Source organism: Lacerta agilis, chromosome 1 (assembly GCF_009819535.1).
Source record: "Lacerta agilis isolate rLacAgi1 chromosome 1, rLacAgi1.pri, whole genome shotgun sequence".
Taxonomy (NCBI): Eukaryota; Metazoa; Chordata; class Lepidosauria; order Squamata; family Lacertidae; genus Lacerta; species Lacerta agilis.
The window spans coordinates 48880057-49129598 of NC_046312.1; the positions used below are offsets into that span (position 1 = coordinate 48880057).

A 249542-nucleotide genomic window follows, 5' to 3' on the forward strand; every position below is an offset into this window, starting at 1 on the left:
TGGCCACTTGTATGTAGCACTTCAGAGGCCATCTCTAATCCCAGTAACCTTTGCACCTGAGAAGGTCTGCATTATCTCCATATTGTAGGCTGCATAAAGGCCTGAGGCTAATACACAGCAGTATCCCTCACTCACCATGTGCATTATGACAGAGGTGGCATTTGAACCAGGGACTCCCAGTCTCTGGGCTGCTACCCTATGAAGGCCTCTTGCTAAGTGTGAGTCATTTGGGTGATATTAGACGGCTGCCTAGTAGTATTAGACGCCAGGCTAATGGAACCCTTTGTTTTGTAGATGGCAGCGTGTATTACCTCACTTCCTTAAAAATGAAATAAACGAAGCTTGCTGCGTCTGGGGCCTTTTTCTGCAGAGTGGGACCTTGAACTTCTGCCCCCAAGTCCTACATTGAGGGCACTCTTGACGCCAACAGCCTCAAAACTCAGCCAAGGAGAGATGAGGAAAGGCGTAATAAGCCTTGAGAGCGACGTTAGCAAACCTCTCTTCGGTGCTGTCGTTGGGCTCATTTGCGCGCCCCGCTCCGCGAGGAGCTGTCCAAGTGCTGAATCGCCTGTCGGGCGCTTTAGCCTTTCTGGTCCAGAAAGCACCCAGACGTGGAACTGGCAGGGCGCTTTTCTCCAAAATAACAACGAGCCTCCCTAAGGCTTCCAGAACAGACACGCTTCGCTCCACCGGAGTTGGCAAATTGCTCTGTGCTCAGGGGAGCCGACGGAGCCACCCCGGCCCTCTGTTTAATCAGGGCTTAACCGGCTTTCTCAATTTCCTCTCCAGCTCACGGAAGGGAAAGCTCTTCTCCCAGCAGCCTTAGAGCACGCCTTTGTCCCCAAGCAGAGCCACCCATCTCCGTTAAAACATACGCGAACCGGCGTCCTTTCCAGGTCGCGCTCATTCAAGCTTTCCACACTGCCAGGGCGGAGCACGGGGAGGCTTCTCCAGGTCGCCTCGCTCCAGTGGCTGGCTGGGGAGACCCCCTCTGACCCGAGAAGATAGTGGAGATAGTGTGCAGAGTGAGTGGTGAGACGGATGACCTCGTGGGTGTCTCCCCTGGTCTCTCCACTCCCCGCCCCGGTTTTCCAGCGGCAGCCCCAGTCCCCAGGCTGAAGGGGAACAATAAAGAGGAGGAAAAGTAGCCCTCGCAGCGCCCTAATGATTGGATGAGGCGCCATTACATCATTTCCCCCCCTTTCCTGGGCTGCCTCGCTGATTTTCTTGCATTGGGGAGAAAAGTGCGCGCGCGCTAGTTAGTAGGAGCGGGAAGCACATCTGGGGAAGAGGGAGGACTGGGTGCCCGCACGACACACACACACACACACACACACACACGCCCTCCCCTAGAGCTGTGGCCAGCGGCTTGCCCGAACTCCTTCCCAGCCCCAGGTGGTCAGAGAGGAGTTTGGAGAGCGGGAAGATGCTCCGGAGAACGTCCCATGAAGCGGAACCTGGAGGGCGAGGGCTCCTCCGTCTCCTCTGATCCGCGCCTGCCGCTCAAGTGCGGGGAAATGGGCTTTGAGAACGCCACGGACAAGCGGTGGGGCATGGCTGGTAAGTTTCACTCGCGGAGAGCGGGCTCTTGCCTTGGGATCGGGGCAGCTGGGAATGCCTTTACCCCTTTAGCGTGCGAAGGGGCTGCAGTAGGTCACCCTCCGAGCTGGCTTTTGTGTGATCTCGACCCCCGCACCCAAACCCCGGGGAGCAAACGAGTTAACCGGATTGAGAGCCGGGCATCCGTTTGGGTCAAGCATCCGTTTCCCTGCTGCCTTGTCAGTCCGGTAGGAACCACTGAGGCGCCAGAGGGGTCCTCCAGCGACCTCTGCTCCGGAGCAAGGACACTCCGGGTACTACTTAAGGCACACTGAGAAGGGGCAAGGTTGGCACGTGGGATCTAAGGAGAAGCAAAAACCAAAAAAAAACACAACACCTCCCCACAACCTCTGGGAAGAGGGGGATGACATCCAGGAGGCGAACATCTGTGGGGAGTGGGAGCACGCGGTTGTGTTCCCTCAAACTTTGCGTTGAGGGACAAACTGGAGGAAAGCAGTTTGCTTTGCTTTTCTTTCTTTTTTTGCATCAAATGGAATCACCTTTCTTCATTGCTCCCCCACAAACTTTCCCGAGGTCCATTTGTCTGCAACGTCCATTGCACGGCTTCTTCTGCTCCATTATTTCTCTCGCTAGTATTCTAAGCGTGGTGATTGTAATAACACCCACGAGAAAACCTGGTGCCGGTTGGATGGATTTACCCCTCTCAAACTGGGTGAATGAGAAAGAGTAGCTGGGATTCCTGCTAGCTGCCCCCAACTCTTGCCTTTGCTCCGGACCAATGTCCCGCAGCACCGTGGTACGACTGAAAAGGGGGTTCACTCACAGCAGTGGGTATAAGGCAGTAGGATGGAGGGATGGACACCGAGTGCTGAGTTCGAACCAGGACCTACCACATGTTTTCACTGTCCAAGCAATGAGAGAGCGGGCGAGAGTTTCTGTGCGAGTGCAGAGTTCATTTAGTTCACTGCTAAAAAGCCCCCTCCTTCCCCACCCCACCCCCAAATATCTGGAGCGATGGGGTGCAGGTTCAAGGTGAGAGGTCTGAGCCGCTCCGCTGGCTTGAACCAGTTGATAAATATGAATGATAAAGAACAATCCTTTCCCCAACGCGGACGAGGGGCAGTTATACTGCCCTTGTTCCACCCACTGCCCTCCTGCCTTCACAGCCCTGCATTCTCCCAAGCTGAACCGAGAGAGAGAAAGCTCTGAGGCAGAGCCCCACGTTCGGGGAGTTGTGGCATCGAGCTGCCCTTGTGGCAAAGCCACCTGGCTATGGAAGTTGCGGAAGGATTAACCTGACTTCAGATCCAGCTTCTTTGATTCTGCTGGCTGCAGCGTTCCAGGAGCAGGATTCGGGATTATGTAAATGTGGATCGTCCCTCTTGGCTAAACTCGTGCTAATTAGGGGATGAAGAGTTGCAGTGCTTTGTCCCTTTCTCCTTGGTCCTTCCTTCAGTGTGCTAGAACTGTGGGGATGTTGGGGTGCGGGGGTAGGGGGCCTTAGTTCCCTGTCCCACGCACCAATAAAAATGGAACTGATAAGAGGGACAGCTGTGGGTGAGATATGACCGTGATGGAGTTTGTTGTAGCTCACTTAATGCAGGCGCTCCAGTTGCTCTGTAACCAAGGTTAGATGGTGGCAAAGTGTGGGTTCTGTCCCATGTTACCAACGGTGACTGTGAAAGCAGGTAGACTTGATTATTGCTTGCACATTTGCCATCCGTTTACTTGGCACTTTATCCATGAGCAAAAGCAAACTAGGACCCTGCCACATGGTAGAGCATGAGCCTCTTAATCTCAGGGTCGTGGGTTTGAGCCCCACATAATTGGGCAAAAGATTCCTGCATTGCAGGGGGTTGGAATAGATGACCCTCGTGGTCCCTTCCAACTCTGTGATTCTATGTAATCGAACTTTCAACAGTACAGGAGCAATATAAGGGAGAGAGGGAGAAATAAGGTTCATGGTGAGAGGTGAGGCATGGTAGGGGAAGGGTTGGAAAAGGGGTGAATGTTAGCAAAGTTGTTTTAGACGACGGACACATACAAGGATGTGATGTGGCATACTCTGTCCTGTGGGGAGTGACCACTGTTCTGGTGACAAGTGTGCAAGAACATCAATATATGTGCCTGTGAATGATACATTTTGATAGGACAGTAACTGCGGGGTGGAATCAGGATAAACTCTGAGTCCAGTTTAGGCAGAGTGATTGCTAAATTCTCTGGATGAATTTGCAAGAATGGGGGAGGGGGTGGCAGGTTAGTGGTGGAAATGAATCCCCACTAATAGGATACCAACGGGACAGCTTTGCTAGCACCCGGCATTTCAAAAACAAAATCAAACAAAAGTTGACCTCTGGAACTCAACAGATTGACTCATAAATTGTGAAATTTACAGCACAATTCTATGCATCTATTCTTTGCTTAGTAAAGTTCAATGCAAGTTGCTGTAGCCCGAAAGACATGCAATATGGGCTACTTCCCCTTGTCTTTGCTCCCAAATGACTTAGAGGCATGCTTCTTTTCAAGAATTTCATCAATCCCAGCAGTAATTCCCCTTCTTTGAACTGCATCCATTTATTTTATTTTTTTTTTTTTTATAAGAATTTATTGGCATTTTTCTATAACAAACATATACCCACACCCACACCTACAATAAACAAATGCAGAACAAATAAAACAAATACAAACAATGTCAAGCTTTCTTATTGCATCTTTCTAGAAAAAAAAAAATTTCTAGTTCCATATCTTGACTTTTGACTTCCCCTGCCTTTTCACCTTCGAGTTTGTATCCTTAGTCTATTTTATAACCATTTCTCCTACAAAAAAAAGCATTAACTACAATTGTATAATTACATTCAATTATATCTTCAACAGTTGCTAAAAATGCATCATCATAATAATACCTCACCATTTAATCTTCTAAATCCATAAACTTAATCCACTTAAATTCACTTTGCTTATACTCCACCTCATAAATCTTCTCAAATCATTCACATCTAATCTATCTCTTCTATCCTTAAGGTTGCCGCTAGTAACATAAAAACTTGAAATATCTCCTTTCATGTTCAAATAAGAAATATAACAAAAAGTTGTTGACAGTATTCACCCTCCAATTTCAATTTACCATATCAGGCTGCATAAAATTTTACTTAATGCTTCACCCCACACCCCCTCTGTCCATTATTCTTCTCCTAATGGCATCAGCACTGAGCTTCCATATCTCTTCCCTCTCCAAGCGTCCACAGATCCAGGCACAGTCCAAACCTCTCCTTGCCGCGAGTTCAGAGGTGTCCATCTCATCATCTCTCAGCTTCTTCGGTTCTTTGTAACATTCCTTTTCTTCTTGTAAATACCTTAATTCTCTGTCCCTGGCCCCCGAGCTCACACCTCGGGGACAGGATATACGAAATCTTAACGTCGCCTTGGGGCTGCCACCCCCAAAAAGCGAATTTCTTCTCCGAAGTAGCTCATTCATTTCACTCCATCTTTGCATCCATCCTCTCAACTCTTTGGCAAGGCTTTCTTCCAAAGTATCAAAAGTTTTGTAAGCCTCCTCTGTGGGCAATTGGTTCCATTTCAGACCCCCACACAAGACTTTGACTTTTCTATAAAGCAGTTCCACCTTCAAGGCAGTGAGTCTCTGTTCGTCCGTTAGTCCAGAGTTCAGTGCCAGTTCAAGGACGAAACCCAGCATACTGGCAGAGGAGGAGGAAGTGGGTATCATATTTCTACTCCCCTCTTTGTTCGTCGCCATTTTCCTGAACTGGAGCGCAAATACCGCAACTTTAAAAGGAGATATTTTCCTCTAGTTAACTTCCCAAAAGAAACGTTTGCCAGTCTCCTGTGTCAATTTTAAATACATTGTAACCAGTTCTGTAGCAGCAATCGGTCAAACTGGTTAGATTCTTGAGCTCGAAGGGAGGGAGGGCAGGCTGCCATTCTCCTTCCCCCCGGATCGTTCCAAAAGCACAATTTCTAATCAAATTCTTTACTCACGACCACCGGGTTCTTTTAGCTCCATTCTTCACAGGTAGAACTTGGACGCTCACCGCGGGCTCTGTCGCCGCATTTGCATCCCGGTTGGGGCATGTCCCCGAAGCCCGGCTCCGTTTGCCCTTCACCCCCACTCCCCCTTTACAGGGGGGGCAAGGGAAGGGTTCAGAGCCTTCGCGGGCGCAGCCGGGGAGCCCAGGGTGCGGGACGCTCTTCCCGCACCCCAACCGGAGCCGCGCGCTGCGGTAGCGCGGCTCCTAACCCCCGGGATGGACAAGGCGCTTCGGACCCGAAGCAGCCTTCGACCACCCGGCGATGGCGTCGCCGCCGGAAGTGCATCCATTTATTTTAATGTAGCTTTTGATCCCACCCATCCATGTGGCATTGCCCAGAAGCCCTTTCTTTTCGTTTTGCTCTATACATTGCAGGGTATAAAATGACTCAGAGCAGTGCTGGATAAACAAACAAGACAGAAGTATAACATGATGTTCTAGCTATCACTGTGCTCTCATTGCTGCGCTCCTGTTTAAACAATGGCTTAATTTGGTGTAATGCTTACATTGTTCATTTGAGGGCAGACCCATTATGCAAAGGTTCAATTTAGTGACATGAGAGCAGTCGCCTCTTGGTATCAAAGCAGGCACCTGCCTTTTCGTCTTCTTTGCCAAAGAGATGTCTTTTTCCAGCAGCAAACTGCCGGCATCTCAGTGGTTAATTTCCAAATAAATACCTGCCTCCGAAAGTCTGTAAGTAAATGATGTGGGTCATGATGTACAAAGTGAACGGGTTGGTGACAGTGAATCAGGTCCCATGTTGCAATCTGATTGAGTTAGATAAGTCACAACTATTCACATAAAATAATATAAAAACACCTGGCGTCTCCCTCTCCTATTTGCACTGGGAAAAATTGAAAACACATTTTTCTTATTAACAAAATGCCATATGCATGCAAAAATAAGTGTCCGTGTGATGCTCATCTAGAAGATATTTATGTACAGTTGGGCTAATTAAAGATAAATGGAACCTTGACTTACCAGAAATAACCCAGATTCGATGATGTTTCAAATAGCATGGGGTTGTTGTTTTTAATAGGGAAAAAAACCAACGGTTGTTGCATGTTGAAGTCAAGATGGATCAACTTTTTCAGTGCATGTGCTGAACTGGTATTTTCTGAACTCTGGATTTGCTCATGGTACAAGGCATCCAAAAATATACATTGAACCAGAATGTGGGGTTTGTTTGTTTTTTCTTTGGAGAGACAACTTTAATGTACTGGACCATTCTGAAGCTTGGTTTAACCACTGCAAATCTGATGGAAAAAGTCAACTTCAGCATGTTACAAGTGCTACAGCCAAATGACGGCCTGCCCTTCAAATGCTGCCCTAGGCACTCACCAGTCCTGCTGGAAAGGCAGCAGGGATGAGGAACCTATTGCTTTCCAGATGTTGTTGGACTGCAACTCATATCATCCCATGCTGGCCGGGGCCAATGGGAGTTGGAGTCCAACAACACCTGGAAAGCAATAGGTTCCCTGCCCCTGATTTGCAGCCTCCTGACCAGTCACAGTTCATACAGAGCATATTGCTGTCATACATGCATATACTGCTTGATTGCAAGAAAAATACTCAAAGCCGTTTATCTGCACCGCATACTTATTTTGGTTTTATACTGTTGTGGCTTATCATAAACAATGCTGGGAAGTGTGATAAGGAGAAGTTGTGGAGAAGTTTCCATTACCTATTTCTAGCCCCCTGCACAGAAATGCGGATCCCAAAGTTCTTTGGGCAAAACACTGCTAAGCCAATAAAAACCTGGCATGTGTGCCTGTGACTTACAACGTTTACACAGCTCGTGCTGATTGCGAGAACCAAGAGGAGGCTCCTATGTCAGGGAAAACGGTGAGTAGGAGTTCTAGCTTTGCAGGAGTAGGGATGGTCCCTCTCGGGGCAGGTGGGGAATTCATCCTCTAGCTTATTGAAGCACACCCATTGTCAAAGGAAGGCCTATTGACAAAGAAAGGGATGGCAGTCCCATTCTGGGAATATCATGTCTATTTTCGCAAGAGGCTCCAAATATGCTGTCTAATTGGTAGCTTCTTATAAGGTAGTTAGTTAGGTAACTAGTGTGGAAGTCAGTAGGGCATGAAACTCGTGCCAGCAGTGGAAAGGGGTGGCTAAGTGCAGGTTAGGGATGGGAGGACGGACACGCTTGAAGTTAAGCATGTGCCTTCTGGTACATGGATCAAGCCTGAAATTCACAGCCTCGGAATGCCCTGCTGTAAGATTTTGGTGGCATTTAGACGCATGGCTCTTGAGCAGAAACATATGTCACATGGAGGAGTTAATATTGCCATGAAAAGTGCTCCTGGCATTGGCTTTCTTTGTCTGACTTACAGTTCACAAAGTCTATACAAACTGACAGAAGATCCAGACAGTCACAGCATGATCTTGAGAGAAAATAACATTTAAGGGGTTTGATGCATGGGTGCCGTGCAGGCTGGCTCTGTGAAAATGAGGGCTGATGCAATACACATAATAGGTTTCCTTGGTTTAGATGTATACTGACCTCAATGGGTGACCGTGGTTTCCTTTAACTACAATTCCTTTTTAATCTAAATTTAGAAATGACGTATCGTTGGCATGGTTCAGTAGAAAAGGGCAGTGTTTTCATGCTAAAACATGCCACATGCTGCAGTCTATTAATCTGTTCAATTAAGTTATCTGAGGGTCTTGAGACTTCCAGTTTAATTGACAGGAACGGGATGGGCTAGTTCTTGCTTGCAGTTTGTTCCCTTGCAATGCAGGGTCAAAAGCAAACACATCATTAATATAAGGCATTTGAATTATCTGCAGAGTGTGAGTGTGGAGGGGAGGAATAAGGCATAAGTCAAACTTTGCATGGAAGCTGTTCACACAAATGACAGTTTACAGATCAAGCCACTTCTGCATGTAAGAACAGAGGAAGGTTTTCATGTATTACTGAAAAAAAGTGAAAAAAATTTCAGCCTAAAGAAAGCAGTTTGGTGGTGAAAACTTCTGCACCCTCTTTCATGAAGTTTATTTTTTTTACAAAAGCAGTGCTGTTGTGGACAACTAACTGGGGTCTTGTTGGTGAGCTTTTGGTTGCCTAGGATTGCTGTGTGTTTCAGCTGCAGATTGAGCTTTCCTAGCTTGTTGTCCATAAGCAACTTTGGAACTTTCAATACAAACTAGAAAGTGCATTGTTCCCAGGCTCCGTTCAGCCACAAACGCACTTTGGCAAGGCCATTTCCTTTGCCTTGGTACTGTCCCTTCTCCATGGCTTCCCACTGCCCACTTGTCCTGCTACTGGTAGCTAGGGATGATGGGATTTGTAGTCCCAAAACGGCTGGAGACCCATGTTTGGAAAACCCTGGCGTAGCTAATAAAGCTTACTGGACATGGGAAGCACTTAGAGGGGGATTACACGTAGCACAATGGCAATACAGTGGTACCTTGGGTTAAGAACTTAATTTGTTCTGGAGGTCCGTTCTTAACCTGAAACTGTTCTCAACCTGAGGTACCACTTTAGCTAATGGGGCCTCCCACAGCCGCCGCGCAGCCGCCACACAATTTCTGTTCTCATCCTGAAGCAAAGTTCTTAACTCAAGGTACTATTTCTGGGTTAGCAGAGTCTGTAACCTGAAATGTCTGTAACCTGAAGAGTCTGTAACCCAAGGTACTGCTGTAATTCTGCCAGATGAAACAATTCCCTCCACTTCTCGCCTTTGTGCTGTTCTGGGGGCAGCCAATGGCAGGGGCACAAAGAGGGAAGAGGTTGGCGAAGGTCCCCTTGTGTGGTGAAGGTTTTTGTGTGGGCTTCCATCATTGGGACTTGTTAGTTGATTCAGACCCTTAGTATTTAAGAGAAATGTCTTACTTGCCTAATATTACTGTCTAAGGCAGTTGTTGTTAATATATTGTCCACACTTCACCCTAATGTCCCAGGGTGGCTTACAGCCTTAAAGCACAATATCAATAGAAACTCAAAGCAACAGACAATCCTAAAAGCAAAGATGTGTCCTTAAAACAAGCACCCGAGTGTCAAAAGTCAGGGTATAATGACCATGGCAGACATGCCTCTGTGGGGAGGGAGTCATCTAGGGGCCAAGGCATACATATGGGAGTCTGTATGTAATTGCCCTAAATTGATCAAGACAATATTGGCTGAGACACAACCAGGGAACCAAAATTGGTGGCAGGGATTAGATCTGGTATTAGCATACCGTATTTTTCGCTCCATAAGACACACTTTTTTCCTCCTAAAAAGTAAGGGGAAATATCTGTGCGTCTTATGGAGTGAATTGTGGTCCCTGGAGCTGAATTGCCCGGGGGCCAAAAGAGGATCATGCTTTTTATTTAACAAAGAGAAAAGGGAGTGTTGAAAGGACCCCGCTCAGCAGCTGATCAGCAAGAGATCGGGAGAGAGATAAGAGTCTCGGCTCCCTTTCAGCCCTGCCCTCCATTGTTGAATGTGCTGCAGAGGGAGGTTGTTTGTTTCCCCAGCGACATGTGACTGGCTGATTAGATTATCTGTCTGGAAACTGTAGAAAAGGCTCCCTTTCCTTTGTAAGCTGCGGAAATGTGAGTTGAACCCCATAAAAATGGGGCTTTTCCTCTTTGCTTTCCCCCCTTTGCAAAAGCTTTGCTTTTCCCTTTGCAAAAAAGCTGCAAAACTTTTAGCTGATCCTCCCAAAAAACAGGGTTTTTCCCTTTGCAAAAAAGCTGCAAAACTTTTAGCTAATCCTCAAAAAACAGGGCTTTTAGAAGAGGAAAACCAGAAAAATACTTTTTTTCTTGTTTCCTCCTCTAAAAACGAGGTGCGCCCTATGGTCCGGTGTGCCCTATGGAGCGAAAAATATGGTACCTGTTTAATGACTTTGAAGACTTCCAAAATCTGGCAAATAGCAACCTAACAATGTGTCCCATTAAGCAGTATCCGAAAGGAATGTTTATGTGCAAAACTCATGCTGCAGTCATTTAGAAGTAAGAAAATGCCCTGAACAGGTTCATACTTTTTTCTCTAGCTGTTCTCTATATCAGATAAAGTGATTTGTCATTTTGAGATAAAATCACAAGTATGTGAATAAAATACCATATGTTGTGTGTTGGCAAATAGGTGTTTAGGGCTGAAGATCAATGTTGGTTGTTTGGCAACCGTGTTGCAACCCAGTAGGATGATGGTGCACCCCCTTTCCCAAGCCTCCCGAGGATGCTGCTTGGCTGCAGGTGGATGAATCAGAGCTACAGCAGGAAGAGCAGCTGGAAGTTGCCTGTCCCTCCAGATGTTTGTGGAGAAGGGGCACCGCTGGAGATCGTCATTCTTTTACATCTCACCCCAAAGGGATTTTTGTTACCATGCAGCCAACTGCTTCTGTACCCCCAATACATTAATACTTCACATTAATCTGTGTCAATTTGATTGCAACAGACAGACATGGTAGAGGAAGTTGTTTCTTGAAAAGTGAGACTGTAGTTACATTAGCAGCGCAAAGCATTCTGTATCGTCACACCATGATGTAGCCAGGATTTTTGTTGGGGGGGCAGAACCACAGCTATGTATTTTCATTGATTTTTATTGATTTAGGGGGGGGCAGCTGCCCCTCCCTGCCCCCCCTGGCTACGCCTTTGAGTCACACATCTATCTTTTTCTTTAGGATTGTTCCCTGGGCTGTCCAGGAGACTTTGTCAATTCATTTTCACCTTATGGAAAGCGGGTTAGTAGTGAAAATGTCTATGCCACGACTGTTCCCACTTTGGGTGGGGGTTGTTTTTTGTTGTTGTTTTTATTACAAAAACAGCATCAGTGGGGATTTTTGTGGCTTTAAGATTCTCAAGGTCCAATTGCTACCCTACATTTGTTATCAGGCCTGTTCATTTGTGACCCAGCAAGCCAAATGCTGCCTGACAGTCCGCTAGGGATTTGATAAATCTCCTGCTTTTGTTGCCAATCTGGGACTTCTAAAACTGGATGGTGGGTATGTGTTGAGCACTGGGCGGGAAGGCTGTAATCGATGGCTGAAGTAGCCTACTTATTCAGCTTGGTGGATCATGTCTGCGTGTAAATTTATTTACACCAAGGATTTGAAATAATCAGTCCTCACAGCCTCTCTTGCAGGAGTTATGGATAATTGAAAATCATCTGCTTTCTTAAGGGTTTCTTCCAATATACTTTTAAAAAAACACAAAAAAAAACACCATTGTCTCAAGAAAGGCTCTGTTCTGCACAGGTCACATCCTGGTACTGTTGGGGATAATGCCACAGTGCTATATATCTAATTAGTCGATGCATTAATTCATTGCAAGCCTGGCCATAGCAATTTATCATCCCAGTCCTGTACTGAATGCTCCTGAATGGTAACAATACATTCAGTTAGATAACTCCCTGAACTCTTAATTGACTGGATTTGTTCCTGTCCACTCTGCTTCTCTTGCCATGTCTTTCTTTGTGTTTGCTCCTCTGACTGATCCTGTGAGCAGACTCTTGGTTTTTGCTTTTCAAATTACTGTTTGGCTTTCCCCCCCCCCCCCCCGTGACTTCAAGCCAGGAAATGTATGGCAAAGCTCCATCCATCTTTTCCCATGATGGGATTAGATACCAAACAGGGGGAACGAAGCTGATACCAATGACAGTCTACAGAGAATGATTAGCAGAGCCATATCTTAGTTAACCTAGTCAGTTTCCTCCTATAGAAGATTTGCTTTTCCTGCTGAGATGTGTGAGAGGAACCATTTTAGCAACCAGCAAATGGTTCCGTCTTCAGGCAGATATGTTCACAGGAACCATCTGTACACAGCTATCATGCATATTCTTTACACTTTCCTTGACTGCTGGTCAATGTGTGATTTTTTTTAAAAAAAAGCTATGGTTTTTACTGACCCCACTAGTTTAACATGACAACTCTCTAGGAGGGCATATGAATGAGAAGCTTTCCATGGGTGCTGGAGTGCTTTGAGTGTTATGCAAGAAGAAAATCTGAGGGCAATTGTATACATTACCGGAACATTACAAGAACATTCCTGGATCCCAGTTCTGTACCCATGCCAATAATAATTAGAAGTTCACACATGATCTTATGTGATTTCGCTATTAAAATGTTGCCTGGATGGCATGGGATCTAGCCATGGGGGAAAGGTGGGCATACATTTAAATAATAAACAAATAAACCCCTGTCGTTCCAGTGTGGTGGACTCGTAATCTGGTGAAGCGGGTTCGCATCTCTGCTCCTCCACATGCAGCTGCTGGGTGACCTTGGGCTAGTCACACTTCTCTGAAGTCTCTCAGCCCCACTCACCTCACAGAGTGTTTGTTGTGGGGGAGGGAGGGAACGGAGAATGTTAGCCGCTTTGAGACTCCTTCAGGTAGTGAAAAGTGGAATATCAAATCCAAACTCTTCTTCTTCTTCTTCTTCTTCTTCTTCTTCTTCTTCTTCTTCTTCTTCTTCTTCTTCTGAACCAGTCCTTGCCACAGGTATCTGTAAGAACAGAATGCTTGACTAGATAGGCCACTGGCCTGATCCAGCAGGCTCTTATGTTCTTATTAAGCTAGGCAGTTCAACTTTTCATACTAAGTGGGCTGCAAGAGGACATGGAATCTGTGGGTCATAAACTGCCTTGTCGTGAGAGGTGGGTGGTGAGGGAGTAAGGCCAAAAGCAAAGGAGGCATGAAGCTCTGGCAAGGTCCTAGAGCCCTTGCACATCCTCTCCCAAGCTGGGAAAGCACTAAATAGGCTTTGGGAAGGAGCTGGGAGGACTCGAGGACCCTGTCAGGGTCATCTAGTCCAACCCCCTGCAATATTTTGCCCAATATGGGGCTTGAACCCACAACCCTAAGATTAAGACTCTCATGCTCTACCAGTTCAGCTATCCCAGGGATCTTCCAGTGTTAAATGGTAACTCTGGGGGCTAAAACATTTTGAGAGGGCAAATTATTTTGGCTTTCTGACCCTGGATGAATACAGCTACTTGCCTGAATTATATGGTGGAAGACCACTGGGAACTTGATTACAATCCTGTAAAAATGAGCTCTTTTCATTCTGCAGCAACACGTCCTCTGTGCTGCAAGCTGATTGTGAAAATATTGCTATTCAGGGTAATCTTCCCCAACTAGGGCTCTCCAGATATTTTGGACTACAACTCTCATCAGACACCAGGTTGAGGAAAGCTCACTTTAACACCCTTGCCGAACAACACTTGAAACAGAGAAAAAGATAGGGTGCCATTCTTGGAAAGCTGGCTGGCTGGCTGGGTGTGCTTCTTTGTTTTCTTCACCCCTCAGCCAGTTGTCCTCTTGAGTAGGCCTTCTCTGTTGGGGTTCAAGGTTCATGAGCTCTGCCCTGGATACCTTTCTTTCCTTTGATGCACAGCCCTTAGACATAATTCCAGAAATATTGAAAACCACTCTCTTCTCCTTTAATTCCTGTGCAGAACAGTGATGTCAGAAACAGAGCCCTGAGCCCTGAGCCCTGAGCCCTGGCTCCCATTAAGGCTTTTTTGGTATACAAGGATTGCTTCCCCAACTTCCCATCCCCAGTAGAGTATCTGTGAAGAGCACAAGCACCCTGTCACCTGCCCTGTAATTACTCCCTTAGAACCTGGGAGGGAGGAGTCCATCTCTCAGGGCAACTGCATAGTTGTACTAACAGCTCTGGCCTTCCTGCTGGGCACAATGAATAATGAAATTCCGAAAAATTGAAGGAGAATTTTTATGTATGCAATAGCAGCCAAGCTTCTTGTCTCCCAGATAATGCAGATCAGGGCTGCTGGCGGCGGCGGCGGGGGGGGGGGGATCTTGCTACTTACACCTAGCAAAAGGGCACTTCTCCAGTGTTTGGAAACTGATATACACCTTCTCCATCTATCTTATTGCATCATGTGCAGATACTCTGTCCTAGCCCGGGCCTGTCAGCTGCAGTGCTGCAATCAACATAATCAGGAAGCAATTGTAGCTTTAATATTTTGGCTTAAGAATTGACTCCCACCCCTCCAAAGCATCTAATTAAACAGCCTTGCTTGATTTTCCAATTATAACAAAAATGCTGAAAACTTAGAAAAGGGTTCGTGCATAGAAAGGAAAGAAGGAAGCACCATCTCCTCCTGGAATGACACAGGTCTCAGTCCTATGCACATTTGCTCAGCTTTAAGTCCCAGCAGATTCATAGGACCGCCTCCTGTACCGCTGAAGGTTTCAGCTGATGATTAATTAGCTGGAACTAAAATCTGCTTAAAATCTGGGGTGTACTCAAACTCAAACGCAATAGCAAAAACAAACAAACACAAAATTACTGGTAAAAAATATGGGGATCCAGGAAAAAAGTGAACTACAAGAAATTTGTGATTTGGAAATTAGCAAAAAAGTAAAGTATCTGGGTATTTGGCTCACGACAAAGAATATTTATCTATTCCAGGACAATTACGTCAAGACCTCGAAGGAGATAAAAAAAGAATTTGGAGATCTGGAGCAGGCGAAACATCTCCTTTTGGGGAAGAATCTCGACAATAAAAATGAACGTGCTTCCAAATATGATCTTTCTATTCCAATCAATTCCAGTGATCAGGGGAGCAAGCTGTTTCAAAGATTGACAGATGGGCATCTCAAGATTTATCTGGCAGGGTAAAAAAAAAAAAACCCCAGGATTAAGCACAAACTATTAATTGATGTTAAATAGAGTCGTTTTTCACTGCCAGATCTGAAACTATATCATGAGGTGGCTTGTCTCTCCTGGATCTGGGAATGGTTGACACTACAAAATACTGACTTGCTGGATCTAGAAGGATTCTATAATAGATACAGTTGGCATGTCTATTTAAGTATGAGAAGGTCAAAGTCCACCAAGGCTTCTTGAACCATGTGGTTAGGAAATAGTTATATATGATGTGGGCTAAGTATAAGGACTTATTAGAGCCAAAAAACGCCATGGTAGCTATCCCTGACAGAAGCATTCTCAGTTAAAAAAACACACATGAGAAGTAATTGGGCAACTTACAAAGATCTATTGGAAGAAAAAGAAAAAAGGCTAAAAAATTTAAAAAATGAAGAAATTCGGACCCATTTGACTGATTGGTTGCAATATTCAAACATTGGTTGCAAAACGAAACATTTCCAAAGGACAAACAGAAAGGTTTTGCCACAGAACTTTCAAGACCCGAGAAAGACCTAACCCCCCCCCAAAAAAAACACCCCACTCTCTAAAATGTACACACTTCTCCTTGACTGAGACATCAAGGAGGAAGAAGTAAAATCAGTAATGGTACAATGGGCCAGACACTTTGGTTACAATATTCAAATGGAATCATGGGAAAGGTTATGGAGGGGGGGGGACCTGAAATTCCCTGTGTACTATGATTTGAAAGTGAATTTCATGAAAATGCTCTACAGATGGTACTTAACACCTGTAAAATTGGCCAAAATGTATAAATCCAGGTCAAGCGTTTGTTGGAGATGCAGGGAGGCGGAAGGCATGATGATCCACATGTGGTGGAACTGCAAAAATATAAGGGATTTTTGGGAAACAATATATAATGAGCTTTTAAAAAAAAAGTTTAAATGTTTCTTCCCTAAGAAGCCTGAAGCCTTCCTGCTGGGCATAATGGATAATGAAATTCCAAAAAATTTAAGGATAATTTTTATGTATGCAATAGCAGTAGCAATAATTCTAATTGCAAAGGGATGGAAAGGAAATTCTATTATAGTGAATGGTGACCACAGAGCTTCATTTTTATAGAACTGTAGAATTGTAGAGGGATCCCAAGGCTCATCTCATCCAACCCTTTATGCAGGGTGGACCAGAATTCAAATTACAGATAAAAGCAGAAAGAGCATAGGAAAATGTACATATAAAAGATTAATTTTAGGGCCCATGCACCCCCTATTATCTATTAGCTAAAATGGGGCATGCTATGTTGTAACCCACCATTGGCCATAGGAAGCTGCCTTCAACTAGGTCTAACATTTGCCCATCTAACTCAGTATTGTTTACATCTGCAGCAGCCAATGTGGTGTCCTCAATGTGCAGTTGGGCTCAGGACCTATTGGCCCCAGCCAGCGTGGCCAGTGGCGGAAGTGCTGAGAGTTGTTAACAGTGGAGGCTGGTCTATTAGTGCCCCACCAAGCTCAGTCTACCCTCAACCAGCCTGCCTACCCCCTAACTTACAACCAGTCCAGGGGATGCCACTGACTGCCAGCTTCTTCCTTAGTCTCCATGTTGCCTTTGTAGAATTAATCAGGGAGGAGTTTGGGAACAAAGCCGGAACTAGGGTTCGTCCACACTTGTGCTTGTCCTGTACCAAGAAAGCACAGGTCTGAGCAGTTTTCCACTTGTCCCAAACTTTCTAGGCATGGATCCATGGTTTTGCCTTTGCTCCGCCGCTTTCCCCTGGGAAACCCACTATTTATCTATAAATCGGAATGAACAGCAATATGTGGAAAACCTGATTGCTGTTTGCTCCAATTCAGTGCTAAACCATGGGTTTTCCTGAGGGGAAGTAGCAGGGCAAACGGGAGTGTGGATAAACCCTTAGTTGACCTTTCCTATAATTGGCTCTGGCTCCACCCACTTTGGCTCCCCGCCTTCTTCCCCACTCATCCAATGGGCATCAGCCTCCACAGGAGTTGTAGTCCAACTACAGTGGAGGGTACCTGTTGGTTGTGACTGGCAGCAGTTCTCCAGGAGTTTTTCCCAGCTCTCCCTGTAGATTCCAGTGTTTGAACCACTGAGCTGTGGCCTTCCCCAAGGGAATATTTAGATTACTTTGGACTGGAGTGACAAAGTGATATCTGCTTACCAATCTGGTTTAAAGACCTTACAGAATTCACTTTAAAGCTATTCTTAAAGTTAATTAACTAGAAGAGCCTGGTTTCACAAAGGTTAACTAGATCTTGTCTTATTGAATGCCTTATCTGTCTGCATAAAGCTGAAGGGAGCACACAGATAAACTGCTGGCCTGTTCCACAGGAAAGATACACAAAGCATTTGCTCATCATGCCCTGACATTAGTCCATTGACTAAGCAGTCTGGCTACCCTTCAGCATCTCTTGGAGAAGGCATAGCTTTGCGCAGAGGGAGGAGGCGATACATCTTTGCTAATACAATAGCATTGGCTTCTGGGTGGCATGCAATGCGTGATGCAGATCTTGAAAAAAAACCTGGTACTTTGACACCTGCACATCATTAAAGGCTGCAGTCGGCGGTTCGAATTCCCACAATGGGGTGAGCTCCCATTGCTCGGTCCCAGCTCCTGCCCACCTAGCAGTTTGATAGCATGTCAAAGTGCAAGTAGATAAATAGGTACCGCTCCAGCGGGAAGGTAAACGGCATTTCCGTTCGCTGCTCTGGTTCGCCAGAAGTGGCTTAGTCATGCTGGCCACATGACCCGGAAGCTGTACGCCGGCTCCCTCGGCCAGTAACGTGAGATGAGCGCCGCAACCCCAGAGTCGGACATGACTGGACCTAATGGTCAGGGGTCCCTTTACCTTTACCTTTACGCTGCAAAGGGACTTACTTCTGAGTAAATGTGCATGGGATCAGAAATTACCTAAGTCTTTCTATACTGTACACAGTGCTACAACTGGGAAATGAATAGGTAATCGGGCTATGAAGTTTATATTTTTTAATGTAGATGTACGTGATTGTAAGCCACCCTTGGTGTACAATTCATTTAATAAACAGCTTTTCAACTCTATGTAGATATTGTTTAGGGAAAACAGATAGGTCATTTATACCACAAGATATTTCTTACTCTGATACCTGAGCACTGTATCAATTGCGAAGGATGGCCATGTTTCCAGGACACCTTTTCCATTTATAATACACAGCATTCGGGTCCAGTCCTTCCCTTCTCAAATCTTCCATGTATTTTAATGGGAATGCTGCATATGAAACATACAGATGTGCCCTTCCGAGCTGACCTAGCTATGCAAGTATTTTGTTCATGGATGTCCACTTGCCGGGGTGGCTCACATACTGCTTGCTGTTGCAAACCTGATTCTTTTTCACTGTGACCCCATCTCCTGCCTTGTTGTACTACTCGCTTGTGACATGGTTAGGGAACCTCTGGCCTGGGCAAATTGGGCCAGTCAGGGTTCTTAATTTGACTTTTGAGGACACTTCTCCTCATCCACACATGTCCCTCTTTTGAGGTCATATGGTGCCCAGTGTATGGGCATGTAAAGCTGTCACTGCAAAGAAACAATCTGGAGCCTAAATGTGTGCTCCTGTTTGCACTTTTGCAAGCGTGGCTTGTGTGTGTTTGGTTAAATTTGGTGATGAATGCCAGCCACGCTGCTGAGATCAGAGCAGTTCGGGAAGTCTTGATCAGAGCTCTTGAGTGGATCTGGTGTCTGCTGAGAGCACCACAGCATCCAACCCTGATTATTCCTGTGAAGTGTGACCAGGGCCATCTTAACCATTGAGCCTACTGGCGCAAGGCGCCAGGGCGCAATGGCCTGGAGGGCACCTCCGCCCTCCAACCCCACCGGCAGCGCCCGCTGGCAGCACCCTCCGGCTGCCCGGCGGAGCGCGGGAGCACGAGTTGGCTGGCTGCGCCACGCTCTCCGGCTGCCCGGTGGAGCATGGGAGCGCAAGTTCGCCGGCCGCACCAGGGCGCCTCATATACCAGTACTTAAGACGGCTCTGAGTGTGATTTGTCTTCTTTGTTGATTAAACCTGGCACCCAATAAAAGCAGTGCCACTTTCAACTCAGGAGTTCCCAAGTGCCGCTGAGATCCACTCAGGAGTTCCCAAGTGCCGCTGACTTGCATTCCACTAATCACTGTACTGGCTTTGCTGATAAAGGATATATAAAGTAGGGTTGGGGGATAATATCAATATATTGCCCAAAACCAGACTGAAGTCCATATCGTGTTATCAGTTTCATAATTTTTGACCCGGCAAAATATCGTGAGTCTTGATGTGTGTGTGCTATGTAAAAAGAATGAAGCTGGAAAAACCATGAAGCCAGCCAATGCCTCTACATAGCTCCACCCTTATTTCAGACATCGTGATATATTGGTATATTGCGACGTTTAGCTGGTGATATAGCGCAATGTTGAAAACGAGCGATCACCCAGTCCTAATATAAAGTGGGTGGGGTGGGGACATATGCACCAGGCACATGCCCTTCTTCTGAGCTGATAAATATGAATATGGTGTGGAGGGGTTATTGCCTCCTACCTACTTATCAAATATCTGGTGATATTGCATCCCCATCAGGTTGTTCGGCTGGGCAAAGAGGTTTAAATCTCTTTGCCCAAGCCCTTTTGCCTCTGCACCCAAAGCTGGAGAACTAGCAACGTTTGCTTGTGTGTTTGCGCTGCGGTAAGCTACCTCTGCTTACAGACACTCAAATCCAAAATGCTTATATGGTTTTCAAAACTACTACACTTAACCCACTACAAACAGACACGAATACTGAGCTGTAGCCAGTGTTAGTCGTACTCAAGGCAGACCTATTGAAATTACCGGTAATGTAAGTGATTAACTTAGAAAGGTAAAGGATCCCTGACAGTTAAGTTAAGTCTAGTCGCGGACGACTCTGGGGTTGTGGCGCTCATCTCACTTTACTGGCCGAGGGAGCCGATGTTTGTCCCCAGGGAGTTTTTCCGTGTCATGTGGCCAGCATGACTAAGCCGCTTCAGGCAAAACTAGAGCAGTGCACGGAAACACCGTTTACCGTCCCGCCGGAACGATACCTATTTATCTACTTGTACTTTGACATGCTTTCAAACTGCTAGGTTGGCAGGAGCTGGGACCGAGCAACAGGAGCTCACCCTGTCGCGGGGATTTGAACCGCTGACCTTCCGATCGGCAAGCCCTAGGCTCAGTGGTTTAGACCACAGCACCACCCGCGTCCCAAGTGATTAACTTAGGCCCATTTATTTCAGTGAGTTTACTTTGAGCCAAATTCGGTTGGATACAACCCAGTCTCTGTATGGCAGATGGCCCATGTGTGCCCTCCAGATGTTATATGGATTATGACTCCCAGCATCTCTGACCATTGACCATGCTGACTGAAGTGGGTGGGAGAGGTAATCCAAAACATCTGGAGGGCACCACATTCACGACTTCTGCAAATATCCCCAGAGTAGATTCTAAAACTCAGGGCCATGGGTTCCAGCCCCACGCTGGGCAAAAAAGATCCCTGCATTGCAGGGCTTGCCCCACATGCCCTTCAAGGCCCCTTCCAACTCTACGAGAGTATTATTTTGTGATACTTTTCCCCCCTGTGAGAACCTCAATGCCTATTTCATTTCTGCAGCACCTCCATCCACAATTCTCCCGAGCGTCAGCAGCTCTCCATTTTCTCATTGTTTGCTCCTAATGACTATGGTGCTGAGCGTGGGAGGGGATCCTACACGATAGATTGATGGATACAAATGTGCAGGGCAGAGCCTTTGAAAAGGACACTGTGGATAATTGCTTGTGTGCATGAAGACAGAAGTTGCTGCTCTGAATCCCAGAATCACACAACACCTTCGATGCCTCCGGGGTTGTAGGAACTACCACTGAAAGGCTCCGCCACTGATAATTAAAATCTGATTTCATTCATGCCAAACCCACACTGGGCAGGAGAGGAGGTGTGTGTGTGCTGGGGGGGGGGCGCTCCTGCAGAAGCAGCGCCGGTAGCAAAGCTTTTGGGTGGACACAGAAATCTGTTTTCACAGATTTAAATGCATTGTTGTTCATATAGCAAGACAGGTAAGAACATAAGAAGAGCCTGCTGGATCAGGCCAATGGGTCATCTGGTCCAGCATCCTGTTCTCACAGTGGCCAACCAGATGTCTATGGGAAGCCGACAACAAGACCTGAATGCCACACCACTCTTTCCTCTTGAGGTTTCCAGCAACTGGCAAGCATTCAACAGTGGATGTGTAATATAGCCATCATAGCTAGTAGCCATTGATGTCCTTCTCCTCCATGAACATGTATAATCTGTGCTTGTTTGTTTGTCTTTTTTTTTTGTCTAATCTGCTTTTGAAGCCATTCAAGTTGGTGGCCATCACTGTCCCTTGTGGGAGTGGATTCCATAGTTTAACTATACTTAAAGTTCCTTAGTGGGCAGTAGCACAGAGGGTGCCAGGAACAGTTTTTCTTTGGGAAATTATGGGTAAACGGCCCAGAATGACTGGCAGCTGGGTTTTTCTAGTGTTCTTCATGAGGTAAGAAGACAGATTAGGCCTAGGAAGTAGGTAACAGGGGCGCCATTAATTTTATTTAATTTGTTTCACTTGTCTCTGACCTTTCTTCCAGTGAGCTCAGGGCAATGAGCAAGGGCCTTCTCCACCCACTGTGGTCTTCCAGATGTTGATGGGCTACAGATGGCCATACTGGAGCCCAATAACATCTGGAGAGTTACAGGGTGTCAAGCAAGCCACTTCCTCAGAGCAACGGTCCCCAGAGTTCCCTGGGAAGAAGAAAAACCTCTCTGAGAACAGTAGGCCCGTGAAGGGAATAGGGGGTCTCCCATACCCTCCAACATTTCTCCGATGAAAATAGGGGCGTCCCACTCTATAATGATAATTTTTACTATTTATACCCCACACATCTTACTGGGTTGCGCCAGCCACTCTGAGCAGCTTCCAACATATATATATAAAACATAATAAAGCATTGTAAACATTTAAAAAAACACTTCTCTGTACATGATTGCCTTCAGACAGATCTGGGGTTGGATAACTCCATACCCTCCAACATTTCTCCGATGAAAATAGGGACATCTAAAGGAAAGCGGGACATTCTGGGATCAAATCAGAAACCGGGGCGGTTTCTCTAAACCAAGGATGGGAAATAGGGACACTTGGAGCGTCTGGTGTCCTAACAACTCTCAGCACCTTTAACAAACCTCAGGTCCCACAATTCTTTAGGGGAAGTCATGTCCTGTCTGCTACTGCTTTAAATGTATAATGCAGATGGAGGAGAGGTTCCTCTATGGCTATTCACCTTGATGGCTATACAGAACCTCTGAGTACCATGTTTCTGTGCCACTGAATATTGGAAGGCCACTGCCTTCATGCTTTGCTTGTGCGCTTCCCAGAGACATTTAGGCACTGACAACTGTGGGAAGGAGAATGCTGGACTACATGGAGCACTGATCTGATCCAAAAGCGCTATTCTTTCAGCACAATGTTCTCTCAGCTACAGCAATGTGGGCATAGCAACACTCACTGCTCAAAAGGACTGAATCCATGCATAAGGAGCACTTGGAGTGCTCAAAGGGTGCGGCAGACATGCCGAGTATTATTATTATTAGATTTATAAACCAATCAAATCCTGAGGGCTTGAGAAAGATAAAGATCAAGAGCTGAATCTCTAGCAAAGCAGTGCTGGGGCTCCCGCCTGGCTGGAATCAAAAACCTTCTTTTCCCTAATCAAACATGACATTGTGCTGACTATGGGCAGGAGAGAGCCCTCTGCATATGCCCAGAGGCACTTTGGACTTTGCTCCACAGATTTGCAGGGGGAAACCTTTTGTTCAAAACTGGTTTCGGCACTGAGCTGAAGTCAGCCCTGCCACCAGCAGAAACCCTGGCAACGACCCCAAGGTAACAGCCAAATAAAATCAACGCGTTACGTAAAGTGTCGATTAAAATAAAAAATATTCCACCCCGTGATACACGAGGTTGTCATTACTGCAGAAGAAGCATTGTCTTTAAAAATGGGAAGCTACTGTCATGCTAATGCCCCTGCTTCTTCTGCTGATAATAATGATAATAATTGCTAATGCAAATCTAACCTAACACAATCAAAGGATTAATTGAATAAGTTTCATAAAGAGTCATAATGTCGAGGAAATAATGTACTGTGGTAATGTGCTGTGGTTCTCATCCCACCCTATTCTAAATGGAGCAAGCTGTTCTGTGTTGTTGTTGTTGTGTTGTGTTGTGTTGTGTTGTGTTGTGTTGTGTTGTGTTCCTCCCGGGAAATTGCTGTTAAGTATGAAGCCAAGGGGCCAAAGCGCACTTAAAATTAGACATGTGATCATGTGTGACGTGTGTCACTAGGTCAGTCACTCAGCTGGCCTGCTGAGTCAGGGCATTCCTTAATCCTCCCTCAAATAAGCGCTTGCCACCACCTACTGATTTGCGGAGGGAAGCAGGACTATTTATTTTCTTCGCTGTGTAGTTCAGAGTCAGCGTGTGGGAGGAGATCTCCTAACCTACAATCCCCCAGAGCACAACACATGCGTGCCTTTGAAAATCGGTACAGTGGTACCTCGGGTTAAGAACTTAATTCATTCTGGAGGTCCGTTCTTAACCTGAAACTATTCTTAACCTGAAGCACCACTTTAGCTAATGGGACCTGTCACTGTCGCCGCGCCGCCAGAGCACGATTTCTGTTCTTATCCTGAAGCAAAGTTCTTAACCTGAGGTACTATTTCTGGGTTAGCAGAGTCTGTAGCCTGAAGCGTCTGTAACCTGAGGTACCACTGTACATGCATTTATCTTATGGGAAACAACCATCAGTGCAAGTTATCATTTAATACAGAATAGCAAAATACTTCTACTATCCTGATGTAGCATACCTGGTGCTCCTCTTTAACCCTCACTTTCCCTTTTCCTCCTCCTCCTCCTCCTTCCTCTCTGCCTCCCTCCCTCCTTCCTTCTCTCTCCTGCCTCTGTCTCAATTCCCACTCTTCCCCTGACTTTCTCAAGCGACTTTCTCCACCTGTCGCCAAGCATTTTGCCACCTGCGGCAAAGGACAAGATGGTTGCCACCCCCTCCCTCCAATGCCATGCTGGACTGGCAGCTGAATCTTAACTTTAACACTGGTGGTGGAATAGCATCCTCCACTGCACCTGTGAAGATAGCCAGCTAGTATACTGGTGCTAAGACAGGCCACATGGCAGATACAGCTCTGTATCCCAAAAAGAGGAGAACAGGCAGGGGACTCTGGAGAAATGACTGAGGGTGGAGGCTGCCACTGCCTCTCCACAACATCTGCCACCTGAGGCAACTGCTCACTCTGCTTAATGGTAGGGCCAGTCCTCCTTGGAGAAGGAAAGATTAAGGCTGTGGGGAGGAGAGACATTATAGTGTTCTTAAAATATATGAAGAGCTGTCACACGGAGGATAGAGCAGACTTGTTCTCTGTTGCTAGTGACAGGCCACTCATTCTGACTCCACCCACCATTCCATCATGCTCTGCTGTCACCCATTCTTCTGTTTCAATATGTCTGGCTGTGTTTTTCATTACATACAGAGCCAGTGTGGTGTAGTGGTTAAGAGCGGTATACTCGTAATCTGGGGAACCGGGTTTGCATCTCCGCTCCTCCTCATACAGCTGCTGGGTGACCTTGGGCTAGTCACACTTCTTTGAAGTCTCTCAGCCCCACTCACCTCACAGAGGGTTTGTTGTGGGGGAGGGAGGGAACAGAGAATGTTAGCCGCTTTGAGTTCCTTTGGGTAGTGATAAAGCGGGATATCAAATCCAAACTCCTCCTCCTCTTCCTCCTCCTCCTCCTCTTCTTCTTCATAGCAGCTACAATGAGTGTGATTAGGACTGAGGCTACAGCAGGGAGCAAGGAAGGAAGGTTTACCCTTTCCCCCATACTGAGCTTCTGCAGTTGAGAATTTTACATAAGGTGGTGGTTCATAAACACTAAGTAAATAAATAAATACTGATTAAGTCGCTATTTGGCATTGGAGTGAAGCCACTATTGAAGGAGCAGAGGAGGGAGGGTGATTTTCATTGGGATCTTGGCAAGGGGTAAAGAAAAAAAAAACCATTCTGCACACCAAAGTTCCCTGATCCTGATCTCCCCTGGCTTAAATTTAACCAACAACATCCAGGCATGCTGGGTGCAATTGTGCATTTAACATAATGTGTAGTTTGGCCTTGAGAGCAAATGCTGTTGGAACCCGCGAGACTTGCATCTGAGTAAATATGATTACAAGCGAGCTGTACTAGTGGCAATGTCACACTCGTGCTGTACGTCCTCCAAACATCTTTCCTGCTCAAGTTCTTTGGGAGCTCCCTGTGCAGACTGATATGAAGGCTTGTGTCAATCAACTTGGCATCATTTAAACAAATTGTCTCTTTCCAACAGGAGTCCTTAAACATAAGTCTTGATTCCATCGAATTGCAATATTACTTCAAGAGAACTATATTAAATTACAGCTTTACTGTCAGCTATGGAATTGGAATGAGATTCCTGCAAAACAGGCTCATAAGTCATTCCGCACAGTCTACCCTGCCACGGAGTTATTACTAAGTCTATGAAAAGATGTGTCCCCTGGTATTCACATGTCTGTTCTCCAGAAGGAAGTTGCAACATATACAATATACAACTATACTACCATTGGTAGTATTCTGGACAGGAAAGAACTAAATGTTTATCATATTTGTAGCCTGCCTCAGGTCAGCGAGTATGGGGTTATCCAACTTTATGCCCACATGAAACCTATAAGGTAGGATACTGTGAGTTATAGTGAACCAGTCAACAAAAACATCACTTTTATAAAGCTTTGACCTTATTGGCTCCTCCCTGTTCCCAAGGAATTCTGGGAACTGTATTTTGTTGACTGTGTGTTGGCAATCCTTTGTTAGAGATTGTTGTTGCGGATTTGGTTCAGCATAAGGAATGGGTAAGAGGGCAAATCCTTATCCTACCTCTTCAATTACATATGAGAGCCAGTGTGGTGTAATGGTTAGAGTGTTGGACTATGACCTTGGAGACCAGGGTTCAAATCCCAATCAGCCATGAGGTTCATTGAATGACCTTGGGCCAGTCACCATCTCTTAACCTAACCTACCTCACAGGAAGAAATGGGGAGGAGGAGAACCATGTGCCCCACTTTGAGCTCCTTGGAAGATAAATGTGATATATAAATGTAATAAATAAATACATTAAATATATATAAATATATCTCCCATGCAGTTCTTGTGCAGCTATTCCTGACAAATATATTTCTGAAGCCACCCTGAAGTTGATCCACCTTTCCAAAATGTATTTGGGAAATGTCTACCTATGAGCCAGGGGGTGATGAAAGGGCTTATAGTATGCAGTGGAGGGCACAGAAGATATGTAATGTCTGAATTAAATCTCAGTTTGTCTGCCCACATCAGTCCATTGCCAAATACAAACACTGGTTGAGGATCTCAGCCTCTCCGAGATATGTTGGAAATAGAGACGTAGTTGGTCTTATCAATGCACTGATGGACAATGTGCCCCAAATGGTAGCAGAGGAAGAATGTGGCTGTGGAGAATCCTGATGCTCTACAGCCAGCCTGAATAGGTGGTGTGCTAGTCTAAGCTATATAAATAAGTGTGTTGTCTCATTTGGATTGAAGCATTAAGGATACTGACCATTCCTGTTGCAAGCAGTAACCTGACATCTCCAGCCAAGCCACTCTCTAGCCTGGCGGATGATCGAAGCCAAGAAGTTGACAGGGAAGCTGGTTCTGCTAGATGCCTTGGGTGTCATAATCAGGGGCATCCTGCTGGACTGCTGGGCCAGGATGGAACCTGGGTTCACTGTATTCTTCTGGTTGTGGTCCTTTAAAGAGGGCAGGTTTCAGAAAGGAGCACCAGGGGACTGCTGACTGGCACCCTGTAAATTTCCACTTTGTCCCCATGCTGTTTAATATCTACATGAAACAACTGGGAGATTTGGGGTGTACATGGTTGACACCAATCTATTTTCCACATATCGCAGGGAGGCTGTTGAGTTCCTGAACCGGTACTTGGATTTGGTAACAGACCAGACATGGGCTAACTAACTGAGATTTAATCCAGACATGACAGCAGAGCTGTCAGTCCCAGTAATGTGAGCTGCTGAAGAGCAACAGCAGAAGAGGGTGATTGTCTCCATTCCCTGTTTATAAGCTTCTTTGGGGTCTTTTTGGTTGGAAAATAGGATGCTGAACTCGATGGGAATTTGGTATGATCCAGGGCTTTTTAAATGTCCTTCTAGAGAGACACAGAGTTGAATTCATAGGCAGTCAATTAAAAATATGCTCAACATCAGGAATTGCTTAGGCAAATGCCATTCTTCACTTTTGGGCTGGGGTGTTAATCCCAAGTCAATTCAAGACTTGTGTTATGTTGTCTGAACTTCAAAACCCAGCATGGCTACCTTTGTTTTATGCACTGTCCGAGAGTGCTTCATTTCAATCCCACTATTTAGATCCTTTACACCAGCATAGGCTCTGGAGCAGCCCCAGCCAGTCTTTGTCTCTCTCAAACATAGATGCTGAGACAGAGTTCATCTTTTTAAGATTGCCAGCTCCTCCCTGGATAATGATCATATTTCCACACCTATAGACCCCTGGGTCAATTAAACATGAATGACAACTTGCTCCTGGAGCTGAGTAAACAAATTCCTGCTTGCTAACTAACTTATTAGCATTTAAATCAGGAATTCCAGAAAGAATACAATTTCTGACAACTCTCTAGGGAAGGTTGACCAGTGCCTTCTTTTTGTTGCCTAGGTGACAGACACAGCAACACACATACCAAGTAAGAGAAAGTAGCAGTGCCAACTCCCCAAATGGAGTTGGGTGCTTTTTAGCTGGAAGCCTAGAGGGCCAAGCAAGTGCAGGATCCTCGTGTTAAACTCCAGATAATCACAGTCCCAGTTTGTTGTACAAAGGGAAAGCTGAGGTGCAATAAGGCCTGGATAAAGACCTGACCATAATTCAGCAGCTCCCCAGCCATCTGCTTACAACGCTAATCAAGTAGAATTCAAGCCTACTGCTCAGGAAATAAAATAGAAAATTCTTTCCAGTAGCACCTTAGAGACCAACTGAGTTTGTTCCTGGTATGAGCTTTCGTGTGCATGCACACTTCTTCAGATACACTGAAACAGAAGTCACCAGATCCTTAAATATAGTGAGGGAGTGGGGAGGAGTATTACTCAGAAGGGTGGTGGGAATGGGTGATCAGCTGATAGGTGTGGAAAACCTGTTGACTACTCTTAACGGCTGCTCAGGAAATGTTCACTCACACACACCATAACTGTTCCTTGGGTTGTGATAATTTTTTATTTGGGGGCATCTTTGATGATAATATATATATATATATATATATATATATATATATATATATATATATATATATATATATATATATATATATGGTATGTGTTTGTATAATTTGTAGCCATTTACAAATCTGCCATTTTATAAGTCCAGTTTAATGTTGTGATTTTCAGACCTCAGCCTTGGCCATTGTTTCTCCCTGATCATCACTTGCATGTGATTGGGGGGGGGGGGGAGGAAGTGGCTGACGCAGGGGATGTTACAGGAGGGCAATGAGTTAAGCCCCCCCCCCCATCCTCACCGGTTCTCTGCTTCACGTTGGCCTCTCCCAAAGCTGCTTTTCCTTAGATTAAGTGTCTGCGTTGGTTCTGTTACACTAAGGCTACCAGATTTTTTTCAATGTATCCAGGGACACTTTTCAACTTCAATTGATTTTGTGTAGGGACTGATTTGTAAATCCGGTGACCGTCCCTGGGAAATGGGGACGTCTGGTAACCTTATGTTACACGTTTTTGAAAGATCAGTGCTCATATGCACACTTTTGCCTCTGATAAATGGGGCTGGCATATTTTTGTTTGTTTGCTTTCTTGTTTATTTTGCTAGATTTTGTATTGTTTCGAAGATAAAAGAAATATGCATATAACCCAGGGCCAGCCAATATGGTGCCCTCCAGAAGTTGTTGGACTCCAACTCCCATCAGCCTCAGTTCACATGGCCAGTGGTCAGGGGTGATGGGAGTTGGAGTCACATTATCTGGAGAGCATCATGTGATCTACCCCTGGCAGGAGCGGCCAGCAGCATGGAATGCTGCCATGAAGCTACTGTATCTTCAATTTTGATTAAAATTGCTGTATTGGATTATCTCACATGTCAAAGTGTGAATAGAAAAAAATCCTATGCCTTATAGTTTTTGAGTGACAGGTCAGTCGGTAGACCATGAGACTCTTGGATCTGTTAGGGTCATGAGTTCAAGCCCCACATGGGGTGAAATATTCCTGCATTGCAGAAGGTTGGACTAGATGACCCTTGTAGTCCCTTCCAACTATTCCCCGATGTGGGGATGAAAATTAGGGGAAATTAGGGAAATATTATATACATGCATAGTGCACTTTTTAAAGCATACTTTTTAAGCAACGTAGACTAATGTCACTTCTGGGGCCCTTCCAGGATTTGGGGCCCTTGAAGCTTAAGCTTCATTACATATGCTCCAACATTTCTCTGATGCAAAGAGGGATGTCCTATTCAATAATGATGATGATGATGATGATGATAATAATAATAATAATAATAATAATAATAGTGTTTGTTTGTTTGTTTGTTTGTTTGTTTGTTTGTTTGTCTATACATAACACATCCCTCTGACTGGGTTGCCCCAGCCACTCTGGGTGGCTTCCAACGTATATAATAACATAATAAAACATTAAATATTATTTTTAAAAACTTCCCTATACAGGGCTGCCTTCAGGTGTTTCCTAGAGGTTGCATAGTTACTTACCTTCTTGGCTCATGGGGCTGCATAACTCCATAACCCTCCAGCATTTCTCCAATGGAAATAGGGACGTCCTAAGGAAAAGTAGGACATTCCGGGATCAAATCAGAAACCAGGATGGCTTCTGTAAATCCGGGACTGTTCCTGGAAAATAGGGACACTTGGAACGTCTGTCATTAGCTTCATAGTAGATCCATCCCTGTCTCTGAGCAGCACTGAGCTGCTTCTCTATCCCAACACATTTCTAAGGTGCCTAGGAGGTACTTACTGGCATGCACAAGAGCGCTCTGTTCACACGCTTGAAGGGGTGTACATCTGTCAGCTAGAACAATCGCTTGCTAAATGTAAACCGGGTGTCGTGACTCAGTAACTAATTAACGACTATTAGATAAAGCTATTATCACCGAAAACCATCCCTGACTGCATAGCCTCTCTCTCTCTGCAAGGCACATGCTTCATAAGCATAAATATCTGTTTATCATTCCGGCCTCCTCCCCCTCACTCTTCATCCTGCCATCGCTCCATCCTCCTGCTTCCTCTCTCTCTCTCTCTCCCACCTTCCCTCCCTTCCATTTCTGGCTCCGTCCTCAGGGGTTTAGTTCTAGATGCTGAAACCTGCATTACAGCCAGCAGTTTAACATGACAGATCTAATCCCTTTAGATCTTTACCCTTTTAGTGCTTTTTGGCAAGCAGAGATAAGCAGTGTGGGTCTGGCAACTGGGTTGGAATGATTCTCACTCAGACCATCTCTGGGTTTTGGGCAAATTTTCTCACTGGCTCCAGGAACCTGACTTCTCATGGCCTCTTGGCATCCCTTGACCTTGTCCTTTAGTGACAATTCAAAGCAGTGATCTTTGCTCCGGGTTCAGCTTGGTCAAGGCTCACTAGAGCTTAGCTCCAGATCTGACTTCCCATAACCTGCCTCAGCACTCAGTTATGGACTAAGTGAAACATTGGCTTTAAAAGAGTGCCTCTGATCATGTACAGAGTGTATCCCCCTCACCAATGAATAATGTCACTCCTCCTACACACGTGGGATTTGGGTTGGGGTCCTCCCCCCCAGTATTAGGTGATCCATTGCCCTGATCCAGTGGAGCTCTTATGTTCTTGATGATGGGAACATTGCCCTTCAGGTGTTGCATAAAGAAAGAGCCAGGGCATATCCACACTTACCTTAAAAATATTTTCCCTTTTCTTACAAATCAAAAACTTTTTTTTTTCCAAATTAATGTTACACAGATTAGTACACTCTCTGCATTGATACATGTAGAGACTAAAGTGTTGATATTTTCTTTTTATATACGGTTGCTCTTTCCACGCACAGGTACAGCTTAAAAGTTCCATGTCCAAGCGTGGGTCTCTCCACCCCTGAATTTTCCCTATGAAAACCTACTCTTTAAAGCTCAATCGGAACAAATGACAATTTGGGTTTTCTGTGGATTTCCGTTTGCTCCGATGGAGCTTTAAAGAGTGGGTTTTCATGGGGAAAGCGCCAAGGGGTCGGGGAGGATGCTCGGACACAGAGCCTTAATGTGCAGACCATGCCTGGAAAGAGTGGAGGAAAAGTAAGTGTGGATAAGCCCCCTTAGGCACTATGGAGGAGGGCTATGCTGATTGTGGGAAGCGGAAACATGTGCTGGAGAGCAAGTCTCCTGCTAAACTGCCTTCAGCGCTCTCGCTTTCTCTCCCTCCATGTCCCAGGGGCAAACAAGAGACATTGCACAGTTGAATAGGTTAATTCATTTAAATGTATGCAAATTTCAAATTGCTCATTGCTTAGCATCGAGGCAGAGCTAAAGAGGAATGGCTGAGTGCCAAAAAAGCACCCAGTCAAGCTGCATTAAAACTAAGTGGCAACTCGGCGCCCCATCTCGAGTCTCCAGGTGATGCTCCTAGCTCTCCATGATTGCCGCCTCTGCCCAATCACGACGAGGCGGAGCTCACAATCATGGTAATTGCATGGTGGAGCAACATGCTTTGTGTGAGCAGATCTGCAGCATCTCAGGTGCCAAGCGAGGGCTCATCTGCATGATGGGATAAATTGATACAGGGCAATGTAGGGTAATGTAGGGTAATCTATGTCACTCTTACCTAGGCATTACAAAAATTAAAGTAGACAGCTCTTGCTGGGGGAAGAATGGTGTGGTGGCACCTGAAAGGCTCACCAATGTGTTGTGGTATATGCTTTTGCAGGTGGAGTCGACATTCCCAGCATGTTCAGTGACGTCTGCGCTGGCTTTGTCATGTCCACAGAATGGAAGATAGGAGGATCCCCAGGGATGTACCCTATGAGGAGCTGACTTCAGGCACCAGGCCTGTTGGCAGACCAAGGGTGGATATTACTGCAAAGTGAGGCCAGACACTGGGGGTTGTGGAACCTACCAGTATAAATGAGTCATAAATTAAATTGTTATAACAAAAGGGGGGGAATGCTATGTAAAATCACATAGAAATGTTTTGTGCTCTACATACAGCACATCTGGTGTTGCATGTTTATAACGCATTCAAAATGCTGTTTTTTTTTTTTGTCTAATATAGCTGAGTCCCAACTCTGCACTACAAAGATGCTTGCAAACGTGGCATGAGGGCTGGCAACTTCAACTCCGCCATGTGCGAAACTAGGCTTTATCTCACTTGGGTCAAAGACTCAGTTTGGCAAAAAAAAAACCAACAACAACAACCATGTGCATTTGTGCACATACAGGCTGGGAGCCTCAATGGTGCCCCTCTGGAGGCTTCAACTGGGCCCAAAAACCTGCCCCACCCCTGTAGCTACAGCTCTGCATGTAGGAATCCCTTGAAAACATCGCAGCTCAGCTCCTGGTGATAGACAGGTCTTGCATCCACAGCACTGACCAGAGAGAAGAAATGCCATGTTGTACTTGGAGCAGCAAAACCAGATGCCTTCATCAGCCATAGCTGCAGCAAAACATGTCTCTCCTGTATCGGTCTCTACAGTCACAGCAGGTGCTGCAACCTTTCGGGAGTTTGACTTCACCCCTAAGGGTGCATTCCTTCATTATCTCCCAAGACAGACAAATGCCAACAATTTCAGGAGTGGGGAGCTGGTGGTGTTCCAAATTTTGCTGGATTGCAATCTTGACCAGTGGAATGCTGGCTGGGACTGATAGGAGATGGGGTCCGATAACATCTGAAGGACCACAGGGTTTCTCCCACTTCCATCTATCTCACTCGTTCGTGAAGAGCATCTTTAATGGGCACATACATAAGGCACAGAAAAGGAGAGGAGGGTTTTACTACAAAGTGAGGCCAGAAGACCCAGGAATGGTAAAGGGAGGTGCGCTCCACTATTATGCAGAGTCAAATCCTATCAAGGTCCAGTGAAAAAGGGGAGGGGAGGGTGACTCACTACCAGCTGCTAGTGAACAGGCAGAGAATAGTGTACAGATCTGGCAAAAAATAGACTGGAACGCTCTTCAGTCCCAGCCAGCATAGGATCACTTCTTGTAGTAAGCTAGCCACTCCCAAGTCCTACTATGGACACTTTACCTGGAGGTAACCCCAGGGAACACTGTCTTTCTTCTAAGTAAAACATGCATAACTTTATACTATAAGGGCTTATCCACTTTCCTGCTTGTCGCACTGTTTTCCCTCGGAGAAGATCACTCTTTGCCGTTTGTTCTGATTTAGAGCTAAAGAGCAGGTTTTCCTTGGGAAAGGTGTGTGGCAAAGGGGAAATGGGTTCAGCCTCTGCTTTCTAGGCACAGGACAAGCAGAAGTGTGGACAAGCTCTTAGCCTCTATTCAGCCCTTGTCTGATCATGTCAAATCTGCCTTTGAATTTCTCTTCTGTGGCTTTGCACCAGAGTCTCTTTGTTTGATACAGTATTTGTTTTTAATGCATCTATGTATTTATTTTGTATGGCTACTTTCAAGTTTTGTCCGGAATGCTCTCCCTATGGTTGTCTGAGTTGTTACCATTTGTCATGCCTGATTTGTGCTCATTTATTCTCATGCCGACAACACATTTGGCCAATGTAAATGGCAGAAGGCCATGGCTGGCACATGATGGCATATATATCATGTTAGCTGCGTTTTCCCAGAGAATGAAGAGACACAATAAAGTTGAGTTTATTATCTCATAATGAACACTGTATTGGTTCATATGTAGAAGCGTCTCCTCTGAGCTATTAATGATGTTTGCATCGATTAATAATGTTCTCTCTCCAGGCTGTGCATTACGGCTGGTACAAAACATCGCTTTCCTACAGAGCAATTTGAAGGTCTTAGTGCTATTCAGCTCAGATCTTGCAACACTTGTAGTTATAGAAGAAGAAGAGTTACCCACCCAGAGCTGCCAGCGCTATTGCTGAACTATTTGTATTCAGGCACATCCTTGTGTGTGTTTGTGCCAACCTTGGCCACCTGACAGCTAAGATTGCTGAGAAGTCAGGTCACTTATGTGGACAGGTGTTATCCCCCCCCAATGCAGATGTGCATGGTAATTTTTTTAATGAGCTAAACCATTCTGTATATTTAAAACCAGTTTCATAACTGTGCACCTCAGTTGAGGTTTGGGGGAGGAACAATTTTTTATCTCATTATCGGTGATGTCACAGGCACTGACAAGTAGGTGCTTATTGTACTTCCAAAATAAATCATTGTATTTGGGGTTTTTTATTTATTTTAGCAGATAGCCTTCACTTACTACAAACCCCTAAATACATTTTGCCAACGACTGACATTCAGTAGCAATAATTGAATTGTGAATCATACACAGTACTAGGAGTACAAGTCGCCTTCTACATCTTTGAAACACACAACATTTGCCCTTCTTCTGACAAAGAGTTCTTTGCAGCTCAAAAGTTGGATGCTCCTGACTCAACAAAAGTCAGTAAATATATTATTTTGCATCAGGTGTTTTAAATGGCAATGTGGTCCATCTTTCTCTTGTGTTTTATGGTGGAAGCTACTTTGAGGTTGGAGATCAGCTGCAGGCAGAAACATAAAAAGAGCATGGTTAAAAACCCAGCATTTCACCCAGGCCTAGTGTTCTATATTGGAAGATCCTCATCTACAAGGTTGAAAGGGCTAGAATTAAGTCTGTATTGACAAAAAGCTCATAATCCAATATCTGCTTTAGTTTACTGGCCACAATATTTGGCAAGGGGACATGATGGAATACTGACATAGGATACTCCTAGTGATCAGACCCTGCTGAGGAAAAGCAGCCGCTCACATTGCTTCAGCCAAATGAGACTACCAGCAGGGCTTCTCCATCATGACAGCAACACAGATCCTGGGTTGCAGCCCCTCTGAGTCAGGCCCTGCTTTTCTGTAGGTTAATTTGCCCTGCGAATGAAGATGCCACCAAACCCAAACTGGATGCATCCTTTCATTAGCTGTGCATGAATTTTGTGTTGGAGTGATTGAATGTGACTGCAAAGCACATCAGCACTGTTAGAAAGCAGCCAGGCCCTCAAGCTAAACTATAATGAGAGCCTTAGGAAGGTTGGGGGGGGGGGAATACATAGAGTACTCTGTCTATCCACCACAGCAGTCTCAACCTTCCCATAGTATGCACTCCACAGACAAGCATATTTATCTATATCTCCTCTCTTTCTGGAGGGGAAATTGTCACTGTGCTTTCAGCCATTCAGTTATAATTTTGCTGTTGTTTTGCCTATTCCCACAGTCACTTGCTATTGGTGTTGTTTGGTTAGCCTTCTTGCCTGCTGATTTTTAGATTTACTTTCAGGTCCAAATTGTTTTCATTTGTGAATTATTTCGGTTTGCTTTGGTTGCAATGGGAGAGGGAAAGCATTGGACAAAGTACCGTATTTTTCGCTCCATAAGACACACTTTTTTCCTCCTAAAAAGTAAGGGGAAATATCTGTGCGTCTTATGGAGCGAATGGTGGTCCCTGGAGCTGAATTGCCCAGGGGCCAAAAGAGGATCATGCTTTTTATTTTACAAAGAGAAAAGGGGGTGTTGAAAGGACCCCGCTCAGCAAAAGATCGGGAGAGAGATGAGAGTCCCGGCTCCCTTTCAGCCCCGCCCTCCATTGTTGAATGTGCTGCAGGGGGAGGTTGTTTGTTTCCCCAGCAACATGTGACTGGCTGATTAGATTATCTGTCTGGAAACTGTAGAAAAGGCTCCCTTTCCTTTAGAAGCTGCAGAAATGTGAGTTGAACCCCATAAAAACGGGGCTTTTCCTCTTTGCTTTTCCCCCTTTGCAAAAGGAGCTTTGCTTTTCCCCCTTTGCCAAAAAAGCTGCAAAACTTTTAGCTGATCCTCAAAAAACAGGGTTTTTCCCTTTGCAAAAAAGCTGCAAAACTTTTAGCTGATCCTTTAAAAAAACGGCTTTTAGAGGAGGAATACCAGAATTTTTTTTTTCTTGTTTCCTCCTCTAAAAACGAGGTGCGCCCTATGGTCCGGTGCACCCTATGGAGCGAAAAATACGGTAACTAGATGGATAGACAGATAGATAGACAATATGTGAAGCAAGCAGTGGATGTTGCAGCAATTGCTGTGACAACGGGAGCTGGGGAGAAAGTGCTACTGAGTACTTGGGCATTATTGTGGTCCATAGTTCTGACGACTCATTTCATACATTTATGTTTTCTCGCATAAGCACATGCCTGGCAAGGTTAAGAGGAATCTGTAGAGCATCTGTTTTGCATGCAAAAGGTCTCAGGTTCAATCCCTGGCATCTCCAGGTAAGAATGGGAATATCTCCAACCTGAAACTCTGCTGATCGGTATAGTTGATGCTGAACTGGATGGACCAGGATTCCAACTCAGCATTGCATCAGTTTGCTGTGTTCCTCTATGTCAGGAGTTTCTCCGCAGGCGAAAAGTGTATTGTCCAAATCAACCTTTGCAAACAACTGTCTGGGGATCAGCTGGAGAAGAACCCTGCCTGTTAACAGGATCAAAGCTGTTATCAGTAGGATGCCATAGTCTTGGCAGTGCCACACTGATCAATCAGATGTAATAGTATTGACCTATCAACACCACTTACTGTTAGCACAGCAAGAGGAGTCTCGCGCTTTTTAAAGCGTATTTCCCAGAATCAAGCGCGCCACCTAGTGGCTGTTGGCCACATGTGCCGGTGAATCTCTTCACCAAAACCAGGTTCCTATAGAAACAGGATTCCTTAGACTCCTGGCACATTCCATGTGTAGGGCACAGGAGCTATGGACTTCACAGGGGCAACTTCATTTGCCAAAACAGAGGCTTCTAACCAGGGATAGACTTGCATTGGAAGGAGGGCAGGCTTCTTGCACCCCCTTCCCCTGACCCTACCTATCCTTTAGAAGCTGCTCAGGATCTTTTCTCAAACTCATGTTCCAGCGAAAAGGGCATGGGCATAGCCAGGATTTTTGTTAGGGGGAGGCAGGCCTTTTGTTGGGGGGCAGAACCTCAGTTAGCTATGTATTTTTATTGATTTTTATTGATGGGGGGGCGCTGCCCCTCCCTGCCCCCCCCCCGGCTATGCCCATGGAAATGGCCCTTAGTGTGAATCCTTCTCATACTGCACATTTGCAAAGGCTTCGTTAGACATCTACATGCAGGATCTTTTTATATGCAGATTGCTGGTGCAAGAAGTTTCCATACACTAAGAAAGAGGCTTAGATTTTACAGAGCAAGTCTAAATAAGTCCCATCAAATTTGATTTGACACCTATCCCATTGAATTCAATGGGATTTACTCTCAGGTTACAGCTTTTAGCCCTGCTGGCAGGAGTACCAAGGAGGGGAGAGATGTCCTTCCAGAAGCCCTGCAGGCTGTAACTACAATCTCTGAAGAGGGGAGGTTAATCTACCTCTGCTTCCTCTGGCTGAGGCAATTTCTCTGTGCTTTTGTGGAACAGGTCAGGCGGTGTTTGTGTTGTGTCCCCATAATCAATCTCACACATACCATTTGAACGCCCATCAACTTGGTGGAGGGCTGGCCCCCTCAAATATTTTATTGGGGGATCTGAAGGGACCTTGGCCCCTAGGAGTTGGCTCCTACGCCCCCAAGCAATGAAAATGTATCAAGATACAGTTCTGAAAGTTTAGATCCAGTAAATATGTCATCCCTTAATCCCAAATCCTGATCATCCCAAACCTTTAAGCATATTAAGATAAGACTGCAACCCTATCCATGTCTGCTCACATGTAAGAGCCATTGAATTCAATGGGGCTCACTCCCAGCTAAGTAGGGTTAGGATTCCCACCCCTCTTTGGCTGTGTACACTTGACCCTTTGCTCCAGGCTCCACTATTGGTGTTTGAAGCTGACCACCCACAAGGTTAGCCACAATCCACATTTATCCTGCATTTCCTTGAGAAACGCTGTTGCCCAATGAGTTTTCCCTCAAACCAGCTTCCATTTCATTAGAAATTGGAAGCCATGGTCAAGCTGATCGACTAGTTGATAGCTGCAGGTGAAAGGAAACGAAGGAGGCAATGTGCATCAGGTGGTGGCATCCCTGCCCCCTCTCTGGGGTGTACAGCGATATAAAAAATGTGACTCAAAAGACAGTGAGGAGAGGGACACACATAGCCTTTCTCTACCTGATTCCAACCCTCCCACCCCTTTCGCATGGCACACAGCAGTAAATTTAACACACCAATCATTACACTGATAGCAACAAAAAGCGCGTTAAAAAAAAACACCTTGCAAAGTGCCTTTGTCTACAAACGCTCCTGCTAAGGGAAAAGGCGTAATGAGGAGGCGGGGGAAGGGAAAAGGAACGTGGCATTCATTATATTTTTGCACCATTATCTTATTCATTCCATCAGTGTTCTCCCTTCCACATGAAGGTACAATTTCGTTTATTTTTCAAGCACTTATGCAGTTCTTAGTTCTGTTTCCTTCTGAGTATTCCTTGGTGGCATGTTTTTTCTCCTTAGCGACAGTAGAACCGTAGACCACGATATGTAAAATCCATGAACTAACTGGCTAAGCGAACAACCTCCTAACAGCATTGCTGTGTGAACAAAAGGCTGAACCGCTAAACAGCTGGAGCAAACTTCTGAAGGAATGTCTAGGGGGGGGGGAATCTATTATTTGATTTCTTTACACTTGATTATTGTTTATTTGGTGCCGGGCAGCTGAGCACTACATCTCTGATTCACCCATGCAGGCTATAATTGGCTGTTGCTGTCACCAAGCAAGCAACATGGATCGAAAACCAAGATCCCACTTATTGAAAGTAAACCCGTGTGTGTGTGCGTGTGTGTGTGTGTGTTTGCTTGTGTGAACTCTATGTAGTGTGAACAGCAAGTTGATGACGTACAGGGAATAGTAGCTGATGACTGGCAGAAGGAGACTTCTCAGAGTCACACACTGTTTATATTTTGTATCATTAAAGATCTCCTTAGTTTCTCTGCTAGAGCTAGTTCACACAACCTTCCAACCTGTGTGTGATGAGGTATGCTTCTTGTCCTTCCCACCCCCCGCCCCGGCCACCACGAGGCTTGAACAGGTTGTCTGAATTGCTGATCATGAACTTACACATTTTGCATGTTGCCATAGCTCTTTTCAAATGTGGGTAGAAGGGGTGCGAAAAATTGCAGTTTGCAGTTGTGATGAATTGTTTATTCAAACAACCTGTTTGACATAAGCAGAATGAAATCTGGGTGAGAGATAAAAAGCAATTATTCATATGCAGAGCAGTTGTATGAATTGCAGGCATTGGAGGAGGCAGAATAGGTTTGGTAGGAAATGCGAGAGAATGTCCAGAAAACTGTACTCAGCTGACCATTGTTGCTCATTCTCTCCGAATCCATCATTCATTTCAAGAAGATTGTCCGCCTATTGATCAATTCATCCACAAGCCTTGTATATGAGAACAACAATCATTCTTGGCGGAGTTTTAACCTTTCTGTGTGTGTCAAACCTCCATTTCCATATTTTTAACACTTTTCACCAAACCTTTTCACCAGCAAAATTGTATGCAGTGTGTTCTGTCATAGATTTATTTTAAAAAATGACTACCAACTGAAGATGCATGGACAGGCCCTCCTCCAAAACACCACCTACCCTAGAAATCTCCATAAATTGCCTGCCTCCTCAAGGACTCTGCCTGCTTAGCTCATGCCTTAAACCTTTACCAAAAGAAACACCCTACATCTGAAGCATTCCTCCACCACCACTCCAGCCCTAACAAGAGCATTACAATTCTTCATTGCCTTGTCACAAATTGTTGTTTTAGAAACCTGCCGCAGATCTCTTGTTCGGGTTATGGCTCTCAGTGCGCATTCTTGTCACATTTATTGACAGCAAAATTGAGTTTCCTTAGAATCCAAGTTTGTGATGAGGGCTCTGCCCTGGTTGGTTGGTTTGTTTCCTGGTAGGGAGAGCTATAGAGTTGAAATGGGGAAAGGGGAATATGTAGGTTTAAATGCTGGAGGCAGCCTGCTGATTTGGATGGGTACCAGAAAGCCTGTTTTTTTATAATGCATCTAAAAGGAAATAAATAATCACATCAACCCTTTTTGCTGTCTGGGAAGGAGACAGCCCACCAGCCTACCTCTTCCCAAGCTCTGTTCTTCTCCAAAGGTCCTGATTTAATAACCACAGATCAGAAGCCAATCTCCTCTGGGAGGAGATTACATTCATATGGCTTAGAGAAATTAATTGGTTTATCTAATTCATGTTGTTCCCGTATCTACATGTTCCTCCTACAGACTTATTAGTGTTTGTCCTTTTTCTCCCCCTGGTGATTATTCTTATTGGGCAGATGCTTCCACTTAGCCTGTTTTTAGTTGCTGCACTTTCCCGTTTAGAGAACATGTCTGAGGGTATTCTAGCAAGACGGGAGGAGACTTAGGCTGCAGTCCTATATATGTACTTAGCTGGGAGCAAGCCCCGCTAAACTTAGTGGGCCTTACTTCTGAGTGGACACGCATAGGACGGTGCTGTCATTTGTGTGCATGCACACATGCATGTGTCTGCAGTGTGCAGGCATGCACACACCCATACCCCAGGAAGTTCAGCATGGCTGCTTTTTTAAACAGAAATGGCTGAGGGGCTCTAGAAAGAAAATAAATAAATTGGGGAATCTATAAGAACTGCCTTCTCAACACAGAGCATGAAATCTAGTCACTTGGTGCCAGTTTTGGTAGCATACTGAAAACATGAGATTTTATGGTCTGTAAAATCTTTTTAATTTTCTTTTTCCTATCCTTCTAATCTCTTTTAAAAAATCCCGTCTGGGCAGCCTATCTTCCATGTCTGTGTACTGTAACTCTGATGTTTGGCAATTATGTCTTTGAATATTTTTGCTTTCTTGTGTGCACTTCAATCATTGCCTAAATGAAATGAATTTTTGCCTTACAAGATGGGTTTTTGTGGGGGAGGGGCATTCTGCATGCTTTTTCTTTTTTCTTTTGCTAAAACTTCTCTCCATTCTGGGGACTTGAACTAACATCATGTTAGCAACATGTTGCCTTCTAAAGTGTAACACATGCTAGATGCACAGAGCAAATTCATAGGTGTACACGGATATCTCAGGTTGGTAGTCCTTATGGCATCGAGAAAAATGACAAGTAGAGTCTTCTAAGGACTTGAAAACATATCAGAATGATGCAAAGTTTCTAGTCCTCAGGCAGAGGGGCTTATGTATTCTCAACATAAGCAGGCAAATTATTGAAAAGCATCAAAAGTACTCCAATTAACTTAGGTTCTGTCCTCCTAGCAGACACCTGCCGCCCAACCAAAGTCTGGGGGGTATATTTACCCATGAAAAAAGCTCAACAACTTGGGCTGCCCCCACCCTAACAAAAATCCTGGCTATGCCCATGTATGTCTGTATATATGTCCCATTATGTTCACTGATGCCTACTCTCCTAGTAAGTATGTTTAGGAAAACTATTTTCCCCATTTTCCCACCCAGTAATAGCCTCTCTTGCTTTTTGGGTTTCTTTTCTTGAACCATACTGCTCAATCTTACCTCCCAGGTGTAACAAGGCCACGAAGGTGATGACAATATACAAGGCTGAGAATCCATTACCTGCTTTAAACACAGCCAGGTTGTTCTTCTTTCTCAATTTGGATCAAAGCTGGTTTGAAGGGGAAACACATCAAAACTCAGAATTTTGTAAGAAATGACATAGATATGGTGGAGGCAGAGTAAGGATCAGTGTGAACACAACCATAGAGGAAGCCAAACCATCTGTAAAACACAAAGGCAGGAGGTAGGGGGATGAGGAGGACAGAAATTGAGTTTGTCCCAGATTACTGGTCAAAGTGTGTCTGCGAAGCCATCTGTTGACCTCTCCAGAAGAGTGGCGAGGAGCAAATCCAATTGGCATCTATCTTTATCGCTCCCAATGGTTATCATGCCCAGAGAAACTTTTTCAAAACATCATTGCGTCAGATCTGCAATTTCTCTTGGCCCCGTGCACTCTACAGAGATGCCAGACAGCAGTAAACAGGGGAAAGAGACACAAGAAAGGGGATGAATGACACTGGGGGCAAAGGGAAATGGTCAGGGTTAGGGAAACGTCATGAACAGAAGACGCAAGAGTGAGAGAGAAGAGGGAGAAACTGATTTGTTGATGTTTTATTTCAGCTCACCAGAATGCTCGCTTTGTGCCATGCAAGGCTAAGACTCAGAAGCCAGTCCCACTGACTTGGTTTGCACATAATGCTAAGCAATGGTTTGTTAAACTATAGTCTATTATATAGTGTATTAAGCCCTGGTTTATTTGGGCATCCAAACCACAGCAGTTTAGCTATGGTTTGTTCATTGCCTGTTGTCAGCTTATGAACTTCAGTTCGTTTTAATTATGGTTTGGCATTATGTGCAACCCAGCCCATATAGCATGAAGAAGCCATTACTCGAAAAGTAAAAAAGAAACTGCATCTGAATTCCAGTTGATTCCGATGAAAAGGAGCTTTTCACAAAAGCTGGCTTGCTGACTTACATTTCTCCCAATACTTTCACTGCTTCTGCCTAGCATTCGTTGCCCTTTGGCAGAAGAAGAAAACGATCTACCCTTAGATTCTGCAGCTAGAAATTCGTCAACAAACCAAATTCCCATGTTTCTACTCATTCCTATTTCAAAGTGCTCATTTTATCCTCTTAACAGCCTTGCGAGGTTGTCTAGGCCTAGATATAGTGTCTTAGCTTTTTGGCAGATTCAAACCTAGCTTTCCACTGCCCAAGTATAATAAGATGTCTTGGGTAACTGAAACATTCTTTTCACAAAACAGGACATTTCCACTTGGAGTCTTCTTATATATATTGTTCAGTTCTGTTCTGACTTCACAAGACCTTGTCTTATTAAACCTGGCTAATAATTAGAAAGGATTTGCTAATGTTTTATTATTGCCCACGCAGCCTGGTCTCATCCATGTCTTCTCCATCCTAATCTCACTGCGCGAAAAAACTTAACTGGGGATATGGCGCTGTTTCACCAGCTTTCTCTCAGGCTGCCTCCGAGTCGAGTTCATCCTTCATTTATTCCAGCTATGGGGCCTTGGGTGGCTTGGGAGGTTGAGGAGAGAGAAGGAAACAGCCTCAGGCTGTCAGAACTGTTTCCCATCACATGGGGATTGTGCAAGGATGATACACTGAAGCCATCTCTGGAGGAGCTTGTGGAAATGGGGGAGCTGTCGGTTTACAGAGCAAGGATTTCATTGTCCTATTAAAATCTGCAGAACCTGGCCAGGGCCGGAGGAGATAATTGGTAGCTTCAGGCTGAGAAGCTGACCTAGAAACGGCAGCCACTTCTAGGCAGTGAAGTGACACAGCCTGTCTCAGACTCTCTCTCTCTCTCCCTCCCTTCCTCCCTCTGCCTTCCCCCCATCGAGAGTTAGGAATTATCTTGCAAAGGCTTGTTCATATATGTGATGGAATGGTCAAATTGCTTTTCTGATCGGGCAAGAGTTTTGTCAACTAGGACTGCCGGGTTTAATTGGTTCAATGGGTAGGTTAACAGACTAAAACTTTGGCTGATTACCGTATTTTTCGCTCCATAGGACGCACCGGACCATAGGGCGCACCTCATTTTTAGAGGAGGAAACAAGGAAAAAAAATATTTTTCTGGTTTTCCTGCTCTAAAAGCCCTGGTTTTTTTGTTGTTTTTTTGAGGATCAGCTAAAAGTTTTGCAGCTGTTTTTGCAAAGGCAAAAGGCCTTTTTTAAGGATCAGCTAAAGGTTTTGCAGCTTTTTTGCAAAGAGGGAAAAGCAAAGCTCCTTTTGCAAAGGGGGAAAAGCAAAGAGGAAAAGCCCCATTTTTATGGGGTTTAACTTACATTTCTGAAAAAATCTTAAGGAAAGGGAGCCATTTCTACTGTTTGCAGACAGATAATCTAATCAGCCAGTCACATGTTGCTGGGGAAACAAACAACCTCCCTCTGCAGCACATTCAACAAAGGAGGGCGGGGCTGAAAGGGAGCCGGGACTCTTATCTCTCTCCAGATCTCTTGCTGATCAGCTGCTGAGCGGGTCCTTTCAACACTCCCTTTTCTCTTTGTAAAATAAAAAGCACACTCTGCTTTTGGCCCCTGGGCAATTCAGCTCCAGGGACCACCATTCGCTCCATAAGACGCACAGGTATTTCCCCTTACTTTTCAGGAGGGTGGGTGCCAATTTTAATCAGCAAGGGCAAATGAAAAACCTGTCGCTGCATTGCACCAATTGCTACTGATTTTGGTTGTTTTACTCACTGAACTTTCTATATATAAACATAGTATGAAATTTGGTTTTTCATGTGTTTTGTAAGCTACCAGAGGAGGTTTATTGATAGGCAGCCGTTTAAATTTAATAAAGAATAACAATACAGTAATGCACTCATTCAGTCCCAGCTGAATTTAGAGTAAATAGATGTAACCTTGTCTAGAGGTAGATTTCACCGATCCTTTCAATACAGTATTTGTTTCATCACCATTTTCTCTCCCCCCCCCAGTTGCCCTTTTCACCTCAGTGTTGCCTCCTTCTCTCTGAACAGAATATTAATATTATTCTCACTTGCTTCACTAGCCTGACTTATGAGTCACTTACTTGAGCGATCTGGATTATTTTACTGAACTATTTGTCAAGAGACCTCTGGTGCAACCTGGTACCTGTGATTGCTAGCTCCCTTTTTTTCCTGCCAACATTCCTATGTCTTTAAGAGCTGCATAACATGCAGAAATTCAACAGGTAAAACTTTCCATGCTGCATCGATATGCTCAGAAATCCACCACCCCCCCACCCCCCCACCCCCCGTTGAGCTGTATGTTCTGTTATGCCGCTGCTAAAAGCAATCCTTTCTACCCACTCAGGTCCTGCTTCTCCGAGACAGATCAAGGAGGCTTCCTCTTATTGTTCTCTTGAATCTTAGAAGCACCTGGGGAAGACAAATAACAATGAAAATAGAATCTTAAATTATTAGACTTAGAATTAAGGCTGCAGTCCTAAACATTTGTATGCAAGCCTTGTTTTTCTAATATTTATTTTCATTACAGTTTTGCACATAAACTATGGACGGAAACAATATTGAAACCAGTGTGACTTCCTTCTGAGTAAATACATTAATGATCAGAACATTAATATGAAGCAACTTTTCCCAACCTGGTGGCACCCCGCCCAATGTTTTTGGACTATAACTGCCATCAGACCTGCCCATTGGCCATGCTGGCAGGGACAGTCTACCAACTGGCAATCACAGATTCCCAACCCCTCAGTGAGGAGGAACTTGTGCCTTCCTTTCAAAGATTCCTACATAGCAGGGAGTTCGACTAGGATGACCCTTGGGGTCCCTTCCAACTCTACAACTCTATGATTCTGTTGTTCCTAGGAAGGCCGGAAGAAAATGCAGACACACTGCCTCCTGGGGCAGCTGAACATTTAAAAGGGACCCCCAGAATGATAAATTGTTGAGCTTTGGGGGGGGCAAAATTGCAAACGGCATATTTGGAGCTATTTTTATGGAAAATCAACATGGGCTGCTAAATGTCTGGATTTTCCTGGACTTTTATTTTTGGCTGATTTCCACCCAGCCACTGCTGCTGACTGCAGTATTCCGGATATGTCATGGAAATTCTGGACACAGGGCAGCCCTAATGCAGTCCACAGTGCATTCGATAAGACAGGAAGGACAAAAAGGATTTGCACAAGCGTGCTTCCCTCTTAAGCCAGGAATAGTGTAATGTGGTGCACTGGGCACGACAGTGCAAAGAAACAGCGGTGGACTTTGGGCTCACAAATTTCAGCAGTGCCTTATGTGATGTTGAAATTCAGCTCCCCCCTGCCTCTCACGCTCCACCCTGCAGCGTTGTTTTCGTGCCCCTGCATTGTGGCTCCCACTGTGACTGCACTGGTTGCTCCACCTGAAAACCGCCTCTGTAGGAAATCTAGGCAATTGCTCCCCAAAAGCATTTGCAGCCATGCTGAAAGTACCAGTAAAATCCCACAGGTCCCATGGGGCATTCCACAAGCTCTGACAGATTTGTCTGCACACAATTTAGGGAAACTGTCTCATTTTAAGTGGCTAAGGTGGCCCACACTCTACTGCAAGCTACTCAAACGCTGTATCACAGGCAAACAGCGAACATTTCGCCAGCTTGCACAGAATGTGTCCCCAGGCCTAGGAAAAGTCTTCTATAAGGATACACTCTTCTGGAAAAGAGGCAGCCTTTGCAGAAGTCCTCGGGCTGCAGACTGCAATGGTGCAATACCAAGAATATCCAGGAGAGGGTAGGCTCCCCTCAGCAAAACCCTACAGAATGCAGGATCCACAGGCCTATTAGATGGGCACAACCCCCCTCCCCAATCTCACTTATTTTCTCTGGAGCTCCGTGCATCTACATAAACTCACGAAATAATTTGAAAAAGGTTGTGAGCTCCTTCTGAGGCTGCCCCACTCCACCAGACAAGCTGCTGCCATAAATAGCTCCCTTGGAGAGGGCTGGAGAGATTTGGGGGCAGATGGAAACAGTACAGAAGGATTTTTCAGACATGGGTTAAAGATAACACAGGCCTGGGAAAATGCTGGGCTTTGAAGAGACACAACTGTTCTGGCTGAGCTGACAATCCGACCAGGGGTGGAATAGGACACTGGCCTCTTTCCCAGTTTGCTTAGCGCCCTCCTACTACAACTTCCTGGTAGTAACGTGCAGGTTTGCTTTAGCTATTGCTGGGTAGGCTGGCCAAGTTGAAATGTTTTCTGAGGCTGCATACACACTAGACCTTTAAAGCCCATGGCATCTCCCAAACAATCCCAGGAACTAGCCCCCACAGTGCTACAGTTCTCAGCAGCCTTAACAAACTACAGTTCCCCAGGATTTGGGAAGGGGGAAGCCATGCGCTTCAAACACAGAAAGTGCACAGATACCTTTCGACAAGGTATTGTTCTACATCTTAATGCCTGGACTAGTCAACAGGGTCAAGGTGTGAGCTTCGTCACTGAGTGGGGATCTGAGCCTGGGTCTCCCCAGATCTCATCTGACCCTTTAATGCTTGCGCTACTCTGACCTGCCTGACCGAGTGTTGCAGATGCATAATATTTCTTCAATGGCTTTCTCTTCCCACCTCTCTTTCTGCAGATTCCGCATACAACTTGTCTTCTCAGCTGATAAAGATGCCCAACTTCACCAATGACAACTTCACCAAGGAGGGCACCCCCAAGTATAAGACGGTGGAGATGGTCTTCATAGCCACCGTCACGGGGTCACTTAGCCTCGTCACTGTGGTAGGGAATATCTTGGTCATGCTGTCCATCAAAGTCAACCGCCAGCTTCAGACTGTCAACAACTACTTCCTCTTCAGCTTGGCCTGTGCTGACCTGATAATTGGAGTCTTTTCCATGAACCTCTACACAGTCTACATCATCAAGGGCTATTGGCCACTAGGGGCTGTGGTCTGTGACCTCTGGCTGGCTCTGGACTACGTGGTGAGCAACGCCTCTGTCATGAACTTGCTCATCATCAGTTTTGACCGCTACTTCTGTGTCACCAAGCCACTGACCTACCCAGCTAGGCGGACAACCAAAATGGCAGGGCTGATGATTGCAGTCGCTTGGATATTGTCCTTTATCCTCTGGGCGCCCGCCATCTTGTTTTGGCAGTTCATTGTTGGGGAGAGGACAGTTGAGAAAGAGCAGTGTTACATCCAGTTCCTCTCCAACCCGGCGGTGACCTTTGGCACAGCCATCGCGGCTTTCTACCTCCCTGTGGTCATCATGACTGTGCTCTACATCCACATTTCACTGGCCAGCCGGAGCCGCATCAGAAGACACAAGCCTGAGAGCAAGAAGGAGAAGAGGTCCAAGCCACTGAGCTTCCTGAAGAGCCCTCTGGTCAAGCAGAATAACAACAACTCTCCAAAGAAAGCAGCGGAGGTGAAGGAGGAGGCAAAAAATGGGAAAGTAGAAGAGCAGCCCTTACAGCAGTCAGAGACCACTGGACACCAAGAGGAGAAGGAGACGTCCAATGAATCCAGCACGGTGAGCATCACCCAGACCAACAAAGAGAAGCCAGTGCTGGAAATTGCACCGGCTGATCAAGGGCAGAGCCCAGCCCCGACACGGCTTAACCCTGCCTCCAAGTGGTCCAAAATTAAGATCGTCACAAAGCAAACCGGAACTGAATGTGTCACCGCCATTGAGATTGTCCCAGACAAAGAAGCCAGCTCCACCCCAATCACCTTGGCCAACAGCCGCCCGGCGAACGTTGCCAGGAAATTTGCTAGCATTGCCAGGAGTCAGGTCAGGAAGAAGCGTCAAATGGCAGCCCGGGAGAAGAAAGTCACCAGAACCATCTTTGCCATCTTACTGGCCTTCATCCTGACATGGACACCTTACAATGTGATGGTCCTCATTAATACCTTCTGCGATTATTGTGTCCCTGACACAGTCTGGTACATCGGGTACTGGCTGTGCTATGTCAACAGTACCATCAACCCAGCTTGTTATGCTCTTTGCAACGCCACCTTCAAGAAAACCTTTAAGCACCTTCTCATGTGTCAGTACAGGAACATCGGCACGGCAAGATAATTTGGAAGCGAGGTGTTGTGGAGACTTGTTCTTTTGTTCTCCAACCAGTCAGATGTACTGTTGCAGCTGTGTCACTGGATTCCAGAGGGAGCCCTTCACCAAATGCAGAATTAAAACCGGAGATAAGACACAACCCTTTTAATCATGATCGGCCTTCAAGGCCCAAAGCAGTCCTTGGGCCTGTACGACCCCTGACTGCGCTTCTCCAGAAAACGAAGGAGAAATAAGTCAGGGACTGGATGCTGCAATAAGGCGTCATGGACAGACTTCATGGAACCCACTCCCTGCCTTGTTCCTCCTGAAATGCTGGCTGAACTTCCATTAACCTTTGATATCACTAGATGAAAGCAGTGTACCCTTCTGATGCCTATGCTGATGTGCTAAGTGGGACACACAAACATGTAAATGGAAGTTCTTCCTTTCCATGGATGTCTTGGTGGTTTTGCACTTGTGGTGTGTGTGTGTGTGTGTGTGTGTGTGTGTGTGTGAGAGAGAGAGAGAGAGAGAGAGAGAGAGAGAGAGAGAGAGAGAGAGAGACTATGAATGTGCAGACAGAAGGGGACTGTCTCATCAACAGCCACCAAGCTGGGAGTGGATTCTGCTTGGAGCGAGCCTTAGGCTGGGCATGCTCAGAATAGATGACCAACCAAGGCACACTTAATCCCTTTCATACATCCTAGCCCTTTTCCTGGTTGAGTTTCCAGTGGGATTTGTTCCCCTCAGGGAGAGTGTTCTACAGCTGGAACCAAACCTGCCTGCTTAAGAGGCTTCCTAAGGAACTTTCATCCTGTGCTGACTCCATCTTGTCTCCCCGTGGCAGGCAGCTGTGCCTGCCAGCCAGCCCGCTGAATGGAGAGACTCATTCCTACCTTGAAACAATGACACACCTGAGTTGTTTTGAACAATAAAAAAAATCGCAGATGGCACATGTGCGCACGCACAGAGAGACAGAGTCAGCACTGTGACATTTTTGACCACATGCCAAGGGAAATGCTTCTACAAAGGTATTTGTGTCGATGTGAAGAGCGACTGTCCTTGAGGCGGCAAATGCTTGACAAGGCCCTTGGAGGATAACGTTGCACCAGGCATCTGCGATAGCGGGATATTCCTGTACTGGGGAGTCTTTCAAAGGCCATGTAGCCTCTTTTAATGTAAACAGGGTTCCCCTTCATTTTGGGTTGCTTTTTTTAGATGCCAGCTGCACCACAGTGTCCTCCTGGCTCCAAGCACTTGGTTAAGGGAGACGCCCTTTACCAAAGAGATTTTTGGTTCCTCTATAGAAGCCTTTCTCAACCTTGGGTTCCAAGGTGTTGTTGGACCACAACTCCCATCATTCCTAGCCAGCATGCCCAGTGGTCAGGGATAATGGGAGTTGTAGTCTGACACCATCTGGGAAGCCGTGGTTGGGAAAGGCTGCTCTGTAGGGTAGGAATGGGTGACCCTCATCATGATGTTGGACTCCAGCTCCCATCAGCTGCAGCCAGCATGGACAATGGTCAAGGATGATGGGAGTTGTATTGCAGCAACTGCTGGAGGGCTGCAGTTTCTTCATCCCTGGTTATAGGGGCTGGGGGAAGGAAACTAGAGACCTCCCCGCTTGCTTCTGCTCCAAGTGCCTGTGGGCGTATCAAGAAGATAGCCACCGAGCTTTGTAAATGAACTTAACCTCCCTTCTAGTCAGTGTCGTCATGGAGTCCTCAGCATGTGGGCTCCAGTGTAAAGTGTGCAGCCTAAATCCCAGGATATTCATGATGTCCAGCACAGAAGAACCCATTCCAGCTGTTGCTCAGTTTCTCCAGAGCCCAGGGGGTGTCTGCACCCTCAGCGAGAAATACAGATCAAGGACCTGGCATAGACTGGGCCAGTGTACACAGGCACAGAAGTCTCCGTCTCATGGTAAAGGACTCTCACCTTGGGAGACGCCATTGTAGTTGGCCAAAGGCTGCTGCTTCATTCTGCTGGTGAGGCAGCCATACTGCCACTGCCTTTAGAATAATTTGCATCATGTTGCCCCAAATGCCTTGCAGGTTTTTTTAAAAATTGTTACAACTAACAGCGGGCCTCACTTAAACCAATAAAGTAATTGAAGTAAATATATTAGCTCTTTGGGTCATTTTTTGTGGTCTTCTTTCAATACCCACATGCAAGCAGTTTAGGCATAGGGTGGATTAAATTTGAAATTATGAAACAAGGATGAGGCTCTATAGCCCCCGCCCCCCCCGCCGGTGTCATAAAATTCCATCTTTCATCAGTCCCATCCCAAAAAGGCCAGTGGTTTATGAGAAGTTTCTGGTTGTGTGTCTTTTTTTTTTTTTAAGGAGTGCAAGAATCATTGCCGATTGACAAGGATGCCAGACTTTTCCCCTCCAGGACGGGATGTGCCGAGCAAATTTTGCAAGCTTCTTCTGCTGAGTCAAGGGAGGAAAAACTACCCTCACAGGAGCCTACAAATGATCCTTTCCTATGATTAGAGGGTTCCTTGGGCAAAACAAGGAAATGGATGCCTCACTCAGCCAAAGTAATGGGATGGATCTGGAGAGGGTGACTCTCTCTCTGTCTAGTTTTCATGGCTTTGGGACCGAGCCTGAATGAGCTCCCCTGGGACGCCTGGAGACTCAACCCGCACTTTGACCCAGGTTAGCTGGGCACTGCCCTGTATGCTGTCTGCCCAAGGGAGCTTCCCCTGCCCCAGAGTCTGGTTCCAATCTTCCTGCAGCATTTCCAGCCCTGTGCAGGTCTGGAAGCAATTATACCGCATTAGCTGAGGAATTCTAGGGAGCTCAAGCGCCTGGGGCAGGGATTTTGTTCTGATCAGCGAAGGGGTGCACTGGGGGGAGAGCAAGGAGGAGAGATGGGCAGGCATTCAGGCAGCTGTCCCTGCAGGAACACAAAGACCCTCAGAGGCCCCTTTGTCAATAGGTACTGACTGGGCAGCATGCCTGCACTCCCGACCATGTGGAGGCTATTTTGCTGGCCTCAGCAGAATAGCCACCTAAACCTACAACAGCTGCCTCCACCCAGAGGTTGAGAGGTTAGGGCAGCTTCAGTGCCAAGAGTTTCCCAATCTAGGTCACTTGACCCACGTGGGAGAGGAGTTGCAGGGAGGCAGAAGGGCAAGCTGTCACCTTCAAAGTAAGAGGCCACTGGGATACAATGGTGAGCATAGAGAAAGATAAGGTGAAGTGAGATAGTGTGAATCTGAGCAGATACTAGAAGGGAAGACAAATATATTTTGCACCAACCCAGTTGTAATAAATGGGATTTGGTGTCTGCAGCTTTTCAGTTTAGGGAAAAGGTAAGAGGATATGGTAGAGGTACGTAAAATTATGCAGGCATAGAGAAAGTGGAAAAGGTCTGGAGGGCCTGGATAGCTCAGTTGGTTAGAGCATGGTGCTGATAATGCCAAAGTTGCAGGTTCACTCCCCATATTTCACAACTGCATAGTCCTGCATTGCAGGGGGTTGGACTAGATGATCCTTAGGGTCTCTTTCAACTCTATGATTCCCCCACATCTCATAATATTAAAACTTGGGGCTAACTAATGAAGCTGAACATTGGCACTGGCGTAGAGAGCCGCTTTGCCACCCAGAGTGGCAAACGCGGAAGCACCCCCCCCTCGTGGGTGGGGCACCACTCCCTAGTGCGCGCCCTGATGTCACGATGCATGCATGTGCACTCCACCCAAGATGCCGGGCGCAAGCAGCCAGCAGCCCTTCCGTGCGGGCGTGGCGAAAACTTTTAAGGGTGCCCGCACGGAAGGGGTGCCGGCTGCTCGTGCCTGGCACCCCTTCTGTGCGGTGGCAACTTTTAATGCTGCAGTGCGCAAGCAGCAGCACAGACAGGCACCTGTGCTGCTGCTTGCGCGCTGCAGCCTTAAAAGTTGCCACCGCCGCACGGAAGGGGTGGCAGGCGGTGGCTTGGGAGTGGGGGGGTGGTGCAGAGTGTCACCCTCCCTCCAGGATTGCACCGAGGGCGCTCCGCCCCATCGCTCCCCCCTCGGTATGCCACTGAATGTTGGACAGGCGAAAGATACTAACAGCACAGTTAAACTGTGAAAACCGCTCCCGTAAGAGGCAGCGACAGCAACCAACTCAGATGGTTTTGAAAGAGAATTAGGCAAATTTGTGGACATTAAGTTCAACAGTGCCTGTTAGCCTTAATGGCTAGACTCCCACAGACTCCCATTAAGGCTCTGAATAGGAGTTGCTTGGAGTCACAAGTGGAGAGAGGGCTGTTGTGCTCAGGTCCTGCTTGCAGGCTTCCCATAGGCACTTGGCTAGCTGCTGTGAGAGCCGAATGCTGGATTTGATGGGCCATTGGCCGGACCTGGCAGGCCCTTGTTATTAATTTCAATGGAAAGCGCACAGGGATGCCCAATAGCTCCAAGCTCAGCAATATTTGAAGCTAGATCAGAATGAGCCAGGGCTAGGAGCGTAAGAAATGAATGAATATCAAGTCAAGACTATTGATCCACCTGGCTCAGTATTGTCAATATTGTGGGCAAATAGCAGGCTACATTCCAGATGTTGTTTGTTTAGTCGTGTCTGACTCTTCATGACCCCATGGACCAGAGCACGCAAGGCACTCCTGTCTTCCATTGCCTCCCGCAGTTTGGTCAAACTCATATTGTACTGCAATAGCCATCATCCCTGATCATTGGTCATGCAAGTCCAGGTTGACAGTTCACCAAAGGGAGGGTTACTCCTGGTTTACACTGTTTGGCAGTGACTGTCCTTGATTTCCGACACGTGTTGTTTCAGACCCAACCTGGATATGGAATCTGCAAGGGGCCTTTTGCAGGTGCAACAGGCACTTTACCAGTGGGTAACTGGCCTAAAGCTGTTTCTGCAAAGAGGTAGGAGCATGCCAATTCTGAATGTAGAAAGAAATCGTATATGTAGCACTTCTGTGTTGCAAATTGCAGAGTGCTGATGCATTTCAGATTTCCAGAAGGGTGGCCACATTTGTTCCAGCGAAAAGAAGTGTCCCACAGCACCCGAAGCCTGATACACTTATTTGGCAAAAGGTGCCACCCAAACTCTTCAACAGTGTTTGATACTGAGGTGCATTCATAAAGCCCAGAGAGAAAACCCTATTTAACACAGTACAACTGGTTTCTGATTTCCAGCTATTCCCCTGCACTCACCCTTGCCAATCTGGTACCCTGTAGATCAGTGGTGTCCAAACTTTTTTCAAAGAGGGCCAGATTTGATGAAGTGAAGGGCCGTGAGAGCCAACCAAAGTTGTTGAGCTTTTTTAAAACTGCCACAGGGGCCGGATTAAACTTTGGACATGCCTGCTGCAGATGTTCTCAACTACAATTCCCACCAGCCCCAGCGACCGCTGGGAGTTGTAGTGCAAAACCTCTGTAGGGCAACAGATCGGCAGAGGCTACTGTAAATTTCTAGAGCTCTGAATGCAGCCAAACATGGCCTATGTACCAGCTTCTTCTTTCCGGCACTTGCTAAGAGCAGCAGAAAGCAATGCCAGGAGATACACTTCCCCGAATCCACCCATTCAGTTCATGCAACATAAAATATGGCATTTTATTGAATTGCTTCTAAGGTAATTTTATTTAATTGACTTTATGCAATTATATATTTTACCTTCTGTAGAAAAAGAAATACAACACTATGCATTTTAGAAACTTTTTTTTAAAAAAAAGAAAACCCTGTTGAGAGAGAAAGCAGCAAATGACTTAATAACCTTTTGACAACTCACCCGTCTCTCTCCGACGGCAATATGAAAACAACTCAAGATAGAAATGAGTTGAAGGAATCCAGGGAGCAGCTGGTAAAATATTCATGGCATTTGCACTCCTGCTTTCTTAAATGTTTGTGGGGCGGGGAAAGAGGAATGCCATGCCACCTGCCTGTCTAGTTAATTGGAAGCCCATGACCTTGACCCACTAGTAATCTCTGGTTCCTGCCATAACAAAAGTATGTGGCATGGAGAGCATGAGGAATAGGTGTGACTACTTAAAACAGAGCAAGAAACAAGGGAGTTGTCCTGGAGAGGGGAAGTAAGCAGCCTTCAAATAATTAAACAGGCCCACAAAATGGAGGGCCGCTGCCAGACTAACACGACCACAAGCCAGTGACAGTTCCAATGATTTTCATACAAGAATTATGTATGAAAGAAAGGGAAATCTTGCTGCTGCTTGCTGCTTGTTAAAAATAAAATATATATGTTAAGTGCTTCTGCACACGAATCATTTCATAATGAAGAACCAGCTCTCTGAAATAAAATGTAAACTATATTTCTTAAAATGAACTTTGGGACTAGTGATCATCCGTTAAAAGACACTTAAGACATTTCTCCACACTGGTAAAATATTGGGTTGATTACTTGTTTGGTGCCCATTTACTCAATACCAAATGGAGGTTCTTTGCTTTCCTTGTCCAGGGCAGATGGGATGAGAAATCACCTAGTAACACTTGACTTGGTTTAAGATGCAAGGTTAGTTTCTACTGTGGGATTATGACAGCCATGCAAATATGTGCACAAGTTACTTAAAGGTAAAGGGACCCCTGACTGTTAGGTCCAGTCACAGACGACTCTGGGGTTGCGGCGCTCATCTCGCTTTACTGGCCGAAGGAGCCGGTGTACAGCTTCCGGGTCATGTGGCCAGCATGACTAAGCCGCTTCTGGCACAAGTTACTTACTAGTTGACAAATAAAATAAAATACCATTAGTCTGCCTGCTCACACATTCCCTCTTGGTCATTTGAGGTACAATCAATGCCTGAACGAATCCATTCTCCTCCAGTTTAGGAATGCTTCCTTCCCTTGTTACCTACAAGGTATTCTTAAGCTGGCGCAGGAAAGACTGCATTGTCTTCTGTAAGAAGCCCAGTTAAGAATAAACACTGAGGGTGGAATGGAACGAATGAGTCCAGTCAGTGGAAGCCCTAAGTAAGGGCTATGGTTTGCACGCAGCAAGGCTCCCCCCCCCCCATCTCCTAGCTGCCCCATACCCTGAAATGGGCTTGGGGGAGGATGGGAACAGCATGCAGCAGGAGGAAAGGAGTGACTGTTTCATCTAGCAAGCCAAAATGCTTGCGCTGACAGAACAATCAGACAAGCGCAGTGTGGAATTCCTCCCCTTAATTGCTGGACTGCATAAAAGTCATATGAGAGTTTGGGCAATTAAGGGACCAAGTTCAGCCAGTAGTGGACAGGGTTAAAGCCATTTCCACACCGTATTCACACAAATCTCTCATGGGCAGTTTGACGGCAAGATGCTATGAAGCCCCACCCGAGTGCTCGGACAGTTTCTCACCAGTCAGTCGAATGTGAGGGAGGGTGGGTGGGGAGAAGGTTGCCCTGATTCAAACTTCGCTTTGTGTGAGGTCCCCCATCCTCAGCCCAGTGCTGCTCATCCCATTGGCAAACAAACAAACAAAAAACCAAGCAGTGAAGAAAATGGAGATGCAATTGGGCAGAAGGGCCAAGGAGGGTGTAGGGCCTTGGAGGAAACGACAGCAGGGGAGCCAGTGGACCAGAGGTTCCCCCCTCCTACTGCAGGGGAAATTCACTCTCCAGAACACCTACAAATCCAGCCTAAGAGGAAAGGCCCTGTTGCCTCATCCTGCTTTGTTTAACTGTCCTCGGTCTTAGTCCGAGCCCTTCTTTACCAGCCGAGAGGCAGGAAACTCAACAGAGACTTTTCCTGTGACAGACCATTTGGCTCTGGGAAGCTGACAGGTATCTGGAGCTCAACGCCATATCACTCGAGCTCTCCTTGGCAGAGAAACCCTGTATTTATTCTCACCTTGCCCAAAGCGGTTGTTTTAAATATCCCCAATGTCAAGTTTGTTTCACTCTATCGGCCTAAAAAAAAAAAAAAAACACAGCAGGGAAATCTGAATGGACAGCAAGCTCCTTACCCCAGCCCTGCAGTCAATGTCTGTCAGATTTTTCCTGGCCTACTGAGCGTTGTCAAGTTCGAAGTGGCGGCCTTCCTCCAGTGACAGCTCACAGTGTTGTTGTGCTCCTTCCCACAGTGGCGCTGGGCCCAGCGCGGCCTGGCTAGCTGCGATCCTCCTACACAGCCAGCACTTCTCTTCTAGCACATGGGCTTGCAGCTCTTTGACACAGAAATGCGGTGTCGCACCCCCCCCCCCCCAAAAAAACGAGGACCTCCCTTTTTTTTTTTTGTAAAAAGACTTTTATTGGAAAAGAGGGGGCATTGTAAAAAGCAAAGAGGGCTTACCCAGCACCAGTAAAAGGAGGACAAGGCCACAGTGTCCCAGCAAATATAGAGACAAGAAGGGACAGAAGGAATGAGGACATCGTGACTGAAAAAGATAAGACAATGCTCATAACTCTAGGGAGATTCTTGGGTGGCGAAGGAAAGGCAAAAGGTGGTTTGTTGACAAAAACAGCTCATGGAAAACACACACACACACACACACCTTCCAGATGGTCTGCTTATGAACAAGCCTGTACTGGAGATATATATATATTGGAGGGGGGAGCCAGAAACAGACATTCACACACAGCACCCTGGGCAGCAGACAACAGTCACCTTATGAGGAATGTAAGGCAGGCATGGGGCTCCCCCCCTTCTCATTAACTCCCCCCTTTCCCCTCCCCTCCATTACACTCTCCAAATCAGTTTCCTTGGCTAGCTTAATTTGGAGTTTTGCCTATGGGAAGTTGCATGGGGGACAAGGAAACCACAGGCCTTGCTGCTAAGCTTGCGAGAGGGAGAGGGAGAGAGAGAGAGAGAGAGAGATGTGCCAAAGGGCCATATGGCTTCAGCCAAGGAGCCCAAAGGTGAAGAACTCTATCCACAACTTAGCAGAGCCCAGCCCCATCTCAAAATGCATCATGCAGAATTCCGGGGAAACAAACCAGAGCAAAGAGCACCGAGATGCACAGATTGGGAGGAGGGAATGCATGGTAGAAAGGAGATGTTACAGGGAAGGCAAAGGGCGCTTTCTTCACGATAGGGTGGGCTTGCTCCTTAGGAAACTAGTGATTAGAAACGGTATGTCAGTGAAGGGCAAGGCTGTGGAGGCAGAAGAGGGGTGGGATGTGGCAAAAGGGCTGCCAAGCTGGGAGGGACCACGCTGGAGCTCCAAGTGGTGTGTGTCCAAGAGGGTTCAGGCACCATGCCCTGAAGACGGTGGGGCTGCATCCATCGTTCTAGTCCTTCCCCTTTCCTTTTCTGGCTGCTTGAAACAAATGGAAGATCATTAGTGCAACACACCGCATACAGGGGCCCCACACATTCTCATTTATTTCTGTGCCGGTCTGGCATTTACTAGCACTCTTAACACGCCAGTTGACCACTAGTCTCCTCGACTTGCATTAGCATACAAGCTATGCATCTGGAGCACATCCAGTCTTGTCGCTTTTTGGGTTCCTCCTGTCTGGAAACTTGCACTTGCCTTGCAGGTGGAAAGATTCTACCATTTATTGACCCCTCACTCCAGCCTCCAGCTTCTCCCCATTCACACAAATGCACTCCTGTGGGACAGACACTGTGGGCTTTAGATTCCTCTCATCACCTGAGCCACCATATAATTGCAATCTTGTCATTACCTGGGTGCTTGTGAACTATCACGGGAGTTTTCTTGTAAAAGGTCAGCACGTATAAAGACACCAGTGAGACAAACACTCAGCTCATGAGTCAGCTGTAGTTCTCCAAGCAATACTGTGTCGCCAGTGTGTTTTAGAGTAATATGGCAATTGCATAGAAAACTGCATGTTTCCTAATTTGCCACCCCTAAGACAGGAGTTATATCCTTCTTGGATCATCAAGAGTAATGCGTGGCAAATTATCTAAGGCAGAAAAGGGGAGTCTAAGAGCTGGGACTCACCTTTGGATTTTGACTTGGCCTTAGGAGAGCAGGGCTTGGTCACTTGTATAGTTTCCTGGCACTCGGCATTGTAGAGGGCCTTCTTCAGAGTGCCCGAACGGGACTTCAGACCTGTTGCCGAGTCACAACCGCCCCAGCTCTCAAACTTATACTTGCAATCAGCTAGGAGAGAATTTAAAAGCCATTAGATCTGTTATAGCAAACAAACAATGGTCCTGTGCGTGAGACACCCGAGATTCCCAAAGAGCGTTCACCATGGCTACCTACCAGATTGCTATGAATCATGTCCATGTGGCTCAACAATTGGCAGATCTAAATATTACTGGGACTAAATGTTAGCCGGATCAGGGTAAATGGATTGGCAGTGACTGCTGCACAACATTGTCATGGAACTAGGAACTTTGTGGTTTGTAGGCCTGACTCTTTAAAATACAACACCAAACAAACAGGTAATTTCCATGGTGCATGCATAAACACCAATACAGCACAACCTTGTATATTTTCCTATGTACTGTAAATAGCAAGCAAACAAAGGGGAGGAATCCACAGTGGAGGGAAGCAAAGCTAGCACTGACTGCCAAATCTCTCCTCCAGCCGGCAACAACCTAATTCCTCACTAACCTAAATAGAGAAGAAGCAGACACAGGAGCATGGAAGTAACTAGGAAGTGGGAATAGCAAGACAATGGGAATGTGTGAGGTGTGGCTTAAAAGCGTAGAAAGCTTCGAGTCAGCATTCAAGCCACTCAATTCTCTGCTCAGATCCAAGCTATTTTCTGGAATCTACTGTCCTCTGTACTCCTGGATCCTCCTTGATCCCACTGCCCTGAGAGTTGTTGGAAAATGCTGGTATATCAGGAGCTGCTCAGAGTATTGGACTGAGTATGGAAAGATAATTTGGTATCTTGACAGAAGGCAAGTGACGTGGAAGCTGTATGTTATCTCTTGGTGATGGCAACCTTTCAGTGGGACCCAGATAAAAGGGACTCTGCCCTGTCCCGCCGTCACCATCTTGTTTCCCTTTGGATCCAAGACCCCCCTACCAGAATCTCTCTGGCCTTCAACCACCATAGATATTCTCTCTCAGATAAGGAGTAAGGTAGAAAGGTAGAGTGTGTGCTTTGCACCCAGAAGATTCCAGGTTCAATCCCTGGCACTTGCAGGCTGGATAAGCCATCTAGGCAAAACTGAGCTTGAGGGACTGATAGTCCAACTTGGTATAAGGCCACCTCATCTATGCTCCTAAGCAGAAGGACAGTCTTCCCCAACCGTCTGCCTCCAGATGTTGTGGACTTCAACTCTCATCAGCCCTAGCCAGCACAGTCAATGGTCAGGGATGAAGGGAGTTGCAGTCCAACAACATCTGGAGCGCATCAGGTTGGGGAAGTCTGCTTCAAATGAATGACAGCTGCCAGAAACCACAAGTATCTCTGTGGAAAGCCCAGTTGCCTCCAGAAGCCACAGGATGTGCTGCTAATGTACAAGTGCTGGATGCAGAACGAGCACAATATCAATTGCAAACTCACTGTAAACAGCAAAAACTGACACTGCATCAACGTCGGCAGTTAAGTTAGCATACGGTGTGCACATGACCCCCAAGACTGCATGCACACTCCTTGCTAACTGCCTGCAATCGTTCCAGGCAAAGAACCACAATTTCTCCAGAATTTGTTAAGCCGGGGGGGGGGGGCGGGCGGGCTGGCTGGCTTCCCAAGGTCCCATTTAAGACTGGTGTGTCATTCCCCAAGTCTCACCCTTCTCTCGCACACAGCAAGACACACACTCACCTCCAAATTCTTTCTTCCAGTTGCAGGGGATCTTGCATTTTAGTTTCTTGGTCTCTTCATTGCAAGTTCCCTCACGAAAGCCAACACCACAGTCCTTGCTGTTGGGGACGCAGGGACCCCAGCGCCATTCCTCGCAATCAGAGCCATTTTTCTTCACCTTTTCTGCAGTGATCATAGGGGAGACAGCAATCATTATAACGCTCAACAAACAGCTTCTCCTTTTCCCCCAGGCTGCTGCAAGGCATTAAATGCAGCCCCTGCCCACACCCAGCAAGCAAGCCCTCAGAACATCAGGCTGCAGACAGGGCCTCATCCCACTTGCTAGCCAGAACTCTCCTAGTCAGCTCACCTTTCTTATTCTTGCCAGCCTCAGAAGATGCAGCCAGAAGGATCAGAACCAAAAGCAAATAGAGTCCACGGACCTGCATTCTGTAGAAGGAAAGGATAAGGAGTCAACTTGTGCATCAAAGCCCTGCAGTGATGGCTGGTGCTCAATGGAACTGTTAGGGTGGAAGGCAGGGAGGCCAACAGTAGGTGGCGCCAGAGCCAATGACAGGAAGAGAAACGCAATTCTAGTTTTGTCCCCATCCGCCTTCTCCCTGCTGACTTCTGCAGGGGCAACATTAAGAGTAAGGAAACTGAAACCCAGAAGGTTCGGGAATCAATTATCAGTACTGGCTGTATGATTCTCAACATATTTTGAGCAAACAGCTCTCTTTCTGAGAGCTGTTATCAATGGTACTTTCTTTAGTAACTGGCAACCTCAGTGACTTGGTTGGGAGTAAGGAGATAGAAATAGTGATCTGACAAAGAGCTATTTGCCTGAAACACACCGAGAGTAGACCCATTAAAATTAATAGACCTGGTTAACTAAGAAGTCCATTAATTTCAATGGGCCTACTCTGAGCAGGACTAGCACTGGAGACGACCCACTGGGATTAACACAATGCCTTTGAGAGCATTTTCCCCCTGCCATTGCTGGGATGTCTGTCTTTTCTTGCTCTGTTGTGCTTCCCTTTCTTTGGTGTGTTGTGCCACTTGGCAAACCCGCACAAGGCCTGCAGTTACTGAGACACAAACACGCCATTCCCACAGCGGTGCGAGTCAACGGGCACTTCCCCTCACAATGAGCCTTTGGCCCACAAGGTAAAACAAAATGACGTTATTCTCCTGCACCTATTGAATCCTGTAGGCCTATGGCAGAAACTGAACAAGACTCAGGGCCCCCCCTTTTAATAAGCAAATAAATAATCCAAGGAGCATTACAAACTTTCTACCCCACCCTGGTCTCTGACACCCCCCTTTTCCTAGAATGCAAATCTAGAGCAACGAAGTGGAAACTGGGAAAAAGCAAACCTGCCAAAGGGATTTATGCCGCTGCTGCCTTTCGGAAGCCAGAAGGCTTCTGCGGGCTGGCAATAGTGAGGCCCTGCTCCCCACTCCCCTCAAATGCTCCCACATTTTCCCTCATTTCCCACTGCCTCTTTTATCTGGTGCTCAGCAGGCTACCTTGCCGATGCCAAAGCTTCCCGAGGTTGCAGGGGGGGGGGGGAATCTCAGCTGCCATGGAATCTTTATCCAGCTCAAAAAGAATCCAGGGTGGGAAAAGAAGCCCCCAACAGGCAGAGTTTTTGAGAACTAAAACAGAAGATTAAAAATAAAAGCCCAACACAATTAGATCTCATGTGGAGCTTTAGAAGGCAGGCTGCTCCCCCTGCTGGCTCTCTTAATGTCAGCCTATTACCATATCCCCACAAAAGGTCTATCTATGGAAACAAGGCTCAGCGAGAGAGCGCAAGCAAGAGTGTGCCCATGTGTGTGTGTATGTGTGCACCATACAGAAGGGAAACTGCAGGTGTGGAGAGGAAGCAGGGAAATGTGTGCACTGTAGCATTGCAGCATGGAAGCTGGGATGTGTTTCTGCCCACAGACGTCAGTGCAGTACACCAAGAGATCTGAACGGCCTGCAGGGCAGATGTCGAGAGTGGCGGAATATTCAACAAGCAGTTTGGTGAAGCACTATGGCCTAGCTAGAGTGAACTAGTGGCCAGCCTTGCGATTCTCTTCTTAAAACAACAGCAGCACCATTTTGTTTCAACAAAGAGTCTAACGAGAACATTGGAGGAAAGACATGTAACTCAAGATTATTTTATTTTTTCCAATACCTGGGAACAGATAACAGGGCACGAATGCAAATCTTACTCACCTGGACAAGTCCAGCAGTAAGGCTGACCAATGAAATAATAAATAGAGGTAGATCCAGCAAACTCATTCACTTGGTGCTCCCACACAAAAAGTGCTGATGGAGGAAAGTGGGGATGCACCAGAAAGCAAAGGGACTGCTTAGTTCTACAGAATTTGCTAGAGCAACGCTTTTCAGTGGCACCAGGATGACAAACTGTGAGTATGACTATACCACGGAGGGGGGGGGGCTCTTTCATTTGACATTGGATTTGGGTAATTTTGGCCTTTATTTGATCAAGTACTGGAATGCTGAGGTACTGCACTGCCAACAACCACTGCTGATTTCAGCTGCAGTTCTGCAAGTCCTGAAATGGTTGCAGGGGACCCCAAAGAATAAGCAGATGGCAAAAGTTCCATCTGGGTTTAAAATATAGATCCTCCCACTCTCCCCCACAGTATTTTAATCACAAAACTCATAAATTAACTTGGAACAGAGAAGATTGAGCCACACGCAAAACACCAAAATTATCCACCCTTAAAGGTAAAGGGACCCCTGACCATTAGGTCCAGTCGTAGACGTCTCTAGGGTTGCGGCGCTCATCTCGCTTTACTGACCAAGGGAGCCGGCGTACAGCTTCCGGGTCATGTGGCCAGCATGACTAAGCCGCTTCTGACGAACCAGAGCAGCGCACGGAAACGCCGTTTACCTTCCTGCTGGAGTGGTACCTATTTATCTACTTGCACTTGGTCGTGCTTTCGAACACCTTTACACCTCTGAATTCTGCAATTTGCATACATGATGCACATGTTTATGCTTGCTTTGCATATTTTATTCTAATTCCCATAGGCACAAAGCAGGCTACGCACGGTACCAAAGCTCTATACTTGAACCAATGAAAATCCTGATCAGCCATTTCCTGGCTTCCGAGTTGTCAACACTGTCTACAGAGCTTAAAGCATATAATCTTTAAAAGATACATAAAAAATAAAATGTGATTCTCAATACCATGACTGATACATGATTTCAAAGTTGCATGGTGCTGCAGCGGAATTTACATAGTTCTGTATACTAAAGCCGTGTTGGTCTGCCATAGTCAAAACAAAATCTATCTGAAGAAGTGTGCATGCACACGAAAGCTCATACCAGGAACAAACTCAGTTGGTCTCTAAGGTGCTACTAGAAAGAATTTTCGATTTTGTTCTGTATACTAAAGGTGAGTGGTAGCACTCTAGGCTGAAGCTAAGGCCCCATGGGCCTGGGCATGAGGACTGGAAGCTTAGCTTAGCCGTTTAGTTAAGACTTCTGGCAGATGATGGATCTGGGGCTTTTGCAATGTGGTGGTTTTGCATTGACTTTGCAGACACGCAACAACTTCACGGTATCTTTGTTGTGCTGGGGGATCTATCTAGCACATGTCTTCCATTATATGCACTTGTGGGATATTTAATCCTCTTTCCAATATGCCCGTGAAGAGGGGGAAGGTGGGGGAAGGTGAAAAACAGGTTATAAATGGTGCTTTGGACGAGGCAACTTGGAAGTGTATCAGGCACAGTCCTTTGCCTCTGCCCCCACTGCCAGAGCAGTTCACAGAGAGGAACTGACTGCATTACAGACTGGGATGAAACATGCCGTGCTCAGTGTAGGGGAAAGAAATAGCCCGGAGGACTGAGGGAAAAGAAACACTAGGTCAGCATTTTTGCCCCTTCCCCCACAGTGTCCCCCAGGCAGCCCACTGCAGAGAGCAGCTCCCTTCATTATTCAGGCTCCACTGGGCTCACCTTTTGTATGTCTGTTGCTGTGAAGCGGCCGGATTCATTCTGAATTGAACTGTCACAGAGAATTACACAGGCTGGGGAGCTGAAGGCAACGCCTAAGGGACGAAGGCCACGTCCCCTGCCCCCTTCAGCAGGGGAACTCCCCTGAGGGGAGACAAGGGCCTGTCAAGGCAGAGCCCAAGAGGGCAGGAGCTCAGCACCAAGAGTGGTCCAGATCAAAGCTCTTCCATGACTGGAATATCTGACAGATTTGCCAGATGTGGGTTGTGGCAGTCTTGAGCCATTTGTCCCCCTTCCAGTGGGAGTTAAGGAGGCAAAGAATGGATTCTGCTAGGCTCAAGAACAGATACCTAGCACGTTGAAACCTAAACGATCTCTTCTGTGACCATCTACTGTAAAGTGTAAGTCATTTAGGAAAGAGTAATAGCAAAAGTCTAACATAAATACCGTGTTTCTCCTAAAATAAGACACCGTCTTATATTTTTTTTCGCTCAACAAAACACAGTATGGCTTATTTTCAGGGGATGTCTTATTTTAACCGTGTCGCATCGGTACACTGCATAGCCACGCCTCTCCAGGCTGTTTTAATGGGAGGTGCCACGTCACTATGGCTTATTTTCGGGGTATGGCTTATTTTTGGGGAACGGCTTATATTTCACAAATGCATAGAAATCCTGCTATGGCTTATTTTATGGCTATGTCTTATTTTAGGAGAAACAGGGTAATACCCTAGGTGAATATATTGTGTTCATTTTGCGGGAGGGGAACACTTTCATTCTGGACCAGTTCTCACATTAGGGTTTGCAATCTGGTTGATGCTTCCATGTGGTCAAGTTATGGTAAGTTTTGAACCAAGCAGGAATATAATTTATTTGTTACATTTATATTTTGGCTTTGGTTTTGGGGGGATCAGAGCCTGGGTTCTTCAATCCGAATTGAACACCCTTAACCGCTACACAATGTGGGCTGGGCAGATGTTGTTCAATTTTCTATGATAGCCCTGTGGCCTCCAAGAAATGTTGGTGGTGATGTCAGAAGTAACACCATGTTCTGCCAATCCTTGATGCGTCTTCATGCTTCAGAAGCTTCTGGCATGGCAGGAGACCTGGCTGCACAGACAGCCAACAGACCGCAAAGGTAACAAATCAATCCAGGCTGAATGTCCCTCCCCACCAAACAGTGAACATGAATTATTCCCCCAGGAGATCATCTTCAACTTCTTCTTGTTATTAATATTATCTGAATAATTTTTACCGTGGAGAAGTGCTGCAGAGCAACCAGGCATGGCCTGAAGGCCAACTCAGCTCACAAGATCTCTGTGGGATTCCTTGTGTTTTTCCCTGCAGCAGATGATATCTGTAATGACTGCAACTAGTTGCAAGAAGGTAGGGAAACAATAGCCTAAATATGGAAGCAACGGCAATACACATTTAATGTAGGTTTACTCAGTGCACTTCTGTCTTGAGCTGGCATTTTAAATCGAATCAGATCCTGGTTTATCCTAATCTGTTTGGATGTTATGGAGAACTCTGACTTAAATGCAAGCAAGATCTCCACACTGAAACCAGCATATAAATGAGGGGGCAAGGGAGGAGTACATGGCCACAGTGCTTGTTCATGGCTTCATCTTCTACTATATATTTTGGAATGTTACTTTTTCTGTTTGCTGTGCCTTTGGACATTTCTTAACACCTCTTAACCAAATTTTATGTGATGGTTCCTGAGATTGAGAGGCAAGTCTTTCTTAGATAAAACTGGATTCCATTTTGAATCAAGATGGAGAACTGAACCTTTCAAAAATGTGCATTTTTTAAACTACCCATTACAAAATTTCACTAGTTTCCCCCCCTTCTTCTTCTTAGCATTCCCAATCAACATGAGCGTACAGGGCTGCTAGTAAACTATGGTGAATGAACCCTGGGACAAATGTCTGAACCTGGCCTATTTGGTTAAGTGCAAAAGCATCACTACAATATCCATTTTGTTCTTCATTTTGCCTTTATTCCTCTTTCTAATCCTGCCTGGCTCTTGTGTGGTACAAATTCCACAGTAAGAGCCTCATCTCCTCTGGACTGGCCTGTTGCAGTTCTATCATTTTGGTCTCCTGGAGCTCTAATTGTCATTTTCTTCATGAAAAAAGAAACACAGATAATTATCATCCTCAGTTTCCTCCTTTGACCACTTAAAAAATCCAGCAGAAAACTGTTGTTCTTGTTTAAATATGCTTCATGCACTTATTCTGCCCATGTCATGGATCCTCTGCCCTTCCCCTCTTGGCATCAGCCTGTAGTCTGCTGTTCTCTCCAGCTTCAGCAATCTGCCTCCTCTGCAGTGGCTGCTGTCAGGAACATGGCCAGTCTCCCAAATGTGCAGTGAGAGGGTATACCTTCCTCTGTTAAAATGTAACAATTAAATTAAGAGCAAACTCAAGGAACATATTTAGCATGTACGCTGGATGGGGGGGGGGAAATATGTGGTCCAGTAGAACTAAGTGTAGCCATAACTAGGGCTAGAAGCACGGGAATTTGCTCACCTTGTTGCAGTGTCCATTTTAAAAAAGTAAACAGAACAGTTACATGCAAGTCCTCGAATGCAGACACTAATAGGACAGGTGTACAGCAGGCATTCATTATATGCCTGTCGCGTTTAACTTTTAGTGTATCCAGGTCTTAGAGCAGACCTCATTTCTGCTAACGCTTTCTCCTCACAGGCTGCACATGCTGAGCTGCAGCTGAAAATTTAGACATACTTTGGCAACAGTCAGGATTGCCAAGGATTTGTCTAACCCTGGACCAAGTCCATGGAAAACCTCTGGGTGATGCTGGAATGGGGTCGCAGGTGCCAAACACAATAACGAGGGGCCTTTTCACTCTCCCTGGCCTCCCTTCTCTGCCAAGCAAGATCTGTTCCAGGTGTCACTTCTAACCCGGTTGTCGGCACTTGGAGATTTAGATGCTGCACTGCCTCCTCTCCACCAGATGAGTCATCCCGCATGCACTGAGCTCCTTCACAGTGGCAATGCAAGATTCTCTACCGCTTCAAGCTCACCTATTTACTTGGAAGTAAGTCCCATTCAATCTGTGGGACTTACTTCTAAGCAAACACAGAACTGGGCTGAAAGTGTCAAAGAGCAGCCTCTTGCTATTCACACCCCTATTAGAGCCAATGTACTTATCTGTTTTCCCCTGGTGCCTGTTCCCTCAAATAAGTGGGGTGGTAATCAGCAGCTCTCCCCTGCCTCTGAGTTTCAGTGCTTACTGCAGTCAAGCAACTTGCATATTGCCTCTGCAGGGATCTCCATAACGGATGGGAAGAATACACAGCCCTCTCCTCAGTCACAGAACACATCGCTGGAGGAGGCATGATTTTTACAGGAACTGTCCAAATCTCTGTCAGAACAGGAAAAACTGTCAAGTCCCCATCCATCCAGCTGTTCTGGTTTGCTCTCTTTGTCCTCAAAGACATCTGCACTCGTTCCAGAATGTAAGCATTGCTCACCTGTCTTACATACAGAATTTCTCAGGATGGGCTGTTCCCACTTTGGGGGATAATAATCCATGCTTCTCTCTTCCTAGTGCCAGCTTATTATGCAAAACTAATTTCTAATCTTTCCTAGTTCTGCTGCTGCATAAATGCTGAAGGAAGGACAATGGAGCAAAGGATTAGAAAGGTGTTGGCAGAGCCACCATATGACCCTGGGAGCGCCGAGTGAATCCCACAGAGCTTCTTTCTCAAACCTTCCTACAGAGTTCTCCTCATTCACTACACCAAGCCAGCCATGGGGCACATAACACTCTATATGAAAAACTATATAAACTGCAAAATGCTTATTTGTCATCATGGCAACCACATGCAATCATGTACCCTTTCCTGAGAATACACCCCATTGAACACAACAGGCCTGTGCAGGATCTCACCATATGGTAGGCTAAGCTTAAACTTCCATGTAGTCTGGCCTGGTTCTCTAAACTCACTGAGGAGTGTTGGTGAAATAGTTAAAAAGTTTTGTGCATCTGTTTATTCCTGCCTACTTTCGGAATAAGTTAACATGATAAATCCAAACATTTTCTGAATGATATACCACCACTATCCTATTGTGTACAAGTGGTGCCTCTCTTTTTCTTAAAATATTCCTGCCTTCCTCACCTTGTTAGGTGATGAGCTAATAATGATGCTTGCCACATAAGCAAGTAATCACGTTGACACGTGCAGTGCATCATGTAGAAACTCTGTTTCTTGCCATGGAGGGAACTTTGGGTCACATCCATACCATACATTTAAAGCACTATCATACCACTTTAAGAGTAATGGCTTTCCCCCACCCCCGATGTCAATTCTGCCTTTGAAATCCCAGTAATGTCCAGGAAAATCCGGATGTATGGCAGCCCTAGTTAAGGGTGCTGGGAACTATACCTTTGTGAGGGGTCTCCTTAACAGCCTTAATGAACTACCATTCCTAGAATTTGGGGGCGGCGGCGGAAGAGACATGACTCTTAAAGTGGTACAAGAGTGCTTTCAATGTGTGGTGTGGGTGTGGCCCTGATGTGAAGGAAATCTGGAGCCAAAGAAATAAGGGTGAACTTGAGTGTGGGTCACTTGTGCTAGTTTTGAGGCAAGTGCTAGTTTTGAGGCACGAAGCTTGCTTTCATCACTATGCAGGACTCACATTGAACTTCTTCCCCTGCATACAGAAATGCTGCCAGAACAAAATTTCTTAAACACTGACTCCTTTGAAAACCATGGGTTCCAAAACAAGGGACATATGATTTCTTTTGTGAGTCCGAAGGGGAAAAGAACTTCAAATAAGAGAGTTCCATTAAAATTAAAACATAGGGCATTTAATGGCAGCTGCAGCCATTCTGAATTGCTAAGGTGCCCTGGCCACCCACCTTCTTTCTGGCGTTTGCTTCCTGCTCTGTCTCGAGAGCTACCACATGCCTTCTCCTCCCAGCCCTCTCCGACCTGTTTTACCATGAGCTCCTCCTCTTGGGCCCTTTGTGTTCCTTCATCTTTGGACTTGCCTTGCTCCTTCTTAGAAAAATGCAGGAAAAGTTGGCCTCAACAGTCCCCTCAGATTTCCATTTCCTGCAGCCAAATGCAGCTTCAACAATATGCAAGATTCTTCTACTCTCTCCCACCTCCTTTCCCTCAGGCTGTGTCCTGGCAGGTTTCAGATCCTTCCTTCCCTGCCTCCTCTCCTACCACCTTCTGTTCTCAGGCCCCCTCCTCTTCCTCCCCACTGCAAATGTTTCCTGGGGTATACATGGCACAAGCAAAACCTCTATATAAGGCTGCATCCCTCCTAGATTCCTTCCCCACTGATTCAGCATCCATCTGGAAAGAGGACAAAGCTTATCTGGGAGCAAGCCCCACTGAAGTCAATAGGACAAGACTGCATTGTCAAGGAAGAAGCACAAAACATTGCAAATGTTTCCATTTACCTGGGCTGCCCTACCTAGCATCCATCCAGCAAGAGGGCTGGCACTATTCCCATGCGGGGTGCTAGCCTTGGATGCCCTGAATCAGCACACCTGGCACTTAAAAAACAAGACAAAATAATCCCACTGGGAGGCACCCAATGAAACCACCACGACTTTAAACAGGGTGGTCACACAGTGAAATCAAAAATATGTGGTACAGTCTTTTGGGTATATGGCATTTCAAGCACTGAAACCAAGGAAAGAGGTGTAGTGGTTATATTGTTGGGACTTGGAAGACCAGGCTTCAACCCCCTCCCCCACAGCCATGACCAGGGACCACCCAGTCTAACCTACCACATAGGGGGGTTGTGACGATAAAATGGGGGACAGGGAGAATCATGTTTGCCAGCTTGAACTCATTGGGGGAAAGGTAGGATATAAATGTAAAAATAAATTAACAGAAGTGATGATTAGCTAAAGAGGCTAGGGTACATAAGGAGGCTTTACTGTATTCTCTAAAAGGTGGAGTGAACCCATAGAGGGCTATGCATAACCAGTCTCAGGAATGGTTGGTAAATGGTTGAAAGGCAAACACAGGGGCTCCTGACTAGGTATGGATGGATCTGTCAATTTTGGTTTTCTCTGTTTCTCATTTTTTCAATCTTAAATTCAATTCTCTACATTTCTGTAGCAATTTTCTATCTTCTTTTTTTAATTCTCATGGAAATTCACCAGTATTTTAGTGTAAATTTCTCCTAATAAATCCATTTTTGTATGCAGTTTTGCTCTAATACATTTTTTCCAAAGCAACTTCCCCTAATATTATGCATTTTTATGCCTGTGTTAGTTTACCCAGTATATGCATTTTCTTTACACCTTTCTTTGCGGGAGAAGTGCACTGCAAAATTCAGGGAAGTGTTTCTGTTTATGTATTGTTTCAGAAAGGATGAACTTGGTTAAGTTAAGCTTTGAATGCAAACCTCTCTCTCATCCCTACTCTTAACATGACCTTCCGGCCAGCAAAATAAGAGGAATGCTACCCTGACAGCATGGAAGAAATGCTGCTTTTGATTGAGGTCTTCCCTATAGGTTTAACATCACCAAGCACAACGGATCAAATTTTAACAAATCATAATGGCATGTGGAGATGCAGAGGGAAATTGGTATCATCATCATTATCATCAAGAAACTCAGGTCTCAACACTATCATGGCTTAAAATCCAACTTCAAATTCTGCAGAATTCCAAGATTCTTGGCTTTCATAAAGTGACCACTTCCCCCAACCCCAGCAACTCATTAGGACTGCAGACTGAAATGAAAGACAGGACCTAAAATGTGTTCTTGATCACCCTCCTAAACACCTACTACAGCTACTCAAAAACATGGGAAGGAAACAACAGCATCCTTGCAAACAGAACAGTGAATCTAAAGTTGGTAAATATGTGACAAACTGGTCTGAAGTAGAAGTAGTTTCAGAAGGTTTTTAAATGTGCACAGCTCTGTGCATTCTGGCCATAGCCCAAGATCCTGAAGAGTAATTGGGGTTGGGGGGGGGGAGAACAGGAATTACCTCAGTACCTCCTTGTTGCCAAGAGTTTTCAGGCTTTGGTTGTGTGGAGACCATCCCAGAACAGGAGTATCAGAAGAGCAGGATGCAGCCTTGCATCTCTGCTGTTCATCTATCTATAAGAAGGCTGGATAAAGACCCACTTCAAAGAAGTATGGATCAAGGCTTGGTAGAGGAAACACACTGAGCTCCGAGGGAAGCCCTCTTTACGAAGGGTTCTGAATCATGACTGCAACAGCTAGTGAAAGGGGTTTTTAAAGACTTGACCACCCACTTCCCCTCTCGTAAAAAGAAACACACAGTGTGTGTGTGTGTGTGTGTGTGTTCAGAGTGAAACGAGGTGTCCTAGTTTCACTGGGACACTTCCTTCCTGGAACCAGCCATGGGGTGGCGGTGGGGGGTGGAATGGCTGACAGACAACAACAACCTTCTCTCATTCTTCTCCAAGCTGGAGCAGATCCAAGTGGAGGGGCTTTTTCAATAGAGGTGCTCAGCTTAGAGTGAAGCTCCACATTTTGCATGAGACACATTCTTGTGCTCCAAAATGCCTGGCTCCTGCCTGGCTTGGGGAGTTCCATGCTGAGCGAGGGTCAACTCCAACAACAACAGAACCAAAGGAGGAATGCACAGCACTGTCTCAATTGCAGCAGGAGAAAGGACCAGCAGCCATTGAAATTCTCCCTCCGTGCATAATCATAAAGCATACCACCATGGGACTGACTGAATAGAGACCCCACTCTTCTGCTTCCCCTCAAAAAAATAAAAAACCCACAACCAAAATTGCCTTGGAACTGGGTGGGATCTTAAGGGAATCTTTTGCAGACCCTTACAGGGATCCGGAAACCCCAAGTCACAAACACACATCTCCAGTCATCAGCAATATTAGCCCAAAGAATCCGGATTAGAGTGTGGCAGACACTAAGTGAGCTATACACACTTCTAGAGCAATGTCTGGGCAGAAGAAAGTTTACTAAAGACAATAAGGGTACAGGCTCTAGTTCACTTAAGTAACTTAGCGCTCTTTAAGCCCTGGTTGTTGCAGTTGTGATCACTTTAAATGTATGCTCACAAACATATGTGCACACACACTATATGTATGCAGACTGATCTTTCAGATTGCTTACTAGAGAGAGCATGGGTGTGATCTTGTATATGTGATGCCAGATAGTATAATAAACCTAGTGCTCAGAACACAAATAAAACAACACTCCCTGGTAAACTAAAGGTCGGGAAACACAGGACTCAAGATTTGCATCTGGCACACAGTGGCAGACCCAGACCCAGAGAAGTCTTCCTATCCTTTCTCTTCACCCTGCAGCACACCGGGTTTTTCTGGGGGAACTAGAAAGATACAGGTTGGTTCCCCGTGCAGTGCCAGCGCTCCCAACAGCGTGGCGTCTCAGCATCCAGGCTCTTGCCGGACTCCCAAAGATCCTGGGGCAAAAAAAGTTTCAACCAACCGACCCTGCATGTCCCTTCCCCATCAATGTTATCTGCCCGGGCAGGAAACAACCGGCGAAAGGAATCAGCTCTGAACGGCTACCACGCATCTCCTCTTTCCAGCTTCCCCCTCTCGGAAAAGGTGATTTCGCGCCTCAGCCTGAGCATCATCTCGGCCCCTTTCTTTAAAAGCTGGAGAGGCTCCGGGAGCGCCGGGGTGGGGTGGGGTGGGGAAGTACCCCTTTCATTTATGATGGAGCCTCGTCACCCTCCCGCCCGCCGTGTTGGCGACCAAACGTGCGTTACAGCGTTTACACTGGACTGGGATGATCTTCGCTCGGGACTGCCTAGAGCAAAAGTTCCCGGGGCACAAACATGGGCACTTTACGGGGCTGGGAAAAGCAAACTCAAGCGCAGCCAGGATCCCTCTTTCTGGGGATCACAAAGGTACACGAGTCGCTCGGGGTCCCCCGTCCCCGTCCCCGCCCTCGGGCACGGCTCTGCGGAGCGCACCTTCCCCCGCCGCGCGCCACTTTGGGCGCCGGCCTCCCCTTTTCCGCCGGCCAGCCGGCGGCGACGAAGTTTGGCGCGCAAGAAGAGCGCGTCCGGTGCGTGACTTGCCTGGATGGATGCTGCGGGTCTCGTCGCCGGCGCCTGGGTCGCTCTGTCGTGACGAAGGCTGCTCCTCCTGCTTGCCGTGCCGCTCGCCTGGCCCTGCTCCACCGCCCGCCCCGCTATCTGGCTCCTTATCTCGCCTTGCCTTTCCCTTTGTGTCTTCAGAACTAGTTTAAGCTGGTCACATGTGGGCACAACCTTGCGCGGCAAGGCGGCGGCGGCGGCCCCTGACGTCACGCCCAGCTGACCACCAAAGGTAGTTTGGGGAGCCCAAAGTTACTTCCAAGGCTCCTCCTCCTCCCCCCACCCCCCTTCCCTCATGGAATTGGAGACAAAAGGCGGGCCAGCCCAGAGAGGGCAAACTCAAGCTGGGCCTAAGTTGCTGGAGAGACCCCAGAGGCGAGTCCTACCCCCAATTCGCGCCCTGCGTCTTCCTCCTGCTCCTCGCCTTCTTCCACGGGGACTTGACTCCGAGCAACGTTTGCCAGTCTGCAAACTGCCTTCTTGGCCTCTTCCTTCTCTCGGACACAGGCATTGCAGTGCAGGCTCAACGTGGGTTTCATCCCACAGATGCGATACATGCAACATGAATGTGGCCGTTCGCACCAAGCCTTTTTTTCGCCTCCCGTTCAAAAACATCTCCCTCACTTTTAATTTCTTTTCTGCTGTTTAAAACTCGAAGATTTGGCTTGCGGACGAGTTTCATGCAACTCTTGAGAGCTTGCACACTGCATTGTGACCATTAAAATTAAGCATTGTGTTTAGTGGCTTGGGCACTATCATGAGGGTGATGTTTTGGCACCTGTCCCACCTCGATTTTGAAAATAAAGTCAATGTCATCTAAACAGGCTTGTTTTAAAACTGCTCTTTTTCACATTTTGTCCCATGTTCAAAAGTGGTGCACTGCACAGTTAAAAAGTGTTAAGTTCCATGATCACTGCAGATGGTGACAGCAGTCACGAAATTAAAAGACACCTGCTTCTTGGGAGAAAAACAATCACAAACCTAGACAGCATCTTAAAAAGCAGAGACATCACCTTGCCGACAAAGGTCCGTATAGTTAAAGCTATGGTTTTCCCAGTAGTGGTGTATGGAAGTGAGAGCTGGACCATAAAGAAGACTGATCGCCGAAGAATTGGTGCTTTTGAATTATGGTGCTGGAGGAGACTCTTGAGAGTCCCATGGACTGCAAGAAGATCAAACCTATCCATTCTTAAGGAAATCAGCCCTGAGTGCTCACTGGAAGGACAGATCCTGAAGCTGAGGCTCCAATACTTTGGCCACCTCATGAGAAGAGAAGACTCCCTGGAAAAGACCCTGATGTTGGGAAAGATGGAGGGCACAAGGAGAAGGGGATGACAGAGGACAAGATGGTTGGGCAGTGTTCTCGAAGCTACCAACATGAGTCTGACCAAACTGCGGGAGGCAGTGGGAGACGAGTGCCTGGTGTGCTCTGGTCCATGGGGTCACGAAGAGTCGGACATGACTAAATGACTAAACAACAACAACAAATTGTATCTCTAGTGAAAATGTCGCCCTAGCACCTTGATGTCTGTAAGTTACCAGCCCAGTCTTAGCACAGAAGAAACTCACAGTGCCATTTTGCACATTACTTTGTGTCATGTTTTTCACTCATAAGAATCCTCCAAGGATTGCATTGGGAGGTGATTTAGCAACTTCTGAAATTTTCAGTGATCTAGTATGTACCGTGTCAGTTCTTGAGACTGTGCTAAATGAGCTACCAGTTCCCCCATTAGACTGCTCTTTCCAGAGAGTGTGAAAAGCAGCCCGTTTGCAGAAGCACTGCTTAAATTACTTTGAATTTCCAGTATGTATATGCTGAATGCAAAACCGACATTGGTTACAATGCGTGTCCAGTTTTAAAATGACTTTCTTCTGCTTCCTGTTGCATATGAATAATCACATTCCTAAGTGGCACATCCCACTGTAAATGGTGGTGTTCCTCACGCCACTTGTGAATGTGGCCCAACCTAAAACATGCAATTGACTCTTAATCTCTAGCTATCAAAGTGTGGATGAGATTGACATAAACAGTTGCAAGCAGGACATATGGATGTGGGTGGAAACCTCTTGGGAAGAAGCCCAGTGTAAATGAACCCATAGCCCAAAGCTAGGGAGAACACAGACAGTCCAACCAGAAGGATGGAGACAATAATACTTAGCAGAGGAGTGTGTGCTGGGGGTGGGGAACAGTTTGTCAAATAATGAAGGAATGACGCACTCTGAAAATCCACAGGGGATGAAAACAAGCTTTTAAATTTAGCATCATGTCCTAATGACTGTTAACCATGTTCAAACTGCATCCATGGTTAATGGCTTTGTCTTCTTTCATTCTAACATTAAAAACATAAAAAGAGCTTGCTGGATCAGGCCAATGGCCCATCCAGTCCAGTAGCCTATTCTCACAGTCTTAACGGTGATCCACAAGCAGGTTTGAGCACAAGAACACGTCCTTCCTCCTGTGATTTCCATCAACTGGAATTCAGAAGCATTGCTATCTCCAACTGTGGATGTATGACACAGCCATCAATAGCCCTCTAAATTTGTCTAATCCTCTTTTAAAGCCTTCTAGGTTGGTGCCTATCACTGCCTTCTACTGGAGTGAGTTCCATAGTTTAACTATGTGCTGTACTTTTATCTATCCAGAATCTTCCACCCACTTTGATATCTTGGTGGAGTTGCTGTAATTTAACTGTGTGGTTGCATTTGACTTTTCAACAAGAAACACTTGAGAGAATACCGGTAAATCACCCTCATAGTCTGGCCATCTCAGTGTTTAGACTTATTTGGTCAGCTTCTCAACTGTTGCATTATTCCAGGCATAGTTTTTTTTACCACTATTGTATCATCCATCCATCCATCCTTATGCTTCCAATGCTTTGCATACTTGCCTTGCAGCTACCAGTAAAAAGGTTAGCATCCCTTTAAACGGTATTGTTTGTTTTCTCAAAAATAGTCAGCAATGTTAGAGTGGGTTTTGTTCCTCCGAACTACTCCTGAGTGTTATTTACAGTGGAAAGGTGGGGCATAAAAACTGATAGACAGATAATGCTTTCTTTCACTTCCGTTCTCTGCCGTACAAGAGTTCAGATCAGTCCCAGAGATGGATGCAGAGAAAGGCAGGCATTTATATTTCAGAAGCATCTTGGCATTGCTTCTTTGTCCCAGTATAATCTGGTGCAGCCTGTGGTTACAGTCTAACCTAGTTAAGAGTTTCATGAATTTTCATCTTAAGGCTTTCCAGAGGGGTAGCCATCTTGGTCTCTTGCAGTAAGTAAGTAAATAATCAAAGTCTTGTGGCACCTTAAACTCTAACCAAGTTATTATGGTTTGTAGACACATGCCCTGCAGTAGTTTTTCCTAGAAAAAAGGTACTGGAACTCAACATGAACACCTCCCTCATTCTCTTAGAATAGCAATGGTGCCCACCTGAGAGTTCTGGTTGAAAAAAAGCCCTGCCCCTAAGTCCATGAAAGCTTGTGCCACCATGTAATAAATTTGTTAACCTTTAGACAGCACCATGTTGCAAGATGAGATTTTGACCACGACTCTACCAGCAGTGTTTCCCCTCCACACCTCTCGCTTCTTTCCCTCTGAGCTCTGAGGGATAGTCCTGTGAAACTCAGAAGCTGGCTCCCTGATTTGTGATTATTATTTGGGTCTAAGAGAGTTATTGTGTCACTGTTGTCACTTGAGGGCTGCATTCTCCCAGAGCCCCTGCCCCACCTCCCCCGAGTATCTCACAACTGTAAAATCTTAGGAAATGACCCGTTTACTTTCCTCCAGTCCAGAGAGGTATGCTGACTCTGGCTCTCCTGCTGAGCTGCCAGTAGACTGTGGGAGCTCATGTCATACCTAAGGAATTGGTTTGTGGTGAGGTATGAGACCATTTTTCCACCACCCCCTCTGGGAGGTTGTGCAGAGGGGGCTAAAGCTGTCAAGGAGTTTATGAGCTGCTTCAACACAATGGTTTCTTGCCAAGCCGTCCCTACTCTTAATTCACATATTGCTGGCTGGTCCCCAACTTCAGCTCAAGGATTATCTCATGTGTGTGTGTGCTAAAATGCACACACATTTTCCCTGTATGCAGAGCCACAATAGGCAGAGTTCCAATGAGTACCTTACTTCTGCGTGGCTTCTTTTTCAGTTTGCACTTCAATATATGGGGGATCGACAAATTTCTTTCCATATGTTTCAGCACTCAGAGACTGGTGCCTGATTTGAGACACCACAGCAAACTATGTTTTGCGGAAACTGAACTTCCAAGCCTATAAGCAAACCATGGTTTACTGCTGCTTGTCTGCAGGACTCTAGTATGGGGTTTTGCTGGTGCTGCCACAGAAGCACTACCAGGGTCTAGGCCTGGGCAGTAAACTCTTGAAAAGATGACTGTTGCCAAAAAGTCCTTTGTCCCTCTTGATCCCCCAACCTGCATCTGATGCCTGAAGCTGCCAACATCAGAGGTAACCAATGAGAGTTAAGTTTTGCAGTGTTACTTTGGATTAGTGTATGAATAGTTCCATTCTGGTAGTGTTTATATCAATTTTGATCTACATATTCACTCCCTATACTGCATATACTCCTTTTGTGTAAACTACTGTATTGGATTTCTGTGTTATGCTGGTTGGTGGGCGGTCATTCTCCCTCAGTTGCTTAGATCGTTTGAACCACATTATCAGTGGTTTAGTGCCTGGGGAGGCAGGCCAAAGTTGTCAAACTCTACTCCCAAGGAGACCACTCACAGGCAGTGGGATTCCCACACCCCTTGCTTGTAGGGGACACATCAGCAGAGAGTAATTGGACAGAACCCCCTTAACTACTGGACTACAGCATTCGCACTGCCGTGGAGGACACCCTCTTGTTGCATTTGGTACCCTGGGTTTACCTGTGTAACTCTGATGAGAAGGTATGGGAAGGCATTTGAAGGGTGGTGCTAGCCTGAGAAAGCACTTGGGATGCATCATCAAGCCAGTTGACCAATCTCTTTGCCTGGACACCATGTGTCCTGCTCCTGGTTTGGTCTGGAGGTGGGTGCTTCTTAGTGTTTGCCCACCACTGAGGCAGACATAAACAGAACTGCCAGTGACATCAGCAGAAGCTTTGCATTGTGGATTTTGTCTTGGGTGGGAACAGGTGCTTGGTGGGGTGGAGCTTGTTCTTTGCCATGATCTGACCACTGATGCATTGCTGGAGGACACTGCAAGAGGGTGTTTGACCACTGATATTCATAAGACATCACTCATTATCTGCTAGCCTGTCTATTATATAGAGACCCAGGAGACTACTGAAACCTTTGTTCACGCAAGCAAAATTGTTCAGTTTCTTTTGGGTGGCAGTAATAGCTTTGAAACACAGAGAGTGGCTCTGTATGCACCGGCTGAAAAAAAATCAGGAAAAAGGACTTAGATAAAATTGATAAATTGTTGTGGCAATTCAGAGGTTTAATCAGAACTCAAGCTGGATTTGAGTTTGTTGGTGTCCTTGCTAACTTCTCTCCATTTCCATCATGGATGTTGGCTTAAATTGTTCTGTATTATTTTATTGATACTATTGCTACAAGTTTATCATGGCCTTTGGCTAGAACAATAAACTTTATGAACTGAACTAAGAAGTACTACCATTCATAACATATTGTATTTCACAGTCTGGTTTTTAAGCCTTTTCTACTTCACCTAGAAGAGCATAATATGTACTAATTCAAATGAGAGCACTTGAACCCCCATGTTACTCATCCAGTTCCAGTGGCTGGCCTCAGTCCGGTTGTTCTAGGGCAGGGGTCAGCAAACTTTTTCAGCAGGGGGCTGGTCCACTGTCCCTCGGACCTTGTGGGGGGCCGGACTATATTTTGAAAAAAATATATGAACTAATTCCTATGCCCCACAAATAACCCAGAGATGCATTTTAAATAAAAGCACACATTCTACTCATGTAAAAACACCAGGCAGGCCCCGCAAATAACCCAGAGGTGCATTTTAAATAAAAGGACACATTCTACTCATGTAAAAACACGCTGATTCCCGGACCATCCGCCAGCCGGATTGTGAAGGCAATTGGGCCGCATCCGGCCCCCGGGCCTTAGTTTGGGGACCCCAGATCTAGGGATAGCCAAAATGATCTCCTGCAGATGTTTTGGACTCCAAGCTGCCATCAGCAAAGGCCAGAGTAGTCAATGGTCATGGATGATAGGAGCTGTTTTCCAACAACTGGAGGGCGACTGGTTCCCCAGTCCTGAGCTTCAGACACTTAAATGTGTATAACAGGCGGTGGCTTTGAATAGTGGCATATCTCCCCATGCACATCCAAATATGCAAATCGTGGAACTGGGCTGGTGTAAAAAGTCTTGTTATCCCGCATTGGCAAGCAACGAGACTGCTGAAGCTGCGTGGCAAAGTATGGAATACTGGCTCAGTTGCCTGAGCAACAAGAATAAATTTCTCGCTCCAGCAGATCAGAGAAACAAGAATTGCAAATGGGCATGAAAAAGTGGTAGTCCCCTACCTCTGGCATGAATATTTTTTTTGTGCCGCTTGAAATGGCAACCCTTACAGTGCAAACCAAATCTTGGGAGATGAAGAAAAAAAGCATAGCAGCAGTAGTATTTGGCAAGTTCAGTAGGACCCTAATGAGCATACAGTAAGGCTGATGGGGGGCATGAATTCATTCTTAAGCACACCTGCACCACACAGAGAAGTCTGTTTCTCCTTTGCTGAATAGGGACAAATAACTTCATATACCGGTAGTTCTTTAGTGTTGAATATACAATGAAGCAAAACTAAGCACTCAATGAATTTTCTCTCTCTTGCTTGTGCTGTTGACCTCTGCAAATCTTGAGGAACTCTACTGATCAGCTTAGGAGAGCTAAAATGTATTCTTCGAAGAGAGCTATTATGGTTAGGAGAAAATGACATCCTCTTAATGAAATAGCAACATTGAAAGTGGTCTGGGGCTTGGAAGAGCTGTCTGCAGACAAATGCTAGCTCCCTTGGCTTGAAAGTGGAGATGACTGCCACACCCCATAGTTGAATTCGACTGGACTTAATCATCATACCCTTTGCTGCATAACTGAAAAAGGCATTCATGGATGGGTGATGCAATCTTTGAACACGAATGTTTCTGAAAGAAAAGTGGAGCTGCAGAGAAGTAGCCATGGAGGTCCAGGCTGTTGTTTTCTTGGAGAACACAAACCCATGTCCAGGTTTCTTCAAAAGTGGAGCAGGATCACAGTGGTAGAAGGGTGGGGAAGGATCAGTCAAGATCACACTGCCCGTTTGCTTCAAGAGCAAACTGCCTGTTTGTCAAAATGTGAATATCTTAGTGGAAGTGTGACAGTGTGCTCAGGATGTAAAAAGCCTTGGCTTGGTCTTTTGTTTTCTGGATGGGAAGAAAAACATAGGTCTGAACACTAGCTCTCTTGTGCATGCTGTCATTCATTTATGGCAAGTTTTCCTGGTTAATTAAGGTGCTGGCAAGATATACATCCAGGCTAGGCTCTGCTGCACACAGATGTACTTGGCACATGAAAGCATGTCCTTGTACTTTTGATTTGCTTGGCTTTGTCTGTTGCCACCCTCCCTTCCTCCCCCACCTCCCCTCTGCTTGTCTACAAATTGCAGGAGTCTTCCTTGCACAATTGCACGGTTTCCTAAAGGCCACGGGAAGCCGTATGAATGCAATGCCACTTTTGAAGACTGATACCCTTTCCAGTAGCATGCAATAGCTGTAATCCTACGAGAACAGAATTCTAGATAAAATTGTACCCAAGCTATTAGAAAGTGTGAAGTGGGTTTTAACCTGGGACTTGCTAAGAAGAAACATGGTCAAATCAAAAGGTATGGAGTTTTAGGCACTAAAATATGTAGGCCTCCCCCCCCCACCACCAATGGCATAGCTTACAACTGTGCTCTTGGAACAGTGTGGGCAGGTATGTTGTGCACAACTACACACATAGTCCTACGGCTACCTTTTGCATTGAACGGCATCATCTGAAGCACTTAAGAAAGTGGAAAACACCCAAGGGATCCTAGTACACACAGGCAATTTCAGGGGTTGGAGTGAAGAACTAAACTGGACATCTTCTAGCTCTCCAAAGGAGCAAAGGGAAGTGCTACATTACAGAAAAATAACCTCATCCCTTCCTAGAATAAATGTATTTCCCCCCTAATTAGTTTGCAGAAGCTTCTTAAAGTCCTGCATTTTAAGGGATGTTCAAATGCCATGTATTACTTACGAAATATGCAGTCTTGTAGGTTCCCCAGAATTTTACTGAACGCACAGCACTACCACAGAGCAGTCATCCTTGCTATGGAGCATTTGGATGTATTCAAGAGATCCAAAACCTCCCTCCAAAATATTGAGAATTATGGAGAGGGAAACTGTTAAAAAGGAGGCGGAAATGAGATATACCCCCCCCCCAAAAAATATGAGTCAGCAAGCTAAGCTGGGAGCAGAATTACAATCAGACCTCAGCCTTAAATTTGAAACCGCATATCCTTTTAGGAGATATGACCAGGCAATTTATGGGCAGGGTAGCAAATGCCAAAGAGTTCTTTTGAGGAGCTCCAAAATAAACATTGATTAAAAATTCCAAGCTATATTATGAACAAGAAAATCTACTGCAAATGAAAAAGGAAAGTCTGATTCATGTGTGCAAGCTCACTCGGTAGGAGTCTGCCACCCCCCTGCCAGAATAAAATTGATGATGCAGCCTTCTGGGAGTCCCTTCCCTATACTTCAGGCGCAAAGCTGATCACCTCAGTTAAGCAGGGAATTCTCCACTATTCTTCATGCCAGATTGCAGCTGCAATCTAAAACTACATTTACATGGAAGTAAGCCCTGCTAGAAATAGGTGTGAACTAAAGAGGAGGGAAAGATACATGTGTGAAAAGGGTATGTATTTTTGGATGTAGTGTTACTTGCATCTGAAAAGGCTCTTCATTCCTGGACAACACATCATTCTTCTAATCCTGTTCAGTATTCATACCTTCTTGAGAGGTTCTTTTTCTGATGGTCAGGTCTGCTTTTATTTCACAAAGAAACCCTTCCCTCTCTCAAATGAAGTAGTCTACTGAAGTGCATACCACAATAAATTGTAACGTTTAAAAAGTTTCCCCAAGACTGTTTTTTTTGCAACAACATGTTAAGATGACGATTGTTCCAGGAAGCTGCATGAGGTTTATATGATGCAACATGACAACAGCTTCCCAAGTGTACTTTTCAATCCACAGTAACATGTTAAGAAACTACTACCTGCAATGGCACAGACAATGGGACAGAAACATAAATGTACATGGGCACTGTAATGTCACACTGTCCACAACTGTCATTTCCACAACGCACAGGTGGAAGCTGCATGTCACAGTAAGCTATCAGCCATGGTTTATGGTGCAAAAGCAAATCGTGTCCACTTTGCTCCTCCCTGGTAGTGCACAGAACAAACAAACCATGATGCTTTGGCTTAGCATTGCATCTGACTGAACCAGGGACCATGGTTTGCTTTTTGCTCAGACAAACCACAACTGGTAAGGTAAGAACAAACTTTGGCTTATCATTGCGGTTTGTCTGGAGCAAAAGAAACCGCAATTCCTGGTTCCAACATAACCACACGTCAGGAATAATGGTTTGTTTCTTCCAAGTGCTAGCAGTGAGGAACAAAGCAGGCCTGCTTTGCTCATGTGTGGTAAGCCATAGTTTACGACTTACTGTGATATTTGAACATGGCCCATGGGTTGGAATACATGGCAGAGAAAGATTTGAGAACCTGCCAGCAGTTCCACATCCTAAGCTTACAATGCCTACAATAGATAACAGAGATACAAAGAAACTAAAGGAAGGTGGGCAATCTGATCTGCTGTTTCCACTTCCTCAAAGTGGCTGGGGAAACCCAGCCAGATGGGCATGGTATAATGAAATTACTACTACTACTACTACTACTACTACTACTTAGGCTTAGAAGCCATTCCTAACAGTGTGTATGTCAATGTATGTGGGGAGCCCCTGTTCACAAAAAGGACGTAACACCGGGTTTTCTTGGGGCACAGAAAACCTTTTCTATCATAAACCCCACCCACCACAGGCAGAAAGAGGTAGAAGTAGTAAAATGTCCATCCTTATATTTTAATGGCAAAACCCAACAAAACATTTAAACTGTCAGAGAAAAGCCAATGGAAGCACACGCTTCCAATACAGTTACAAAAATAATAATAATCATAATAATAATAATAATATAGTCCGTCAAAAGTGTCCTAATAGTCTGAATCTAGGAGACAGGAAGTAGGTATTGCACAGGGGAGGAAAAAAAAGAATATCCACCCTCAAACACATTCCTCCCCCTTGGAAGTAAAACAAGCCAAGATTTGAATTGCACAGCAACTCGGCTTAGGACACGCACGCGTGCACAAACACACATACAGAGGAAACGGGGGGAACAGTGTGCTTTGGAACTACCTGTACAAAGTTTAAGAATACATATAAAAGGAGAGAAGGAGAGACGGCAGGCTTGTGGGATATGAATGCTTCCAGGGGGCTCTCCTGTACATCCAGCTATAGAAGACCACTTTTCACAATTTAAGACGACCAAAGCATGAGCCCTGACGTAGCTCGGAGGGGGGAGGGTCCTGTGTGACTTTCTGCGGTGTCAGACACTTCTCTTCCACCTCACCTGCGAGATCCATTACTGGCTTGGCCAAAAGACACGGTTGTTCCAGGCAGGAAGCATGGCTGCGCCCTGGCACTAATTGCCAGAAGAGTCTTGGGTGTTTTGCCATAGCTCTGGAGAGGAAGGCAGGGAAATATAGTGTGTGCCGCGGATGTAAGAGTATCTGAATGAATGTCTGGTTTAGGTCAAGTCCATGGTTCACCTGGGAACTGGGCCCAGAGTGCTGTGTTTGGGTGTGGCCGCATCTAGATGGGAAGAAGAACACCGCTGGATGGGAAGGTGGATTCAAACAAACACGTGGGCATGTTCTGAAGTCTCGGGTGCTGTTGAGGATTGTCAATGCTTCTAATCATAGATAGGAGCATGAGGTACAGAAAGTTAGGAAAGTCAGTCTTGGAGGAGGATAGGTTTCCAGGCAGATGCAAGTTATTTCCTAACAGAGGATAGCTGGAGAGACGCAGCAAGCTCCTAATCTTCCTGAGTCTTCAGAAATGTAACAGGCCTTTGCAGTTCTTTTCTCCAAATTAAAACCCCTTGCATCTATAGTAAACAAAGATTAGGTTTGTGTGCAGACTTCCTTTACCCACCAGCTTGTCTGTGACTCTTTTGCCCTCTAAGATGCACCAATGCACAAAAGAGAAGGGGGGGGGACACACTAAGCAAATGCTTTTGCAAAACCCTATTGCTCAGTGCTCTTCTGCTTTCCCATGTTGTCATTATGCCATAAAAAACCATTAGTCTTCTAAACTGTTTCAGAACACAGCTTGCAGCCTCACTGAGGCTAAGCGTTCTTGCTGCAAACTGGAGATTTAAACTTACATAAAGCAAATTTCATCCACTGCCAGCCTGCTTTTCCTTAGACTAAGCAGAGCTCTCAGCTCCCTAACCTTCTGACAGACTGCCTGTTTATAGGATTGCAAATTTCCCTACTAAAAGTCAGCTGGGCGTCTCTGTTGTTCTTGCTCCCACTCCTGGTTACCTGCTCAATGTATTTCAAGGATGACAAATTAGCTTTATTGCAGCTAGAGTCATGCAACTGGTTAAATGCAACTAATCCAGAAGACTCTTGAGAAACCACAGGGCTGGAAGCAAGACTCCCAGTATCCATTGCCAGAGCATGTTGAGGAATGAGTTCCTTCAACATTAGGTGACTGCCTTTTTGTGCATATAGATAGGTATGCTGGAGAGACCTGGATAAATAAATTGCTTGGCATAAAAAAAATCAGCAATAGTGCTCAAGATTCCTGAATATCATGAAGGGTATGGATACCAAATTACAATAATTCAGGGTAAGTCTTGGCAGTGGGACTGCAGGGGAAATAGAAGGTGTGCATGTGTATGCCTAGGCTGGATCAAGGAATAAATTGTGAAGACTATTTTTGTTCAGAAAAGGAACTGGGGTGGGGGACAGTTCCATCCCTTACCACTAGCGACTGGTCCCTCGACAAATGGATAGTGTGCTATTACCACTGGCTGATGCACTTGTTTCTCTATACTGCAATATATGATATAGTTACGGCTATCACCCTATACTGAAAAGGAAACCCTATAGCAAAAGCCCTAACTGGTGATAAGAGCAGATGGCCTATTCAGGGTGGGCTTTGAGCGCCCCTCTCAGCAAACCTTAACACGTTTCACACACATTCACAAGTTGCTGTCTCCTCGATCACAGAGTGTGAAAGGGAGAGAGAAAGCAGCATGTAAGAATGGAGGCAAAAAAAAACCCCAAGCACTTTCTTCTTCTTCTTCTTCTTCTTCTTCTTCTTCTTCTTCTTCTTCTTCTTCTTCTTCTTCTTCTTCTTCTTCTTCTTCTTCTTCTTCTTCTAAATTAGTGCAGCAGACTCAAGTCAGCTTGGAGCAGCTTGCTCTTACTTGCAGGGAGGGATGAATGCATGTGGTGTGGTCCTCCCTGGACATACCAGGCACTTTCATCCTGTTACATAGGCACCCCTTACAGGTGGGACATACAATACCAAAGGGCAAGGGGAGTGGGGAAATGGCAGCAGGGGAGGATATGTTGTGCTGAGGCTGCAAGACTGGCCCATGACTATTTTTGTGAGTAGTCTGGCTGCTTGCCACTGCGGCTGCCACCCAAGGTTCACACCAGCAACGGAACCCAGTGATGTGTGGATGGCAGAGGCAGGGGTGCAATACACCGCCAGCATTTCCATCCCTATGTTCTGCCTCGTCTCAAGAACTGCAGCAGCAACTTTCCAGTAACAGGATATTATCACCAGGGCAATGGGCACAGCTCTTGGTCACACTATTGAGAAAGGCAGGGCCCGTTGCTGGAGAAAGTGTGGGGACTCTAAAACAGGAGGGACTCTGCCCCTTGGAGACCTCGCATGCCAGGTGGCAGGGCACCCCAAGAGGGGCTTCCAACAATGGTCGGAAGAGGCCAAGGTCTTCCTTCCCAGTGCTTTGAGGGAGCAGCAGGGCCCCCTGTAGGAGCTGGAGGCAGACAGGAAGGGAGCATTAGGCAGCAGAGCCCATCCATGGAATGTGGTGGTGGGGAATGTGGAGTCTGCGCTGCTCAACACCCACTACACAAATAACAGTGCCATGGCCAAGCCCAAACAAAGCCCCCAATCCTCTCCATGCTGGATATTCAAGGAAAGGTTGGCCAGGCTCCTGTGCCACTCTACTCCTGTTCCCCAAGGCAGGGATAAGGCATGCTCTGAGCACTACACGGCTGTCTCCTGGTCCTCCCGCTGGATCATCTGGTAGTGCTGACGGTTTTCGAGGTAGGCAGCCAGGTCAGGGTCATTTGCCTTCTCAGCTCTGTGCTTGGGTGTGTCGCCCTGCAAGAGGGAAAACAAAAGGCAACAGCAAGTTATTTGTTTTAATTTACTTATCTACTGCATTTGTGCCCCGCCTTTCTTCCAAGGGGCTCAAGTTGGCATCCTCCCTGCTCCCCACCCCCACCCCTGATTCTATCCTCACAACTGCCCTGTGAAGAAGGAGAAGTAGCGATTAGTCCAGGGACCTCCAGGGAGCTTCACGATGGAGTGCAGTGGGGACCTGAAGTCTGACAACCCAAAATCCTAGTGGAACAATACACCACATGACCAGCGGGCCTTCATCTCCTCTTCAAAGTAACCTGTGCAGCAGCAAATCTGCTGTAAGCCGTTAAACTGAGTATTACCCAATCGCAAGATTTAGAGGCAAGCTTGAATCCCCATCCTTGTTTATATAGGTGTTTAGGAATTTGTTTGTTTACCCCATTTGAGCAACTTGAACCGTCAGTGAAATATTAAACACTAAGATCAATCACAGAATTGCAGATTCAAACGAAAGAAAAATATTTAAGAGCTTAAAAGTAAGGTATTTGCCTGGTGCCAAAATGGCCTCAAAGTGGGTGCCAGGCAAGCTTTCCTAGGGTGAGCATCTCTCAGCCAGGGCATCACCACCAAAAAGGTCCTCTCCTTAGTAACCACCCACAAACACTGCATTTGGGGAGACCCTACTTTTACTTTTAGGCTTCATTTCATCCCCATAGGAACACATCTGGCTTTTGGGGGGTATTGCATGTGTGGGTCTTCATTCAGTCCCCCTCCCCTGCCATGAACACACTAGGAAAGACTAAGAGAAATATCCAAGGACAGTGGAATGTGATATTCTGGGGTGGGGGAGGATGTGGAGAGAGGGGGAGGATATGGAGAGAGAGAGAGAGAGAGAGAGAAGAAATCTCATCCTTTCTCCCCCTTTGAAGCCCCCTTTTTACAATTTCGGCTGTCCTCAGAACAACACGGAAGGCAATCTTACTCAGCTACAAGTGATCGCCAAAGAAGACTGCCAAAGACTGCTTTAAAATATATAACTAATGATAAAGCTCTGTAAAGTTATATTCTACTGAGCTTTAAAACTACCCAAAGACGCCACACCAGATAGCCAAATTCTACTATAAACAACACAATCACGGCAGAGCAGCATTCGGCGACGAGTTAAAGCCCTGGCGACCTTATGTGTAATTTTCTGCACATGGGGTGGGGTAGGGAAGAGTCTGTAGGAAGGTATTTCCCACGAGTTAGGAGAAGCAAGCGAAGGCCTCTGGTATGGGCCTCTGGAGGGACATACGGCTTAGCCTGGAATATCTATGTGCAAATGCAAGCATGAGCAGAGAAAGACTCTGAGCCCTTAGAAAAACGTTTGTGGCTGAGATCTATTAAGTCGAGTGTTGCCTCAAGGAGAAGCAGGAGGAGGAGGGGTGAGACTGGAAACCAAAGGAGCATGTTGGGAAGGAATGCTTAGGGATCTCTGGGAGATTAACAGCTGACAGCTAGATAAGTCCTCAAGGACCTGTTTGCATGCTCCTGCCACCCCCCCTCCTTCCCCCAAACCCAGTTGCTGGGAAAATAAAATAAAGGCCTGCGTTTGAATATCCTCACGACCAATTGCACTGACAGGGGAAAAGGTGATTGCCTTGCACAGTTGTACAATGAAACCTTGCCACAGGCAGCTTATTTTCCTGGCCTGCAGAAGCCACGATAATCCAAGCAAAAAGAGTGGGGGGGTGGGCTGGGCTGGGGTGAGGTGTGTGTCTGGGGAGTGCCCTGAAATACCATCTCCTCCACCTCCCTCCCCCCCCCCACCAGCAGCCTTACTAGAGCTCCTGGTCCCTGCGGAGGCTCACATTTCACGAACTTATTGCAGCCATCTGGACTGCGTCCACTAATGAACTCCTACACTCCATAAAAAGCAAATCTGTTAACAGCTTTCAGCCATGTCTCCCCCTCCCTCCCCCTCTCCCATTCCACAAGCCTCTGCCCCCCCTTCCCCTCATTAACTACCTCCACCCTCCACCAGCGCAGAGCAAGCTCTGCTGCTGAGAAAGACCAAGGAAACCTGGCTCTCTGCCGTCTCCACTGAAAGTGGGAGAGGACAGGCCTTCTACGCTGGGCCTTCGCATCCCAGTGGGGAGAAGGCGGCAAGGAAGGAAGGGACCCCGAGACAGTCACTGGCCATATTGGTGCACAATGGTTTAGATACAGAGGTGCTCTCTCCCCCCCCCCCTCTCTCTCTCTCTCTCTCTCTCTCTCTCTCTCTCTCTCTCACACACACACACACACACACACACACATACACACACAGTTAGTTGTAAATACAAGCACAAGCTCCACTAGCACCCCCCCCAAAAGGATGGAGAGACAAAGGCAGAGCAAAGGTCATGCACAAACCCTCCCCACAAAGAGGAGCCACAGGTTCACATGCAAGAAAAGGGAAGGCAGACACAGCTGTAGCACTGCACAAGGTACCACTGCCAGCACCAAAGGTTTTGCTGAATGGAAAAGATGGTTTTCTCTTGCAACAAGGAAAAACAAACAGAGAGCTTCTCTACTTGACCAATATGCAGCATTTAAGCTTGGAATCAGAACTTCAAAGGGGCCTCCCCTCCACTGCCCCTGCATCCACATAATTCTATGATGGGTGGCAACGTGGACCAAGTCTCTGCTTAAGACATGCTAGTACTATTGGTTAAGAATGAAGCCTCATAAATTCACACAATGCAGTTTCCCCTGTCTGCTTGAGAAGCAGCATGGGTTCCCAGCATATGCCGTATTAAAGTAGGTAGGCATACTGAAACTTATGGCATGGTGGTAGCCAGGCTGCGTTGTGCCCGTTGCAAATGCAGGAAGCCATATTAAGAGAGGGTCTCCAACCCAGACGTGTGCTCTGTCTCAGAAATGCAAACCCTGCTGGCTGGAGGGCCAGAGCCCATTTCTGTGAGCAGGGGGAAAGGGGCATTCTTACTTCACACAGTGAAAAAGCCCTACAAGCCTCAGTATGCTGGCAAAATTTCATCTTCCTTGGTCCTCTTTTTCCCATTTCCATGGCTGCTCAAGTTCTGCTTCCAACTAAAGTCACACATAACCTCTGCTATTTTCCTTGGGACTCTATTGCTCTATGTCTAAGAAGTGTTTGCTTTGTTGTTGTTGTTGTTGTTGTTGTTGTTGTTGTTGTTGTTGTTGTTGTTGTTGTTGTTACCGCTGCATATAATGGCCTGAAGCAATACATATCCATGGGAGACTTCACCTGCCAAACACAGAGGCTGCTCTCTAAGGTTTTGCTCTAGCAATTCCCAGCAAGCTCCTAGCTCAAACTCTTACCTGCAGATCAGTTTTCATCAGTGAAGCTCCAGCTTCCACAATGTAATGGCAGATGGTACGCTGGCGGAGGGCTGCAGCCTGGTGCAAAACGGTCTCACCGCTGGAAGGAGAAGAGAATACAATGGAGGACCAGGATCAACAACAACCATGCTTATCCTACTTGCTCCAAAGAGCAAAGGGCTCCAGCAGAGGGCCTGGATGGAGCCAGTTCATTGCATCTGCCTGGGCTTAGCAAGACCAAGAGGTGGGCACAGTGCCATGCAAGGAGGTGGGGATGTTGGCTTCACCTATTGCTCACATCAAAATGGGAGAAAGGCTGAAGGGTGGCCAGGAAGCCTCTCCCTGACATCCAGGCCCAGCCATTTTCTCCCTGAGGGCTGCGATGTCAGGGAGAGACATCCTGGCCACTCCTCAGCCCTTCTCTCATCTTGATGTGAGCAATCATTCAGTCCGGACACTGAGGTCTATCTCTGAGGGCCTTCTGGCGGTTTCCTCCCTGCGAGAAGTGAGGTTACAGGAAACCAGGCAGAGGGCCTTCTTGGTAGTGGCGCCCGCCCTGTCAAGGAAATAAACAACTATCTGACTTCTAGAAGACATTTGAAGGCAGCCCTGCTTAGGGAAGTTTTTAATGTTTGATGTTTAATTGATATGATAATGATGATGATGATGATGATGATGATGATGATGTTGGGAGCCGCCCAGAGTGGCTGTGGAAACCCAGCCAGATGGGTCTACCTTACTTGTGATTGTGAGAAACTGCTGGCAGGAAAACAGGATATTCACCTTTTCTGCTAAGCAGATCTGTTTACGAGCAAGAGACCTCCTCTCTCCCCACCCCTTAGTGGAATAGCTGTTCCACCAAGTTGGCTGCAGGGGGAGCCAGGCTATAAAACGGGATGGGTGGGTCAGGAGAAAAACGAAAAAAGAGCCGGCCTTCTGCCTCCTCCAGCGGCAGACACTTATTGCTAGTAACAGAACACTAAAAACCAAAACAGAGCTTACTTTTCTTCTTCTGCGACATCCAGGATCTCTACAGGAGCTGGGGAGGAAGAGACAAAAGCAAAGCAATGAAGCCAGCCTGCCTGACATGAGCCACGCCACTCCTTATTCATTCCGCTGCAGATGGGAGAGCAGAGCTGACTCTCCCACTACGGCCTGGCAGAGCCCCTATGTAGGAGTTGGGGTTGTGCATTTTTTTTCATGTACATCAAAAGCCTTTGTGAAAATCAACCCCACAGCTGTTTTCCTATGTGAACAAACATTTTAATCTCCTTCAGCCATAAATTATATAGTACACCGAATGAGCGGTGTTTACAGAATTTTTTTTGCATTCACTCCACCACAGCCCTTATAAGATGGGATATTTGCGGTCTAAATGTGAGAGAGGGCTTTTAAATCTTGATTTTAGAAGATCTGGGGGTAGGGGGAGAGGGAAGCCAGTGAGGTGACCTGGGGTGGGATACCAGGCTACCTATGACATGTGAGAGGGACTGCTGGTGGTGGTGATGATAGCTAGAGTAAAAACCAGGCAGGTAAGCAGGCCAGATGTGAATCAGAGACATGCGTGTGTGTTTGTGTGTATGCAGACGGAGTATTTTTCATTCCAACGGAAGGACTCCTTCCTTTCCAATGAATGGCAACTGAGGTTCTTCTAAGTGCGAACCCATTTTGGAAGAAAATACCTCCTTATTTTCAAAACCTCCTCCCCCCCATTTTTGCACACAGCTACTCTCAATTCCTTGGTGGGGTCAAAACTGTAGTACAACTTTCTATAGTGACAATTAAGGAGAGCATCGTTGATCCCATTTTACAGATGGAAAGCTGAGGCTGGAAAGCTGAGGCTGAAGTAATAGTGACTTTGCTCAAGGTCATACAGTACACTCAGAGTCAAAGCTGAGAACCTATGTGAAAATTCACAACCCTTACTTTCCTGGACTGCACCGATATTTGATTCAAACACTCGCAGCCATCCTATGAAACTAACCCGACAACAAAACAACCCAGCACCTTTTCTGGTCTGGCTTACCATTTTCAATTATGTATTTGACAATCTCCTTGCTCCCTGATTTGACGGCATGATGTAGAACAGTTTGGCCCGTCTGATCGCGCATCATCAAATCCTTGCCAGCCTTGTGCAGTTCTTTGAACTGCAAAAAGAAAGAACATACTTGAAATGAGCTGGACTCTTGTGAGGCAGGTTTTAAATCGAGGTGACTTTCACAAAAGGTTAAAAACAACCCAGCAAAGATCAAGAGCAATTCATTAAAAAAAAAAGGTTAACAGCTGAAGACCACTCAGAAAGGCAGTTGTGTCAGGCAGAAGCATTACAAAAAAGGGCTTTTCCAAACAGGTATGTGTTAATCCTCCTTTTAAAAGATAGTAGTGAGCAAAACCAGAGCTACAATGGCCTACCCTTGTCACCAATATAAAACTCTTCTCACACTATGGGCATATGGTGAAAGCTGGGATAGCTTAGTTGGTAGAGTATGAGACTCTTAATCTCAGGGTTGTGGGTTTGAGCCCCACATTGGGTTACAGATTCCTGGCCCTTTTGGGTCCCTTCCAACTCTACAATTCTGTGATTCTATTAAAAGGATCTCCTTGTAAAACAAGTTAAACACAGACTCACATAGGTGCATAATTATGCACAGTAGTACATAAGTTTAGAAGGAAGAGAAAAATGTATTTTTTATTTTTTTTTAAACCAGCACATGGTGAGAAATCACTCACTCTTCCTTGGTTATGTGCTCCTATAAAATGTACCTTATGGGGTTAAAACAGACATATCACCATTGAAAAGTCACTAATAAAAGAATCCCATGGTTGACTCTGTCTATTACCAGAATCACTTTCAAGGCCATTGAATTAAAAAATAATAATACTTCCAAACTATGAATCTGACGTGAATGAAACAGAACATAGCAAGAGCCCTACTGGATGCAACCAAAAAGGCTGTCTAGCCTAGCATCCCGTTCCCATTGGCCAACCTGAAGCTTATATGCAGGACAGAAGTGCAATTGCCTTCTCCTGCTGTTCTTCCTCAGCAACCAGCACACTGCGTCTGATTCTGGAGATAGTATTCAGCAGTCATGCCTAGTAGACACCGATAGCTTCATTCCACATTAATTTGTCTAATTCACTTTCAGCCATCCATGTTGGTGGTCATCACTACATCTTGTGGTAGTGAGAAGCACTGCAGAGCATCACACTTCAGGGTGAAATTTCTTTCTATGCAAAACATTGTCCTGGTTTGCACATAATGCTAAACGGTGGTTTATTAGACCATGGCTTAGCATTACTTATGAACCCATCCCATTAACTGTGGTTTCTTTGTTATGGTTAAAGGTCGCTCATTAACCATGGTTTGTAGTTTGTTTATAAACCTTTGTTAACATTAACTATAGCTTCATATTATTGTGAACCCCGGACCTCCTCCTTCACTATAGTTGAGGATCCATCACTGAGGCAAAGTTAGAGCCATGAGTGAAGAGCGGCAAAGAATTCAAGCAGCTCTCAAGGCTCCACTTCTCTTACTGCTGTTGTTAACTATTCTGTGATGAAATAAACCAAGGTTCAAGTGATAAGTCTGCCAGAAGCCCCAGTTGTAAGTATGACTTCTTATTTATTAGATTTATTGCCCACTCAACACGATGTCCCATAAAAGATTACAGCAAATACAAAACACAAATTGAAAACAGATTTAAAAAAGCAGGCAAACCATGGTTTAGTGTTATGTGCGAACCAGGCAATGGTGTTAAATAATCCAAAATTCTATCAGAATAGGTACCAGGAGTACAATTTGACATATGTTTCCTAGCGGGGGTCACTATGAGTATGTGTCTACGTTGTGGAACTGCCATTCTTCTGACTTCAAAAGGAGGAGCAAGTTGTCTCTACGCAGAATAACCCCATGCCAATCTCACTCCTGACTGCAGTAGGGATGGGTGTGGGATGCAATGAGGATACTATAAGGAACATTCAAAATGGTACTGATCTTCATGCGCACACCATCTAGGCAGTCTGATCAGATAACTAAGCACCAGTGTTTTTAAGCCTTCAAGGTGTGCTTGTGGTATCCTGACAGCCATAGAAGGTTCCCTCAGTAGGATGTTCACCGGGCACAGGAAGAGAATGCTTAAAAGCAAGCCTGCATTGCCAGAAGTTATCCATTTGTGAAGGCTAACAAGCAGGTCGTTATCAAAAAGCTAGATGGCGCTACCAGGAAGTTGCAGTAGTAGCATCATCATCATTGTATCTGACCTTAGTCAGAGATAGGGAGACAATGTACCAGACCCTCCCTAGCTCTGCAGCTTAGTTTTTAGCACATGGTAGCTGTTACCTTGTGGAAATCGTTATTCTTGGCAGCATCTATCAAAGCATCATCTGCAAGAAGGAGACACAGGTTCAGGGTTACAAAACCAAGCAGGAGGGCAGGGAGAAGGTAGAGTGAGGGTCAGAGTGGGCAGACTGGCCAAAGAGACAGCAACTGGAAGCACTCCCACCATGTGAGCTGGGGGCTAATGAAGAAAAGGTCATGCTCATTACCCAGGGACCTCAAGGGAGATTGCCTGTGACTTCTATCTGCCCACTAAGATGTCTGGACAGTAAAAGGCAGTGGTGTACCGCTGCCAAACATCCTCTACACCTCTAGACTTTTCTGAACTCCAGTTGGGGCTGTCTGGAGTCTGGGAGAAGGAAAGACAAGAGTGGAACAGAGAGACCACAACCCAAAGTGGTGATACTTAGCATAAACGCAGAACAATCTATGTTAATCCAGCGTTTGTTGAGTATGCATTATCTCATTTTACTGTTTGGATTTCCCCCTATTGCTGCTCTCTTCTTATTTACAAAAAGCGTTTGTGCTTGTGAATGCATGTGCACAAACACGTGACAGTGTATTTGCGTGTTAGAGGGAGAGATGACATGTGCATGTCTTGTGGACCATCACTGAATTTGATCTGCCACAGAGTGCTATAAAGGTACTGAGCTTCATATTGAGCAACTGGGAGGATGAGAGGGATCTCGGGAGTTTGGAAGGCACCAGAAGTTGCCGTGAAGGCCCAGGCATGCACCAAGGAGGGCTCACGGTTCCATAAAACCCACTGATGATTAGAAGGAACAAATAATGAAGGGAAGTCAGAGGGGTATTGGGGTGGGGGTGAGGTGGAGAGTGGAAGAGGCAAGACCACGCAGTGGTATGTGGAAGGAGAGAAACATTCCAGCAGAGGGGAGGGACCATTTGTCAAAGATAACTTGAATCCCGTAGGCCAATGAACAGCGAGCACGAAGAGGTGAAGCAGAAAGGGTGAGTGGAGGAGGGGGAAAGCAGGTGTCCCCGAGGGGAAAGCGTTTGGGGATGCCTCTCCATCAGTGACTCATTCAAGCTCCAGGAAAACATTTTCCATTTGCTCAACCGAGAGAGGCCCCTGAACTTGTGCTCGCACATCCTGGAACCCTCACTGGTGCCTGGCAGAGACTAACCCTGCTCCCCAGACATGAATCCCAAATCTCTACAGGTGGGAGATTAACTCTGCACCACGATGCTATTTCCTGACAGATTTTATAAATGAGGTGAAGAAGGAAGGTGGCTTGTTAAGTCAACGGATGTCAGGTCTCACCCAGCTAGTCATTCCTGCAGCTGCTCCCCGGAAGGAATTCCCTGATCAGGGCCTCTCTGCAGCACTCAATCCATACTGCAGCAGGGATGAAGGTACTAAGGAACCAATCGCCCTGCATGCCAGCACACACTGAAGCTCTCGGCCAAATCCGTCCCGAGCTGTACTGAAAAAAATCTCTCGTTCCATCCTAACCTTTTGAGGCCTCACCTTTCTGTGCAAGCACAATTGCGACACACACACACACCTTCCATCAATATGCATATTCAGATACAGTGGTACCCCGCTAGACGAATGCCTCGCTAGACGAAAAACTCGCTAGACGAAAGGCATTCGCTAGCGGAAGGCTGTCTCGCAAGACGAATTTTTCAATGGGCTTGCCTCGCAAGACGAAAAAATTTCCGATTTTTTTTTTCTTTTTTTCGTCAAACCGCTATTCTCCCGTTGGTGCTTCGCAAGACGAAAAATTCGCTATACGACAGCACTCGCAGAACGAATTATTTTTGTCTTGCGAGGTACCACTGTATGCACATTGAACTGATGCTTCCCAGGATTACACCATCAAGTTGCAACGTCAAGTCCCTCAATCACTGGGTAGTAGCCCCATATACCCTGGGATGAAAAATGTGTATTTTGACTAGGAATGGCTACCAAAGCAGCTGCCATGTTCCAAAAAAGCTCCTCTAACCACCAGAACTCAAGTTGTCCTGGAGGACCGGCTCCCACCCTTTCCAACAGCAGAGATGCCATGGCATGGCACAACATTGTGTGAACATTCTGGACTAATGTGGAGGGCAGTCTGTGTGAGTAAAATCTAGAAGGGCATATTAAAATGCTACATGAAAAACCACCTGCAGCATTTCACTGAAAGTGATGCTGTGTTTTACAGAAGTTAAATCTAATGTTAGACCAGGGGGTGGGGGACTGGGAGGCATGAAAATGAAGCACACAAAATTACAGGTTAGCATTCACTAATTGAGATAAGAAGGAGATATGCTGAAGGAGCACCCTAAAACAGTCTCACCTTTGAGGGAATTGCAGCTCCCTATTTCTGAGCTGGAAAAAAAAGAGAAAATCAAAGCTAAGAGACTAGGTCCTTCCTAAAGCAGCAATCTCCATCTGCTGAGCTCACCAAGAACTCTCTACCTGTCTAATTTGAAAGGGCCAATAATAGAATTAGCTGTGCTATATCAGAGATTCAGAATTCTATTCTGCTTTGCTCCATATGATAGATCCAGATGAGGGAAGTGCAGAACTGAGGTATGTAGCAGGGAATTCGCATCCTAGCTATCTTAGTCCTGTTCCTTTTTTTGTTCCATCATACCAGCTTTGTTTACATCTGCCTCCCTTTCCAGTATCAGCATACCAGTCACGCTGCAACCCTGGCTTCATATGCCATAAGATCTATCGGCCACATGATCCTGAGTCAACTTCCACCCTACGAAGGTTAAAACAGTTTAAATTAAATTTTAAATTGTATTTTAATCTGTATTTTAATGAATTGTTCTATGTTTTTGTTGTGATTTTATCGGTGTTAGCTGCCCGGTTTGGCAGGGAAGGGCGGGGTATAATAAATTTATTATTATTATTATAAAACAGATGAACTAATCGACAGCTCATCCTGGCACATTGATGCCAATGGTGTAAGACTCCCTATGCCAAAGCATTCTCCCCACCTTCACATTAAAGCAGAGAGCAAACAGAAGAGGAATAATGAATGCCTGAAGGTTGAACTCTCATCCTCTGACCTGCACCCATCCTTAAGCTATTCTTCCTTGGGGGGTCCTTCCCTCAACCTCGCCTGGTCTTTCTTACCTCCAGGCGCTAAGCAGACAGCCTCACCTGGAGACTGGTGTGGATGTTGGTGAACCTGGGAGAGCAACGTTTTGCCTTATCGGTGTTGAGGGCACATCAACAAGGTCAGGCATGGCAGGAGATGTGCCCACTGTCTGGGTGCGCACCAGCTCTGGGTCCAACACAAAAAGCTCATCCTGAGAGATCTCCGTCACGTAGTTGAGATGTTCCTGAGAAAGTACACACCAATCATTTTATGGATGGGATTTCTTCATGGCAAACAGTTATTAATGAGGGGGTCTCTGTGTGTATTTTAAGATAATATGCAATATGGATTTGTTCAGCGATTTGAACAAAATCCTGGGAAATTTGTTTTTTTCCTTAAAAGAAAGCAAGATTTCAATTTTGTTGGTCGTGGGAACAGGCCTGGAGATATAAGAAAATTTGCCTCCATAAATTTAGAAAAAACATAAAGGATACAGAATCCAAAGTGGAATTTTGGCAATCTGTCTATACAATATATATTCTCTCCAACTCTGCTCCCTGCTTATCCAAGAGAGTCAGTTCTATTCTCCTAGTCCCCAGGAAAAAAGAGAAAAACCCACACACAGCGACAGTTACAAATTCTACAGTGAAAATTATACTGAAAATTGGAAATTTGTGCACCAATTTATTTCAATTGAAGAATTTTAGCTCTTTTGTTTCAGAATTTTAAACACAACAAAGCTCCAGATCTCATGGCCACAACTGTGAATAATACACTATATGGTTTACAGATGTAATACACTAGCACTACAGAGAAACTATGTAAATGTCACTGCGGACAAATAAATAATTACTTTTATTTCAGGTCTAATGTATGCACTAGCCTTTCCAAACCTCCCTAGTTTCCTGGGCATTATTCTCTAGTGACACGTCACCCTAAATATTTCTTTTTGAATGCACAGAAAACAGAAAATATCTGACCTCAAGACTGAATCCCTTTATTAAATAAATATAATGGCAGGGGCCTGAGATATTCTGAAGGAAATGAAAACCAAGTTGCAAGCAGCAACGTATTCCATCGGCAGCATGCAGGCAGGCAGTCTCAGATTCCACCATCTCTTGAGAACAAGCTGGAACTCACCTGGGCACGGTCTATTCTGTAAAACCGATCAGCTGTAGTTGCTGCAAGAGAGGAAGAGAAGGACATGGAGTGTTTAGCGTCTATATACAGCTGCAGTATATTCAAAGAAATTCACGTAACATCTTAGCAACCCTTACAACAACTGTGTGATATAGATCCAATATTAGCTCTGCACCTGGACTATGAGGGTGATAAAGCAGAGGATGGTTATAAATCAGAGGAGATTAATAGCATGCTTAAGGACACCTAGCGAGTTCTCACTGGCAAGGGGAGATCTGAACCAGAGACAATCCCTGATTTATAGCTCGGTCTCTTCCATTACCATCCTATATATGTCTACTCAGAAGACAGTTTCAGAAGTGCTTACCACCGGGTAAGTTAGTATAGAACTGCAACCTTAGTCACTCTCAAATGATTTGGGTTAGTGGAACTAACTAGAGAGAGGACAGGAAAAGCAGAACTAGTTCATGAATTATACTTGATGCATATCAAGCATGTCAGCTGCAAAGGGGAGGTATACATGACAACAGCAGAAGATTCCAAAGTGGCAGAGTACTATTGTACTTTGTTCAGCTTGCCAGACAGTTGTCTCCCCCACCCCTTGCGGGCCAGGTGGGGGAGACAGGTGGGCATACATATCAATCACTTGACATCAGGAGACCTTTTGTTTCTGCATGTGGGGGGGTCTTCAGTCCCCACCCCTCAAAGCACTATTTTGCCCAGAGCAATGCTTTACAATCCTTACTGTGGCTCCTTTGGAGAAAACAATTCATGGCTTCAGTGTATGCCCACTGCCCTTTTGGATGGCAGGTTTAGCAACATTCCAACTCAAAAATACCAGGATTATTTTAATTTTTTGTTCCTTTTTGTATGTCTGTTTGATGAAACATGCCCAAATGATTTGTGTCTCTTCATGTATTTCTATATGTACTGAACTAAGAGGGGCAATGGCCTTCAGCAGTAAATTGTTATCTTGCCCACAGCTTCGAAAGGGGTTTCTGAAGATCCGATAATCAGCTGATTGTCAGATCTTAAAAAACAAAAAAATCCCTCCCAAGTGCTATTTTGCTCAGTCCTTTGAAAGAAGCTTTGCAGTCGCAACCAATAAGTTGTTTAGGCACTGCGCTTGCACGTTCCTCACCCCTGCTGTCAGCCCTCCAGATCTTATCAAGGAGGGCCATGAATGCTTGTTGCCAGGTCCATTCGTGGTGACTATGCTACAAGCTGGCAGGCAGCGATCCAAGGGACACTTGTAAGAATGAAACAGCTGCATTTCACATAGTACCGACGACAACAACAGAAGACAACTTTCCAAAATGCAGCTGCTGAACCTTCACCACAGAAATACTACCTTGAGGGAACACGAGCAAACGAGCAACAACCTTGCATTTACTTTGCTATAATCAGATCATTTGGCAAGGACCTCCCATTTGAGCAGCAGTGGCCTTGAGCATCAAAGGACCAGCTAAACCCAAACAAAATATATGCAGACAGGACGTTACCACGAGCAACAGATAGAAAGGCAATTAAAGGGGGTCCCCCCCCAACTATTTTTGGGGGCCACCAGAAGTAAAGAGTACTTTTTTGTATGCTGAGCAACTGAGGGAAGCTTCCCAAACCTGCTTTGCAGCTGCTGTGGGACTTCCCTGTGCATTTGGAGGATCTGCTTGCAGGTGTGGGAACTCTTGCCCTTCGCAACACAATGATCCACGTTTAAGAAGTCGCCATGGGAGTTTGCGTATCTTCCATATTGTGAGGATACACAATACATTTATATAAATGATACACACAGAGTCAACTGGATAGCTTCTAAAGTTCTGACCTTGGTACTGTACTGGCAAAATTGATTTCCTAGCCAATATATACCAGTGGATCTATCTCTGGTTGGGTAGCTTAACTACTTCTTTTCTCATGCACTCTGGTTGGATCAATAGACAGATGGAGCAAGTAGATGGGATACTAACCACGGTGATGCCAATCCTTCTCGTCAGAGAGCACCTGTCAGATGCTTTAAAAAAAATCACACTGGCAGAGCAATCCAAACTGTGGCTGGACAAAGAGCAGGGAGTGGCTGTATGTACAGCTCCATTGCTCATAGCAGACAGGCAGAAGGCAGGCGGGTGGAGAGGCAAAAGTTTGAGTTTACACCAGCCTAGTCCTGCTGTAATAATCAGGCCTAGATTGAGTGTGACACCATCAAATGGTAGCAGGGCCAGCCCAGCTCCTCTCTGCCCCTGAATTGCCCCATTTTGGAGCTGTGTGTGGGTTGCCACCAGCAAGAAACCACCAGTGGCCGTTCCAACCTCCCTCTTTTTCAGCAGGCGAAATGGGGAGCAGGTGCTGGCAGAGGCCAGAAGTTGTTCTGGGCTGGCCCCTCTGCTCCACTCAACCCACTTTGCAGCAGATTGGGGTTTGGATTGCCCCCCAAGCACCTGTTGCTCTCATTCTCCTTTTGCCAGTGGCAGATTAAATTCTCCTGCCTTCTCCTCATTGTGAGAAGTGAAGTTACAGGGAACCAGGCAAAGAGTCTTCTTGGTAGTTGCATCTGCCCTCTCATCAGATGTCAAGGAAATAAACACCTATCTGATTTTTAGAAGACATTTAGAAGCAGGGAGTTTTTTAAATGTTTGAGGTTTATTTGTATTTTAATATTTTGTTGTGGGCAACCCAGTCAGATGAGCAGCATATAAATAATTATTACACAAAAGGCATTAGTAAAATATGCAGAAGATTTTGAGGTACACAGCTAGCTGTATGATTATGGGAGTGGGGTCAAATAAAAGAAATATACATCCATTGGAACAGGCCCCCAAATACTCTCATTTTGTTCACTGTATAACTATGATCTGAGGACTCCTGGGAGCTGTGATCTGAGGGTAAGCTGGGGTGGGGAGAGACAAAGGAATACAGCCCAGGTAAGTTGACTCTGTTGCATTATGGGAGTTCTCCATAAGGCTGAGGAGGTACCGTAAGTGGTCAGACTGAGGTTGCTATGGCTGGACCCTACAAAGACCGCGGAATTCTCCTTGGGAATAGAGCAGAAATAGTGAGGGGAGGGAGGGGTGTCCATGACACAAGCCAGAGCAGATTAGAGGAGTGAAAGAGCCTCGTTTATCCTGTCCTGGGGAGAGATTTACAGCCACAGAACTGTTGATGAAGGCCAGTAATTCAACCATTTTAATGAGCCTGCATTGCCCTTGAATGCCACTCCAACCTTTTTTCTTCCAACGCATTTTCCTCAGTTTGGAACATGCTGCTGGGAAACTGGCAGAAAAGAAGAAAATAATCTGCAGCAACCATATCTGAGAATGGGCTCCTCCTCGTGATATGTGGTGCACACAAGAGACTCCCCCCCTTCCCAGTGGGACCCCATAATCATACACACAACAGCAATGCTGGCAATCTTATCCCTTTCCCTCTGGATCAGAGGCTACGTAATGATGTGATTTGGAAGAGCGATTTCCTCTTATTCTGGGGAGAGCAAGGGGCTGGGACAGGGTGAGAGGGAAGCTGACAGTTTTGCAGCTGACTCGGATTCAAAGGTCAGCACCATACTATTCCTTGAGATCTGGGGAGGGACTGGAAGGGATCTAAAAAATAAAAATAAATAGCATCACGGCAATTGTGACAGGGAGACTGGGAAAAGGCAAAATGGGATGAGGAGGAAAGTAGTTTGAAGGGAGGGTTTGTCCTTCAGGCTGTAAACACACAAAAGGGGCTCGAGGTCAAATCATTCCCTACCACGTCAAGATGTAAGAATTTAAGAAGAGCCTCCCCGGATCAGGCCAATGGGCCATCTAGTTCTGCATCCTGTTCTTAGATTGGCCAACCAGATGCCTGTGGGAAGCCTGCAAGAAGGGCCTGAGAGCAACAGCCCTCACCTCTACTTGTGATTCCCAGCAAAGGGCATTCAGAGGCATATTGCCTCCATCAACGGAGGCAGAGCCCAGCCTTCATGGCTAGTAGCCATTCACAGCCTCATCTCCCACGAATTTCCCTGATTCTCTTTTAAAGCCATCGAAGTTGGTGACTGTCATTACTTCCTGTGGGGTGGATTCCAGTGCTACGTGATGCCTTGGCATCACTTCAACCCACCCAGGTGCTTCCCCCATCCCTTTGGGCCCCCAAGACACTTCTTGTTGCTGCCTGCTATAATCTTGGTGGAGGGAGGCCTCATGGCTTTGAGGTGCAGGGCAGCAAAGAAGCTCAACGGGCCATGCAAGCTGCTCCCCGTGTCTTTGGGAACTCATTCCAACATTGCTTACAGGGGCACAAAAGCCGCTATTGTCCCAGCCTGTGGGAGAGTCTCACACTGTTGCTCAAACCAAAACCGAGAAACGGCAGAAATAAATAAAATGTGCTAGTTAAAAGTGAAATGTGCAGTCTGGAAGGCTATAGGAACACAGAATCAACCCTTCAGGTGGTGGTGGTGGTGGGGAGGGGGAGGAGGAGGAGAGAGAGTAGGGGCTGAGAGAGGAGCTGGAACAAAGCTGTGTTTGTAAACAAGACTCTGCTGCCCTGCAGAGCTCTTGGGGGTTCATGCAAAAACACAGCCGGTTGGGTCACAGGCCCAGCAAAGGAACAAAACAAAACAAAACCAGCCAGTCTTACATCTCTCCCTCTCATTACTCCCCCAATGCAAAAGCTGTAATTGAATTTGATGTACAAAAGGAAACTCTGAATGCAGCATATTCACTGGTCCCAAAAAACTACTGCTGAAGGCGGCTGGGCGAAACGGCCACGTCTCCCTCATGCCTTTTCCTACAGAGCCATCTGCTGGAGAACAGCAAGATTAATGTAGCTGAGAGAAGACGGCCCAATGTGAAAAAAATGACAAGAGATGCAAACTTCACTCCCTGCTACCACAGGACTCTGGTGGGAGCTAGCGGTACCTCCTGCCGAGGGAATACTCAGCACTCTCTCACTGAGGCCTCGATTCTGCTCTGCTGGACCACAGAAAGCTGCCTTAGTTTAGCTGACTATTGTCTTCACCCGGGTTGATGAACTTTCTGCTCGTGCGCCAAATTAAGGTCTGCCAAATCACCCAATTTGGGGTGTGTGTGTGGCTGTTTTGGCCAGCCATACCCAGCTGCCGCTCACCTGATGTCACTATGATGTCAGGTGTGAGATAGGAAAAGCCGCAGCTGCTGAGGAATAACCAGGAACTGAAGAGCATGCTCTCAATGGCTCCTTGGCAACATGGCTTGGTATTTGGAGCTGTTTAGTTTAAATTAAACATTGAATGAAAGTTCCACTGCTCTGCAGTGGGATGAGATTCACCTGATGTCATATGATGCCAGGTGACTGACAGGTATGCAGACTCAGCCACCTATCCAATGTGGCCTGATGGGGGGTTGGCTGGTCACTTTTTGATAAGGCCCACCAGGCAAAAGTGCTATCTGCAGATATCAGGGGTTGAATCTGGGTCCTTCCGCATGGGTTTGATCACTGAGCTACAGTATTTACCGTATAAAAGACCATAGAAACAAATAAATGAGGACCTTTTAGGTGGATTTATTCCAATCTAGCCCCTATAACAAGTCCTAAAGCACCAAGCCCAAATTACCTGCAGCAGGAATGGGAAACCCCAGGCCCGTGGCCAAAGGAGGCCCCTCTCAGGCCTCTCTATTTGGCCCTCAGGACTCCCCAGCCCACCCACTTCTCCCAGTAGCAGAGGACACATTTAACATACAAAACGCCGCAAGTTCAATCCCTGACAACTCCAGGTAGTGTTTGTAAAGTCTCCTGGTCTGACCCCTCTGGAGAGCCACAGCTGGTCTGTATAGACAAGAGAGAGCTACTAGGTAGATCAATGGTCCGACTGAGGCAATGTCTTGTGCTCCTTTGTACTCAGGAAAAGCAAAGGAAATAATTCAAAAGGCAACATGGAACAAGTGACGTTTCCAACGGTACTGACCAGCACTATTTGAGCTCTACATAAAACAAAATTATAATTATAGAAATATATTCCATTACAGCATCTATGGCTCTGGTAACAAATTTCCGTAGCATTAGTCATGGAACCTTTTGATGCACCGAGTCCCCACCTACTGACTACAGAGTTAGTATATATTTACATATCCGCTCCACACACACATATACGTATGTACTCACAGTCCAGGAAGCACCACTTGGGGGACAGTTTCTGGCATGACAATGTCTTTGGTTTGGCTCCATCCCCTTCCTGCATCAAAGCAAGCAAAAAAGAATCAGGTCTCCTTTCCTGCCCTCTTTTCAAAGCCTCTTCTGGCTTGTTCCAGCAGATGCCTCAGGTGGACTCAAGACACATGCTTTGACACAAATTGGAAGGCACAGAGCACATGGATGCAACTCAACACAGATGCACTGGACAGGTACTGATGCAAGTTCTTCATGCACAAAAAAGGCAGAAAGTGGGGAGTGGGGAGAGAAGAGTCTTTCAACAAAGGGGAGGTGGAGACAGCCAAGATACACACCTCTGGAAACAGGCTCTGAATAGTGGAAGGGCCTGAAGGAAAATCCTGGGGAAAGGAAAGGAGCTGGGTTACCACTACCATTAGAATTTGCTTGCATCCCCATAGCTGTAGGAACCTGCAGGGTGCTCCTCGCATCTTCTGGAGCAGCCAGCCTCCATATTGGCCAGTGTAATCCAAGAGCAAGACTGCACAAGCACCAGCCAGGAAAATGGTCTCAAGTGTGGAAAAGAAATTTAGGAGGAGGACGAGGAGGAAAAGACAGCGAAGCCATATGCCATGGCAGTCCAAGTGCCCTAGTTTCACAATGAGCTTCAGGCTAGGTTGGCCTTCCCAGCTGGATAATTTGATCACAGCTGCTTCTCATAATCATTGTCATGACCAAAATCAAGCTTGAGAGGTTCCAGGTTCTTTTGCACTGAACACTATATCCACATCCGGTGCAGTGTGTTTTATTACCTGCCTGACACCTAAGGGCTGGACAAAGGGCAAATCCGTAAAGGCAGGGAAAGGGAGGGAAAGAGAGAAAGCACTTTACGGAAGATTGCCCACCCATCTCATTTCGTTTGTAACCAAGCTCCAGGGAACGGATTTCTCCATGCATTTATTGGTTTGAGCCAAAGCAGGAAGTCATTGACATTTCCCAGCTAAAAAAATATATTGGTGTGTCATTCACAAAAGCTGCCAGGTAAGGTACAAGCTTTACTTAGAACTGGAGGCATCACAGTGATGAGAGTTTGGACGAATGCGGAACAAAATCCATGTAACTAAAACACTAGGCAAGGTTGCCGACAATTGAAATTCTATGCAGGTTTGAGGCATGAATCAGTTATTATATTTGCAAAACACTTGTTACAAATTAGAATGCATCCAATGTAAGTCACAGAGTAGACTCATTAAATTCAATGGACACAACTCATTTTATTTATTTCGGTGGGTGTATTCCAAGTATCAGTTAGTTGGATATAACCCTGGAATGTTTCCTATGGCATATAAAGCAACGTGGGAATGAGCCTGCACTTACCTTGACCCCTGACCGCCTCCCAACCAGGAGTTACCTCCTTGGCTTACATCAGAACCGACGACCTTTTTTTAATTTATTGTAGGTATATATACTTGCTTTCATTGAAATTCCCAGGGCATTTTACACTGAATTCTGTCCTTTTACCCAAACTACATTGCATACAAAGCCCAGCTTTGTTACTTTGGTTTTGTTCATGTAGGTTAACAGCTTATTCCCACATTTCTTTGCTTGTATGGGGCAGGTGGCAGCGGGGACATTTATGCAAAGAGGCATAACTAAACTACTTCCTGTCACTCTGTATGTTATGAGTCGTAAGCAGAGGCAACTCCTGCTACTCAGTCAACTGTTAAATTTCCTTTGAGTGGCAGTTAATTACAACTGGAGAAGCACAGATACTATGGCAGCAGGGATATCCAAGTGGCATGTCACTTAACAGTAGAATTATAGCAAAGGTTACATTGTCCCCTCCTCCAAGTGTTTTGCTTGCATCTCACCTCCTGAAGCCTCTCAATGTGGGTCCGGCATATCTCCAAGTCACTGTCTCCTGGCACAACGATAATTCCCAAGGGCACAGCTGGAAAGTAGGAACATTATCAACAAATACCACTGAACCTGCTAAATACATTCCTGGCACATCAAGTATTCACTGAGCAGAAGCTAGGGGACACTTCATAGATGCAACACCAAGGTTGCAGGTTTGATCCCCATATGGGACAGCTGCATATTCCTGCATTGCAGGGGGTTGGACTAGATGATCCTCAGGGTCCCTTCCAACTCTACAATTGTATGATTCTATCTCAAGCATCATACCATCTCACAACACACATGGGAAGCTACTTATCAGAAGGTATCTAATGGACAAAATCTTTGAGTATGTGGAATTTTAATAGGTCAGGGAGAAATGCTAGACAAGAAGCCTTCTCTCACAGATGTGGTAGCTTTGCACATACAGGGAATTTTGATGTGAGGGATCTTTTTTTAAAAAAAGACTAATTATATGGTAAGATGCTGCCATGCTAGAGTAGCACATTTGGATAGGCTGACAGAAGGGCAGAAAGTGTCTGCTTTTTACTGTCAGCCACCTGCCCACATGCTGTACTGTTATGGACAAAGGTGTGCTCCAGGAAGTTCCTGCAAGTTGTTCTTAGGCACCCTTTAGCTAAAGAGGCTCCAGCAGCCTGGGCTATGGAACCAACTACTCACAGGCCTCCTTGAGCTTCTCCTTGTCGTAGTGAAGTGCTTCGTAGTCGTGCATGCCAATTCGGCTTACGCGGATCCTTAGCCGTTCTGGAATGGGCTGCTGACTGTTTGCACAGCAGGAAGGAAAAGTGCTGATTTAATTAAGGTGGGGCTGCTTAGGGAAAGGAAGACAGCATTGTTGTGGGAAGGAAGGGAGGGAGAGAGGGGGAGATACAGGGTGTGTGTGTGGGAGAATCCCAGAATGTGACACGAAATCCCCATGTGCAACAACATTTAGCATTTAAAAACTTGTTATCTGGCTAGTGGACAGGAACTTAAAAAGTGGCAGACAGGACACCCCTGGGCCCCCGTTATGCCTCTAGCCGTGCAGGTTGCTTCCATAACACTGGCCTCAATTGCCACCTCCCATGTACAAATGCAGGCAGGCCAAAAGGAAGGGAGGCACAATTCCTGGCTTCTTTGGGAATTTGCTTCTTTATGCAAGAATGATAGAAACCTGCAGTAAGGCCTCATGGGCAACATAGAGAGGCAGGAGACCAGCACCGTCTCAGAACTGGGTCAGAGCTGAAGATGGGGGTTAAATGTTGCTAGTTCAGCGCGACAATGCCAATTGGAAGCGTAGCAAGCAGCCACGTAGATGTACCTTGGACAGGAAAACAGGCTTGCCAAGAGGGGTATGAATGCCAGGGAAGGGACAAAGCTTTCACAGATCGCCCCCTCACCCACCTTTCATTATGCCTTGAATGGGATAAGCAGCATAATAAAAGCCTTCCTTGCCACCCGCCCCCTCCCAAGCAGTACAATGTAGGAAGATCTTGTGCCACTCATTAGTGTCTAGGAGTCTGTGATACAACTCTCCACTCCCTTCCCCCAAAATAAAATACAGCAGAGAAGGAACTTTGCTTCCACAGAGCCCTCTCTGTGGGCTCATATAACCCTGCTTCCTCCATTAATCATTCAGCTGCTTGCCTTTAGGACCAGGAAAAGGCAGAGCCTTCCTGATAAAGCAGTTGAGAAAAAGCAGCTACGCTTTTATGGGGGGGGGGGGGAAGGGTGCTCGATGTCAGTGTTTTTTGGACTTCAGAAGTCTCAGTGCCGCATAGCTACAGAACCCAATACATTTGTCTGTAGAGACTTTAATTCTGTTGGGTTTTATATATCTTACATTTCATAGTATTAGAACTTGCCTTTAGGATGGTTTCCAATACATTTTAATCCAAACCTCTGGGATATAGTAGGATAGAAAATCCCACTCGACTCAACAGCTAAGCTCACAGCAGGCAGTCCTGCTAAAGGGTGAGGAAGCTCTAAGGCTCGCCGCCATGCAAAAAAGTTTATTACACTTTGAACGGGCAAAGCCACCTTCACTCCTTGCCCCAAAGCCTTGGGGGCGGTCCCTTTGTCAGGGAGAACGTACTCATTGAGCAGAGGCATGGAGTTGCGCCTCTTGGTCTTCTGCACCATGTTGGCCTGGTTGCGCAGGGATATGCGAATGCAGGAAGCCCCCAGCTTGCAGGGCTCTCCGTCCACTTGCATGGGGATGGCCTTGGACGTGGTCAACAGCACCTCCCGGCACTGGTGCAACCGCTCTCCGTGGCCGCCCACCTGCAGCGCTGCCTACAAAAGGAAGAAGAGTGTTGAACAGGAAGGGCCAACCAACGACCAACGTCAGCGGGAGATTGCACATGACCTGAACCTGGGATAAGAAATGTTTTTCCCATTACCAGCAGCATCTGAAGCTGCTGTGCAGTGACTCAGATCAACGGCTGATCTGAGTATTGCCAGCTCTGACTTGCAGTGGCTGCCCAGGGTTCCCAACAGGGGTGCTTCCCAGTTCCTGCTTCTTCTGAGGACTCTTTAATGTTTAAGTAGAGATGCTAGCAGATGAACTTGGGAGCTGAGACAACATGAATGACGTATGTCTGCCACTGAGCCAGGGGAGTGGGCTAGATGACTCTCGGGACCCCTTCCAACTCGACAGTTCTATGATTCTACCTAGTCTAATACTTGTGTCAGACAGCTCCTCTGGGCAAGCTAATAGTTAAACAACAGATAAAGAGGCTGGCACTGTCCTTGTCAGCTAGGCAGGCTTAGCGGCAGCTTAGCTGGCCTTGCTTACTTGTTCAGGTTGCACCAGTGTTAGTGTTATAGAGGTCAGAAGTTCCCGTCCCCCTCCCCACCCCCAAAATCCAGCTGCATCTGCTGTCCTTGATGACCCCAGAGATCAGCCATCAGGAGCTGCCTTGGCTTACCAGGGATGTCATGGTGAAGCCGATGACCTCAAGGCAGCCGTCATCATGGCGCTGGGGTTCAAAGTCATGGTGCTCCCCGGGGTTGCCCCAAGGCATGGTGCCTGCGCAGTACCTGCACGTAGACAGGGAGGAGGGAAAGTGTGTTGGGGGCAGAGGATAGCACACCTCTGATCCCAGAGCAGTGGGAGGGAGTCAAAGGAGGGGGAAACACAGCTTGACATGCTCCCCGACAGGGAGAGTTACCACTCACCTTGGAATGTTTAGGAAGACGAGGCATTGTGGCTTCAGATCTTGGATTTTGGGGGTCAGGTCTGTCCCATCACACTAATGAAAGAGGAAAAGGCGACAGTCAGCTGTCAAGGCTGGCTGCAGCACAGAAGAACCTCAGGCGTTCTTTCTATCCCTTTCGTGAGGGAAGAAAATTCTTAGTGCCTTGATCTTTCCCAAATATGCACTTGTCCTCTCCGCAGGGTTTATCTTTAACACGGCAGCAGAATGACCTTCTCAACCCAATCAATAACCAGTGCCCTCCAAGTGCCTGTTGGCCCCACAGCTCACTCACCACCAGTTTGATGTGTTTCGCTAAGTCTCTGGAGCTCCCCATGAGGAAATCGGAAAACGCCGTCTGCCAGAAGAAGAGAAACCGAGTTAGTTCACAGAGGCTGACCAGGCACTGACTAATTTCAAACGGCGCTCTTGAGAAGCACTTTGATCCCCACTCATCATGTTGCCTTGGCTCCACTAACCTCTTCCCCGCTGGAAACAAGGCATGCACCCCAGTCAGGATTAAATCCCATCTTCCCGCCCATCAAATGATGTCACCAGTGATGTCAGTTTATGGGTAGGATATGGGGAACTGACCCCCCCAAGATTGGCCCACAGGATGGAAGTTCCCTACCCCTGTTCTAAAGGCTTCCCTGGGAAGAAAAACATTACAGTATGGCCTGCCCTCCAGGTGCTCCACATGTTGCAATGAAAAACTTTAGGGACACTGAGACCAAGGCAACAATTCCTAACTGGGCTGCGAAAGGACTTCCCAGTGAACTTACCCCAGCATAGAACATTTTATTCCGAAATCGGCTGTTAAATTTCTCTGGATTGGCTTCTGCAGAAAAAAAAGGTTGCTATGGTTTACTTGTTGCCAGAAGTCACATTTCTGTGTGCATGACCGGTAAAATCACAGAAGCACCTTCTCTGCATGTGCATCTCCCCACATTAGAAAAAGCAGCAGAAAGTCTCTAGTCCCCCACCCAATATACCCAACCAAAGTTGACCATCTCTTGCCACAATGCGCTCACACAGCACTCTACTGTATGACAGGATTAGGGGGTTAGTGTTGGTTAGCACAAATAATAGCATGGACCTTTACCCCTCTCGTTGAAAGGAAAGGCATTTGTTGTACCTTGAAGCCAATTCCTTGTCACTTTCTTCTCCTTCCTGATTAAGCCCTCTGCATTCAGCTCATGGCCTATGAGCATGGCACACTGAGAGCACTGGCCACATCCCACCTGTTGTTGCTATTTACCTCGGGACTCATGGAATTCCAGTGTCACCCGGGCGTCAAAACCAAGGCTGAAATAATTGTTGAAGACATCAAGAGGGAGCTAAAATTGAGAGTGAGAGAAACACCACTAAATCTGAGACACCGATGAAGGTGAAATGACTTTTCAACGATTCTAAAAATACCTATATGTGACTAAGCAAAGCAGAATTCAATGGAAAAATGCTCTCCTACCCATGAGGGTGATAGATGGGGTGAAACAGTAGCTAGGACAACAGTGCCATGAACATCAAGAGACAAGAAGACTACTAGGGATGAAAAGCCCTGGAGTAGGGAGCCTTAAAGAGTGCTTTAAGGTTAAAAATAGAGACTGGAGATCCTTAGAAATATGCCATGGTGGGTTTTTGTTGATTTTGTTTTAATTTTAATTTATAACAAAGAAACAAAACCTTTCAATAATCATTCAACAATATTTCTAACATTTTAACCTCGATTTCCCTCCTCCTCTTTCTGCGGTTCCTTAAAGTTTTTTTTTCCTTCCCCCACCACACCCCCTGCATATCCCAATTATTTCAACTTATTCTTTTGATTATCTGTTATCATATATGTTTTAGAAACTGCAAGTTTCTACAGCAATCCTGCTAGTGTCTTAATCTGTTTGCAATTTGCTTGTAAATATTCAACAAAACATTTCCATTCCTTAATAAAAAGTTTGTTGTCTTGGTTTCTTCATTCTTCCGGTTAAGTTTTGCCATTTCTGCATATTCCATTAATTTCTGTTACAGGTGGGTAGCCGTGTTGGTCTGCCATAGTTGAAACAAAATAGGAAACAAAATAGGAAATTCTTTCCAGTAGCACCTTAGAGACCAACTGAGTTTGTTCTTGGTATGAGCTTTCGTGTGCATGCACACTTCTTCAGATACACTGAAACAGAAGTCACCAGATCCTTAAATATAGTGAGGGAGTGGGGAGGGGTATTACTCAGAAAGGTGGTGGGAATGGGTGATCAGCTGATAGGTGTGGAAAACCTGTTGACTAACGGCTGCAATTAGTCTTGCAGGGAAAGGCAAGGGGTGAGATGGCTAAAGATAGCTTTGTTATGTATAATGAGATAAGAATCCAATGTCTTTGTTCAAACCAGGTTTCTCCATGGTTTTAAGTTTGGTGATTAGTTGCAATTCATCCACTTCTCTTTCCAGTCTATTTCTGAAATTTCTTTGTATTAATTTCTGTAAGCCATTCTTCTCTGGTTGGGACTTCTTCTTCTTTTCATTTTTGGGCAAATATCATTCTAGCGGCTGTAGTTGCATATACAAATAAGTTTCTATATTGTTGAGGTAGCTCTGATCCCACAATCCCCAAAATAAATATGCTGTGGTTAACCTTTTCACACTGGGCAAATTGGCTATCCTCCTCCTTTTCCCATCTTACTTTCTTCATTGCTACCCTAGTTGCTTACTTTACATACATGGAAAAAACCGTTAGGTTAGCTGGGGGCAGTTGCAGTTGCCACAACACACCTGACCCACCATGAAAGAAACCAGACAGAAGCATACTAGGTATACCTTTGGTGGGGAGACTGTAGCAGCTGGCCCTAAAAGGGCATGATGGTGTTGTGAGCCTCACCTTGTCTGCCGCCGTCTCATCCTTCTCTTCAGTGTTTGCCTCAGGATTTGGCTCCACCTGCAGACTCCAGCGGTCCAGCTGCACAATCTCCCCCTCTTCTACATGTGACAGGATCTTTGACAAGGGCTCATCTGTGTAACCCTGTGGGTTGAGATGTTCTCCGTTAAGAACTGACACAAGATAGCGAGCATTAAGTGACCTCCTTTCGGGAAGGGCTGTGGCTGAGTATCAAAGGTCCAATCCCCAGCATATCCAGCAGGGCTGGGATAGACATGTTCCTGAAAACCTGGAGAGCCACTGCCAGTCACTATAGATAATACTGACTTAAGAAGGACTGACTCAGCACATTCCTTTTAATCTCACACCCCACTGCTGACCTGGAACACAGTAAAGTATAGCATTGCTACCAAAGTGGCAGTCTTACCCCACCCCAGTTCAACGTCCTTGCCAGGTCATTTCCGGTCCCCAGGGGAAGAATGGCCACAGGCGGTGGAGGGTTCAGTCGCAACTGGTCCAAGATGGAGAGGATCCACCCCACCTATTTAGCCAAGAAAGACAAAGGTTCAGACAGAAATTCTGCTGGGAGCTTCCCTTGCTTTTGTTTCGGCACATGGCTGTTTTCTCAATATAGGCCAAACTCCAAAAAATGGCAAAAAGAGAGAAGCTGTTAGGAACTGGGGGGAAGGCCCCATAAGTGGCTACTAGGCCATACATTGCCAGTTAATCTAGTTTGGAACCGACTGGTCACAAGCAAAGCAAAAAAAGAATTATCTGTGAATACTAAAGAGTTATACAGAAGCAGCTCATAGTTTAGAGAGAAGTGGCATGTTGAATAAAGGTCAGCACGGTAGCAGTACCTGAGCAGTCACTGCAATGATTGACCCACCAGCCATGCTAATCACAAAACCACCAATGCAGGCCTTGCTCACAAAAACCACTGTCAATAGCATGCAATTCAGCTAGCATCTTGGTTGAAGAGGAAACACACTGCATCCTGGGCAATGTAGTATTGAATGATGCATTATAGGACTTGGTGGACCCATGCTTCGCATTTGACTCAGAGCCAATGGACTGTCTCTTAATTGGCTATCCATGACTACTATCCATGGTGGTCATGTTCTATCTGCACTGTTCAAGGTAGTACACCTCCAAATGCCAGTTGTTGGGAATCAAAAGTAGGGACAGTGTTGTTGCACTCAGGTCCTACTTGCAAGCTTCCCAGAAATGTCTGGTTGGCTACTGTATGAAGAGTCCTGGGCCAGATGGGCCTTGGGCCTGATTCTGGTCCTCTCGTGGTGTTATGGCATAAACCCTGGCTTTCTTCATAACTCATCAAGTGCTCAAGGGATCGCGGCCACTTACCGTACCATCTCCCCCACATGCCAGAATTCGTAGGTTGTGCACTTTGCGATACATCTCCAACCTGCACAAAGCCCAGAAGAAGAGATAGTTAAGAGGACAAGAACGGAATGTGCAGCATCAACAGGAAGCACCCCCTCGTTTTCATATAATCTTTCAGAAATGTAGAAGCCGAGTAAGAACCCATCAAGACACATTTGTCTTTGGAACCAATCCTCAATCTGGCATCATGCTCCCAGATAAAGCTGTATGGCCAAAATCAGAGGAAGAGGGTACTGGGAAAGAAGGACTGTACTTTGGTTTATGTAATTTAGACTAGGAATTCCCAACCCCACTTATTTGGGAGAAAGCTCCACTAAATTGAGTAGGATTTACTTTTGAGTGGACATGGGTAGGACTGCACTATTAGATTCTCCTTCCTCCAGGAAGCAGAAGGGGTCCTGGTTAGAAGGTGCAAACAGTAGTTCTTTTTTCCTGCTGCCCTTGGTCCCTAACTGAAAATAAGCATAGCTGCTAGGGACTTGCGATGAATTTGAAAAACCCAGGTTCTGCCCTGAAGTCTGCTTCATCATCTATGTGTGAAAAGTCTCTCTCTTAGCCCAGGTGGGCCCTTCAGATGTTGCTGAACAAAAATTTCCATCACCCCATGGCATTGGCCATGCCTGCTGGAGCTGATGGGAATTGCAGTTCAGCCAAAGATTCCCCAAACCTCTCTTAGCCTAATTCACCTCACAGGGTTGTTCATTTTGTTCTACTCCACTCTTTCTTTAGACCATTACCAGCACTTTTCAACTGAAAGTACTTCACTGTATATCAAGCAGTGTAAGTACCACCAGTTGAAAAGCCCTGCTTCACACAGTCAATAGTAGCTTAGATTGCATGGGTCATCCACCTTGAAAAATGGCAGAACATCAGGTGCTCCCACTCTTCTGATACTAAAATGCCACTCTCTGCTCCTTGGAAGAAAGGCAGGATGCAAAAACCCCCACCCCCGAATATGTGGAGACTTTCCCGCAAATTTTAGAAAAGGCCTCTCTACTGGGATGGGGCTAAGACTCATTCAGAAAGATACTCACGCTTCTTTGGGGCCTCCCTGGCTGAGATCAAAAACTTGTCGAGGGTTGAGGTACCACATAAATGACTGGATTATCTTTGTTCCCTAAAAAATTATGGAGAAAGAAGAGAGTCAGGAAATTAGGAAACAAACTGAAGAAGGACTGGGGCTAAAATATAGATGTGTCAGCATATGATCTGCAACCAATGGAATAAAATGCTTGAAAAACACACGTACCTGATTCCCACCACTTTTGGGGTTCACAAACACAAGCAGCGGCTTCATGAGAGGTGCTGGGACAGGCTTGATGACGAAGGGTTTCCATCGCCCTTCCTGCAAAGTAACATGAATAATGATTAAGGATAATGACCCAGGTTATGGTTAAATAAGAGCTTATGCCCAGGAAGCTCAATTTGTTTGTTTTTTTGTAGGACCCCAGTTACTATCACCACTAAAGTCTACATTACTCTGTTAGTACAAGTTGCGTAAAATTGGACAAACGTGCACAATCTGTTCTACATGGGCAAATATAAGCAGGGGTGTATTTGGGCTTCGGCAGAAGTTGGGAGTTCAATGTTCATTTCTGGTCAAGGTCTCTGGAAACAGGCATAAATATAATGGGGAAAGTTGGGCCACTGGAAGCTTCAACCATTGGTTGCCAGCCTTCTAGGTTTCATTACAAAAATACAAAGTTGTTTTCAGCCTTTTCTCCTTTTGGGCTTCAATCCCCACCATCCTGAGAAACAAGCTGTCTCCTTTTGGATTGCCACTAACGTTGCCCCAGGCAGGGAAGCAAAAGCTCCCCAAGCCTTTAATCCCACGTGATCAGTTAGCAATATTTAGGATTTATTGACAATGTGGTGTATCAAAGCAGCATTAACTAGGTTCTCCTCCGCTCAAAAACAATACTTAAATTCAGTGACTAAACCTTAATGATTTAAAATGTATTGCACGGTCCTCCATTTGCTGCAGTGCCTCTCTGCTAACAGTCAAGAGCCATCCTGTTTACTTGAAAGACATATGCACACAGCACCCTTAGTAAAGTGACAGCTGGTGACTATGCAACTAAATTGTGCATTATTAGTGATCACTGGGGACTAGTAATTCTATGACAGAAATGGGGAATCTGTGGCCCTCCAGATGTTTCTGAATCACAACGCCTATCATCCCTGGCTAGGGTTGATCAGAGTTTAGGTCCAACTATCATCAATACCAGGGTTATATTATAAAGGAGCCAAGGGAGAGGGTGGAGGGAAGTCAGGGGATTCAAGTAGTCCCATATGGATTCAATATGGATTGTATATACAGTTGTTTTAAATGTTTTATTTTCTTCTTCTTAAAAGTAATGCTTTTGTAAAAATTAATAAAAATATTATACAAAAAAATAAATGAATCCCAGGGTCCCTATCTTTGTTCTATGATGGAAAAGCAACTGAATGTGTTACTGAACCATATTTCCAGCAGAAATATAGTAGACTAGAATTCTATGGCTGACCCCTTTTCTCCTCCCATTGCAGAACAGCACAATGAAATGATGAAGCCGGAGATGATGAAGCCAGAGTTAACCAGGGTTTCCCAAGGTAGCAACCATGACTTCCCAGTTTGGACAAAATGGGAAATTATGCTTAACTGGAAACTTCCTCATGTTGCTGAAGGGTGCTGCAAAGAGGATGCTTGAGCAATCAAAATGCTCATACATACGTTTGCTCTTTAAGCCAAGATAAAATCATTCAAAGACAAACTATGTCTTCTAAAATTCATCACAGATTATATCAGAGAATTCATCATAACTGTTTTTATCTTGCATGGTTGATCATCAGTGTAAGATTATTATATTTGTATTCACACTATGGATGTGGGTTTCTCCATTTTTTGTGGTTATATACATTTAGTTACAGCGTTTAATTCTTCTTATGTTTGTTGTGCCACCTTTAAGATAAAAATGGATTTTCTATATACAATCATCAGTTTATAATGCAAGCATTTGTATTATTACATTTTGTTCAGTTCTTCTTAATTTTTGAACAGAGGATGCAGTTCTGCCCTCTCAGAGATTCCATTTGGGAGATCCCATGCAATTTCACTGTTTTTCTAGAAACAGTGGAAAATCGAAATACCTCCTCTATTTTTATATGTTAGTTAGAATGTTTGCTATTTGTAAATTAACCAAGCAATTGTTTATGAGAACACAGTTGTTGTTTTTTAAAGTCTTCCACCTCCCCCAGCATGCTAAATACATTCATAAGTAAAACACTGGAGAAAAAACCCCAAACACTAGTCTATTGCCTGGTATTTTTTTCCACTGATCTCTCAGCACCACCACCTCTTCAGTTTGTATCTTATGCCCCTTCTCAGTCTTTCCCTATCCTAGTTCTGTTGTCTGACCTCAGGACCCTTCTTGCTGGATTTCCTCCTGAACGATGTCCTCTTTTTCTTCTTACTTGACTTTAGCGGGTTCTAGAGATGAGGGGAAAGAAGAAGCAATGTAAATGATGAACTGGTTTAAATGAGGCCCCTGTTTTAAATGGAAAAGGAACCTGAGGGGGCGACCTACTTGGGGATGCCGGACCCGTAGGATCCAAGTGGGGGGGATGACAACAGCGGCATGTGCCCCTAGTGAGCAGGGCTCTTCAATGTGCTGCAGCATGAAGCATGAAACTTTACTGTGATACTGAAAGGAAAGGAAAAGGAGAGAGCCAGTTAGTGTCTACAGAACTGTCCAGGACAATCACAGTCTTTAGTGTGTGTGTCTGTTCCAAACACTGGCCACGTCTACCCACGCAGCAGAATGATGCAGAAATCAGGAGGCAAAGTGATAAGGAATGGACTGTACCACTTCAGATTGCAGGAGGCAGGATCACCATTTTTAATGTGCCCCCTACTTAAAAAAAACAACGAAACTAGAAGACTAGTACTTCCAAACTCTGGGGAAAGGGAGGCAAAGGAGGCAGAGGTGTTTGTGTTTAGAAAGGGAGGGCAATTTAGCAAACAGATACATGCTGCACTCACTGCTTGCTTACACCAGGAACAGCTGATGGCTACAATCTCCTTGCTGTGAAAGGCGAATTTCTGCTGGAAACCCTGCACAGGGAGACAGGAAAATAAGGAGAAAGTTGCACGTCACTTCAAGTTTCTTTTTTATATCATAGCAATAAACTCGTGGTCCATGAATTTACAACAACAAAGAGCCCTGTAGCATCTTTAGGAAAAAAATTAATGTAATGCAACGTGAATATGTTGTGGGCATTGGAGCAGAAAAGACTATTTACGTGTGCAACCACGGTTGTGTGGATGTTATTGATGGAAAGAAGATAAAGTCCCGACCAGAGAAGAATGGCAGATTAAGTTGATGGATTATGCCGAAAATGGCAAAAATGACCGGAAGAATCAGAAATCAGGAAGACCAAAATTTTAATAAGGAATGGGGAAAATTTATAATTTATCTTAAAAACCATTGTAATCAGTTAAAATCATTAGTAGGATTGGAATAACACTCGTAGTTTAATGGTGAATTTTGGATATAATGGAGATGTAAAAGGTTTGGATTATTATAAAAGATGCAGGAGGAAATGACTAACAATAGGACCCACAAAGGGGAGGAGGGAAGTCTAGGAGATTCTTTGGAATCTTGTTTTTACGTTGTATGCTGGATATGTGATTGTAAAACTTTAATTTGAAAAACCAAATAAATAAATTTAGTTTTAAAAAAGAAAGAAAGAATATATTGTGGCCAAATATCCTTCATCAGACACATAACTCTTGCCCCAATGTGCTGGTCTTTACAGCACCAAAAGGAAGTGTATTCCCCCCCCCCAGTCAGGGGTTTCCCCCCGGTGAGTTCCAGCACCTCTTTGGTGCATTCCAGCACCTCAGTAGCATTGCTGCATGGCGCTTGGGACTGCACACCAGAGGCTGCGGGTGGAACAGTGATTGATGGGGCGAGGAGAGGCGATCTCCACAACTTTGGGTGGGTGCTCCCCCTACGTTTCTGAAAATGGTCTGTGAATGAGAAGTTTGCCATGAATCTCAGTTATGACATAGGGGTGGTTGTTGTTGTTGCTGCTGTTGTTAATGTGATTATATAATTATATAACAATTATAATATGCTGTTGTTGTTTGGAGAAGGAAAACTCTGATCCCTCAGCGCCTTGCGGAATATCTTTGGGTGAAGAAAGGGCTAAGGAGTAAACTCTACACAAATATAGATTAGAGTCCCTAAGACTGTTGAATGGCACTTTGTATGCCTCCTTCCAGAAACTCCTGAAACCTAGCTGGTGCCAAATACATTCAGTGCTGCTCATGCGGTGGTTTGACTTCACCCAGCGAGGCACAATCTATTGTCTCCCGAGACAAACAAGATGCCAACAATAATAGTAATTTACTTCTAAACCACCCATCATTTGAGAATCACAAGGCTGCATACGACAATAAAATTCTACATTTAAAAATAAAATAAAATGCCAGGCAATTAAAAACATATTGTGCAGAAGACTCAAGTTCTCTCAAAAGCCTGAATAAACATGCCTTCAGATGGAAACAAAGAGGTGATACTGAAGAGGCCTCAGAAAGATGCGAAGCAGTGTCAGAAAACAAAACTTCAGTATCACTTCCCAGCAACTGAAGCACCTGGTATAAGCTCAAGTTGCATAAGAATCTTGACCTGAAAAGGGTTTCTGAGTTCCAGCTTCATTGTACCCTTCAAGCTATATCCGCACAGGTTTCTCCCTCACCTTTCCACACTGTCGACATTTCCCTTCCTGACGTCTCCGGTGTACCCAATGATGCCGCACAACTGTAGGCTGTGAAGAAACATGTGAACAGTTTAAAGGATGAGGAAATGGGAGAGACACATATACCATACCCTGAGCACACATCTAGGCTAGGATGCTTAGAAACTGAGGCCTCCAACGCTGCCTTGACAAACCAGAACAGAGTAAGCCGGCTTCACCTCCCCCTGATTCAGAACCCCCTCAAACTCAGAAAGTATGCCTCAGAGCCAAATACTACTTCTAAACAAGGACAAATGCAGAGCACTACCAAAGGAAAGTATTCAGCGCCCATTACTGAAGATGAAACAAGTACTTTCTTTTTAAGATGCACCAAACCAAAACTATTCAAAACGATATTTCATGGCATTGGATACAAGAATAGTCTACCACCTACATATTTGCCGCGAGTAATACCTCAAGGCTATGAGCAAGTAATCCATGTTGCAACACAGAGAGATTACGCTATATGTAGCTTTTCTTTCTGAAACGAGGTTAAATACACAGGAGTATATACACAGGCTGTGCTTAGCAGCAAAAGGAACAAATTCCTGGTCCCATTTAACAACAGGGATCCTCACGGCTTCAGATTTCTTAAATTGTTAGAAGTCGAATGAGTACAGGTCGATTAGTGAAATTACCTTACCTTAACCACAACATGAGATAGCTGCTCATTTCATAGTTATGTCGAAAACAAAGTTATGGGGGATGCAATCTGTAGCTTTGAAGGTGGCTGACAGGATGATTTTCAGCAATCCCATGCACTAAGACTTCTCTCAATGACTGAAATCAATGAACAGGGGCAAAGAGCAGGGCTTTCTCTGCAATTAAGTGCCCTCTCCCTTATTGGATTTCTTACTCTTCCCCTATACACCGCCCCGTTGCAAAGAAGAAGAAGAAGAAGAAGAAGAAGAAGAAGAAGAAGGAGAAGAAGAAAGGTCTTCCTGGCTATCTTTGTGTCTCAGAAATTAGTTAAAGGCATTTTATTTCAGCTGGTGTTCAGAGGCAGAAACAGATGCCTATTTTATGGTAACTTATTTTTTTATTCCCTGTAAATGTTTAATTGTTTACATATTTTTATGGTTGTTAATGTTTTACTACTAACTATTGCTCTATTCTTAACTGTAAGCTGTCCCAAGAGCCATTTTATAAAGGCCATGTGGTAGGATATAAATGCAATACATAAATAAATTTGTGCAAGTATTCAGCACAGACCAGAATTTACTTTTTTCCCTAGTCTCTGTTGAAAGCGAAAATTGCAAGCACGGCAACTCAGGAAAATGTGACCAGGTATTTATTTTTACGTCTTTTCCTGTACAATCTTCTTAACATTTCTTGATTACTCAGATATTCACCAGATTCACTCCAATAATGATCCTATTAGGAGTCAGAAAGGTGAGACTCAAAGATAGGCTGCACTTCTAATCTCACCAAGCCAAGAGAAAACACAACAAAAAAACAAGTCAGGATAAAACCTAAGGGTTTCAATAGTGACTTGGTTACTAAGAATGACAGTTACAGTGGTACCTCGGAAGTTGAACGGAATCCATTCCAGAAGTCCATTCGACTTCCAAAACATTCAGAAACCAAAGCTCCTGCAGCCAATCGGAAGCTGCGGAAGCCACGTCAGATGTTTGGGTTCCAAAGAACGTTCGCAAACTAGAACACTCACTTCCGGGTTTGCGACATTTGGGAGCCAAAACGTTCGACTCACAAGGCGTTCGGGATCCAAGGTACAACTGTACACCTTCCACCATTGGGAATGCTATGTCTATTTTAAAATTGCTTGGCTCTTTAAAAATATGTTCGAAGGAAGATTCCTTTAGGCCTATATCCAGTTTGAGAGCTGGTGCAAAGTCTGTTCAGGTGAAGCACAGGTTCAAGTTTTCTCTATGAAGCTGTAAGCATGCGGATGTGTTAAAATCTCCTTTCAAGTATGGACGCTGCCTGATGGTTTGCCAGTATGGATACTCATTGGCCCAGCCCTCTACCTTTCAGCACCATGGAGAGTTCTCTCCCTCTAGGGACAGAACTAAGTGGTGGAAGTATGCCGTGACTAGCCATGCACTCCCCAGCATGCACCAGTCCCTCCAGAGGTTATCACTAGTAGCTCAGGAGTAGTCAATGATGTTTTTGGGCTACAACTCCCATTACCCCTGATCACTAGTCATACTGGTTGGTGCTGATGGGAGTTGTAGCTCAACAGCATCTGAATGGCATAACACTGGCTACCTCTGTACTAACTGGTAAATTAGTCCACTCCTTCCTTAGATTAGAAAACTCCACTCATTACTATAATGTATAAACAATCCCTGAATAACAGATAATGGGTAGCACCTCACTGTTGTACCTCAATGTGCAGATTTTCAAAAGAAATGCTCAGGAGGGATGGGCCACAGCATGTCTTTTACTGCTCAGACACAAGTTAGCACCTCAAGTTCAGGGAGGCATACAACTTTACACCTGGCTATGGGCAGTTTGTCACCTCAGAACTGAATGACACCAAAGATTTCACAGCCATCTGCATCAAAGAGTGCATGCACATAATTTCCTTGTGCTACAAATCAATAAACAGTCCACAAAGCTCTTACCTCTCGGACATTTCTTGATCCAGATTCCCTGAAGGAAGGCTTGCATCGGAAATTTATCTGTGGATTTAACAGAAAGATGGGTGGAAAGCTTTTTTTTTTTTTTTTTAAAAAAGAAATAACATAAAATGTGAAGCATTTCTGTCCTGTGAGGAATACATTATTTGACATTCCCTCTTTCCTCCCACTCAGTCCTCTCAATGAATAATTGAGCATATGCACATATGAGATTACTTTATATTGAGTCAAGCCACCAATTCATCTAGCTCAATACTATCTATTCTAACTGGCAGCAGCCCTGCAAGGCCTCTCAGAGAGGCATTTCCCAGCCCTGCTGCTTGAAATCATTTAAGTGGAGATACCAGAAACTGAACCCAAGGCCAACTGAATGCAAAGCTATCGGCTTTGGCATCTCTAAATGCAAAAGTTATTTGCCTACAGAGTCAAGAAGGAACAAAATATGACAGAGAGAGCTCGGTTCTTAGGAATTTCTCCTAGCAGGCATATAAGCGTTCGTGGAAATTGGATCAGGCAGGAATGTTCCTTTTTTAAAAGGAGGTTGATATCCCATCTCTCCAAGTGCAGCACAAGAGCTTAACTAGATTTTACTCACTTTCTCTAGCTGTTCTATGCAGGGCGTGTGGACTACAATCTTGCAGGCAGCACACTTGCGCTTGGAGAGAGGTTTTTGCTGCAAGACAAGGAAAACAAGAAAGTTTATATCATCTGTGAGTGACTGGCAAGCCTGCAACAAGCTCAACATCCAAATAACTGCTTGTGCAGAGAAGAAACCATATGGAACACACAAGCGTTGGGTAGGAATGCTGCAGGTAATGGCCTCCTTTTCATTCTTCCATCCCAATATATGCACCAGGGGAGAGGATGGAGATGGAACTGATTGTGCAACGAGTGCATTACCTCCCACTTTTGTTGGCCATAATGAAGCAAATGGAATCCAGGCACTGAAATATATTGACCGACTGATCACAGTCCCCTACCCACAAAGCAAAGGGTGCCATCAAAGGGATAGCTGGGAATATGTATTTATTTCTATCGTTCTGTATACTTGAGGTGGATTCTCATTTTTTTCAAAAGCCTTATAAATTAAAAACATAAAGCACCATGCAATCAGGGGGAGAATTACAAGCTAATTTAGACGAATTTGCATCAAGGAAATTTCTTCCAGTTCTACAAGATAAACATAAAGCTTGTGATTGCATTTCCTCCTGCTTTTCTTTATTTTTAAATCTTCCTGGAAAGCTTTTTTCAGTGTGACTCACCCTTTTAAGGCAGCCACGACAGCTACAGACACACAGTACAAAAGGGGGAGGAAAATCCTGAATTCTAATACTAATAAGATACAATGGCTAGAATGAATAAAATTCATTTAGGGCAGTTTGTAGAATTTGCTACTTAAAAAAAAAAAGTTGGGAGGGCAAGGGAGGTCACCGAATGCTGAACACGTATGCAGAGATAAGGAGTGTGTGGACATTCAGCAGAATTACCAACTTATCATCACAGAATAATAGAAGTGTAGAGTTGGAAGGGACCTCAAGGGTTCTCTTGTCCAACTCCCTGCAATGCAGGAATATCAACTAGAGCATTCATGAATGATGGCCATCCAACCTCCACTTAAAGGAAGGAGTGTCCACCACCTCTTGTGAGAGTCTTACTGTCAGAAAGTTCTTCCTGATGTTTAAGTTGGAATCTCCTTTCTTGTAACTCCACTGGTTTGGGTCCTACCCTCCAGATCAGAAGAAATCTTCTCTTTTTCCAGGATAAACATACCCAGCTCCCTCAACCGTTCCTCACAAGGCTTGGTTTTCAGACCCTTGATCCACTTGGTCGCCCTCCTGCCCATCTAGCCCACTATCAAGAGTGGCAATTCGTTCAAGGCCCCAGGCAGTGTTGCTACCTCCAATCTTTCCTAGCGAGTGATGCTGGGGGAAATGAGTCTGGGTCCTTATGGGTGGTATTCAACCAGGTTTTACCCAGAATCAACCCACTTATTCATATTCATGAATTTCAATGGATCTACTCCCAGTAAAACTTAGTTGAATACCACCCTAAGGACACAAAGCATGTCCTCTGCTGCTGAACCACCGTTCTCTATTACACATGAAGCTGCTTTGCACAGCATGACTAGTTTGCCCTTGCACTGCTTTCCCTCAAATTGTTAAAAGAAGACATGGGCAGGGTGGGGGGAATTTTGATCGGGACCATGCCAGGAGCAAAGAGTTTAAGACCTGCTTGGTAGTCCCAACCCAGTTCAGGTCCTCCACCTCCAGGTTTTTGTTTTTTTAAGAGCTACAAAAGAACAACCTATGCAGCAAAGATCACATCTAGTTTGACACAGAGGCTGTTGCCTGACTGGCAGCAGTTCTCCGAGACCCTTTTAAATGGAGCTGCCAAGGACCTTCTGCACAAAAATCTCATGCTCCACCACCAATACACTGCCCCACTTTTACTTAGACATTTTTGTAGAAATACGCTGTAAATGTGCAGGTTCTCTCTGTGCAGCTAATAACACTTAAAACACACACACACACACTGCAATTCAAAACAATAAGCAGAAAGTTTTCTCATGTTCATATTTCCAGATTTTGTGCTAGACACCAAATCCCACAATTTATGCTAAGTATCCTTTAAAAATCACCAGGTGCAAATACCCACTGCATAAATAGAAGTGATGTGAAGGACCACTCCCCCCCCCCCTACACCACCTTCATTTTCCCAAAGAAAAATATTTGCTCACTGCTTGATGGTGTTCTGGGATGTGCAATGTAAGGCATTTTTTTGTTTCCTCCACTAGATGGTGGTGCAGACTCACACAAAAATCAAGTTTACCAGTTAGGGGGCACCCTCTTGCTAAGACTTACCAGCATTTTTGCAACACAGTTTTGTTCCCCCACATAGCAGAAGTCCCCAGAGACATTGGTTTCAAACCAAATGTGCTCCCCGTAAACTGCAGCCTCCTGAAAGACAGAAGTAATGGTGTCATTCCACAGTGCTGTTGCAGAGTCACACTCAGTTCAGAACCTGGCCACAATTCCATCTGGTCATTAGCTTCAAGGGAACTAACTTGACTCTCCATTTCAGACCCACAGATGAACTGAGTAACCAAGCTTCTTTCGGGCAAGACTCCACCGCCACACACATGCAGCGGCACCATCCCGTTGCACATTCTGCTTCCCTGTGCCCACCAGTTATTTGCCACTGACCTGAAGCAGGCACAAGGAAAGGATTTGGTTCAGCCTACAAGCACGACATACCAATGGCTCTGGCCAATGGCAAACATAGAATGGCCAAATACTTTCAGGTATAGATATGGGGACAGGAGGGGACTTGCCGATGTGGCAGGAAATAAACAGATTTCAACATGTGGCTCCCATTTGACCTTCATGGGTTAGCTTTGAGTTCATCCACATGGCAGCTTCCCTTTCTGCCAGTTGATTGCTGTAACGCAGAGCACAACCAGAGCTACAGGAACCATCCTGTGGAAACTCAGGTACCATCACTCCAGAGAAATGCACTACTTTTTTCCTGTCTTTCTCCCATGGAACTCAAGGTGATGCTTATAGGGTTCTGTGCCATCTCCCATACAGGCACTGACCAGACCTGGTTGGCTTCAGCAAGGCTGATGCATCAAGAGACTACATCCTGGCCAATGATACTCTTGTTCCAGAAAGCCACCTGGGTGTGGATTTGTACTGGGCGAAACTTATGCAGCTGAGCCAGTGGGAAAGAACCCGTTCGTTATCTTTTCCCGCCCCCAAGGGGAGAAGGTAGAACTTACGCTCCAGTCGACAGTACTGCGGATCTCCCTGTCTGAATCGCTTCTCAGGGTTAGTGGGGGGGTTGGCTGGGCTACCAGGTGCTGGAGACCAGACTTGGCAATAGCTTTTCTGAAAGACAGGAAGAAGATTGTCCATAAAACACCTGGAATCATATTAATCATTACTATTCCTAAATGCAGCATTTGCAAGCCTTCTGGGGGGAAAGGATGCTAAAAAGAAAGTCATTCCATGTGTTAATATCAATACCAAAAAGCTGCCTAAAATGAGGCAGAAATTATAGGATATCACAGAGCAGGTAATACTTACCGAACTCAGCAGTAGGCAGTGAGTTTCATTTTCTACCTTCCGGTAGTGAAAAACAAACTATTCTTCATAACCGCTTTAAGTCATGCCACACAGCAACTACTAATAAATGCAAAGATACTGGCATGCTGAAATTCACCATGTGGATTGGGCATTTTGTACCATGCCACTGCAAACACCAGCCATGAAGAAAGGCACGCGGTGGTTTAGTTAACAAAATCCAAGTGGCAGTTAAATGTATACTATTGCCATGAATCCTTCCTCCCAAAGGTATGTGTGTGTGTAAAATATTCCATGAACAGATCACTATTCTCTCAAGTGGATGAAGACTAATAACACAATAACACAGGCTTGTGAGACTCCTGGGAAGATGAAACAGAGCCCAGGTTTTCTGCTGCTTCTGAAGCAAAACATTCCAAGGCTAATTGGGGTGAGAATGGGAGAAGCAGCTCTGGGCATCTCAGAATTTTAGAGTGCATATTTAAGATCACACATGGGTTTTACTCTAGATCAATTCATCAAGGACAAATCATATTTGTTTCTTTTGTCCTCCTCACAATATGCATGTGTGTGTGTGCGCGCGCGCAAGCAAACACACACACACACACACATTTTTATCCCATCCTTCTTCCAAGTAACTCAAAGGCTCAAAAACTCTCAGATTCAGGTGAGGCTGAGAACACACAAATGGCCTGAGTTACCCCAGTCAACTTTGTAGCTAAGCAGGGATGTGAATCCACCTAAGTCAAACATGGTAGCACTACACCACACACAATCAATGTTACAGTAATAAAGGCCCTTAAAAACTATTATTATTATTATTATTATTACTATTACTATTATTATTATTTTCTATCTTTGCCACTTCTGAATGCTTTTCCTACCCTCTTCCTCTCTCTGTCTCTCTCTCTCTCTCTGTGTGTGTGTGTGTGTGTGTGTTGTGAAATTGTGTAAAGGGACATTAAAGCCATACATGTAATCTTTTGTGTGCGTCTTAATACAGTAATTGGTCAGAGTTGCTGCTCGTTTCATACAAAGACCTTTTACAGGAATCTGGCTCCTCCATCATTCAAACACCACATCCAATTTGCAATTCTTGGCCAAGGTAAAAGGCAACCTCCAATACCAAACAGACTTTGTGGGGAAATGCAGGAAAACAGCCAGCTCTTTGATGGAAGAGCACCCTAAAGGACCACATGAAGGATCCCTTTTTCATGACAGATCCCTTATTCAACCACATTATGCCGCTATCTGGGTAGGGTCACGGCAGCCAGGAGACCGACGCAGTGCAGAGGTGTAAAATGTCACACTTGGAAACTCCCATGTTCAAATCCCTGCTTGGCTATGATGCTTACTGGGTGTCCTTGGGTGACTCACTTTCTCTCAGCCGAATGAACTCAGAATTTCTTGGAGGAAGAGCCAGACAGAAGTGCAACTGGCAGAAAGGGGGGGGGGAGAGAGAGAGAGACCCACTGCACCTGTCCTGTTCTCAGAAAGACACAGCTCAAGCATGCTTCTTTCATAACTGATCAATCTGCAAGAAAGCACTGTGGTTGTGCGTCAGGGCTGTGCTGCTGCTCTCCCCTCCACCTCTACCCCAATGAGTTTAGTACCCCGATAAAGCCATACATACGGCAGTAGGGCTCTGCAACCTTCAGTGGAGTCGCTGCCGCAGCCATTGTGGGCAGGATCCATTCCCAGGCATTTATGGGTAGTCAACGCCAGCCAACTGGTCCCAAGAGGAACCTTCCACCTCCTGGCAGCCCTCCGCGTCCTGCATGACTGGAGCAAAGCACCCGGCTTGGGGGTTTCACTTGAGCGCCGCCTCTGGCTCAAGCATCTGTAGCTGCCTTGGAGCCCATAGGCTGCTCTTCTGTGCACAAACTCTGCTGGGAGGAGGTGGGAGGACCTGCGGCGCAGGTAATGAGGGTCTCGCAGGAGAAGCCTCGGGTCGGCAGGGTGCTGCGTGGCAGGACCGGGACACCGCGAAAGCTCAGCTTGCAGCTCCTTCCTCTCCTGCTCTGCTCTCAGGCCAGATCCTTCAGAGCCTGAAGAGGCAGCTTCCTCACTCCAGTCGCTCTCCACAAGCCCCTCCTTGGGGGACTCTGAGCTGGAGCTCTCAGTGCAAGGTGACTGTCTCCTTTCTTCTGCCTCATACACCTGGATGAGGCTGGCCAGCAGCAAGGAGGGCCCTATGAGATGAGTATCTATGGCGCGTACTCGCCCCCCACGCTTCTTCTGGACGGAAAACCGAGGGCTCAGGCGAGGGGTCGTGGTGCTGGATCGCCTCCTGCTGGAACTCGCCCTGCGTTTGTGCCGGGAGCCCAAGCAAGACAGCCCTTGCAGCTGAGAACAGGATTTGCGGCGGTGTTGCGTTAGGGTGGCAGAGGGCTGGCCCACCACAGAGCGCCGCCTTGCTTTGCTGGCCGGCAGGGCCACCACACTGGTGCGCCGGGGCCCTAGCGGCGCAGTCTTCTTCCTGAAGTGCCTTTTGAAAAAGGATTCCATAGCACATGGGGGCTGTTGACAAATAAACCAGGTGTTTTAAATGAGGACTCACCCTCCCACCTACCTAACCTGGCCTTCAAGATCTAAATGAAGAAATCATGGGGCACCCCAGGCTCCGAGCACTACTTGGGACACCAGACCCGATCCTCCCCAACCCTCCGAGCTCCAGCCAATTGTTTTTGGCCATAACCAGCTTCTGACGCCCAAACAACAAGCCATCTAGGACCCTCTCACTCAGTGGAGCCCAGTCACCCAAAATATCCAATTCGCCACACAGCACTAGGGGAAGAGGAAGGGGGAGAAAGAGAAAGAGTTTCACTTATGGGGAGTTTACTAAGCCAGAAAACTAGTACTGGTGTTATTGTTATTTGTGGCCAATCTGAATGTGGAAAAATGCAAGAACTGATAACGGTGCAGAAATGGCTACCATGTGACACTTGGTAGTTCCCAACACAAACTCTGAGGCACATGGGTGAAATCTAAGTGTCAGCCAGTCAATGGTTCATACTAAAATTATATGCTTTGGCTCCATGGACTTTTTCTGTATCTGCTGTATCCCATAACAAGCAACAAGCATTTATATAAAGGCACCACCACTTGTATATAAATACGCAAAAAATATAGGAAGCAGGTAACCTTAAATGAGGTGTCAAGGATAAAAGCTGCTCAGGCTACTTCTGTTCTATTTTAAAACAGCCTGAGCCTGAGTGCAAACAAAATGCACGTTGGTGCAATCTGCTTCCTGCTTGTCAACTGTACACAGAAGATCAAAACTGGAAGAACAGAACATTTTCCATTTTGTGAAATTTAAAGCTCAGTTTTTTTTAAAAAAAATTGTCCAATAGAAAAACAGTCAGAAGCAGACTAAGAATGAGACAAAAGATAACAAAAGATGGGTCTGTGAAGCAATAGCAGAGCTCTACTGGTGCCTAATAATGGAACAACAGGAATTCTTTTTCTTTTCTTTTTCTTTTAACTACTTGCCAGCACTCACTGATCGGGTGAATAGATGCTCAATGAATACTTTAACTGCTCAGAGTTCTAAAAAATAATTGTACCCGAGGTCTCTTATCTTTCTATATCTGCAACAAGCCCTCTGTTCAATCACAAGCGTAAAACGCATTTTAGTTCCCTGTTAGTCATTCTCTCTATATGATAAAATCGAAAATTCTTTCTAGTAGCACCTTAGAGACCAACTGAGTTTGTTCCTGGTATGAGCTTTCGTGTGCATGCACATGTGAGTAAACTTCAAAAAGCTTTTTTTTTCAAGTAACAGTAATTCTTAAAAGTCAGAATTATCCAAATCTCACTGCAAGGCTCAGCAACCATTTCAATCTGCAACTGGATATTCATACGTTTTGTGCAGAGCAAAAATCACTCATGTTTCTTGATTTAATCTATAGCTCCTAGTTTTGATAGGATATCAAGAGACAGTAATCTGATGATATCCAGGTATCCCACACACCTGCCATGAGGCCAAAACTTTTCAGAAGTCTGTTAAAACTGGGCAGGCAGATTATGTGGCAGTTACCCTGCATTAGCATTTCTTTCAAGCAGTCACTTCCCACAGTAAGTAATTAGAGATTCCCTTAGATTTGCATTTAGCTCCTACATACAGCAATGAAAATGTTTTTGTCACTCAAATCTGGGCAGCCCAATTTGTGTGTTATACAATTTGTTTGCTAATTATACTATAAATACGAGACATTTTCTAAGAGCTGCCCCTTGCACATGCTACAAAAAGTTGAGAAAGAAGTGGTGGAAAACTCTTCTTGCCTTGACATTTGCTCATGGCACTAAATAACAGTCCTCTATTACTCTTGCATTATTTGTATAGTGAAACCAGTAATACACAATGTGCCCTTTCAGCTGTCATTGTTCCTTAAGGCTGAGAACACAGCAAAGCATGTGATGAGACTCGTATAGTAAAGGTAAAGGTAAAGGTAAAGGACTTCTAGATGGTAAAGTCCAGCCGAATTCAACCATAGGGTGCAGCGCTCATCTCTGCTTTTGGGCCAACGGAGCCGGTGTTTGTTCGCAGACAGCTTTCCAGATCATGTGGCCAGCATGACTAAACCGCTTCTGGTGCAACGAAACACCATAACGAGTGCCAGAGCACACAGAAACTCTGTTTACCTTCCCAACACACCAGTACCTATTTATCTACTCACATGGATATGCTTTCGAATTACTAGGTTGGCAGGAAGACTACTATGACAGACTGCTGTGACATATTGTTCCTGTTCTCGCTGCTTCACATTTTAGAAGTTACAAGGGGGAATCCTTGCTTCTCTCCCAGATTTTGTAACCTTGGCAGAACAAAGCACTCCCCCTTAGGCTGTAGAATTCAGCCCAGATTTGAAGGAAATACAATACTTTCACACTCAGCAGTAGTAAAGCTAAAACTACACAAACTTTATTGGGAATAAATGCTGGCATTTTGTTCTTCAAATCTATACAATTCAATTCAGTTCAATGGAATGTATTGTAATTGTGGATAGGATTGCTGCCTTATATATATATATTTAAACTCGCAGCCAAGGTTCATTGTGCCTCCCCCCACCCCCACGTACAGCAAACACATGTGCATTAACTTTCCCAAACACCTGAGTATTACTTGTCCCTTTGATTCTCAAGAGAACATTATGGGTATTGGTGGTTTAAAGTGAATATCTCATTTCTTGACAAAACAAAATAAAAATTTCTTTCCATGTCATTTCTTGACATAAGTCAGGAAGGGGAACCATACAGTCCCGTTTGACTACACTCCTCACCCACCAACTATGGAGCCCTTCCCCAACCTGGTGCCCTCCAGCTATTTTGGACTACAACTCCCATCTACCCCAGCCAGCACTGGTGGAAGTTGTAGTCCAAAGTATCTGGAGGGCACCCGGTTGGGCAAGGCTGTGCTATGGTGAGTCAACTTCTCAGGCAATGTCACTTGCCAATTTCTAACATGCCCTGCATAGCATATCCAGACTCAGATTTCCAGGATTTGGAAATCGCCTTAGAATGAGTGTGTTTATTTAAAAGAAAGTTCCAATTGTTCAATTATTCACTTCCAAGCAAGAATGCTTAGTATTACAGCTATAGCATTTAGAATTTGGCCCTAATCCTATGGAATACTACAAACAGGGGAGGAAATTCTAACCTCTTGCTACCCAGTCAGTTACTCATCAAGCAGGGATGTCACAAATTACTTGCCAACAGGTACTAAATCCTTCTTCATGCTCACTATGCTACCACGTTTTTCTAGTGTTGCTCCTATGCTTTTAGCAGCAGCTGAAATGAAGAAATTAAGCAAGTGACGCATTTCCACATCACTTTATCTCTTGCTGTGATGCTTTATCTGTGTGTCAGGTTGCTTTTAAAGCAGCAGAATCAGAAAGAGCAATGGCTGCAGCCCAAAGACCACAAGGAAATGCAAACAAGTAAATGAGAAGACTGGCAGAAAAGGGATGGGTGGCTCATTCTGTGCCTCCTTCTGTGCACAGCACAGAAACCAAGTGAGTTGCCACAGGAAGGCAGTCCCCTCCTTTCACATCCAGGAGAAAAATGCAGTAACCTTTTTGTCCCACCTCTGCCAGCCTCCAGCACAGCAGGATAGTAATGATTTGTTTTGGGGTTTGGTGGGCTTATTTACAAAGCTGCTTAACACTATCCTTTCACTCCAGCAAACTGAATGTTACTGAAGATTCCCAAGTCAAAACATACACTGAAGATCAGTAAGAGACCACGCGGGGATAATTAATTCTCAATCTTAGAGTCTGTGCAGTATGACCACAAGTAGACCATAAGGGAAGTTGTGTCCCACTGAATTTGGCGAGATTTGCTCCTGAACAATTGATACGAGTGCACAGAAACATATTCCTGATGTGAATAAAAGTTTTCCTGGACTTCAGTCTGTTTGTGACAGTACAACATGTCCTGGCCTGGTATCTTGTCAGAGATTTGAAATACTCATTATGGCATAAGCTTTTGTGTGCTATAGTCCAGTTCATCCTGCATCTGACAGAGTAGGCTCTTTAGAGCATTTGAGCAAGAACTTTGTTACCAAGTATCTTTAGGGCAGGTTCCATTAGCTGCCCTCTCTTACTGTAACTGAACTTAATCAATGCTCCTATGGTTTTTGTGCTTTGACTTTCACTGCCTCCATATGACACTTTCCAAGAGAGAGCTTCGCTAAAGGGTAGACCCAGGTATCTAAATGAATGAGTCTGTTCTATAGTTTTCTGATCTAAACACCACTTATACCTAGGACTGTGTTTGCCAAAAGTAATAATCTTGGTCTTACGAGTAATTTATAGATAGGATTTCCTGTTTACCGTATCTGCTGAACACCTCCACAAAATTTCTGAGGCCCAATCAAGAAAGAGGGAAGCACTAAAATCATCTGCATAGATCAAGACTGATATCTTTCTGTTCCTAATTACTGGAGAGGGGGAGGTTGCACTTGGCTAAATATGACACCAAATCATTACTATAAAAGTTAAAAATAGTGGGAGCCAGAATGAAAACTTGCTTCATTCCTCTCCAAGTCTTAAAAGCATCGGTCATACCATCATTTAAACCTACTCTGACCCTCATTTCTGTGTTACTGTATAGTTCTTGGATCAACAGCAGAAGTCTGCAGCCAACGTTGGCAATTTGAATTTTCTCCCACAGTCTATTTCAATTAAGAATCGAATGTAGCGGAAAGATAAATCTCAATGTATATTTTCTTACAATATGGTTCAGAGTAAAACACTGATCAATGGGCACTGCGTCTTCCTCTGAACCCTGCTTGTTCTTCATGAATAATGTTACTTTGCAACCAGTCTGACAATTTTTGAAGGAGATACCGGAAATATAGCTTTGCAGAGATGTCTAACAAGCTAATTGGCTGATAAGTTTTTTGAGCATTCCTATCTCCTTTCTTATAAATCGGGAAACTGATTGTCATTTTCCATCCAGAGGGCATTTGGCCAATGTTGTTTATAGTGGTAAATAAGCCAGTCAGGATAGGCACCCACCATTCTGCATATTCCTTAAAGAGCTCAGGTGGAAGCTTTTATCTTCTCCAGGAGCTTTGTTTTATTTCAAGCAGAAAACTGGGCCTTTATCTCATTATCGGAGGCTGGTTGTCATATTCAGGTAGGTTTGAGAAATCCTTACACACTGCTGGTACATGTGATTGCCCAGACTGCCCACCAAATATGTTGGGAGAAATATTTAACCCAATCAGAGGCAGGAATTGAGGCTTTCCGTAGTGATCTCACTTCATTTAAACCCCAGAATTTGTCTTCCTTCTGCTACATTACTGCTAGTCAGTCCCATTTCCTGCCTTTTCTTTGTAATAAAATGACATACACACACCTCCTTCCTATCTCTTTGGTGAACAGACTAGGACTATACTCATGTAACAGCTGTCAAGTGAGGACACCCCTGTAGCCAGAGTGGGGCAAACTGATGCACCATCTCACCTCTCAAGCTGTGCTTCCCCACCCTCTGGATTTGGAGGAAAAATTGATTGTGTGCGACATGACAGCCTCCCTTTAAAAAAATGACAGCTTGCTTTAAGAACAGGAGCAATTTACGAATAGAACCTCTGAAAAATTCAGTGAACAAGTCAGGACAAGTGCGCAACAAAAGCCTCATCTGGGAGAGCCCCCCAAATTCTGCTCACTCAAGACTTTCCCTGACTGAGGGTGGGTTTTTCGTTAACACTATCATCCTGTAATCACTTAAGCGATTCTGAAAAAACCAGGCTCTACTGATCCTTGAAGTTAAATATTAGAACTTTGTATTATGGGCTAGTCTACTTCAAATTCTCCTTTTGCTCTGCTTTTCAGTTTAAGTTGTGTTCTCTAGTCAGCCAGCAGTAAGGAAGCATGCCCACAGTAAAAAGTAAGAATTCGTTTATTCTGCAGTTACTTATGATGAGCACAGGAGGACTGGGTGCTCATTGCTGAAAAGGTGTACTGTGAACCTACCACTGAGAAAGCTCACATGTATACAAAGCATTTTTATAAGTTTATAAAATGACATCTACAATGTAGTAAATAGTTTACAAAGTTAAGGACTCTGTCTCACTGACTTCAACAAGGAAGTTATGCATATTTTTCTCAGCATCACTCTCCCTAAATGCTCGACTATGGTTGCATTGTAACGCACTCTTACTTTGCTTTTAAACCTGTTTGTGTTTCTTGTTTGTATTGGTGTTGCGATACAATATTAAAATTTATTTTTTGAGATACCTCCTCACTCCTCACTAATTTTTAACCTCTAAATTACAGCATAAACTAATTTGTTTGCTTTACACCTTTTGGTATACCCCCGTGTTCACTGTATCCCTAACATCCTGGCAAAACAAAACATATGCCTGTCATTTAATTCCTGGTGTTCATACTAAATTTTCTGTTAACTTGCATAATTAGCTATGTAAAGGTCAGGTTAGCAAACTTACATAACACTCCCCTTTAGGAATGGGGCTGCCCCACCTACGGAGCTGAGTGAAGAGATCTTACATAAACCAACCTGACTTTCGTGTTGAACCTAAACATGAGTCTCAAACCTCCTAACAGGCTGACAAAAGAATTCATTTAACAATCAAAACTTTTTTATGAACAAAACCCGTACTACATTTTGCCAAACTGAATGATATAATAACCTATAGTGTTTGTGTGATGAGAATGAAAAGTTCTAGGTGGAATTAAACATCATGTTATGGTGATCGTCCTGTCATGGCAAACAATGCAGCTTGAACAATCCCCACAGGCTGTTCTCCTGACCCCCCCCCCACCCCGCGCCAATTCTGGGGAGCGTTGGGGGAGGAGAGGAGAGGGGTGGAAGCCCTTGCACAAGGCTTTTGCTGATGGGACTTGTTAGGTGAATCATGTTCTCTGTGTCTCTGAAACTGTAGATATCATAAATACTGGTATTAGTTCGTGTGAAGCAAAACTTATTTTTTATTATTAATCGTTATATTTGTGGATTGGCTTTCCTCAAACAGATACCATCGCAATGTACAATGAATAATAAGCAACAAAATTACATCTGTAACTAAAACATATTCGAAACTAAAATACCCACAAAGCAACAAACTATACAGCAGCTGCTGCATATCTACCATATTTTCCGGCGTATAAGACGACTGGGCATATAAGATGACCCCCAACTTTTCCAGTTAAAATATAGAGTTTGAGATATACTCGACCACAGATTCTCCACCCGGCGTATAAGACGAACCCCGACTTTTGGGAAGATTTTCCTGGATTAAAAAGTAGTCTTATACGCCAGAATATACAGTAATTGAAAATGGCCTATTGCGTTTACTGAGAACTGCTAATCCATACTGAATCTTTGCAGCAGAAATAAGAACATTGGTTGTTCTATCATTTTTGAGTATCTGAATATGCTGCATAAAGAAGTCTTACAGAATTTATTTCTGATATCCTTAAAGTCAGGGGTGGGAAAGTGGGGGGGGGGGGAGAAAAAGAGAGCAACACACAACATGCACAAACAGTTTCTCTAAAGGCCCTGATTCCCGTCGGATCATAAGCCCTTTCACTAGCAAAGCCTGGGGCTTTGATCTGCTAATGATCTGTAATCAGGGTTGTGATAAGCTTAACTTAATGGGGCATAACAAAATAAAAAATAAAAAAATTCCTTCCAGTAGCACCTTAGAGACCAACTAAGTTTGTTCTTGGTATGAGCTTTCGTGTGCATGCACACTTCTTCTTCATACCAAGAACAAACTTAGCTGGTCTCTAAGGTGCTACTGGAAGGAATTTTTTAATTTTTTATTTTGTTTGGACTATGGCAGACCAACACGGCTACGAACCTGTTAATGGAGCATGTTTTCCTTTCAAAAGGCAGCTGAAACTCCAGCTTAATAACCAAGCTGGGTCAAGTCACACAAAGCATGTTCCTTCCTCTCAGCCTTCTAGCAGGAAGTGTGGATGCCAAGATCTTGCGTTATTCCTTAGAGAGCCAAGCAGAGCCAGGAGAAAGTTCAGTGCAAAGGGCTGTCAACTGAGATATCCCCAAATCCAAGGAGAGTTCCAGCTTATTGCTCTGCACTGTCTTAACACCACCCCCAGCATACAACAGGTTTGGCAATCCCCAGCCACAACTCCCAACTCAAGAATCCTGCAAGTCATCAGGCAGTTGACTACAAAGGCTCCAACCATCAGTGCCTCCTGTGCGGCTTTTGGTGTGTAGAATGAATGGTGTGCAGAATGTGGGTATTCCCGTGGCCCTCACTTTACCCATTTACCCCTGGAGTAAGACACAAAGCCTGTTGTATTAAATGCAGCTAGCTTGGGCCTGGTTTACTTGCAACACAGGTTAAGAGAGGTCACAGGAATGTCCATTTCTCTCCCTTCCAAAAGGCAACAGACTGCAAAGAGAGCATATTGCAGGAAGGGCAGACCCTGAAGCCTGCCAAATGGGGTTTTTCCTATAACATCAGCTACTAGCATCCCCAGGATCAGGAAACTGCTAGAAGTACAAGCGCTATTAATAATCCCCACTGTTGACACAGGGACCTCGTGGGCTCTGCTCACTATCGCTTTGCCATCAGAACGTTAAAAACAGGCAGCCGCAGAGGCTTGGGAAGCTTGGCCGGGGATTCCGCTCCAACTCCGGTGCGGCTCACATGCCAGAGCTTTCCTTCAGCTCGTGTTTCCTTACTCCCACAACCTCCTGACATCCCAAGATGCATTTTCGCATATACGAAGCTGCCTTTGCCTCCCCCCTCCCTCGGAGATCCTCTTTCCATTCTAGCTGGGCTGTCGCATCTCCTGGTCTGCAGCGGCTGCACCGCACAGCACTCGGCCATGCTGAGCTCTCCGAAGGCATTCTGAAAGGAGGAGGGCTTTCCTTGCTATGATAGTTGCCAGGGCCTATGCTGCACTAGACGCAGCACGCCAGATTAGATGGGCCATTTGTGGTTGAGCAGCATGACCGAAAGCCACAGTGGCTTGAGAAGGAGGAGGGTGTGCATTTCTCACAGGGTCGTCCCCTGACTCGACAAGAGTTAGCTGGCCAGGCCCAGTTCCCCCTTTCATTTCCCAGTACACATGGCATATGAATCATACACCACATGCACCCACCTGGCACCAGAAACATGCAGGGGATGATCCTTGAGGTGAAAAGCCTGTTGAATCATCTTAGGCCCCCGAGTTCTCAGTTATCGGAGAGGGACACTCAACATTTGCCTGAACAGAAGTTCTCCCTCTCTCCCCCCCTCCCCACCAACTAACTGCCTTTTAACCAGAAAGGATGTGCTTGTTAAGCTGCCAAGAACTCTGAAGTACACAGGCAGTTATCACAGAAGCCCCCGCAGTTTGATTGCCTGGCCTTCAGAGCCAAGCTTGCACGTACGTAACAGCCTTGTGGGGTGAGAGAACCAAGCTGGCTGTGCGCGAGCAGCCGCCAAGTCTTATTTTAGGGCTCGCTGAAGAACCACAACCAAGTGCCAAGGCCTGCTCGAGGAGCAGGTGTGTCTGCTCACACTCGGACTTGCTACTGAGGAAAGCAGTATTGGCAATAAATGGGATAACAGAAGCATTTTAACAACAGCCAACTGCCTCTACCAATTGAGGATTTCTGATCTCTTCTGCAGCTAAACAAGATTTGCCCTGGCGGCAGGGACTGGCTGGGCACCAAGAGAACTGGGGTTGGAGACTGTCTTGGAAGAAGGGATCAGTGGTCTAGGGGAGCCTGTAACAGCTGGAAGATGAGAGTCTGAGGCAGAAGAAGCTGCAGGATTGGAGAGTGAAGAACAAGCGCAGGAGAGAGGGAGAGGTCAGGCTGGTGTAGAGAAAAGGGCTTCCACACCTCCTCCTCCTCCTGCCCCCACCTCTCCTGCTGCACTGTCTCCCAGCACCAGAAGTGAGATCAGCAGAAGTAGGTTACATACAGGCAGAATCTTTGCCTGCCTGCGCACAGCTCAGGTGGAGGAGATACATAAGCTGAGGTCGGGGCAGGACCTCTCTGTTGCAGCAACTGCCTCATCAAGTGTACTCCTAGAAGTAGCTGAGAGACGGAGGAATGACAGACATGACTTTTCCGAAACTGGGAGTGTACTTTTGACAATAAAGAGTCAATTGCTCACACTGGACATCCCTTGCCTGATGACACCTGGCCAGGCAGTCATAGGGTAGTCACAGAAATAATTCTCCAGTTACATGTGGAATTTACTCCAAGTTACTCTTGGAATGAATGTGCAAGCAGCCTCTATGCCAGAGAGGGGGAACCTGCAGCCCTCCAGATGCTACTGGAATACAGCTCCCATCATCCATGCTGAATAGGTCCAATGGGAGTTGGAGGCCAACCAAGTCTGCAGGGTCACAGGTTCTCCATCCCTGCTCTATGTGTTTAGTTCTTGGCATAACCACCTTACACCCTGAAACCATCATGGCTCCTACCTCCAAGGACTCTGGATACTGTACTTTTGTGAAAATGCTCAGAAATAACTAATCCTCATCACAAAACGATAATGCCTGGGCTGAGCACCATTATGACCATTAAATGAATTTGAAACTGGTTTAAATTTGATGTGCAGGCACACTTAAACTCACAAGTGTCCTGTTCTAACAAGTCCTAAAGTACTTATGGAGTGCATCAGCATGAAGAGGTCAGTGAGGAGAGTTCTATAGTAAGGATCAAAGAGCACCGCCAACTTCCCCAGCATTTCATTACTTCAGCATTGAGAACCCACAAGGAAGCAGCTCATATCCCCAAAGATCCATCCAACCACATCAGAAGTAACCTTTGTTCCTCTAGAAACCTTCTGAATGGACAAAGAAATTCCATTATTTTCTTAAGAAGACTAAAGTATGGCCTCAATATCTACTGACTTATGTCTTTTGGTCAAAGTACAAATCTATAAACATAATGGCACAACAATGGAGCAAACTGCCTAGGCAGGCTGTGGAATCTTTTCTTGCATCCCCCCCCCCCAGTGAAATGATGGATAGCCATCTATCTCTACTGGGTACAGAAAAACGTATCTGATAGTCTGACTAGGTTCCTTTCTGGGAATCTTCCAACCTGTGGGTTTGATCGGACAAGCCTATTTGTAAGCCTGTGTAACTAACAAAAACAAATAATACAGAGATGGTTTATTAACCAGGGTCGGTGGGTTAACAAGGCTACCCAAAAGAGAGACATTGACCTTATTCTGAAATACCGTATCTCCCCCTTACCTTTCCTTCTTTGTACCTGAAGGAGTGACAGAATTTCTGGACTTGCAGACTTTTGATAAGGCAGTGGAAATATTTTGCAGTCTTCCTGTTTTATACTTACGTTTATTTATACCCCAGACTCCTATCATAAAGCTTAGAGCAGCCTTCTCCAACCTGGTGCCCTCCAAAATATGTAAATCATACCTCTCTCCAACCCAAGGCAGCATGGCTAATAGTCAGGACTGCTGAGAAGTGTAGTCCAAAATAACTGGAGTTGTGGAGTCCTGATTTGAACAGTTTACAAGAGGCTACCAACCATCTCCCTTCCCAAGCTCTGCTCAGGACACAGCCAGCTATCAAATCCGACAGGGCAGGGGAGCATAATCCATAAAGCTATTTCATTTCTGTCCTGCCAAGCAGAATGCCATAATCCTGCCTTCACTAAAATAAGTGTGTGTGTGTGTGTGTGTGAAATTACTAACTCTACTGTCCAATAAAAGTTCTGTACTTCAAAATTTAATGTAGAACCACCTTCTGCTCTGCAAGTCGAAGCCATCAATAATATAGTATCTCAAAGAGTTGCAGATAGCTCTTCTTAATACCATTTTGTGTTTGCTGGCTCCAGTCTGCCCAGTAACCATAGCTCTTCAATCTTAATGTTACACTGATGCTAATATGCTTTTGCCCAGGATGCAGAACCAGACATACACAGTCACAGCAGGCAAGAGATGGCAGACTCCTGGTTCCACAGCTTCGTTCCTTATCCGTGTATCAAGCCTAATGCGCAGCAGTAGGATATACTGTATAGTCTTACTACTTAGTTACACAAATCTGGCAGAAAGGCAGGCATTCTTCACATTCATGCACACGCAAACGTCACATAGATAACCATCTAGACTGGGGAAAACATGCCGTAAAATGCATTCACTGCCATGTTTAAACAATGCTATTTTCACTAAAATAAACTGTTAGAAGGCTGCACTCTAAGCAGAAGAGACAAGCAAAGCAATGCTGCATAGTGCGTTCATGGAAAATGGGCCCGTGTGGGCTGAACTGGACCTGCTACTCACCAGGGCACAGCCCTGCATCCTGTTTTAAATGGCAGGAAGGAACATGAGAAGCAATAAAGAAGGAGATGCTCTCAACACATCCAGATAGGAAATTGGAAATGCTCAGTAACTATAGCCCAGCGTCCCATATCTGCAACAAGATGGAAGGTCAAATGGTGCAACTTTCATATTTAGCTCACAGGAACATAGGAAAGCTGCCTTATACTGAGTCAGAACATTGGTCCATCTAAGCTCAGTGCTGCCTACACCAACTGGCAGCAGCGGCGGCAGCAGCAGCAGCTCCTCTCTGGGGTTTGAGATAGTATTCTCTCCCCGTCATGCTTGGAGATGCCAGGGATTGAACCTGGGTCTTCTGCATGCCAGTCTGCTTCTGAATAACAGTTGCTGGAGGTACAGGAAGCGAGAGCACTCTTGCACTCAGGGTCCTGCCAGAGCCGTCTCATCCATAGAGGCCGGTGGCGCGGCGCGCCAGGGCGCTGGGCACCCCAGGGGCGCCCCCGCGAGCATACCGGGCTCCCCCTCCCCAACCCAACCCCGCCCCCACGGGCAGGCGAGCACTCGCGCGCCGGCGGGCGGGCTGTAAGCCGCCCGCCCTCGCCTTCCGGAGCCCCAGCTGGAGCGCTGGAGCGGCGCGGGGCTTTGCGCGACCTTCCAGCACTCCAGCTGGGGCTCTGGGAGGCGAGGGCGGCCGGCTTGCAGCCCGTCCGCCCGCCCCTCATCCTCCGCCCGTCGGCGCGCGAGCGCCTGCTCCAACGCCACGCCCCTCATCCCCCGCTCGCCCACCCCCCCTCCCGAGGGGCGGCCAGCGCGGGAGGGAGGCGGGCGGAGAGGCGGCAGGCTGGGGGCGCCGAGGGATCGCTGCGCCAGGGCGGCCGATCCCTCTAAGACGGGCCTGGGTCCTGCTAATGGGCTTCCCAAAGGCATCTGGTTGGCTGCTATTGAACAGGACGCTGGATTAGATGGCCCATTGGCCTGTTCTTATGTTACCCCTCAGCTACAGTCCTTCCCTGTTACTCTCATTAAAAACTTCTGATATGCCCAAATGGCTGAAGTGATGCATACCGAGCTGAAATGACGGAAAGTGTGCATGTGTGTTTTGTAAATATATTTTCCCGCTGAAGCAGTGCAATCCCCCATTTGCCTTGGGGTTTGTTTGTTTGTTTTGGGGGGGAGTGCAAAAGGTGCTAGAAATCTTCAATCCTCCATACGAACACACGCAGCCACCCACTTCCCAAACCACAACATCGGGTGGGCTATAAGCAGCTACATGATCCCCCTTCAGCACTTGCCTCTCCATATATTTTGTAGCTTGATTGCATTGCAGCCCCAATTGTCTGCTTCTTCGGCATAATTTGAAGATGGCCTGCTTTACAAACACAAGTTAGGTCATCATTTAGTCAATTAGTTTTGGCTAGATTATAAGTTATTTATTTTATTTACTTAAAAATATACACTCCGCTCTTTCCCTGTTTGGGGAAGTCTAAAATGTTTGAAGTTTTATTCTGTTTTTAATGTTCCGTTGAAAAAAAGCTGCCCAAAGTGGCTGGGGAAACCCAGCCAGATGGGCGGGGTAGAAATTATTATTATTATTATTATTATTATTATTTCTTAAATCATAACAATCCAGCTACCTGACTGGCTGTGTGAAAACTTCACTGTTTCTTAAATTTGAAGGAAGGAGTTAGATTTTTAAAGAGTGGTGCCAAAATAGCAGCTGATGAGGGCTGTGAATAGCAGTAAAACAGCACAAAGAAAGAACAATCCCTATCCAGCTTCTCACCCCAAAATCTGAAGTGTAGTTTCTCAGCACCATTTAATATTCACGTACCTCAACTCAACAGGGACCCAGGTGGCACTGTGGGTTAAACCACACAGTCTAGGGCTTGCTGATCAGAAGGTCAGCGGTTCGAATCCCTGCCACGGGGTGAGCTCCCGTTGCTCGGTCCCAGCTCCTGCCAACCTAGCAGTTCGAAAGCACGTCAAAGTGCAAGTAGATAAATAGGTACCACTCCAGCGGGAAGGTAAACGGCGTTTCCGTGTGCTGCTCTGGTTCCCCAGAAGTGGCTTCGTCATGCTGGCCACGTGACCCGGAAGCTGTCTGTGGACAAACGCCGGCTCCCTCGGCCTATAGAGCGAGATGAGCGCCGCAACCCCAGAGTCGGACACGACTGGACCTGATTGTCAGGGGTCCCTTTACCTTTACCTTTACCTCAACTCACAAGAACTGAACAGCGAGACCCTGCTATTCCCAAGGTTCTAAAGGGATGGCACAGAGTACTTTTGTGATATTTTTTAAAGTAAGTAATTACATGCCTCCTTTTAGGGCATAGCCCTCAAAAGACAAAATATAACCACAGGGGATCCATTTGAGATATATCTGAATGATAGAAAACATAAGAATCCAAAACTGTAAGGGAACACCCTCAGGAATAATAATAATAAAGGAATGTGTGGTGTTCTCAACCCTTAACTGCCCACTTGTGTTTGATGTACATCCTCAACGTACATCGTTCTGACATTTTCCTTGCCAGAAGTATTACCCTACTAAACTTTAAACTGGAACTATGGTAACATCTTTTATAGTGCCCCCTCCCACCTTGACATTCAGACATGTTGTTGTTTTTTTGGTTCAAAACCAAAAGGTCATCACAGAAATGTCAAGCATTACAGTCATAAAAGAAATCCAGCCTGCCCAAGAGGAAAGAGACCTCTCCCTTTGGGCTGACGTGTTTTCAAATTATGTAAAAATGGAGCTGTTCTATGCTTTAATATTACCATCTCTTTCAAATATGCAATAAGTAAATTTATACATGTAGGAGTGCCTGGGCACATCTGCTCCTCAATTGTGAAGCCTTGACTGCTGGTTGGAACAAAACGTTATCATGGAGCCTGACCAATCTTGGAGCAATTGGTTATGATGGCAAAACTCATTAAACACCCTGCATTGTGCAGGAAAATAATGAAGCAACTGAGAATACAGATATAGGCTATTCTGGGTTCTTAGGCTAGGTCAAGTGCTGTGAAAATCCAATCACCTGTCAACTAGAAAGGTGAATGGCATTATTGGTTTATCTAGTAAAAATGTCAGCAGCTGGGGTTCCTAAACACCTTGCTCTTTGTTTGGTCAGCAGGTACCCCCTGTTGGTCTAGTCCTTTCCTACGGCACGTGTACATGTTTATGGTTGCCATACAGGAGCCATTTTAAGTCCCTCCACATGTTGGCTTCCACCATTTAGAAAGCGACAGCTCAATGTTCAGAACAGACCATTCTCGCCACTATTCTAAATCTTCAGGTTTGCTGTGGCATGGAGGAAAGTCACTTCATCCAAGCCATGGAGAGAACTGCATGACACAAACCGTTTGCCACTCTACATGCAGATTGCCAGATGGCATGCTTTAAACAGGGTATAGTTTGGAACTACTTCTTGTATAACATCTTCACATTTCGCCATAGCACACGGTACCTTGAGAAGACGAAAGCATTCTTAAGATACCTAAGCCCAGTCTGGAAAATTTCAGGCATAATGTTAAAAAGGCAGAAGGCAGCCTTGAAAACTATGGGTACAGTGCTAAATAGTTTGGCTACAAGGAAGTCAACCTGTGGGAGCTCCGCTTTGGGAATACAGAACCCTTGTCTCACACAAGTAAATTTAGACGAGCTTTGCCAGAGGGACTTGCTCTTTACAACTGGTCTGTGTAAGGAAAGCAGCTGTTGGTTCACAAATCCCTTGACAGAACAGAAGATGGGAAGGAATTTTTTTTAAGGGGTTTCTTTCATATTTTTTCCCCAGCATAGAATCTGAACAGGGGGGAAACAAGGCCCTGCTGCAGTCCCAGGCCTGTGATCTGTTGATAAAAAGAAAAAGCCACCACTGTGTATCCTGTGATTGGGGACAGAGACTCAGATGCAAACTCTGAAAAAACTGCTGGGGACCCTGCTCAACAAACCACACAGGAGCTCTGGCACCCTCTTGCCAACCTGCATCAGTGAGGCTGCATTAACCAGACAAGCCTGTCCTATTACTGCTGCAGCTGTCCTCACCATCTCATCCACTTGCCAGTCACACTGCCATCTGGTTCACAAGACATTTTTTTTTTTTAAGATGGTGAAGCTCTTATGGGTGACTTAATATTCGGTCCTCATTTCTTTGCAGTGAGATGTCTGTATGAATCAACCCCCACCAGGAGCACTAAAAAATTGCTTAGGTACAGTACAATGTCAGTTTAATTGTTTTCTCCTAACCAGATAACTCAGGTTCTCCAACATGGATGCAGGTGCATACAAACACCTCACGTGTGAAAATAAAAACCCAAGGGGTAAACTGAAAAGCACACTGCCCTGTGCTAACTTCTGTTTCCCCACCTCGTGAAACCAAGCTCAGCACAGTCCAACATATTAAAGGCAACCTTTGAAGGCTACATGACATCCAAACACAACTAGTAAATTGGCCTCAAGTTTGTTGCAATAAAATAAAAATGAAGTCACTCTGCACCTCCAGCCTCAGGAAACTCTCTCTCTTTCAAGGCCAGGTTCATAACAAAGCAGAGAGAAGATGGAAAACTCTCCCCCCAAGCTGGAAACAAAGGGAGCCCTAACTGCACATCCCCTCAAGCCTATGGTTACAAACGACACAGAACTGACCCACATTAACACTCCCTCCGGAAGCTTCTGAAACTACTGTTGAGCAGCTTCCAACAATGTTTAACCCACCCGGCAAAGGACCTCATCCTGCTCTCCTGCCACAGCTAAATTCCCTTGCCATGTCTCCAGAGTCACAGGGTGAGGCTATTTCACACAGAGATCCAGCATTTCCCTTCCCGCTCTCAAAAGCGCCTCACTTCCTCACCCTGAATGGCAAACCCTGACCAGAGAACGGTTAAACACGGGGTGGGGGAGGAAGAGGAGGGGACGGGCAGAGCCTTTGTGACCTGATCCGAAGCTGAAGGGAGAATTCTTGCAGGTGAAGAGGAGCCTGGGCAGCAGCTGCAGGAGGAAGAAGAGAGGCTGCCAGCCCTGAAGAGATTCAGTCCTAGTTTGGAGAGAGAGGTCTCTGTTTATCCCACTGCCTCCTCCCCATGCTGCAAATCATGACAGCCCTTTTTAAAATAACCAACAGGCACTTCCTCCTACGGCTGCTATGGGGGTGGCTACCTCTAAGGGGGCGGGGATGAAATGAGTGAGTGAGTGAGACACAAACACAAACACACTTACTGACCCCAGCTAAGTTCAGCGTTCAGACAGTCCTTGCAGAGTAAGAAATGCACAATAGAGCTAACTTTTTATTTTATTAATTCTATCTTAACACACATACACAAAAAGTGTCAGCGGTGGATAGCAAGACAGCACACAAACAATTCTAACTTCACACACACACACACACGCTTTTGATTCAGAAGTATTTTATTGGCCAAACATTTTAAAAGCGTTGCACACACATCCCTTAAAGGGGACTCAAGAGAATCCTGATCTCTTGGGAAGACACCTGCACTGACCCACTTTTGCAACTGCAAAAGGTCACTTTCTTCATTGCCTCATTTCCTTCCCATCCAGTCGTTTCTCTGCTTAAAGAGACCTTGCACTCAGTCATAAGCTTTGCTTATCAGTGACATATCTATCAAATAGTGCAGACAACCATATTGGCCCATTAGGGAAAACACCTTAGTTTTATTACTTGGTTCTAATCAGGGTACTGTGCCACTGTTGCTGCTTCAGTTACCTGAGTGAAGAGTGACAAACAGTCCCACCCACGGTAGTCAAAGCAAAGAGGCATTGAATGATATTCTACTCCATGATGACAACAAAAATCATTTCCCTGAGTGATTTCCCGTGCAAGCTGGAAACAGCTATTGCACTTGATACAACTCCTTTAAGTTGAGCCCTTGATATCTTCTCACATGCAATGTACATATAGATGGAACTGCAGATGGAAGGGAAGCTGATAAATTTTAGAGATAGACTTGCATTTCGGCTTCCTCAGCACAAATATGCACATTTCCAGGTCTCATTTTGCACAGTGTTTGTGCTATGCTGCCTCTTAAACTTGGGACAATGGAATTATGGGAAAGGAGCCAAGAAGACTCTTACGAGTCACACCTTTACTTTGTGAAAGTGAAAGATGTGAAACACACATGCGGGCATTAAATCAATAAGATAGCTATTTTTGCTGCAATTAATTTGTGAATACGCTGGACACGTTTCTAAAACATGTAGATGAAAGCAGCTTTCAACAAGCTTTAGTTTCCCTTTTGCCCCCCCCCCCAACAAAAAGTAGATCTATCAAAGTTCACTACCATCTTCCTCTTAACTAAATAAAATACATATTACAGGATCAACATACAGGAATACATTTTTAATATTTAATGAAGATAATGCTTTCTTCTCCACTGTGTGACAGAGGAATAATATGCAATTTGGAAAGCAGCCTAAAAGGGCAGACTAACCAAATATGGTTAACCACAATGCTGAGCACTCTAATTTTTAAAATCATTCATACTGTAACATGCAAATATTAAGATACTCAACTGACTGCTATTTTCAGCCCTCGTAAGAGAGAGTAACTGGGGGGGGAGCTCTTTAGCTCATGCTGGAAGTGTGCTGGCTATGCTATTTTATACCAGCATTTCCTGTAACAAAAACAAAATAGAAATGTCAACTGCTACAAAATGTTGCAGTATACTGAGGAAGGTAAATTGTACCCCTCCCTATTTCCACAACAATAGATTGCCACCTAACTTGACTAATCCTGTTCAGAGTTCCAGAAGGGCATTCCTCAAAGCAGGAACCCCCCCCTCTCCCCCAATTGCTATTTTTCTTTTCCAAGTGACACTGAACATTATGTGGCTATTGAACATGCTCCATTCCCACTGAGATATTTGTGGGGTGAGAAAGACTGTGCAAACTTTGAGGCTCTGCTGACTACAGAAGTGGATAGCCTGGTGGGGAAGAGCAGCAGAGCTAGCATCAGGGCAGCTGTGTTTCTGACACTTACCAGGAGGGAGAGAGGCTGTGAGGAGATTGGCACAGTGTGGACACTCCAGCCATTGTGACTGCACCACACTGGTCTCCCCATTTCTTCTCCCTAGTAAGTAGCAGCAACACACCAGCAGCTAAGCTAGCACTGCAGCTTTCCCAGTTATGCCAATTCCCCCCCCCCCCTGTTGTTTCTCAGTGGCCCTGCTCTGACTCTGCACCGTTAGCACTCAGCAACTGTGTTCACAATTAGGAGGACTACTGTTGGGTGACCAACTCACTTTTACATGCATCTAAAATGAAACAAAACAAGCCCTTGTGTCTGCGAAGCCAAACCATAGCTGTCAACCTTTTCCTTTTATGTGTGGGAAATTCCCTTATTATAGCATTGGGAAACAGCAAGGAGGGTTGACAGCTATGTATATAGCAGTGGGGAACAGCAGGGAGGGTTGACAGCTATGAAAACCACGACAGGAACGCTAGGCACATGTACATAGGTGTTTGCTGTGAACCCACTGTGTATTTGCTATGTTAAATACTCTTGCTGTAAATGCAGGATGCACATTTGCTGCAGGAAGTATGGAGCTACCCTTATATAGAATCATTTGGCAGAGAAAAACTTGGAGACTTGCTTCTTCCCATACTTTAATTACGATATATTCATGAAATTTCTTCCCATAGTATGCAGAATAACTCAGCTGGGAAATAATGAAAGTTGGAGTGTTAAATCCAGAAACTGCCCTACAGACAGCGAAACCATTCATTCATTCCAAGATGCTTTGCACACAGGCATCACTTAGTAATTTAGAATACACTGATGTTTAAGAAAAAGAAGAGACTATACAACACCATCTTAAGGTTGGGGGTGGGGCGGAGGCCACAATGCAGTGATTCCTCCAGGCACGCCCCCCCCCCCAAATGGATGGTTGCAATTATTTTCACATTTCCTTGAAAGCCCTACTGAGCTCAACGTGGTGCTAAGCAGGATTAGGGGAATAAATAGGCTTCATTCCTAAGCACATATACAGTCGTATCTTGGTTGTCGAACGGAATCCATTCCGGAAATCCGTTTGACTTCCAAAAATGTTCAAAAACCAAGGCAAGGCTTCCGATTGGCTGCAGAAGCTTTCTGTACTCGATCGGAAGCCGCACTGGACATTCGGCTTCCCCAAAAAGTTCGCAAACCGGAACACTTATTTCTGGGTTTGTGGAGATCAGGAGCTAAAATGTTTGAGTCGCAAGGCGTTCAACAACCAAGGTATGACTGTAATTGGAAGTAAAGTCTACTAAAATTAATGATAACTTGCTTCCAAATAAACGTGCATAGGCGATCAAGTGTTTAAGTGTCCATTTATGGACATGAAGAGCTCTAGTCAAGTAAGAACACTTTCTTACTGCAAAGTCCCCTTGAATTTCAAGTACTTATGTACAGATTAAATGTTGTTTTAGATTGCACTGCAGCATTTAATAGATTGATCAATTTCAAAACTTTTATTCATCCCAGAGCTCCCCCAAAATTAACTGGATAGCAAGGTTTTTTTCACAAGTAGCCTATTTACAAGAATACAGTCATACCTTGGAAGTCCAACAGCTCAGTTCCCAAATGTTTTGGCTCCTGAACGCTGCAAACTCGGAAGTGAGTGTTCCAGTTTGCGAACTATTTTTGGAAGCCGAATGTCCAACTGGGCTTCCATGGCTTCCAATTGGCTGCAGGAGTTTCCTGCAGTCAATCAGAAGCCACGCTTTGGTTTTCGAACGTTGTGGAAGTCAAACGGACTTCCGGAATGGATTCTGTTCGACTTCCAAGGTACAACTGTACTAGTATTTCGGGAATGCTGAATAATGGCAAGCACCATCTTAAAAGAGGCATCTCTCATTTTCTCTTCCTTAGGAGAGAATGCTTCTTCTAAGATGATGCCTGCTAAGACACCTAAAAACAAAGTCAGCATGCTTCTTGCTTCAGAATTCTGATCTATTGTTCTTATCCATATGCACGTTTAAACTCATACAATTAATCAACTTTTTAAAATGAGGTAACAGCCCTAGTTTTGGAGGAGCGCTATCTTGTTGGTATTAAAGTTGATTTGATCTTTTGAAACACACATAGCCCCTTCATTTACAGAAAGCAAAATGGTTTTATTTTAACTATTCCGCAAGATTATAGACAGAGGTTCTGAGATTACACCTGCGAGTGCCTTTAGTACTAAAGGAGCTCCAAGGAGTTGCAGTTGCTCTCATGCATGGTTCCTTGATGGTTTCCTATCTAGGCAACTAAGAGTGGCTGGGGAGGCCCAGCCAGATGGATGGGGGTATAAATAAATAATTTATTATTGTTATTATTGTTGTTGTTGTTATTATTATTATTATTATTATTATTATGAGGGTTATGCCTGCTTAGCTTCACCAGCACCACTGCATTACGTGCCATTGTCGGGGGTTGGACTCAATGACCCTTGGGGTTCCTTCAAACTCTACTGTTCTATTATTTTATGATCTACTATTTAGCTAGGGAAATTTCAACACCATTTCTTCTTGGGCACCAAAGCTTATTGGGAAATATATTTTTTTTCCAGGAGGGCTTGTTCTCTGATCTAATCTAATTCCTCAACATACTTCCGGGATACTGCTATAGGAAATATTAGATGCTGACTTCCCTTGTACAGTTCCTGGTAGTGTCTGTCAGCAATACCTAAGAGCTGCTGCAAGTCCTGGTGCTACAGGGTTAACAATATCTATGCGGCAAGAGAGAGAGAGAGAGAGAGAGAGAGAGAGAGAGAGAGCGCTCTCAGTAGGGAGGCTAGCAAGCTCTCATTAATGGCTTCCCTTTTTAAATGAACTTCCCCTGAGCGCAAAGCTGAGTGTCAGAAAAAGCAGGGTAGAAGCTAATGAGTAAATGCTATGGAGGGTTCTGTGCTCTACAAAGGCACTAAACAGCAGCCTCCTCCCCTCTTCCCAGGGATGTCTCTACAGGGCTCCATTCCCAAATGGACAATTATGACAATGCTCTGTTTCTATTTGGGGGGGGGGAGAGAGGAGGGGGGAAGAGGGAGGGAGACCGGGGAAGAGAGATACCTGCTTGTAAATATTCAAAGAGAAGCAATTCCTAATGAAATTAACAATTTACTGTGTGTCCACGTACGCACAAACAAACATCAGACTGTTGGGCTGGGGCAGTGTTTCTCAGGAGAGTATGTTGCAAAAGCCTTATCACTGGGTACACTTTAAAAACTGGTGTTTGAAAAGGGGCCCATTTCTAACATATGTCTGCACTAGAACGAGGATCACATATTCCCCCTGGTGTTTAAAGTTCAGTACCACATCTCCCAAGCTGCTCTTGAGATCAAGGCTGTGTGACAACTCTACCTGTATAATGCAGGGGTAGGAAACCTGTGGCCCTCCAGATCATAGCTATCAACCTTTTCCCCCTTTTGTGGAAAATTCCCTTATTATAGCATTGGGAAACAGCAGGGAGGGTTGACAGCTATGCTCCAGATATTGTTGGATCACAGCTTCCATCACCCCAGACCACTGACCATGCTAGCTAGAGGGCTGTAGTCCAACACCTTTCGTATTGGGTTAACTTTTGCTGGTGAAAGAGAAAACAGGATTTTGACATGCATTGAACCACTTTTCTGATGGCATCATATCAATTCCTATTCTGGCCAACAGTAAGAGAAAGGATTTTGCTCATCTTCCAGCAGAGTGGCGATTTTTTTTATCCTTGTTTTTTCTGCACAATTTCACTTAAACTCATGGATTCCTTAGGCTCATTGAGAATATTGCTATTTGGATTACGTGGTTGACAAACAGCATCAGGTTGTTTTTTTTTTAATATAATAAATGTTTTGTTGGGGAAATGTTTACAAATATCAATTATTCCTGGGGGATAAGTTAGCTGTGAACTTTTAACAAATCTGGTCTCTCTCAGAGTATACACAAAATGGCAACTCCAACTGTCCTCATCCACCCAGAGGAGTGACATAAAGTATTAGAGAGTGAACAGGAAGCTTGAGACTCCAGCCTTTCACATCTAACAGAGGATAAAGGAAAAAAAAAACAGAGACTCATTTCTGTTGATAACCTTCTGTGAAGATGGAAAACTTACATGACTTCACCTACTAAACATCGACTAAGACAGTGTTTTTCAACCACTGTTCCGCGGCACACTAGTGTGCCGCGAGATGTTGCCTGGTGTGCCGTGGGAAAAATTGAAAAATTACTTTATATATAGTCAATATAGGCACAGAGTTAAATTTTTAAACATTTTTTAACATTTTCTAATGGTGGTGTGCCTCGTGATTTTTTTCATGAAACAAGTGTGCCTTTGCCCAAAAAAGGTTGAAAAACACTGGACTAAGAAAAGCAAGGCTATTATGAAATTGTGAATTCAGATCAGGCCCCTTGGGATGGTCATCAGTACAGTCACACTGCTCTTCACCGCTGGCAGGAAATTTTACAATGTTCATATTGTCTAGATACAAGAATGGAAGTAAACAAAATTATGAAAGGGGTTGCAAAGAAGATGCAGGTGTTTAGATCTCCAATATTCCTTTCCCAGGGTCTAGTAAAGTATAAGACTAACAATATTCTCAGTGAGATGCAGAATAGTCAAGAAAATGCACACCCCACAAAATATTTAAAATACATGCCCCCACCAACCCATCATTATTGTTTGAAAACAACTGTTATTGGGTGGGGGAACAGATATTGGTCCATGCAACAATATTAACTGTAGCCACTAATGACAAAGATATTATATTATGGTTGTTTGATGTGCATGTTTTACAATGTCCACAATTAACATTAATTATCACACAGGGCCTGATGAGCTGAACCCAAGGATACTAAAGAAGCTTGCTGGTGTAATCCCAGAGCCTCTCTGAGAATTCTTGGAGAACAGCTGAGGTCCCTGCAGACTGGAGGCAGGCAAATGTTGTCCCCATCTTCAAAAAGGGCGTGGGGGGGGGAGAGCCAAGGTAACTACTGACTAAGCCTGTGGACCCATCATTGTTCAATGTCTTTATAAATTACTTGGATGAAGGAATTGAGGGGATGCTCATCAAATTTGCAGATGACGCCAGACTGTGAGGGGTAGCTAATGCCACAGAAGACAGAATCGGGATGACCCTCAGGGTTACTTCCAACTCTACAATTCTATGGTTCTATTATTCTAATACGCAACTGCTTGGTATTGCTAAGGGGAAAACGAAGTAGCTGAGAATTAAGTGGCAACTCCAAGCAGACCTCTCTGGGTTCAGCTGGCCCACCCTCCAGTGTCAGTCATTTCGGGTTACAAGTAGGTAGTCATTTAGGGGAAAGCCTCACTCTGTAAGGTCATTTCGAAGAGATAAATTTCACTCTGAACACGCAGACACGAGGTTCCAGATTTGCATATTGAAGCACCAAACACTGCTCCCTGGCACAAAGGTTAGTGACTCATGCAGACCCAGTAAGCAGCCTTTGGTTCAGAGGCCCCCAGTAGCTCTAGCAGGGTGAGATGTAGGCGGAAAAGCAACCTTTGCTCAGCCGTAGACGGGGCTGCAGCCTTTCGGCACCACAGAGCTTGGGCAAGCTAGTAAAAAGACCACATACCGGTACTTATATACTGCCGGCCTGTGCTTTATCCTGTGGACTCCCCATCAGCCAGGTGGCCCTGGTGGCAAGGCAGGACATCACCATGGTCAGCAAGACCCAGCCATGCCCATGACTAAGAGAAAAAGCTTTCCTTTCTTACCCTTTGTTCTGCTTCTACTTACTACAGCAGATGTACTGCACCTCTCCCCGGAATAGATAAAAGGTTGAATGCCAATGACAACAGAACAGCACTCAGAGCAAACAGCAATGCCCTCATATAGGCAGGCAATCCTTTTTCCCTTTCTGAAGTCACAAAAGGCAACTCTTCTCCTAAGCAGACCCAGAGACCACCAGCTATCCAGAGAACACAGCCTCTAAAATCACTCTGGGCTCTACATTCAAAGTGTGAATGTGAAAGCGTAAGAAGAGCCAAATTGGATCAGACAAAAGGTCCATCTAGTCCAGAATTCTCTTCGGCACATTAACCAACTAGATGCCTCTGGGAAGCCCACAAGGTCAACAGCCTTCTCCCATTGTCCCCCAGCAACTGATACTCAGAGACCTTTGAATCTTAAGGGAGTGCACATAGCCATTGTGGCTAGTAGCCGCAGATAGCCTTATCCTCCATGAATTTATCTACCCCCCTCCCCTTTAAAGCCATCTAAGTTTGTGGCCATTGCTACATCTCATGGCACTGAATGCCGTAAGAACTATGTGCCATGTGAAGAAGGGCTTCCTTTCATCCTGTCTTCAGCAATGCATGAAATTTGGCTTTCCTATGTAGTTGCACAAATCACAGCACCTCTGTAGAAACGCAATGGGCCTATTAATGATCCAAAACTATCCGACAAAGAAATAATGGTGGTGATCCTCGCTTGCCAAAACATAGGCCACTTAATTCAGAACAAGGCTGGGATCGAAATTCACCAAGCAAAATTCAGTACATAGCAGACTGGAAAATTAATTTACTCTTGTACCTAACTTAATTATTGGCACAATGAGGTTTGAGGGCCATATATATATATATATATACACGTTCTGTATGGACGTTTTCGGCAATTGGTCAACCACAAGGGAAGGGAACCTTAGGCCTGTGGGCCAAATGCCTCTAGGCCTCTCTATCCAGACCATGGGACATTCCCAGGCCACGCACCCCTCCCCAGGCTACCCTCTTCACTGGTCCTGCTCTGTGCCCTTCCTTGAGTTCCACCCACCTGCACAGTCTGAAGGAGCACCAGGGGCAAAGATGCCTTAAAATTTATTAAGATCATCTGATTGATTAAAAAGGTGTCCCTGATAAAATCAGGTAGCAGATTTATTTATTTTTTTAAATATCTACCCATACTTCGCAGGATTTATATACTGCTTGGCCATCAAAAACCATTTAGCCATCAAAACATGTAATCTATTTACCTAAAAAAAAAAACATAGAATTAAAATGCCGATGAAATCAGGTATGTATTAAAAACAAGCTGGCCTAAAAAAATTCAAAAGACAAATCTATGTAAAATCACAGCAGTTTAAAAATAGAGACATAATAATTACATGTTAGAATTCATGTCTCCGTAGGCTTGCCAAAACAGGCACCAAAAACAATACATCAAAGGTGCTTAGCTAATATAAATGAGCAGGGAGTTCTAGGGTGTAGGTGATGCCCTTTATATATATATATATATATATATATATATATAAAGATGAAAACAATGGGGGGGGGCACGTACCAGCTTAAAAGAGGCATCATTCACTGCCCCTTCTCACAAACAGAAGGGAATTCCTCTCCTGTAACAGCACTTGCTACAAAGTGTGCACGCGCCATATAAAACCCAAAATATGAAGGGTGTTTTTGTCATCATTATTGCTACAACCGATGATTACAGCTCCCAATCTTTAATCACCAACAGAGCTGTTTGACATACGGTGCTTGAGCAAACTGGATGCCCCATAGTGTTTTGCCACTAGTTATCCCAGCACATGGCAATGTTGAGCAAGTCAGAATAAATGCAAGACCTGCTTCTCGCCACCAGGTGGAGTCACCTCCCTAACTAGCCAGAGGCAAGTATCATCATCCGGTGGCTTTGTCAACACTTTCCAAACATCTCCTAGTGTGTGTGACCCAGATACTTCAGAGCAAAGCTCAGTGAGGAGAGTCAGGTGGCAGATCTAACAGGGGAAGCTGCATCAACCTCCCCTCTCCTGATCACTACACTAGCCTGTCTCCTGGCGCTCATCGGCAGAGACTCACCTTGGCAGCTAGACACAGATATTGATTTGTAATTTAAATACGTTGCGGAATGGCTCCAGGCACACACTGCACTAAACTGACCCTGAAGCTTTGTTTAATCAGGACTTGAGAGAGAGAGGTTTTAATTAATAAATACCCAAAGTTCCATAAGGGTGGTAAGACAACAAGCGGTCTTGTTTAATACTGACACATTATCAAGGCGATTCCTTCTGTGTAGCAACAGGAGCTAATTAGATATTTTAGAAAGCAAAAATAGATTTAAAAAAGAGGTCTCATTTAAATTCTCTGCCTGCTTCCCATCATAAACAAATGACATTCAAACTCTCAGGAAAGGTGCACAGAGCAACGTTCCTGAGAAGGGGAGGAGAGAGCAGAACCTTCAACACACCAGCCTCTCTGAGTAATTTTGATCTAGAAGATGATAAAGAAGAGCTCCTTTTTCTCCTGACAAGGAGACCTTTGAAAATTTAGCTCTTGGTTTCCCTGTGGGCAAGCGCTCTTCCCTTTAAAAACTCTGTGGGGTTGGGTTTTGTGGCTTTACGTAATCGACCAGCACCTGGATCCATCAAGACATAAACCACAGGCCCAATACCTGCTTATTTCCTGTGGTGACCTGAGCACCCTTAGCCTCTAACAACTATATTCCAGTCTGCATCTGCATTTGAACTATTTTTAATGTGTGTTTTTAAATATGTGACTTTTTAAAGTTGTTTCATATATGGAAGTGTTTTTAATTGTTTTATCCTTTTCTTGTTTTCTGGTTGTCACTGTTGTACCTGTTTTATAATTGTATACTGTATTTCACTGTTGTAACCCACTCTGGAACATTACAGCAAAGGGCAAGTGAGAAATCTGATAAAATAAATTAACAAGAGAAAGACTACAACACTATTAGTTCCAACTTACCCAATAAATAATGGATCCCGGGGGTGGGGGGAGATGAAAATGTTCTAGTTCCTGTCTGACTGAACTTCCAAATACAGAGACCTCCAGGCAGGCCTCAAAGTCAACCCTAGACTTGCTTATCATCTGCATTTTAGCTCTGTAAGAAGCCTGGACCAATTCTCGTAGATAACTGCACAACCCTACTGGAGGACAAAGCCAGACAGATTGTGGGCCCAGAATCCTGATGGCCAGTGCGGGTGTAACTTCCTGTGTGAAGTAAATAATGGCATTGGAACAGAGTTGGAACAGTGACATTAGACAAAACAAAGCAAAAATCTTTTAAGGAAGAAGCACCCCAGCGTTAATTATATTCTAAAGAAGTGGGCTTTCCAGAAAATTTTTACCTGGAAAATTTTCCAGAGCAAATTAGGATAATTTGCATTGTGCAATTTGCATTGGGGGAAATTCTGATGCCCTAGATAGTGATCTAAATTAGCGTGTTGACTTAACTTGCATTTAGCAAACGAAGGTAAACACTCTGAAGTTGCCAAGCTTGCTTAATGTTCTATTTTCAAATGTCATCCATTCATTGTGAAATGGGAAATTTTCCATGAAAAAAATTTAGTGCTGGAAAAATTTCTGCACATCCTTGTTCTATAAAAGGAAGAATGCAGATCAAAGAGCTGGAAGGGGAAGCAAACAAGGGAATAGCCACAGAAATTAAAGTTGAGGTCAACAATCAATTCCAAAGCTTTCGACAAGTTTCATGTGCTTCTGTAAGGCAAGGTAAAGGAGCAGTGGACTCAATAATCGCAAGAATTTCTGGCATGATGGAGACACTGGATGCCTGAAACTGAGCAACGAAGACTAGCGAGCAGTGACACCTGCCAAGGTCCAGCATGTGTGAATCCAAGCTAGACTAGAGAGTGCAAATCATAGCAAGCTGGCCACATTAGTCCTTTAGGTGATTTATGGGCCTGCTACCAGAGCAGGTGAGAGGTCAAAACATCCCATTATCAATACACATCAGGTGCTTTGTTTCATTTAAGTAAGTCTCTTTTTAGAGCAGGGCCGAGAACCGGCAGTCCTCAGCCTAGTTTCATGTGGCCAGCAGGAAGCAAGTTGCTATACAATCCTGCAATGATACAAACTTCACCCACTTTTGGCTCTGGCTATGACCACCATCGACAGCAGCCCCCCCCCCCCCCAATATGTTTCCTGAGGGTCAAACTATCCTTCATAGGAAAAAAAGGACTCCCTAAGGCAAGAAGGTTGCTTTAGAGAGACAAAGTGTGTGCATGTTTTGGCCCTGTGTCACTGGTGACCATGAGCCAAACCGCACAGCCACTGTTAGATGCTACTCTTATCCCAGCCAGGATCTATTCAAGTCTTCCACTTCCCTTCTCTACAGTGAAACCACTCACTAAGCTCTGTAGTGTGAGAGCTCGGCCCATGCAGCTTCTTTCAATCTGCATCTCAAAGTAGCCCTCTCAGGGTAAGGCTGCCTCCAGAAACTTATCTTGGCATAGCTGTGCATTTGCTCCATGTGCACATGTTCCACAGGAGCAGTATCCTGAATACCAACTGCTGGAAACTACCAGAGGGGAGAGTGCTGTTGTGCTCATGTCCTGCTTGCAGACTTCTTGCAAGTAGCTGGTAGGCCCCTGTGAGAACAGGATGCTGGACTAGATGGGCCATTGACCCGATCCAGCATTATCTTCAATAGCTCCCCCTACAAATACACACACAAACACAGCCACAGCAATATGCAGCTCTCTTTTTCCAGGGGTGGATGGGTGCTATCTGGGGATCTTCTATCAAGATGATTCTGTTTTGAGATCAAAACATTTTTCCACCACTCAAAACTTCTGTAATCTAACTGAAAATATGGTTAACCACCCCACCCATGAGAAATATGATGGTGTTCACACAAAACGCACGTATTTGACATTACTTGTGACATCTACTAATTATATCCGGATAGCTTAGTTGGCTAGAGCATGGTGCTGATATGGCCAAAGTTGCAGATTTGATCCCCATATGGGACAGCTGCATATTTCTGCATTATGCAGGAGGTTGTAGATGATCCTCAGGGCCCCTTCCCAACTCTACAATTGTATAATTCTATGACTAACACCTGCACCATAGGTTTAGAAATTAAAATTTAAAAATAAACCTTTTAGTGGCTGAGTACCCCCAGCATTTGTGTAGCCCTTTAATCAGATCACATTTAGCAATTCCCTGACTGGATTTTGGAATTTGTCTTACGATGCATTATTATGGCGACAGAAGGAAGAGAGGCCTGGTTAACACCCTCTGAGATTAGGTTTTGGGGAAGAGCAAATGACACAGCCAATACTGACTACTTTGAAGGGGTGTTACTGCATTAGTAATTCCCTCTAGCTGGTATTTTGACAATTTAGTTCCATAAATTAAAGAGCTCCATCCTGCCATACTATATGTGAAGATCAGTAATTAGCTGCGAATACTTGTTTTTATGCATTCTGCATTTGATGTGCTTTGACTACTGCTCTCTTTCCAAATAAGCCCTGCTAAATGTATTCTGTTTTGCTGTGAGATCCCGATTCAGTTCATACCCAAAGGTTTGTGAGAGTGGGGACAATGGCCGCTTTTAAACCTGTCTACAGGCAGTATCCCAAAGGCGAAAACCTGAAAGCCAAGTATACAGGTGAAACTCGAAAAATTAGAATATTGTGGAAAAGTCCATTTATGTCAGCAATTGTCTTCATTAGCTACCGGAGTTTAATATATGAGATAGACTCATGACATGCAAAGCGAGATATGCCAAGCCTTTGTTTGTTATAGTTGTGATGATTATGGCGTACAGCTGGTGAAAACCCCAAAATTGAAATTGTTAATTTGGGGTTCTCATCAGCTGCATGCCATAATCATCACAATTATCACAAATAAAGGCTTGGCATGTCTCGCTTTGCATGTCATGAGTCTATCTCATATCAGTTTCACCTTTTAAGCTGAATTACTGAAAGAAATGAACCTTTCCACGATATTCTAATTTTTCGAGTTTCACCTGTACTTCCCAAGACTATGGGGCAAACTATGCTTTTGGGTGGCGACCCCACACGGTTGGTGGCTAAGAAGCTTAGTGCAGAATCAGGACAGCTCAAGGCAGCAGCCACTGGTGGCGGGAGAAGATGCGATTCAAATAATCCGATTGAGAAAGAACTTTCACATGAAGCAGGCTTGACACACACGCCCCTCCCTCTCCCGTGCTGTGGGCAAAGGGGGCGGGTGATCTGTTAAGCTTTGGCACTTGGCAGCCTACACAGAAAGATCAGTCGCTAGATACCGGGATCTCCCCCACCCACTCTTCCTTCAAGATAAGGGCCTCAAAACCACCTTGGAGCTGGCTCTTGAGTACACTCTAGGTAGTAGGCCTACAAGTGGGCTTTCCTAGGTCCAGATAGGACGAAATGTTGACAACATCAGCTAGGGAAGGAGTGGGAGGCCTTTGGTAGTGCCAGGGCCCTGGGAGGTAAATGCATATCTGGGCTCCAGTCGTGTTGTCACAAAAATAAAGAAGTTAGAACTAGATATCAAAATCAGCGGGGGCGGGGGAGGGAAGGGAAGGAAAGGAGTAGAGGCAAACCTCAAAAGGTGCTGTGAAAATGTTTATTAGGGTAGTGGTGTAACAGCGGGCGGCAACATTAATTTCATACCTCCTGCAAAGTTTTTTTTCTTGAGGATGTACACTCCAAGAGAGAGAGAGAGAGAGAGAGAGAGAGAGAGAGAGAGAGAGAGAGAGACCTCCCCATGTAGGAAATGTGGAATAATTATTGCCTCTAATGAAGATCTTTATGTTAAACTAAAAACCTCATCAGGTGCAGCAGACTTTCTGGAGAACTTCTCTGACAAAACAGCATCCTTTGAGGTTCCCCTCTCTTTTTCTTCATACGTTTCAGCTGTGTACAGGCTCCCACAGCAGCTGAACAAACTTGGTTGTTTGTGGCAACAACTTTTTCTTTGTGTATGTGCTTGGAAGGCAGGGAATGGGCCATTTGCACAGCTGCAGCTCCAAGTTCCACCTGTGTTTCCAGAGCAACAGTGGTAAATCTTGGGGCTTACAAACAACAGAAGGTATTGGATTGGAGAAGCCAGAGTCTTCAGCCAATGCAGAAGACCACATCGGTAGTACCGGTGGACCTGTTTCATTCCACGTTGGCTTGCATCTGTGTTGCATCTTGTGATCAACTCCATGAGTTACCATAACAGAATCACATCCTCTGTCTGGTATGTAATTTGAGTGACCCGTGTCATTTCCCCCACACACAAAACTTTCCCCTGAACTGCACAGATCTTCTGCCTACACAGATTGGTTTTCTTAAAAAACATCCTACCATGAATCGCCTCGTCCTCCCAGTCTTTCCTACTCAGTTGCTCATCATGGTGAGTACTGGGGCTGAATATGCACAACCATGAAAGATATAAATCAAAATTTGCCTGACCATAACTCTTTTTTTAGTCACATACTGATGCAGGGACTTCCGCCTACAATTGTTCTGCAATGTAGTTAAGCTGAAGTGGAGAAATGTGTCTGCCCCAAATATGATTCAATTGTGTGGAGTGTGTGCAAGCTGTATAGTGTGCATCTGGAGGATTCATACATGGAAGTTTTGAATCTGCCATACAGAGAATCTCAGCTTTAAAAAAAAAAGTTTCTAGTCCACATGACTGTAATGTGACGCTCAAAAGTAGTTGGACAGTGTCTAGTGAAAAATCAGGACTCAGAGGAGGGCAAATAGGTTGGATTACAGCAATGTGTTATACATGGGGCTGCCTCTAAAGACGGTTTGGAAACTTCAGCTGGTTCAAAATGCAATGGCCAGATTGTTCACTAGAACAAGATGGTTTGAGCATATGACACCAATTCTGGCACAAGCTGCAGATTAGTTTCTGGGCCCAATTCAAAGTGCTGGTGTTGACCTATAAAGACTTACACAGCTCAAGACCTTAATACCTTAAGGATGGCATCTCCCCATACAAACCGCCCCGGACACTGCGCTTGTTACCTGAGGCCCTTCTCTATGTCCTTCATCCCAGAGAAGTTCAGAGGGTGACAGCAATAAAAAGATCCTTTTCTGTGGTGGCTCCCCGATTGTGGAATGCTCTCCTCAAGAGAGGCTCACCTGGCACCATCTTTACATGTTAGGCAAAACCATTCCTCTTTAAGCCAGACCTATGGCGTTAAATAACCTATAGTCTGTGAAAGTGTGAAGGAGAGGACTGTTGCTATTAAGATTATTTAGCTATTAGGCTGTCTATCACTATACTTTTTACTATGGTTTTATTATTTTTTAATAATTATTTTTTTGTAATGTGTTTCTAATGTTGTACACTGCCCCAAGATAAAGACTGATACACAAACTAAGTAACTATAAATAAGTAAACAAACATACATAACATAACATAACATAACATAACATAACATAACATAAAGCACAGATATTGCAAGTCAGATGGATTGGAAGTCCACTTCAGTTCAAGTGCCTACCAATCATACACTCCTAGCACAAGCCTACTCCTGGATCTGAACCTTTGAAGGCTGCCATTGCGAAACCACTGAAAAGGAAAGGAAAAAAGAAGTGGCTGTCTAGATTGTTCTCTCCAACCCCTGGAGAGGGCCTCATAACAGCATTTATTGGAATACACCCACGTCCAGGTTTGTGACCATATTTGTATCATGACTAAAGCTTGCCATTAGCTGGCACTGCCAGGAATAGCTTAAGAAGAAGTGCATTAAGAGCTCAGCAGTGACCATTAGCAATGGCAGGAGATGGTCTGCAGGGCATCCAGAAAGCATTTCAGAATGCTTGCAAGAGCAAGAAAGAGCAGGTGTGAATGTAAGCACATGTAGGGGGAGGCAGGGTTAGAGCTGGAATGCCTGATTGATTCCAAACCACACACACACACACAGTTCCTTTAGCAATGGTTAGGGGGTTGAAAGTATTGCTGCCTGAACAGAAATCAGCCTCCTCTGGGGTGTTTGGAAAACGTTCAGTCTGCTCGACCATCTGGTAAGTCCTTTGGGACAAGAAATGTGATTTCTGCTGCCGCCTACAAACTGTAGCAGATACATCAACACAAGGACATGTGCAAAACAAAGGCAGGCTCTCTGAAAATGGAAGCAGATAATCAATTAAAAGATAGCTGATGTCATTCACTATATGAACCTAATGCCTGTTGGCAGTGGCGTAGGAAGGGCGGGGCGAAGGGGGCGGGGCGCCCCGGGTTCCAGGGGAGGGGGGGTGATACTCGGCGGCCCCTCCCCAAACCGAGCCCCGCCGCCCGGCACCTGTCCATACTGCTTTACGGACGGACGAGGCAGCTCCACAACCCGCCGCTTGCTCAGCAGCTCGCCCAGTCACCACGGGAGCAGCAGCGGCGGTCCGGATGGACTGGGCATGCGTGGCATTTCCACGCATGCGCAGTTCGTCCGACGTCGTGACACCCCCACCCCCAGGGAGGTGCCTCTGCGCTGCCACCCTGGGCAGCCAAAAGGCTTCCTCCGCCACTGCCTCTTGGACCGGGAAGATCGCCTTGCATACCATGTGGGGCGGCTGTTCCAAGTTTCTTAGAAGCAATGGTGGTAGTGGTAGACAACAAATGCCTCAAACGAAAGGAACAATACAGAAAGATTGAAATATAACAAGCAATTATGGGTACAGTCATAAACTAAGGAGAAAAGACTGCCCAAATCATGTAATGAAAACATGATTCAGGCAGAGACCCTTTCTGTATCGTTCTTTGCAAGAAAGCGAGAAAGGAGTCTGACAGTTTTAACAAAGACTTTGGCAGTGGCAGAATTGAGGGTTGCAGTAAGTGTTCAGCTACAAAAAAAAGGGAAAACATGCAAAGACTCAGTTTGGATTCACAGCACTCTAAGATGAACATATATACTGGAGCTTTCTAGGGTGCCTGCATTGTGAGAGCACCTGTACAGCATACGAAGTCACTTTAACCAAACCAAATCAGAGCATTCCACTAAATTTATCCAGTACAGGAAAGGCAGGGGCAGTAGGCTGCTTAAGTAAAATTCTGCCCAGGCCAGGATGGTCAGGCACAAATTTTCCTGTATTTAATATTTTCCAAAGCACATGAGCCTGATGAAAGGTTCTTGTCTTAAAACAGAGGAAATAAGATTAAGTCTTCAACCAGCCTGAGGATATTGCACGAAGCAGAAGGACAAGCCTCTCACACACAGCAGACAGCAGTTGTGACAGTCCTTTTGTAAAAGGCAAACTGAATTCTGCGCTGGAAACTATGCATTTAATAGCAGCTTGTAACCGATATTTTTACTTAGCAGATATTTTTAATCCAACGAAGTGTGAAAGGTGGACAGTTAACATTACAACACAGCCCACACGTCTGCTTCAGTGCTATATTCAATACAGCATATGCTGTCCCATATTATCAGCATGTCATATATTTTCCTTTATATGACAAAAAGTAAGACTTGCTGGGTGGCTTTTGTTGTACCAACCTGCCTTACTATCAGCATTAGCCCAAAAAATAATTCTCTGAGTAATTTTTCCAGTTCACCAAAAGGCCTATATAGGATTATTATTTTTATCATTTTTGCCCTCTGGAAATAAACACAAGATATATGCATACATGTGAAGATGGGGATAATTATGCATTTTTCATATTCACTAAGCGTGCAGCAAAATGGTAAGCACAGATGGATGAATGGCAGACAGGCACTCTCCAATGGCCCATTCGCCATTTGGCATCCATCTTGTTGTATGTTCCACAGACATACATGTTCCAAAAATCCAGCACTCTGTTGAGATCTCAGGAAACTCTGAACATGGAAAAGCATGCTAAACAAGCTGTGCAGCAGCCCACCACTTTAGAAGCTAAAGAGTTGGTTTTCCGCAGCCACAGAAAACCAGTGATGCTACAGCAGAGTCCATCAACATGGTGCCCTCCAGATGTTGAAAGCTGAGGTATTGTTTAGGGGTTTTTGTTGGCAGTTGTTGCAGTTAATATTTTGTATCTTTATTTTGAATTATGCTTTATGTGGAAATTGTTCAATTTCTTTTGTTTTGTTTACTGTTTATGACTACTTTTGTTATATTTGTAGTTATGTAATTTTTATATGCTGCAAGCAGACTTGAGCGTGGTCTTAACTTTGGAAAGGCAGCATAAAAATAAAATGATGGATGGGTGGATGGATGGATGGATTGGTGTTGCACTCCAATGCCCATTAGCCCCAGCCAGTATGATCCTTGGCCAAAGATGATGGGAGCTTTAGTCCAACAGCTCCCTGCTTATGGCAACCCCATGAATCTTCCTCACCACACACAAAATTATACAACTACAATAATCACATTATTTATTATTATTATTATTATTATTATTATTATTATTATTATTATTTTCAAAGCGCAAATTGTAGAGGACCATCTTGCACTAAGGAATAAATTACACCACATTACCATACAAAATCCGTCAATGGAATTATAGACAACTACAAAAGTGGTTTGATCCCATCTCCAAAGCCTTATTTGGTTACTTAAAAAGCTTTCAACTCAATGGCGAGCTACCACATACTACTGGCACAAGTTTACATAACATACACACACAATTACACCCCAGGGGACAAGGTCATATAAACAATCCAGAATCATTTCATATTTTAGTGGGGATCAGGAACAGATGAATCATACAAGGTAACCATCTGAGGCAGTGCCCTTCATCCATGGTTGATCTATCACATTCAAAGCAACAACCTTCAGGAGGGGAAGGACTCCACTTCATTACCAGAGTGGAGAGGCGTGGGTTTGACTTGTGTCAGCTCAGGGGGTCACCTGGGAACACAAAGAGAAACTGGAGCTCCAAAAGAGTAGAGCTGAAGGCTAAATATAGAAGGCTCACCGTATCTAGTTGAGAAACTGTCTCATTGTGTGTCATGAACAGAAGCAAAGAGAAAACCCACACATAACACTCCTCCCTTCTATGTCACCCCTACTGCTAATAGTTTTCTCTGCTCAACCTTCCACAACAGGGCATTCTGAGGGTTCGTTGTGTTCCACAATTCTACCCAAGCACAGAATTTGTTACTGGGTGCAGTTTTTAGCAGGCTGAGAATTCCTGCTTTCTCTCTCTTGTTCTCTCTCACATACATGCACACTTTGAATTTTTGGGTGATACGTTCCAACCAATATGCAATACTCTCTCACATTCTCTCTCTCTCTCTCTCTCTCTCTCTCACACACACACACACACACAGAGAGAGAGAGAGAGAGAGAGAGAGAATGTGAGAGAGTATTGCATATTGGTTGGAACGTATCACCCAGACAGACAGACTGACAATCAATTCCTGGTCTCCTCTTTGGGTTCTATAAACCGCAGCCTTCAAAAATTCCCTTGCTTGTCCATGCCACTCCACTAATGCCAACAGCACTCTACACCTAGATTTTGTGGGTTATTTTCCTTTAGCCCCACCCAACTAGCTATCACCTTTCTATTTAGGTCACTCTTTTATTAAAGCCACACGCTCCCCTTAAGTTCCTGTTTATCAGGAAGCAAGGTACTTGCATTCACACACAAATCTCTTGTGTACCAAAAACAAACAAACACGTAGAGCAGGGAAGCCAACACAATGGCCTCCAGAAGATACTGTACTACAACTCATCGCCAACCACTGACTGTCTGTGCTGGCTGTAACTGATGGGAGCTGGAGGGTACCACTTTGCCTATCCCCCCTGTACAAAATGCACTTTTCTCATTACTGAAGAACTGCAGCTAATCCAATGACCCCCTTTGCTCCCACCCACCCACTCAAAATTAAGGATCTAAACCGCAGACCATATGGCATGTCAGTAACGCAGGTCTAAGCCTCAATACTTCTGTTATTAGAAATTAAGCAGTACTTCCATATCCTTTGCCAGCATAATTTGTAAGCTCTTTATAATCAAAGAGCATCTTCCTCCTCCATAAAAGTCCCCATCCCAGCAAGTTCTCTATTCGTCACCCCCACTCAGGACTAAATTGTACCGAGGCTCAGTCCAAGAATCTGTTTTACATATCAAGTGCTGAACCCAGAAATCCCCTTTTCCCCCTCCACAAAAAAGCCTATTCCACATTCCCCACCACCACCTTCCTTCTTTCCAACCATTTCTCTCCCATTTCCACCACCTTAAATGTTCCTGGCAACATTTAACCACCACAACTACATTACAAATGAGGTAATCCCTCTCAATTTATTGGCTGTTATTCTTCAAAGTAAGACAAGCTCAAAGGTTCTATCAACAAAGCAGGATCTTGGAAGACACCAAGAAGCTATGCAGCTATTCCAGCGTTCCATGGGTGGGGCTTGCCCTCCAGATGTTTTGAGACTACAATTCCTAGCATCCCTGACCACTGGTCCTGCTAGCTAGGGATCATGTGAATTGTAGGCCAAAAACATCTGGAGGGCCGAGGTTGAGGAAGCCTGACTTAAAGGATGAGCACAAAAAAGCCCACCGATATATCTAACAGACATTCCCCTTAAAAACCATAAGCCTATGCAAACAAGAATGTTTTTGTCTTATTAAGCAAATTTGCAATATTAAGTGTTGCTTTTTTTAAAAAAAGAGAGAAAGAACAGGGTACGTTCACACTCACACTTTGCCTCGAACACACAGTTATCCAGAGCCAGTGTGGTGTAGTGGTTAAGAGTGGTGGACTCGTAATCTGGGGAACCGGGTTCGTGTCTCCGCTCCTCCACATGCAGCTGCCGGGTGACCTTGGGCTAGTCACACTTCTTTGAAGTCTCTCAGTCCCACTCACCTCACAGAGTGTTTGTTGTGGGGGAGGAAGGGAAAGGAGAATGTTAGCCGCTTTGAGACTCCTTCCGGTAGTGAAAAGCGGGATATCAAATCCAAACTCTTCTTCTTCTTCTTATCCGGTCTATGACTCAAGGGCCATTTAGTTCAGCTGTTTGCCTAAAAAGGCAGTACTGCCCACCCAGTCTACCATGTGCCAGTGCACCCCAAGAGGCTACTGCTGGGAATCAAGTCCATATGATTCATTAGCCATGCCAACCAGGTCTCATGCAAGTGTCAAGGCACAGGTAGCTTGGGGCCCATTGTGGTTTGCCCTCTCTCAACACGGCTCAACATTAGGACATGAAAGTACAAGGGTGTGGCAGCTGAGGCTCACAACGTCTTGTTTGGGCACCAGATCAGACAGTAAGCTAAGCTACGTTCCCTTCCGGGATGTGTTTCTTCTCAGGCATCACTCAAAGTACAAGCAAGATCAAATCCGCAGGCACCGTATGATATATGAAAACATGACCCTACTGGAAAGCCTCTTGACATGGAGCAGGTCAGGCCTCAAATTCAGCAGGGCAGAAAGAACAGAACTGGCAAACAGCTCTGCACACGAAGAACTGCTCCCCTCCCTCCACAAGAAACTAAGAATTAAAAAGCCGTCTAAAGGAAGCGATTGCAGGTTTCCTTGCAGGTTTGAGACAAGCCTGGTTAAGACTTGCAGGCTGGCAATACTATACAGCACAGCACCCCCCCCCCAATACATGCAAACAAATACTAAAACACACAGGCACTGCTGGGATTTCCTCCTCCTTCCACTGTTGCAGACTCTTGCATTCAGCTTCGATTTCATTTGACCAATCGCAAACGTTAGTGCAAAACTACATATGATGTTAGGGTGGATGTGCTAAAAATTGTACTAACGTGCCTGCTTTTTATTTTGAAGCAGCAGCAGCTATGGGTCTCCAATCCAGATCACAATCACCCTCCCCCATCGCTACCCCCCCCCCCCCCAAAGGATACTGTTTGAAATAAACACTACATCTGGGGCAGAAAGCAATGAAGGAGTCATTTTCAGCAGAGAACTTTAACAGGGCCCTGAGTCAGATTTAGAGCACTTTCTGGATCAGGGCCTACTGGTTTCCTTTTCCACGGAATTAAAGCAGGGAGGTTAAAGCACACTTGTTTAAGCACATACCGTAACTACTGTTGCATATAGCTTGGCTCTTACAAGTTAGGGATGTCATCTAGGAGCCAGTGTGGTGTAGTGGTTAGAGTGCTGGACTAAGAAGTGGGAGACCAGGGTTCTAACCCCCCCCCCCCCGCCATGAAGCTCACTGGGTGACGTTGGGCCAGTCACTGCCTCTCAGCCTAACCTACATCACAGGGCTGTTGTTCGGATTGAAGGAAGAGAGGGAGAATCATGTACGCCAACTTGAGCTCTTTGGAGGAAAAAGTGGGATATAAATGCAATAAATAAATAATACTTCTGTCCATATTCCCCCAAAACATTCAGAAGGTGTTTGTTTGTTTGTTTGCACCCTCTTGAAACGGGTAGGGCAGAGAGGCTTTTCCTGTGACCTTTGATGCACTAGTGATTATCACCCAGAGCTCACAGGTCTTGTTCTTTTCCAGTGAAACCCTTACTTGTTGATAATAATACCAAATGTAGTACCCGGTAAATGCAGAAGTGGTAGGCTACAGCAACAATATGGATGGAGACTAGAAAGGAAAGCCTAAGTCATGTTTTTATTTCATTTGTATTTTTGCCTTTCACCCCAAAGACCTAAAAGTACCACTTTAGCATCATACCAAGTTTTCAAGGTAGGTAAAACTAAGAAACATGTCCAATGTCACTTCCTAAGCTTTATGGCTGAACAGACATTTGAACCTGGGCTCCCCACACCCTCTAGAAAGCAACACTCTGGTCACACTGGGGGTGAGAAACTAGCTACACCACTTTCTGTATTTTTCTTCCACACAAAAAATAAAGTATTGACATTCAAACACTTGAGAGGCAAGAGCTTCACTTCACAGCAGAACTACAGATGCAGACTTTCCCCTCCTATTCATCTCCTGTTAGGAATTTTAGAGTATTCCCAGCATCTGCCCTATTACTCCTGGGTATCATCTTCTCTGTCAGATCTAGAATTGAGAAGAAAATGAAAATAGCGCACTGTCCCCCATCTCAATTCCCCTGTTGCTACCTTTCTCCAGAAACCCCCACCCCAAGCATACCTCCAAGACAAGTACAAAACTCAAAAGGCAATTAGTGCTCACCACCTGCCACTCATCAGCCCAATTAGAAGAATTACCAAGCTACAACCCGGATGCATGTACCGTGCACTTCCCTCAATCAGCACTGCAGCCAATTATTCTACACTTCCCTTAAGACAATTACAAGGTACAGAAATAGGCCTGTTGTCAAAATGCAGGAGCCCAACCTACAGCAGCTCTGGGTTCAGAGGAAGTGGCCACTTCCTCTTCCACAACCTCACACCCACATCACACTCAGATTATGAGCAACTGTTTTCCCAGGACAGTGTTGTGGGTGCCACATTTGTGGTGATATCACAGCACTGGGATATCAGAACAAGCTACCTTCCCATTGTTTCTCCCATCACTTCTTATCAGAACAGAGGGTTTCTAGTGTCAGTAATTGAAGACAGGGTAATGAATGAAAGCTGAAAACAGGCTCTCCCTCAGTTACTTTTCACCACTGCTCCACCCCAGCTAATAGGCCCTTGTTGATATGACCCGTCACAGAAATCCTTTTTGCCCACAGCACTTGGAGAGAGGGTTGAAGCAAGTGATGAAGTGCCATGGTTGCCCTGCAAAATACATGCCAATTAAACAGCAGCAAGATTCTGAAGACATTAGAAATGTCATTTATATAGCACATGCCATGATAGCTGTGGGGCTTAAACGTTGAACCAATCTCTCCAATGAGAGATTGTCCTTAATATGTCAGTAAAACAGCTTGTGCTATCCTAATCACCCGAGTTTTGAGCAAGTCTCAACCCTATGCATGCTAGAACAGAGAAATTAACCCATCTCCCTAATTTGCAGATAATTGCATGTGTTGGGCTATGCCCAGAGATCTAATCCGGGCCAAAAAAAGACAAGATGCCAGAGAATATCTTGGCAAGCACATTTTCGGGGTTAGGAAGTTTTTGTCTCTTAAGATGACGGCACACAAGCATGGATTTACTTCCACTGTAGAGAAGGGTTAAGGAACCTTGTGGCTTTCCAGATGTTGGAGTCAAACTCCCGCATCAACCCAGGCCAGCATGACCAATAGTCAGGGATGCCAGGAGTTGTACTCCAGACACACCCAGAGGGTCGTAGGTTCCCCATCCCTGCTACAAAGCATCCCACGTTGATTGAAAAGCAAAAGAACAAGGTATTCTTAAAAACTGTCAGGCAATACTGACTGACTGAAGGGGGGGGGGATTAAAAACCACACCAACTCCTGTGAATCAAAGCCAATGGAAAGTTCTCTTGAGCCACATCAGCCGAGCCTAGCTTTCAGCAGGCATGCCTGAGGGATGCAAAGCTCATATTCAATCACACAACTGTGTGGGTTGATGAAGCTTACCTGGTGAAAACAGAGCCCACAACACTTATGCCGTGGAACAGCAATAACAAGCAAAACTGATCTTCAATAATGGCAGGAAGAGGAAATGTTTATGTATCAGCAAATGCTATATAGAAGTAGTTTTTTTCCTTCTCATCAGGAAAGCCCTGAATGCTAAGAACACCGTGCTACTCTAAGGTGTAGGCTTTAAGTGGTAATTCACTGCAATTTGGCACTCACAGATTTGGCCTCCAAGTGACCAGATATGGGACCCCATCCTGAATGCAGTTAAGTTCTGAGTGAAGACTCAGCAGCCACAACACTCCACTACTCCAGTGTAGCCCTTCAGCTGTGGAGAAACCTATCAACATGCTACAGCCGCTCTCAATTCCTCTCTCCCATCAGAAGAAAGGACACAATCGACATACTTAGGCTACCAATGCTTTCATCCTTTTCTGTTTCCATATTAAAACCAGGAGAAAAAGAGCACCAAGAGCGGCTGCAACCAGGTTATATTGCTCATTCCTGCCAAGTGGGCACATTCATTGCTGTGGGTGACTTTACTGTTGCAGCAGCATCCAACTTTTTTTGTTTGTTTTCTACTGTGAGGCAGGAGTTGTGCAATGAGCATACAATGCTAACCTGGTTCTTTTTTTTTTTAAAGACCCCAGCGGCCTTAAAAAAAAACCAAATATGCATATATATTTTTCTGAAGGCATTTAGTTTTCACATCAGAAGCAGCATGTTAAGGTTGTATGTTTGTAAAATTCAAAGACAAAATTTTATTACATTTACTTGCAATGATGTCTTGGCTTTCTTTTGGCGTGGCCCAAGAATCTCTGCTGGGGTCCACTGTAATTCATGCACACAGTGTGCACTGATACAACACATCTTGTAATTCATACCTGTTACATCACACCCATGCATTTTCCATGCATGTGTACATGCTTTGTTGCTTAGAGTCACATTCCAGGACATTTAGAAGCCTACACAGAGTGGCAGAAAGTTATCAGAACTGGAAATTTGAGAACACTACTGCAGAATGCTACAATATTCAAGCTTCACATAAGAAACAACATAAGGTCCAATGCACTATAATTATTTCCTACATCTTGGAATCACTAGTGAACACACACTCTCTCTTTCACAACTGGATGCTATCAGAGGAGAGCAGTTCTAATTGGCCTCCCTCTTTCCTCTCCTGGTAGCGTCCAATTAGAACTGTTCCCTCTCCTCTTTTCCAAGTGTGTTGGCCAATCAGAAAAAAGACAGTGAGGAGAGCACCCTCAAAGATCTGGCTGTGGTTGGGCTGGGCTGCAACAGCGAGAGCTGTCTGTGGTTGTAACCATCACTTTCTCAGGTTGTTGTGAAGTCTGCTTTGCAATTTCCCCCATTGGATTTATGGAGCTCAAGTTAGTGGAATTCAGCAAGGGACGGGTTGGTAGCAATGCCAATGTTTACGTAGCTCCCCTTCAACATGCGACGCATGTGCAACTGACTCAGTGCCCCCGCCCTTAAAAGGGGCTGCGGATGCCATAACTGCTCTGGCTGGCCCCTTGCTCTATCAGTGGAAAGAGTAACAAGCTTGGCAAGGAGGGACTATGGAAGCAGGCATGCCACGGATAGGAAAAAATGTATTTGCAAAGCTATGTCTCCCCACCCATCTATGTGGTCTAAGAGTTGCCAGATTCAGTATGGGAGTAGGTCATTATACTTAAAAGTTGCACATAATTTCAGAAAGTGCACCTTCTCTCATTTTAGTGAGACTATAATGGGTTAAACTGCTCCCTTCAAAATCTACAGCAAGCGCTGCTGCTAAAAAAAGGCACCTGTCTCCTTCTGCCACAGAGTCTAGCTATCTCCAAAATGCACAGTAGCTTTTCATAGAAAGCAAACACTTCTTCTAACTACCATCATAGCCCAAGGGGGGGGGGGGACAAAACTAAAGCACAGACATTTACCATAGATTTGTGTGGAATTCAGCAAAGGGAGAGGCAAATGGAAATTCCTTGGGATGTTGGGAATCACCCTGGAGCAAATATGGATTTGCATTTCAGGTGAGGCAGCAAATCTATTGTGTGAGGTAAGACAAGAACCTAGCCAAGTCCCAAGACATACAGTTTCTGGCAGAGATAGCTTTGTATGACTGCCTGGTAGTACACAGCTGCGGCTCCAGAAGAAAAATCTAGACAGGATTTAAATACCTTACTGTGGTGGTAACAACAACAACAACAATTGATAGGCACACAGGAATCTGCCTTAACCTGACCTAGCATATTGGTCCATCTAGCTCAGGGTTACCCAAACTTGGGTCTCCAGCTGTTGTTGGACTACAACTCCCATCATCCCTAGCTAGCCAGACCAGTGGTCAGGGATGATGGGAATTGTAGTCCAAAAACAACTGCAGACCCAAATTTGGGAAACCCTGATCTAGTTCAATACTGTTTACATTAGACTGGCAGCACCTTTCCAGAATTTCAGACAGCAGCTCTTTGACAGAGAAGGTAATGACCAAAGAAGAAATAAGACCTACCACAAAATTGTCCTGTCACCATCTCATATCTGGCCCAGCTGTCTCTTCCGACAACTTGCCTGAAGCAAGATTGGTCCCTGAGCAAACATGTATACTGTATATACAAAGGTGGTCCCACAGTCGCCTGCACCTCCTGAACTTGCCATTGCATGAACTTGCAGTGTTGCCTGTGCTTAGAGGTTGAGTGAGTAGAGCAGCCCCTTGCAAGTAAACACTTAAAACCTATTGAGTTTACACATCAGTGCTCAGCAAAGGTGGAGCTCAGAAAGGTAAACAGGTCAGAAAATCTAGGGATGGTCAGTATGTGAGAGGTGGAACTGGAGACATGTGCAGACAGAGGGAAAGTCAGACAGTGCATGGATGTGTTCTGCCCCTGGAATGTATTCATGTCTGAATCTTCTTCATGTAATTCAAGTCTTGAATTGCTCAAAAATGTCACTTGGAATGCTCCAAACCTGCTTCATGAGCCCCTGTCTGCCCACCTAACCACACACTTTAAAATGTCCCTGAAAAGTCCTTGAGGCAAAAGTGGTAAAATTTGCCACTAGCCTATTAGTGCTACAGCCTGCTGGTTCTAGTACCAGCCCACTCCTTCATATGGGCCTACAAAATCCATAACCATCATACATACCTAATACTGTATTTAACCCAAATGGTCTGTGACCTGAGTGGAAAAGCTTGCAGCTGGGAACAGCTACTGTCTAATACTCACCAACTCACCAACCCTCATGTCAGCAGCCATTCCAAAATGCAAACGTAAACCATGTGTAAACTACCTCAGATGTGCTCTCCTTTTATGGTTTTCACACCCAGCTCCTCTACCCCCTCCCTCCAGTAAATGAAACAGCAGCATACCTAGGTTTTCCCCTTTATGTCAAATCACGCAAGTATGTATAGCTAGCTGCTACACTTGGCACATCAATAATGCCTCTGGGTGCCTTGTTTATGCCACCCTTGCTCGTCATCTTCCCAACACAGTGGTCCTGGTAAAAGCAAACACTGCTAGAAAGGGGAAAGTGTGTGCAAGTGCTGAAGGAAACCCATATGGACCTGCACCAATTCCAGCACACTCTGTTCCAGAGATTGGGAGGGGGGGAATTAGGACAGTCAACCAATTAAGGAATTTAATTAGTCTGCTGCCTTTTAGCTGAGTACGTTTGAATATAGGGATTTTGAGATCCTGAAGGAAGTATGGCATAACTTGCAATTTAATAAAGCTATCACTCACTGTTTTAAAAAGAAAAATCAAAGGTGACCTTCCTTTTCATTTCCTATTATAGTAACACATCAGAACTGAAATAGCCTAAAAATGAACAAGTGGGCCCTAAATTCAAAGCTCCAATTAAAACTCGTCCTCCTCAGTTAGCCAACTCAATTTTAATTGTTACAGTTTATTGTTGAAAAGAAGAAGGATGAAGTTTCCTGCGAAGAGTCGTGGAATTTTGAAAATGAGCAGGTAGAATTGAAAAGCTTGTTACCAGAAGTTGGCAAAACTTTGGTAACACTTTCATGCCTCATAATTCTGAGGCTCATCTCATGATTTTAAGGGGGTGAATTATGTAGTTTGACTTTTTTAAAAAAACAACCTTATGGACACATTTTATTAAAACCAAGGACTAGATGATTCATGTGGCAAAGCAGGGTAAGTTTCCAACCAAGAGGCCAACATCCCACTACATCTGTTCAGAATACATGGAAGGAAATTCACAAATAAGGTACATTGATTCCTTTTGGCTAGTGGTCAGCACCAAGGATCACCTGGGAAAATAAGTATATTGCCTCTCCCTATTTAGTACAGTTTTTTAAGAAAGCAATTATTCTCCATACTGGCACAAGGTGATCATAGAATCATAGAGTTGGAAGAGACCACAAGGGCCATCCAGTCCAACCCCCTGCCAAGCAGGAAACACCATCAAAGCATTCCTGACAGATGGCTGTCAAGCCTCCGCTTAAAGACCTCCAAAGAAGGAGACTCCACCACACTCCTTGGTAGTAAATTCCACTGCCGAACAGCTCTCACTGTCAGCAAGTTCTTCCTAATGTTTAGGTGGAATCTTCTTTCTTGTAGTTTGAATCCATTGCCCCGTGTCCGCTTCTCTGGAGCAGCAGAAAACAACCTTTCTCCTTCCTCTATATATCCTTTTATATATTTGAACATGGCTATCATATCACCCCTTAACCTTCTCTTCTCCAGGCTAAACATACCCAGCTCCTTAAGCCGTTCCTCATAAGGCATTGTTTCCAGGCCTTTGACCATTTTGGTTGCCCTCTTCTGGACACGTTCCAGCTTTTCAGTATCCTTCTTGAACTGTGGTGCCCAGAACTGAACACAGTATTCCAGGTGAGGTCTGACCAGAACAGAATATAGTGGTACTATATTACTTCCCTTGATCTAGACGCTATACTCCTATTGATGCAGCCCAGAATTGCATTGGCTTTTTTAGCTGCTGCATCACACATTCTCCCTTTCCCAACACACATTCTCCCTTTCCCAACTTTTCTTTTCTGTGTAGACCTCCTCCCTCATAGGAGCTTATAGAGTCACCATATGCTATTAGGGGTGGTGTTCTTGAAGAAGTCAGACAGACATGCTGAACGACAGCTGTCACCGTATTGCAAACAGAAACTTGTTGCTTCTACCCTCCAGCTCACACCCTGCCTGAGAACTAGAATGGTTTTAACACTCCAATGAGACGAAAGAGCAAAGGTAGACCACCCTGGCTGGAGGGTGCGCTTCTCTGAAGTTAGCCTTGGGGTGGGAAGTTGCAGCATGCATGCAGTAGGGTCTGCTCCTGCAAAGGGACCTCTGCAACTCTCTATACCCTGTGTGCCCCCTGTGTGCCCCCTGGGCCCCCTAAATCTTATCTGGAGGGTTGGGGAACCCCCAGAACAGGTTTAGGGAACACAAGAGAGGTCACAAGAGGAAGAGTCTAATTATGTGAGCAGTTAATATTTCCAATGCACACTCAGTACTATGTTGATTCCACCCTTAGACAGTAGACACTGGAAATTAATAATTATTCTGACAGGGGGGAAAGCTCCTCTGAGTAACATAATGGGCATCAGCACAGCACCACTCCAGAAAGCCCTAGTAAGAAATTAGCACATCATGCCCACAAACAAGGCAAAAAGTAATCCACCTCTCAAGCAATTTTCAGGAAAGGCTGCAGAGTAGTCAAGACCAACCAAACTTGGCCCTGCACTTGGTATGTTCTTTCTGGTGACTGAGGAACTGACTTCACAGAACTTTGCTCATGAAAAAGGCACATTCGTCTCATTAGGACAAGACCAGAGTTATTAAAATCTGAGTAATGTACGTACTTTGATATGTAGAACGGGGCAGGGGGGGGAATTAAGTGGTCCACTGAGACTGCCTGCAATTTTCAAGCAGTCTGCAGGGGATTGGAGGGGAGGGTTCAGAATCACTGTTCTAGAGGAAAGCAAGGATCAAATTTATCAAGGAGGAAAGCAGCAATTATCCTTTCCATCCCTCAAGGAATACAATGATGTTTCAGGTTTAATCTGGAGAGAAAGAAAAATCAGCTGCGTACCAAATCCTCCAAATGCAGCTTTTAATAGATGGTTCAAGACATCCCTTTATTCACCTTGCATTCAGGGACATAATGCAGCCAAGTCATCTACAGATTTATTTTATTTCAAAAGAGAGAGTAAAGGGCCAATTTAACTGCTTTTCAGGTCAACACAGCACATCCTGCCCTTCATGACTACATAGTTCTCAACCAGCATGGAGTCGAATGGAGGCGACACACATAATATCCTCTCAGCATCCTTCACTAGTGACCTCTAAGTGATCAAGGGACCACATGTCTGGCTAATTCTGGAGTTGAGGGAACTCTAGGGACAGATTTGTTGGGGCACAGTGGGATGCCTGTCAGGACCAGGTGCATAATTTGACCTAGAAATGAGAAAGCACAGACCACATTAGCACAAGGACACACTTTTGCCTCGGCCTCCCACCAAATAGATTTTTAACCTCTTGCATTTTTGCCGATTTTTTCACAGATGTCACAATGGCAACTTCACTAAAGCTTGCCATTGAACATGGGCTAATACAGTTACGCACAAAAGTTGGCCAACAGCCACTATGACTTTTAGGGAGCCCAGTCATTTGCCATAACACACTGCCGACAGCTTAATCAGATACCAGGGCACTGTCTTCTGGGGTTCTAATTACATCCCTTGAAGCTGAAATTACAGCCTGCTTCCCATCTATACCAATAGCTTCCCACACAGAGGTTCTCCATCAGCGCAGTGAGATGGCACTTGTGCAGCATAACAACGAGGTGTCAGACCAGCTTCTGCTTGCTTTCCATACACAGAGTACTATTCCTAGGAGCATCTGACAAAGTACCAGTAGTATGTTCCACAGCTACCTGTGTGTAGGAAAGACCCAACTCTCAGGAGCATTTGTTCAACCTTCTAAATAAAAAAAAAATGTGGTCTGGAAGGAAAAGGTGTCTGAGAATGCTTTGCAGGTTTTTTAAGTGGGGGGGAAAGGATTGAAATTTATAATATTAAAGGAAAACCTTGTCATTGCCATAAGGAATGATATTCAGTTCTTTGAAATGGGTATCACTTCCCTTAGCAGCTAGAAGGATTCATCAGCAGGATTTTATCTATATTTTGAGTCTGTTGGCTGTATTCCTTTCACCTGGAATTCAACACCTCTCCACTCTCCTCTGCCAAACCAATTCACACTTTATCAAGCACTAATGTTTTTGCCACCTCCACAGGGAAAGTGACCAGGGAGATGCATCCAAGTTCAGCTCTTCTAAAATGTGATGCCAAGACCAGCATCTCCAATTCACACTTTACGAGCAGTCTAGTTGTGTCTCCTGTACCTGTGAATTGAATTTAAGTGCTACATAACCCCAAATGCTTAAAACCAGAAGACTACAAAATGCCAGCTTTGAAGAATGATTTCTCCCAAGCAATCAAATAGCATCCAAGTTTTGATTAGATTTAACAGCTAAAAAAATAATAATTAACGTTTCGGGATCTAGGTATACAAGACCTAACTAAAGGTAAAGGAACCCCTGACCATTAGGTCCAGTCGTGTCCGACTCTGGGGTTGCGGAGCTCATCTCGCGTTACTGGCCGATGGAGCCGGTGTACAGCTTCCGGGTCATGTGGCCAGCATGACTAAGCCGCTTCTGGTGAACTAGAGCAGCGCACGAAAACACCGTTTACCTTCCCGCCAGAGCAGTACCTATTTATCTACTTGCACTTTGACGTGCTTTCGAACTGCTAGGTGGGCAGGAGCTGGGACCGAGCAACGGGAGCTCACCCCATTGCGGGGATTCGAACCGCTGACCTTCTGAACAGCAAGCCCTAGGCTCTGTGGTTTAACCCACAGCACCACCCGCTTACTTGCATGCTAATTTGAGCGACAAGGATCACAGGGAGAAGACTGGCATTCATTAACAAGCCGTGCCCCTCACTAAGACATAGATGGTGTAACAGGAGCTTCAGAGTTACCACAGCCCCAGACAGAAATGCTTCATCAATGCTTCCATTTCTGTTCCAGCAATTATAGGTGCCCTGGTTTTTCTCAGTCGTGTAAGAGAGGGCAGCTGTACTGCAAGGCTAAGAAGGGAGAGTCTGACACTTCTCAAATGAGAAAGAGAAAAAGGAATATTTCTCTTGAATCTAAGCTCCTCTAAATATTCTACATAAACCCCACCACAGCTAGACCTGTAATTCAGGTTTGGGCAAGGTATGTTTAGTATTATTCCCGAGTCATCCATTCATGCTGGATTTATGTTGTGCTCTGGCAAAATATAGACTATACCCACCAGAATATTTTACATACAACCCATCCACATCACTGGTGCTGTTGCTTTCTATAGAAATCTCTGGGCAGAAGGTAGAAAATCAGCAGTGCATCAAGTTACTTGATACTATGGATCCAGAAGCAGATCAAATGGACCCAGATTCTCACACTTGCTCCTAAAAGAGTTTTATCCAGCCTTGTATTTAAACATTCACCTGGTAGTAAGTAGTCTTTATAAGGCTGATTTTAAGTGTATGGGTTTACCACTATATTTAATACAGAATAGCTGCTACCATAACCACATGTTTCTATTCAGAAAGAGGTGACCAATTAGAACAATTTTTAAAAAATCACAGATAAGCAAATTTAACTCTCTCTCTCTCTCTCTCTCTATATATATATATCACACAGGGCCTTTATAACCTCAAAATTCACCACCGTCTAAAAAAAGAGGAAAGAATCAGCAAAGAGAGATTTTGTGGACTTAGGCCCAAATTTATAACTATCCATGGCCAAGTTCACAAACATTGTGAAACAAAATGAAAGTTTATTCAGGGAAAACACGAATTCATTTATATACAGTGCATTTGGTTGATATGACCATGATGGTCAAAACAAACAACAAACATACAATGCATTCTAGTTTGGTTATCCATTGATTTAAATTTTAGAGCCATCAACTGCCATATTATGGGAGGATGCCTAGGAATAAGGGCAGGCAGACTACAGATCACCCCAATTTCAAGTAGGTCACAATAGAACTACCCATCCCTGGGTGTTTGGAGCACTCACAGCATAGCTGATAATTGGGTGCAATTTTAGCCCTTGCTTCTCCTCTTTTTAATTATGTTCATTCTGTGCAAGGGTACCTTGAGAGGCATTCATACTTGGCAAGGGGAATCCCAGAAGCACGTGTACACGTGCACACTGCTGGCCTGCATGTGCAAAACTAGATTCAATCTGTAGCAAGAAGGAAGGCAAACAGCACTCATGGTCAGCTCAGCCCAGAAAGTGGGGCTTCTGGCAGCAGCAGCAGCAGTAATAGTGAGGACTTGCTAGCCATCCCCCATCAGCTGCCTACCTGCAACTGGGGTGGCATTAGGGCATTAGATCTGCTGGTCCCTCCAGCTTCTCCTGAAATGGCTTGGTCTGTGACTGGACCAGCAGCATAAGGTAACTGCAGCCAGTGAGCTCTTGTCCCAGTGGCAACATGGGCCCCATGAAAGCAGCCCCCAAAGCAGTGAGGTTCAGCCTTAGCTGGCCTCAGAGAGAGAGAGCACACAAGCGAGCGTTACTCCGTCTTCCCATTCTCTCCAGTGTTTAAAGGAGATAGGGTTTGCATGAATCCATGGCGAAATATATAATATGTGACTTGGCTTACTTTCTTGAGCAAACGTTTCTGCATACGTTTTGAGATTTCTGCCATGGATTCCCCGATTGTCTTCAGGACTAGTTTCAGCTTTCTACAAAGTCTTCTAAATAACTCAATAATATATTGCCTATACTTTGTAAAAATCCCATACACACTAATGGTGTGTGCATGTACCGGTATGTGTATTTCTATCAGCCCGTGGCTGAGTTCACCTGCTTGAGTTATCTGCTCACTTTTAGCTCTTCCTTTATACTTGTGGCACTCTTGCAGCCTAGATTATGTTAGCCATCACAAATCTTCCAATCATGGGAAGCTTGGTGTCAGGCCACTTGTCAGTGCACACAAGAACGGCACACCAAGGGATTCCTGAACTGTGGTCATGGTGTGTCTGTGGATTTGTGGTTGAAGATGAAAGATGGCACAGCCATCGTATTAAATGTTAATTCTGGTTTTTAATTGTGTTTATATCACTTCCTTTATTTCTGAATCACTCAGCATCCAGCACAGTGCATTGCACTTGCTACAACAGGCAAAAAATAACTAAGCAGCCCCCCAAGAACCTCAGCAGTTTTCAAGTGATCTGTGAGACAAAAAATGTAGGGAACCATGCTGTACACTAAAGAAAGTGTTTTCTGTGGGTTCACATTCCTATACTGTGTGACTTTTCCAGCTGACAGATTCTGGGGCCCAGGTTTAAAAACATAAAATCTCCAAACCTGAAATCTGCCACTGTTGTCCAAGAAGCAACACAGAGATTACAAAGAGAGTCCCTATGGTATAGGGGTTAGAATGCCAGGTACCAGTGTTAAAATCCCCACTCTGCCATGAAATTTACAGGGGGACCTTGTGCTAATAGCGCTCTCTCTCTCTCTCTCTCTCTCTCTCTCTGTCTCCCTAACCTACCTCACAAGGTTGTTGTGAACATCAAATGGCCAAGAATAATAATAATTTATTATTTCTACCCCGCCCATCTGGCTGGGTTTTCCCAGCCACTCTGGGCAGCTTCGGCTTCCAACAAATATTAAAATACATTAAAAGAAAGGAAATGGCCCGCATATGTTTGGCTCTAATGATCAGCCTTTACAGCAATTTAAACCCAAATCTTCCGTCGTTCCACATAATTCCAACCCATCTATCACACTGTTCCACCAATTGATGCTCCGTGATCTAGGCCAAGCAGAGAACCATGTATTTCACCTCCAGCTCCTTGGAGGAAAGGCAGGATACAAACGTGAAAGTTGTGTTTGAATATAAGATCAGTATTTCCAGTTATGTTACACAGGGCCTGAGGGCAAACAGCACATTGGAAAGGACAACCCTAAGAACCATACAAATACAGTAGTGTGCCTGGCAAGGGTGTTTCTTCTTCCCTGATACCACCTCCTCCATTTCTGTCTCCCAGACAAATAGCAACAACCCAGTTCCTTCCAGGATTTAGGTGCCACGAGGGAATAGCAAGCTCAGTGTCACAATGAGGCAGAAGGCTACAGCCTTTGTTTTTGTAACCTCAACTAGTTTCAAAAGCTACTACTCCTTGTCAACAGGCAGTGACGCCCTGGGACATTTTGTGAAGCACTTGGTGGAGGCATGGGGTGGGTGGGTAGCCATTAACTTTTCCCACAAAAACGGGGGGGGGGGGAGGCACACACACACTACAGATATAACAACACGTTCATTTGTTGAATGAATGTGCTCAAGGATTAACCAGTGAGAAATGAAAAATAGTTTTTGAGGGATAAGAACAAGAGCAGCACTTAATGTTTACAGTTTACAATGCGGGTCAATGTTTTAGATGCTCCCCAAGACAAGGAATATGAATAGGCAGGGACAACCCTTGAGTGCATCCTCCCGCACCTACAAGTAACCATGACGCTCTACCTTCCTTCCTATTAATTCGCAGCACCCACCAGCTCTTGATACCGCGCGTTCAAAAACCCCAACGCTGCAGGCTGGAATCCCGGGCTGCTTGTCTCATTGTACACTGACGCTGAGAAAACGGGGAGCGGGCAGAGAAGAGGGGAATCAACTCCACACGTTCCATGAGTCCACTCCGGCTCCCGAGTACGGCGGGGAAGTTAACCGGACTGACGTGACGCGCCCCAGGTGGGAATCGGGGCACCCCGGCGTCACCCAAGAACGGGGACCTGCGCCCCATTTTTTGGAGAGCTCTCCCACCCGCTCACCTGCGGCCGAAGATCTTAAGCCCCGTAAACCTCTTCTTGCTGTGCCTCCGCGCGGGGACCTTCTCCGGCTCCGGACACATGGAGCTCTCCGAGCTAGCGGAGGACGGCGAGCTGGAGCAGGCGGTGGCCGCCGCCGCGGCACCACCACCACCGGCAGTGTCGCCGCCGCCCAAGTCCCTCTCGTTGCCCTCCTGCGGCTCCATGCGCCTGCCGGCTGCGCTGCTCGCTCACCTGCCCGGGAGGACGCCAGTCATTCCCGCGGGACAAGACGGCGGCGATCGGGCTCACAAGGAAGCGGAGGCGGAGGCAGCCTCTCACCCGAGTCCATGAATCCGCTGCCAAGGCGGGCGAGAGGCGGAAAGCGCCGCCAGGCTGCTTCGTCCGGGGGCTAATCTGCGGGGCAGCTCCCCAAGAAACAGCAGCAGCAGTCAACTGGCGCGCCACAGCTTCGCGCGTCCTCGCGGTGGGCGCTGCATGCCCGGCTCAGCCCTCGGCTGCGATCCCCGGCGCGCCTCGTCGGGAAACTGGAGCGCTGCAGGAAGTATCAGCAGCAGGCAAGGTAAGCGCCCGAGGACCCCAGATAGCTGCCCGGGAAGCTGCCTCCTCGCAGCCCGCACACCCAGGCAAACGCAGGCGGCCAGCTCCACCTGCCGTTCCCACGTGCGCACTGCATGCGCAGCAGCCGGCGGCAGAGCGAGGGGCGGGTCGGAATAACAGCCGCCGCGCAGGGAAGGCCTCGAGGAGCAGGGGCCCTCCCCCTCCAGGCACCCGGCGGGAGAAACAGAACGGACACACGGACATCTCTCTCCTCAAGGAAGACTAGGGCACAGATCTGGGTGCAGCAGCGTGGCCTGTGCAACTGTAGGGGTTAGTTGCATCCGTGGGCCCGGGGGAACCGCAAGGCAGCGAGGGAATTCCATCTGGGATACTGGCCTAGGACTGTGGCCCAAAGCCGGCGGGTTGGTTGGTTGGTGGCAGCGCCACGGAGTGACGAAGAAGTGCTTTTGCTCTAAGCATCTGGATTTGTCGGACCTAGCAGGGTGGTATCACCGTTCTGCCGCTGCTAATGAAAGCCTGCCGGCTCATTTGCAATCTCAGGCCACGCGCCTGAACAGAGCAAACAGATTGCAATACTTTATAGGGAATGGAAGATAGAGAATATGTACTCAAACAAAAAGTTCCATTGGTTTGGACCAAAAACACAAAGCTAAGCATGAATCAGGGGTGCCAACTTGAATAAAATATTGTGCCCCACATACACACACTATTTGAATGGGAACACACATCAATTTTGTGGGTGTCCAGCCCCCTCAAATATTTTATTGTGGGGGCTGAAGCCCCCACGGCCCCCCAAAATTGACTCCTATGGCATGAATGCCTCATTGCAGACAAGAACTTTTGGCACTGCAAAGGCACTTGGTATCAGTTACCTATGGAAATATCCCTGCAAAGCAATTTGAGGTCTCCCCCGTGAGCCAGGACTTGGCTTGTTTGGTTTGTGCCTCCATTGGTGAAAACTAAAGACATCAAGTGTCTCCAAGCAAATTTTCACATTTTGTGTATTTCCCTACTGCTGCCTTTAGCCTAAGCCAGGGGTCAGCAACCTGCAGCTCTTTTACACCTTTGCCGCGGCTCCAGGGCTCCGGGGCGGATACGCCTGTCCACTTCTCCAGCTGGCCAGCGGCAGTGGCCGCCCTCCAGCTGGCCGGCGGCCCACCCTCCGGAGGCTGAGGGCGCTGCTGCTGTGCTGCTCTGCTCATGCGTCGTGCCTCGTTTCTTCCAGCGCAGGCGCAGCAGCAGACAGCAGCAGTTTCCCTCCGGAGGTGTGGCTGCTGCTGCTGGCGTGGAGCTGCTGCTGGCTGCTGCGTCGAGGCGACGACGAGGTAGGCAGCTGCGGGCTGGGCCAGGGGCGGCTGGTGGCGGGCAAGGGCGAGGGGGGAAGCCCTCTTTTTAAAAATGGTCGAGGAAGCGGCGCCTGTTTCCCTGCCGCTGCCTCCTTCGCTCCTGGTTCCGCTCGCAGCCTCAGACCGCGCTCTCGCAGGCCCGCGTCTCTCTCCGCCCCGGAGCAAGGCTGGGACGCCCCAAAAGGTTGCAGTTTTTCCTCTGTCCTGAGTGTGTGTTAGGGGAGCCTTGACAAAGCACCCGTTGGCGTGGAAGAGAGGAGTCCTAACTTGGATCTGTGTTCATGTGCAAAATCTATCGCCATTGTCATTAAGGGGGCAGGGAACTCCCCTAAAAAGGTTTGAACACTATGAACTACTACAGCCACCTGTATGCAAGTCAGCATAAACATCACAGGCTTCTCTGATGCAATTCTGTGCTTTATTTAGCAAGAGAGGAAGTTGGAAGAGGTGAGCATAGCCTCTGGTCTGGAATATTAAGGGTAAAAGACACTAAGATTATTGTAAAAGCCAGCAGTCTTCAATTAGACATGGGACAAACATTTAACACAAGTGTGCAGTTGAGGACTCATTTTTTTAAAAAAAACAACAACAAATCAAATATTTGTATGCTGTTGCAACCCACCTTGGATCAGGCTGTGACCTGGTAGTGGTCCCCAGGGTGGATAAAAATGAATGATTTAAAATAAAAATAAAAAATTGGATTTTTTAAATTTAAATCGGATTCTTAAAAATAAAATGCAGTGTCATATTTGTTTTAAATGTCACAATGGTTTTGCGGCTCCCAGTTGTTGTTTTTTCCTTCGAAAACGGGTCTAAGTGGCTCTTTTTGTCTTAAAGGAATTTATTAAAATTTTCAAATAAAAACAGAAAGCAAAACAAACAATAACATAGAAAAACATACAACATACCACTACAAACCACTACAAAACAGAATACAACATACAAATTACCCTAACTAAAAAAAAAATAGACACGAATTTCAAAATATACTAAACTTATTCAAATCTTACTTTGTGGACTTCCTCAAACCCTCTCTTCAGTGTTCATTTCAAATATACTTTAGTAACTTTATAACAACTTTAAATCTTCTTTAAAAACTTATCTACCTCATTATCCATCTCTAATACTCATAACTTATTTTAATAATACAAAAAATCTTAATGCCTACATCTACCTCAAATCTCCTATTTTAACTTAACCTATTATTGCTGTCGCCTCAACTGTCCATTGATTCCATCAAATCTCTATCTTTTCGCGTTTCTTTAGATAATCTTTAAATTTCTTCCATTCTTCTTGCACCTTTCCCCCCTCTGGTCACGGAGTTTCGCTGTCAGTTCCGCGAGATCCATATATTCAATCATCTTGATCTGCCAATCTTCAACGGTTGGTAAATTTTCAGTTTTCCAATTTTTTGCAATCAAAATTCTTTTTGTCTTAAAGGTTGCAGACCCCTGGCCTAAGCTGCCCTCTGTAATTCCTGGAGCCTAGCCTTCAGCCTTATGTGAGCGCAATGTGGAACATTATGAACGACCCAGGGTGCAACTTCCTCCTAGAGGCTTCATTATCCTGCTTCTCTGGGATTCCTCCCTGGAATTTCCAGATTAGATTAGACAAATAGAACCTGCAACAACAACAAAAATTGACTTCCTAGCAGGGTTCCTGCCAGCCATCAAGTAATGCTCTCCTCCAGAATGCTGTGTTGCATTATATTTCACTCTGCACCACCATGTTTTTGTTTTCTGACTGACGCTCAGCATTCCATGGATACCAAGAATGCTCAGTCACCATAGGGCTGTTCTTTAAAGGTGTGCCCCATTAATTGTGGTATTTTCAAAAGCGTTTTCAGTTTGGTTGGTTGGTTGGTCGGTACTTCTGCAATCCTTGGGGTACATAAAACACAGGAAGCTGCATTATACTGAATGAGACAATCGGTCCATCTAGCTCAGTATTGACCACGTTGACTTGGTAGCATTTCTCCAGGGCTTCAGGAGGGAGTCTCTCCCAGCTCAATCTAGACTGGGGTTGAACCTGGGACCTTCTGCATGCAAAGCAAAGGCTCTAGCACTGAGCTATGGGCCTCCCCCCAAATATACCAGTCATTCTGATACCTCTTCTTGTTTTTCTGTGGTTCTGTTTTGGCTTCATTTCTGTTGACACTCATCACTTAATTTCACTAACATGGAAATGATTAGATTTGCATTCCCATCTTCTTCAAAACTCTCAGCTCTTTTGATTAATTATCTTTCTGTTTGAAGTTACACTTGTGTGCATCTATTTTGCCTTATGTTGTGGCAGTTCTTCGTAGCAGCAGGGCTGTATTTGAGCAGCACAAATCCCAGTTTAGGCTTACAATCGGTGTCACACTATAAACTGGAATAGGACAGAACAAATTGCCCACAACATAACAAATTGTGGCCCACAAAACATTAGCTTGTTAACTTCCTGCTCATGCCAGGAAGAATGCTTGTGACTTGCATTTAGAAACATCTTGAGGGAGTCACAACAGGAGCCTGATACAGCAAGTTTGGTTCCTAGCTATATCAGAGAAGCTGACACAAAAAATTCACTTGTTCAAGGGCTAAACAAAGCAAGACACATTCTATTCAGTGTGGTTTAATTTTTTTTTATTAGGGGCAGATGGGGCTCGTCAACCTTCTCAGTACAGTGGTACCTCTAGTTGCGGACTTAATCCGTTCTGGGGTGCCATTCACACCCCAAAAAGTCCACAACTAGAGTGCTTCTTCTGTGCATGTGCATGGCGCAATCGAGCACTTCTGCGCGTGCACGAAGCATGCAGATCACTTCTGCGTGGGCGGCAAACCCAGAGGTAAACACTTCCGGGTCTGCCGCGTTCGTAAACTGAAAGTCGGTAAGAAGAGTGGAATGCAACATGAGGTATGACTGTAATGGAATGCCCTCCCATCAGATGTCAAACAGATAAACAATTATACAACTTTTAGAAGAGATCTGAAGGCAACCCTGTATAGGGAAGTTTTTTATGTTTGATGTTTTATTTTGCTGGAAGCCGCCCACAGTGGCTAGAGCAATCTAGTCAGATGGGCAGCATATTGTTATTTATTGTTGTTGTTGTTGTTGTTGTTGTTGTTCAAAGAGCTATAGCATAATAGGCCCTTTATCTTGCACAAAGCCCACACCCCCTGCTTTGTAATCTCTTAAACTGTGAGGCTGGATTTCTGGTTCCTGACTGTGACACAGCCAATACAGCTTTGCTTCAACTGAATATGCTCAGTATGTGCTTGTTTAAAAAAAAAAAGTTTGGGTTCTTCCAAGGACTACATGAGTTATATTTGATCTAAGATTTATTTTTCTGCCTCTTTACATAGTACAGTGGACACTTGGGTTGCGAACATGATCCGTGCAGGAGGCGCATTCGCAACCCACAGCGTCCGCAACCTGCAGTGCCATGTCTGCGCACACGCGGGTTGCAATTTAGAGTTTCTGCACGAGCACCGAAACCCAGAAGTAACTCGTTCCAGTACTTCCGGGTTCAGCACAGAGCACAACCTGAAAACGTGTAAGCCGCAGTGTTCGCAACATGAGGTATGACTTTATCGTTTCATTGAAAGCCTTAAAAAAAAGTTGGCACAACCCTAGCGTGTGTTTTGACATCTTGTGCACACAGAACCTGGCAAGAAAAGGAGGTTGCCTGGTCCAGCCCATCAAGTCTTCCCAAGGGGAAAATAATCTCATACAGAGTACAGAACTATTATCCAAGTTTACAAATCTCCAGTAGATCTCTTACCCAGTGTTATAAATCTCTGCTGTCTCAGAGGTCCTATAAGTGCAAGAGCAATCAGCATGAAGACACCACTTGGATTACGAAAGAGTTTAGGTGCTTCAAGCAAAAAGCCAGGAAAAGAAAGATGGAGAAGGGTGGGAATCCCGAGTCAACCACTGAACAGTAATGTGAAAAAATGTATATCCCCAAATATGGTAGCCACATCCACTCAGGCTGCCCTTGAAGACTTTTCAAGGAGCAAATGTTCTTATAATAATAATAATTGTATTATTTATATGCCACCCATTAACATAGCCAAAATCAGATTATGCATGGTGTAATTGGAGTGATTGCCCCGGGGGCTGTGCCTTTCATTATTATTATTTTTTAAGTAAATCTCTAGTCCTTCCAGAAGGCAAGTTATTAATCAAAATGTGACTGCAGATAAAGAGTTTCCTGAAGTCAGGGACACAGGTTTTGCATTGCTGTGTTTCATCATGCCACTGCTTTAAAAATCCTTGCCATTTCATGAGACAGAGCAGAATGAATCGTACTCGAGTTATCCTTGCAGCTTGCCCAGACCAACTCCGATGTTCTCGGGAGCATTCAACTAAGAAACCATTCCATCTGCATGAGTGCTCTCAAGGGGATATATTCAGACATCTGCAGTGGGTCACAGGGTATGTGTGTGACGGAAGATGCAGTACAGTGTGGTAGCAGAGTGGAACGTATGGAGGGAACAGCAACACATTATGTTTGTGGCTAGACATTCCTCTCTCTCTCCATCCCACTGCTTCTTGCTTTGAATGCCAGGTAGTTTCTTGCTGTCTGTTTTGCTTTCCCCCTCTCAGCTAGATCTGGTATTCAAAGGCCTACCACTCTGTGGTTTTAGAAATTGAAAGCTACGTACCACTTTGCCGTATCACTCAACATGCAGACTATTTATGCTCACCAAGGGAGATGGTGACTTCACCTAGGAAACCCACACCTGTTCCCTGGAAATGGGAGCAGCTGTCAACATCATCACTCCCTCAAACCCACACAACACACACACACCTCCCCCCCCTTTTTTTTGCAAAGCAAATGAACTTCACAGCCAGCTCCTTCCTTCTCCTTAAGTTTTCACACATCAGCTCACTGGGAGCCCAGCATAGAAGCAAGCCAGGCCAGCTCAATACATTTTGGCAAGATAGCAGCGCACACACCTATTCCATGTACAGAAGCCAACTGGGCAGGCAGCTAAATCTTACTTTCAGTACCGGCAATGGGGTAGCACCCTCTACACAGCACCAGAGCGCAGCACGCTAGTGTCAAGGGTGCAGAGCAGATTGTGTGGCACCCTCTTCTCGGTCCACTCCTCGCCCCCTCAGCATCTGCCACCTGAAGTGACCGTCACACAACATTTACATGCCACTTGTCAATACCTCAAAGCAGTTCACAGAAATAATACAATTTCATCAGTAAAAATGTTCTGCCTGACAACAGTGTGAGCCCTGGATGGGAGCAAGTTTGGAGAGCATGGGGGGGGGGGGGAGATATCATTGACGGAACGCTTCCAGTTCCAACCACAAAAAAGTGACAGGGGGAGAGCCCAAAACACACCCTCCTTACTCCCCACAACAGTATCTAGGAAGAAATAAGGATACCCCCTTTGCAGCTCCATCATGACAATGACTTCTTGAGGGGAAAACATTCAGGAGTCCTGGAACCGCATTTGCCCCCCCCCCATCCGCCCGCATTTTCTCTCCTGCATCCTACCAGCCTCTCGGATACACTGTATGTTAAAGCCATTAGCACCAGGAGGAGGAGGAGCAGCCTGGCCGCCTTGTCCCCTACTCCACACAGGCCTCCCTTCCTCCACGCAGGCGGCGAATGGCCCCAAGGGGAGGAAGGGATTCCATGGCAAAGGCCCTTTCCCTCCACAATAGCAGGATGTAAACAACAGCTCTCCGTGCGAGAGACCAGGGCGTCAGCCCAGACGGCGAGAGGAAATCAGCAGAGTCCCAGCCTTGGCCGGCCGGCAGTACCTGGCGGCGGTGCTTTTCCCGGGGGGGCTCCGCGGGACATCCCACGACCGGTGCCACCACATCTGCCCTTCGGGGACAGGCAGGTCGTCCTCAGACCACCTCGGACTTCCTCTGCGCCGCCTCGCCGCCCCTCTTCTCGCGGCCGGGCTGCGGAGTCATTCCCGGCAGGGCAGACCCTCGCCAGCAGCTCCTTGCCATCAGGTCCGATGCGCGGGGCACACTGGCTTTGTTCGCGCGCTCTCTCTCCACCCTGTTCCTCTTTTTATGGGCTTCCTGAAAGGGTAGCAGGCAGCCTGAGACGGCCGCCGCCGCCGCTGCCGCTGCCGCACCACGCTGTGCAAAGCATACACGCGCACCGATTCCCAGCCCTGAGCAGCCCACGTTGCTTCTCTCAGGCGAGAGCAGCCTCGACGCTGAAGCCTCTCTGCTCAGACTTAGGCAAGTGGCAACAAGTTCCCGTCGTACAAGTCTCTCTCGGGTGGCGAGAATTCTCCCTCAGGGCAGAAGCGCCTCCTTACGACAGTGGAGGAAACTCCTCACAGGCTTTCCCGCGTTGGGAAATGGCCATCTGAATGCGTTAGGTCAGCTCTGGCAACACACCACAGAGACGCCATGGTATTCCCTCGCTTTGGGAACAACCAGAAACACACGCGCTCGCTCCCCTTTCTGTCCCTTGCCCTGCTAACCAATGAAAGGCGTCGGCGTACTAAACACTTTGACCTAAGACGTTTGGCTGCCTCATGGGGGGGGGGGGACAGCTAAGAGCACCCCTTCTCAGCACCAGATTTAGGGTGGGGTGGGGCAGATCCCCTGCACAGGGTGCCAAGCCGAAGGGGCTCAAAATTGAGAAAATGCATAATTGAGAAGATCCATTTGGGGACGCCAAAGTCTGGCCTTGCACAGTGTGAGGAAATACCGGTAGATCTTTTGGGCCTGATTTGTTAAGTCTTGATGAGAAACTGCTGGGATTCCTGAGCACAGGTGACCCTTATTAGGCCTTCCAGGCTAAAGCTAATGAGGGTGGGTGATCCAAACACCATGATGGGAGGGGTGAGTGCTCATTATCTTCAAAGCTCTACCAATTAAGCCCTATGATTGGGCATATCAGGTCTTATGATTTGGGTCAGTTTTGCTTAAACTCGGGGTTTGGGCTATTGTAAGACAGCTCTCATCTGCAATGATCACTGCTACTGGTCATGCTGCCAAACTGAATTCTGTTCTATGCTCAGAAACCTCTTGCTCAACTTGCACCACCTTGAGTGCTAGCTAATTAATAACCAGACAAGACAGTCTTGTTGCTTTCTTTGCTTCTGGGTAGCTTTAACTTGTGTTGTCATTTGAAGCCTTTTTCTTCGATGAACCTTGTTTTTTAAATAAAGTTTTTTATGTGTTTTTGAAGAATGGCTTTTTGTTTGAGCTCCTGGACCTGTTAACCTTTGCTGCACCTTAGAGACTGGCCTTTCCTCACACACAGGGTGCCATATTACGAAATATTACCAAAGTCCACCCCTGCCCCTCTCCTAGGTAAAGGTACATAGTACCAGTGCTATTTTTCTAGAAAAAGTGGTGCAGGAGCTTACCACGAACTTCTCCCTTGTTCTCTTAGAATGGCAATTATTGTAAATTAATTTGGAGGTTGTATTTAGCACTAGTCAGATTAAATCAAATAAACAAGGAATATTCGGTGTTATGTTGGAGGGGGTGCCAGGAAACAGGGAATTATGTTCACATGTGGTGGGGGTGTAAATATGTAAAAAATAATAATTGGAAAGTGTGTTTAAGGAGATAACAGAAATCACTGAGTTAAAGCTGATGAAAAGTCCAGAGGTAGCATTATTATCACTTTATGATGGGGTGGAAGGTTCACAAGCTATGAAGGACTTGCTCACAAATTTATTGACAGCTGTGCAAATTATTATAGCGTGGAAGTGGCAAGCAGAATATAAAATTGAAGAATGGTATAAAGAGGTGTTATAGCGTGGAAGTGGCAAGCAGAATATAAAATTGAAGAATGGTATAAAGAGGTGTGGGATATAGCTATTAATGATAAATTAACTTGTGCCATTAAGGTAAGACAGGGAATATGCAGGAGAAATGATTTTGAGGAGATATGGAGGGTGTTTGTAGAATCTGGACTGTTAAAACACAAAGAGGTGTTTTAGTTTTGGGTGGTTGGATAGTTGTAATGGAATGGTCTCGGTGGTGGGGTGCACATCTTTATTCTTATTTATTTATGATTATTACTTTGTAAAAAAAAATATTTAAGAATGTGTTAAAAAAAAAAAGATTGGCAATGGTGCCCACCTGAGAGGTGCCAGATCTGAGTTCTGATGAGCTCTGGTTGAGAAAAAAAAGCCCTGCATAGTACCAAGGCTGGCCAAGTTATTTTGGCACCTGAATCAGAAAATCCCACAAGCACTCTTTCCCAGCAGAAAAAATAAACTATTACTATAACTAACAAGTTGCTTGTCCTCTGTGATGCCCAAAATCAGCTGCCACCTCGCTCTGACTTTTACCTAGCACTTTAAATATGCTTTCTATGGACTCGTCTGCACTAAACATTTAAAGCAGTATTATACCACTTTAAACAGTCATGGCTTCCCAACCACCACTACCCAGTAATTCTGGAGGCTGTAATTTGTCAAAGGTGCCGAGAGCTGTTAGAAGAGTCTTATTCCCCTCAGAGAGCTACAGTTCTCAAAGTGGTTGAACAATCAACGCCTCTTCCCAGGGAACACTGGAAGTCGCAGCTCTATGTGGAGCATGGGGGTCTCCTAACAAATCTCAGTACCCTTAAACTGCAGTTCCCAGGAGTCTTTGTGGGAAGCGGTGATGGTTTAAAGTGGTGCGTTACTACCATAAATGCATAGTGCAGATGGGGGCCGCCCAGGTTACTGTCTTTGCTGTCACAGCAGCACCGGAAGGCAGGTCTCTTGTTATTTCTATGTTATAAAGAAAGGAACTGAGGTTGAGAGGTGTGACATTTGCCAAAAGGTCAATGTTCATGGTGGAAAAGAAACTTGTACCTGTACCCTGATCGAAGTCTCACAGAGTTGTAGAAGATGGCCAAATGCAAAGTTTGCATACAAAGCGGCTTCTTCCCCCCCCCCCCAAAAATGGCACACTTTCAGTTTTAGCAATCGCCCTACCACCACCTACATCAATAAGAGCCATAAATTTAAACGAAAAGAGCCCACCAAAACGTTCTAATTCCTTCAAAGATATGAAGGGAGTGTTGTATAAGACAGAAGACAAGTGAAGGAGCTAAATGGCGGACCCAAGAGTGAAATTAGATATTATTTTATTCACATCTCCAGTCCTTGCTGGCTGATTCCCCCTTGCCCTAATAAGTAACCAGTACAGAATGGGACTGTGGTGTGAAAAGAAAGTTTTCTTTATCTTTAGATGAACACTTTTAGTATTTCTATTGTTATTTTTTAATGCATTTCTTGTTTTATAATTATATTTATATTTTTATTCTACCGTAAATTAATTTAGGACGCCTTTTGAATGTTGTGAAATGATACATAAATATAAAAAACAAAACTAAAACTAAGCTTTGCCCTGCCTCAGGCTTGATCTAAATCAGAAAAGGGCATACTTGCAATTTGTAATAAAACAAAAGTATTATTTTCTGGTGAAGGCAGATCTTGCCGCAATAACACATGGGTTCATTTCTTCCCTGCTGAAAAACGGTCAGAAACCTCTGCTGGCACAAGAATGCAACAGGTAGGGTGCTGAAGGGACCACAATTTGGATCTTCATGTTACCGGAACATCTGAATTGCGTCAAGTTCGTTGGCACCCCAACTTGTTTTCAGATCCGTTTGAAAGTGCTAGTTTTGGCCTTTAAATATCTAAATGGTTTAGAACGCGGACTGTGCTTTATTGATTATTGTTGTATTTTGATTGTGTGCAGCTTTGAAAATGCTGTGAAACTGAAAGGTATGAAAAAAACACCTAAGCTACATTTCCCAGCTCTATCTTGTAAAACAAATATAACAGACATAATTTTAACTAACCCTATACTGTTCTACGGCCTCCTCCAGAATTTCGTAAGATTTCATAGGAAAACAGGTGCAAAGTTTAGTTTACAGGGTTCATGTGACTTAGCTAAAACTCCATGAGGAATTGAAAGTATCAAGAACAGAAAGTAGAAGAGAAAGGCTCAATAAGTGAGTAGGAAGTAGTGGTGGTAAGAATGACCCATATTATATCATCTGATGAGTGATGAACAGGATGATTCTACCATCCTGATGGCTTTCCAGCACCAACGGGGAACAGAAAGACCTTTATTTTCACATTCAGACCACAAAGCACCAATACACAAAGGAACCTCCCATTCTAAAACTGCGAACAGAATGCTAATGAATTTTCTTACAAATAATTGTCATCGTGACCTTATATATGTTACCATTTTATTTTTAAAAAGTTAATTCTTTTTAAGGTTTGAAAGGATCAATGACAGAAAAATAACAACCCTTTTCTGGTTTTCCAACTCTATAGGAAACATTGTTAAAGGGAAAGGATGAAATACTGTACAGCTTGAGCACGCCTATTACAAGAATTGTCAATAAACAAAGCTGCATATTACATGCATAGTATTATAGGCACTAAGCAATATCACAATAAGATGTCCACACCTATGTCATTAATGATACCGGCAATTTATTTCATTTATATCTCAGGCCGTAGTTTTCAGAGCAACTCACAGCAGCACATTGAAGCTTTGGGGTGCTTTAAATAATGGTGCTGCTAGATAATTAAAATGCTTAATGTGAAGCATTTTAAGGAGTGCACTAGGCTATGATGTTGAAAGAGCCATAGCTTACAGTGGCAGCGGCAGAAGCGGCACCAACAGGAGACTGGCTCCAACTGTATCTACAGAAACAGTTGCACTAAGAAGGGTGTTTCCCGTTGATGTACAGCAACAATTCTCAAACATTCTCCCCTGAGGACCACTTGAAAATTGCTGTGGGTCTCAGTGGACTACTTAATAAACTGTTGTTCTACAAATTAAAGCACATACATAATTTATGTTTTAATAACTACAGTCTTGCCTTTGTAAAGAGATGGATCTGCCTGTTTTGTTGAGCAATGCACTGTGATCACTGTCACCAAGGGGGGGGGGGAATACTGTAAAAAGTGCAGCTGTTCTTGACTGTTCCACAACTTTTCCTGAATAGAGCTCATGAGCCACAAGTTGTCCACAGAACACAATCAGAGGCAGATTTTAGGCTCTAAAATTCAGTGTGTGCCCCCCCCGTCCCCCCACCTCTCACGCTCTGTTCTGCAGCATTGTTTTGACGGCCCCTGCAGGGTGGTGGTGCCCAGAGCAACTGTACCAGTCACGCTACCCTAAAATCGCCTCTAACACAGTTTGAGACTTTCTGCTCTGTAAAGTACTCTTGTTGGGCCTCGGGCTGCCAGGTGGTATCAGTTTTAAGGAGTTTTAAGGATACTTGGGAAATTTCTTGCTACACACCTGCACATTTAAGAGACCATGCATGCTACATCTTGAACACATAACCCTTCATTAATAAACAGGAGAATGGCATTCAGCCTGTGCCAGTTCCAAACAGAATTGTAGAGTTATAAGGGACCCCGAGGGTCATCTGGTCCAACCCCCTGCAATGCAGGGATATTTTGCCCAACATGGGACTTGAACCCATGACCCTGAGATTAAGAGTCTCATGCTCTACCAACTGAGCCATCCCATGTGGGAGCATAACTGCTCAGTCTTCGCTGCACAGTGGTAGGGGAAAGGTGCCTTTTCTGGGGGCACTTAATGTGTTTAACTGTGTCCTGCAGCACTGAACATGGAATGTAGAAAATGCTGCCTTATGCACATGCCTTTGTAGCATTTTAAACCATGCTTCATTATGATATAACAGACTCTCTGAGAGTACATTCTTACTGGCTTAAGATCTGTAGGTTTTTAATTGTGTTACATGCATTGCATGTATCATAACACAAGAGTTTCCCTTTAACAACAAATTAGAACGTATGTACTACTTTAGAATGTATGTATCACTTTAGAATGTTTAAGCTTCCTCCTATGCATTTTCTCAGCATCATTCAGTGGCAATGAAAATATTTGGAACTGCAGGTGCAGGTTTTTGCCAGAAGATGGTGCAAGGTTCCATAATGGAAAGGTGAGTTGTGGGGGATGCATGGCTTGTCAGAACATTGATTGAGGCCATGTAGAGATTGTGAATGGTGGGCGGTGAACCCACGAAGAGCATGACTGAACCCAAGCTGCTCTGGTTATCAGAATAGAATGTTTCTGTCATCTACAAACCCTTCTGACACATTTAGAATTTCTCACAATGCCTGCTTTTGAATCTCTTAACTGTTATTTCGCTGCTGTTTCTCCAAAAGCTGCTTTTGTTGTCTTTCGAAGGTCAGGTATGCACTAAAAAACGAATGAACACATACATTTCATGTCCCACCATAATCATTGCTAAACTTTTGAAGACCCTAAGCTGCATCAGTTTCACTCTGTGACAAAAGCCAAGGTCCCTGCTAGAATCTGCTGGAAGGCAAGAGAAATCCTGTTAAGAATTCTCCAGTTCCCAGTTCTCTTGGTGTGTTCATCATGGATAGCGATAATTCCTGAGAAGGACAGTTCTCCCATTCCAGTCCATCCATTTTTTTTCTGACCACAGAACGTACTGCCAATCCAAAATGTATACTGTACTGTCAAGCCTGTGCAATTTGCAAGGAACCTGGGAAATTCTGGGCAGAAGTTGGCTTGTTACACTTTCTTGCACAGAAAGATGGATAATATTATGACAAGCAACAGAGACCAGTTCAGTTGGCCCAGATAAGACAGCCAACAAGCACATATTTCAGAAAGGTTCCCACCATCCCGCCCACCTTATTGGGCAACCTGTAGATTTTTGGTGCTAGTCCTTCTCAATCAACAACAAATCGAGCATCAGCCAGTGGTTAGGCTAAGCCAGACAGATTGTTCCTGCCCTCCGTTATGCATCTGAAAATGCTAAGTGCAGGAAGCAGTGCCCACCAGCTGAGAGGGGAGGACAGAGCCATATGCAGCCTGGCAGAGAAGAACAAACTCCCAAGCAAAGGCCAACCGACTGAATGAAGAGGTGGGATTGGCAGGAAGAGAGCACAACAGAGATGTGCACCATGTGTCGGTTCCTGCAGGCTGCTCAATAATCCCTTTGGGAAAGTTTCCAGCCAAAGGAAGGAGGAAGCATTAGCAAGTGAAGCCATCTGCCAGGGGAAGAGGAAAAACATGGGGGCGACTACCTCCAAATTGTTCAGCTACCTAAACTATCTGAAGAAACAAGTGGGCTCAGAAAAGATCCTGACAAAGCCAGGCTCAAGCTGGGAGATGTAGCAGCCTCTTGCACTGGGGGAGTCAATCATGTACGGCAAGGCCTAGCCTTATTTTAAGAGGAAAAAGCAAGAGAAGAGTGAGCTGCAGTGAGTGCTAGTGAGACACAAAGTCAGAAGACTGCTAAAGCCTAGTACGTTTCAGAGGGTGCTTTCCCAGGCCCCACCACAGGCATAGGCAAACTTGGCCCTCCAGGTATTTTGGGACTACAATTCCCATCATCCCTGACCACTGGTCCTGTTAGCTAGAAATAATGGGAGTTGTAGTCCCAAAACAGCTGGAGGGCCGTGTTTGCCTATGCCTGCCCCGCCAGGTCTCACCAAGAATCCCAGAACCTGTGCCTTTCCTCTTTCTTTGTGCGCGCACACACACACACACACACACACACACTGCCTAAGTCACCAATTCCCTTGCCCTGTGCCCTGCTGGAACCCTTGCAAACTGGACTCGCAAAGAGCTGTGTCCAGTCATTACACATCAGCTGCTACGAATCTTTCAAGCAGCACCAGGCCTGATAATAATAATAATTAGGAATCTGCATCAGTGCCCAGCAAGTAATGCAAGAGTGTGAACTTGCTCCCTTTGGTGCCCATTGATTACCCACCTTTGCCAGAATTGGAAAATCCCACTCTTTGGGGGTTGTCAGTTGGCACCGGGTCTTGGAAAAAGCAGTGTTAAAGGGCAGCACAGCAGTTGTATTCATGAAGCACTGGCCTGTGAACACCATTTTTCTTTTCTTTAAGAGATGCTGAAACACAGGCTCACGTCAAAGAGCTGCAGACACAGATTGGTGGGAGCAAATGGGGATTTGATTATGCTATTCTATGAAGCCTGATTAACATGATTTAAAAAGGATTCAAAGGGAAGGCTGAGCCGGAAAGAACTGTTCATCAAACTCCCTTCCCATAAAGCATCCATCCCATCTGCACATGTCTTCCCACCTGGGAGCTGAGGATGTAACTCCTGCATCTCATTTCCCAGCCCACAAACACAATGACAGCAGCGTTCCAGGCTTCACCATTGTCAAAGTGGCACACAGCAAGGCCACTGAGACTTCATGCGATGCAGCAGCAGGGACAGCTCACAGTAGGAGCCCTGCATCCTGGCCGCACAAAGTGCCTTTGTTTAGCAGTATTGCACCTGTTTACGATGGGAGTGCTTGGCACAGGCCATGGCTACTGCGACAGTTCCAGAGAATAAAGAACTGTAAGGCATGGGGTACTGATCATGCTGAAGGAAATTATGAGGCGTTTGTGGATAAGATTCGAAATGGAAAGGGGAGTACATCCTAGTTGGCTCCAGCAGGGCAGGACTTTGGGGCAGATGTCTAGGGCTCGATTCAGCAGAATGACCAAGAGGGCTGATCAGCAGGGCTGTATTATCAGATTTTGAAATGAAGTAATACTAGCACCTAAAGGAAAGTGGGTAGGATAAGACCATTAAGTCCAGAGTCTGAAATTAGCTAACTGCACCACTGAGCACACCAAACCCTGTAGAGATAATTATCTTTCAATGTGATACAGTTGGCAGGTTGCAAGCTTTTGAGCTTTGTACTTCGTTCTGAAAACAACAATGCCAAGGTAATCCTAGTACTGCACAAAAGAAAGCTGACTTCTGCAGACCTACATATACTTTTGCACACTGTATTGTTCAACTAACCAAATGTGTGGCCTTTTCCTATTCTGGGGAAAGAGGGAAGTTTTGGAACTCACCTGGGCATATTTTAAAGGTCTAAACAGCCTATGTTTTCATGCTTTACTTTGCCGCATATTTTGTTGTTGTTGTTGTTGTTGTTGTTGTTTTATTTGTACCCCGCCCATCTGGCTAGGTTCCTCAAGCCACTCTGGGCGTCTTCCAACAAATATTAAAATACATTAAAATGTTATTTTAAATCTCTGCTGGGGTTCTCTCAGCAAAGAGTATTTCCCCCCAACTTGGATCCTGGTATCCAGGAATTCATTAACAGTCTGACAGATAGACAGACAGACAGACAGACAGACAGACAGACAGATATAGATTTCTCTTGCACCAACATAATGCACATTGGTGAAGGCATCTCCACCCTCTCTCTGATGTGTACAACATGCAAGACAGGAACGACCTTGCTGAATTTTAATCTGCTAATGTGTACATAGCCTCAGTTTACTGAAATGTCTTCAGGCTTTGACCAGTCACTTTCAAAACTATTTCTGAAGGTGCATAAAAGCTTGAAAGCTAAGTGTCTCTTATGCCAGGAACCGTTCATCTGGAAGCACCCTCAGGTTACTGAATTTGGCACTCCATAACAATGTCTGTGCTTGTTCTACCTGTGGAATAGCAGAATCATAGACTATATACAGTCCTGATCCTTGGGCTACAAGAGGTAGTGAAAGAGCTAGGGCTTTGCAAGTATTTCATTGGGTTTGTATAATAGATAGCAAGCTCATTGTACTAGGTTTTTCTTCCTCATACTCCTCCACCAATTTTTAGAAACATTCTCTGGGCTGTCTTGTGATCTTTCTTGTGATCTTCCTTATTTCTGTGCTTCTCCTCAAAACTTCAGAATCTGCAAACTCATGGTCTGAGCTTAAAAAGTGCTATATCACTCCATAAAACAGCTGAGTTTGTGGTTCTCATTGCAAAGGCATAAGTGATGTGTTTACATCAGCACAGACTACAATCCCACCACTGGTATTACAACACTTTCACCCTCCCTGCTGTGATAACTTGTCAAGCACGTGAAGACGAAAAAGAAACTCCAATAAATTGGGAACCAAGTTGTCATGACTTTGTGTAGTTAAGAAGTCCTTGTGGAAAATTACATTTTGTGCTTCAGTGATGGTTACATCACAGGAGCAACTATAGCGTGGGATCTGTTGAAAGAGATGGCTGTTTGGGGAAACGGGTGAATCTTCTAGAATTCAGAGAATGAGTATCTCTGGTTCATAGAATCATATAGTTGGGCTGTGTACACATTACCAGCTTGAAACACAGCTTGCTCATTCTTTTTCTCAGTTTGGATTGAAGCAAGTTTGGGGGGAAATGCATCAAAATGCAGCATTTCCTAACAAATGACAGGATAGAAGTGGCTTGTGGCTAGCATCATGTGTACACTGCTTCCTAAACCAGCAGTGCAAACCCACAATGGATGCAGGATCAATAGGAGTGTTGGCCCAGCCTTGGAAGACCTTTATTCCAAACTTCTTAATTCAGAATATCCTCTATCAGATGGAAGGGTGCCTAGCTTCTGCCTGAAGGACCTCGAGCAAGGGAGAGTGCCCACCACTGGCAAGTGCCCTCCATGTCAAACTGCTCTGGCCATCAAGAAGTTTCTTCCTAATGTTCCTCTGAAATCTACCCTTAACTCTGTTAAATATAACACTGCTCTCTGGGGCAGCCGGGGACAGGTATTTGCCCTCTTCTGTGTCACAGCCAAGTGCTGAAATAGGGCTGAAAATCAAAAGTGAAATACAGTGGTACCTCGGGTTACATACACTTCAGGTTACAGACTCCGCTAACCCAGAAATAATGCTTCAGGTTAAGAACTTTGCTTCAGCATAAGAACAGAAATCGTGCTCTGGCGGCGCAGCGGCAGCGGGAGACCCCATTAGCTAAAGTGGTGCTTCAGGTTAAGAACAGTTTCAGGTTAAGAACGGACCTCCGGAACGAATTAAGTACGTAACCAGAGGTACCACTGTAGTCTCCCTGATGTCCCTTCACCTACCACAGGAATAGTTGATAAGCCTGAGAGATAAGGGTAACAAGTAGGCTTATGTTCCTGCAACTCCTGACCTCTAGTGCTAGTGCTTACTAGGTAAACAAACCCATCTGTTTGTAACATAAGGTGTAGAGGTAAGGAGGCGGCCATGCAGGAAGAGTAAGGGATAGTAGATGAGAAAAGTGATGCTTAGCTCCATATGAAGGATCACATCAGGGGAAAGGGCCCAAAAGGGCATATAGAAAACCCTCGTCACACTTTTTGTTACATTTTGGTGGGTCCCAATAAAGACATTTCCCAACAGCGGATTTTGGGAGTTTATTATCCGCTGAGTATTCACAGGAAGACACAAGCATTTTTAAGCCAAGGAACAATGGATGAGGAAAGCATAAAAAGCATATCTCTTATTCACAGTGATACCGGTACATGTTTTGTGTGTGCAAAATTTAGGAGCAAGGCAGTTTTGGTGCTGCCAGGGAGAAAGGGGGTGAGTGCAGGATGCAAGTTGGAGAAGACCTGCTACTAAGAAAGGTTGAGGAAACAAAGAGAAAACGGGTATATAAACATGGGGGCGGGGATTGGAAAGCTAAAAAAGTGAGAGGGAGGGAAGAAATGGGGAAGAGAAGAGGAATGAGAAGGAAAGGAATGAGAAGCAAGAGAGGTATTTGGTTCTAAGAAGGGTGTGTTAAAAAGAAGAAAAAGTTGCAGGGAAAACAATCCAGTCTATCATATTTTTCTAGCCTCAAAGACCTCACCAATTTTGGCAGCAGCGAAAATAGGGGGAAAGTAGGCAAAGCATTGGGTTTGACAGAACTTAACACTTCCCAGTCATCAGATTATCTGTATTTTTAAAATTTAATGCCATTTTGGTCACATTTCATCATAGCCAGCAGCGGCCAAAGGAGAATGTGGCCCTTCGATCAGCTACATCTTACACAGAGCTACACACATTTTAGGCAGGAGGAGAAATCTACTTCATGTTCTCATCAGCAACTGAAGTGCCAGTCACCAGGCAGTTTTAAAGTTAACATCTGAGGCTGGGTTGCTGCACTTCTGCCCATTCACATGGGCCATTCCCAGCACACCCTTTTACTATATAAATGAGATGATCTCTGCAATCCTATAATCAAAATTAAGTCAAATGTATTTAAATAGGGCTTACTCTAAGGAAAGTGGGTACAGGATTGCAGTCTAATTGTTTCATGGCCCTATTTATGCCTTGAATGTGTTACTGGTTCCAGACCCTCCAAGTGTCCCTATTTTCCAGGGGCAGTCCCAGATTTACAGAAGCCGTCCTGTTTTCTGATTTGATCCCAGAATGTCCCGCTTTTCCTTAGGATGTCCCTATTTTAATCAAATAAAGTTTGGAAGGTATGGAGTTACGTGACCCCCGAGCCAAGGAGATAAGCAATTATACATCTGAAGGCAGCCATGTATAGGGAAGATTTTTAATGTTGAATGTTTTATTGTGTTTTGATATATATTGGAAGCTGCCCAGAGTGGCTAGGGCAACCCTGTCTGATGGGCATGGTATAAAGAAAATTGTTGTTGTTGTTGAATAAAAAGGTAAAGGGACCCCTGAACGTTAGGTCCAGTCGCGGACGACTCTGGGGTTGCGGCGCTCATCTCGCTTTATTGGCCAAGGGAGCTGGCGTACAGCTTCCGGGTCATGTGACCAGCATGACTAAGCCACTTCTGGCGAACCATAGCAGCGCACGGAAATGCCGTTTACCTTCCCGCCAGAGCAGTACCTATTTATCTACTTGCACTTTGATGTGCTTTTGAACTGCTAGGTGGGCAGGAGCTGGGACTGAGCAATGGGAGCTCACCCCATCACGGGGATTTGAACTGCCAACCTTCCCCATGGCTCAGTAGTTTGGACCACAGCGCCACCCGTGTCCCTTTGTTGTTGAATAGGATGTCCCTATTTTCATCAGAGAAATGTTGAAGGGTATATTCTGGCAGCCTTGGCAGATAAGAGCCATAGGGCCTCTTCTACTAAAGGTGACTCCACCCTTTGAGAAATCTGATCTGTTGGCACCTGGATTCTTCGCACCAGCCAAACTAGCCATAGACTTTGCTAATGGCTTCAGGAATTGCTTTCCCTTGTGCTTGCAATACCTGAGTACGGTGAGGATTGTAGTGGCTCGGTTGTTGATGTAGTAGGCCAAAGGGATGCTGGGAGATTAATAGAATCGCAAATCCACATTTTAAAAGTTGACTTCCACAGAGTCCTTTTTGAGCACTGGCAGATATCCCAAGCCTCAGTTATGCTTTGAGTATCACTTAGATTCCCGCCCCTGCCCCCGCCCTCCCACTGCAAGGTGATATTTTGCAGTCAACTGATGATGAACATTCGCAAACATTCGGAGCCTCTGAATGCTTCAGCCCACACAATATGAATTCAGCAAGCCAGGCCGCCTCACTTGTGTGAGCTTGAAAACATGTTCAGCCTTTTGTCAGCTGTGTGGCAGAGGAATGAAAAAAGCACCCTTGTGGCAAGAAAATACGGGCACATGAATTTTACCCATAATCGGCTGCTTCATCCAAGTGCACCTATATTATGCCGTACCTCATAATCTGTAAGATTATTTTTTTTTTACATGCTGTACAGTGTTGGCGGCAATTGCCGCTCACTTGCTTCAGTGTGTACACACCAAGGGTCTCAGAAGTCGTTTGAATAATGTGAGGAAAAGTAGGGGGCCTTAATGAAATTTACAAACCCTCTCTGCCTAACACCTGCTAGAAAATTACTGACAAATTGTGCCCCCATACATTTCTAAAAACAGTAGCTAAGGGGGCTGTCATAAAGCTAAGGAGAGGGTATGCCCCCAGTGTAATCGAAGCACCACTTGTCTCCCTCACAGATTATGAAATCCTTCCACAGTTATGCTACCCACGCAGCAGCCTACCTAGTTTTGTAATGTGGCAATTGGTGAAACTAGTGGCCAATTAGTGGGCCGAGAAGCTTTTTGTCTCACTTGCTTCTCTGAATGACTTCCCCAAATCCCCCCTGTGAATCACTGCTAAAATCAGGTATATAAACATGAAACCTACTTAGGTTCTTATTGCAGCCGCTTCTGCAAAGGCTGGAGCCAGCCAGCCTTGCAAATCCATTGCTGCTAAGAGGCTTGGCTCGGGAAGTGCTATATATAACCTGCTCCAGCAGCCCACGCTCCCCCCGCCAGAGACACCTCCACACACACCACATTCTCTCTATTTCTGGAAGAAACATTTATTTCCAAATCTTTAAAAATACCAAGGGCGCCTTTTCTCCTCCTCCTTCCAGAGGCTTTACGTAAAAGGCTGATGGTGCCACCCTCTATCCTTCTGCCGGCTATGGGAGCAGAGCAGGCAGAGGACTGGAAGGAAGTGCCCATAGGCAGTTGTTAACATGATGTGAAACGTGGGGTCTCGGACAGGCTGAGGAAATTTTGCCTTTGCAGGAGTTGTATCCCAATCTTTTTGGGCTCAGCCATCCTCTTTAGAGGGAGTCTCTTGCTAATCCTCATGCCAGTCAACCCCCCCCCCCCACTAAAAAATAGTAAGGTAAAGGACCTCTGAATGGTTAAGTCCAGTCAAAGGCGACTATGGGGTTGTGGCACTCATCTCGCTTTCAGGCCGAGGGAGCCGGCGTTTGTCCACAGACAGCTTTCCAGGTCATGTGGCCAGCATGGCTAAACCACTTCTGGCACAACAGGACACCGTGACGGAAACCAGAGTGCATGGAAATGCCGTTTACCTTCCCGCCGCAGCGGTACCTGTTTATCTACTTGGGACAGAGCAATGGGAGCTCACTCCGTCGCACGTATTCGAACCACCAACCTTCCAATCAGCAAGTCCAAGAAGATCAGTGGTTTAGACCACAGCACCACGCACAAAATAGTATAACTAGGTTGTGTGCGCACCATATATTTTAAAGCATTCTTTAAACTGCTAGCACATTTGCAGAGCTAAGCAGGGTCTGGCATGGTTTCCTATTGGATGGGAGACTGCGTGCTGGGATTCCTGTGTTCTAGTTGGAAGACTATAGAGCTGACCCTGATCTTACAGTCCTCCATTTTTTGAAAAATGCTGTGAAGGTATGGGAGGTGGTTAGAACAGCTCACAGCATGCTGTACGTACTGGGTTATGCCTACACAACCAACTCCTTTTGATGTGCCCATGGATTTCCTCCTGCCTGGGTTCTCTTTAGACCTGGTGGTTAAGACTGCTATCTGTCTGGTGTTCTTTTGGAGGATCTGCAGTGTTAGACAACAGGAGCATCTCAATTTTCCTCTTTGCAAATAGCTTGAATTTGTCTGCATTTGCATGTGCTAACCTGTGAGCACAGACTGACATACAAATGTGATAATATCACCTGGAACTTTTCACTCTTGGCACTCCCTTCCTGTATCCAAATTCCCGCACCTGTAATGTTTACAGCAGCTCCAGCATTTTAGAATGCCCTGCGTTAATCACAGGTTTGAGCTATCCCAGGACTTAAACAAGACTAAAGAGGACAGAGAAGTACTGAGAGCCAGATGGTTGCTGTATGCAGAACCTGAATATTAAATTCCATCTCACTAGGATTGTTCTGTGTCCTGATTCTTACTCCTAACAATCCCAGTTGCCTAGTCTGCTACACTACACAGCCGCTTACAGAGACTAGATTACAACCCAAGAGTCAAGACTGGTCCTGCATATTGTACTGCAACAGTGTGTGTCTGTGACAAGGCCTGGCTTTCTGCACAAGACCAATTCTGGTTTAGAGACATTGCCAGGCTCATCATCCTGTCTCTGCCTTACTGATCTTACTTCTATAGTTCCAGTTACAGATCTTACTTCTATTCTGGTCAGAAAGGTTATTGGCATGAATAATATAGCCTCCCATCAGATGTCAAGGAAATAAACAACTATCTGACTTTTAGATAGTCAGCCCTGGTCAGGGAAGTTTGAAATGTTTGATGTCATACTGTGTTTTAATTTGTTGAAAACTGCCCAGAGTTGTTGTTGTTGTTGTTGTTAAGTTGGTTAATAAAGGGTATTCTGACACTGATATATTTTCTTCTTAAGGCATTTAACAGGCTGCGGCACACAGACACACACACACACACACACACACACACACCACAAACAGAACAAGTTTTCTGTGCCTAAAAGGTGTCTGTATGCATCATTGACTGCTTAAAAAGCGACGTTTTGAACATTTTGTCCTGACTGACAACTCCATGAGTCACTTTCAACAACTATCACAGAATTAATTATAACTAGAATCTGCAAGTGTTACAGGTGGAAAATATAGGTGTGAAGGGTGTTTTTTGGGTCATCAGAAGAGGCATGCAAAGTTTGCTACAGGTCCCAATCAGAAGAAAATCGGAACTCAAGGATGGAGTTTTCAGAACTTTCTATCGAAAGAACCCCTGGCCAGATAGGACAATGAAGCAGCTTCCCAGCAAATCTAAATGGTTCATATTGGTTTGCAGTATGTTCCATTCCTTGCACAGGGAATCTGGGATAATTGCAGCAAGCTAATCCATTCATAAAACATACCCTGCACACCTGGAGAAGTATAACTTGGAAGGCAAATCCTGTTCACCTCCCTTTCCCAGCCTTAATAATCCCTCACTCATGGTAGCATCCAGGCCAGAATGCTTTTAAGGTTCAGAAAATAGACCATTGTGTGCACCATGTCAGGGGGCACCATGTCAGGGCAAGTCATGCCTCTGGCTTTAAGGTAGCCCCCCTGTGTCCAGCTGCAACATACAACAAGGCACTTAATGGTGGCATTAATAAGTAGTGTGTAACCTGGAAGCAGTCCTTCGCTTCTGACAGTAAGAGCTGTTCGACAGCAGAATGGTCTCCCTCTGGAGGTGGTGGACTCTCCTTCGGAGGTTTCTGTCGTGCATTTCCACCCATGGGCATAGCCAGGATTTATGTTGGGGGGAGCAGAACCTCAGTTACTTAAGTATTTTTATTAATTTACATGATTGGGGGGGGCAGCTGGCCCCCTGCCCCCCCAGCTACACCCATGTTTCCACCTGTCCTGGATGCTTGAGCTGAGATTCCTGCATTGCAGGGAGTTGGACCAGATGACTCTCAAGGTCCCTTGGTGCCCTCCAGATATTTTGGGTGACAACTCCCCCTAGCCCATGCTGCCTGGGGGCTGATGAGAATTGTCATCCAAAACATATGGAGGCACCGGGTTGGCAAAGGCTGCTGCAAAGTTTCTATAGCATAGCTCACAGATCATGCTGCACACCTGCTAAGAGTGACTAAATGTCTTGGGCCGGGGCATTTGAACAGCAACTTTCCACAACCTCCGTTTGATGTTCTGGCACATAATCATTAAGTGTCCAAGGAAACATTTCTCCTTGGGCAACAATCTTCTTCCTGTGAGAAGCCAGAGATATGCCTTTCCTGGTCCTTAGATGAAGCATTTTGTCCATATATACTGTGGGGATCAGATGTGCTATAGCAGCACCATTCATTTTCCTGAATTATAGCCCCATGGACCCCAGATCTGCTGTGCACAAAGTTGGCTACCCAAGTCATTCTAGGAGACCCTAAGCACAGTCTATTACAACCTCTCCCCCTCCCTCCAATGAGCTCAGAGCAGTGCTTTGGCTTCACAACAACCCTGCGAGGTAGGCTAGGCTGAGAAAGTGACTTGTCCTTTCAGTGAGCTTGAATAAGAATGATACTTGAATGGGGATGTAAGCCCAGGCACTTTCCACATCTAAATTTAGCATGTGAATCACTGCAACATACAAATTCATCGGATAAGATCAGCGTTCTCAAATGCAAGCAATGGTGTTTGAAGATTTTATCTGTTTGCAGTAGAAACACTAGTATCCATGAAGCAAGAATGTTTTCTATATAAAGTATTTTCCTTCATATGCTGTTCAGGACAGAGTTGCTCCATGAGTGTACAGTAAATCACTTCAAACCGCCATCTGTTATTGACTGCTGAAGTGTTTTTTATGGGGATGATCGGGGAGAGTCAGCATGCAAGGCTGGTAAGGCGATGACAGCTTCTGTGGGGGAGAATGGGCAAGCTTTTTGGTACCACAAAGCTCTTCTTCAAGCAACCCGGGAAGCTTAAATTTAGCTCTGAGCTTTCAGTCATAGTGAACCATGGCTTCTTATATTCTGTGACACCCAGTTTTGTTTGTTTAATGCTACCAACTTAAAGTGCTAAGGGGTTCTAATAAAGCTGGTAACTAAAGTGGCATTGCAAAGTAATATACCTGGAGTTATTTTTTAGCTTTAATAGAGAACAGCTCCAAGAAGCTCAAAAGCTTTCACACTGTCACCTACAGAAACTCAATTTACAACTGTGCAAATTACAGAAACAACAGCTTAGGTTACAGGGTACAAATTATTTACTCCCTCGTTTCTCCATTACTCACAGGCCCATGTAGTGGCAGCTGTCCTTCGACTTTCTCATCCCACCACCCCATTTTACTACCGTACAGGTACATGTGTCCTTCTGATCCCTTCAGCTAATGCAGTCAACCAAGTCTTGGCATCAGCTAGAATGAAGTCTGTAGGTTCATAACAGGAGTCATGCCCTGGACCAAGAAGAATGGGGCTTCTCCTTGTTGGAGACATCACAGGCATGAGTATATGGACTGGGATCTCAGCTAAGCATGTTGGCTACTGGCTCAGACCCAAGTCGATAGCCTCACTATAACGGGGCCAAGAAGAATGGCTTGGGATGGTGTGCTTTCAAAGGCAGAGACAAATACAGGAAACACAAATGACTGTATCTGTTTTAAAATTATTTTCTCGATCAACCCCGCCTCCAGGTTTCCCAGTCATACACTTCGGAAGTTTTTCTGCCTCACTTCCTTATTTACATTTCTCTGCCGTTCACAGATGCTTAAAGTGTTTTTCAGGGGGAAGGGAAGTGCTAGGATAAAGCTAGGAAAGAGATTGTGTGTGAGGGTAAAATTACATTGATTTAACCGATCAATTCCCTACCGGTAGTTATATTAAATCTGTTACGACCATCTATAATGATAAAGGGGGAGCTAAGTGGTTATTGGACTCCAGCTCTCATCGACCTCATTCAGCATGGCCAACAATCAGGGATGATGGAAGTTGCAGGACAACTACAACTAGAGGGGGTGCCACACTGGCTATTCCTGTACTTGAGGCACACAAACGTAGACTTTGGGTTGCTGACTGAAAAAGACTAAGGCTGCAACCCTAGGCACACTTACTTGAGACTGAGTCCCCATAAACTCAGCAGAATTTATTTGCAAGCAAACATGCACGGGACTTTGATGTTGCTATTCCCTGTGTCTCCCCCAGACCTGCTTTCTGGTAGTTCACAAAACATTCAGAGTGAGCAGAAAACCACCTGAAGACTCACTGGAGGCAACAACCTGAAATGACTTGCTTTTCCTAGAACCAGCCCCCTTGGTGACTTGACTGGAGGAAGCCCTTACCTGTAGGACACCTGTTTTCTGATGGTCAAGTGCAGAAACTGATCCTCCATCTGTGCCCTTAGGGACGGGCCTGCTTCGGCTCTCTCCCCTTCCGGCTGCGGGTTCAAGTTGTGGCCCAGGTGCAGGGTGGTGCAGGGCAGTGACTTCCCGGCTCCTAGAACCCTCCACTCTTCTCTTGCAGAGCCTTGCCAGCTTGCTTTAGCTCCTCTGTCTGCTTCCTCTTCTCCAGCAGAATCGCATCCTCTCCAGGTCCTGGGAGAAGCTTCAGCCATTCTCTCCCAAGTAAGACAGACTCAGGCACTTGCTTCCTGGGCACTTGCTACCCAGAGGATCACAATACTCAGCGCCCACACTGCTGTTCTTGACGGTGGGCTTGGATTTATTCGGAACGAAGGAGAGAACAGGGAATTCGGCTTCCTTGGCTGAGAAGATTTGACAGATTCGTCAATGGGTGGCTATTGTTGCCTTAGAATTATCACTCATCAGCCTCATTCATTCAGGAAAACAAAAGCACGAGGAATTCCGGGGAGGGAGGGGGGGATCCCAGAAACTTAGACAAGACTGAGGAATTACCCCCCCAAATCCAGCTGCCTTTCCAGAGAGGCAGGAAGATTTTTAAAAATGGGAATAAGAAGTTAATATGACGGCCAAAAGAGAAAAGGAGGCAGCGAGCTCGGGAAGGACCAATTTCCGCCAGAGGAGATGGGGAAGCCTTATCCTTTTTTTGTGTGTTCTTGCTGGAGGGAAAAAAAGGACCAGTCAGGGTTTCTTCATGACCTGGGACCCGATGCTCTCCACCTCGGCGTCTTCCTCCAGAACAGCCAGGACAGCAGTGATAAGAAACCACCCGCGGAAAAGGAGAGACTCCGCGGACCCTTCTGCTGCTGCCGCAGAAGACAAAAGCAAAGGGAGAGGGGAGAGGGAGGGAAAGGGGCTGTGCTAACGCTACACCGGAGAGCAGTGTCACCTAAGAGACACTCGGAAGCGGGCACTTAACCCTTTATAATCCAGGCAGAACTGAGCCCTGGAACTGTGACCTGATCCTCGATGCCCTGAGATTTGGTTGAGAAAGGATTCGATCTTAAAGAGAGGGGTTCCCCAGGGATCATCTAGTCTGACCTCCGCGCACACATGGAAAATCCGAAGGGTGTGAGCAAGACCACACACGAAGAAGAAAGGTGGGTGAGTGGTCTGCTAGGGTGATTTCTGATGGATAAAAAATAGGGTTCATCCAATAATAGCGTGTATGTATGTATTTATTTCTTTACTTATTTATTTAAAAATAGTGGGTGGGACGTAGCTGTTTCTTTGGCAACTCAGTGATCTCCAGCTGTTTCAGACTAGTCCCATCCAGCTGTAGTCCAAAACAGCCGGAGGGCACCAGGTGCTGTACAAAAAGAGTGAATAGATGTTTCAATTCACTTTTTTTTTGGTCTTAGGCAAGTCACGCCTCAGTTCTTTATCTGTAAAATGGAAACAATAATGACCTGCCTCGCAAAGGAAACACTGTGAATTTTTTTTTTTTTAAATACTGCTTACTTATTCTTATAATGAGGTGGGAGGAAGAATGGGTTCTTGTAGGAAACAGATGGGAATGAAACTTTTATAGTTTGCTGTACTATATATAGTGCTATCAAAGTAAGAAAATAATAAAAAGGACTCTTAGGGGGTGTAAGGCTTTAGCTTCTTCCTCTGGAAAAAAATGGCTGCATGCTTGCCTTTAGTAGAAGGGAATAAACTGCAGGTAAATCTCATTTCCCCAAGACTCTCCCAATTTATTATTGCTGGTTAAATTTGATTCTCTCCAGAGCTGACACCTCCCTTGCTCTTGAGACTGCTGTGCATCAGATAGTTGGGCAACTGTCAGAGGTACCTACTGGACAGTGCCCAGTACAGGAGTCATAATAAAAGACACAATGCATGCGTGCATGCACATAATGTGGGCATTATTTAAAGGTTTGTTTTTGCTTTTATCTCTTTAGTTCTTTCCAGGATGAGTACTTTTATACTCTACAGCGCGAATACTCACGCCGTCCTTTACAAGAAACAAAAGCATGTCAACAACTAAAAACTGAACACCTTTCCTTCTCACCAATATACCCCAATTCTTATTTGTTTCCTGCCCACCCCCTACTTCTTATTTGGAATCCAGTGCACTTCCCCTCTCTAACACAGGAGGGCACAGTTTCCATTTTTTATCCCCCCACCCCCAAAACGAAACAAGTATTTTTCTCCCAGCAGCTTGGCTATCCACTAATGAAGTTGCCTAACACATCCTCCTGTGCTTGCGGGGAAGGGTTAGGGCAATTGGAATACTTCCATTGCTTTTTTTTTTTTTTTTTTTTAAAAAGAGGAGTCTATAGAAGCTCCTAGGTCTTGCATTAAAAGAGTCATGGAAATCAGTCATCAGTAAATCTTTGCTCTGTAGCCTCTACATCTCTACCCTGCTCCCATGTCTCTTGGTCACACTGGAAAGTATGCACCTGGCTTCTAGAGGCTAAGACAGCACTGCACCAGAAATCAAGCACGACTTGGTGAATGGGCAGGGATGCTCTGAGGACTGGACTAAATTATACCATTAGAAACTGGCTCTATTACATGAAGTACCCAGCCAATGGAGATGTACAGCACATGCAGATATTTATTCTCTAAAGAACCAATTTGATCCTGATGCACAAAGATCAGGCAACATTCAGAAATATTCCCTTCCTCTCTCTCTCCCTCTACCACCCCCACTTGTATGTATGTACTGTATGTGAAACCAGAGCAGGAATTGTGCCTGGTCTGCATTTGTAATTCAGGGGATGAGGCATCTGACAGTCCTCTCCAGAGATCTGTAATGCCATTTATACACAGTTTCTTATCACCAAAGGGTGTGAATCTGCTTGGCCACCAATCCTTCCTGTTAACCAGAATATTGGCCTTGTTGCTGACCATCACCTCTCATCTGTTGCCTAGAAGAAGAAGAAGAAGAAGAAGAAGAAGAAGAAGAAGAGTTTGGATTTGGTATCCCGTTTTATCACTACCCGAAGGGGTCTCAAAGCTACTCACAATCTCCTTTCCCTTCCTCCCCCACAACAAACACTCTGTGAGGTGAGTGGGGCTGAGAGACTTCAAAGTGTGACTAGCCCAAGGTCACCCAGCAGCTGCATGTGAAGGAGCAGGGATGCGAACCCGGTTCACCAGATTACGAGTCCACTGCTCTTAACCATTACACCACACTGGCTCTCATGAGAGCAGGCAGCCTTTCAGTAATGGAAAGGAAGAGGCGTCAGAGTGAGTTCCTCTCCTGCTGTGTCTCAGCTGTCTCATAAAGCCCAAACAGGTTCAGTGCTACCATCTTTCTTTTTCTGGGACTCGGTTATCCTCCTGCACAAAAGGGGATTTCAGCATGGCATGCACGTATATCTGTGAGAAGGAGCTGCTTGAGATTTGCAAGAGAAACCGTGCCTGCTCTTTGCAGACCCAAAACCACCATGAGGAAATAATGTCAGCAGCACCTGGGAAGTGAAAGGGTCCTTAAATCTGCGCACCAGAAACAAGCCATGTCACTTGTGTGACATCTCCGCCATTTACATTCTCTTTGCCTCGCTAGGGTTACACCCATCAATCGCTTGACATCTCAGCCCCCCACACTTCCCACATCTTCCTACTGCCTTGTCGTGACTTGTCATTTAGCCAAACTCCCCAGGCTTTCCTTTCAAATATCTCCCATGACTCAGCCCCATCAACCCCCAGATAGCATTAGTTCCTCTTCTCTAGATCATCTGTCATCTCCTGTGCCCAAGGTGCACATTCAGCCAGTGAAATGTACATTCATTTGGTCGTATCTTACATGCCTCAGCATACAAGATACTATCAAATGGTGGCATTTTGTTAGAGTAAGGCTTGGACTATGGGCTATTTTTGCTGCACCTATGCTCTTATTTCCACCTTCCCAAGAGAGAGCCCAGCTCTGCATGGGCCTCACAGTAGCCGGAGTAGCCAGAAATGGGTGGCTAGATAACACACATTTTAAAAAATTATCATTTGGCTGTAATGATTAATGCTCCCTTCTTCCCATGAACAGAGATCAGCCTTGCAATTGCTATATTTCTCCTCTACTAGACCACTGAAATGCAAAAATGGATACTGTGCTGTTTAAAGCTCAGTGTTCTTTATGTTTCTGCCAGATAGCCAGAGGCTGATCTAGCTGAGTCAATATGCCTCTCACATTTAAAACCAGCCTAAGGGGATTTCACAGCAAACATGAGTCTGAAACTCTCCATGTGCAAAGGAAGCTGGGTGGGGGATTCTAGGGAGAAAGTGACTGTCAGTGGGCGGGCGGACGGGGGGGGGGGGGGTGGTGGTGGTGGTGGTGGTGGTGGTGGTGGAGTTAGTCACCCACTTGTGTCTCTTCTCCAGTGCAGGCAACTTCCTTCTGTTGGTCATTGCAGCTGTTGCAATGTAATGTGTGTAGCTTGCTAACCAAGTCTCACGTTGGCTTATTGATAATCTGGAATACAGTGGTACCTTGGTTTAAGAACAGTTTAGTTCAGGGGTCAGCAAACTTTTTCAGCAGGGGGCCGGTCCACTGTCCCTCAGATCTTGTGGGGGGCCAGGCTATATTGGGGGGGGGGTGAACGCATTCCTATGCCCCACAAATAACCCAGAGATGCATTTTAAATAAAAGCACATATTCTACTCATGTAAAAACACCAGGCAGGCCCCACAAATAACCCAGAGATGTGTTTTAAATAAAAGGACACATTCTACTCAGGTAAAACCTGCTGATTCCTGGACCGTCCGTGGGCTGGATTGAGAAGGCGATTGGGCCAGATCCAGCCCCTGGGCCTTAGTTTGCCTACCCATGGTTTAGTTTATGAACAACTTGGATTAAAAACACTGCAAACCTGGAAGGAGGTGTTTTGGTTTGTGAACTTTGCCTTGGAATAAGAACATGTTTCACTTCCTGTTGAGTGTGCTCCATTTGTAAATTGAGTCCCCCGCTGCTATGGGAAAGCAGGCCTTGGTTTAAGAACGCTTTGGTTTAAGAACCGACTTCGGGAACGGATTAAGTTCATAAACCAAGGTACCACTGTAGTTGTTGCAGCGAACTCTAATAGCAAAACACATTCCCAATGTGCCTGCCAGGCATTGCTCAACTACAGTTCCCATCACCCCTGGCCATTGGCCATGCTTGCTAAGGTTGATGGGAATTGTAGTTCAGTAACATCTGGAGGGCCAATGGTTTCCCACTCCTGATATAAGGCAGCAGCAAGAGGTATCAGCAAACGGCTGGGGGGAGGGGGTAACCCTAAGTTAACAGAAGTACAAAAATGTATAGGAAAAAAGGCCTAAGTAGGGAGACTCTCCATAACTGCCTAATGAGAACTGGTTATGCTCTGTGGCCACTGAGTATCTGTTGGGGGCGGGGGAGAATAGAGCAGTAGCCTCTGGATTTGGCCCATGAAGCCTTTGGAGTGAACCCCACCCACCTTGCCCACACCTGATGTCATTTGACAATAAGGCATGGGAAAGTCCAAGCCCTTCTCCAAATGGAGAACTGGGAGCCGCTTCTAAATGAGCTCCCAATTCCTCCTTTGCAGCCATGGCTTAAGCTGGGCACCCTTATCTGAGATGGTTTCTTCCTTTGTAGCCACAGCATGAATTCAGAAGAAGTGTCAGATTCGAGATGCAGCTGCAAAGGACAAAAATATGGGAGCATTCTTCTTTGCTGTGCCCTAGAAGAGTTGTTCATGAAACTGACCAGACAGGCAGCTTCCTATGTCTTCTTCATTTGGCCACGCAATTGTGGCATGACAGAACTGGCCAGAACATACCAGTTTCCATCCCAATGCCACACTTTCTCCTAAAACAGCAACAAGGTCAGAGAGAGAGTTTTCTCCCACAGCTAAAAATGAAGTTTTTGCTATCTCCTCCTCCTCACTTTCTTTTCACAGTGCCTGTCTCACACTCGCAAGCAAGCATTGACGCAGACATTTTCTTTTTGCCTGAATGTACCTGGAGGCACTTGGTGAGTTTTGCTGAGCCCATGGGCTTCTGATAAGCTGCAGGAGGATCTGTTGCCGTGTGACATGCCGCATAATGATTAGCGTGCCCCCACTTGACCGTTTCCGTCAAAATGGCATAATTTATTCTGTATAATGACAATTGAGATCCTCAAAGAATAAAGTCCGAGGAAAGCAAGGCTTCCATTAAACTTACCTGGAAGTAAGCCCAGTTTGAAATCAGTGGGGCATACCGTACTTCTGAATAAACATCCATAGGATCAAGTTGCATAGCCAAATAATAAGAACTATACATAAAGCCATATATTGGGCTTCTCTCCTCTGAACAACCAGCAGAATGAGGTGGTAAAAGCAGAGGCGGATTTAGGGCAGTGTGACCAGTTCCTCCACACTGGGTGCCAAGCCTAGGGGGCGCTGCAGGGCAACACAACTATGTGAAGAATGGAAGGCAAGAGGTGGGGGCTGTTGAATTTTGCCCTCTCACAGGGCACCACTGAAATCTGAAAGACCCCCCCCCCCTTGTAAAATCCTGAAGTGGTTAAAAGAATTGTACCACTTTGGGCTGAAGGTAGGGGGTGCCATAGTGGAACACTTCCCACATAAAATATTTCATTTCATAAAATATTTCATTTCAGTTTCAAAAAATAAGCAAACAAATGCATCAGGAAGGTTTTTTTTTTAATGTAGGAAACTTGTTTTTAAAAAGATCTTCCACCTGCAGTTGGCCATTCTGTCACCTCAAGAGTCTGCCGTTGCCTTATCCCATAAGGCAAGAGGCTAAGATTTTTCCATTAAGAAGTATGGGGCTCAATGCATCCAAATGTATTCCTGGATCCAGTCAGCTATGGATCCCTTCCAGTGTGGTGTAGTGGTTAAGAGCGGTGGACTCTTAATCTGGTGAACCGGGTTCACGTCCCCGCTCCTCCACATGCAGCTGCTGGGTGACCTTGGGCTAGTCACACGTCTCTGAAGTCTCTCAGCCCCACTCACCTCAGAGTGTTTGTTGTGGGGGAGGAAGGGAAAGGAGAATGTTAGCTGCTTTGAGACTCCTTAAGGTAGTGATAAAGTGGGATATCAAATCCAAACTCTTCTTCTTCTTCTCCCCCCCCCCCACTAATCTGTGCTGGGGTTTCTTGCCTTTCACTCCAAGGCAGCATACAAATCAAAACATTTACAAGAATAATATAATAAGGCCATCTGAGAGCCAGTGGACTTTGTGCTGGAGTTTGTGCAAACTTCTTTAACCGTGGGTCCCTGGATGCTGTTGGACTACAACTTCCATCATCCTTGATCATTGGTTAAGCTGGCAGAGATGATGGGATTTGTACTCCAACAAATATCTGGTACCCAAAGTTGAAGAACTGTATAGAGTGTCAGACCAGGATCAGGGAGATCCTGGCGTATGTTTGGACAAAACTTCAGTACAATCTTTATCCTTGTTGATCTTTCCAAAGGGTGATTATCTTTGCTGGCAATTTACCAGCTAAAAAATAGTCTGAAAGTCAGTTGTTCCAGTCTCAAAGAGGATGGGGCATCTTTTCACTCTGCTGATGATGTCACATAGTCCCATTTGCTGGAAGAGATACAAAAGCCTTTGCTTCAAAATTTTAGCCCATGGAAAAGATTCATCTCCAAGCAAAGTGTTGTAAATAAGTCCACAGAAATAAAAATTTATCTGGGAGCAATGCTAAGCTAATGCTTAGCTACCTTGGTCACAGCATCTTGGTCACTGATGAGCTTGAGATTCTATCAGGGGAAATGATTGAGTTTGTTGAGCATGACCTGCTCCTTATAAACCTCATTACAATGATTTCGTCTGGCTCCATTACTCTCCAAATGGCCCTTCTGCCTGTCAACACATGCCGTGAGTGATAAGCTGCAGCAGCAGGTCAAGAAACTGCAAAGCACTGACCCTCCTGCCCCAAGTTTCAGGACTGCTAGTTGCAGGGCTTCCCCGTCTGAACAACACACACACCCTTTCCCAAAACCATAGGGCTGAAGGAGGGATGAGCTGTGTCTACTGCAGGAGGGAAGCATATGTCTTTGATTCTGTTATATGTACTTATAACTATGATGAGGATGAAACTAATACAATTGGGTTATATCTAACAGTGTCACTCAGCAGAGAGCAAGAAGGCTCCTGTCAGTGGAATGGGAAGAGAAGGAATTTTCAGTAATTCTGCCCTCCCCCTCCTGAAGCTCCAGAGGATTGGGGGACCCTCCTTACCATCAGTTGAATGACACCATAGAGTGGCCCATTGTGTCTACACCTACTCTACTTCTGAACCCCCATCGTTCAGCCCAGACACTGAGGTCCTCCTCCAAGGGTCTTCTGGCGGTTCCCTCACTGGGAGAAGTGAGGTTACAGGGAACCAGGCAGAGGGCCTTCTTGGTAGTGGCACCCACCCTGTGGAACGCCCTCCTACCAGATGTCAAGGAAATACAACTATCTGACTTTTAGAAGACATCTGAAGGCAGCCCTGTTTAGGGAAGCTTTTAATGTTTGAAGTTTTATTCTATTTAATATTCTGTTGGGAGCTGCCCAGATGGGCGGGGGATAAATAAATTGATTGTTGTTTGTTGTTGTTGTTACTATAGAGACTGATGCAGGAGACATATGTTTTGTTGCAGCTGGGGCAGATGAAAATGTGGCGGAATAAGGCCTGGTTCATCATGGGTTAACCTATCACTCCCATGTTAGGTAGGTGTTCCCTGGGAGGCGGAGCTACCTGGCATTCTAAAAGGAGGGAGAACAACCTTGAAAGGCAGTTGGGGGTTTGGCAGTTGGGGGTGGAGGTTTAGAAAGAGAAACTGCGAGGTTAGGCTTTGGGGAATGGGAGGAAAGGTCATTTTACCATTGCTAACGGGATGCAGGAAAGATTGTAACTGAGCTGAATTATATAAGAAGATTTGTACCAGTACTGACTCAAGATATCCATGTTTTCAAGTTACCTTAATAAAGTTAAAAGTGTTTAAACGTTCGCTGACTGTGGCAGTGCGTCAGTACCTCTAGAGGTGTGGTTGAGGGGAAAAGCACGAGAGGTTTCCTTGAGGTAAAAGGGACGGGTGGCTTATTTACCTAACACACAGGGGACTGGGCAGGGAAGCCAAAGGTGCCACGCAGTTGCCTAAAGGAAAGGGCAAGCTGCAGCAGTTTGGGAACCCAGGGCGGGAGATCCCAAGGTGGCAGGAGTTTCACTTTAAGAACGTAAAGCACTGAGGTACCCCAGAGACACTCCCATATAACCACTGAAGGATTCATCCTAGTGGACAGTGAAAGCTAGGGAGAGTCACGGTTGGGGAAGAATCGAAAAGAGGAGGGAGTGGGATCCCTCACATTTATTGGTGGCAGCGGTGGGATCCGTAAACAACACCCACACGCCTGTTTAGTTGAGAATCAGACAACTGTATTTTTTCTGTCAGAAAAATGGCTCACCTGAGGAAAGCTAGGGAAGCTAAGGGTGATGAGAGACCCGATGAGGCAGAAACCAGAGAGAACCCTAATGTAGAGTTAGAGATGATGAAAATGAAACTAGAGATGGCCAGAATTGAAGCTGAAAAAGAGAAAAATAAATTAGAAGCGGAGAAAGAAAAGGCTAAGATAGCTGCTGAGGAGAGAATGCAATCTGAAAGAATACAATTAGCCAAGGTTGAGGCAGAACGGGAGAGATTTGCTATGGAGAGAGAAGTGCAGTTGGGAAGACTGAGGCTGGAGGAGATACGGCTAAGAGCAAAATTATCTCAGAGCCAAGATAGTAAAGAAGTCACATTCTTTAAGCCTTCACAGAAAAATAAACTGTGGCAAGTTGGGGAAAGAAAGGAAAAACAAGAACCCAATCCTGTCAGACAATCCGAGTCTGATAAGTCTCCTCAAAAGAAAATTACGTGCTTCTTTTGTGAAAGTGAGAGTCACATACAAAATAAATGTCCTCTACTGGTCAAAGCACAAACTGCAGCTGCTGTTGCGAAGCCAGTAAAACTGTTACTTCAGACGGATATTAAAAACCTTCCGCAGACACCAGTCCAGGAGCCAACGTGTAGTCAAACAGAGGCTTCTGCAAAAGTTATGCAGGTCTGGAGATCTGAGGAAGAGGTTAATAAGGAATTTTTGGAGACTGTCAGAGTAAATGGACAAGAGTTAGTGGGACTTCAGGACTCTGAATCGGAAGTTACTCTGATGAGATCTAGTTGTATTCCTAAGGAACAATATCTCCCAAACCAATCTTACAGCATAAAAGGTATATGGGGACCGGAGTTTGAGGTGCAGGTAGCAGAAGTGAATATTCAGTATCAAGATTTTATTGGCAAGTGGACAGTGGGTATTTGGGATGATCTGGAGGTTCCTGTCCTGATAGGCAACGACCTAGCTAAACGGAGACCTCAAATACATGCTATCACAAGAGCGGAATCAAAAGCCCTTGTGGGTTCAAATCCTGCCATTAATGCATCAACCACAGAGCCTGTGGGAGAGGAAGTACTGAATTGCTACCAAATGCACAGGAATCTAGCACCCAGTTTTTAGTGGAACAGGGGGAAGATGAATCTCTGAGAGACTTGTGGGATGAGGTGCAGGGTCCTGACTCTGAAGTGACTTTAGAGAATCCCTGCCTGTCTACTGCAATAGAAGGGAGACGTCATAAAACAGCCAAAAGGAGAAAAGGTGCAGCCAAGTGGAAAATGAAAATAGCCAAAAGGAGAAAAGGTGCAGCCAAGTGGAAAATGAAAATAGCCAAAAGGAGAAAAGGTGCAGCCAAATGGAAAATGAAAAAAAAGTTGGTTTTGCCCCGGAAATACCGACTACAAGTTTTACAGTTGGCACTGGAGTCACCCATGGCTGCTTATCTAAGCATTAATAAAACCAGAGACAGAATAAAAGCGTGGTTTTATTGACCCGGAATGGGACTGGAAAGGAACCCATTGGTCATGCGGACGTCTTAACCTATCTTCAGGATCTACAAAGTGATTTACAGGAACTTAAGGAACTATCATCCTGTAATTTAACAAGAGCACAACAGAAAAGATGGTACGACGCACACGCCAGAGATCGGAATTTCCAACCTGGTGACCAAGTCCTGGTGTTGAGGCCCAGACGACAGCGGAAGCTCGAGGTTTCCTGGGACGGACTCTTTAGAGTGATAGCAAATGTTATTCCAAATTAGAAATGTGTATAAGTGCCAAATTAGTTGTTATGGTGGAAATAAGATACAGGAATAGGTAAATTATTTGTTAAGTTATGTTGCAACATAGAAGTTGTGTACAAAAGGGAAATAATAGGTTGTTGGTCTTGATTAAGCTCCAATACATTGCTTCGGCATTGTTTAAAATGTATAACTATGCCTATGCAATGACTTTGGGGGTGGGACGAATGTGGCGGAATAAGGCCTGGTTCATCATGGGTTAACCTATCACTCCCATGTTAGGTAGGTGTTCCCTGGGAGGCGGAGCTACCTGGCATTCTAAAAGGAGGGAGAACAACCTTGAAAGGCAGTTGGGGGTTTGGCAGTTGGGGGTGGAGGTTTAGAAAGAGAAACTGCGAGGTTAGGCTTTGGGGAATGGGAGGAAAGGTCATTTTACCATTGCTAACGGGATGCAGGAAAGATTGTAACTGAGCTGAATTATATAAGAAGATTTGTACCAGTACTGACTCAAGATATCCATGTTTTCAAGTTACCTTAATAAAGTTAAAAGTGTTTAAACGTTCGCTGACTGTGGCAGTGCGTCAGTACCTCTAGAGGTGTGGTTGAGGGGAAAAGCACGAGAGGTTTCCTTGAGGTAAAAGGGACGGGTGGCTTATTTACCTAACACACAGGGGACTGGGCAGGGAAGCCAAAGGTGCCACGCAGTTGCCTAAAGGAAAGGGCAAGCTGCAGCAGTTTGGGAACCCAGGGCGGGAGATCCCAAGGTGGCAGGAGTTTCACTTTAAGAACGTAAAGCACTGAGGTACCCCAGAGACACTCCCATATAACCACTGAAGGATTCATCCTAGTGGACAGTGAAAGCTAGGGAGAGTCACGGTTGGGGAAGAATCGAAAAGAGGAGGGAGTGGGATCCCTCACAGAAGGCACCCAGTTGTGCTGCTGCAGATGCACCATGGCATTTCTTCTCTCTGCAATTTTTGGTTAATTGCTCACCTGCCTTTTAACTAATCAATAAATTAATTATTTTCTGCTGGGGCTTATGCTGTTGCTTTGATTTTATTAGCTGCCCCAGTCTGAACAAGAAAAAAAGGCAATGTTTCTTGGAGACTATGCATGCTGACCAGAGAATGTATAAAATACAGTCAACATACGTACATCCCCCAAAGTCTGTTGGATATTATACATAAGGGCCAGAGAATGTACAAATTTCAGCTGAGATATCTACATTCCCCAAAGCCTGTATATCGACTGGCACAATTCCCTCTTCGTGGAATGATTATGTGCACATTTTCCATGAGGCCTGTTGAATATGCACCAGGAGGGGGGGATGTAAAGACTGGAGTTAAATTGTCAGTCTGTGACAATTCAATTACAGCATAAACGTATGCCAAATGTCCCTTCACAGCAGCAGTAAAAGATGACAACAGAATCATTTTAGCATTGCTGAGTAAAGTAGCCATACAATTAGTACTTAAATGGATGCAAAATGAGCACAGCGACTCTTCACGGCAGATGTGCTTGCTGACAACACAATCATCTTGCTGAGCAGATTCCCACCTGTCATGGGAAACCAAACGAATAGAACTGGAAAGGTGAAATCCAGCTGGCTTTGCCCTTGAACAGGGGTCGGCAACCTAAGGCCCATGGGCCACAAGCGGCCCATGGGGGTTGTTTAACCTGCCCACGAGCTGCCCCCGAACCGAGCTGCCCACTCAGTGAGTCCTCGTGCACTGTGCTAAACCAGCACAGCACAGTGCGGGGACTCGCTTCCGCGGTGCCGGAAATCGCGTCTGCACATGCGCAGACGCTGGAAATCGCATCGACACAGATGCTGGACATTGCGCGCACACACGCGAATTGCTCCACAAAGGGATCTCTGCTGGAGTGAACCAGCCCAGGCGAGGTAAACCTTGCCGACACCTGCCCTTGAAGGTCCTTTGATCTGAGATGGCCACCTCCATCACTAAGGGAGGGAACCTGGTAGACTGAAATCTTCTCCTGCTGGTTCCTGGACAAAGTCCTGATATTCCATTGCCATTTTTGATTTGCAGCAATGACTGGTGTTGCACTAGCACCTATTCCTATGGATTAAAAGATCAATACAGAAATTGGTCCATTAGGACAAATGCAACATTGTCCTACCATCCTCAACTGGCCCCTACTTACCTGTCTACTGACTTAGGTCCCATCCAGGAGGTGGCATTTGCTTTCACCTTCCTTCTCAGTCTCACCCTTGGGGATCTCAGCCGGGAGGAGGGCAGGAGCAAAACCAAGATGTGGGCTTGGCTTATCGTTGGTTCTAGCGCCACCTGCTGTTGACCTCTCCGCCTTCCTCCCTGTCATGAACTGGCGCGACAACAGGGAAGAGAAAGAGGATCCTGGCGAGGGGTGTAGCCAGGACTGAGAAACACCAGGGCAAGTAGGGGATGGAGAAGGAAGAACTCACAGGGTGATGGAGAATGGTGAAGGGGTGGTGATCCATGCACAGGAACCAGAGCAGCAGGACCAGAGCCAGAGAGGCCCCTATCTCCATGATCACAGTGGGCTCTGAGGCGTAGAGAGTAGTGGGAGGAACACTTTAGAAGGCTGAGGCAGTTGTGGGCCCACAGCCCAGCTCCCTAGCTGGCCAGGTGGGGCTCCTTAGTGCTAGGAGGAGGCATGTGATTCCTCAGCTGGAGTAGTTTTAGGACAGGTGAGGGTCCCATGCCTCATCAAGCCCAGATGCTGCAATAAAAGGGAAGCAGAACCAAGGTGCTGTGTCTGCTCAACTGCCCATGTTGAGAAACCTTGCTTTAGATGTTGTGGGATCTCTGTAGGACTGTGCTTTAGTTTGGACTTCGAACATGTGGATTGACCCTGGATTGGGGATTTTGACTTGCTGCCAGGTAGGCCAGGGTTTCAGGATGCTCGCTACCAATTTCAATGGGCAGCAGCCACCATACAACCTGAAGCTCCCCTGACCTTGCCACTGCTGCCCTCCCCACACTCCACCCTCATCCCTATGAGTGTCCCTGTCACAGCTGCTGGGAAGACACCGCGGCCTCTGTCACCACCACCAGTACGAGCCATTGATGTGATTTCCTCCCGGCTAATTGTGCTTAAGGCTGCCGCAGCTCCTTTTAGCACGGACCCCTTAGGCTTTGCCAATGTAAAATGCCAGGCTTTGCTGCTGCGCCTTCCACTGAAGCCTGACAGGCTGAAGAATCACTGTAGTTCCATGCCAGCGGAAAAATCACATGCTTAATTTCCACCTGTTGGGCTGCTGCTTAAAAGCCAGGGAGGAGAAGGAGTAATAAATAAATCTGGCAGCACTGACTGTATGAAGTGGGATAAAGGAGGGAACATATAGCTACTTTTTGATGGTGGAGCCAGAGGAGAGGAGCTCTGATCTGTCTCAGTTGGAGGTCCCTTAAGGAGCATGGTGGGAGGAGAGGGCGCCCCCTCTAGGGGCTCATGGCAACTGCATCCTCTTTCTTTCTATGCAGGGGGTAGAAGAACTCCAAGGTTTTTTTATCCTGTTTACTGAGCCATGGAATTATTTCATTAGTGCTTTTTATCCTGTGACATTTCCTCTGACACCTGTGCTCTGGTATCCCCAGGGCTAATTAGCAGAGCGACCAACAGTGAACCCGGGGGTGTGATTTCCAGTCAGCTGGAGGTGACATTTCCTCCCTTGATGCTGCTATTGCTGATGCTGAGGCATTGAACTCCAAGCAAGGGCTTTTGGGGAAGGCCTTTAGCAGGAGCTCTGCATTCCCTCATTTCAGTGAAGCAGTTGTTTTGTTGGGAGGGGAAGCGGAGACCAATCCCTGCCACCACCCCTCCCTTACCGCCAAAATCTTTGGCCCTGGGCATCGGAAGGGGTGGCGGAGAACAAAGTTGAAGGAACTGAAGCGAGGCAAGGTAGAAAGGAGAGGCGATCAATGGGATCCTACAGTTACTACTTCCACCCAATTGAGGTTAGAACGTTATTATTGCTGCTATTTATCGATTTATGAATTGGCTTTAACATACAGCTCAAAGCAATTTAACAGCAGAAAATAGTTTTTAAAAAACCAGTGCAAAAACAACTAAAGATAGGCGCTTGTGTTTTATTTTTCAAAATTAAGGTGGAAATCTTGTCATCCAGCTAGAAAAAAGCTTTGACAAGCAGCAAAAAAAAAAAAAAGTGTTCCATTGTTTCCAGAAAGTGCAGATAGCGATGTGCATGTTGTATTTCAAGAGGAACATGTTGCTCCACAAAACGGGCAGCCGCACCAAAAGCCCTGCTCTGAGTTGCTATGGAGGAAGCTTCTGATATTTTAGGGTCTTGGAAGGAGAAACTCTCTTGCAGAACACAGTGAGCTACAGGGTATGCAAGGATAAGAGCTCTGCTGGATGAGACCAAAGGTCTGTCTAGCTCAGACGTGGGGAATCTTTGGCCCTCCAGCTGTTGCTGAACTCCAACTCCCATCAGCCCCAGCAAGCATGACCCAATGGCCAGGGGTGGTGGGAATTGTAGTTCAACAACAACTGGGATCCGCTACGCCTAGAATAACCAGCGGACACACTCCTTGGAAGATTTTAAAAGATTGGCTCGGCCTTTGTCAACTTTTGCCAGCAATTGACAAAAGCCTATTTGACTTGAAATGATGACAGGGCAAAACAAGTGTGATCCGAGTCCACGGCATACATTTCGAATGCACACAAACACCCTAACAATCCTGGGAAATGTAGCTTACGTCTCACATGGCTACGATTCCCAGCACCATCAACACACTACAGTTCCCTGGATCATTGTGTGTGTAATTTAACAGTATGGTGTGTGTGTGTGTGTGTGTGTGCGTGCGTGCGTGTGCAGCCTAGGTTCTGTGTGATGCCACTTTCAGCCCCCTTGTCCTGGGCCTTGTTTTGGGTTTGTGTTGTGGGGTGGGGAGTGTCGGAATACGTTTCACGGATCCGCCATGGATTCATATTTATTTGGTTATTTTATAAGTTTTTCGAGGTCTACTTTTGGTATAATTGCGCGCAAAAGTGAAAGTGAAAGCATGAATGAATAGTGTGATTCACTTACAAGATTAATCCGCCTTTATTTTGTAGATCCGGTCATGTTCAAAGTTGTTAATGAGCGTTAAACTTGCTTCCCGCCCTTTTGGAGGGCAGCAACAGTGATTTTATTGGTTAAAGTACTAATGATGATGTCACGTTTGTTCCCTAATAAAAGGCAGAGGCACCCCGCTTAGCCACGAGACCGCACGTTCTTTAGAAGAAGTTCGTTTATGTTCTTTTAGTTGGGTTTTAGTTGAAGTCAAGTTTAGTTTAAGGGACTAGGAGCGGGCTGGACGGGTTGGATGGGTTTTTCTTTTAGTTAGAGTTAGATCGCGGAAGATCATTCGGTTTAGCCTTAGTTAGGTTTTCTTTAGGTTAGCCTAGGGTTAGGCCCGCGGAAGATATTTCGGTTTTAGTTTATTTAGTTAGCCTCGCGGAAGATTGGGCGCGCAGGGTCTTTAAGCTTAGGAGAACTTAGCTTAGGGGACGAGCCTACGCGGGTTCTGCCGAAGCCACTAAAGATACAACCGGTGTCTGTCTTCCTTGGGGTTAAAGGGGGGAGTAAAGTAAAAAATTTTTATTTCTTTAAACTGGTCCGTCTATTCAGAGTCAGGGTACATATTTTATTTCACGAGGCAACGTTTCTTTAAAGAAGGCAATTAGGAACTCACACACCACCAGAGTCTTCAATTGGCTTACTCATCATCCTTCAGACTGTGAGGCTTGGCCGGCGACCGTGCTCAAAAGCACGCGGAACGCTGGCCACTTTCCCCGCAACTGGTACCTCGTGCATAACCAATCCAAGGCCGTGCACGAGGAGCTCCAGCACCCAAACCCCGACAAGTGGTGCCCCGTGTGAGGCAAAGCGTAGTCAAAAATCGCTTCCACGAAGACTCCGGTTGAAGGCAACATATCGGAAGTGGCTCGGAAACAGACATTGAGAGGTGAGGTATAACAGCCCGGTTTATCCAGGATTTCGCTGCAGTAGCGCGAATCCACCGCTTGCCCAAAAATAGTGTAAATAGAAATTGCGCGCGTGTATTTTGCCCCAAGGGGTCCCCGGGTAGAGCGGCAAGGAGTTTAGTGTAAGCCTACGGGCAGGATAAGGTCTTCCCTAAAGCCTACGGGTGGGAAGGGTTCTGGCAAAAGCCTACGGGTGCCAGGGTCTGGCAAAAGCCTACGGGTGCCAGGGTTTTCGGTCAAAGCCTACGGGTAGGGCCGGTGTCTCCCGAAAAAGCCTACGGGTGGGAGGGAAAGGTTTTCTGGCTGAAGCCTACGGGTGCCAGGTTTTTCGGTCAAAGCCTACGGGTAGGGCCGGTAGCCCCTAGTAGAAGCCCACGGGTGGGGGCGGAGGTTTTCTGGCTAAAGCCTACGGGTGCCAGGTTTTTCGGTTAAAGCCTACGGGTAGAACCGGTGTCCCCTAGTAGAAGCCTACGGGTGGGGGAGGAAAAGTTTTTGAAAAGTGTTTAAAAAAAAAAATGGGCTCCTCACTCTCAACTGCTCAAGTAAAATTTTGTGAAGATTTATTGTACCTTTTGAAAAGAAATGGTCACCCTGTCTCTGAATCAGAAGTAGAGCTTTTAGTTAAAACCATTGGGGAAATTTGTCCCTGGGTCCCTAAGGAAGGAACGAAAGATTTAGCCTCATGGGAAAGGATCGGGTTAGAATTTATGGCCAACCCGAAAATCGGAATTCCTGTACAATTAGTATGGAGCAAAGTAAGAAACTGCTTTCAACAAATCGCTCCAAGAAATGTTTTGCTTAATGGAACAGTGAATTTAGGAAATACTGCTTTTAATAGTGCCCCTGTGCTGCCGCTTGCGGTTGTGCCATTTTCGGCCCCCTCGCAGCAGCCAGTTCAGGCCCCGTTGTCGTACACGCACTCGCCCTTGTCCAATTTGTCATTGCCAGATTCATTGCCGCCTGTGCCGGTGCTGCAGACGCCGTCGGCCTTTCAAGCCCCGCCGCGGACTGCCCCACCGCCAGTCGCTCAGCAGTCATCGCAGGCCTTTTACCAGCCAGCGATTTCAAGTCAGCAGCAGCCGCGGACCTCGCTCCAAGCAACGGTCCCGCTTCCTCCACCGCAAGCCGCGCTTTTGCCAGCGATCCAGCAGCAGCAGCAGCAAGCAGCCTTTTTGCCAGCAAACCCTGCTGCCCTGCAGGCCGCGCTCAAGCCAGCAGCTCCAGTTTTGCAGCAAGCTGATTTCCAATCAACAGCAATCCAAGCTTCAATGCAAGCAGCACAACAGCAATTTACCAACCCTTCAGCACCTCCAATGCCAATGCAGATTCCAAGACAAGAGCAAAGCCAAACAATGATGATCCAGATGCCAGGACTTGCAGTACAGAGCCAACAACCTTATGCTCCAACTCCAAGTCAGCCATCTTGTCTTCATCTAACTCCAAGTCAGCCATCTTGTCTTCATCCAACTTCAAGTCAGCCATCTTGTCTTCATAGTCAGCCATCTTCAAGGCATCCAGATGTCAAAGACTCTTTAGCACCATCTAGTGGCTCATCATTTGGAAAGCATCAAGAAGATTTAAACTCACTGATGCCACCTACAGATCCAACAGCAATGCAGCCCATTTGCAGAACCCAAGCTTTGGAAGCAGCTTTGGGACAAATAGACTTTAGTGCTGATCCAATGCACATCTTTCCAGTGATTCGTGCTAATGGAGGACAACCTGCAAGATATCAAGCCATTCCTTTTGAAACACTACGTGAACTGCGAAAAGCCATACGCGAAAATGGACTTCAAGCTCCTTATACTAGAAGTTTACTTGAAGGACTGTCCACTAGTAGACTTCTGCCATCTGATTGGAAGTTGATTCTTCGCACCTTCCTGTCGCCTACAGATGCTCTTCTGTGCCTGCAAGAGTGGAAAGAAGTAGCAGCCAGACGTGCAACGCCACTTGCCACAGAAGATATGCTCACAGGATCAGGACATTACTCCAATCTCAATCAACAGCTAGCCATACCTGATGCTGCACTTGTCACCATAGCAGACATTGTAGTCAAAGCTTGGCGCAGACTACCCAATCGCACAGATGCTAGCTCAGTATCAGGATTCGCTGCAGTTAGGCAAGGTCCAAAAGAACCTTATGGGGACTTCGTGGATCGCCTGATTGTTGCAGTGGAACGCCAGATAGAAGATCGTCATGCCAGAAACATGCTGACAAAACAACTTGCCTTTGAAAATGCCAATGATGACTGCAAGAATGCCCTAACAGCAGTTGCAGCTCGTCCAGATGCCACATTGACTGAGATGCTACGCGTCTGCCAGAATGTCGGTACCCACTCCTACAAAGCACAGCTCTTGGCAGCTGCGGTACAGATGCCACGTCAAGACAGCTCTACGCCAGTCAAGAAGTGCTATGGGTGTGGAGGCGATGGGCATTTCCGGTCGCAGTGCACAACAACGCCAAGGCCTTCTGCCAAGCCGCCAGAGAGATGTCCCATCTGTCAGAAAGGATTTCATTGGGCGAACGATTGTCGTTTGAATCCACAAAATACATCACCTACCTCATCTCCAGTTCAGGGAAACGGTTCTGCGGGCCGCGCCCCGGCCCCGGTAAAACAATAGGGTGCAAGTTCAAGAACATCATGAAGGTCAATCGTCCCAGAAAGGTGAACAACGCTACTCCTTATCCAGGTCATCAGGAAAAAAGAGTGATCCAAAGAGATATCTACTCTCCAGATGTCCAGAGAAAAGATGTGACCTCATCAAGCATTCAGGTTCCAGAGGTTTCATCATCTGCCTTACCTATTCAAAGGGTTCCAGTAGAGAACACAGCATTCAGTTCACCTTCTGCTGACCGCCCTTCAGTTCCTGCTGATGTTGATCCTGCTTCACAGCAAGCAATCACAGTCAAGTCTCTGATCGCAGAATTGCCTTCAACGTTGAGAAGACATCCTACTGAAGTCAACCTTGCAACACCTGAGCTTTATTCATCTTCAAATCAAGGTCAATCTGTCATTGAAGGACATTTGCCCTTGATGAAACAGCAGTGTTCAAGTTGCAACCCAGCTGATAATCACTTTTCATGTGGCCAAAGAATGCAAGTGAGTGAGCCAGCTCCCTCTTGTGGAAGCTTCAACATCACTCCGGTTAACAATGTCCACACCTTTGTGTCACCTCCAGCTTTTAAGCTCAGCCCGCCACAACCAAACAACTATCAGGAACAACAACTTCGACTGCCTCGTGTCAAAGAAGAAGCTCCATCCTGTCAGTTTGATGCACAACTGACTGAATGCCAGCAGGTTCAACAGCATCAGCAACTCTTACCAACAGAAGAACCTCAAGTTTGCCAACTCAACGCCAAGCAGCTTCAGAGTTGCCAACTTCAGCAGTGCAAAAAACCCGAAGCCAAAAAGATATCTTCAAACACTGCCAACGAAGAACAAGAAGAATCTTCTGTCCCAGGTATACCACTCTTCTTAACAGAGGACTGTTACTTTTCAAATCCATGGTTTGCTCAGCAATTGCCAACATCCATTCGTGGTCCATTCCCAGACACCTCAATTTGCCTTATCCTGCCTAGGATGGATCGCCTCCCTGCCACAGTCACATTGACTGCAGGCCTAGTTCGAATCACAGATTCATCGCAGTTGCTGATTCCAGGATTTTCAACTGTTCCTTGTGTCCTAACAAAAGGTTTGGAAATTGCCAGACTCTATTTGCTTACTTCTACGCCTACAGCTCCTGTAGACTCTTTGCCTCCTCAGGCAGCAATGGCGCTAATCAAGATTACAGAAGAACGCCCTCATCTCGTCTTAGAAATGGGTGGACGAAAGATCAAGGGTCTTCTTGATACAGGCGCAGATGTCACAGTGATCGCCAGAAAAGATTGGCCTGACCAGTGGGCAACGACTGTCACCCAGGAAGTCTTCGGAGTCGGAGGTTTCGAACCCGCCCACCAGAGCGTGCATCCGATTACCTTCCAGTCAGACTCAGGCTCCATGGTGCAGCTCCGTCCACTTGTTATGGATGTACCTATCACCCTTTGGGGTAGAGACTTATTGTCTAAAGCAAGAACTGTTGTCCATACACATTTTTGATGTGGGCCTTTGCATCAGCGCCAGTACATGCTCTTCCACTCACATGGAAGGAAGGACCCCCTGTATGGGTCAACCAATGGGCGCTGACGTCAGAAAAGCTCGCTGCAGCAGAGGCCCTAATCAAAGAGCTGCTACACCAGGATCGCATGCAACCCTTTACTCTCCGTCAGTACCTCATGGATAAAGCTCCACAGTCATTAACCTTAGAGCGTTCCCTTGATAGTCTTAAAACTGTCCTTTGCAGAAAGCCTATTGCAAAGTCCCCCTGGAAAGTTTCACTGCTTGGTAAGGTGAATTCTCCTGTCTACAAGTTCTGTTCAGCAGCATCTTCAAGCGCTCTCACGCCGTTGAAACTTTCCTTTGTCTCAGTGATCCAATCGTCAACCGTGGGACGCTCCTTGCTATGTTCCGTGCTGTCTTTCGCATGGGCATTCTGTTGGCTGATTTTGAATGGTACTCACCGTGCCTACAGATTGCTGCCATCACTTCTTGCAGCATACCTGTTTCCAACCAAAACCGCAAACCCTTTTCACCTGCTTTCTGTTGCTCTCTACCTGATTGCAAATATGCTCCGCGTCTCCTCAGGTATTCTTCTGGAGTATCTTTTCCTGCATCAACCAAGAACTCTACTACAGGCTCTTCAGACGGTTCCTCCTTGTGCTCAGAAGTACTGTCTTCCGCAAGGAACTCTTCACCTGAAAGTCAAGTCATGTAGCCCTGCGTGGTACTTGCCAGCCTGCATTTTCAACGACAGCCCCTTGTTGCTTAATCCTCTCAGCGAAGGACTGTCCCTACTTCTGCGGAAAGAACCCCTATTTCCCACACCTGTTTGTGTGCTCAACTCCATTCTTCTCTCAAGAAACACGCTGGACAAACTTTGCGTGAAATTCGATACTCCCTTTTCATCGCAAGCCGTGATTTCCAACTCTGGTTGTTAGCTGCTCGCTAACTTCTCAACTTCGTGTCAAGTGCAGTGACTCTTCAAAAGTGCTCCACTACTAGCACCAGTTGAGTTCTGGGCAGTTTGCCTTGCCTTTCTACAACCTATGCCTTTTGTTTGCCTCTGGGCAGCCCCTTGGTTCCTGGCTGCCTGGATTTGTTCCAGTTACTCCCATACCTGCATTCACTAGCAGATCACCTTGATTTGCTTGCTTAACCTCCTTTCTTCTACAGGTATCGTTGTTTCTTCAGAGCTCGATGTTTCAGTACTTTCCTGAGCTCCATGAACTTTTCCTGAGTTCCAGGACTATTTCTTCTACATGGTCGTGTGTAGTCGGAGAAGAAGACGACCGGCAACTCATTCATCGTCTTCATCCTCCTCTCCAACACCATTTTGCAGTTCTAAACCTGTCTTGTACTTTATATTGTACTTGTAAAAATTGCATATTTACCTTTGTATGCTTCTTGAAATATCCGCCTCGCATATTACATGTGTTTTCCATATAGCTTGGTAATTAATGATATGGATGTTTATATATGCAAAGCTTTTCTGCAATGGTTTCCATTTAGAGCGTCACAATTTTGATGATATGGAAATGTTTATGTAAGGTCAAAGCATCGCCTTTGTGCAGTTCTAGTCATAGACATATTCATGCATATATGTTTTATAATCCTAAATCTCCACGTTGTGCTTGCAAAAGTTGTAGTTCAAAATGTGGTAACTCTTATATGCCTTATTTGAGATATTTCCTTTGGTCAAAGAATTGGTCATTCTCGGATTTGTTCAAGATATATATGTCAAGTCTGGTGGCGTCCTACCCTTTTGGTACCCCTATTTTCTTTGAAGAATACCCCTCTATATGCTACCTTTTGGCAGTAAACCAGGTTCCCAGCTTTTCCCTTCACTCTGTTTCCTGCTGTTGATGGGAGACCCTTATGTAGCTGGTTTAAATCCCATCTCGTTTCGCTGGAAACCCTTGCGTAGATGGTTTAAATCCTCATCCTGGCTGGGACACCTTTATGTAGGTAGCTTAAATCCCCTCTTGTGGCGAAAAACCACTTGTACATAGGTGGCTTAAATCCCCTCTCTGGAATCGGACCCTAGTTCCCCGTTACCTGTGGTCGCTGTGGTAAGTCCAGAATCTAAAGTTCCCTCGATTCTGTAGCCTCAGAGCCACACACCTTTTATGTTTCCTTATCCATTTTCCTTGGTTTTCCAAATAAAAATTAAAAAAAATGGGGGAGGGGTCTGGGTAGGCCATGTAGCCCCAGCTCTAGTTATACTTTGATTTTGGGTCCCGGATCGGGACCTCTCTTATGTTTGGGCAGTCGTTATCCGTTATTTTTAATTTTGGACCTGCATCAGGTCCTCTCTTGTGTTTGGGGAGTAATTTGTTGTTTTACGTTGCACGCGAAAGTATACATGCTTATAAGGTAATTTGTTGTGTTACACTACATATTGAAGTATTTATATATGCCTTAAAGGTTTACAGTGTATCGGATCGATCATTTTTTATGTTCGGCTAGTGGTCTGTTATTTTCATGACTTTATTGCTACATTATTGTACAAGTATTTCCTCTTATGAAGGGGGTGGATGTTGATAGTGTTGCTGGTGTTTATATCACAGTTTTGATGTGGACACTGTTGGCACTGTTGATGCTCTGCCCTTTCATGTCGAGTTCTATATCAAAACAAATGGTAATGTTTATGTCAGATAAATGCTTATGATATCTCTAATTTTTTTTATATAACTAAAACAAAAATAATTTAATTTAAAACAAAAAAAGAAAGATGATATGTCGGAATACGTTTCACGGATCCGCCATGGATTCATATTTATTTGGTTATTTTATAAGTTTTTCGAGGTCTACTTTTGGTATAATTGCGCGCAAAAGTGAAAGTGAAAGCATGAATGAATAGTGTGATTCACTTACAAGATTAATCCGCCTTTATTTTGTAGATCCGGTCATGTTCAAAGTTGTTAATGAGCGTTAAACTTGCTTCCCGCCCTTTTGGAGGGCAGCAACAGTGATTTTATTGGTTAAAGTACTAATGATGATGTCACGTTTGTTCCCTAATAAAAGGCAGAGGCACCCCGCTTAGGCACGAGACCGCACGTTCTTTAGAAGAAGTTCGTTTATGTTCTTTTAGTTGGGTTTTAGTTGAAGTCAAGTTTAGTTTAAGGGACTAGGAGCGGGCTGGACGGGTTGGATGGGTTTTTCTTTTAGTTAGAGTTAGATCGCGGAAGATCATTCGGTTTAGCCTTAGTTAGGTTTTCTTTAGGTTAGCCTAGGGTTAGGCCCGCGGAAGATATTTCGGTTTTAGTTTATTTAGTTAGCCTCGCGGAAGATTGGGCGCGCAGGGTCTTTAAGCTTAGGAGAACTTAGCTTAGGGGACGAGCCTACGCGGGTTCTGCCGAAGCCACTAAAGATACAACCGGTGTCTGTCTTCCTTGGGGTTAAAGGGGGGAGTAAAGTAAAAAAATTTTATTTCTTTAAACTGGTCCGTCTATTCAGAGTCAGGGTACATATTTTATTTCACGAGGCAACGTTTCTTTAAAGAAGGCAATTAGGAACTCACACACCACCAGAGTCTTCAATTGGCTTACTCATCATCCTTCAGACTGTGAGGCTTGGCCGGCGACCGTGCTCAAAAGCACGCGGAACGCTGGCCACTTTCCCCGCAACTGGTACCTCGTGCATAACCAATCCAAGGCCGTGCACGAGGAGCTCCAGCACCCAAACCCCGACAGGGGAGGAAGAAGGAGATTGCCTGCCATCTTGAATGTTAACTGGGAGGGAGGACTTGAAGGAACAGCAGGATTCTGTCCCTTGACAGCTGGGAGTGGGGAATCAGCTGGGTAGAAAGGAGAAAGCTAGTTCTAATCACATTTACCCCAGACTTCTGTTCACAGGAATTGGTTTCTATTGTCGCTCAAATAAACACTCTCTTGTTAATCTTGGGTAATTGTCAGTAAAACCCACGCTTGAAGGGTTTGAACACTTACTCTTCTATCTACACCTGCACACCCCTTTAGCACAGTGAGGCTGCGACAAACGATTATGTTTCCAGCCAGAGTTTCACTCTCCTTTGTTTCCTTTTTGTTTCCTTGCATGCCCCCACATCTGCTACTTAACCATAACGCTGGTCATATTCATGGCTTGTAAATCAGAATCTCTATTATAGTTTTTTATTATTTTTATTTAAAGCAGCTTTGAAGCTGCCTGAAAGGAACCGATCCTCCAAAACTATACATTTGCAGGTGCTTTTTGACTAATCCTCTAATTTTGGCTAATTTCACCCCCTTTGAAAATAAATGTGACTGAGCTGGATTATTGGAGCAATTTCCCCACCCACGAACATAGCGGTGGAAATGGCGCTGCTGTGGTCACACTGTTGCCAGGCAGCTTAACCGTGCTTTCCGCTTCTCTGCCAGGATTAGAGAACGGGGAAGGGGGGAAATGGACTTGTAGATGCAGACCTGTCGTAAGTGGCAGGAGCGCTGAATCGGCAGGATCCACATGCTTGAACCATGGCCCAGAAAGAACGAACAGCATCTCTAGAGCTGTATTGTATTGGCAGAGGGGAAACAGCAGCTGTACTGTAAAATGGCTAACAGCAATGCTAAACCTTCATGCTAACCAATACTTTTTAAAGCAGGGTGGTACTGGTAGTTTTTCCATCGCCTTTGTTTTTGCCCTTTGACAAAAGCGGCAAAGCGCTCCATAATCACTAACCACCAACCACTTCAAGGGGGACGCGGGTGGTGCTGTGGTCTAATCCACAGAGCCTAGAGCTTGCCGATCAGAAGGTCGCCGGTTCGAATCCCCATGACGGGGTGAGCTCCCGTTGCTCGGTCCCTGCTCCTGCCAACCTCGCATTTCGAAAGCACGTCAAGTGCAAGTAGATAAATAGGTACCACTCTGGCGGGAAGGTAAACAGCGTTCCCGTGCGCTGCTCTGGTTTGCCAGAAGCGGCTTAGTCATGCTGGACACATGACCCGGAAGCTGTACGCCGGCTCCCTCAGCCAGTAAAGCCAGATGAGCCTAATGGTTCACGACTGGACCTAATGGTCAGGGGTCCCTTTACCTTTCTTGGATCTAGAAGCCCTCTTGGTTCTTGTGATTGATCTGACCTTTATGCAGTATTTCTATTGATTTCCACCTTTTGCATTCTGCCTTTGTCCTGGGCTGAGCCGGATGCTGTGTATTTTATGTACTGTATTACACTTTACACTTTACCCTGATCTTCATCCAGGTTGCTCAAGCAGCTCGCACCCGATTGCTCTTTGATCTCAGATTCAGCTGCTTACAAGCCCAAAAACCTACATAGTTTCAGCAGTAAAACTGAATCCTGGGTCTTCAGAACATTCTCAAGGCCATGGCTGGCTCCAAGTTTGAGGGGGGTCTTTGGCAAAGTGCCCGTTGGTGGGCCTGCTGCAATTTCAGTGGGGCCCCAGGCCTACCTGGCAGTGGGGAGGAGCAGCAGCAATGCAGCAGTGAGCAATAAACACAAAGGCATGACATAAAATCACTAAGTACTTCATAAAAGCATAAACAGCAAAATGCAACAGCGGAAATAGATACAGCAGGATGCTTTTATGTCTGTTCATTTTTTAAAAAGAATTCCTCTTATGGGCAACTACTCATACTGTAAAATTAGCCTCTTCTGAAATAATTTTATCAAAAACTAACTCGTTGCCTTATTAAATCTTTAAGAAAAAAAGCAATTTGTTTTTTAAAAAAGAAGGTCAGGGGCCTTGCTATTCGCCTGTCATGCCACTCTACCCAGTATAGGATGGCTGAATAAAGTCCAGAAGGTTCAAGGGTTGTAGAAAATTAGATATGAACTTGGTTATAAGGAAGTTATGGTATGGATTGGCATAGTTAGTTTGCTTGCCTTCTGGTGATTCAGGCTACAAACTCTGCCATTACAGTCTCTTAGAGAAGTCCCAAGGAATGCACAGCACAGATATCATTATCATTATTAAAATTTCAATATGACCCTTCAGATGAAGATCACAGGGCGGTTTACAATATAAAAGCACAAAATACATACCATAATAACAAATAAAAACAATACCCCTACACACAGTTTAAAAGGCCTTTGATTGTTTAATCAACCAAAGGCCTGAAAGAAGAGGACTGTTTTTGCCTGGTGCCATATACATACACACACACACACACACACACACACACACATATATATATATATATGAAGGCATTGGGCAAGGATCCTTTGGGAGAGCATTTCACAAACAGGGAGCCACTGCAGAAAAGGCCCCGTTCTCATGTTGCCACCCACTGGACCTCTCGAGGAGGAGGCACACGAAAAAGGGCCTCAGATTGAAGGGGACAGTTCAAATAGCTAGATATCCCATATTGATTATAAATGCCTTAATTGCTTTCTAAGCTTGTTTATTTGTGTATCATTCACAGCATTTGTGCATTAATATATTTTCTGTATTTTTGTAATATTAAGAGAGACAAAGGAATGTGCCTAATGTTGCTTCTTCAACTATTTCTGGGAAATCAGCCAAAATTAGCCAGCAGCTTCAAGGTTTTGATAACGGTGTACGGTCTGGAATTAAACAATGGCCTGTTAATACAGAAATAGCACCTTGGCTGTTACCATAGAAACACCATCACGAGAGAGGGGGACGGAAAGCCCATTTTAAGGAATGTGCCGTTAATTGTGGTTAGCCTTTAATGGGCTTAAGAGCTGGTCTTGTTGATTGATCATACTGGAGGCATCAGGCTTGTTGGAGTTGTGTATCCATTACATGTATTGGTATGTATTGATTTATATTTGTGTATTGTTCCTATGGGTCTTTGGGAGAGGGGCAGCTCTGAGTTGTGTGAGCAAGGGGGGCTCTCAGCCTTGGACGGGATGTATGCGCTTTCTGAGCAGACAGGAGGAATGCAGCTGGAGTTGGCTCCTGCCACCTGTATTAATATTGTATTCAGTCCATTAAGATGTAAGGTATTTCCTAGTTAGTAGACTCATCCCCCTGCATGGGTATTATTGATTTATGCTTTTGTATTTCCTATCTAATGCAACAAGTATTATTGCCGGTTAATTGAAGTTATGCTTTCTTGCTGATTAGGCACACACACATGCCTTATGAATAGGTTCAACCTTCAGCATACAATAGCGGATCTGTGTGCTGACAAGCTAGGTGATGTTGCTATATTTCTGGGAAGTCTGCCAAGTACATTCAAAGCTCGCCAGGTACACATTCCCAGACTGGGGAGAGCGAGTTGGGGAGGCTTTGGGAGGTTGTACTCCTAAGGAACATGTGAACCTTGAGCCAATTTTCGGTTTCTATTTTCGGTTTCTGTATTGTCTTTATAAGCAGTACGCGCCAGTCTCTCAGTGCTCAGTCCAACTTTTGGATTGTGCCTTTTGCTTTACATATGTAACTCAAAATAAATCCTGCTGAACCCTGCATGGTGTTTTGCCTCTTCGTGTTCCTGAATCCACCACTCAAGAGCTCAAGAGCCCATTATGGTCTTACATTTGGCGTCCCTGGGTGGGCCAGGGCTCTTTGAGTGTTGGATGCTGACATGAAGGCAGGTCTGTGCCTTTTCTGGTCTGGCTTGTGGTCGCTGTAAACACTTGAAAGTTTCTGTGCACGCCAGGCTACCTTTGACTGGGAAACTGAAAGCCGTTTCTGTGGCCACTGCCTTGCCGCGAAGGAACAGACACAAGGAACAGGAGAAGGAGCAGCGCTGAAGGGCAACCCGCGGGAAGGGTAAGTAAGGAATCCCCCTGGGAGAGGGGATAGGGAAAGAAGAATTGATCATTCTTCTGGGAGGTGGTATAGGTTTGTACGAGTGGACCCGATCAGTCCATAAGACAACTGAAAGCCACTCCCTAGGGTAAGGGTGGACGTTTTGAACACCCAGAAGGGAACTAGGACGTCTTGGATGTCTTAGAAACTGGGAGAGGGCTAGTGGGCACGCACAGGTATAAGACGTGACCCAACGCTGCTCTCAAAAGAGGAAAGGGAACTAGGACGTCTTGGATGTCTTAGAAACTGGGAGAGGGCTAGTGGGCACGCACAGGTATAAGACGTGACCCAACGCTGCTCCCAAAGGAGGAAAAAGGGTTGGACGTAGGTGAAACGTCCAGAAGGGAACCAGAGATAGGTTGGGAAGGTGGTGTGTGAGGCGCCTGTGTGGTTGTAAAGAGTGTATGAGTGGGGGACCGTAGAGGAAACCCAAAACTGAGTGTGGATCTCTGCCTTGGCAGAGACGGGACTGGCAAGTAGTGAGATTCCTGTGTGCAGGAGACTGCCCAGGCCACGAACCCCGGGTGCGAGTGTGTGTGTGCAAGCACGTTTGAAGGCGCGGGAAATGGGGGGAGGTTCTTCAACCCCACTGACCCCGCTCCAGTGCATTTTGAACAACTGGAAGTTAGCTAACAAAGGCAATAACTATGATATCAAGCTAGACAAGGAAAAGATGAGAAGTCTTTGTGAAGTGGATTGGCCAACACTAGACACCGGATGGCCATCTGAAGGATCCTTTGATCCTGTGAAAGTGAACCCACTGTGGGCAGCAGTAATCCAAACACGTTTGGATCAGATTCCATATGTAAATATATGGAAAGGGTGTATAGACCAGAACCCGAAGGAACAATGCAAAAAGAAGATAATGGCATGCTCTGGAGAGAAAGCACAGTTGCAAGTAGCAAGCGATCTCGACAGAACAGACTTAGACATTGTTCAGCAGACAACCCCTTATGTTCCCAGTGCTCCATTCCAACCCCCACCGAGTCAATCGCCGCGAGGCCAGGCTCCAAGGGCAGTAGAGGAACAAGGAGGAGAGACAGAGGCAACAGACCCCAAGGCAGTTCTTCAAACGCCTAAGAAAAGTGTGTATCCCACCCATGAGTTAAACCAAGAACCAGAGGATTTGCCATGTACCCCTGGCATCCATGCCAGAACCCCAGAGAACACTGCAGTAAATTACCAAAGGGCTAGGCTGATCATGAAGAGGTGGCAGGCTGCTGCAGGTGGGTCTGATGGGCTTTTGAAGCTGGCTCAGATCAAAAGTAAAGACTCTGAGGAGTATTTAAGAGCCTTCCTGAGTACAGATGAGCGGGCGCTAAAACATGAGGAGCATCAGATGCTAAAAGAAGAAATGGAAAGAGTGAAAGGAATAACTTCTAAGGACCCTGAGAAGGTGATCACGTTGATCACTTCTTTGATGAAAACACTTACCCCTACTTGGGAAGATTGCCAGCAGACATTGCAAACAAGCGAAGAAGTGCAGAGAGTACGTACTGAGGCTCGTCGCCTTCTGGCAGACGACAAAGTAGACGAGGGAGAAAGATTGCTTCAATATCCCCTCACAGATCCCAACTGGGATTACAATGAGGCAGATGCCAGGCAGAAGCTCAAATCTTATAGGAGCACTTTGATCCAAGGGCTCATTAGGGATGCCCGAAAGCCCACCAATATGGCAAAAGTTTCTGAAATTATCCAGAAGCCTGATGAAAGTCCTGCCATGTTCCTGGAAAGACTGAAGGAGGCATTTCGAATCTGGACACCCCTAAACCCAGAGGAGGGGAATAATGAGATATTATTAAAAACTACCTTCATAGCCCAATCAACCCCAGATATCCGCAAGAAAATACTGAAGAAGGGTGGTTTAGAAGGCCATTCATTGGAGTGGACGATAGCAACTGCTCAGCGTGTATATGATAATAGAGATGAGGAAAAGGAAAGGGAACAAGAAAAGTACAGAAAGAAGAAATTGAATATGTTGGCACTGGCTATAGGGGAGAAGCAACAAGGAGAAGAGGAAATGAGGAAGGGAAGAGGACGTGCAACTGAGGGAAGAGGACGTGCAACTGAAGGAAGAGGCAGAGAGCGCGGAAACTGGTATAGGGAGAAACCAGTGTGCGTTGTGCAGCCGAGAAGGCCATTGGATTGGAAAAGGCATGGCCCAAACAGGAGAACGGGCGAAGACTGGAACCAAGGGGAACCGAGCCAAGGAAGAAGAGGAACCAGAGGAAGAAGAGGAACCAGAGGAAGAAGAGGAACCAGAGGAAGAAGAGGAACCGGTGAAAAATCGCTACTCCTATCATACAGACCGATGGAATAGCGGACAAGGAGGTCCAGTACTCATGGGGCTGGCAAAGTTTTGAGAACCAGCAATAGGGAGGACCAGGTTCACTTTAGGGTTCCCCTGAACTCATGGCCCAGATGTAAATAGGGAACCAAGTGGTCAATTTTATGGAGAATTCAGTAGTTCCAATGGCAACTACAGCTATCAGCATGCAGTCAATCAAAGTTACAGGGGCAACAGGAACCAGTCAAGTACAGCTTTTCTACAGCCCATGGAATGCGTGATTGGGGGCGAACGCTGACCCATCAATTCCTATATATGTCAGAGTGTCCCATCCCTTTGTTGGGTCGAGATCTCCTACAAAGCTGCAAGCCTAAATTTCATTCTCCGATAAAAGCAGCTTTGTTCAGAATTGGAGGAGATTAGCGAGATATGCAACAGTTGAAGCAGGTCCATTGGATCCGGGAACGTCAGCTCAGACAGCTGAATTAGTGGCCCTCACCCAAGTACTATGGTTGGCCAATGTACGAACTGTAAACATCTATACAGACTTTGAGTATGCTTTCCTCACACTAACGAGGATGAAGCTATATGGAAAGAATGTTGGTGGCTGGAATCAGATGGGCGCAATGTGAAACGCCGAAACCAGCTAGCAGAACTGTTGGGAGCCGTTTGGACCCCTGAGATGATAGGCGTGAGGCACTACAAAGGGCACCAGAGAGGAAAAGGAACCTGTGACCCGAGGGAATAGGGCGGCCGATGGGGCAGCAAAAGGAAGCTGAGCCTCCCTGTGCCGAAGTTTTTGTGTTTGAGGCACCTATTCAGAGCAAGATAACTGCAGTTCCAGTGCAGAATGCAGCAACTGAAGTCAGTGACCTAGGTATGGCCGAACATGCCGCACTTGGCTTACTACCAGAAAGCACAGAGAATGTTGTAGTTGAAATCAGAAACCAGTATTTCCAAAGGCAAAGGCAAAGGAAAGGCAAAGGCAAAGGCAAAGGCAAAGGCAAAGGCAAAGGCAAAGGCAAAGGCAAAGGCAAAGGCAAGGCAAAGGCAAAGGCAAAGGCAAAGGCAAAGGCAAAGGCAAAGGCAATGGTAAATGAAAAACTTGAACCTCTCCGTGCTGAGACGGTAGAAGAAGACTTGCCCACAAGAAAGGTGGAAGTGCAGGTCTACAAGCAGAATGCAGAGACTGAGATCCATGTGTGGAGAATAGAAACGGATGGCCGTGTCAAAGAGGTGGAAATAAAGTTCCTCCCAGAGTAGGTAGAAGCAGAGGCAGCAGACTTAAAGGAGAACTTGGAGCCTTTCACAAAGGCGGAAGAATCAAATGTGTCTGTTTGTGTGGAGGCCATCACGGGGAAGCCAGATGTAAAGGTGAAAGCAGAGGTTCCTGCAGAGAAGGCAGAAACAGTGGCCTCATCAGATCGGCCAGATGAAAGGCTAGATATGGAAACACCTGCAGAGAAGGTGGATATAGAGTTTGCTGTAGAGATTGCCAAGGGAAATGGTGGAGCGAGGTACTTGCAAAGACGTTGAGGCAGAGGACTCCACAAAGCAAAGAAGATGGCATCCTCTATAGAAACAGCAGAAGGTGATATTATTCTTAAGGAAAGGAACACAGAAGCCCCCATAGAGAAGGCAGCCCTCAAGGCTGGTTTGAAGGTCTTTGCAGAGAAGGAGGGTGCATAGTGGAAGTGAAATTTCCTCCTGAGAAGGTGCATGAGGAGATCTTTTCAGAACAGTCAGAAGAATTATGAAAGCAGAAGCCGCAGCCACCAAGCAGCCAGATCTACAGGAGATCCTGCAGAATGTGGAGAATGAGGTCGGTTTCAACTCTGAGGTAGAAGATACTTCAGACTCCCTGACGACATGTGTTGAGGTAAATTCTGATAAAGCCTCTGTAATTGGTGACAGGACTGAAGCTCCTGAGCAGAGGGAAATGCAAGATGTTTATGCAGTTGTTATTGAGGGGCCTTCAATGAATGAAGTAGAAGATGATCCTGCCCTAAAAACATCAACAGAGCAAGCTGTAGCTGAGAGATCTATGGAGAGGGGAGTAGCTGAAGTCTCAGCACCTGATCAAAAGGTAGTGAATGTCATCCAAATGGATGTAGCAGATGCCAGCCATACCTTGAGATGGGCAGGCACGGATGAAAGTTGAAGTTGATGTTCCAGAAAGTAATGAACCGAAGGATGTCACGCTTGTAACTGCAACTGAAGGATCTTTGCAGAATGACAAGGAAGATGCGCTTACTTTGGGATCAAAACGCACTAAGGCCGAGTTAACAGAGGATGGCACTGTGAAAAGTGAGTCAACTGTGGATCCCCCGAGAAGAAGAAGGAAAAAAAAAAAGAAAAAGAAAAAAGAGAAGAAGAAAAAAGGTTGGAAGCATAGAGCTAGCAACTAAAGCGAAATTCACAGGAATGGTAGCAACTGCAGCAGTAAAGACCAAAGGTGGAGGCACCCTCACCTCGGACTCTGGTGCTTTATCAGAGGAAGGAAAGAGTTCTGTCACAGAAGGCAGTGAAGCAGGTGCTAGTAGCAGAAACAGAAAAAATCAACAGGAAAATGTACTTTGTGCAGCTCCAGTGCAGCAAGAAGTAACCACAGAAGCAATTACAGCTAGAGAAGAAACTTCAGGAGTTGAAAAAGCAGCTGAAGTATCCTGTGCTGAAGAGACAACGGAAATGGTTTCAGCTGTTTCGAGAGATGTTATAGATATTGAGCATGATGTGCAATCACTGTCTCAGATTTTTGTCTTTGAACAGGTGGACCCAGGCTAGAACGCCTTGTGTGCTGGTGGAACCGTTGCCGCTATCGAACCAGGAGCCGAGTGTGGGTCAACATACCGCCCCATTCTGCGAGGCCTGGCGAGGGCAGCGTACTGTTCTCCTGTCTATTTCAACGGCAGTGAAAGTTACCGGTACCATCCCGTGGGTCCACCGTCCGCGTGTGAAGGAAGTTGAAGCAGATTGGACAGTGATTCCTGATTATTTCTCGATGTCCGCGAGACAACAGCCCTGCTGGTGCCACACCCGGGAAGCTGGCACCTCTACGCACGGCAGAAGAAACTGGGAAACATCAGCAGCTGAACGGTATCAGGACAGTTGGACAGCAGGACAGTGCTGCCATTGGTTTGTCCAACCAGTCAAAGCAGGGCCTATAGGGCCACTGGGGAACAGGAGTGGGTCCATAGACCGTTCCTCCTAATCCGGAAGGTGGGCATCACACACGAGGTGTATTGCTCTACAGTAATCGCTATAGCCACAGGGGCCAAGTGATATACCAGAACCATCTGAGTCAGGAATTAGAAAGGAGGTGTGTACGGTGCAAGTCAGTTTCCCCCCGTCACTAAATGGAAGGGTCACTCCCTCAGGTGGAGGTTCCAGGAACCCAGGGTAAGGAAGAAACAGTAGTTAAGCTGCTTGGAATACTTCCAACAGCAGGAAATCTTCCTGTGGTACGTGTGGCCTATACGTTGATCCCCAAAGGTGGAGAGCAGAGAAATGATGCCCCACGAGAACACCACGCAAAGAGAGAATACACTGAGTTTTCTAGGTGTTAGCATCATGTTAACTATACTTTACATGGTGGTGGTATTTCTTTTCCTATTGAAGCACCTACAGGAGCGTAGGTTGCGGGGAGGGACCCGAAGGGAAATTGCTTGGTACGCATGTCAGGCCCCATAGATGCAAAAGGTGAAAAATGCCTTTGATACCCATCCCATTGAACCTGATTGCTTTAAATACGAACATGCATACCATTGCGGGAGAGTTAATGATGTTACTACCCCTATAAATGGAGAGGAGGTGCTACCTGATAGTGGCTCACAGTTGGTCTCCTGGCAATGTCCATTATACCTATGGCCGAGGACCATATCTGTTTGTTATTTTGTTATCAATTTACATGGCCCCTTGTTTAGCCCAATGTGTCCAAAAGTGTATTTCTGATTCTGTGCAAAGGATAACTGATCCCTATAAAATGACCCTGTATCGCAGTTTGGCTCAGGAGGATCCGTCAGACGAACTCGTACTGTGAAGTCCGAGTTGTCTGAAGAGAAAAGGAGGGAATGAAGGGGACAGTTCAAATAGCTAGATATCCCATATTGATTATAAATGCCTTAATTGCTTTCTAAGCTTGTTTATTTGTGTATCATTCACAGCATTTGTGCATTAATATATTTTCTGTATTTTTGTAATATTAAGAGAGACAAAGGAATGTGCCTAATGTTGCTTCTTCAACTATTTCTGGGAAATCAGCCAAAATTAGCCAGCAGCTTCAAGGTTTTGATAACGGTGTACGGTCTGGAATTAAACAATGGCCTGTTAATACAGAAATAGCACCTTGGCTGTTACCATAGAAACACCATCACGAGAGAGGGGGACGGAAAGCCCATTTTAAGGAATGTGCCGTTAATTGTGGTTAGCCTTTAATGGGCTTAAGAGCTGGTCTTGTTGATTGATCATACTGGAGGCATCAGGCTTGTTGGAGTTGTGTATCCATTACATGTATTGGTATGTATTGATTTATATTTGTGTATTGTTCCTATGGGTCTTTGGGAGAGGGGCAGCTCTGAGTTGTGTGAGCAAGGGGGGCTCTCAGCCTTGGACGGGATGTATGCGCTTTCTGAGCAGACAGGAGGAATGCAGCTGGAGTTGGCTCCTGCCACCTGTATTAATATTGTATTCAGTCCATTAAGATGTAAGGTATTTCCTAGTTAGTAGACTCATCCCCCTGCATGGGTATTATTGATTTATGCTTTTGTATTTCCTATCTAATGCAACAAGTATTATTGCCGGTTAATTGAAGTTATGCTTTCTTGCTGATTAGGCACACACACATGCCTTATGAATAGGTTCAACCTTCAGCATACAATAGCGGATCTGTGTGCTGACAAGCTAGGTGATGTTGCTATATTTCTGGGAAGTCTGCCAAGTACATTCAAAGCTCGCCAGGTACACATTCCCAGACTGGGGAGAGCGAGTTGGGGAGGCTTTGGGAGGTTGTACTCCTAAGGAACATGTGAACCTTGAGCCAATTTTCGGTTTCTATTTTCGGTTTCTGTATTGTCTTTATAAGCAGTACGCGCCAGTCTCTCAGTGCTCAGTCCAACTTTTGGATTGTGCCTTTTGCTTTACATATGTAACTCAAAATAAATCCTGCTGAACCCTGCATGGTGTTTTGCCTCTTCGTGTTCCTGAATCCACCACTCAAGAGCTCAAGAGCCCATTATGGTCTTACAAGATGATGATCACTGAGTTTGGGTTGGTTCATATGGGGAGTGGCAGTCCTTGAAGTATTGCAATCCTGAGCTGTTTAAGTCTTTATAAGTCAAAGTCAGCACTTTGAATTAGGCCCGGAAACTGATTGGCAACCAGTGCAGATGGGCTAGGGTTGGCATTCTTATGCTCAAACCACCTTGCCCCATTGAGCAACCTGGCTGCTGAATTCTGCACCAGCTGAAGTTCCCAAGCCCTCTTCAGAGGCAACCCCACATATAGTGTGTTGCAGCCTAACCTAAAGATTACCAGAGCATAGGCTATTCCTGTCCAGATGGGGGCGCAGCAGGACCACCACAGGAAGCTCATGGAAGGCACTCTGAGCCACTGAGGTGGAGGCAGTAGTGACCTTTAAACACCTTAAAATACATTTACTCAAGCTTTCAAGGACTCTGACTCTAAATTTTTAATATTTTGTTCTGTACATGACTTGGTTTTATTTGTGATAAACTGTTGCATTTTGTTGGTATCTAATTTTTAGGACATTTTTATTGAATTTTGCTGTATTCTATTTTTTTATGTAAACTGCTTATGATATTATCATGAGACAATATATATAATTTTATAAGAAAACAAATAAATACATTTTTCATACAGAACCAAACCCTGCAAAACCTCTTGGCCAGAGGTGATAGTGAGCTGAGTGTAGACACCACAATTGATCATGCCTCCATCATTTTTTTTTTTTTTTTGCAATATGCGCCATATATATATATATATATATATATATATATATATATATATATAGCAATATTTTAGAGGAAAGCAATATGATTTTCTGTTTCCAGCCTTCAGGGCCTTCAGTATAAACTACTGTCAAAAGCCCTTCCTAAAGACTAATAAAAATGTCTTAATACATCAGGAGAGCTTTGCAAAGTGGAGGTGACAAGCAAAGTGGTTGTAGGCAAGGCAACTAAAGAGTAAATTGCTCTGCTACATGACATTCACTGTTTAATTCTTAAATAACAAGAGTTGCCTGCTGAGCTAGGTTTCATGACCTGCTCTTGTGCTTTTAAAAATATATATGTTTTTTTACTCTGCTGTTGTGCCTTTAACAGCAACACTGCTGATCTCCATGCCATAACAACATTCCTCTGCTGATAGCATTTTGCACTAAATGCTCCTTCCAGATCAAGCTCAAGGGCAGCCCCACATACAGTGCATTGCAGTAATCAAGTCTTCAGATTACTAAGATAGCGCATTTCCCCCTACAGCTTCCCTGACACAAACTTTTCCTTGATGAGAAACATAGATCTGTTTTCTGCTACTTTAATCATCATAGTTTCCCAAAAAGGATCTGGGGGGTGAGGACATAGGACAGTTGGGGGGGGGGAACACTGGAGTCTGACCGCTTCTCAGCTGGGAGCTCAGAAATGGGGGTTGATAATTGGGGTGAGAGCTTGGTTCCTCAACTATACACAAAAACTCTGTGTGAATGTGAAGGAGTGTTTGGTGAATGGGATGAGGGTTTTTTTGGGAGGGGGGGTTGGTGGAGCCCTAGATTAAATCTGGTTTTGGCTTCAATATGTTGGTCTTTTGGTATATGTACCTAGGAGATTGTTGGGATTAGTAATTGTTGTATGTGAGTGTGGGTATGAACCAGATTGGATCTGAATTGAGAAAAATAACTCAACATGCCCTACCTGTGTTTTAAACCTAAGGCACAAAAACAACTGACCGGCCAAGACAGTGGCAAGCTTGATGCAAACTGCAAGTACATGAGCAATACCTGTAAGCATGGAAATTTAGATTATTGTTTGTATATATGTACAGTATGTGTGCCAGAACTAGTGCCAACACCATTATCTCCCCGTAATGGGAGCCTGTATTGGGGCAAACCAAGATCCAGGGTGAGCAAAAGTAAATTTAGTTGCAGTGATACCAAGGAGACAGCAATGAGCTTTGGGTCCCTGTTCTCTTGACAAAGGGGTTCTCAAGTAACTAGAGCTATTTCTTTAAAGTCATCACTCCACTTTAACATTGTGTCTGCGCTGCACAGAAATAAAAGCCAACTATTTTTTCCTTTGACAAAGGCATCAGTGCCCAGCGCAGATCGCCTGCCCACCCATTTCCTGCTCAGTATGTTAGGGAAGAATGATACACCCACCTGGGGGCTGTGTCTGCAGTAAATGGCACAGAGCTCAGTGAGGAAATGTAGCCCTCACAGTAGAGGAGCAGAGAGGCTCCATCTGAAGTGCAACCCTTTGTTAAAAGTACGATGGAATGATGCAGTGCCTAATAGGTACCCATTGTTGAAGCCCTCCCCCCCCCCCTACACAAAATTATGGTAAAGAAGCACAAGGAGCTATGTGCGAAATGACAGAACAGCCTTTATGATTTG

At 45.4% G+C, this 249542-nt stretch overlaps 3 protein-coding genes across 12 annotated transcripts; 1 reads left to right on the top strand and 2 right to left on the bottom strand.

The window, feature by feature from the left end:
• The first annotated feature begins 944 nt into the window (after positions 1–944).
• Positions 945–49487, top strand: CHRM4 (cholinergic receptor muscarinic 4). The gene is made up of 2 exons (XM_033148957.1): positions 945–1560; positions 47525–49487. The coding sequence occupies exons 1-2, from the start codon at positions 1446–1448 to the stop codon at positions 48970–48972; spliced, it is 1563 nt and encodes a 520-aa protein (XP_033004848.1). The 5' UTR covers positions 945–1445; the 3' UTR covers positions 48973–49487.
• An 8505-nt stretch (positions 49488–57992) lies between these two features.
• MDK (midkine) lies at positions 57993–73826 on the bottom strand. 3 transcript variants are annotated; one of them, XM_033148971.1, is made up of 5 exons: positions 73596–73826; positions 60937–61016; positions 60588–60749; positions 58802–58963; positions 57993–58153 (listed from the first exon to the last, which is right to left on the bottom strand). In XM_033148971.1, the coding sequence occupies exons 2-5, from the start codon at positions 61013–61015 to the stop codon at positions 58125–58127; spliced, it is 432 nt and encodes a 143-aa protein (XP_033004862.1). In that variant the 5' UTR covers position 61016; positions 73596–73826; the 3' UTR covers positions 57993–58124. The 3 variants fall into 3 exon arrangements, with proteins under 3 accessions (XP_033004862.1, XP_033004880.1, XP_033004871.1); XM_033148989.1 differs by having other exon boundaries at positions 57993–58150; positions 73596–73817; XM_033148980.1 differs by lacking the exon at positions 73596–73826 and adding an exon at positions 71538–71674.
• A 12259-nt stretch (positions 73827–86085) lies between these two features.
• DGKZ (diacylglycerol kinase zeta) lies at positions 86086–211020 on the bottom strand. 8 transcript variants are annotated; one of them, XM_033149001.1, is made up of 33 exons: positions 146508–146720; positions 128463–129349; positions 126526–126634; positions 125609–125704; positions 123343–123420; positions 122733–122789; positions 120106–120174; positions 118385–118456; positions 117930–118046; positions 117761–117832; positions 115613–115708; positions 115398–115480; positions 114325–114385; positions 113387–113500; positions 112963–113103; positions 111361–111439; positions 110885–110940; positions 110398–110460; positions 110086–110159; positions 109836–109947; positions 109001–109200; positions 107587–107687; positions 106878–106957; positions 105363–105407; positions 105022–105091; positions 98908–98948; positions 97830–98011; positions 97012–97043; positions 94712–94755; positions 92399–92519; positions 91375–91411; positions 90373–90472; positions 86086–87066 (listed from the first exon to the last, which is right to left on the bottom strand). In XM_033149001.1, the coding sequence occupies exons 2-33, from the start codon at positions 129335–129337 to the stop codon at positions 86950–86952; spliced, it is 3594 nt and encodes a 1197-aa protein (XP_033004892.1). In that variant the 5' UTR covers positions 129338–129349; positions 146508–146720; the 3' UTR covers positions 86086–86949. The 8 variants fall into 8 exon arrangements, with proteins under 8 accessions (XP_033004892.1, XP_033004912.1, XP_033004945.1 ...); XM_033149021.1 differs by lacking the exons at positions 128463–129349; positions 146508–146720 and adding an exon at positions 210666–211020 and having other exon boundaries at positions 86950–87066; XM_033149054.1 differs by lacking the exons at positions 128463–129349; positions 146508–146720 and adding an exon at positions 191172–191492 and having other exon boundaries at positions 86950–87066.
• Between the last annotated feature and the right edge of the window lie 38522 nt (positions 211021–249542).

Excerpts from the sequence above, each read along its gene's own strand:
- MDK (XM_033148971.1), bottom strand. The coding sequence starts at position 61,015 with ATGCAGGTCCGTGGACTCTATTTGCTTTTGGTTCTGATCCTTCTGGCT. Across the intron at positions 60,750-60,936 it reads GGCTGGCAAGAATAAGAAAG|AAAAGGTGAAGAAAAATGGC; the intron begins GTGAGCTGACTA and ends TGATCACTGCAG. Across the intron at positions 58,154-58,801 it reads GGCCAAGTCAAAATCCAAAG|CAGCCAGAAAAGGAAAGGGG; the intron begins GTGAGTCCCAGC and ends ATTTGTTTCAAG.
- DGKZ (XM_033149001.1), bottom strand. The coding sequence starts at position 129,337 with ATGGAATCCTTTTTCAAAAGGCACTTCAGGAAGAAGACTGCGCCGCTA. Across the intron at positions 110,160-110,397 it reads CGAAACACATCAAACTGGTG|TGTGATGGGACAGACCTGAC; the intron begins GTGAGTGAGCTG and ends CTCTTTCATTAG. Across the intron at positions 98,012-98,907 it reads ACAGAATAGACCGTGCCCAG|GAACATCTCAACTACGTGAC; the intron begins GTGAGTTCCAGC and ends GTACTTTCTCAG.
- CHRM4 (XM_033148957.1), top strand. The coding sequence starts at position 1,446 with ATGAAGCGGAACCTGGAGGGCGAGGGCTCCTCCGTCTCCTCTGATCCG. Across the intron at positions 1,561-47,524 it reads CAAGCGGTGGGGCATGGCTG|ATTCCGCATACAACTTGTCT; the intron begins GTAAGTTTCACT and ends CTCTTTCTGCAG.